Genomic DNA, 288358 nt, shown 5'->3' with positions numbered 1-288358 from the left:
TTAACCATGCTCATTAATCCTGAAGTTGACCCTTTTTACCTATGTTTCAAGATTGTCGCACGACATCAGTATCCTACCTGCAACGATGGCTGAAAGTTAATGAGAACCTCGCGACAACGTTGTAAGAGTACATCTGTTCTTAACAATGGTTGGACTTTAAGGATCGTCGTAGGTCATCAGTATCCTGCCTGCGACGATTTCCCAGAATGAACTAACGCCTTGCAATGTTGTCTCTGAGTCTCAATGTTTGAAACACAAGCTTGAAGAATCCTAAAGTTGACCATTTTTACCTATGTTTCAAGATCGTTGCAGGACATCCATATCCTACCTGTGACGATGGCTCAAAGTGAACAAGAACCTTGTGACAATGTTGCAAGAGTACATATGTTCTCAGTGATGGTCGGATTTTAAGGATCGTCGCAAGTCATCAATGTCCTGCCTGCGACGATTGCCTAGAATGCACTAACGCCTTGCGACGTCATCTTTGAGTCTCAATGTTTTACGTATGATAACCCAGATATGGCGAATTAGTCTAAACAAAATGCTTCTGGGTGGTTCTAGAGCTGGTTGTTAGGTCAAGGAACCCCATTTGAGATGGTGGTTCTGCCTTTTGAGTAACCTCCCTCAAAGATAAGCTTCCTCTCCCCTCATTTATGGAGGCTCTTCCTCTTATAAAAGCATCCTCCATGACTATGATCAGCTAGTTCGGAGTTCTGAGAGTGCTAGTTGAGTTTTGGTGTGCTAGTTCTTAGCTTGTTGGATTGATAGCTTACAGTTTGGATTGCCTTTCATGTTGTGGATTGTGAGTGTAAAATGGTTTTGTAAGAAGGAAGCCTTGTTGTGATTTCCTTAGTTTCATACTTGTGCTTTTTGGGTGAGAGAGAGTCATCAGTCTTTCTGGGAGACCTTTGAGAGTGAATACTTATGGAGACATACTGATTGGACCCTTTCAGGAAGCTTGTGACATTAAGGCATGGTTGTAAGATTTACTATTGTTCATATTAATATAATCAATGGTTATTTCCTATATCATCTATGAAATGTATGTTGATAGCTTATGATTCCTTGACTCTATAAGTAGATAGTTCATTGTTGTGCTCTATTATGTGTTTTGTCATTTTCTTATGTTGTTTTAGGTGTATCATTCATTAAGGAGAAGAAAGCAATAGCTGAAGCGACATGACGAAGACTTCATCGAACACCGGATTAAGGTAGGCCTCTTCAACAAGAACTATTTAAGGAATTAGCTATTGTTTTTTTCTTGTTGTGACTAGACCCACTCTAGGGCTAGAGGGGTTGTCTCTGTCTGCAGAGTGAACTTACTTGCATCACAAGGATTTGCCTCATTATCATCATCTCCATCCATTTCTTCTACATTCTTTGCCATCTTCTTCTTCTACCTACAAAAGTGAATGGTGACGTGGCTCTTACTCCACCACGTGATCAAATTGGGGGGTGGGTTGGTGTTGGAGATTTTTTTTGTTTTTATGATTGAATAAAAACACTGATGCAATGCACTTTTCTATTTTTAAAATGAAATATGCCTAATGAAATTATTTTTTTTTTGCAAAAAGTAAAAAGAAATGAATCAACTAGGGAAGAAAACAATGCACACTTTGACACCTCCTCGGCAATGGCACCAAAAAATGATGAACCTCAGTATTGCAACAAGAATGACGCAACTCCCAAGACTACCGACTTTAATTATCAACCCGGGGTTTGTACAAACTTAAGAGGTATCAACACTATGTGCATCATACAATGTGTCCTTCCTTTGCTGTCATGAAGTAATGGAGTGCATGTAGTGAATTCAAATGCTAAACTAATTGCAAAAAATGAACTGCTCGAAATGGAAACCCTAACCTATTGCAAGAAATAAAGTACAATGAAAGAAACATATTCTAATTGCATAAAGATCATGAACTAAATGTAAAAGAAACCTAACTTAACCCTATTTATCACATGTGATGATTTAAAATAACTAAGCATGGAATCTGATCTAGGGAGTATTAACTGCTGCATACATGTGCTAATTAAGAAATAAAAAGAACTATATTTCTTTATCTTTTCATTTTATAAATGCAAATGCTAATCATTCCTTGTTCTTTTGCAGGGGAGACAGGTCTGAAGGAATAGGGGTACAATGGTTTTAATGGCTTGGAGGTCAATTATAGGCCTAGTCCCAACTTCAATGATGATTTTTCTTAATTCAGGCTCAAAACATGCCACTATAGGATTTCCTACAAGATGTCTACAAGATGTACTAGTTTGTACAGGATCCCCTGTTTTATTACAAAAAAATAGGTAGAAAGCTTAGGAAGTGGTCTAGAAGGTGATATGGAGCTTGGGAAAGGTGGATAATGGAAGAATAAGGCATGGAGGTGGTGGACACTACCCAGAAATCAAGAAAGGGCTTCAAGATGGGTAGATTTGCTCAATGGAAATGGAAATTTTTGCTTATAAAACAAGAAAACAGATTGAGATTTTAGTGGATTTTGGTGACATGGGTGGATGAAGCTTAGATGAGGTGAACGATATGAGGTCTCCCTGCAATGTAGAATCTCTTGCAAAAACACACATTATTGTTTGTATCTAACCACAAATTCATCTATACATAGGAAACATTTATGAAATAACGGAAAATTACTGGTCTAAAATTTAGAAATTCGAGAACTAGTGAGCTAGTAAATCTATCAAATTCCTAACCTAATCAAGTGAAAATGAAATGGGGTAGATTTTATTATTAAATATTTTTTTTTGTGATCTAATGCAAGTGGAACCAACTTGATTGAAGCTCGTTAGCATGCTCTAAAAAAGAGTAAAAATTTACTTTTCTTTGCCACAAAGGACTTCCAGAATTCTAGATTTGGGAATAAGAAAACTAATCCAGATAGATCAATGATCAATATGACATTCCAAATATTTTCCAAGGATGAAATGATTCTTGTGATCCTGCAAAATAGCTTACATCAACCATTTAACCCAATACTACAACAAGAAATCTTTAATACTAAATGTAGAAATAGAAAGAAACAAGAACAAGAGATGCATGTGAATAAGAAGTGAAAAGAAGAAAAACAAATGATACAAAAGGGATCTGAGGCTCCTGAGATGGCTAAGACCAAGGAAAGTCAGATTCCTATGGAGGATACCAAGACTTAGAAGCTGAACATGACACCAATCTTCATTATTTCGATCAACACAATTACATCCCTGCAAGAAAATACAATGGAGCTGCAAAAATACAAGTTCTCTCCACAAGAAGACTAATCAAAATCTGCCCTCTAGAGGAAAATTCGACTTGGTACTTATACAAAATGATTAGGAATCATTCCCCATGAAAGGAGGAAGCTTTCCCACCAAAATACCTTGATTAGTGGATCTGGTTACATTAAATGGCAGGGAACACATTCCTAGATTTTCTCAATCATTGGAGTTCCACAATCTGTGCCATAATTCCATAATATCTTGTTGATTTATTATTTAATATTGATCCTCTTGTAGTAGGGAGAAAGTCCCTAAATTATCTCCTCCTCCAAATCTTCATAGTCTGCAAAATATTCTCATAATATTCCACAAAAATAAATAATATTAGGCACAAATATGAAATTATTCATAAACCTTCCTAATGAACATATTAAAGTTAAAAATACATTATCTAATGCAAAAAGAGAGGTTTAATATGCTGAAGGATGGTTAGATGGGCCTTAATTTATGTTTAATTTAGAGGCATGGGCCTTAATTTATGTCTAATTTAGAGGCCCATCAGTTATACCTCCTATGAATTTATTTCGATTCAACATGAAATATGAGGTCTCAAAGAGGAATTAAGTGATTGCTATAAGAAGGAGACTCCTCATGTAGCAGCATGTACAGTTACAACATAATCCAAAATCAATTTTTTACACCCACAGAGTAGAAGATCCAACCACCTTGAGAATTATGAATCCTTCTGAAGTTGAGAAGGGACACACCATACTTAGAGAATAGATATCAGATAATCCATCCACTCCACCAACAATGGATTGGACACTAGGAAGAAGCCTGCACACACAACAATTTTATCAATCAAGGAATCATTAAATCTATGAAGACCTGTTCAAAATCAAGAAAATGAAATCAACACATTCAAGATCATCATGTTATGAAGTCTAACTCTAGCATTCAGGCATCTCCAACAATTTGATATCATAGGTAGGCTCAGGTATGACAACCCTCATGTTATAGCAGACTAATCCTTCTTGCGGACAAGAATGATCTCCCTATATTTCCAAAAAAACCTAGTAACAAACATCAAAAGGATTTTGACCTTAGATTATGAATGAAACATGAAACACGTAGTATGCGAAGAATCACTTACCTATTAGCGAAGTACTTGTAAAATTACTTTCAATGATTTCCACAACCATATTTTCCTCTATTCCTTAGAGGCTTTCCCAATGCTTTCCATAGCTTCTCCACTATGCTCCAAAAAAGATCTACATAGAAAAAAACATTCAAAGAGATCAAATCATCTCGCATATAAAATAAAAGGTAAATGCAGTTCTTAACTTAACATACAACATATAGTAATCTATTGCTACCGTTCATCATCATTTTCAAGAAGTTTACAAATCAGAGCCAGGGATCAGATCCAAAAATGCCTTCTAAATCAACTTCTGAATCATTGGTTAAGCCCCCCAAGTCAAAAGAGAGTTAAATCAACTATGGGAGCCACTATTAGGGCCTAGAGCTATATTGGAAGGTCTTAAAGAACAAAAGCTGCTCATGGTACCCCTATTGGGAAAAATAGTAGGGAAGAGGGGTGTTTTTACATAGGCGCACATCGTCAGTTAAATGTCGAATGATTTTTGGGTGGATCGCTGTCCATCCTCGCTCGAACACCCCTCGGAATAATTTTGAGGGGGGGTAACCTGCTTGGGAGATAAGCAAGAGCCCCCCCCTGAACGAATCTTCAGATATAGATCCGACAATCCAGATTCATTCGGGGGGGAGGGGGGAGGGGGGGGAGCACGGCAGCTGGCCTCCCACTATCTAACTTGTCAGAGGATGGTGGGAGTGGGGACCACATGCCACGTGGGCCAATCGAAGGAAAAATTTTCAAGCGAGTGCGAACTCAAAGAAAAAATGATAACTTCAGTCACCCCCACTCCTGTCCACCCATCCTCGCCATCGCCCAATCACACCCAACCACGTGTCTCGCCTATGATGTCATCCCCATGTCAGCTAACCATTGCCCCATGAACCATTTATATTATCCTTCCCGCCTCACCATTTTCAAATGTTTTCTCAGCTGTGTCACTCCCTCACTAGTCGCCTGTCCAGAATGTCATTCGAGCTCAGCGAACCAAGTACCTCCTCCAAACGTTATTTTTGACCTGCTTCATGACAACCAGGTAACTAGTCGCTCCTATACACCTGTAAATTTTCTTAGGTGCTCATAAAAAAAATGAAGAAATCGGCCCTTGAGACCCCAAAGGACAGAGAGACCAAATCCTCTTCCGATGTTTACCCCCTCATGGACACAAAGGCTCAAATAGTTGACCCTTCTTTCGCATACCACCTTTTTGACCTCTATTTTGACCTATATGTAACCATGTCAGGGGGGAAGACCCATTCAGGGTAGTTAACTCCGACCTATACTAACAAATCACACCCACCGTGCATCATTTTTTAGAATTCGTCTCCTGGTTGGCCGCAGCATACATTGACAAGAAGAACTACTTCGTTTCCTCCTCTAGGTACAAAATTCTCTAAGTAACCCCAGAGCTGATTCAAAAAGCCCTGGTTTACTCCAGTTCTACAAAACCCCATCAGTTTACTGATGCCACCTTAGTGTGTCATTACTCTACCCTTCTAGCCAATGAGAAGCAATCTTTCATGCAGATCATCCTGGCCCCTATCCTACAAGCTCTGCCTATAGTTGACAACTTCCCTATCACCATATTTGTTGAACCTATCCAACCCATCCTATCCATAATTTCCCATCCGCTGGGGGATGATGATGCCAACATAGAAAACAAATTCACCTTGGGTTTCTTAAGGCAAATGATACATCCTGGCCACCTATTTGATATTCCATCTTACCTATCTAAGGTCATAAGATTTCAGCTGCACCATTTTTCCACCACATCCTATTTTAAGTACCATTATTTGCTTTTCTATTTGTTTGTGTATACCCATGTGGATGAGTTTGATTGCTTGGGCCTTATCTTGCTGGATGGAAACAAGTAGAGGAAATATGTGTTTGACTGGGACATTATTGTTAGAAAAATTCCAGATTCTGATGGTTACTCTTAATTCATATCAACTTACAGGCCATTGCATATAAGATTATCCATGGTTTTTCTCCCCCCAGAGTTCTCCCCCAACAAAGAGAGATTCTCTAGCTTAGGAAAGACACCAGGGTAGGGGATTGGTACCTTTTTGAGGATCACATAGAGATCAGGGTTTATGGGTGTGAACTTCCCCCTTACTATCTACCTGTGTTCATGCCTATGAGGATTTTTTCTCTAGAATTCATAGGTGGAGTCTTTAATGGAGACCAGCTCCACTTTGTCCCTACAAATAAGGGACATATGTTTAAATTGGGAAAGCTTGTGGAGCCCTTTATTGTCAACTCTAGGAAGGCCTTCAAGGAAGTTGAAGCATTACTCAAGAAAATGAATTTCGAACTAGGGGATGTCTGGAATTACCACCCTCAAGGTATCATTGCCCAAAGGAGGGAGAGGATAAAAGATTCAACTTATGAACATGAGTATAGGCCTAAAACTTAATGAAAAGATAATATTGATTCATGGCATATGGATACAGATATGGAGACTGAGCCTCCAATAACCAAGGACAAAGAACAAAAGAGGGTTGTGGACCAAACTAGAGATACAAAGATGGAATATGTGCATGCAGTTAAAAAGGAAAAAAATCAAGAGACAGAAAAATAGGAACTTGAAACTAGGCTGGTGGAAACAAGACCAGATCAATTAAGTTTCCAAGTGAATTTGGAGGATTCATCACAGACTACTACCTCATCCTCTTCAGAGGTAGCTATTTTAAGTGAAAAAGGAAGTGCATCTGTTACTGGGTCAAGTTGTCCTACTGGAAAGGCCATTAAAGAAAGGAATAAGAAGGTGAGAGAGGAGATGCAACAACAAATGGCATCTCACTCAGTTTCATACCAGACCAGACTATTGGCTACTATGGATTTAGGAAGAAATCAAATGAATTTTTCATTATAGCATCCACTAGCATAGTATTTACCTTTAGGTTCTCAGTTCAAAGCCTTGGATGTTTCACTGGACTTAACAAGTGTTCCCCTACCAGAAAAAATAAATTTCCATAGGAAAGCTAGATAGATATTATATAACGAGTTTAATAGGAACATAATGATGATCAACAAGGATAAGAAGTTGGTGGAAAAGGCTGAAACCAAGTTGAAGCAAGAGAGAGCCAACTCAAGGTCTCTCTACATGTAGAATGAGACCTTCAAGGAGCTGGTCGTGAAGCCAGGAGTGAATCCAGAAGATAAAACTACTTTTGAAGCCCTCCTTTAAAGTTCTCAATCAAAAATCCAGGAGCTAAGGCATAAGCTAAATATTCCAGGTAGTGAGCATGCTCAATCTTAGGAGCTTGCATAGGTAGAAGAAGAGAAGGATATCCTAGCCAAAGAGCTCATTGACAGGAACAATTAAATAGTGGCCCTTAAGCAACAAGAAGCAGAGATTCAAAAGAGAATATACACACATATATGTGTAGTGATAGTGCTCAAAGATCCTCGAAACCCAAGTGAAAATCTCACTAAGACCCTCACTGAGCCCCAACTTTTAGAGGGGGAGCTTAAAAGGGTGCATAATGATGTAGATGTTGCCTAGAGAATCCTAACGTAGAAATAGATGCAACTGGAGACTTCCAAGAAAAATGCTAAAATCATTGGTAAGAATCTATAGGTAGAAAACAAGGAGACCTCTAAGTTAAAGGCAAAGCTGAAAGGAAAAATGTCCCTGCTGCAAGCCAAGAAACTGGTTTGGGATGAGATCATTGAAGAGGTAAGGAACCACTGGGAGTATATAATCTTGATGGATGAAAAAATGATTTTAATCAAATACTATGAAGGCTTCATCTTGTTAGCCAAAGAGGAGGGAGAAAAGAACTTCCATATTTACAAAAGGTTCATTCAGTTTGCGAATGAGAGGCCGCTCAATGAGCTGAGGCCCATAGATGTGGTGGACAAAGTAATTGATATCATGGATATTTCTATGGTTGTCTAGAGGGATGAAGCTAGAGCCAAAGTAGAGGAGTACGTAAAGGTGGTATCAAAGAACATGGATTCCTTCAACTTTGATTTTGAGAGGGTTATCAAGGAAGGGTTTCCCAACTACTGAGACTTTGGGGGAGTGCTGATACAATGGGAACAATACAGTCAAAGACTAGTGGAGGCAAAAAGAAAAGTAGAATCTTCTCATGAGAATACTGCCATTCTGAAGTGTAAGACCATGGTAAACTATATGAAGAGGTACTTTCAGCTATTGGGGATGGTAAAGACCTTGTTTCGCCCTATACTTAACTACAAAGGTCTGACCAACCTCAGCATATCAATGGTTCTTTCGGTCTCCTTTGCCAGCACCAAAATTGTGGAAAATATGTGAGTAGTTAGTCAACCCTACTGTGCTCCAAATCATCGAACAATCTATGTAGCCTCCGCAACCTGCCTATCTTGACCATTGATATTGAAAAATTGTGTCGATTATGAAACTTTTATTTACTGTTTTATGTAAATATTTTATTTTTAGCCAACTAGTAAGGGTTCGGTTAGTACAAATATGCCACAGAGAACACTAAAGTTTTTGTTATGATTATCAATTGTAATGAAATCAAGAAGGAATATTGTGTAATGGGCTCTCCCTTTGAGGCCCTATAAAAATAGCTTTATGAGACCGAAGCAAAAGGTTTAGAATTTTGGGTTTTCCAAGAGAGAAGTTTTGTCTACTGTCAATGAAATGTATTCTCTTTGGAATATTAATAAAATTTTTGGGCTATTCCAGCTCATTTGAATCTATAGTATGTGCTCCTCCTGTGTTTTTTTCCATATTTTCTTATTATTATTCTCAGATTACATGTAATAGTAGTTGTTGGAAGTGTTTTCATGAATTTATGGATTCCTCTTAGTCTGATGAAAGATTCATATATTGATATGAAATCAAATCCTTAAAATGTGCTCCATGTATCTTTCCATTGCATTCAATTCTTAGTTCCATATATTTCACTCAGAATTTTGATGCATTAGATTCTTAGATTTAAGCCTTGTGTATCGATTTTCTTTCTTGTTCCAGTCTTCTACCAAATATACTATAACGACCGATAAAATACATTTTCATGTGATGTTGGTTGCTATGTATCTAATGTTAATGCTTATGTGAGTAATAGTTTTCATCAAGCTTTTTCATTTCTCCTCTTAAGGAAGGTTCTGAATAAATTTTCTCTCAAAATGTTAAACACTGAGTGTGATGTGAATTTCTAGCAAATCATTAAGAAACTCATCAAGATGTCCTAGGCACTGGTCTCTCCTCAACCCAGGGGCTGTCTCTAGGAGCTACAATAGAATCAATAATTAGGTATAAACCATGTGAGTGATCAAGGAATCTCGCAAATAACATCAAAATAAAAAAAATTAGGAAAGAATAATTTCTCTGTATTGAATTCAAAGGAGAACAAGCTTACAACCTGGTTCCTTGATGTCACAAGCCTCTTCCAACGGTCTCTGATATTATCCTTGGATGAAATGCCTTCTAGCACTATTTCAGCAGCATAAGTCTTCCTTTAGTGGTCCTCCCTAACCCTATGGTATGTGTTTGATTTATAGGCCAAGAGGGGGAGGTTTGCAATCCTCTTCCTAAGGGATGAGATCCACAAATGGTGGGATTAGGGATCCACAAAGAGAGGGAATTAGCTCCATGAACAAAGGTATCAGGCTTGAGTAAGGATAAAATCAAAGCTTTTAGTTGGGAAATATTCACCCAAAAAAGCTTCTAGATTTCAATTTTTCTTTGTACTTTCATTGAGTCATGTGCATAGTCCACAATGGAAGATAGAGCACAAATTTTCACTGAATTTAATGGTCAAGTCTACGTATGCATAGAAGATGGCTAGGGAACCGTATATGTACTCAAAAATAGGCTTTTGGACCATGTAATCTAAAATTCTCATTCTATTTGGGATTATTTAGCTTCTAGCCTTGCAAGGGAATGCTTTGGAACACTGTGATGGATAGCGAAAGATCCATATTGATAGTCATTTTCCTAATGGTGAAAAAGTGACGTGTAATCGATTTCCCCCTAAAATGAAAATTCATAAAAGATGTTTGAGGACTGAATTTCTTTATCATGCCAGGGTTTGGATTAGAGACCCTGGTTGGAGACTTGAAACAATCAATCAATGGTTACAATACAATATATAATCATCACTGAGGTAGGCATTCCCATATTCAGAGCATAAATATCACAATGAATCAGTAAGTAAATACACAAATATCCATGTCAACAATAGGCACAGTATGGACGCAACCATCAAATATGGATCCATTTTTACAATCATGAATATTTAAAACTCCATGTAGCCTGGATGGATGAAACTAGATCTAGGGTCTTGGTCTTCATCTCTACCAATTGGTAGTACAAATCTAACCATGTGAGTGAAATTCTCATAGTCGAACATGGTAGAGACCACTTGATTATCAGTCAATGATGTGAATCGCTAACAAGTGCGAGAGAAACCACCAATAATGACAATGGTTCTCAAAGTACTTCCAATACAATATATGAAGTATGAAAAGATGTACTGAAGTCGAATACTCATAGAATCATTTGATCGAAGGTCAATGATCAGAACTTGCCACCGAAGGCGGGAAACCTGCCATTTAGGCATGCAAGCTCCAAGGTACTGAAGAAGGTTTCTAGATAAACTTCCTATATAATGAGATGAAGTCGATAGGAAGCGACCTATCATAGGAGGGCCTACAACACAAAAATCATGTCAAGTTTTGAAGAACAAATTTGGAGTAATCCAGGACTGACTCAGGGATGGACAATGCAATTGAAGGCTACAAATTGCAAGGTAATTTTGACTGAGGTTGGACTTCTCTTGAACATATCAGCGACATGACATTTTGACTTGGCAACATTTGACTAAAAAATAATACTAGAAAGCAACTAAATACTTTCAATGAGGTATGATTGGCTGTGAGACAAATGGATTTCCCAAACCGAACACAAAAATGATAGAGTGTCATGTTCAAGAGTGACATACTGCCTTTTGTAATAAAAAAATAAACATTTATTCCCAATTTCCCCCCACCATTACTAGGAAGTACCTCTTTATTTTTGTGAAAGCTTGAGGAGTATAAAATATGCTTGCCATTTAAGTTCATCCTTCAGATTATTCCTTCAAAGTAGTTTTAATGAACCCTAAGAAGGAGTGGTTCAGTCTCATCATCATGGACGAGTCCTGCACTATTTATGTTTTATGAGTCCAGTGAAGGGATAAGTCAATGTCGTTTTCATGTTTAAAGAGTTTTAAAAGACACAAAATAAAACTCGTTCAACTCTTTCAACGTAAATTTTAACGAACTTGGAGAAAGTAAATCTCGGTGTTTTTAATTTTTAGGGAGTCAAGAGAAAAACATAAGTAAACTCTGAAATGCCATTTTTCATAAATTTAGTCTCTCAAGCTCGGAAAAGGGTAAAATAATGTAGGAGAGAACTCTATTGACCATGATTAATCAACATATACCTTTCTCGTAAATAGTCCACATGATCCGTAAAAGGGGTAAACTTATATCAACTAGACGTTTTTCATTTACTTTGATGAGTTCAAAACAAACAAGCATTGTTGGCTTGTTAGGGCTTGACCTAGCTTCGGAGTTAATTAGCCAAACAAATCCCTGTACTACTAGCCCTTTGGGAAACAGTCCGCGGAGTGTGGATTGAGGTCTCACTTGAAGCAATCTGGGGGGATGCTGGAACTAGGTTTCTGTACCCTTGAGATGTCTGAGGGGTTGATTTAGTCCAACTGTGAATACCTCCATGCATGTTACTTTGCGCACTTCTCTGACCTGCGGGTCCTTCATGCTCTGTTATATTCACCTTTGCGTAGCCCTAACTAGGGGTTGTGGGGCTTTCGCACTGCTGGAGCAGTGATCTGCACTATTTCCCCAAGTCACACTGTGGATCTTACTTAACTTCTTATAACAGTTAGTTATCTTTGGATAAATAGATACCTTTTATTATCTTCACTTACTCAGCGCATTTATATAAGTTCACGTAGTAAATAAACAATAAACTTGCAATTCATACCCAATATACTTCAATGCATAAAACATGAAAAGATACATAGAAATATGGTAAAACTTCTCTTTATTAATGATTCCAACGGTTACAGACTCAACCTGCCCTGCACACTCAGCTGCAGGGGTTCGTACACTCAGTTGCAGACTAGTAGGCCTCTGTGCACTCAGCTGCAGAGCCTTCTCCTACTCTACGACCCAAATACACAACTCTACACTTTGTCTCATTCATTCATGGATTGATTTCTTTCTTCAGATGATGTCTCTTTACACTTAGAGCCTCACTCTTTTTATACAATCCCATGGTCCACAGACCATGGGTAGATCTCTTCAAACCAACACTATATTTACAAAAGTAAGGGTGAACAGCCCTATGACTCTATTACCACTTCATGCTCCGCACCCACAAATTACAGAGTCTTTACAATGGACTTAGTCAAAACTTGGGCTTTAAGCCCCAAAACTTGCCTTGGGGGGATCCCATGCCCAACATGCCCCCAACACAAACATCGTGACTCGCCCTCGAGTCACTCTGTTGGTGCGGGGATCTTCGTGCGGAGACCTCCTAACTCTGCTCAGACGACTGCAAGGTCGGCAATGCACTGAGCGACTGCCTACTATATCTCTTGTACACGTTGTTCCGAGACCATGGTGTTGGAACTACTCCCTTGTATCTGTTCTTGCGTCCCTTTCATCTGTGCGAGATTGCCTTCTATTGTTGCTGTGATTACGAAGGCCTCATCGATCCAAGGCTGAACATGCGCCTTCAAAACTGCTTCTTTGTGTCACACTATGTCTACTTGCTCTTTAAGTGCGTTGGCCTATTGCATTCGCGTGAGCCTTTGAGTGAGGGCCACCGTCTACGCAGTCCCTTTGATGTTGTCCTACTGCTACTGTAGCTCATGCACCTATGTTTCTAAGCACTGTATGTTCGGGTCTTCTTGCAGCTTTGTGAGGACCTCAAATGATTCTTCCAACATTTTGGTGTAGTCCCTTACTACGCTGTTGATCTGCTCCAGCCCTGTTGTAATGGTGCTGGCGTGCTGTTCCCTTACCGTTGGAGGAGTTGAAGGCTGCACCTTCAACCGCAGCTCTGTGATCTGAATGTTTAGCTCTAGCTAAACCTTAGCCATTTCTTCTCGCGCCTTGCACACCCATGCTACTAATATTTGAATGTGCACCTCTGTTGGTGCTTCTGTTGGGATGGCCAGCTCAGGGACCATCTGGCAGGCTTCTTCAAGTACCTGCACCATTTGCCTATTTTGAGACACAAACTCGTTGCGTTGCAAGCTCAGCTGCTCCATGCTGATCTTTTGTTCACTCAATACCTGCAGGGTGTGGCTCTCCCTAGCCTGTAGTTCTGCAGTAATCCCATCCTGCAGAACATAGAGCGTCTCCCGAGGGAACGAAACCATGTTGATCCCTATCCCCTTCAATGTACTAACCATAGGTTGGTCGGCCTCATTTGCTGTAACCAGTGCCCCTTTTGGTAGCACTATTGTGTTGGTTGTATGAGTGCACAACATTACCTCAATTGCGGCTGTTCTTACTGCGAGGTTGGTCGAGAGGGTACCCGCCTAAGGAGCACGCACATGCAACTCCTCAATCTGTGCTCGGAGGGCCCCCAACACAATTTGATTCTCCTCTGCAAAGTTCTAGAGGGCCTCTATGGTGACGTCACGCGCCGTCTCTCCTATATCGTGCAGATCCCCCTCAGTAAGGGTGATTGGGTTGATAGAGAACTTAAACCATTTTACCTTCTTGTGCAGCCCCACCCACTCGCTTGAGCACTGGTGCTTCAATTGTGTTGATGCTATTTATGGGTCTTCGCTGCCCTCATCTATCTCTGTTTCAATCTCTTGCTCCTGCTCTGGTGAAGGTGACTTTTGGCCCTCACACTCCTTCTCTGCTGCTACTGTAGCATTTTTCTTTTCTGCTGCTGTCTGCGCAACGTCCTGTGCCTCCTGCACCTTTGCTACTGCTGCTTCTTTCCTTCTCTTTTATGCCAACTGCGCCATGTGCAATTTTGCCTCCTCCTTCTTTTTCTGAACATTAGACTTTTCCAGTGCAGAGATGTCTGGAGCGTGTCACTCTGGTGGCCACGTCTCATGTATGTTAAATATCACATCATATGTGGCTATATAAGGCAGTTTGTTCCACTTCTTTGCATGGTCCTTGCGTACCCTGAGGTAGATATGATGAAATTCCACTTTAAACTCTAGGAAACTTTGCAGGCTGTTGTAGACAGTGGGTGATAACTGCGGCTTGTGGTTAATCCCCATTATGATGTTCATCTCCATGAACACCCATAATATTTTACTGTCACAGATCCGGTTCACATCCTTAGTTCCCCACAGTGAAGTGTACTTCGTGGCCTCCGGGAGATCCCTTGTAATCGTGGGGAACTGGCTGTCCTCCAGTAATTCCCTAGCCACTAGAACTATGGATAGTAGAAACCATGCATAGTGGAAAGTTTTTCCTTGTTCCTGTGCCTCGCGACAATTCTCCAGGAACTCCTTACACAAGAATTTGGACCAGTTAAACTGGACCCCTTCTGCGCACTGTTCAGCGAGTGCCACCATCAGCGTGGGTACCTCATTTGTGCAGCACTTCCGCATGAGCTTACCTTCCAGTATCTGAGTTGCAACTCTGACTACTTTTTTGTTGATGCTAGAGATTGCGTAGCCCCTCTTTTTCTTCTCCAACTTGTATTTCTTTTTCATGGCCTCCGCGATGGCCAAATCACTACTCTTACCCTCCGAAATGTCTGTGGGGTCCTCTCCTTTACATGGGAGCTGGGTAATTTGATGGATTAGGTGGTCCGTGATGGGGATGGGCTCCTCTAGCCACAAACACCCACCATGCACCAGGTAGAGCAACTGCCTGATGACAAAGATAGTCACTAGGGCACGATTGTAATGTGGCACCCAGAGCAGGTTAAAAAACCTTGCCTTTTTGACTCTGTGTAATCAATTGTGCGGCTCCAATTCTATAACTCCCGCCATGATGTTTTGCTTCAGGTTCATGAGCTGTGCAGTCTCCAAGTGAGAAAATTTCTCATGGTCAGTGAGATCCCAATCTTCTAACTTCAAATTTGGCACCCATCCCAATTGCGTTCCTTCAAAAATGACATCATTCGGGAGGAGCAGAGTCTGCAGAGAGATCTTGCTCTCATCGACGTCCTTGGGCAACTTTGCCTTCCCCTTCCGTGGGGGGACATACATGGGCAGCTTTGTTGGAGGGTACGTAGCCTCAGTTTCTTCGTCCATGTCCTTGTCCTCGTCCTCTTCAATTATGATATCCTCTTGGTCTTCTTCCTCCTCATAGGTTTCTAGGTTAACCGATTTCCCTTTTTCCTCCATTGTTAATCTGGTTCGCAGTGGGTTTCACGGGGACGCAGTGGGTTTCGGGGGGACACATGCACTAGAATCATTGTTTGTTTTTCTTTCTTTGATCTCGGCATGCGTGGTGATTTAGGTATTTCTGCAACAATCCTGATGCTCTTAGGGGCATCTTCTATGGTTATGGCCTACGCAGCTTCTTCGACGATCATCTCTGTGATTTCCCTGGCTTCTTCAAACGTTGCCATCTTGTTCATCCAAAAATTTCTCAATCGTTCGCTTAGGAGCTCAACCAATGCTCTCCATAGGACAAACAGGTCTCGGTTCGAAATACTCGGGGCATATGATAGCTCAATTTGAAAATGACCAAGTGTTGTTTGCTGGGAAAACCTTTTTATTTTATAGCACCTTTTGAATTTGAATTCAACTGTTCCCCCAAAATCCGGTCCATTAATTCTCCCTTGGTGGCAAATTTTCCCAAATCTTGCCCATAAAGCTTGTCTTAAATGCCTGTCGCCCACTCCATTTGGTCTCAAGTCAAGCATCACATCGTGAATAGTGACTACAATGGTCAATTTCCAGCCAACCCCCCTTACGTGGTCGCGGACCTTGTGACACTTTGCTTCTGCACGCACCCTTGACATCACGCAGTTCTTGGGCAGAGTTGTTTATAGTCCTGTACCTCATTTCAACTACTGGGAGAGCTTAGACTATAATTCCCATGGCTAGTCAGGTGGGCATGCCACCTGTATAGGGTTCCAACTAGTCATCCATCTCTTTTCCTAGAGAAAATCTGCCTTTTATTTTTACTTTCCATGTCGCACACTTTACCCTCTGCATCACGCCACCGTTGGTGATCCTCTTGTAATATAGGTCCAATCCAAGCAATCAAATTGATCAATTCTTGGCAGTAGTCCCCAAATTCATCAACGTAATCGTGAAGGTGGTGAAGCTGGTGGTGGTGTGGGTGGGGTTGGTATGCATAGAATCCTCGACCTTATCAAATTGATCGCACTTCTTGGTAAGACCTTCGCGAGCTCTTCCTTGTCCCATCGTGGAGGTGAAATCAAGGGGCTAGTTTCTAGTTCTGCACTACCTTCGTTTCTGTAATTCTCCCACTTCATGTAGCCCCGAATATCAATGTATTCACATAATCCACTTTTCACACAGTAGAATTTTAATCGAAGTGTTTAGAGACTTAACGTACTTACCTCACGATCCTTTGACGAAGCGTTGCTCTGCCTCGCTATAGCTGACTGAAGTATCTACCAAGAACTCAGTAATGAATCCTCCTATAATTTGATCGAGCCAGTGATCAGTAGCACACATGATCTTATCCTTCGATGCTTCCAATCTATGCACCAAATATAGGGTCCACACAATAGGAATGTCGAGCTTGCACCTTCCTTGACTATCTGCTAACTTCGTGATCCACTCGTATAGCTTAGTAGGGAAAGATGCGAAGAAAATTTCGTGGATCTTTGTGTACAGGTAGTAGTCTAACCACTATTCTTTTGATAGTCGCAGATTCATATTCTCTTGTGCCACGAACTCGTGAATTATCCTATCCAACCAATCCTCAATCTCTTTCTTAGTTGGATTCTAATGATATGACATCAGACATCTCTATGTAGATTCTAGTCCTGGAAATGGAACCATTTGTTGGCTTGTTGGGGCCTGACCCAGGTCCAGAGTTAATTAGCCAAACAAATCCCTGTACTACTGGCCCTTTCGGCAATAGTTCGCGGAGGGTGGACTGAGGTCTCACTTGAAGAAGTATGGGGGGGTGTTGGAACCAGATTTACGCACCCTTGAGATGTATGAGGGTTTGATTTAGTCCAACTGTGAATACCTACGTGCAGGTTACTTCGCGCACTTCCCTGACCTGCAGCACCTTCACGCCCTGTTATATTCGCCTTCGTGCAACCCTAACCAGGGGTTGTGGGGATTTCAGGCTACTGGAGCAGTGATCTGCACTATTTCCCTAAGTCACACCGTGGATCTTACTTAACTTCTTATATCAGTTAGTTATCTTCGCATAAATAGATACATATTATTATATTCACTTGCTCAGCACATTTATATAAGTTCGTGCAATAAATAAACAATAAACTTGCAATTCATACCCAATATACTTCAATGCATAAAATAGGAAAATATACACAGGAATATGGTAAAAATTCTCTTTATTAATGCTTCCAATGGTTACAGACTCAACCTGCCCTGCCTACTCAGCTGCAAGGGTCCGCGCACTCAGCTGCGGACTACTAGGCCTCTACGCACTTAGCTGCAGAGCCTTCTCCTACTCTACGACCCAAAGACCCAACTCTACACTTTGACTCAATGCTTCATGCATTGATTTCTTTCTTCAGATGATGTATCTTTATAGTTAGAGACTCGCTCTATTTATATAATCCCATGGTCCGTGGACCATGGGTAGATCTCTTCAAACCAACACTACATTTACAAAAGTAAGGGCAGACAACCCTATGACCATATTACCACTTTGCGCTCCGTGCCCACAAATCGTGGAGTCTTTACAATGGGCTTAGTCAAAAATTGGGCTTTAAGCCCCAAAACTTGCCTTGGGGGGATCCCATGCCCAACAAGCACACTCAACAATCTTTTCACATTTTGAGAGTCAGAAAAGAGCTTAAAGGTAACTCTAGTATTTTTCTTTTTCATAAGTTTTAATGAGACTGAAAAAGTGATAAAAATGTACTCATATAAAAAATGATTCATTTTTGTAATTAAACCTGTGTCCTTCACATTTAAATTAAAAAACCATCGTAACTTCTAAAAAATCATAGTAAAAACATTAAGAATTTGAATTTTCAGAAGCTAAAGGAAAAAAATAATATTTTCATTGGCCTAAAATGCTTATAAAAGTCCAAAATGTAAAAAATAATTACCATTTGTGTTTTTACCATTTGAGAGCCATTGAGAGTGCATTTTCACCAAAAAATTTAGAGGCAAATTCTGATAAAATCGGTGGACCAAATCACGAGCCGCTTTCTCTAAGTAAGAGATCTTTCCATTATCTTCATTTTGATTGCTTTATTTACATTTCACCATAAATTTAATGTTTTTGAGGGGGTTTTATGAATTTAAAATTTTCCCTCGGTGTGCGCAGTTACTCCTCATTCAGTTCGTGCACACAGACCCCTTTTGTTAAACTGAAAAATGCAATTTGCATGGTTTTTTCAATTGGGAGCCATGAAAATCCCCTCTGTTTATAAAATACGGCCATGCATAGTGCCGAGGGTTTTGAAAAAATTAACAAAACTCCCACAATTTCTTGCAAAATTTATCACATTCTTTTCTAATCATCTTGCCTGATTATTTTCAGGGTTTTGAATTGCTAAAATGGAATGGAGGGAGAGAGAAAATGAAGATAAAGATGCAAAAACTTTAAATAATCCAGCAACACTATAGGCCTTGAGAGATTGTGGTCTATACAATTTTTTCATGATCCTGGATATGAAGGCTCAACTAGATTTGCTGACATGGATGGTAAGAACATGGAATGCTCAGGAACAATGTTTCCAGATTGGAGACCACAAACTTATCATAGATGTAGATGAAATCTATTTCATTACTAGGATTTCATGCCGTGGGGTTGATATTTCTTTATATGGGCATAGACAAGGTGGAGAAACAACAACAACTTACCCATGACAACATTGTTTTGGAAGGTCCCAGCTCAAAGATGGATGACATCAAAACTATTGAGAAGATTCTGTTGAGGACCATTTCTTTCATTGTTGCATGATTGTGTGGAAGTGCAACACTTCATTTTATCACTAAGGCCCAAATGCAGATTTCTGTGGAGTGTTCACAACCTACCATTTTCAACTGGTGTGAGGGGGTTGTTGCCAATCTCAAAGGGAAACTGACTAGAGTAAATACTGGCAAAATAAAAAACTTTGGGTATGGTGCCATCATGATCTCATTTTCTTTGGAGATGATTCCTCTTATTTCCCCACAGGTATCTATAGATGTAGGAGGACCTTGAGATCCTCGTATTCTACAGTGGCTTTCATTGATGGCATTCCACAAAGGTGGAGATGGCCCAAGTGTGAGATACACTCCTAACATTTTTGGGTGGATGGAACGAAAGATCATAATGATGGGGAATTTCCATATGCAGGCAGGGATTACACTAGTGATCTAGATATCCCAATTCCTGTAGGAATGCAGTGGGGTGACATTGGTAAAAATTTCACATTTTGGTTGTTTTATGCTTTTTTTATTTATTTTTGTTTTTTTATATCCAAAACTAACTATCTAAAATAATCATGCAGATGTGGGCCCGATCAGACCAACAACATTACGTCAATTTGACAGACGTGGTGAGCAGCCAACAACTCCTGTGGTACATAACCTTGATGCAACAGAGGCCTTATCTGAGCTTGAGCATATCCTGGGGAGGTTTACTCTGGATATCCCAGATGTTGGGATTGATTATTTTCCTCTTTGTTACCAGAGGCATACCTTGGGAGTTCTTGGGTCGATTGCTACGATGAGTAGCTCATGCCATTGTATGTTACCATGATCACCATGCTTAGCTGGTAATCATAAGGCTAGATTTTGATTTTTGATTTATCGACATGTTTGGATAATAAAGGCCATGGGGCCTCATATGTCTTGGATGACATTTTATAAAGCCACAATTTTTACAAACATTTTTGTTTAATGGAAAATACTACTATTATCTAGTTTACCTTTTACAATATGTGGATGGATATTGTTTTTCTTTCTCATAGATGTTACAAATGTCGATTTAACTCATAATTAACCAGTCCCTAGTTAATGTGTTTAAATGTTTTGGAATGTGTTGATATTCAATGTAAACAAATTCTCTTTCCAAGAGACAAACCCGCAAAAACATCCCTAACATTGTGGAAAATATTATTGAATAGAAGTCGTTTAAATGTAATACTATGAGTCAAGAATCTAACCTAATGATAAATCAATGAATACCAAATGAAATGACATCAGACAATAGCTCAACAATTGCACTATTTTCTTTGATGTTATTTGTTGTTCGACCAAGGAATATTCCATGAATACTAACTAACTCATAAGTGGGTGAATAAATAGCCCAAGTTGCGTAAGACAAAATGTGAGTACTATGAGTAATGGAAGTTTGAGGGAGTGTCGACATTTGTAGATCAAGTGTAACACAAGATAAGTAGGAAAAGTAGCAGAAAATCGTAAATAGATGCTAAAATTGCCACACGCATAAAAAATATGATATAGAAATGTACAAAGTCTTCACGGAGTGAATTAAGCATAGTATTTCTTTAGCTAACGACCATTTATGGGCTTTCCTAAAGAAATTTTTTCATAATCAACTAGCTCATAGACCCCTTTTTCCAGTACATGTTTTACAATATAAGGACCATGCCACATGGGCTCAAATTTATTGACACGTAGTTTATCATGCTCTTGATCATAAACCAAGACTAGGTAACCTTCCAAATATGAGCGAGGATTTACATTTTGATCAAAATATGCCTTAACTCATTTCTTACGAGCCTCACTAGCTAATGGAGCATCACGATGAGTTTCATCTAATTGTGCTAAGTATAAAAAATGTTCCTCCTCTGCAGAAGTGGATGGTAATAATTCGATTTCCAATTTTAATGATGAGATTTCACATTCAATAGGAAAGGTTACTTCCAGACCGTAAACCAGCTGGAAGGGAGTGTCGAAGCCTTGAAAAAAGTTGCTTACAACATGGGGGAAAACCACCCGGTCTAGCCCTTGGTTGGCAATTCCTTTTCTGTTTGGTGTGGTGGCTCTGACTCAGGATGATGGGACTAGTTTCCCAATCTAATTTATGATAGTGCTGATGGGGTGATATGTGATATCTCGAGTAATTTTTAAGCTAAAAAGTAATCTAATTTAAACTAATAATCACATGTATCTATAGTATGTAGACACTATCTAGCTATGACTATACTCGAGATAAATTTGAAGTATGCAATCTACAATAATGTCCGAAAGCAATTTGTAATAAAGATCATTCAGTTGCAATAAGAAATGAAATAGTTTAACAATAATCGTTTTGGATAAATAGTTAGCCAAAACGATTGTGAAAGATATATCGCATAAGAAATTATTCATGTATTTAGCATAAAATTTAGACCATCACCATACAAAAGTGAAATAAATGATAACCAAGATTCAAAATTTCATACATAAACAACTTGAAGAGAAGTTACTGCTTAATACATAAGTAAAACAAAATTACGAGATAAAAGTACCATTTGTAATAAGTCCTGCTCATGTGATTCAGCAATATTGATCTACTTCCAATCAATCCAACACCATCTAAGAGTACAAAAGTGAAATTTTAGTAGAAGATTCTAGATAAGATAAAAATAAATCCTGTTCCATTCATTTCACCAGAACTTCCTCAAAGGGACAGAAGTGCATGTTTTGAAGATTGTTTCTGATAAAATTTCTGGACCCCTCTCTAAATTCATGAGAGGGGTTTAATTACTAAACTACAAAACTAAAAATAGATTATTACAAAAATAGTTGAGGAGGTTTAAACGACCTTCCTCAACTTATGCAAAATAAAAATAAAAAATAGAAATGAACATGGTGACTAACTCCTTTGCGTTTGATCCTTAAGATCACATATGTCTGTCATGAGATTAAGCTGTGATGGTCGGCCGATTTCAGATTTCAACTGCCATTGAACATGATGTCGGTCAGTGCTGGCACCATTTTCCCTGTGGAAGTGGTTAGGCATCGCAGGGTCATCCACTAGCTGTGAGGTTTCAGTAAATGTCACCAGTATGCTTCCCAGTTTAACCTCATCATTTTCCTAATTCCTTCTCCTTTTTACTCTGTTTCCTGCCTCTATTGTTGTTTGATTTGTTTGACATTTGGAAGAAAACCTGGAATGGACTCTGCTACCAGGTTGGCGCTGTGTAAATTTTCATTAGTGTTCTCGATAACACTGTTTGCTACTGTTGCTACTACATCTACTGTTTCCTTTTCTACCTGTCTAAGCCTAGAATCCCAGTCAGCAAATAAAATTTCCTTGTGTGATTCCTCCAGTTTAGGCAAGTCAACCTTTCTCCCATGTTCTGATTTCTGTCAGGTAATGAAGTCGGAAACTCTCTTGAAGATTTCATCATATTCAAGTCTCATCTCAATGACTTGACTCATCAATTTGTCACTTGTCTCGCAATAGGAATTCCATTGCGAGATCTTCTAGCATAATAGTTCCTTTTGGTGCATCATCTAGGAGTTAAGGCTAAGCGCTTCAGTAATAAACTAATCAATTTTTGGATAATATTTATGCAGATCAATTATTCCTTGTATCTGCGCTTCCTTCTCTATTAAGCTAGCTTGATGTTTTATTTGCATCTGCTCGAATTCTTGTTGGAGCTTAGCTATCTGCAATTCTACTTGCTGGTTATATTTTTCTTGTTGTAGCTGTTGTTCTAACAACAAGATTTTATTTTCCCTTTCCTTTAGCAACATTTGTACCTCTGTTGCTTTATCGATAGTCGTTGTAGCATAGGATCCTGCAAACTCTGATAGTCTAGTAAGGTTGGCGGATGGGTCAATGGGTGAGTCTTTCCAGACAATATCCATTGGTTCATTATCAGGAGTAGTAGCAGCTGTAGCATCCAACTTCCTTTTCTTCCTTACAATGTCTTTATGGGAAGGACTGAAAAATACATCTAAAGGAGGAATCTCCTTAATCCTCAAAACAATTTCAGAGGTAGGAGTGATAGGAATGTGCTCTACCTCTTGAGTATTTACAATTTTCTCTACTGTAACTTCTTGTGTTGTTCTATGCTGTGGAGTCTGTAGCTCTGGCATTTGTTCCTCTGCATGGGTATTTTTATTAAAGTTCTCCCATTCTTCGTCTAAATCAGTCACCAGGGGTTTTATTGCCTGGGTGGAGGTGGAATGAATTTCAGCATGTTTTTTAGCTAAATTTTTCTCCGCTGTCTTTTTTGTAGACTGGGCTGTATCTCTTTTTGACTCCTTACTTTTTCTTCTCCCATTCTGTGATTGTTGTTCTGAGTGCTCTGATTCCCTGGTAGATTTCTCTTGGGATTCTGCTTGGGAGTCATCTCTAGAGTTTCCTTTGGAACTACCTTCTAGGCTTACGCTGGGAGTCGACTCCCTTATTGGTTCAATCCACAATTGGTCCAATGGGACCTTTAACAATCTCCTTTCTTTGTATTGATGAAAGGCCTCAAGCTCTTCTTGGTCAAAAAGTAGTGATGACATGTGCTTCACTTCTATGAATGTCTCTTTCTGTAGGAAGATGTAATCAAATGTATCTTCCTTGTGACTGAATACCTTCACATTTACCATGGTAGTGAAGGCTTTGGCAGTGCAAAATGGGTCATACTACCTACCTGGGAATTTAGGTAATTGTAGAGATAACATGATTTCTACTTCTTTAAATGCATGCCCCACATCGGGTAGTGAAAATGCTCCACATTGCAAAGGGAATGTAGGCCAAATGACCTTTTTTTCTTCCTTCAATGCTTTGCTCAGCCCACCCTCACTAGCTGTTTGATATGATATCTCTCTAGCCAAAAGTTTATCTGGAACATAGTATGGGAGGACATGTGGTGGGGTAATGATATCCACCTCGACTTCCTTGGAAAACTTGGGGGCATCTTGGTTGTAAATTTGTTTGTGGATAGGGAGAATGACTCCATGAAATGTTTTGTAAAAAAGTGGTTGAAACTGAGATTCCCACATGTATTTATAGTATATATGAATGGGAAGTGGATCTTGGACAATCCACTTCCATCCCATGATAGGAAATTTCAAACCAAAACAAATTTCATCCATTACATAGGCACTCATAAAAAATGGAGGGTAAACCCTCGTTGAGACACTCCTTTTCCTCCTATAATCGATTATTGCCTTTGCTAAATTATCAGACAAAATTTGGGCCCAATTCATTATAGTTGTGTTTACGGTTGCATCTATTAATGGCAGCCATTCTTGGGAAAATTTAGTGCTATCAGGCTTGCCAAACATCCTACATAGCATGGCCGCTGCAAAACTATGAGGGGGAGAAATAGACACAGTAGAGTACATACCATTTTTGTCATTTTTGATTTTTCCCTCATTATTTGACCAGGTCCAGGTGCAATCTGCTGGGTCCTAGTTTTCTTTAGCAAACTTCTCAATGAACTGCTTGTTGTAGATGACTTGTGGCTCTAGTAGGTGGTACATAAGCCGTAGGTTGTCCGACAAAAATATCCCATATCCTCTTGGCTTATGGTCCTGAATTCTCTATTTGAGATATCAGCCTCATCAATAACCCATTTAACCATATTTGTATAAGGCCTTATCTTTGGGCGCGCAACTATGCGATGCAAAAATGAGCATGCTATCTAAAAAATGGAGGCATCTGAGGAATCATGACCATCAACTGTGATATTTGTTTCCAGAAGTCTTGGTTCCTCTTATTCTAAGATATTATACATGGTTTCCCATGTAGACGTTCCTCCATCTCTGCTGCATGTAGTATCCGAAAATAGGGTAGTCATTTCTGATTTCTTAGATGCGACTGCCTTGGCTTTCTTCAGCATTGCTCCCAACGATTTGTTCTGTGGATTTTTCCTAAAAGTGGAGAAAAAGACAGCTATTGGATATACAGAGATAATAATGAATGTGAAATGGAATAATACAGACAACTTGTAAAGGTGATAAAAGGAGTTTTATTTGAACGCAAGTAAGAAGATATCATATCACATCGAATGGCTTTTCACACATAAATGCCATTAACATTCACTAAATTCCCACTAATGCTCATTATCTCTTAGCTTTAATGCTCATAAATGTCAGCATCATAAGTCCGAAAAAGAGGTTCTAGGGTGACTAGCCTTTGAATTGTGATAATGTTGATTTTGTGATTTGCGAAGCAATATCGCAAATCCCATTATCACATTATGCCTTTTTGATTTACTTATCATCTCTTATGTTTCTTCGAGATACGAGATGTGAGATGCGAGACGCTTATTTATTATTTCTAAGAAATAGCTCATTTATTAGGTTTTCTATGTAAAGACCCTTTTACTAAGTGATAGACCTAAACATTTGTTTGTAATGTATGTTGGGAGTGGGTTCGGGTCTTGATCGCATTTCGCAATTTCGACGGGCGGTAAGTTTGTTGTGTTGGTTTGAATGCTCTAAATGCGATGCGGTAAGGGAAATGATGTGATCGCAATTTTTCATTTCGCTTGTTTTTGAGGTAATTTATTAGGGCATGCCTTCTATGAATAACGATATGCGATGCGAGACTTAGTTTTAATGAGAAATACCTAAGGACCTAGTTTATATAAGAAACTTAGTAGTTTCAAAGCATTTTAGCACAAAGTCCTTATTTGATTTCTTTTCGCTAGATTTGGTGGGTTAGCAAGGCTTTCAATCATGCTTAATCATGTGATATGCGGGAAAGGCAAGCATTTACTAGTTCTTTTGAAAATGGGTTTGATTGATATCTTGTTTTATTCCAAAATTAATAAAGAAAATGCCTAAATGCTAAACTTATTTTTGGAAAGATTTTTTAAAGGGTCCCCATTTATTAATGTAATATTGACTACTACTATTAACAAATGGGGGTTTGTTGAATAGCACAATAATTTGCGATTCACTTCAAAGAACCAGTTATCTCTAAGAGTTTTTTGAAATTTCTAAAACTTCCAAAATAAAGATGATTTAGAAAATAGAATTTACATGAAATATAAGATAAGTCATATTGCTCTTTGAATATTTAAACAATATCCACTTAATCATCATTCTTTTGATTATCCTCAACTGATAATAAAGTTACTTTATCTACATCAGTCATTACTTGGTTTTAAAGATAAAAATAGGGGGGGTCTTTTCAGATCAGTTTTTGGTATACTCAGTTGTCATAGGTAGAGCCTTTGCTGCCAACAGGCGTTCATAGCCTTAATAGGGTTACCTTTTAGCCAGCAATGATTTAGTATCCCACCTTAGTCAAAATGCAATTTTAGAGATAAGCTTGATGAGCCCCAATTTTGGTACAATTTGGGCTCATTTTTGGCCTATTTTGCTTGCTCAAACCATTCATTTTTATTGTTTATGCATACACTTCTTAGCTTATTCATGTTGTTTGTAGGAGAAAGGATAGGCACTTTATCTACGTAGCTAATGCATTGTGATTCCAGGTTTTGGCATTAAAAGGGAGCAAAAGACAACGAAAAGGTGGCAAGGAGACAACGAGTTGGCACTGCTGACGTAAGGAGAGGTTGTCCACGGTCTTGGGGGACATTCCTCGTGATCCTCACCAAGAACTCCGAGCCCCACTCCATCCTCCCTCCGAGCTTAATACACGGCCAGCTGTTCTACAGGAACAACAGTTCAAAACTGCTCTACAGGAAACAACATTTATGACCATCCTACAGGATCAGCAGTTAAACTCTAGATTAAACAGCCGAGCTCCTAGAATCATGGATACTTGTTGGATCATCATTTTGTATAAGTATAGAGGCCTTAGCCTTGGTTAGGTTGTTGAAACTCTCGTATTACTATTGTAATTTTGGAGCACAGCTCAAGTTTCGTTCTCTTTTGTAAGCCAATTTGGCATGTTATCAGATTATGAATAAAGAAGGCCACTTTTGAGTTAGTTCTGAGTTTTCTCAAGGAGCTATAGCTCTCAGGTTAGGGCCCAACCTGAGAGCCATAGACCTCCTCAGTGTTGTAATGCATTTACAATTAGGTCCAGCACTTGAGTTTGTTTAGTTTCCTATGCAATTCGGATTTCCAGCTTGTTAGTTTAATTGTTTTCATTAGCATAGATAGGACTGGTAGGATGCTTTGCTTTCAGTATTCAAGTTTGATAGGTTGGTAGAATAAATCTCTTGGAGCTCCAACAAAAACAGGTTGTAAAGGCTCACTGCCATCTCACTGTTTGGGATTGGGGTGTAGACCATGATCAGCCACCAAAAAGAACAGCAGTCGTTTCATCTCCACGCAAGCTGCCACATGAACGTTTTTTGAAGATCCATTCATACATTCTCGACATTGATCCATACTGCACTCTCACGCATTAGTTTCATTTCTTGGTTTCCATTTTGGATTTATAGGTTTCATGGCATAATAGGTTAATGAATTCCTTGTTTTCATGCAGAGGTCATTTGTTTTATTTACACTGCTTTTGCTCAAGCGATTTCCTTCGTCGTTTCCTTCATCCACCTGCAAGTTCTATTCACCCTCTATCTCACTCACTTGCCCTCCAACTCTCTCATTTCCCGTACAGCTCCATCTCCTTCACTCTCGTTGATTCCACCCTTCCAAAACATCAACCCATTGCATGCACCCTTCCTTCGTCTGACTTGCCATTTCCTAAGACATCATTAGGTCCATCTCCATCTCCCTTAGCCTCCCACACCACTCCAACACTCCATCAACTCCTAAAAACCTCCACGGCCAACCATCCTGTAGACGTGCACAGCCATCCTGTAGAAAACAGAGTATCCTGTAGGATCCCCTGCAGCCTTCCTGTAGGAGGCCATTCACTTCGTTGCCGAGCTTCTGAACGTGAGGGACCTCTGTGGATGGGTGCTAAGGATCCTTAGGAACCTCTCCTAGCCTCCCCAACCTGTCCCACACTTTCCTTCCTTCTCCATCCCACCTGCACAATCAAACCCTAATTAGGCCAAGTTCACACTCATTCCACACACCTAAAGGAAAAACACAAAAACACATTTCTCATGATGCAAGTAGCTTAGACCCATGCATTTACACTTGTTAGAGGTAATGACAGCATTCATAGGAGTTGCATCCACATTCTTTGCATTATAGAAGATAGACTAGTTAAATTAGGGTTTCATAGATTTACATGCTTTAAATTGCTTTTGATTCAGTTTGTCAAGCAGCGTAGCCTTCCTTTGAGTTAGCTTTCGTCCATCATTGATAAAGCTTCTTCTGTGAGCCTATAGAAGTTGGCTTAAGCCCTAGCGGACTTGTGCCAGCTGACCAAGTGACAGCTGCGACAAGGGCTAGTACTTGTGCATACAGCACCGTCGCTTCCAAGTTTGTACGAACTACCGGGTTGATAAAATTAAGAGACAGGAAGCCCCAGGAGTTGTAGCATTATTGCTACAATACTGGAGCTCACCATCTTTTTGGCGCCGTTGCCGGGGAAGCGTCAGAGTATTAGCACTTGTTGCTTTTCCTCTACTTTCCTACTCTTACCTTCTGCTAAGTAGTTTGCTTCATTTCCATTCTGCAAAAGTAGCATAGACTTTCTTGCTTTCCTAGACTAATCTTTCCTGCTTTCTTAGATTAGTATTTCCTGCTTTCCTAGATTAATATTTCCTGCTTTCCTAGATTAATATTTCCAATTCCGCAAATTTCATTTGAGTAATCTAGTTAGTTGTAGATCACTTTGTTTCAGTTTTGCAGGTACAAGGAAAAAACAAAAGCACTAAAAACAGAGAAGAGTCCTTTCCCTTTCATGCCTCATAGGAACCGAGATAGATCAGGCAAATTCCTACCAAACACCCCCACCACATCACTAAGTCACCCTTCTCTCTTCTTTGGTGACAGTGACCCAGAGGAACCTATAGGTGAACATCCCGAGATATACCAAGACCCTATAGAAGAAGAAGAGTTAGAACCACTCCATCTGAAGCCATGGCTGATAACAGGAGAGAAGATGAGAGAATAGAAGGAGCTTTCCCCATCCGAGAGACCAATGGGGATATGAAAATGAAAAACATTAGCCCCTCTGCCTTGCCTCACTTCCATGGACTGACCACTGAGGATCCTGATACCTTCTTGTTTGAGTTTGCTGTCCTTTGTCGAACCTATGACTATACTGAGGATGAGCAAAAGTTGAAGCTTTTCCCTTCCACTCTTAAGGATGCAGCACTACGCTGGTTCATGGGATTACCTGGGAATAACATCACCACTTGGGCTCAGATGCAGCAAGCCTTCAATACCAAGTATAGGGATTATTGTAGGTCCAAGGAAACCAAGGGAGAGATCTTTCGAATGACCATGGGGAATGTTGAGTCTTTAGAGGACTATGAGGAGAGGTTCCAACTTAGCTATAAACAGGCCAGATGCACACTTGACCCTGAATCCCTCAAGTTGGTTCTACTCCGAGGAGTCCCTGAAGATCTCCTAGACACCCTTCACATGTTAGCTGGGGGGGACATTTACCAACTGCCTTATGAGGACATCAAGACTGTGTTTCGAAATCATTCCAGGGCAGCTAGAAAACGAGGTAGAGGAAACCTCCTCTCCACCGGTGTCCCTTTCTCCAAACATGAGCTTACAAACCAATTAGAAGATCTTAAGAGTGAGGTGAGACATACCATTGCCATGCAGCTGGACACATTCAGGATCCAGCAAAAGAAAGAGGAAGCTGAGAGAGCCTTGGCTGTCTTCTGTCCTAGGTGCACCAGAAGACACCCTAAGAACGAATGTCCATTGCATTCGGTCGAAGTGTGTTTCGTTTGTGAGGAGGACCACCCAACAAATCAGTGTCCAACCTTGCCTGGGTTTAAAGCCATGTACCAAGGAACTGAAGCCCCCACTGAACCTCTCTACTTCATCAACCAAAGGAGGCCTCAAGGATCTAGACCTTATCAGCAGGGGATGCAAGGGGCATCTCAAGCTTATTACAACCCCAACCACTTGACTCCCATGCCTTCCTGGGGTCCCCCTGCTCATCCTTCCTGGTCCATGCCTCCTCCATGGTCTTATCCACCTCAGTACCCTACTCAACCTACTTCTCACCCATATCACTCACATACCCAGTCGCAGCCTCAATGGAGTGCTCCTCAGTCGGGGTGGAGGCCCCATTACAACACTCCTCCTGCCATTTTGCCTCCACCACCAGTTCAACCTCAGCCTTTACCTCCTGCTCCTCCAAGGCAACCTCAGATGCCTGCTCAACCGAACCCGAACCCCAACAATAGACAGGCTCAGCAGGTATATACTGGGGAGACCTCATGCCCTACCTATGCTGTGGAGATCCAGGAGATCAATCTTAGATCTGGAAAGACTCTTCCAGATCGCCAACCTCCTCCCCCAGAGGATGAGGAAACCCATCAGGAGAGTGAACCAAAGCCTACTCCACCCTTTCCTGAGAGACTAACAGCCACCACACAACCGAACCCAGAAGAAGATGAGCTTTTGGGTGAGCTCAAACAGTTGTGTGTAAAAATCCCACTTCTCCAAGCCATCAAGGATGTGCCAATATATAACAAGCTGATTAAGGAGAAGTGTTTCAAACACCCAGGCAAACGGAAGAAAGATGCCTCAACTATCAATGTCATAGGACAACTGTCTGACCTTATGCTAGGACAAGTCATCTGCCCAAAGTACCTAGATCCTGGAAGTCCTGTAGTAGATGTACACATCAATGGCACCATTATCCCCCACACCTTGATTGATCTGGGGGCAGCCATCAATGTGATGACCAGGGATACCATGCTTAAACTCAATCTTCAGGGTTCCTTGAGAAAGAACTCGACAGTACTGCAGTTAGCAGATCGCTCCACCGTGACTCCCGAAGGGATTGTGGAGGATGTCTTGGTCTCAATTGATTCTTGGGAATACCCTGCGGATTTCCTGGTCCTGCAACCAAAGGCCAAGCTTACTGGATATCCTCTCATCTTGGGAAGGCCTTGGTTAGCTACTGCAGATGCTTACATAATTTGTCGGGCAGGAAACATGACCATCAAGAATGGTCCCATGTCCAAGCAGCTAGTCCTATACCCTCCTGCCCAACCCTCTTTAGAGCATGATTTACCACTCTGGTTGGAGGACGGAGAGGAAGACGAGGTGTACTCTGCACCTCTGTGCACCCTAGATACTGCTAGAAGAAATTCTCCTACCGAGGATGATTTAATTGAGACCCTGATCCAGAATCCACCTTCCAGTGCACTATCTTTAGAGAAGTTGGTGGAGGATGCCCAAGCTAGCACCTTAGTGGACCTTTGTACAACCAGCCCTGTCACTCCCAGAGTCAAAAGTGTGGAGTTCGGCCCTGAGAGAGCGTTAAAGATCAGCTCCTCTCTATCTCCTTCCCAGGAGAAGGAGTTGTGTAGCCTATTGGCCAGCCACTTAGATGCTTTTGCTTGGAGCTATAAGGAGATGAAAGGAGTCCACCCCTCGGTCTGTACCCATCATATATACATCAAAGAGGATTGTAAACCAGTTAGGCAACCCCAGAGGAGAATGAATCCAGCCCTTAAGGACATTGTCAAGGAAGAATTGCAAAAACTGTTGGATGCCGGATTCATTTACCCCATCTCAGATAGTGAATGGGTGTCCCCTCTAGTGTTGGTTCCCAAGAAGAATGGGAAGTGGAGGATCTGTGTAGATTACCGGGAGCTGAAAAAAGCTACCAAGAAGGACCATTTCCCTCTACCTTTCATAGATCAAGTGTTGGATGGACTGGCAGGAAAGAAGTTCTTCTCTTTCCTGGATGGGTTCAGCGGGTACAATCAAATCCAAATCAGCCCGGAAGACCAAGATAAGACCACCTTCACTTGTCCTTGGGGTACCTTTGCCTACCGAGTCCTTCCCTTTGGGCTATGCAATGCTCCTGCTACTTTTCAGAGAGCTGTCTTGAGCATCTTCTCAGAGTTGGTCCATGATGCAGTGGAAATCTACATGGATGACTTTACCCCTTATGGGGCCAACTTCCAGGAAGCATTGTCCAACTTGGGAAAGGTCCTAACCAAGTGCATCGAGATGAACTTGTCCCTTAGCCTTGAGAAATGTGAATTCCTAATGACTGAAGGGACAGTGCTAGGCCATACCATTTCTTCTCAAGGATTGCAGGTGGATCCTAACAAAATTGCTCTCATCAAGAGGGTTCCACCTCCTCAAAAAGTAAGGGATGTCCGGAGTTTCTTGGAATTAGCAGGATACTACCGGAGGTTCATTAAAGACTTCAGCAAGTTAGCCTCACCATTGTTTGGTTTGTTGGCAAAAGATGTGGAGTTTAATTGGACTGACGATTGTCAGAAGAGTTTGAATGAATTAAAAGACAAGTTAGTGTCAGCTCCAATCCTAAGGGGTCCAAACTGGGCCCTACCTTTCCACATCCACACTGATGCCTCGAACAAAGCCATAGGTACAGCCTTAGGACAAGTTGAGCAAAAACTTCCATATGCCATTTACTTCGTTAGCAAAAACTTGTCCAAAGCAGAGCTGAATTACACTGTAACCGAGAAGGAATTCTTAGCTGTGGTTCATGCACTGAACAAGTTCCGACATTACATTACTGGTTACCAGACTTTTGTACATACTGACCATGCTGCTATTAGATACTTGATGAATAGACCAGATGTGAATGCTCGTATTATTAGATGGTTACTTTTATTGTAGCAGTTTGATCTAACCATTGTTGATAAACCAGGAAAAGAAAATGTTGTTGCTGACTTCTTGTCTAGATTGGATTTGTCTGCAGATGAAGATGGGACGGTGGATGACCAGATGCCTGATGAGCATCTGTTTGCTATCTCAGTACTCTCTCCATGGTTTGCTGATATAGCAAACTACCTTGTTTCAGCTCAGTTCCCTCCGCACCTCTCTTCAAAAGAGAAGAGCAAAATCATCAGAAAGAGTGCCTCATTTACATGGATTGGGGGCAACCTGTTCAAGCTTGGCCCCGATCAGATCTTAAGGCGTTGTGTAAGGGAGGAGGAAGTCTTTGACATTCTCCTCACCTGTCATGATGGGCCTTGTGGAGGACATTTTGCATCAAAGAGAACTGCCTTCAAGATCCTGCAGGCAGGCTACTATTGGCCCACACTTCATCAAGATGTCAGAAGATATGTTAGCCAGTGTGACCAATGCCAAAGAATGGGGAAACCGACCCAAAGGGATGAGATGCCTCTCCAACCTCAAGTGACTCTCGAGCCATTTGAGAAGTGGGGCATGGACTTTGTGGGCCCAATCAATCCCTCTTCAAGGCAGAGATCCTACATCATTGTGTGTACTGACTACTTGACAAAGTGGGCAGAGACTAAAGCAATCAAAGCAGCAACAGAAGAAAAGGTGGTCGAGTTCTTAAGAGAGAACATCTTCTACAAGTTTGGCCACCCAAGAGAGCTGGTGACCGATCAAGGGAGCCAGTTCACCTCCAACTTGGTTGAAGATCTATTAGCTCATCACAAGATCAAGCATAGGACTTCCACCCCCTATCATCCTCAAGCAAATGGGCAGGTGGAAGTCACCAATAGAGCTCTAGAAGGGATCTTGACCAAAGTGGTGAACAGCAGCAGAAAAGACTGGGCAGATCGCCTAGTTGAAGCCACATGGGCTTACAACACCACTTGGAAGACCACCACCGGTTTCACACCTTATGAGCTGGTCTATGGGAAGAAAGCTTTACTGTCCATTGAGTTTGAGTATAACACTTTGAGGTTGGCAGCTCAGCTGGACCTAGATCTCAGCCATGCACAGCAAGAAAGGTTATTGCAGCTGAATGGACTGGATGAACACCGCATGCAGGCCCTCCTTCACTCAGAAGTGGTTCAACTTCAGAGGAAGGTGTGGCATGACCAACATCTCTATGACAAGCAATTTCAGCCGGGAGATTGGGCTTTGTTGTATGATTCCAGATTCAAAGATTTCAAGGGGAAGTTGAGAACCAGATGGCTAGGACCATATGTGGTGGAACAATGCCATGACAATGGATCTGTCCTCATTCGAACCATTGATGAGGAATCCATTCCCATGCTTGTCAATGGGCACCGATTGAAGATCTATAGAAGACCTCTCTCAAGACAAGAGTTTATCAGCACTATGGAGAAATCTGTTTTGGTCATAGAGAAGGGTTCTGCCTCCGCTTTGGGCATACCCTGAAGGATCTAAAACACACAAAAAAAAAAAGAAGAGAAAAATAAAGATCCTTGGGTGAAAACCTCTCTGAGGCGCCCAAGGCAGGCAGTAGGGGTGAAAACCTCATTGAGGCGCTCCTATTGTCTTTCGAAAAAGAAAAGAGAGAAAAATAAAGATCCTTGGGTGAAAACCTCTCTGAGGCGCCCAAGGCAGGCAGTAGGGGTGAAAACCTCATGGAGGTGCTCCTATTGTCTTTCTAAAAAAAAAAAAGAAAAAAAAAAGAAAAAAAGAAAGAAAACAGGAAAAAGCAATCAGCACAATAAAAGGTTTGCATGCAGATGTTCTATGGAGGAGAAGAAGCCTCTCCACTCCAAGCCAGGGGCCTTCATCATGCTAGCAAAGGATGTCATCAGCACCTCCTCCAAGAACAGCAATGTTTTTTAAGGTATGTGCAATTATTATCATGCTTTGGATCTTCTATAGGAGGATACAGTTTTTCTACAGGAACAGACAGTCTTCCTACAGGAAGACGCGGATCTTCTACAGGAAAATGCCAAATTTCTACAGGAAACTCTGTGTTCTACAGGAAACTTCCTGTAGAAGGTTACGATGGCCGAAATGTGTTTCAAATGAAGATCTAGCGACTGAGGAGTGGATTGAATGCATGCATGCCAATGATGGCACCCCTGAACATTGCCATTATCGTCCTCCACCATCCTCGTCGCCATGCAACCAAGATCCCTGCAGTAGCACAACAAAGTAATCAGTTCTCATGAGAAAGCATCTGTCAAAGAAAAACTAAGCACCGAGAACCATACCACATCCACGTTGATACATCAGAAGCGCTGGGATCGTGATCGAGAAGCCAGAACTGCCAGCATGCAGCATACACCCGAGGAGAAAGAACGGTGACAAGACCCCTCGCGGGGATCCTGTAACAGTTCAACCTGCTCAAGTGAAGACCGTTCACAGCACCGCCATCTGAGATCAAACACGGGCGCATGAACGCAGAACCATTCACTCCATCGCCAACATCCTGTAACCACGAGCCTACAGGAATGTGCAGCCACAGGCGGCAGGTAGATCCATCGCTCAAAAAAAAACTGGAAATCATGTGCAGCCGCGCGCAGGTAAGTGTTCTAATCCTTCTCTCCATCAAACTGCATGATTATTACTTCGATTTGTTTTGCATGGCATAAAGGTGAATGGTTGAGCGGCCTAAAGGCCAGTGATTGGCCACGTCGGTTAGTAAAGGGTTAGTCAGAGGACGAGGTGGCAGCCACGACGAAAGAAACACGCAGCAAGCACGTGAAGATCAGTCCCGTCAACCGAGAAGTGAAGTTTAACCGAAAAGGGCGGCGGCAGATCTGTGGGAATGAATGCGGCAACAAACGAATGTGCAGGCGGATGATGGGTGACGTCACCCAACGGTCCGGCGGGGACAGCTCACCCCCGCGCCACGAGCTGCGCTGATTCAAAATCTAATCGGCTCGATTAAGCGTGTATCTCCATCAACCTCACTTCAAAACTCGAGTAGATCCTCTGCTTACCTCTGCATGTTGATACGCCGAGCTCTCGGCTACCTGAACGCTGGTAAAGTACCTCTCGACCGCCAGCCAACTAAAGCTCTTCCCGAAGCCTGCGCACTGCTCCTACAGGAACAGTTTCTACAGGAACGCCGTCCTACAGGAAGCAGTTTCTACAGGAATGCGGCTCTACAGGAAGGTGAAGTCTTCACGTAAAAAAAGGTGGCAGAAAAGAGGTAACCCTGCAACTCCTTCCGCAATTGGTTTTTTTTTAAAGCTGGCAAGGCCATTAGTCACAGTGTGGTCATAAAGAATTGGATTACCGTGCCTATACTATCGCTCCTACAGGATAGCTGTATAATCAAACTGTGGTTTGTAGATTCATTGCATGTTCTGTCTTTAAGACCGAATTTCCTGTGTATCCACCACCTCTGGTATAAACCACTGTGTTCATCATGCCTGGCGGGTTTATCAGGCGAGAGCCCACTAATTCAAATGCATTAAGGAGAAACCCGGCAGTGGTTGAGCTCTTCACTAGAGCACAATGGATGCCTTTCTGTGATAAACTACAGGGCTACGATGATGAAGTAGCCGAGGAATTTTTGCGGGCTCTGCAGCCTAAATCACAGACATTGGCCACGGTAACCTTCAGAGGTCTCAGCCTCAAACTCACCCCAGAGCATATCAGTCGGATTACAGAGCTGCCCATGGGTCTGCCGTGGGACAAAGAAGAGCGGAAGATGAGCCAGCAAGCAAAGAAGGATTTCTTCCCACCTGAGGAAGAATTCTCAGAGGATAAAAATGGGGTAAGAAGGACGAGCCTAACACCACCGTGGAATGAAGTCAGTTTGCAAATAATGAAGTATATTACGTGTGAAGGCCGGTTCAGTATAGTATATGCATATCATTTCCGGCTCCTCACTGAGTTAAGGCACGGAATTGACGATCCTGTAGACCAAAAACTAAGCATCCCTTATTATCTTCTACAGTCCCTCATGGAGTGTGCTACCAAACTAAGACAGGGCATCCCTGATCAGATAGCCCATCATGGGTTAATAAAATTGCTTGTGGAAGATGCCTTGCACTCATATAAAGTTCCCCTCTCCTGGGAGTCATTTAGGAATCTGACACGAGATGGAGACATTAAAATGCTGATCGAAGAGAGTGGCTCCTCCAGCACTGAAGACAAGGAAGAGGTGGCTGAGGAAGAAGAGGCTAAAGAAAAAGCTGACTCCCCCATCCTGTCAGCAAGAGAAATAAGGTCAAAAAGCAGAAGAGACAGAGTCGGGGAAAGCCACGTCAGCCCAATTACCTCTCCAGCACTCGCAAGCAAACATAAGGATCAAACCCCCGTAGAAAAAAGAGAAAAAGGGAAGACACCTACCGCTACAGGAAAGGAAAAGCAGGCTTCTACAGGAAGCCCAAAAGCAAAGACCAAGGCTTCTACAGGAAGCCCAAAAGCAAAGACCAAGGCTTCTACAGGAAGCCCGACACCAGCGTCTACAGGAAGCACAAGGGTGCAAGAACAGGCTTCTACAGGAAGCCATGCACAACCAAAATCTGAGAAGCAGAAGGTGGATGTTTTAGCCAGAGAGGCAGCGGCTGTATTAGCTGGCCTCAGTACGCCACCTAAGCCAAAGGGAAAAAGGAAGAGGGACCCTCCTCTCTACTTCAAAGCATGGAGGAGTGTTCGGATAAAAACATGAAAACCACAGCAGCAGTCCAGCTGCCCAATTGTCATTGAGGACACCCTTGTTTCTCCCAAAGACAAATCTCCCTCAAAATTCACAGTTACCTATGAAAAGGGCAGCCCGAAGAAATGCACATGGCAAGACCGAGTGGACCTGTTGGACGAGAAAACCAGGCTACAGGAAGCTGCGAACGTCCTACAGGATACCTTAGCTCGACTACAGGAAACCGAACAGAAAGAAGAAGGAGGACCTTCATCACCCAGGGCGGATGAGGCAGAACCCCCTCAAGAAACAGCAAGAGAGCATATACCTGAACCCAGTCCTTCACCCAATCTGAATTCATATTACACTTTCTTGGAGGCAGGCAAGATCATCCCACAAAAATTCACCGTACCTCTATTCTTCGAATTGGAGAAAGAAAGAGTCCGCTCCCATACCTGGATGCAAATTGCCAAATCAAAGGGGGTGGGGGACATAGGCCCTCTACAAGATCAGCTCAGGGAGGTCAGAAGTGAGTTCACTATGGCTAAACATGTGGCTAGCTGCCAGCAGGCACTTCTACACGAAGAAAACCAAAAGCTACGGTTGCAGCTGCAAGAACTCCAGGCAAAGGCAGGACTATCCTCCAAGGGCATCACATCTGAACAAGAAGGCAAGAAGGAGCTGACCACCAATATTGAAGGACCAAAAACAGTTCTACAGGAAGAAGAACAGCAGCTAAGAATTGAGGTGCAAGCCTTAAAGGAGTAGCTGCAACAAAAGGGGACGCAATTGGCTTGCATGGCTAGTTGGGCCATGGAAGCCTTGCAGTGCAGACATCCTGCAAAGTCCTATGGGCTGTACTTAAAGGATCAGTGGCTACAATTCCAGATCAACACCCTAGCACAAAGAGGTATTGAGCAAATTCATGACCCACAGCAGTTTACTGAAGTATGCAACACTAGCTCAGCAGAATTTTATATCCACAATCTAATTCTGCCCAATGAGGTCTCTTGGGATCCCAATATCGCCTTGGGCGATATGCAACTAATGGCTTTTGCATCATGGCTGAATCATGAGGATCAGAGAGCCACTGAAGAGAAATCGGTCATGAACCGGGAAGTGAGTGAACCACTGTATATTCGGGCAGAACTAGAAGATCCGGTTGCCCTCACCTCAGCCCGCCAATAGTTATCCAATGATCCTGCAGCTTCCTTGAGATTTATAGACCAGTAAGCCCAAGCAATAGCCCATTTTGAAAACATGGACAGACTCTTAGGAGAAACTGCTGGCCATGCTTGTGCACGTAGATGGCATGCTTTGGCACATAGCTTGAAAATCAGGGAATACCATACCCCGACCAGAATGAGGGAAGCATTTGCAAGGGTGGACCTGTACAAGAAATCAGTGCAAAGACTTCAGGCCAGCTGGATTGGCCTCAAACTCAGCCCTCCATTGTTGCTAGGATTGGCTGAAGGAGGTACAGGAAAGGAAGAAAGGGCACAATGGGAAAAAGTGGAAAATACAACAGGGTTTCATATCAACCATGAAGACATCACCACAGAAGCTTGGGATGTAAGGGGAGCAGTAAAGGCCATGAAGGATGAGGATCTTGACTAAGTTGCTCAAGGATGAGCAAATGGTTCAGCTGGGGGGTGATGATGAGCCCCAATTTTGGTACAATTTGGGCTCATTTTTGGCCTATTTTGCTTGCTCAAACCATTCATTTTTATTGTTTATGCATACACTTCTTAGTTTATTCATGTTGTTTGTAGGAGAAAGGATAGGCACTTTATCTACGTAGCTAATGCATTGTGATTCCAGGTTTTGGCATTAAAAGGGAGCAAAAGACAACGAAAAGGTGGCAAGGAGACAACGAGTTGGCACTGCTGACGTAAGGAGAGGTTGTCCACGGTCTTGGGGGACATTCCTCGTGATCCTCACCAAGAACTCCGAGCCCCACTCCATCCTCCCTCCGAGCTTAATACACGGCCAGCTGTTCTACAGGAACAGTAGTTCAAAACTGCTCTACAGGAAACAACATTTATGACCATCCTACAGGATCAGCAGTTAAACTCTAGATTAAACAGCCGAGCTCCTAGAATCATGGATACTTGTTGGATCATCATTTTGTATAAGTATAGAGGCCTTAGCCTTGGTTAGGTTGTTGAAACTCTCATATTACTATTGTAATTTTGGAGCACAGCTCAAGTTTCGTTCTCTTTTGTAAGCCAATTTGGCATGTTATCAGATTATGAATAAAGAAGGCCACTTTTGAGTTAGTTCTGAGTTTTCTCAAGGAGCTATAGCTCTCAGGTTAGGGCCCAACCTGAGAGCCATAGACCTCCTCAGTGTTGTAATGCATTTACAATTAGGTCCAGCACTTGAGTTTGTTTAGTTTCCTATGCAATTCGGATTTCCAGCTTGTTAGTTTAATTGTTTTCATTAGCATAGATAGGACTGGTAGGATGCTTTGATTTCAGTATTCAAGTTTGATAGGTTGGTAGAATAAATCTCTTGGAGCTCCAACAAAAACAGGTTGTAAAGGCTCACTGCCATCTCACTGTTTGGGATTGGGGTGTAGACCATGATCAGCCACCAAAAAGAACAGCAGTCGTTTCATCTCCACGCAAGCTGCCACATGAACGTTTTTTGAAGATCCATTCATACATTCTTGACATTGATCCATACTGCACTCTCACGCGTTAGTTTCATTTCTTGGTTTCCATTTTGGATTTATAGGTTTCATGGCATAATAGGTTAATGAATTCCTTGTTTTCATGCACAAGTCATTTGTTTTATTTACACTGCTTTTGCTCAAGCGATTTCCTTCGTCGTTTCCTTCATCCACCTGCAAGTTCTATTCACCCTCTATCTCACTCACTTGCCCTCCAACTCTCTCATTTCCCGTACAGCTCCATCTCCTTCACTCTCGTTGATTCCACCCTTCCAAAACATCAACCCATTGCATGCACCCTTCCTTCGTCTGACTTGCCATTTCCTAAGACATCATTAGGTCCATCTCCATCTCCCTTAGCCTCCCACACCACTCCAACACTCCATCAACTCCTAAAAACCTCCACGGCCAACCATCCTGTAGACGTGCACAGCCATCCTGTAGAAAACAGAGTATCCTGTAGGATCCCCTGCAGCCTTCCTGTAGGAGGCCATTCACTTCGTTGCCGAGCTTCTGAACGTGAGGGACCTCTGTGGATGGGTGCTAAGGATCCTTAGGAACCTCTCCTAGCCTCCCCAACCTGTCCCACACTTTCCTTCCTTCTCCATCCCACCTGCACAATCAAACCCTAATTAGGCCAAGTTCACACTCATTCCACACACCTAAAGGAAAAACACAAAAACACATTTCTCATGATGCAAGTAGCTTAGACCCATGCATTTACACTTGTTAGAGGTAATGACAGCATTCATAGGAGTTGCATCCACATTCTTTGCATTATAGAAGATAGACTAGTTAAATTAGGGTTTCATAGATTTACATGCTTTAAATTGCTTTTGATTCAGTTTGTCAAGCAGCGTAGCCTTCCTTTGAGTTAGCTTTCGTCCATCATTGATAAAGCTTCTTCTGTGAGCCTATAGAAGTTGTCTTAAGCCCTAGCGGACTTGTGCCAGCTGACCAAGTGACAGCTGCGACAAGGGCTAGTACTTGTGCATACAGCACCGTCGCTTCCAAGTTTGTACGAACTACCGGGTTGATAAAATTAAGAGACAGGAAGCCCCAGGAGTTGTAGCATTATTGCTACAATACTGGAGCTCACCAAAGCTCAGATTTATATACTTATTGTTTTTTTATTTTTTGAAATAATTTGTTTTCTTCAACTTTTTATCTTTTAACCCTTAAAGGACAATGTCTTGGTTTGGTGACCAAAATTGACAATGCCATTCACTTGATTTATAACTTAACTGAACAAGATGGCTCGTAATGAGACCCCTTGTCTTTCTAATTAATACAATCTCAAGCCATTACCTTGTTTTGATATGCAGTATTGGTAATGTCAGCTAGTTATAACCTTATGATCATGGTAAGTCGGCTCTTGATGAAACCTCTTATCCTTTAAGTTTTAAGTATATTTTAGAATTACACTCTAAAAATGAAAGTTGAATAGGTGGGGAGAATCATTGGCTCCTTAAGAGCTTCAGGATGACAATTGTAGAGTTTGAGGATGCTTTTCTATAGAGACACTTTGTTTTGTTATTGATACTTTTCTTGAGTGTCGTAGAGGAAAGATTTATTTCTAAAGTTAAGTGTCATCAAAGATCAAATAATTTTGGTAGAGAACAGGCAGTTTTGGAGAAATAGAAGTTAACTATATCTTTCATATGTGAAGATCACTTTCATAACAGTCTTTACTTATACAAGTGAAACGCCAAAATTAAAAAGAGTCTATCATTTGTAAATCCAAGAGTAAATGTTTTTCAACTTTGTATTATTATTTCTAGAAAAATAAAATAAAGGAAATAATACATAGTGAATAGAAGAGATCATCTTCTATGGAAAATATTTCTTTAGTATCTGCCCATTAACAGGTAGAGATTCTCACTTACGTGATAAATGTTGAAAATGCAACAAGATGATGGATCTTAGTGAAAAGAAGTCGCCTTCACTAAGTGGGCCCACAGGCTATTTTTGGTGCAAAGTCTATTTTTAGACTATGTATATTTTTAGACATATGGATCATGGTCTATGAGTTGCAGGATGCTATTTATGGATGATTGGTCATGTTGGTAAAAATAGACGGACTTCTATTTTTATACATATCGGCGGAGTCTATTTTTAGACTGCCAGGCTAAAAATAGAACAATTGAATATTATTAGCTCTTAATAATATTTGGACTATAAACATTATCTTATCCTCTTGGAGCACTTCAGTTTGAGCTACAGATGTGGCACATGTAGTTGTCAGAAGGAAATACGCTTTTCTTGTGGGTCAGTTGAGCTATTGCATGGTGGACTTCAGTTAGAACTCAAGTGGTTGAGTTTTGGTGGAGTTGATTGAGGAGTTGATGGAGTTGTGTTCAGTTTGACTTGGTTAAATTAGTTGTATTTAGTCTAACCGCAGAATACACTAGTGATGAGTGATGTGAATTAATTTTTAATTAATTCACTAATTATTAACTCATAAAGCAACTAAAGAATACATCAGTTAACTCAGTGCATGGATAGTTCAGTGGAGATAGGTGTTAGAGGTTGAGATTGCTATCAATTGTGACTATATTTGTTCATGAGATCTTGCACAATCAATGGATTGAGTAATGCCAATGAGGATTGCGTGGTTCAGCCAAGGAAATACGAGTTTGGATAAGCCATTCATCATTATTCTCATGCAGGATTGCGCAGTGGAGGCAGGCAAGCAGTGGAGGAGATTTGAACCTATGATTGATTCAGATCTGAGCTAGTTTTGTGTGTAATAGGTGGAGATAGTACTGAGTACTTGTGATGAGTATTGTACTATGTATTGTTACATGTTCTCAATCATTATAATATATAGATAGTGTGGGGTTTTCAGCAGTATGCTTTCCCCAGATTACATACTGTGTTAATGTGCGCATGCGATTGATGTTTCATTGTTTTTAATTCCGCAAAATTGATGATCAACGTAGAGGAGGTTATGTATTATGCATGTAGTCCACAATAGTGTATAATCGGGATAATCTCTGTGAATAAGTGTTATATTATTCAAAATTTCTACATGGTATTAGAGCAGAGTTGATCATCAGATCTATTATTCATAAAGTGTTTACATTTTATTTCTTCAGGCAGAGTCTGTAATCGGGCTAGGTAGCCTTTGGATTCATCCTTCTTTTGGAAGGTGAGATATTCAGTGAATGCCCATACAGTTAATCTCTATACGAGAAATACTTTGTTCTCACGAATTTTAGATCAGAAGAAGTTGAGTTTTGAGCTGGTGGAATTTGAATTTGCAGCAGTGTTTTCTTGGTGTCAAAGTTGAAATGTCTTTCAAAGGATTGCGATTGGAGTATGATCTTGAAGGTAGCTCGAATTATATTGCATGGAAAGATAGGATGGAGGTGGTGTTAGATGATAATGGGTTGAAGGAGTTCATAGATGTTGATGTCCCAAAGCCTACTGATGCTGCTCACGTTGAGGCTTGGCAAAAGAAGACAACAAAGTGTCGAAGAATTCTGTTGGAGGGCGTGAAGGATCACATTGTATCTAGCCTGCATGGAAAGGCTTCTCCATAATTGGTGTGGAAATCGTTGACAGATTTATTCCAAAGCAAGAGCGACCAGAGGAAGTTGGCGCTCAAGGATAAACTCAGAAACATTAAGTGTGAGAATGGAGATAGTACGCCCAAGTATCTCACGAGGTTCACCCAATGCCGGGATGACCTAGGAAGTGTGGGGGTGACTGTCGATGATGAGGACTTGGTGAGCTTGGCTCTCCTTGGTCTTTTGAAGAGTTGGCATTCCTATCAGGACTCTATCAATGGTCGGGAGAAATTTGCAGGATGGGAGAGACTTTGGTCAGATCTTGTGCAGGAGGAGATCAGGCGGAATACCAAGGACGAATCTTCATCAAAGGCATCTGATGAAGAAAATTGCGCTTTGGCTGCCAAAGCAAAGAAGGGGAAGGAGAAGGGTTCTCTTTCCGAATCCAATTCTTCCAATGATGGGAAGAAGGTTGACAAATTGAAAGTAAGATGCTTTCTTTGTCATGAGTTGGGCCATTATGCTACTAATTGCCCAAAGAAGAAATCCAAGAAGGGATCCGAGGAAGGATCTGAAGGTGAGGCACTTTCTTCACAGTTTGAGTTGGATTTCACACTCTTCGCATGCATGGTTTCATCCATGGTGGGAAGTGGTTGGTTTCTTGACAGTGGAGCTTCTTTCCACATGACCGGTGACAAGAGTTTGTTCAGTACTTTGGAGGAGAAATATCTCCAGATACTCATAGAGATGGGTAATGATGAGAAGTATAGTGTCTCAGGTGTAGGAATGGTTATTTTTCAGAGGGAGCATGGAGCTCTCCTTACCTTGACCGATGTCAAGTATGTACCAGGACTGGAGAGAAACTTGTTGTCAATCACGATACTGGAAGACAGAGGCTATGATGTAGTCTTTAGTGAGGGAAAGGTTTTCCTTAGACACATCATCACCAGACAAGTGAAGCATATTAGTTCACAGGTCAAGAACCTGTATGCTCTTGAGGTTCAAGATGCATGCAAAGCCTTGAGCAGTGAGGCAACTGATGGAGACTTGGTGGTTGAGAGAGAGCGTATATTACCTCTTAACATGCAAAGCCAGAAGAAGTCTCAGATGATTGTGGAGGAGCCACGATTGGTTCAGCAGCTTCAGGAGGTTGTGGAGCAGCCACAACAAGGGAAGTTGAGAGGAGAACGAGTAGAGACATCTACTCATGCAGAGACCTCCAGTAGGGGGAAAATTCGAGCCAGGTGGGCTGAGGGATCACATGCAACCATACCTCCAGGTAGGAGGTGGGGTGATATAGAGTGATCCTCCCAAGGAGGAGGGGCAGGATCCTTGAGGTACCCAATCTCTTAGATGAGACCTTGCTATGGGAGCCCTGATGTGGAGTAGCAGGAACTGACTGATTGGGTAGAGACAGATGTGGATGGAGCGGCAGAGAGAGCGACAGTGTAGGGAATCCCAGGACAACACATAGCTAGCAGGCTATAGCAATGCGAGAGGCACAAGTGTTTTGCACAGTGCTAGGTGGCACAGAGAAGTGTGCAATGGTGCGAGATGCATGGAGATGTTGCAGTATCGTAGATGTCAGAGAGGGAGCACTTGTCACCAGCAGGTAGAGCTTCAACATCAGAGTATGTTCCTAGCCCAACAGAGTGGTTAGTTGGGAGTGTTTTTGTTCCAACTGTTGTTGGAGCAAGTGGACCGGGAAAATGTGTTGCATGTAGAACATTCTAGAGTTGCAGGATAGGGGTTACAGATAATCCATATCTTGTTGAGAGGTATTGTTGAAAATCCAACAAGATGATGGATCTTAGTGAAAAGAAGTCGCCTTCATTAAGTGGGCCCGTAGGCTATTTTTGGCGCAAAGTCTATTTTTAGACATATGGATCATGGTCTATGAGTTGCAGGATGCTGTTTATGGATGATTGGTCATGTTGGTAAAAATAGATGGACTTCTATTTTTAGACATATGGGCGGAGTCTATTTTTAGACTGCCAGGCTAAAAATAGAACAGTCAAATATTATTAGCTCTTAATAATATTTGGACTATAAACATTATCTTATCCTCTTGGATCACTTCAGTTTGAGCTACAGATGTGGCACATGCAGCTGTTAGAAGGAAATACACTTTTCTTGTGGGTCAGTTGAGCTATTGCATGGTGGACTTCAGTTAGAACTCAAGTGGCTGAGTTTTGGTGGAGTTGATTGAGGAGTTGATGGAGTTGTGTTCAGTTTGACTTGGTTAAACTAGTTGTATTTAGTCTAACTGCAAAATACACTAGTGATGAGTGATGTGAATTAATTTTTAATTAATTCACTAATTATTAACTCATAAAGCAACTAAAGAATACATCAGTTAACTCAGTGCATGGACAGTTCAGTGGCGACAGGTGTTGGAGGTTGAGATTTCTATCAGTTGTGACTATAGTTGTGCGTGAGATCTTGCACAATCAATGGATTGAGTAATGCCAATGAGGATTATGTGGTTCAGCCCAGGAAATACTAGTTTGGATCAACCATTCATCATTATTCTCATGCAGGATTGCACAGTGGAGGCAGGCAAGCAGTGGAGGAGATTTGAACCTGTGATTGATTCAGATCTGAGCTAGTTTTGTGTGTAAAAGGTGGAGATACTACTGAGTACTTGTGAGGAGTATTGTACTATGTATTGTTACATGTTCTCAATCATTATAATATACAAATAGTGTGGGGTTTTCAGCTGTATGCTTTCCCTGGATTACATACTGTGTTAATGTGCGCATGCGATTGATGTTTCATTGTTTTTAATTCCGCAAAATTGATGATCAACGTAGAGGAGGTTATGTATTATGCATGTATTCCGCAATAGTGTATAATCGGGATAATCTTTGTGAATAAGTGTTATATTATTCAAAATTTCTACAATAAATCCTGCAATAAAAAGGTTGGTGGGCCTATTTGTTCCTTAGTTTGAAATGGGTCGAGCCACATTTGTTGGAACTTCGTATGCTTACCTTTTTCTTCATGGGATTTATCCCATTTCAACACTAGGTCTCTAATTTGAAAAGATTTTGAACTTACAGAATTTGAATCAAAGGAAGTCTTGACTAATTGTTGATGATGTGCGTGTGTGATTATGGCCTTTTCCCTTTCCTCTTCAAGATTAAGGATTTGTAACTGTCTAACTTGCATAAAAGAGGAGGGAGTTTCTTCAATGAATTTAACTAAAGATAAAGAGGGAATAACCATATTTGTTGGTAAGACAACTTCTTTCCCATAGAAAAAATTGAAAGGAGAAGTGCCAGTGGAGGCTTTCTGAGTTATTCGATCTGCCCACAGAGAAAATATGAAAGACTTATGCCAATTCTTTTGAATTTGGTCAACAGTTCGTTTAATCATCCTTATGAGATTTTTGTTTTCATATTCAGCTAACCCATTTCCATGGAGATAATAGTTAGCAGAGTACTTAAGCTTAAGACCTATTTTGAGAGAAAATTCTATCATGGCATTTCCTGAAAAATAAGACACGGTATCAAACATCATGGCAGATGGTAGACCAAATCTAGTTATGATAAATTGATTGATGAATTCAATAATGTTTTTAGAATTGGCTACCTTGAGTGGAATTTCTTCCACCCATTTTGTAAAGTAATTAGTTGATGTAAGGATGTATCTATGCCGCTTACAAGAATGAGGAACGATCTCACCTATTATGTCCAATCCCCATTGCTCAAAATGTTGTTCAATATTGACTGGCTGTAATGGTAATGCAGGTTTTCTTTGTCTCCCAGAAGCTGTCTGACAAAATTTACATCTTCTTACATAACTGTGTATATCTTTGAATAATGTTGGCCAGTAATAGCTAGCATGCAAGGTTTTATGTGTGGTGGCATCTCATCCAAAATGTCCACCAGCTAGTCCATCATGAAGTTCCTGCTAGATGTTATCTTCCTCAGATTTTTCAAGACATCCAAGTAAAACAGAATCACAATTTATTCTAAATAGCACATCATTGATGATTTGATATTGTCTAGCTTTTAGCCTCAAGGCCCTTCTCTTCTTGTAATTTAATTGCATTGGGGCATATCCATTTTGTAAGTAAAATATGATATCGACAGATCTTGACTCAATGTCATTAAGACTTACCTCATAGACTTGTACATCATCACCTGAGTCTTGTAGTGCTGATAGATTAGATGACCTTGCTAACATCCTGCAAAAACCTTGACCTTTTATAATTTTTGCTGGTTTGATTTCAATGTCATATTCTTGCAGAGACGTTACCCAATTTTCTCTCTTCTCACCTACATCCCTTTGTATTAACAGATTTCTCATTGTTGAGAATGGTGCTATTACTTTGGTGTGGGTTTTTAGGAGAAAAGGTTTGAAGTGTTTTATTGATTTGAAAACAACAAAAGCTTGTTTTTCAACATCTAAGTAATTCAATTCAACCCCCTACAAATTGGAGCTAAAGAAAGAGATTGGGGCTTCAACTTTTTCTTCATTAACTTGTGTCAATATGGCTGCATATGATTTCTTGGAAGCGAAAGTATATAAAATGAAATGATTTGAAAAATTTGGGGTTGCTAAATATGGAGCATTTATGATTGCTTGTTTGATCAAGTTAAAAGCTTCATGTTCTGAGTGTCCCCATTTAAACATAGAATTTTTCTTTATCATGGATTGAAGAGGTAAAACAATTTGTGAGAAGTTAGGGACAAATCTTTTAACAAAATTTAACTGACCTAGGAAAGATTGCATTGATTTTTTGTTATGAGGTAAAGGTATTTCAAAAATTTCTCTTATTCTATTAGGGTCTATGTGAATCCCTGCTTTGGACGCAATGAATCCAAGAAGCTTTCCTTCACTTAACGTGAAGAAAGATTTCTTAGGGTTAAGAGAAATTCCATACCTTTGGCAACACTCAAAGATTTGTTTTAAATCTCTTAGATGATTACTGCGCTTTTTGGAATATACAGTTATATCATCTAAGTAGGTCACTACTAATTTGTTTATTGAACCTTTGAAGGCTATGTCCATGGCTCTCTGGAAATTAGCACCAGTATTAATCAGTTCCAATGGCATCTTTTGATAAGCATAAGTGCACCTTTTTATTCTGAATGTAGTTTTCAGCTGGTCATATGGATGTAATAGGATTTGATTATAACATGAGAATCCATCTAGGAAAGACATTATTTCTGAGCCTGCAACTGATTGCAATATCTGTTCCATAGGAGGTAATGGGAAATTGTCCTTTTGGAAAGCTTTGTTGAGGTTGCAGAAGTCTATACATATCTAAATATTGTCGTTATTATTTCTGACTGGGACAATATTGGAGACCCACCAGGAATCTCTGACAAGGAAAATAATCTTGGCTTTCAATAATTTGTTTAATTCAGATTTAATCTGGTTTTCTAAATTAGGATGGATTTTCCTTAATTTCTGCTGAACAAGCTTCTCATTAGACGTCATGGGGATAGTATGTTGAATAATAGAAGTGTCGTATGTTTTAAGATCTTCATAGTTCCATGCGAAGACATTCTTGTATCTCTTCAACAACCGTGTAAAGGCTGATTTTTCATCTGATGTAAGCCTAAGGCCTAGATTAATATTTTGAGGTTTCAGGTTGGTTCCAAGGTTAATCAATTCAAACCTCAAAGTTGAACTCTGAAGTCTTGAATTGGTGGTTTTTTAAAATCTGTCTTTGAGGTCATATAAATATTCCAACTTAACTATAGACTCTGGTATAGCATTATTGGCCGTTTCTTGTTTAAGTTGGCTATCATGCTGGTCTTCATCAACTATCTGGTTATCATAAGAGCCTTCTGATGTAAAAAATATTATGATATCTGGGTCATTATTAAAGACTCTCCAGTTGGTGATATTATCAAGAATAGAAGGCCTAAAAATCAATTCAATAGAAAAGCAATAAGGGCTATAATCTTCTGGTGGAATAAGGTTGGAAGTGACATTAGCTAGGAGATCGACACTTGCATTTTGGAGTCTTAGAATAGGGGAAATATTAAAAGCTATAAAGTGGGAAGTCATGTCTTGAACCAGTGATTGATAATGTTTCAAGTGTCCTGATAGACAATGTATAGTATTTCTTACCTGTTTTATCACAATTTTCTGAATCTCCAAACACTTGGAGGTGTTTGAAATTAAGGCCAATGGCCTTATACAAACCTTGAACTAATGCTTCATATTCCACAATGTTATTTGTGCAATCAAATTCAAGTTGGCATGCTAACATAGTTTTTTCTCCTTCAGGGCTAACTAATATGCATTCTTCTCTTGCTCCATCATTGGATTTAGATCCATCAAAAAATAATTTCTAAAATAAAGAGCTAACTATAGGTTTATATACAAAATTTATGCATTTAGAAGTGTTTTTTTGGGAAATTTTTTTGACTTGAGATACAACAGAGTTTTCCAAGAAAAGTGAAGTGTAAGCATTGAAATTTCCTAGAAATGATTCTACCGAGTAGTTACTGATGCTATTGTTGCTATACACGACTGGTTAATTTTCTCCTTCTAGCTCTATGACTATGTAATTTTGATGTTTTTTGTGATCAACCCTTATTTGATTTGGCTTGCCATTATAGGGAAGCCACATGTGAGACCAGTCAGTTGCAAAATAACCATGAAGTTTTTTTGACCAGTCTCTACTATGGATTAAGCCATAGAACTCAGGAATATCAACCGAAAGAATGTCAATGACTTGACAAAATTTAGGGTTTGATGAAAGTATGATGGTTACTTGATTAAGTTCCCCAACAACTTCAACTTGAGATCGATCTAATTGTACTATATGTACAACATATTTTTGGGGCTGAACATTTAACTTTGCACAAACTGTTCTAGGTAATATGTTAGATGAAGCTCATGAATCAACTAAACAGTTGTGTAAATTATTATTAAAAACTTCAAAAGTGTGGAGGAATGGAGGAGTATGAGATTTAGATCTTCCTCCAATTAGAGTGATGTTGGTTGGATCAATTTTGTTTAAAGAGGTGCTAGGGGGCCTTCCCATTTCTTGGGAGGCTTGTGAGATCACGACGGTAGGAAGAGGTGTAGCAGGTATTTCTTTGAGTTCTTTAAGGAGTAGCTTCTGTTGATGTTTCAATTTGCTAAACTCATGAAAGGTGATGTTTTCCCTACTCTTCTTCATATCATCAACAATATTATATTCCATTTCATAAGAAACTATTAGAGTTTTAGTTGAAGGTGAAGAATCTAATTGAGAAGGAGGGGTTTGAGTGGATTTTGATGAAGACTTCTTACCTGTTGTTTTGTCCCTGGGAGGGGGCATTGAAGCCTTTTGCTTTGTATTGTTTGTGGCAAATCAACAGGGTTCTTAATTCGAGTGGCAATAGGCAGTGCTTCTTGAGTTTCTTTGTTGGGAAGAATAAAATCCTACATTCCTTGTAACTCTGCCACTTCTTCATCATCTGTTTGTTCTTCGTTTGTTGAAACTTCATCTTCCTCTCCATCTGATTCAGCATTTGATATAGCATTTGGAGGTTTAGGATCAACAGGGGAATTCCTCTTAAATGGTCTAAAAGATTTTTTAGAGGAGGTCTCTGTTATGTGTTTTTTGATATCAACCATTTCGTTAGACATGGTTTTGAGGACTTTCTGTAAACCTTCAATATCAAAAGGATATTTAGGTGGTTTATTCTTGGAGTCATCCCTAAAATTCACTTTCTTAGATTTTCATTCTTCTAATGCATTTTTCTTTTCTACAGCTAGAATGCGTTTTTCTACAGCTGTTGCCTCTTTCATTTTTTCTGCCAAAATCGGTTTGGTAGATCTATCAACAAAAATGGCTATGTTTTAAGGGAGAGCAGAAATATACCATTCATTTTGGACTTCATTGCTAGGCTTAGATGCTGTTGGTATCTTATTCAATAATTTATTGAAGCGAGAGTTGAAGTCTTTTATTGGTTCCTTGGGTTCAGCTTTCAAATTTGAGAGATCATTGATTATGGTAGCTATGGATCTATCATCTCCAAATTTAGTTAAGAATTGCTCTTGAAAAGCATCCCAACTATTAATAGAACCTAATGATAATGAGAAGTACCATGATCCTGCAGCTCCTTGTAAAGTATATGGAAATAATCTTACAACTGCATCTTCTTCACTACTTCATTCAAGTTAATGGACAACATGAAATTGTTTATATGTTCCTCAACAAGTAGGCCATTATCAGGATTGAATTTGGGCAACCATTTCTTTGGATGAGATGGCAATTGATGTAAAGGCCAAGCCATACTAACATCTCTTGGGTTTGTCCATGGCCTCAGAGGATTCTGTGCCATTGCTGGTAATGAGTAGGAGAAGGTGTAGCAGTGGTTGAAGGTGGTTGGGTAGAGGAGGATGTAGTTCTTGTATCTGTGTGAATCAAGATCTGGAGTGGTGAGGTGGATTATTGATCTTGTGATGATATAGATGGAATCAATGAAGATGAATATTGTGTCGATGAGAGAACATTGCTGTGAGATTCAGATGGTTTTTTCTTAGCTTTCTTACGGCTTGGTAGAGGGAATTCGAATAGTGGGATTCCAAGTTTTTCACTCTATGCTCTAGTTAACCGTTGAGATGGGGTAAACTGAGAGGTAACACTATCTTGGAATAACTCAGATTCTTCTTGAGATAAAGAAATCCCTTGTAATTTATGAATCAAAGATTGGACCTTAGGGGCTTCAGTAGAAGAAGAATGATCTGGCTTCTTTGGGATTCCAACAGTGTGTTCTATAGTTTTCTTTGCAACTTCTTGCTTAGGATCAGGAGATTTGAAATGAAATAGAGAAGATGGAGGTGATGGTGAGGGAGTTTTACTCTTAGAATGGTCTATTGATTTGGATTTACTTGCCAGTGATAGTCAGGCCCTCCTTCTAGTGCCAAAATGTTGAAGCCTTGAAAATCGTTGCTTACAACATGGGGGAAAACCACCCGGTCTGACCCTTGGTTGGCAGTTCCTTTTTCGTTTGGTGTGGTGGCTCCGACTGGGGATGATGGGACTAATTTCCCAATCTAATATATGATAATTTTGATGGGGTGATATGTGATATTTGGAGTAATGTTTAAGCTAAAAAGTAGTCTAATCTAAACTAATAATCACATTTATTTATCCTAATGTAGACACTATCTAGCTATGAATATACCTAGGAATAAATTTGCAGTATGCGATCTACGATAATGTCCGAAAGCAATTGGCAATAAATATCATTCAATTGCAATAAGAAATGAAATCGTTTAACAATAATTGTTTCAGATAAATAGTTAGCCGAAACGATTGTGAAAGATATATCGCATAAGAAATTATTCATGTATTCAACATAAAATTTAGGCCATCACCATACAAAAGTGCAATAAATGATAAACAAGATTCAAAATTTCATACATAAACAACTTGAAGAGAAGTTATTGCTAATACATAAGTAAAACAAAATTACGAGATAAAAGTACCATTTGTAATAAGTCTTTCTCATGTGATTCAACAATATTGATCTAATTCCAATCAATCCAACACCATCTAAGAGTACAAAAGTGAAATTTTAGTAGAAGATGCCAGATAAGATAAAAATAAATCTTGTTCCATTCATTTCACCAGAACTTCCTCAAAGGGACAAATTTGCATGTTTTGAAGATTGTTTCTGATAAAATTTCTGGACCCCTCTCTAAATGCATGAGAGGGGTTTAAATATTAAACTACAAAACTAAAAATAGATTATTACAAAAATAGTTGAGGAGGTTTAAACGACCTTCCTCAAATTATGCAAACTAAAAGAAAAATAGAAATGAACATGGTGACTAACTCCTTTGAGTTTGATCCTTAAGATCACATATGTTCGTCATGAGCTTAAGCTGTGATGGTCGTCTGATTTTAGATTTCAACTGCCTAGTGAACACTGCATTGGTCAGTTCTAGCACCATTTTATCCGTGGAAGTGGTTAGGCATCATAGGGTCATCGACTGGGTATGAGGTTTCAGTAAATTTCGCCAATATGATTCCCAGTTTAACTTGGTCGTTTTCCTAATTGCTTCTCCTTTTTCCTCTGTTGCCTGCTTCCATTGTTGTTTGAGTTGTTTGACATTTGGAAGAAAACCTGGAATGGACTCTGCTACTAGGTTGGCGTTGTGTAAATTTTCATTAATGTTCTCAATAACACTCTTTTCTGCTACTTCTGTGTCTGTTGTTTCCTTTTATGCCTGTCTAAGCCTAGAATCCCAGTCAACAAATAAAATTTCCTTGTGTGATTCCTCTAGTTTAGGCAAGTCAGCCTTTCTCCCATTTTTTGAATTCTGCGAGGTAATGAAGTAAAAAAGTCTCTTGAAGTATTCATCATATTTGAGTCTCATCTCAATGACTTGACTCGTCAATTTGTCACTTGTCTCTACTAAGATGGCTTGATTTTTTATTTGCATCTGCTCAAATTCTTGTTGGAGCTTCGCTAACTACGATTTTGCTTACTAGTTAAATTTTTCTTGCTGTAGTTGTTGTTCTAACAACAAGATTTTATTTTCCCTTTCCTTTAGCAAAATTTGTACCTCTGTTTCTTTATCAATAGTCAATGTAGCATAGGCTTCCACAAACTGTGATAGTCTAGTAAGGTTGGCGGATGGGTCGATGGGTGACTTTTTCCAGACAATATCCATCGGTTCATTATTAGGAGTAGTAGCAGCTGTAGCATCCAACTTCCTTTTCTTCCTTTGTCTTTTAACAATGGATTTGTGGGAAGGACTGTAGAATACATCTAAAGGAGGAATCTCCTCAATCCTCAAAACAATTTCAGAGGTAGGAGTGACAGGAATGTGCTCTACCTCTTGAGTATTTACAATTTTCTTTACTGTAATTTCTTGAGTTGTTCTGTGCTGTGGAGTCTGTAGCTCTAGTGTTTGTTTCTCTACATGGATATTTTTATTAAAGTTCTCCCATTCTTCATCTAAATTAATCACCAGGGGTTTTATTGGCTGGGTGGAGGTGGAATGAATTTCAACCTGTTTTTTAGCTGAAGTTTGCTCAACTATCTTTTCTGTAGACTAGGTTGTATCTCTTTCTGACTCCTTACTTTTGCTTCTCCCATTCTATGATTGTTGTTCTAAGTGCTCTGATTCCCTAGTATATTTCTCTTGGGATTCTACTTGGGAGTCATCTCTAGAGTTTCCTCTGGAACTACCTTCTAGGCTTACGCTGGGAGTCGACTCCCTTATTGGTTCAATCCACAATTGGTCCAATGGGACCTTTAACAATCTCCTTTCTCTGTATTGATGAAAGGCCTCAAGCTCTTCTTGGTCAAAAAGTAGTGATGACATGTGCTTCACTTCTATGAATGTCTCTTTCTGTAGGAAGATGTCATCAAATGGATCTTCCTCGTGACTGAATACCTTCACTTTTACCATGGTAGTGAAGTCTTTGGCAGTGCCAAATGGGTCATACTGCCTACCTGGGAATTTAGGTAATTGTAGAGATAACATGATCTCTGCTTCTTTAAATGCATGCCCCACATCGTGTAGTGCAAATGCTCCACACTGCAAAGGGAATGTAGGCCAAATGGCCTTTTTTTCTTCCTTCAATGCTTTGCTCAACCCACCTCACTAGCTGTTTGATAGGCTATCTCTCTAGCCATCAATTTATCCAGAACATAGTATGGGAGGACATGTGGTGGGGTAACTCTGCCAAATACCTTGATATACGTGAATGTTTCCTCCCCAAACCATCTGGCCACATGTATGATATCTACCTTGGATTCCTTGGAAAACGTGGGGGCATCTCAGTTGTAAATCTATTTGTGGATAGGGAGCATGACTCCATGAATTTTTTTGTAAAAATTTGGTTGAAACTGAGATTCCCACATGTCTTTATGATATATATGAATGGGAAGTGGATATTGGACAATCCACTTCCATGCCATGATAGGAAATTTCGAACCAAAACAAATTGCATCCATTACATAGGCACTCATAAAAAATGGAGGGTAAACCCTCATTGAGACACTCCTTTTCCTCCTATAATTGATTATTTCCTTTGCTAAATTATCAGACAAAATTTGGGCCCAATTCATTATAGTTGCATTTACAGCTACATCTATTAATGGCAACCATTCTTGGGAAAATTTAGTGCTATCGGGCTTGCCAAACATCCTACATAGCATGGCCGCTGCAAAACTATGAGGGGGAGAAATAGATGCAATAGAGTACATACCATTTTTGTCCTTTTTGATTTTTCCCTCATTATTTGACTAGGTCTGGGTGCAATCTACTGGGTCCTCATTCTCTTTGGCAAACTTCTCAATGAACTGCTTGTTGTAGATGACTTGTGGCTCTGGTAGGTGGTACATAAGCCGTAGGTTGTCTGACGAAAAATATCCCATAACCTCTTGGATTTTGGTCCTGAATTCTCTGTCTGAGATATTGGCCTCATCAATAACCCATTTAACCATATCTGTATAAGGGATTATCTTTAGGCGCATAGCTATGCGATGCAAAAATGAGCATGCTGTCTCAAAAATGGAGGCATCTGAGGAATCACGACCTTCAACTGTGATCTTTGTTTCTAGAAGTCTTGGTTCCTCTTCTTCTAAGATATTATACATGGTTTCCCACATAGAGGTTCCCCCATCTCTGTTGCATGTAGTATCTGAAATTGGGGGAGTCCTTTCTGATTTCTCAGATGTGATTGCCTTGCCTTTCTTCACCATTGCTCCCAAAGATTTATTCTATGGATTGTTCATGCAATTGGAGAAAAACAATAGCTATTAGATATACAAAGATAATAATGAACGTGAAATGGAATAATAAGACAACTTGTAAAGGGGATAAAAGGAGTTTTATTTGAACGCAAATAAGAAGATACCATATCACATTGAATGGCTTTTCAAACCTAAAGGCCATTAACCTTCATTGAATGGCCACTAATGTTTGTTATCTCTTAGCTTTAATGCTCATAAATTTCCGCATCATAAGTCAGGAAAAGAGATTCTAGGGTGGCGAGCCTTCGAATTGTGATAATGCCGATTTTGCGATTTGCAAAGCAATCTCGCAGATCGAATTATCACAATATGCCTTTTTGCTTTACTTATCGTCTCTTATGTTTCTGCGAGATGTAAGATGCGAGATGTGAGACACTCATTTATTATTTCTAAGACATAGCTCATTTGTTAGGTTTTCTATGTACATACCTTTTTACTAAACAGTGAACCTAAACATTTGTTTGTAATGTATGTCAGGAATGGGTCTAGGTCTTGATCACATTTCGCAATTTCGACGGGCTGTAAGTTTGCGGTGTTCTTTTAAATGCTCGAAATGCAATGCGGTGAGGGAAATGATGTGATCACAATTTCTAATTTCCCTTGTTTTTAGGTAACTTATTAAGACATGCCTTCTACGAATATCGATATGCGATGCGAGACTTAGTTTTGATGAGAAATACCTAAGGACCTAGTTTATATAAGAAACTTAGTAGTTTCAAAGCGTTTTAGCATGAAGTCCTTCGTTGATTTATTTTCGCTAGATTTGGTGGGTTAGCAAGGTTTTCAATCACGCTTAATCATGCGATATGCGGGAAAGGCAAGCATTTACTAGTTCTTTTGGAAAGGGGTTTGATTAATATCTTGTTTTATTCCAAACTTAATAAAGAAAATGCCTAAATGCTAAACTTATTTTTGGAAAGATTTTTTAAAGGGACCCCATTTATTAATGTAATATTGACTACTACTATTAACAAATGGGGGGTTGTTGAATAGCACAATAGGGAGTAAAACTAGTTAAATTTTTTGCTGAGGTATGATATGCCCACAAGACTAGAAAAAACATCGGATGCCAATTTCGTTTATGAATTCCGATAATATGTTTAATCATGGTAGTCAAAACCTTGTTTACGGTTTCTACTTGGCCATTTTCTTGTGGGTAATATGGAGTGGAACTGTCATGACGCAAGCCTAGCTTTGCAGTAAGTTCAGTTATCATAAAATTTCGAAAATGGCTACCATGGTTCGTGATGATGGCTTGTGGAACACCAAACCTAGAAATCACATGATTGAATATGAAAATAGTTGCAGTTTCACCATCATTCTTATATGTAGGAATCACCTCGGCCCATTTTGTATAATAATCCACAACTAGGATAACATACCGATGCCCCATGGCCAAGTGAGGGTTACATGTAGTGAAATAGATGCCCATTTTGCAAAAGGACCGACAACAATGATTGGGCGAAGATGAGTTGGAGGTGCATGCATTTTGTGATGGTAAATTTGGAAATTGTAGCATTTCTGGACCACAGTTATACAATATTTAAACGTAGAAGGCCAGAAATACCCAGCTCGAAAGATTTTTTGAGAAGTGGAAAACCCTGGCATATGACCACCACAAACTCCAAAATGATATTCATTCAATGCTTTTTCAAATTCTTCATGAGTCAAACATCGTCTAAAAATGGAACCAACACCATAAAAAATAAGTGTATAGCCAACAATAGTGTATTGTTGGGATTCGTACCGAATACGACAATAGTCGATTCGAGTTAATTCTAGCCAAAAAGTTTGATTTTGAAGCTACACAATAATATCTCCATACCAAGGGTCTAAAGTACTGATAAAAAAAAGTGATTCATCTAGAGGAGAAACCGCTGCCACGTTTTCTATCTCAGTATAGGGAAAGTCACATAACAATTCAACAAACACCAATGCTTTCTTGGACTTAGATTTTATGAACTCTAAATCAAATTCTCGCAGGATAACTATCCATTTAGAATATTTTCCCCCTAACAACTTTCTTGTAAGAATGCAAACCATAGGGTTGCAATCTAAAATCATTTTTGATTTACGTAAGAGAATGTAGTGATGGAATCTTTGGATAACTTGAACGACTACCAAGGCCAACTTTTCCACATGTGTTTATTTTATCTCAGTTTTTGTAAGATTTCTACTCAAATAATATATCAAATGTTCATCGTTCAACTCATCTTCTTGAACTAAAACCATTCCAATGGTGACATCATATGCAACTAAATATGAAAAGTAATCTTGATGATAATTAGTCAGATGCAACAAAGGTGTATGAGTTAATGCATGCTTGAGTGCATCAAAATATTTTTGAGCAACTTCATCCCATGTAAATGAGATGCCCTTTTTCAACAGTCGAGTAAAACCTTTAGTTATCTCAACACAGTTTGGGAGGAATCAACATAAGAAGTTTTCTTTCGCCCTTGCAAACTTTGGAGTTGATGCAAGTTGGAAGGAGGAGGAAAATTCAGAATAGCCTCTACCTTAAGTGGATCGACACGAATGCCTTATTTTGGTATGAAAAATCCAAGTAATCGATCGGATTGTACATAAAAACACATTTATGAGGATTCAATTTTATAGTGTAATGTCTACATTTGATAAAAAGATCTCTCAAATGCATTGGATGATCCTTCCATTTCAGTGAATGAACTGGTAAATAATTCAAATAAGGTTGTACAATATGCTTGATATCATGAAAAGTGTAAGACATGACCAATTGAGAGGTTGTGCCGACATTTTTTAATCCAAATGAGAGTTTCCAATAAGAAAACATTCCCCATGGACAAAGGAATGCAATTTTATGTTGATCAGTAGGGAGTAGGTTGATTTGGTTGTATCTAGAAAATCCATCCATAAAATAAAATATTTTTTTACAAATGTAATAGTCAATGATTTGGTCGATATAGGGGCTAGTATAATTGTCTTTGGGACAAGGCTTATTAATAAACCTATAATCTACGCATACTCTGATGGTCCCTTGCATTTTGTTAACAAGAATAATATTAGAAACCCAATCAAGCAAGGCAACATGATAGATAAAACCTGCTTTAAGTAGTTTTTCAACCTTAGCTTTGATAACAGGAACTTTTCATGAATTCACTGGACATAATATTTTCCTAATAGGTTTAGTATCTGGGTAAGTCTTAATTTCATGAACGGGTCAATTCCTGGAATTTCCTCATAAGACTAGGCAAAAATGTCACATAATTCTTGAAATAGGGCTTTGTACATTTGAATTTCTTAAAGTGAGCACTAAGCACTTATATGGATGCTCTTGATAATTCTAGATTTGACTAAGATATTAATGGGAATTGTTGAAGATATATTTCCTAATTTCTTTTGAGATTTAGATTGAAAAATTGACACAGGGAATTCAGGATTATCTACGATATCAGGCAAAAATAAGGTAGAAAAATCATTGTCTATTTTATCAAGGTTAGCAAGAAAATATGAATGATGATGATAATTGTCCCATGATATTTCATCCAAATTCGTAGTTTTCATGTTACTTTCATCTGTTGGAAACATATTATCAAAAGGATTAGGGAATGATATTGGTTCTAACCAAGATAATTGAGAATAATCATCAGTGATCGCATTCACTCAATCAATTTCACAGGGTGGTGGATCAAAAAATGTTTGAACTTCCTAATAAGCTAATTTGAATGGGCTTAAAGGTGTCTCATTTCCATATGAGGTCAATTTAGATTCTAAAGGCACAATCCAAGGATCAAAAGATTCCATAATGCTTGATGAGATCATGTTAACCTAGGCAACATTAGAAGTAAAGTTTGGTGGAGGGAGTGCAAAAGTTCCCATCAGTGATGAATCCTTAAGCAAACCAACAACAATACCCTCATAGGGAGTAATCATTTTCCCCACAAAAGGTACACTACCTTTAGAGTTAGGGTCAGAATTATAATAAGATAATTGGTCTAATTTTACTATTTTCCATCTATGAGGAAATAATGTCATGCGAAAAAGTGATGAGACCACTACAGACATAGAATAATTCCAAATACGACCAAGTAAAATGTTGTGGTCGAGTTGGGCATCAACAAATTATACTTTTATTATGACCATCTTACCTTCTAACTCTATTGGTAGATCATTTAAGATCCCGTAAGGACGAAAACCTCTTTCATCAATGGCTTTAAGAGTGCTAGGATATTTATTAATAGTTGGAAAACCCAAGGCTTTCCAATAAGAAATATACATGATACATGTAGAGGCTCCTTCATCAATTATTGTACAAAAGACTCATTTGGTTTTGACAAAAACTAGTATTTGGAATGCCAATTGATATGGGAGTCTAGGTATATGACTTTCAAGATCAAAGATGATAAGAATAGAATCCTGATGATTAATTTCTCCAATAGCTTACAAAAGTAACTTTCTTTGTGCTGGACATGTTTGCAACACTTCAAGAGCCGACATTGCTAAAGGAGACATCACCATATATTCAACAATTTTGTAGTTCTAAGAAACTATAACATGTGGGTTGAAAGATGATTTTCAAACAACACCTTTGGGAGGCAGTCAATTCACCATGTCAGAACTTGGTTTCTCAACCTGTAATGGTTCAGAAGGATGAGGAATTGAAGTGGAAGGTTGACTAGATGGACTAACATCATTTCCATTTACTATAGGACCCTTAGATCCATAATCTTTAGGTCTTGTTACTACCATAACTTGCAAATACATCATCATGATATATGCCAATTTGGAAGAAGAAGATTGATGATGTGAAATCATTTTACTGTCTTGAGAGTGGAAAGGAACCTTCAGCACAACAAGAGTTGGAGAAACTTTTATGAATTTTGTAACCTCTGCACAATGTGGGCATCCCTTCATATAATGATCTTCATTACAAATCAGAAAAGGATAACGAGGTTTTTTTTCTCGTCGAAAGGTTCATTTTTGGTTGGTTTCTATTTTTGAGAAGCATTCAGCTTTGGTTTACCTTCCCCTTATTTTTACCTCCTGATGGTTGATTCTTTCTAGTAGAGGATTCTATGACATTCATTTCAGTAGTAGTTTCCGAAAAAAGGTTTTCACTAGGTGAACCTTGTATAGCCAAAGTCCGAGTGTTTTTAGAATTATTATTTTTACCCTTAGACTGATGGCTGACAGAACCAATTACACCATCAATGGTGTGAGATCCTTCAGGAGTTGAATTTGGTTGATCCGAAATTGCAGGGTGAGGTAGATTTGGGATTTTCTTATACAAAGTGCCAGATTTTGTATAAATAAGGTCTAGGTACTAGGCACAAGAAATTACCCGCTCTTCCATTACAAAACCTCCTTTAGCAACATCCTCGATAATATCAGGAAGTAACGATTTTGTGAACCATAAAGCCAAAATTTGATATGGAATATAAACTTTGACTAAATGACACCTACACCTCAATTCATGTATATGATCCAAAATGTAGGTAGATGTTGATTGTTTTAGGGAAGTCAAAATTTGAGTACTAGTGTCATATCAAATTTGTAGTTGAAAATGTGTTAAAAATGTTGTTGCTAAAGAGTTGAAATTATGGAAAGAGGCACATGGTAACTCAATGTACCATTTTGTTGCTGAACCAATTAAAGTTCATTGAAAAATCCCTAATCTGATAGAATCATCAATTAATGAATTCGATGCACACCAAAGATGATATGTTATAATGTGATTTGATGGGCCCTCTCTTAATTTACCTTCAAACTTTAGTATATCACTTGGAAAGTTAGTAGGAATTTCCAAACAAAATGGATAATAATAGATAGGATCATTCGTGAGTCGGGATAAATATGGAAAATCTAAGGTTGCAATGAATGATAACTGCCAGTTGAAGTCTTGTTGCGTATTTTGATAAACCTGAGGGTTAAGTCCAACCCATGGAGGAGGATACCTAGGATGTCCTCAAATATCTTGTGCGATTGGTATTTGCATTCCTCCAGGGTAACTAGGGTGAGACATACCATGTTTTAGTTGAAATGGAATTTGAAAAGTATGACCAGGGTATGGTTGAATTTGAAAGGGTGGACTTTGAACCATTTCACCCAAGTAGTATTGCCCCTGTGAAGGTTGACTTTGCAAAGGTTGACCTTGAACAAATTGACTTTGAAAAGGTTGGACTTGGAAAAATTGACCTTGTAAAGGCTAGCTTTGAAAAGATTGACCTTGAAAAGGTTGGCTTTGAAAAGATTGACCTTGATATGGTGTTTGCATTATCCATATACTAGGTTGTCCGATAGGAATATGTGTTGTAGATTGGAAAGTAGGACCAGTTTGATAAGCAGATGCTTGAGGGATAGCCTATGTAGGTTGTTGAACCGGTATTTGAGGCATAACTTGGACATTCGTTTGTGGCACTCTTGGGATACGTGTTTGAGGTGAACTTGGAACTGGTTATTGAACATCAATTTGAATAGTAGAATAAATAGGTGTTTGAGGACTGCCCTAAATAGGTTGATGAAATGGTTGCTAAACAGGGGTTTGTGGAATTTCTTGGACAGGCTGTTGGATGGGTGTTTGCAGAATCCCCTGGACAGGTTTCTGGAGAGGTATTGAAATACTTTGAATAGGTATTTGTGGAATAAATTCTCTAGTGGGATGAACATGATGATAAAATAGCACTTGTGGAGAAACTTGAATAGGTTGTTGAGCAAAAGAGGGGTTCCAAATAGTATTCATCCCAGGGTAAGGAACACCAATCAAGGGTTGAGACATAACCGGTTGACTTGGACTGACCTAAGGTACCTGACCAATATTTGCATAAGTTCCAGCATAAGGTTTTCCTCCAACCATAGGATATGACCTAACAATAGGTTTTCCTCCAAGTGGAGGATAAGGTGTCTGCCCTCGAGGTGGATAATAAACACCAATTGGGGTTACTTGAGGATTACCTAAATTACTAGATACCATGTTAACATATTGGTCTAATGCCAAAGGTACTTCATGCATGGAAGTCATACTCTGAACAGTAGACATAGATAAACCAGATGACCAAGTAGAAACTTGAGGGGAAGGAGTGGCTCCTGAAAAGTTCTAGCAAGAGATTAGTACCTAGAAGGAACCGAAATGCCACCATACAATAATGAATCCAGAGAGCTCGTATATATAGAGGTATCAGTGGATTGACTCCCAAGAGGAATTTTTGACATGTTTCAAATAGGTAAAAAGTAGAAAAGAGTGCGATAATTTGGAAGACCTTGAACTAAATAGTTCAAGGTGTAGGTTTTAACCCTGTACAGAAATTACCTGCATACAAATTCTTAAACAAAGAAAATAAACAATGCGAGAGCATAACCCATAAAATACATATGTACAGAGATTTTTCCTTGGATCCCAAAATCGGGACTACCAGCTTGATTTTTCATTATGTTCCTTTCAATGTTACAATACATATTTATACATGTCGAAGCATCCAATACCATGGACCGAAAAGCATCGCGTCCAATACCATGGACCGAAAACCATCGCGTCCAAAAAACATGTGCGAAAATCATGCACAAAACCATAGGTGGGTCCGCCCAACCTAACATATGGTCCAAAACCAAAACTTTCCGGGGTGCTGCCCCGGACCCCATAAAGTGGGGTTACGGGTGCCCTTCAAACCCCATATTAACTACGTGGAAAGAATATAACACAACCCAACAATTTCCCACTTGTTGTTTTCTTTCCACAGGGGGCCATAGGAGAGCTTAGTCATTTTTTCAGCCCTGAGATTCCCATTGCTTCTCTACACCAAGAGAACTTCTCAGAGCTCACAGATTTTTTCAATGCATCTGCAGTATTCTTCAAAGTGTCCACCTTTACCAGCAACACCTTTTTGTCTTCTATCATATCCCTCACAAAGTGATACTGAACATCAATGTGCTTTGTCTTTGAATGATAAGCAGGGTTCTTTGCCAAGAAAATTTCACTTTGGCTATCACAGTCTATTCTTATAGCTCCCTGTACTAAACCCATACTTGAACACAATCTCTGCAACCAAACTGCTTCCTTGCTTGCATGAGTGGCTGCCATGTATTCTGCCTCTGTAGTTGATAGTGCCACTAAAGATTGTTTCTTACTCATCCAACTGACTGCACCTCCAAATAGGTTAAACACATACCCACTTGTAGATCTTCTCTGATCCAGATCTCCAGCCCAGTCTGCATCAACAAAGCCATGAATATCCAACACTCTGTCCCATCCTGGTCTTCCTTGGTAGCACAAACCATAATCACTAGTTCCACGCAAATACCTGAAAACCCGCTTCACTGCTGTCTAGTGCTCCTTCCCAGGTTTTGACATAAACATGCTCAATACTCCCACTGCATGTGCAATGTCTGGTCTAGTATAGACCATTGCATACATCAGGCTACCCACTGCACTTGCATATGGAACACGGGACATGTCCTCTTCCTCTTCTTGTGTCTTGGGACACTGTTCAGCAGATAACCTCACACCTACAGGAATAGGAACCTTCACCGGTTTACTATCCTGCATATTAAACCTCTAGAGTATTGTCTCGACATACTTCCTTTGGTTTAACTAGAGCTTCCTCTTTGAACGATCTCTTTTAATTTCCATGCCCAAAATATAGTTTGCAGCACCAAGATCTTTCATGTCGAATTTGGAGGACAATTGGGTCTTCAAATCCTGGATAATTTCTTTGTCATTTCCAACCAGCAACATATCATCCACATACAAGACCAGATAAATAATACGGTCACCAATTAATTTAAAATACACACAATGATCTGCTTTGCTTCTGGTGAAGCCAAGTCCCCGTATAAATGTATCAAATTTCTGAAACCACATCCTTGGTGACTGTTTTAACCCATACAGAGACTTCTTTAACTTGCATACCAGTTCTTTCTTACCCTTCACCACAAAGCCTTCAGGTTGCTTCATGTAGATTTCCTCTTCCAAATCCCCGTGAAGAAATGCTGTCTTCACATCCATCTGTTCTATCTCAAAATCAAAAGCAGCAGCAACAGATAAAAGTAATCTAATAGAAGTTACCTTGGCAACAGGAGAAAAAATATCACCAAAATCAATTCCCGGCACCTGGGAATAACCTTTTGCTACCAATCGAGCTTTGTATTTCTCCACCTTTCCTTCTGCATTTGTCTTCTTCTTGAACACCCATTTGCTGCCAATGGGTTTCCTTCCAGCCGGCAACTCCACCAGATCCCAAGCCTCATTTTTGTGCAAAGCTGCCATTTCATCGACCATGGCCTCTTTCCAGAGTTTTCCATCCTCTGAATCCACTGCTTCCTTCACAGTTCTGGGATCATTATCAGTAACAGACAAAGCAAAATTTGAACTGAAAGCAGATGGACTATACCTTTCTGGCTGCCTTCTTTCTCGAACTGATCTTCTCACAGCCGGAGTTTGTGGCTCTTCATCTTCTGATTCCTCCTCTGCTGCAGAGTCTGATTCTTCCTCCTTTGGCTCAAACTCTATCTTCTCAGGTTCCTTTGGTTGGACTTCATGTTGAATAACATCTTTTACCTCTCTGAACAACACATCTCGGCTGTACACAACCTTCCGTGTGACTGGGTTCCAAAGCTTATAACCCTTTAAACCATCCTTATACCCAATAAAGATGCACTTTTCAGATTTACTATCCAACTTGGTTCGTTTCTCCTTTGGAACATGTACATATGCATCACATCCAAATACCCTTAGATGTGAAAGAGAGGGTTTCTTACCAGTCCATACTTCTTGTGGAGTCTTATCCTCCAACACTGATGAAGGTGATCTGTTGATAAGGTAACATGCAGTATCCACCGCCTCTGCCCAGAATTCCTGTCCCAACCCGGCACCTCTGAGCATGCTTCTTGCCCTTTCCATCAACGTCTTGTTCATTCTTTCTGCGACTCCATTTTGTTGAGGTGTATATGGAGTAGTCTTCTGCCGTGCTATACCACACTTCTTACAAAATTCTTCAAATTCCTTGCTGCAAAATTCTCCACCATTATCTTTCCTCAGCACCTTTATCTTCTTCTCTGTCTGATTTTCCACCAGAGCCTTAAATTCTTTAAACCTGTCAAAGACTTCAGATTTCTTATTAAGAAAATATATCCATGTATTCCTTGAGAAGTCATCTATGAATGATACATAGTACACAAACTTACCCAGTGATGGAACCTTCACAGGTCCAAACACATCACTGTGCACAAGCTCTAATATCTGTTTCGTCCTCTTACCACCAGAGGGGAAACTCACCCGATTCTGCTTCCCATAAACACAATTTTCACAGAAATCAAAATCCAGAGAGCTATTATTCATACCTTCTACCATACCTTTACCATGAAGTATTCGAAGGCCCTTCTCTCCAATATGTCCAAGCCTTTGATGCCACAACATGGTCTTCTCTCCAGAGACCACTAGATTCTCTACTCCATTTTCAGGAACCATAGAACTATTGCACCCATCAACAACAGTGCTACCTTGCAGCTTGTACAGAGTTCCAATCCGAACTCCCCGCATTAATATCAGTGCTCCTCGAACCATCTTGCAGGTATCTTTCTCGAACACTGTCTTTACACCTGCATCATCCAACTTGCTTATAGAAATCAGATTTCTGGCCAATGCAAGAATATGTAGAACACCCGGAAGTGTTCTAACCCTTCCACCTTGCAACTTCAACTTTACTTTTCCCCGACCAATGATTCTAGCCTTCCTATCATCTCCTAAGAAGTCATCACCACCATCGTATTTCTCATACTCGCAGAACCACTCTCTATGGGGAGTGAAGTGAAAGGATGCACCTGAGTCAATCAACCATGCCTCATGATCTACATGTGTACTTGAAGAAGCCAAGTACACATCCCCACCTTCATCTGAGGTGGTTTTCGCCTCTGCAGAAGGAGCATCATTAGATCCCTTTCCTTTATCAGGAGCTTTAGATTTACAATCCCTTCTGAAGTGCCCTTCCTTTCCGCATTTCCAACACACCACCTTTGTAGGTTTTCCTGGAGATTTAGATCTCCTTCTAGATTTAGATCTCCCACTCGATGACTTATTTTTGTTTCTGTTCTGGGACCGTGCTCGTACAGACAAGGCATTAGCATTCTGGTTGTCCATATTTTTCCGTCTCATCTCCTCCGTCAGCAAGGCTGAGACGATTTCATCAAACTGCAAAGAAGTTGCATTGCTACCTATTGCAATAACCAGACTATCCCACGAATCTGGTAGAGAACACAATAGACTGATGCACTTATCTTCATATGAAATTTTAATATCAACAGATAATAACTGACTTGCCACAGTATTAAACGCATTCAGATGCTCTGTCACCGAGTCTCCATCTTTCATCCTCAGGTTATACAGCTTTTTCCGCAGGAACAGTTTATTCACCAGAGACTTAGATTGGTACAAAGTCCCTAACTTGACCCACAAAGCCTTTGCCGTAGCTTCCCCTAATACATTCAGCAATACTGAATCCGAGACACACAATCGTGTTGTGCTCTTTGCCTTCCGATCCAACTTCTTCCATTCTTCATCGGTCACTCCCAAAGGTTTAGTACCCGGATCTACCGCGATCCACTGATCTTTATCCACCAACAGATCCTCCATCTTGAGTTTCCACAACTCAAAATTCTGACTATTGAACTTCTCAATCTCTATCTTTCCACTGCTCGCCATCTTCTTTCACCACCAGAATCGATCTCACAGATCTCCCACTGAACAGGGTCTACCACAGGCCCGAGCGAAACCCCTCAGCAACAAAGGCGTCCCCTTGAAGCCAAAACAGCTCTGATACCAAATGTAGGTTTTAACCCTGTACAGAAATTACCTGCATACGAATTCTTAAACAAAGAAAATAAATAATGCGAGAGCATAACCCATAAAACACATATGCACAGATATTTTTCCCTGGATCCCAAAACCGGGACTACCAGCTTGATTTTTCATTATGTTCCTTTCAATGTTACAATACATATTTATACATGCCGAAGCATCCAATACCATGGACCGAAAACCATCGCGTCCAATACCATGGACCGAAAACCATCGCGTCCAAAAAACATGTGCGAAAACCATGCACAAAACCATAGGTGGGTCCGCCCAACCTAACATATGGTCCAAAACCAAAATTTTCCAGGGTGCTTCCCCGGACCCCATAAAGTGGGGTTACGGGTGCCCTTCAAACCCCCTATTAACTACGTGGAAAGAATATAACACAACCCAACAATCTCCCACTTGTTGTTTTCTTTCCACAGGGGGCCATAGGAGAGCTTAGTCATTTTTTCAGCCCTGAGATTCCCATTGCTTCTCTACACGAAGAGAACTTCTCAGAGCTCACAGATTTTGTCAATGCATCTGCAACATTCTTCAAAGTGTCCACCTTTACCAGCAACACCTTTCTGTCTTCTATCATATCCCTCACAAAGTGATACTGAACATCAATATGCTTTGTCTTTGAATGATAAGCAGGGTTCTTTGCCAAGAAAATTGCACTTTGGCTGTCACAGTCTATTCTTATAGCTCCCTGTACTAACCCCATACTTGAACACAATCTCTGCAACCAAACTGCTTCCTTGCTTGCATGAGTGGCTGCCATGTATTCTGCCTCTGTAGTTGATAGTGCCACTACAGATTGTTTCTTACTCATCCAACTGACTGCACCTCCAAATAGGTTAAACACATACCCACTTGTAGATCTTCTCTGATCCAGATCTCCAGCCCAGTCTGCATCAACAAAGCCATTTATATCCAACACTCTGTCCAATCCTGGTCTTCCTTGGTAGCACAAACCATAATCACTAGTGCCACGCAAATACCTGAAAACCCGCTTCACTGCTGTCTAGTGCTCCTTCCCAGGTTTTGACATAAACCTGCTCAATACTCCCACTGCATGTGCAATGTCTGGTCTAGTATAGACCATTGCATACATCAGGCTACCCACTGCACTTGCATATGGAACACGGGACATGTCCTCTTCCTCTTCTTGTGTCTTGGGACACTGTTCAGCAGATAACCTCACACCTACAGGAATAGGAACCTTCACCGGTTTACTATCCTGCATATTAAACCTCTGGAGTATTGTCTCGACATACTTCCTTTGGTTTAACCAGAGCTTCCTCTTTGATCGATCTCTTTTAATTTCCATGCCCAAAATATAGTTTGCAGCACCAAGATCTTTCATGTCGAATTTGGAGGACAATTGGGTCTTCAAATCCTGGATAATTTCTTTGTCATTTCCAACTAGCAACATATCATCCACATATAAGACCAGATAAATAATACGGTCACCAATTAATTTAAAATACACACAATGATCTGCTTTGCTTCTGGTGAAGCCAAGTCCCCGTATAAATGTATCAAATTTCTGAAACCACATCCTTGGTGACTGTTTTAACCCATATAGAGACTTCTTTAACTTGCATACCAGTTCTTTCTTACCCTTCACCGCAAAGCCTTCAGGTTGCTTCATGTAGATTTCCTCTTCCAAATCCCCGTGAAGAAATGTTGTCTTCACATCCATCTGTTCTATCTCAAAATCAAAAGCAACAGCAATAGATAAAAGTAATCTAATAGAAGTTACCTTGGCAACAGGAGAAAAAATATCACCAAAATCAATTCCCGACACCTGGGAATAACCTTTTGCTACCAACCGAGCTTTGTATTTCTCCACCTTTCCTTCTGCATTTGTCTTCTTCTTGAACACCCATTTGCTACCAATGGGTTTCCTTCCAGCCGGCAACTCCACTAGATCTCAAGCCTCATTTTTGTGCAAAGATGCCATTTCATCGACCATGGCCTCTTTCCAGAGTTTTCCATCCTCTGAATCCACTGCTTCCTTCACAGTTCTGGGATCATTATCAGTAACAGACAAAGCAAAATTTGAACTGAAAGTAGATGGACTATACCTTTCTGGCTGCCTTCTTTCTCGAACTGATCTTCTCACAGCCGGAGTTTGTGGCTCTTCATCTTCTGATTCCTCCTCTGCTGCAGAGTCTGATTCTTCCTCCTTTGGCTCAAACTCTATCTTCTCAGGTTCCTTTGGTTGGACTTCATGTTGAATAACATCTTTTACCTCTCTGAACAACACATCTCGGCTGTACACAACCTTCCGTGTGACTGGGTTCCAAAGCTTATAACCCTTTAAACCATCCTTATACCCAATAAAGATGCACTTTTCAGATTTACTATCCAACTTGGTTCGTTTCTCCTTTGGAACATGTACATATGCATCACATCCAAATACCCTTAGATGTGAAAGAGAGGGTTTCTTACCAGTCCATACTTCTTGTGGAGTCTTATCCTCCAACGCTGATGAAGGTGATCTGTTGATAAGGTAACATGCAGTATCCACCACCTCTGCCCAGAATTCTTGTCCCAACCCGGCACCACTGAGCATGCTTCTTGCCCTTTCCATCAACGTCTTGTTCATTCTTTCTGCGACTCCATTTTGTTGAGGTGTATATGGAGTAGTCTTCTACCGTGCTATACCACACTTCTTACAAAATTCTTCAAATTCCTTGCTGCAAAATTCTCCACCATTATCTGTCCTCAGCACCTTTATCTTCTTCTCTGTCTGATTTTCCACTAGAGCCTTAAATTCTTTAAACCTGTCAAAGACTTTAGATTTCTTCTTAAGAAAATATATCCATGTATTCCTTGAGAAGTCATCTATGAATGATACATAGTACACAGACTTACCCAGTGATGGAACCTTCACAGGTCCAAACACATCACTGTGCACAAGCTCTAATATCTGTTTCGTCCTCTTACCACCAGAGGGGAAACTCACCCGATTCTGCTTCCCATAAACACAATTTTCACAGAAATCAAAATCCAGAGAGCTATTATTCATACCTTCTACCATACCTTTACCATGAAGTATTCGAAGGCCCTTCTTTCCAATATGTCCAAGCCTTTGATGCCACAACATGGTCTTCTCTCCAGAGACCACTAGATTCTCTACTCCATTTTTAGGAACCATAGAACTATTGCACCCATCAACAACAGTGCTACCTTGCAGCTTGTACAGAGTTCCAATCCGAACTCCCCACATTAATATCAGTGCTCCTCGAACCATCTTGCAGGTATCTTTCTCGAACACCGTCTTTACACCTGCATCATCCAACTTGCTTACAGAAATCAGATTTTTGGCCAATGCAGGAATATGTAGAACACCCGGAAGTGTTCTAACCCTTCCACCTTGCAACTTCAACTTTACTTTTCCCTGACCAATGATTCTAGCCTTCCTATCATCTCCTTAGAAGACATCACCACCATCGTATTTCTCATACTCGCAGAACCACTCTCTATGGGGAGTGAAGTGAAAGGATGCACCTGAGTTAATCAACCATGCCTCATGATCTACATGTGTACTTGAAGAAGCCAAGTACACATCCCCACCTTCATCTGAGGTGGTTTTCGCCTCTGCAGAAGGAGCATCATCAGATCCCTTTCCTTTATCAGGAGCTTTAGATTTACAATCCCTTCTGAAGTGCCCTTCCTTTCCGCATTTCCAGCACACCACCTTTGTAGGTTTTCCTGGAGATTTAGATCTCCCTCTAGATTTAGATCTCCCACTCGATGACTTATTTTTTTTTCTGTTCTGGGACCGTCCTCGTACAGACAAGGCATCACCATTCTGGTTGTCCATATTTTTCCATCTCATCTCCTCCATCAGTAAGGCTGAGACTATTTCATCAAACTGCAAAGCAGTTGCATTGCTACCTATTGCAATAACCAGACTATCCCACGAATCTGGTAGAGAACACAATAGACTAATGCACTTATCTTCATCTAAAATTTTAATATCAATAAATAATAACTGACTTACCACAGTATTAAATGCATTCAGATGCTCTATCACCGAGTCTCCATCTTTCACCCTCAGGTTATACAACTTTTTCCGCAGGAACAGTTTATTCACCAGAGACTTATATTGGTACAAAGTCCCTAACTTGACCCACAAAGCCTTTGCTGTAGCTTCCCCTGATACATTCAGCAATACTGAATTCGAGACACACAATCGTATTATGCTCTTTGCCTTCCGATCCAACTTCTTCCATTCTTCATCGGTCACTCCCGATGGTTTAGTACCCGGATCTACCGCGATCCACTGATCTTTATCCACCAACAGATCCTCCATCTTGAGTTTCCACAACTCAAAATTCTGACCATTGAACTTCTCAATCTCTATCTTTCCACTGCTCACCATCTTCTTTCACCACCAAAATCGATCTCGCAGATCTCTCACTGAACAGGGTCTACCACAGGCCCGAGTGAAACCCCTCAGCAACAAAGGCGTCCCCTTGAAGCCAAAACAACTCTGATACCAGATGTAGGTTTTAACCCTGTACAGAAATTACCTGCATACGAATTCTTAAACAAAGAAAATAAACAATGCGAGAGCATAACCCATAAAACACATATGCACAGAGATTTTTCCCTGGATCCCAAAACCGGGACTACCAGCTTGATTTTTCATTATGTTCCTTTCAATGTTACAATACATATTTATACATGCCGAAGCATCCAATACCATGGATCGAAAACCATCGCGTCCAATACCATGGACCGAAAACCATTGCGTCCAATACCATGGACCAAAAACCATCGCGTCCAATACCATGGACCGAAAACCATCGCGTCCAAAAAACATGTGCGAAAATCATGCACAAAACCATAGGTGGGTCCGCCCAACCTAACATACGGTCCAAAACCAAAATTTTCCGGGGCGCTGCCCCGGACCCCATAAAGTGGGGTTACGGGTGCCCTTCAAACCCCCTATTAACTACGTGGAAAGAATATAACACAACCCAACACAAGGGGGTGAAATACCAAGGATCTGGTTGGAAAGGATCAAAAGGAAGTCTTGAAAAAATTGTTGGTTCAACTACATCATGATTCTTACTTCTCTTCTCTAGTAATATCTTCAATACCTATAAGACCTGGAGGTAGACCAAATGTAATTATAAGTCTCCTTCGAGGTGAAGGTGGTGCAGAAGTAGGGGATATAATAGTTGAAGGTGATTCAAGTTCAAAAATGTCAGATTTAGTTTCTTCAATATCTAGTTCAGTTAGTTCTATGTTTGAAATTTACCCGGTATCAGATTCTTTTTGAATAACTTCGATAACTTCTGGCCCAGATTGAACCAATTCTGATTCTACTTCATGATGTTGAATCAATTCAATTTCTACTGTCTCAGAAGCTACAATTGTAGATGTATGATCTGAGGTTCCAAATCCCGTTGATTTTTACTTCTCAGTGTTAGTCTTCTCCAATTGACTAGGTATATATTCAGGGGGTAAACCCTGCATTCTACATGAACGCCTTGATGAATTAGCCATGATGAATTTTTATTAAGAATTTAAATAATATTAACAATCCACACCTTAGTTCCATAAAAAAATAAAAACAAGAAAATAACACACGCTAGTAAATATACAAATTCAAACCATGCAAACAAACTTTTCACAGGGAAATCACTAGTTGGTGATGAAATCCAACGTCATAGAGATCAATGTGTGTTATATGGAATTTGCATCTACGGATAAACACATTTTCCCTAGGTGGGTAGCTACACATAGAACAACAGAAAGGAAGTATTTTAACCTTGTCCTGTAGTAGATAGATGAGATGAAGGAACTTACTTGTAGTCTTTCGCTTCCTTAATCCCCTTTGAATCACTCTCGTCGCTCCCACTTGAACTAAACTCGCTCAATTGGTACCTGTATCAATAGAAATAGAAATAAAAAATGATCAAAGCATACATGATCTACCTATTATAAAATAATGGAATCAAAGACATTGAAACACATAATCATCATAGGTATGAATAAGAATATGAGAAAAGGAATAAACTCTTTATTAATGTAGAAGGAAGAGTTTCACCCAATATAGTTCGATCCTGTGCCATTCCTCCAGCTTGAGTCCAACCCTCGCCACATCAAAAGCACACCAATCTAGAAACATAACGTTGTTTGACATGGACTCAATTATCAAAGCAACAAAATTTCCTTACAAACTTAAGATTCTAGCCCCCTTGATCACTATGATGAGTGCTCAATTTATAGGAAATGGAGGTGGTTTTTTCATAAATGAGGGTATTGAATGGCCTTACAAACTTGGGGTTAGTCTCCATGGAGAAAGGGATGAGAGGATATGAGGTTAATTTATCTTTAGCCTATCCAATTTCAAGCTCATAGGAGGAGATAAGAGATGAGATCCTTCTAGAATGATCTAGAATCAAGTAATATTCCAAGAATTCTATGCAAATTTCACTCAATCTCACCTAGTGCAAGTCAAAGAGGGCCTAAGTTCACTATAGTGCAGGCTTGAATGGGCTTTCCTACTCTGTAGTGTATTTACACCTGACCAAGGCTACACTAGTGTCCCAAGGAGGCATTTCAGCAAGGCTTTAGGCTAGGAAACTTTCATGGATGGAAGCATTCAATGAGATGACTTGTCTAGGGCATGTAACAACTAAATTAGGGTTTTATGAGCCCTAATTATACTGATCTGAATGTCGGGAGTGATGTGCCCAAATAGACCTATAACAGTTGCCCCCTAAAGCATGAAGCCGAAAATGATAATGTCGAGTGATATGCTTTACAATGTGACAGGGAGGATTTGATGCAGACGGTGACCTGCATCGATTACAATACATAACATCATGATATTTTGAATTTTTCATGAATTTATGAGGGAAGGCATACCCATACTCAACATATAAACTTTTCATTACATTCACATATATAATCATTTACAGATATAGACCCATGATAGGATGACCATCCATGTAAAGCCATCGTACAAATGATTTAGTACTCTCCTGAAATCGTAGCTTGGATGGATGAAACTAGATCTGGGGTCTTCTATATCTTCCAATCGTTCACTCAAATATGAGTCTAACCATGTGAATATGTGATCTGAAGTCGAACATGGGAAGACACCATTTGATTACCAGCTAATAATGTAAGCCGTTAACAGATGCGAGAGAGATCACAGATAATGATAATGATTCTCAAGGTACTGCAGTACATTTTGCATGGTGTGAATAAATGTTTTGATTTCGAACAACATACAAAGTCTTTCGGTTGAAGGCCAATGATGTCAACCTCCCACTAGAAGTGAGAAACTTGCCATTGATGTATGCAAGCCTCAAGGTACTAGAAGGGTGTTTCTAAGTCAACTTATTGGATAATGTGATGATGTCGACAAGAAGCGACTCATCGCAAGAGGGCCTTGATGTATCCCCCATCAACAACATGAAACGACTGTAATGATTTTTTAGATGAAATTTGATTGACGACACAAGGTCCAGGAATGGCGGTCATGAAAATGAAGGTTTATGAGCATTGCAAAGAATGAAGTTTACTGAGTGACTTCTCTTGAACATGCCAGTGACACTGAATGAATTGGAAGCATTAACCCAAAACCAAAGTGATGGATGGTGTGATAGACCATAGGTATGATAACCATCAAGCAAATAACCCAACCCAAATAGTCACAGAGATGAAGTGAAAGTGTCATGTTCAAGAGCGACTTGATACCATAAAGTGATTTATCCCTTTTCCCATTTTCCCAAGTCATTGTTGACCAGCACCTCTTTATTTTTTTTAACAAGATTGAGGACGATAACATATTGTTACAGGGAAAAGTGTCTACTCAGAACTTCTTATCCCACTAAGGTGTGATAGTTGCCTTAGAAACAAACAAAGTAAAGCTACTTTCGTTTTTCCTTTATGAAGTATAGATAGAGAAGAACAAAGAAGACCAACCTGTGTCTTGCGCTAATCTCCTGGTTCGATTCCTCTCTTTCTTGATAGTCTTTCGCTACTTGTTCCCTTGCACGCCCAGCTTCACAAAGTACCTGTAAGGTCATAGTAGCATAGCACTATACAAGAACATGGATCTATAATCATAAACAATCTAGGATCAGATGTAAATTGACCATACAAATGCAGCAAACATAAATTACACAATAGTATGGAGGAAAAATTGAATATCTTTTATTGATAAACAAGAAAGAGCTAAGGGGACTTACAACCAGTTGTTCTGACCCAACATCATCCTCTCAGCAAGGAAGCCCCTCTTCACCTCATACAAAGCTTAGATCACCCAACAATATGATGTTTGTCTCAAGAAACCAACAACAATTCCTTACAATATGCCAAATTCCAGCCTCTAACCTCTGGATCTCTGGGATGAGAGATCTATATATAGATATTTGCAGAGGTGTGAGTCAGCTCTGGGTTTTTGATTAGTGTCTTCTCTCTGATAGTTCTTGCTTCCACTTGGAGATCTCATTGATCTCTTACTCATCCTTGGGCGATTCTGAGAGGTAAGTGTCACAGGAGAAGTTTCTGGAAGATTCCATGATCATCCACCTCGCAAACTATCTCTGCCACTTGTCTTTTCTTTTCCATCGCACCCCATAGAAGGGCTTTTTGAAATGCAATGCACTTCCCGTGCGTACAAGGTGAGATGCATCGCACCCTGGCCATGGAGCAAGTGAAATGATCCATTTTTGACCAGTTCTGAGCAGTTTTTCATGGAGAACTTCTGGGAGAAGCTGTAATCAATTGACCTTGTTCTTTTAGGGGTTGGAACAACACTTTTAGGGACTTAGGAGCCCTTAGTTTATGGACATTTATGCTTGGGGTTGTAGTGCCCAAAAATGTCTATAACAGTTGCCCCCTAAAGCATGAGGTCGTTAATCTTTTTTGATGTCGGGTGAAATGCTTTATCATGAGGATCCGAAGTTCTTTCAAGCTGGAAGGAGACCTGTAATAAGATACAATACAATACATTATCTTCATAATATTTTCATGATCTAGCTGAGGCGGGCATTCCCATGCTCAGCTTTATAAATTCATTTTCATGTACATAGGACAGACAATCGTTTGAGTGTAGACTGATGATTTTGGTAGAGCCATCATCCCTTTGATTGGATGATTATCTGTGCAGCAATAATGTACATTTGATGTATTTATTTCCCTAAATATATATCGCAGCCCAGATGGATGAAACTAGATCCGGGGTCTTCAATCTCATTCGATCTTCACTTGAAGTACAAGTCTATCCATGTGAGAAATGTTCTGGAGTCGAAGATGGAAAGACATCACCTGATTACCAGCTAATGATGTAAGCTGTTAACAGGCGCGAGAGGAATCACTGATAATGATAATGACCCTCAAGGTACTGCAGTACAATTCACGTGGTGTGAATAAAGGACTTGGCTTCGAACACCACGCAAAATCTTTCAGACGAAGGCCATTGATGTAAACCTGTCGCCGGAAGTGAGAAACTTGCCATTGAGGCATGCAAGCTTCAAAGTACTGACCGGGGTGTTCCTAGATTGACTTCTTGGATAATGAGCTGATGTCAACAAGAAGCGATCCGTCACAGGAGGGCCCTAATGAATCCCACATCAATGACACGGAATGGAGCAAATGATTTTAATGGAGGTGAAAACAATATGATGACATAAGGTTCAGGGTGGCGACCATGAAAGAATGGAGTGTAAATGTATTGTAGCGGGTGAGACACAGGTGAATTCTCTGAATGACTTCTCTTGAACATATCGGCGACACTGACGTGATGGATTGGTAGCATTAACCCCAAATGTGGATGGTGTGATGGGACCATGGTGATGTGACCGGTGAATGAAACAACCCAACCCGACTTGGATGCGGAGTGAAAGTGTCATGTTCAAGAGCGACTTGCTACCAACAAAGTTTCTTCAAGTTTTCTTCCCAATTTTTCCCCAGTCATTGCTGACTAGTACCTCTTTATTTTTGTCAAGCTTGAGGAGGATAACATATGCTTGTTCTATAATTTTCCCTTCGGGCAAACCCATCGCTATGTTTTAACGAGTCTAGCGATAGTGAAACTCGTTCTTGTCTACTATGGACAAGTTTGTCGCTATTAATTTTTAACGAGTTTAACGACAAAGATAACTCGGTCCTTTTCAATTTTAGAGAGTCTGAGAAGGAACGTAAAGGAAACTCCAAAATTCCTTTTTCATCATCTAATCCCTTAAGTCCGAAAAAGTATAAAACAATACAGAAGGGATGAATTTTCAATACTTTTAACGAGCCGAACAAAACAAGCGCTCGATATTTTTGTGTAATAATCCCTCAGGTCCAAAAAAGATTAAAATTTAGAGGAGGGATAGCACTTCCGGTCCCTTTAACGAGCTGGAGAGGCCAATGGCTCGGCAATCTTTTCATATTTTACGAGTCAGTTGAAAAGAGCTTAAAGGAGACTCGTCTTTTGAGGAACGAGTGATAAAATTGGGTAGCAGCTGATTCCTGGTAAGGTTTGGAATTTTCCAATCACGGCAGTGTTACAAGGATGGCTATTGAGATCACTCTTCGCAGCTGTTCCTCAAAAGGGGTAAACAATCAAATGGAGGTGAATGATCGGCCAATACAGAGTGGAGGTGATGATGAGAACACGACCAAGGCTTTAAAGACTGAAGTACTACATTCACGATGGTCATTTACCGGGAAAATAGTTCATTTTTTAATGAGATTAAACGTGGGGAGAAACATTTGCTCATGAATTATGTTTATTTTTTAACGAGCTTGAACTATGTGCTAAAACTGCTCGAGGCGGTTTTATTTTTTAACGAGCTTTAACCCTGCGGTAAAACTGCTCATGGCAGGTTTATTTTTTAACGAGCTTGAATGTTGTGGTAACACTGCTCATGATAAGTTTGCATGCCCCCAGCATAATAATGCAAATCAAGGTGCATGCCCCCCAAGCTTCATTGCATTCTACTCGGTGGTTGGAATGAAGGTTTACCTTCGAGATCTTCGAAAGACTCGACTTTGATTTTACGAGATCATAATCAAAGACTCGATTTGGAAAGGCAGTCGTTTCATTTTTTAATGAGGTTGACACAGTAAAAGAACTATCCTCATAATCCACCATATTTACAGTATTTGATAGAAAATCAAAAGTGAAGGATGATTAGGGTCATTGGAATAATCTTCGTTGTAATCCGGGAGATGGGAATGATGGTGGTGATCTTCCCCTGGTGCCTCTTTTAACATCATTGACTGATTGATTCCTTTGTCTATAGAATGTACATGCGACCAAGGATCTGAAGAGGTACCATATTCCTTAGACCTATCTATCCAAACACTCGATGACTGTTGATTTGGGTTTGCCCCCCAGGCCAAGAAAATTGATTGCTACAATATTTCTAAAATGGCGATGATCCATGCTGACAAAATGTTCAGGAATCTTCCAAATCCATTAGATATAGAAGATTTCATATTGCAGGTTTCCACTGTGGCCACTTCTGCCAAATTACTCGGAGGCGTTAGGGCAAAAGTACCCGTTAAGGCAGGGTCTTTTAGGAGGCCTACTCCAATATTTTGAAGCGAATGATTGCTTCCATGGATCATTGGAATGCTTCCCGTAACTTGTGAACTGTTGGGGAGAAATGTTTGTTGGTCGACGATTGTAATTCCTCCTTGGAAGGGAAATGAAATCTTCCTAAAGTAGGTCGACACAACTGTAGCCATGGCATATATCCAGGGCCTTCCCAGTAGGATGTTATAATCGAGGTTTCCGTCGATTACTTCAACATCTATTTCTACTGTTTTGCCCCCCAGTTCAACTTGCAAGTTACTTAAATCCCGTATGGAGTGTATGATCGTCCATCAAATGCTTTTAACATCGTTGATGATTGCAACAAGGGTGGTGAGCCTAAATTTTTCCAGCAACTCATCGACATAATACATGTAGATGCCCCCTCATCAATAATTGTTCGATGAACAGTTTTGTTGAGGGCTTTCACTTGAATAAGGAAAACTAGTTGAGCTGGTAACTGAGGGTCATATCCTTTGTGATTAAAGGATACAAGATTAGAATCCATTGGGTCAATCCCACCTATTACTGATAATAGATCTTGCTTTTGGGAGAGGCAATTTTGCGGTACCTCAAGTCTCGACATAGCGGACGGCAATTGGGCCAGGTCCTCTACTATATTATCATTCTGTGCTACTTTGGCACAAGGATTAAATGTCAATTTGTGTACTACTCCCTTTGGTGGCTTTATCATTGGTTCAGGAATGATGGGTGGCACAACTTCAGTCAAAGTTGTTGTCGAACTACTAGGTTGTTCATTAGCCTTGTTATTCGACAGTTGTGGATTCCCGTAATCTTTATTCCTTGTCAAAGCATCATTTTGCTGCTTTGAGATAGACAACATAAGCACTTGGGATTGGGAAGCAATTTGATTAGCAACCAGTTTGGTTCCCGGGTTTGGAAACAGATCAGTCAATACTGCTGAGGTTTTTGAACTCTTAAAGAGTTTCTTAACTTCAGCTTTATGTGGACAATCTCTCGTCCGATGATCCTCATCACATATATGACACCTCGCAGGGGGTTTCCTTTGCCCAGAAGGGTTTGTAGAAGCTTTTTCAGGAGATGACTCATCGTGCTTCTTTTTTCTCCCTTTCTTTTTCTTCTTGCCCCCTGGTTGCTTCAGTTGTTTGCCCTTGTCGGTCGACACGGCATTTACTTCTGAGGCAAGAAGTTCGTCATTTTCATTTTGACTAGAAATCTTACGGGCCTTTTTAGATGTAGCCTTTGTTGATTTCGTGTTTGTAGTACCAATCACGCCCTCGCCGGCGTGAGAGTCATTGTTCGATTTAGGAGGAGGAGGAACGGAAAATTCCGGTCTAGGAGCATCAAGTATTTTATCGTAGAGCATGCCAGACTGAGTATAGATCAAGTCTAGATATTGCGCACGAGCAATAACTTGCTCTTCGGTGACGACTCCCCCTTTTGCCACATCTTCTGTAATGGAAGGTAACAAAGAATTATTAAACCATTAAGCTAAAATCTGATAGGGAACGTACATTTTTACCATTCTACGACGATGTCGCCACTCATGTATATGATCAGATATGTGAGTGGCCGTTGTTTGTTTGAAATTGGTAAGAAGTTCTGTTCCCATTTCGTACCTTATCGGTAACTGAAAATGGGTTAAAAAGGTTGTGGCTAGGGTACTGAAGTTGTCAAATGAAGCTCTAGGTAATTTTATATACCATTTTGCTGCCGGACCAGTTAACGTTCGCTGAAAAAGGCGAAGTCTAATCGAATCATCGTTTAGAGTGTTAGATGAACACCACAGATGAAAGGTCATCACATGATTCGACGGGTCTTCACCCGGATTTCAATTAAATTTAGGAATATCTGACGGAAGTTTATGCGGAATCGCCGGCCACCAAGGGGCATAAGCAATTGGATCATTCGTTAGCCAGTTTAGATCTGGTAATTCTAGAGTTGCTACAAAGGGCAACTGTTGATTCAGGTTAGGCAAAGCATACCCAGGATAAGATGGAATCGCCTGAGCAGTGGGTCTTTGCATACCAGCATAATGTATTTGATGTTGGGAACTTTGACAAGGTTGATGGGCATAACCATTATAATATGGTTGTTAATAACCGCTTTGGAAATGCAGTTGCCCATTACTTAAAAATACTTGTTGCTCAGATCCTTGATATGATTGCTGGAATGGCGGTTGTTGAGATTGAATCAGCCATGGTTGTTGGACCATTCGCTGTTGCCCAATACTGGATGATTGACCAAGATGAGGAGTCATAGTACTTGTTTGAGCCTGAGTCGCTCCAGATAAGGAGGCACTAACCTGAGGTTGTGATTGAGTCGTTGAGACAAGAGGTTGTTCTATTACAACCTGAGAAACTTGAGGTTGACATACAACAGGTAGCGCTTGTACTTGCGATGCAGTCACCATAGCAGGTATAGTGGGAATATTCGATGCAGGGTGGACTAGTTGCATTGAATATACAACCCTTGGTTGCTAAGGCAGTATTGGTACCCAACCGCTGGATGTAATTCCAGTTTGACCTGAACTTTGTTGTAAACTCCCATATGGTTGTTCTCTGGGAGGGAACAATGAAAAAGCATACTGCCCTCCATATGGTGGAAATCTAGTACTTAAAGGGTAGATTGGTCTTTGAAGACACATTGGATCAATTTTTTGAGTTTCAACATAAGAAATACCAGATGGTAATCCGGATGAAGAAATAGGAACTGACCATGTCGTCGAAACAGTCCCTGATTGGACTCCGGCTTGTTGTTGATAACTTGTCGGGACAGATGGTATACCGACGAACATCGTTGGAGTAGCAACAGGAGGCTCTGCCGCTGCTGTGTCAGATGACACAGTCCTGGATGTCAACGGTTGTTCAGACATATCTAGTCTATCCAAAATATTTTCTAGCGATTTCGATTGACTTTCTTCCATGATCGCGGATTACTCGATCAACTAAAAATCAAGGGGAAATATGTTTCCGAATTAGATGAATTTTAGACGCTTTGACACAACTTGTTTTTTCAATTTTAAAGAGTCGAGAAAAAACAAAAGATGACTCTAGTCGCCTTCGATTTTTAATGAGCCTGAGGTGACAAGTGCTCAGATGGACCTTTTCCGTTAAGGAGTCTGAAAAGGAACGAAAGGGACTGCTCTGGAAATCTAGGTAGAGGGATTACCAAACCAATCGCAAAACTACATAATACTTTTTACAGTATGGCAGTCAATCTTCCCGAATGTTGTGTTCAGTGCATTGCGATCGATAGGGCGGCAGACATGGCTTCCTATGGATAAAGGATTAAGCCTATTTGGGTCTCCCAAAATATACTCGACGGTACGTGGGAGCACAAGTCCGTACTGGCACTTATCGTCTCAAAGTGGAGGAATCACCCAACCATCAGTGAGATCAACAGTTACCAGGCTTTACGATGCCGGAATACGTCTCTAGCCTAGACTTCTAAATGTTGTGCGTTAGGTTCCAAAGCGTTGTTAGATTCATTGAATTTATTTTATAGTTGATCTTGTTTATGAAGTTTGCCTTTCAGGTTCACTGCGAGATGTAGTATAATTCCTAAAATGAAATCTAAGATGATAAACAATCTTTTTATCTTCTTTGTGCAATGAAAATCCTAGCTACTAAGGAAAGAAAGACAGAATCCTTTCACAAAGAGCAAAGAGCACACTCTAAATTGCACTTTCCTAAATCAAACCAATTAGACTATCTAAATGCAAATGCACATGCATGTATTTGTTTTCGACTTTCTTAGTATGTAAATGATAAAAAGAAAGTTGATGCACAAATCTGAATTACTTTTCAAGCGACAGTTATCAACAAGTTTCTTTTCGAAATCGAAAATGGAGACAATCACAACACCTTACGATTTGGAAATGAATACTTGTTTTCGACACTAGGAAAATTACAAATTCAGACCAAAAACAATAGTAACAGGATAATCAACTATCTACAGCAATCAAACTCTTTCCTATGATTGAAAACGACACTTGTGACACTTTCAAATCAAAAGACGACAGTGCGATTATGTTACTTTTTGCAAAGGAGAACTGAAAATGACTCAACAAACACACAAAAACATTTACAATTCTTTTGTACAAAGGAGGCAGAATAACAGCAAGGAAAAGGGGTTTCAAACAGAGATATACTGATCACAGGTAGCAAAATTCATGAATAGAACTGGAAAGAATGAATCATAGAAATCAAAACTGCACAATGCCTAGTCTGATCAGCGCACCTATAACATAGGGAATTTGAAATGTAGCACACCTACTACACTCGGGAAGTGCGCTGAATTTCAGATTCTCAGAACAGTACCTGCGCTGGGCCAGAGACGAGACTTTGCTTGGGTTTCGGGTCACAGTTTGCAGTTCAGTTCATGGGTTTTGGCCGAGCAAATGGTAATCAGTAATGCAACAATCAGGGGTAGATCTAAGGAGGATCTAAGAGCTACCACAAGGGGCAATCAGAGAGTTTGTGAATCAGTTGTTTAAATCATAAATAGATCCCGGAGATTGACTGAAGCGACATTTATCTACTTTGCATTTGCATAGTAAATGCAGTTCGAAAGCTACCTGGCACGACTTTAGACTCCGTCTGTAAGTTTATGAAATAGACAACAAGGAAGATACACCAACAAACTAATTCGTCCCCGGCGGAGTCGCCATTTTGTTACAGGGAAAATTTTCTACTCAGAACTGCTTATCCCACTAAAGTGTGATAGTTGCCTTAGAAACAAACAAAGTAAAGCTACTTTCGATTTTCCTTTATGAAGTATAGATAGAGAAGAACAAAGAAGACCAACCTGTGTCTTGCGCTAATCTCCTGGTTCGATTCCTCTCTTTCTTGATAGTCTTTCGCTACTTGTTCCCTTGCATGCCCAGCTTCAAAAAGTACCTATAAGATCACAGTAGCATAGCACTATACAAGAACATGGATCTATAATCATAAACAATCTAGGATAAGATGTAAATTGACCATACAAATGCAGCAAACATAAATTACACAAGAGTATGGAGGAAAACTTGAATAGCTTTTATTGATAAACAAGAAAGATCCAAGGGGAGTTACAACCAGTTGTTCTGACCCAGCATCATCCTCTCAGCAAGGAAGCCCCTCTTCACCTCATACAAAGCTTAGATCACCCAACAATCTGATGTTTGTCTCAAGAAACCAACAACAATTCCTTACAATATGCCAAATTCCAGCCTCTAACCTCTAGATCTCTAGGATGAGAGATCTATATATAGATATTTGCAGAGGTGTGAGTCAGCTCTGAGTTTTTGATTAGTGTCTTCTATCTGATAGTTCTTGCTTCCACTTGGAGATATCATTGATCTCTTACTCATCCTTGGGCGATTCTGAGAGGCAAGTGTCACAGGAGAAGTTTCTGGAAGATTCCATGATCATCCACCTCGCAAACTATCTCTGCCACTTGTCTTTTCTTGTCCATCGCACCCCATAGAAGGGATTTTTGAAATGAAACGCACTTCCCATGCGTACAAGGTGAGATGCATCGCACCCTGGCCATGGAGCAAGTGAAATGATCCAGTTTTGACCAGTTCTGAGCAGTTTTTCATGGAGAACTTCTGGGAGAAGCTGTAATCAGTTGACCTTGTTCTTTTAGGGGTTGGAACAACACTTTTAGGGACTTAGGAGCCCTTAGTTTATGGACATTTATGCTTGGGGTTGCAGTGCCCAAAAATGTCTATAACACATATGCTTGTAGTATAATTCCACCCTTCGGGTGAATCCACCACTATGTGATGTTTTAACGAGCCTAATGAAGGTGAAACTCGGTCTTGTCATGATGGAAAAGTTTGTCACTATTTGATGTTTTAACGAGTTTAACGACAATGAAAAATCGGTCCTTTACATGTTTAGAGAGTTTGAAAAGGGACAAAAAGAAAACTCCACAAGTTCTTTTTTGTAAATTTGTCTCTCAAGTCCGAAAAAGCGTAAAATAATACAAGAGAGAACCTATTGACCATGTTCGATCAACGTATTAAGTAATCTATCTTAGTCTAGAAAAGGGTTAAACTTATATTGAGTAGATGCTGTTTCCAATCCATTTACGAGCTAAAAAGGACAAGTGCTTGAAGATCTTCTCATGTTTCAAGAGTTTGAAAAGAGCTTAAAGAGGACTCCACTTAGAGGAACGAGTGGTGTCTAAGTTAGAAACTGGTTCCCGTGATGTTGGAACTTCTCAAAACATGTTGATTTATGTGAAGAGGATGGATAATAAGACCACTCATTGCATCTGTTCGTCAAAAAGGGTAAAAGAACCAAGTGAAAGCATATGATCAGCCAAGCAGATAGTGATGATGGAAGGAGAAAAAACAAGGCTCATCTGATGGAAGAGGTTGAAATAATGGAAATCACGAGGGTTAAAATGGAGATGGGTTCATTTTTACACAAGCTCGAACCATAAGGAACTATGCTTGGATTCAGTTTCATGTTTACACAAGCTTGAAATGGATTGGTTTACATGCCCCCAACATGATGACTCGATTCTAGGTGCATACCCCCTTAGCTTCATTACATTCACCTCAGTAGGCTACTCGTGGCTATCAGGTGGATGGAATGAAGGTTTACTTACGAGATCAAGTGAAAGACTCAACTGGGATTTTATGAGATCTAATCAAAGACTCTAATTGGAACTTTGCTCTAGGGGCCTGTTAGAGCCTAGATTTGCCTTAGGCTGAAAAGACAAGGTTCTAGGTCCACATCAAACCACGCTCAGCCTCGTAGCTAGCCCTATGAGGACAAGAGAGGGCTCTCTCCAAGTCAATCTCAGCGAAAGATAATCAGTGGGGCTTGAGATGACTGATTTAACAATTGATCTTAGGCTAGGTATGAAGTGCAAGGATTTGATTTGAGTTTTTAAGGGTTTTGTTGGAAAAAATGGACAGGCAAATTTTGGTTTCAGGGATGAGGCCTAGTTTTTGCAGAGTTCTGATTGGGGCAAGGAAGGAAATTGTTTTGATGTTTTGGATTGAATGAATGAATGGATCATACTGGTGAGGGGCTAAGGAGGGCAATAATGTCTCAAGAGTCCTCCTCAAATAGATGAAAACATGTAGAATTAAACAAAATTTCAAGGCAGAGCATACCAGTCCAATGAATTCCACCTTAATCACTCATTTGTTTAATTGTAGAATAAAAGAGAAGGGAAAATGATACACATAAACATCAGTGAAATTACAAATACATAGAGAAAAACACCATCAAAACATAGAGCCACATGGATCCCAACCAGTGCTGCAAAACCCTGGTCTTTCCTTTGCCAAAATTGCAGAAATGAAATGTACAATAGAGTGCTAATAAATCCCAAGTATCCAACCTTCTACCAAAATAGAACACCTACACTATAAAATTCATAAAATATATACATTTTCTCATCCTTGTACAAAGGGATTGAGCTCAACCATTTTCTTCAAAATAGAATTAGTTACATTAAACTTGGGCCGAATTTCTGAAAATAAGTTTTGAAGATGAACTCGTATCTCCTAAACCATAGCACTTGTTACAAAAATGAAAGAGGTTTTTGTATATAAGGTCATTTTGGAGAAAAACCTCTCTCAAATTTGGGAAATTTGTTTCCAATAGCTCGAAATCCGTTCCACAAAATCATCTCTAAAACATAAAATCATTAAAAATTTAAATATGTGAAAATGAGCTGTAAAGATCTAGTCACATATCCCAATCCGTGACACCAGTGAAAAAAATGAAAGAATTTTTTGTTATATGGCTCGTGCTTAAAAAAAAAATCCTTGGTTTTTTCAAAATTACTTTCCATCTGTTGTAAAATGGCCCCGTACTAAAATGACTAAAACAGTAAAAAATATGAAAAATTTGCTTTGTTTTACTATAGGCTCCAAATATCACTATATATCTCCCACATAGTAGCACCTGTGCATAAGCTGAAGGAGGTTTTTGTTTTTTAGTATGTGATGAAGAAAAACCTCTTTCACTTTTGAAAAATTCCTTACCATTATTTCAAAAACTGATTTTGTACTAAACTTGTCATTTTGTGCAGCAACTGACCTCACAACATGCATAACCAAGAATCACTCATTCGTTTCTTCTAATCCAGGAACCGGTTACGGGAGTGTGATATATCGTTGGAAATATTTTTCCAATATTCTTCTAATGGCCACACTTGTGACATGTTTTGTGCTAAACATCATGTGCAAAACATCTAACAAAACCAGAAATAGTAAGAGCTCATGTTGATCCCCGGTGACAAGCTGCGAAGACTGGAACTAACAGGGCCCTTGTTTCATTTTTTAATGAGATTGACACAAGACAAGGAACTCTACTCAGATTCCTTATTTCATTTTTAACGATCTTGACAGAAGACAAGGAGCTATGCTCTGGGACCTGTTTCATTTTTTAATGAGGTTGACACAGTAAAAGAACTATCCTCATATTCCTTGTTTCATTTTTTAACGAGATTGACACAAGACAAGGAACTATGCTCATGGACCTGTTTCTTTTTTTTAATGAGGTTGACACAGTAAAATAACTATCCTCATATTCCTTGTTTCATTTTCTAACAAGCTTGATGCAAGACAAGGAACTATGCTCATGATTCCTTGATCATGACCCATAAGAGGTCATGACTTCGAAGAGGTTCTCATCAAATGGGAGAACAATGCTTTGGAAAGGATACGTAGCAAGGAATCAATTAGAGAGATCTGGTTCCAATGCCCCCTAGTACATAATGCACAACATCACGGAATTGATCATCAGTTGATGTAGGCATGGAACGAGTTTCCACATAATTGACCCATGGCGGGGAAGATACCATTGGGACAAAAGGACCATTTAGGGAAGATGGTTGACTGGAAGGTGTATTTGGATAAGGAAATGAAAGCTAGTCAACGGTGACAATTCTACCTTCATGCGGGAAACACATCACTTGAAAGAGTGTTGAAACAATAGCTCTCATGTCATAAACATAGTCGTGCCCAAGAAGTAAATTGTAATATAAAAGGCCAGGGAATACCATCACATTGAGATAAACAATTTTTCCTCCCAAAGTAATAGGAAACTGAGGAAGGATCCCTAATGGTTGACTGGTTCCTCTGTTAAAATCCAATAGATTCTAGGTAATAGGCACAAGTGGCGGTGAACCAAGTGCCTGCCAAGAAGTATAGGAAAAGATACTCATAGATGCACCTTCATCTATAATAATGCTAGATACAATCATATTATAAACTTGTACTATGATATGGAAAGGCACATAAGAAGGAAGACGACTACTAGTCGATTCCAATCAAAGGAAGTGACCAGACTACTTGGAGGGGGTATCGTAAGAACGGGAGAATTACTCCTTTGAGTTACGAGAATGGGAGGAGTTTCCTCTTGTCTTGATGGAACAAGAGGTTTGCCTTCAAGCTCATTGGAATTTGAAGAAACAAAAAGAACCTGAGTGGTATCATACTCACTCTCTATGGGAAAGGTACGATTAACTAAAGGTGAAATTGGGTCAACTATTTCCTCGACTTGTGATTGGTCATGTATAGACTCATGGGATTCACATTCAGAGAGAGTGGGTTTGACCGATGGTTGATTTGGGTCAATCACTTCATCAACTAGTGAAGGATTACGGGAGAGTCTCTTATAACCAGACAGAAGTCGCTACTATCAATTACTTTTATTTTAATCAAAATAACATAACAAAACAAAAGAGGGATAATCTAGGCAAAAGGCTTACCAAGTAACTGTGAATTGCAATATACTGCCTTAGTAAACCAAGGACTTAACATATGTGAAGGAAATCTCCCCGAATGCTGTTTTCGGTGTATCACAATATACAAGTTGACTGACTCGGTTACCTATCGATGGATAGAAACCTAATGTAGTCCTCCCATATATACCTGAAATCATGTGGAGGCCCAATCCGTGTTAGCGCTGTCTAATGCGAAACCACACAGTGGGAGAATCCCTTTATACTTTTTGTACTATAACACCGCCCTATATACCTGAAAGTACATGGATGAGCTACGATATGCTTATGTACGTGGAATGAGGTATCACAGACCATTAGCGACAACTGCTATGTTTAACGACACCGGAACACGTCTCTAGCCTAGGCCTCTCAATTTTATGTGTTAAGTTACAATGCTCCATTAGGTTAATTGAGATAACTTTTAAGTTGATATTCTTAAGAATTTTCCTTTCAAGGTTCACCACGTGATGTATGTTTTCAATTCCTAGAATGCAACTAACATGAGAAACATTCTTTCATTCAATTAACAATGAAAAACCATAGCTAGTAAGGGATAGAGCATTCGGATCTTTGACAAAGAGCATAGAGCACATCTAATACAACTTTCCCTATACTATTCCTACAAGCACACACAAACCTCTAAATGCATAATGAAAGTTTTTATTTTCATTTCCCTTAATGTTTAGATGAACAAAATGAAACTAAATTCACAAACAATCAATCAATCCTTTTCGCAAGAAACAAAGACTTTACAATAGTTCCCTTTCAAAGAAATGAAGACTTTACGACACTTCCTTTTCAGAAAAGATTAATCGATGTAAGCCAAATTTAACAATGAATTGATAATGATAAAGAAATCTCTTAAGAAACACTAAACAATCAAGGCCAAAGTAGGGCTAGGAGGAGAAATACAACTGGATTTTAGAACCATAAGAAACAATGATCTTTCAGCAAAAAAAACAGAAGCAACTTTGGAAAAATCAAACCAAAGGTGAGTTTTTTAGCCTAGGAGGGATCAACATAGGCTAGAGTGGGAGACAGTGAGCTGTAGTGCACTATATCTAAGTTAGGGTTGCTCTGCATCTCACTGTGTCAAGACCAACACTGCACTGGTTCGAGAGAGTTAAATCAAGAGACATTCAAGCACAATGTTTTGACCAAAAACACTTCAAAAAGACTAAAATAAGATCAATGAATTCAAGAAAAGTCTACTAGGGTGTAATATGATGAGGGTAAGCCACCAAGAATGATAGTCGTTCCCCAGTATGGTCGCTAATTTTTTATATGGAATTTGTATCTACGGATAAACACATTTTCCCCAAGTGGGTAGCTACACATACAACAACAAAGAAAAAGTAGTTTAATCTTTTCCTATAGTAGATAGATGAGATGAAGGAACTTACTTGTAGTCTTTCGCTTCCTTAATCCCCTTTGAATCACTCTCATCATTCCCACTTGAACTAAAATTGCTCAACTGGTACCTGTATCAATAGAAACAGAAACAACAAACGATCAAAGCATACATGATATACCTACTATAAACCAATGGAATTGAAGACATTGAAACACATAATCATCATTGATATGAACAAGAATATGAGAAAAGGAATAAACTCTTTATTAATGTAGAAGGAAGAGTTTCACCCAATACAGTTCGTTCATGTGCCACTCCTCCAGCTTCTGTCCAACCCTCGCCACATCCAAAGCACACCAATCTAGCAGCATAACATTGCTTGACATGAACTCAATTCTCAAACCAATAGAATTTCCTTACAAACTTTAGATTCTAGCCCCCTTTATCACTATGATGAGTGCTCAATTTATAGGAAATGGCGGTGGTTTTGTCATAAATGAGGGTATTGAATGGCCTTCCAAACTTGGGGTTAGTTTCCATGGAGCAAGGGATGAGAGGATAAGAGGTTAATTGATCCTTAGCCTATCCAATTTTGAGCTCATAAGAGGAGATAAGAGATGGGATCCTTCTAGAATGATCTAGAATCAAGGAATATTCCCAGAACCCTATGAAAATTTCACTCAATCTCGCCCAATGCAGGTCAAAGAGGGCCTAAGTGCAGGCCTGAATGGGCTTGCCTGCTCTATAGCACATTTACCCCTGACCAAGGCTACACTGATGTCATAAGGAGGCATTTCAGCAAGGCTTTAGGCTAGGAAACTTTCATGGATGGAAGCAGTCAATGAAATGACTTGTCTAGGACATGTAACAACTGAATTAAGGTTTGATGAGCCCTAATTGTACTGATCTAAATGTCGAGAGTGATGTGCCCAAATAGACCTGTAACAATGTGAAAAGTGAATAAATATAGAGCATGTGGAACTAGTTACATTGACAACCTACTTAATGAACACGATATGGTGCAAGTAATTTCACTTATGCCATCTCGAGTGAAGAATACCCTCCAAAAAGGTCCAAGTGAGTCTAGCCAATGTCTTTTCTAGGTACAACAAAGACTTCCCCTTCATTGTCACCTTGGGTAATAGCCCTCAGATTATGTTCTCTAAGGTTACCACTTATGACAATTTAACCTGGCGGCACAGTTGCAGATCAAATGTACAAGCAAGGGCAGAGTAACAAAGCTCAATCCCCTTGAAAGTTCCTCAACATGGTTAACCTGAGGTTTACTTTCAAGTGACTCCCAAGTACCTTTTGACACCATTTGTAATATCTGTAAATTACTCTACCATAACCAATGAAGTGGGGTTGATCACTCCACTAGATCCGATATGATCTCGTGCTTAAATCCTTTTTTAGGGGAGATTGCAAGAGCCAAACTGTAATAAATGAATTTAATCCCTATCGCAAGATTCTAGTGTTTGTTTGCATCTTTGGAAAGTTAACTCACTTCCCTATTCCAAAGCTCTACAATCTAATCTAATCTAGGTGGAAAGAGCCCTAAAATAATAGAATCGTAATTGATTTTATTAGCACTATTTTTTAAAGTTGTTACTTAATGGGCAAATGAATGTGAAATTGATGGCATTATGACTTGACCCAAAACTTTAATCCAACTGAACATGATATTGTGATATTTTCATTTCAATGAATTTCTAATTATGGTAAAGGGAGATCCTTTTCAAATTTTCAAAGAAAATGCAAAAAATCCCAATTTCACCATATCCCTTTTCATGAATGTAAATTTCTAGTTTCGAATGATTCAAATGCAGAAATTAACCTTTAATATTTCAATTCTCCCAATAAATCAAAAACCATGAAACTTTCCTTTAACATACAATCATTCAAAATTTTCAAAATGCATAAGGAAACCAATCAAATCCTTAAAATGAATTTCTTCAAATAATATTGTCTAAAGTACAATTTTGAAAAACTTTAGCACTGAAAGAAGAATAGCTTTTCGTTTCAAGTTCAACAAAAGAAGCACTTTCATAAAAATACTTATTCTAGAAAGAAAAAACTTCTTTTCATTAACGAAATAATATTTCACAAAAAAGTAAAATAAACACTAAATATGATTTGTTTGAAAGAAGTAAGACAAGAAGACAAAATATTAAGAACAACCAATCCTTCTTTTGATAGATCTACAAAACACTAGATGAAGCTTTTACCCTAATTCATGAAAACATGAATTTTTCAAGAAGACTCTTTCACAACATTCAATTGAATTGACATATATTTTCTGAAGGTGTAAACAAGTGTAATCAAGAATAATCCCCAAGGGTTAGTTTAGTTCATCAAATTCCCGTTGTTAAGTAGCTTGCCAATTGGGAGGTCACATAGTCAAATCTCGATGCGCTTGGGATTAGGCCCTGCTTGTATGGCTGACGAGTAGATCCCTGTTGATCTACCTAGATTTTCCCATGGATGTAGTGACAACCTAGTGTCTATGAACCACCCATAAAAAAAAGTGTAATCAAGCATAAAAAATAAATGTTCTTGGACTTAGTGAAAGGAAAACTCAAAATTTCAAAAATTTCAGGTATGTTCATAGGAAATTTTTTTTATCTAGTGTTCATATGCACTATTTCTAGGGGTTTAGTGTGTAGATATATGCTTTGTTGCTAAACGTAAGATGCACAGTGCGAGAAAATTTTAGAAAAATAAAAATGAAACCAAACAATTCACAAAATCCAAAATTTTAATATCTTGCAGACACTCAGATAAGGCTATGAAAAAAGGTTCAAAAATCAAAACAAGGAGATGATGAATAATGGGACGTTCTCTAGTAGAATCACCAATTTTTTTTATAGTAGACTAATCCTTCTTGTAGACATGAAGGATCTTCCTATATTTCCAACAAAACCTAGTAACAAACATCAAAAGATTTGATATCTTTCCTTAGGTTATGACTGAAACATGAAACATGTAGTACGCAAAGAATCACATACCTATTAGCAAAGTGCTTGTAGAAGGCCTTTCAATCCTTTCCACAACCAAATTTTCCTCAATGCCTTAGAGGCTTTCCCAATGCTTTCCACAACTTCTCGATGATGCTCCAAAATATATCTGCATAGACAAAAATATTCAAAGGGATCAAAGTATCTCGCATATAAAATAAAAGGTAAATGAAGTTCTTAACTTAACATACAACATATAGTTGAATCAATAATCAATTATAAACCATGTGAGTGATCAAGGAATCTCACAAATAACATCAAAATGGACGCAATTAGGAGAGAACAATTGCTTTGTATTGAATTCAAAGGAGAACAAGTTTACAACTTGGTTTCCTTGTTGTCACAAGCCTCTTCCAATGGTCTCTTATATTCTCCTTGGATTACAAGCCTTCTAGCCCTATTTCAACAACAAGAGTCTTCCTTTAATGGTCCTCCCTAACCCTCTAGTGTGTATTTGATTTATAGGCCAAGAGGAGGAATTTTGAAATCCTATTACTAAGGGATGAGATCCTGAAAAGGTGGATTTAGGGATCCACAAAGAAATGGAATCAAATCCATGAATAGAGGGATCAATATTGAGTAAGCATCAACTCGAAGCTTTTAGTTGGGAAAGATTTTCCCAACAAAGATTCTAGATTTCCCCTTTTATTTTTAGTTTTGTTGGTCATGTGTGTAGCCCATAGTGGAAGACAAAGACGAAATTTGTGCTGACTTTAATGGTCAAGTCTATATATGCGCATATGCTGGCTAGGGAACCACACAGGTACTCAAAAATAGGTTTTTAGACCATGTAATCCAAAATTCTCATTCTCTTTGGGATTGTTTAGCTGCTATCCTTGCAAGGGAATGTTTTGGAACACTTTGATGGATAGCAAAAGATCTGGATTGACATTCATTTGCCTAATGGTGAAAAAATGGTGTGCAACACCTCACCTCTTTGTTATGCATATAATGATACAATTTTTTATGGTCTAGAAATGAATTTTTATGCGATGGAGGGGTCTAGTAAACTTGGCCACCTTCGATTAGTAAACTAAAGTTTATGCAGTCAAACATGAAACTTGGAAAAGTCAACATAAGTGGAGTGGTGATTATGAGGAGAAAGGTGATGATCATGAGGAGCATGGTGATGATTATAAGGAGTGGGGGAAACGATTAAAAAAAGGGAAATTCGTGCAAGAGTCATGTCACCAAAGCGCTCTGAGCCTTTGCCATAAAAATGAATAATAAGTGCAAGGCTCGACTCCATTTTCATAATCGATCATTCCTAGAAAATAGTTGGATAAGGATGATCTAGTGTTGTCAGAGAGTGCCTAGGGTGTCACCAAGATTCTTCGAACTGTGTTTATAGGTGCTATAGGAGGAGCTACTGGAGAAGCTACGGGAGGATCTAAACTACTACAAGAGGCTCGAAAGGAAGCTACGAGAGATAATTAAAGGGAGAAAGGGAGCCAAAACTACCCAAAGTTATCCTCAAACCCTCATGCACATGAAAGGTTATATTAAAAGGAGTAAGTGACTTTCTCCCTCTTTAATTTCCATACATCTTCCTGGATAATTCTGACTGAATTAGGTACCATGTAGCAAACAATTGTGCAACAGTTCCCTTTGAAAATTTTTATATGTGAAGGAAAGATAGGGAGAGAGGAAAGTTTGTTTTGATAAAAAATATTAGCATCCTTCTCCCCCTCTAATAAAAAATAAAATTTGACACTGTCTCTACATCTTTGAGACTTCTCTGAGACCAAAATTAAAAATACACCCAAGTAACCCTGAGAAGGAGCAATAGGAGAAATGGGGTGAGGTTTCAATAGAAGAGAACCCACATACACAAAAAGAATTTATCATTATCTTCCTGTGGTATAAATTTTTCTAATACATCAGTGGATGGGCTTATTTGAATAGTTGAAGGGGTATGATGATGATTTAACTTAGGAATTTTCCACGACACTAAATTGTCAGGGAGACAATAGTGCCACTACTATTGTTAGAGGACTTCCCATATCTTTAAATGCTGATCTCATAAGAAGAGTGTCTACCCTAACCTTGGGAGTTCAATGGGGCAAGGAGGATAAGGAAATAGGGGTTACAACCAATAATAACTTCTTCATCTATAGAGAAAATCCTATAGAAGATTAAAATGGAGTGAGGAGAGAAAACATGCCTTACCCCTGGGATGAAGTGGTCTATCACATTCTCAAATACATATTATGTGAGGGGAGGTTGAGAATTGTATATGCCTATCATTTTAGGCTACTCCATGAGCTAAGATTCAAAGTATAATTACCCATTCCACAAAGACTTAGTGTACCACATTTCTTGCTATAGTTTATCATTGAAATGATACAGAAAATGAGGGAAGGGAAACACCAACACATTGCTCACCATGTCCTCATTAAGATGGTTTTATGGATGCCTTAAGCCACATAAGGAACCATGTTCTATGGACTAATTTTGTGGACATGGATAAGGAATTTTTCATTGAAACAAAAGCCATTTCCTCCACACAACAAGAGGGAACACCAACCTCTAGTATTGGGGGTAGAGAAGAGAAGGAGGAAGAAGTGGATGCAATAGAAATAGAGGAAGAATAAGAAAAAAATGAGGAAGGAAAAGAAGGGGAGAATAAATAATTAGATGAGGAGAACCTTGAGGTTCCCCACTAAACCTCAAAAGACAAGCTAGGAAGGAAAGAAAATAAGCCTTTCTCTAGGGAACATAGAGCAAGAAGTGGCTGCCACATTGACCACATTGGGCACATCTGTCAAGCCCAAAAGAAGGTAGCCAAGGAAAGGTCCTTTATACTTTAAAACAAGGAAGAGCACCAGGATAACACAAGGGACCGCAACCTCCTTCAAAAATCCCTATCACCATTGATGAGTCAACAAGAAAAAATGGAGATGTGGGACCTAGTGAGGGAAAGATTCAAGAAGTTATCTCTCCTAACGACAAAACTAAGCAACCTATGTTAAGGCCCACCACTAGAGTAGTCGCCTTTAGGAGGCTCAAGACACAAGTAGTCCTGTTACAAGAAGAAAAATAAGAGCTACAAGAGAACCAAGGGTTGCTATAGGAGAAACAAGGGTTGCTATAGGAGAAATAGAGGTTGCTATAGGAGAAATAGGAGGTGCTGCAGGAAGGGGAGACAACCCCAAAAGAAGATGAAAAAGGCCTCCAAAAGCTCCATGAGCCTAATCCACAACCCAATTTAGAATAATAATACAAATTTGTTGAGGGAGGTAGGATTATACCTGAGAAATTTTCTATACCACTCTTCTTTGGGTTGGATAAGGAAAGAGGAAGAACAGATAGATGGATGCACCTTGCAAAATCCAAAAAGATAGAAGATGTGGGCCTCATGGAGGTGAAATTAAATCAAATGGGAAAGGTATTAAATAATTTGAAACTAAGGGAGTCAATCATGAGAGAGCAACTACAGGAAGAAAACATAAGGCTAAGAGAGTAGCTAAAAGAAAAAGAGACACAACTTGCTACTATGGCAAGTTTATCTATGGAATCTATACAACGTAGGAAACCATCCAAATCCTATTCCATTTTCCTCAAGAAGAAGTGGCTATAAATCTAGATAAAGAAACTAGCATAGTATGGGTATTTTCCTTTCCAAGAGTACAAAAAATTCATTGAGTTTTGCAAAAGGGCAAGTATTGAGGATAGGGAAAAACTAGATAAGTTCTACATGCATAATATGATCCTAACATATATGAATTTCTAGGACCCTAACTCAAGATTGGGAGACATGCAACTTATGGAATTATCCTCTTAGTTGACTCATGAGGAAACAAGAGCTGAATAAGTAAAGAAGGTGATGGAAAAAGAATAAAGGAAACCCTTATACATCAAAGCATAATTAGTAAGCCCCAAGGCTATCATCAGTAACCACAATCTCATCTCCTTTGATTCTGATTTAGCACCTAGGTACATGGCAACCCAAGAAAAATCCATCCTGCATTTTGAGGACACCTTTAGGATGTTGGGAATAGAGAGTTTGCAGGCTTGTCAAAGAAGGTGGCATGCCTTGCCTTATAGTTTATAAATCAGAGAGTATCGCTCTCCAGAAAGACTAAGGAATGCCTTAGAGAGAACCCCATTATACAAAAGGATCATGCAAAGGCTGAAGATCAAATGGATAGGACTCAAAATCAATCCTCCCTTATTGTTGCACCTACAAGAGACAAGGAAATAGGTAGAAGAATAAAAAAGAATGGACAAACATAAAGGAAAATGGAGGTTTCTATCCACAAGAAGGCACACCATCTAAGATGCCTTGGGATGTCCGAGAGGCCACCAAGGCCATGCATGAACTTCACATCAGTGACTAAATTTAGCAAAGGATGAGAAACACCTTCAACAGGGGGTTACAATATGTATATTTTGAGGTTCATTGTGCTATCCTCCAACCCTTAAAACGTTATTTTTCTCACATTAATTCACATTTTTAGCCATAATATGATTAGTAGGAAGACTAAAGGGTGTTTTTCATATTGTTTGGCCTAATGTGTTTAATATGTAGGAAAAATAAGCATTTTTGGAGATATTTACCATGCAAGGGCTTGATGGAGTCACCTAGGGAGAATATAGGGGGCTTGTCCACCTCATTAACTTCCTAACGCATCTTGAGATCACAAAATCCTCACCAAAAAATCGTATTCACTAGTAGCCGAGGAAATCCAAGTGCATGATAATGTCAAAGGGAACCAAATCCACAAATCTCGAGATTTTGGAGGGAAGAATTCCTCCTTTCAAGGGGATTCCCCTTAACTACTTTTTGTATAAATAAACCAACCAAAAGGTTCATTAGGATTTGAATTTTGGTTGCAGCTACGAGTAGCTATTGATAGCCTAGTACTTGAAACTATTATTCTTATCTTTCATATGATGTATATGACTATAAAATTATTTTAATGAGAAGTTTACCATTGGTTTTCATATGAGTTATTTTTGGAGGGTTGAACCCTTGGGTTTGGGCCCAACCCATAGGCTTTAGTCCCTCTCTTGTATTTGTTTCTTGTTCTTGTTCAAAACATTGCAATTATTTCCCTGTTTCAGTAGAGGTTATATCATAAAAACTTGTAATTACAGGCTTGCCCATCACCTCTATTGTGGGAAGAGTGATTGGAAAGATCCATAGTAACAACTCAAAAATATTTGTTTGTGATTTCTTGGAAATTGATAAATGTTAGTTTGTAATCCTTTTCCATGTATAGTTTCTGCAAATTTAAGTTAGTATCATTAGTTTAGTAATTAGAGTAGTTTTGTAGGATAAAATATATTTTAATAAAATTCAATTCATCTTTTCGATGTTAATTTATCTCATGGTGTTATTTGTCATTTGATGCATGTATTTGACAAGCTGCAGAACTGTATTTATTTTCAAGGGTGGGCACACCTTTCCATATCCATGTGGACCTTTCCATCTTCCTCTTAGGCACCTCACCTTGCTTCCAAACTCTGTCTCTGAAGTCACTCTATTGAGGTAAATAAAGGACACCATGGGCATCAAATTTGGTGCAAGATAGACCTCTAAGGGGTCCTAGGCTTGGAAAAGGGGCTCCCAAACCCTTCATTCACCTCATTCTACCTTCATCCACCTTAATATACCTTCAAGACACCATTTTTGTCCTAAAAAATCTCTCGGACCCTCCTCCTATATCAAAATAGGGCCTCCTATAGCAATACTAGACCTCTTGTAACACCTCCTTTAGCAGACCTGTACCATTGTTTTATTCAACCAATTTTTCTCCATACTTTGACCCTAGCATAGTTAATTTGAATAATGGCCCCCAAAATATGATTTGATGATTAGGGAAAACTCTAAGACCACTCCAGCTTCATCCTTTCCTCACTGCAACCATCAGATAACAAAACAAAGTTAGAATTAATATTTTTCTTCTTAGGTATATTAATTATTGGATTCCTCATTTTCAAGTAAGTGTGAGTAGACAAATGATGCATGCAAGTAGGTTATTAATTTGATTAAGTGTGCAAGTAGAGTAGCATGATTTACTTATACAAATAAACTAACCTTTTCCTTTCATGCACTTTTAATTAACATTTACATTTAATGAATGGAATTTTAACCTTTTTAGTTAGAATCATGTTCATTTATTCTTCCATAAGAGGTTTTCACTATAATTAGTTGGAGGAGTGGTATATAAACATCCTAATATGATTTCATGAATGAGGGTGACATGAGTAGAACCTAATTGGTTTTGCATATAGCACTGTCACCTCTAAGTTTGTGCAAACCTTGGGTTGATAATGTAATTTTAGAAGCCCTTGGGATTTGCAACATCCTTAACGCAATACTAGGGCTCATTACTTTTTGGTGTCATTGTTGGGGAGGTGTCTAAGTAGGTGTTGTTTCTACTTAAGAGTTGCTTGTTTTCTTTATTGTCTTATTTTTTTGAAAAAAGTGAAAAATTCAAAAGGAAACTTGTTCTTTAATGCCTCGTAGAAGTAGGGATAACCAAAGGAAATTATTACCAAAAACCCACATCCCCTCAAGAAGTCAACATTCATTCTTCTTTGGTGATTATGAACTTCCCTCTCCAACTACAGGGGAGTTAGAAAACCCTTTAGGTGAGCAACTTGAAATTTTTAAAGAACCTATAGGTGAAGAAGAAGCTATACCACCCACCTAAACCATGGTTGAAAATAGGCACAATGAGCTTTTCCCTATTAGAGAAACAAATGGAGAGGCCAAAATGAAGAATATAATCCCTGCTGCCCTTCCACACTTCCATGGCCTAACCTATGAGGATCTTGACACTTTCATGTTTGAGTTTATTGTTGTATGTAGGACCTATGACTATGCCTCTGATGGATAGAAACTAAATTTGTTTCCATCTACCCTCAAAAATGCAACCTTGCGTTGGTTTATGAGTTTACGTGGAGACAACATCACTACTGATGAGCCTCATCATTAGGTAATTACATGGGCCTTAATTCACCTCCTAGCTTAGTCAAACCAAATATTCTCACAACTTATTGCATACTTTTGATTATATTTTGTTTATGAGATAAGTTAGAGTTGGATATTTTGCTTTGTGATCTAATGTGCAATTAATGTAGGATTAAAGCATAAAAGAAAGGAATTTTGGCAAAGACCTTGGTCAAAACTTGAATGGGACAAGGAAGAGGAATTATAGGAGGTAAATCCTCCTCATTTACTACCCCTCCATTCGAATATTCCTCCATCATCTCAGAGTGCAAACAACCAAATCATGAGGACTAGAAGGCAGCCGAGCAAGTGAAAGACAAAGCACCAGTTTATCTAAAGTTTAGGAGCCGAGCCTCCCTAATTTTAAGGAAGTCATTGGAGACTTTACATGTATAAGTAGAGAGGTCTAGGACCTCAGGAGGATTCAGATTTTTGATTGTAAAACTCTACTCTATTTTCGAGCTGCAAGACTTGTGACAGTTTTTGATGTAATCTATGGTTTTGATAATAAGAATTAGTTTTGTTTTGAGCCAGCACTAAGCTTACTTAGAGGGCTGAAGCTCTCGGGTTAGGGCCCAACTCTAATAGCCAAGGCTCCTCTTTATTGGACATGTATGCTAGCATAGGTTCATGGTTTAATTGTTGATTTTCTTAAGTAGCTGCATTTCCATTACGACAATGTAGAGTAGATTGGTTATATTTTAGTTTGCTTCCATTTGTACCTTCTTTCAATTAGTAGGTTAGCAAGGATAAAAAGATCACCATAAGGTTGTCAGCAGGTGTCTTAGTCTCACCTCCTCTCTCTAGGACCATGACTTGAGGAAGAGACCCTTCAGCAACCCCAGAAACACAGATTTCCAGTTCTTGCATGAGCTTTGGAGTTTGTTATCTTGATTTAGTACTTGTTTCATTGCATTGTCATATTTTTCCATCACTCTCTTTCTCCAATAAGATCTCACTCATGTTCTCATTCCCTTCAACACTTTCTTCATGCAGAATATGGGCAATTAATTCATGATTTTCTAGTTTATGAGAATGTATCTTGTTGCATAATTCTTGGAAGAAACACACGTTTTAGGTATTGCAGGTACTTCAGGAGGAGTTCTAGACTTCATCACCAGCATCCATCTTCCACCTCAACCATATCTTGTTCCACCATCACCCTCACTAGTTTTCTTGTCCTTTTTTTATTGAAATTCCCCTAGAGACATTGAGTGAATCTAGCCATCCCTTCTCTTGGATATTGACTCATAAGTGTTCCTAGATCTTCTAACACCCTATCCCACTTATCACACACCCTTTCCAAGCTTCCCAACACCTCCAACACCTCACAATTAGCTCTCGGCTGTATCCTGTATGTTTCCTATTATTCCTACTGTTGGGATTATGATTCTGGTCTAGCTCAATGGTTCAGGTGTTGTACTTGATGGCAAATCACTCAAGTGGAAAAACTCTGTTCAGGCTCTCAAAATGATGGAAAATAAGAGTTTCGCTGGTGCATCGTTCAAAAGGTGCGGACCCGCAGGTTCGCCATTCAGGAAGTGCGGACATACCCGCAGGTTCTCCGTTCATAAGGTGCGGTCCCCCAGTTCACTCTCTCCAATGCAGAGAAGCGTGCTCTCGTGGGGTTTCTTATGTTTGGCCCTTGGTATTTAGCCCGTGGTATAGGATCTAAATTATTGAACCCCGGTTTGGATCCCTTGTATTTGTTTTTGATGGTTTTTTCCCATGGTGTGGATAAGGGTTTGAATATAAAAAGGGGAAGGAGATCACTTGGCTAAACACTTGTGAAATTTGAATATCTTAAGATCTGAAACTTTGGGTGTTTGGTTTTACAAAGGTAGATCTAAATCAAGGAAAAAACTTAAGGCGAATCTATTGATAAGTTGTGATCTCTCAGGCGCATGATCAGATCTGTGGGTCTGGCTATCTATGACACAGTGGAGGACTGTTAATTTGGCCCTAATCAAAGGTTCATAGGTGATCCACGACGTAAGTGCGGGGGTACACAGCGTAGGAGAAGACGCAGTGTGGGGGTACACAGCGCAGCAGAAGGCGCAGTGCGAGGTACGCAGCTCAGAAGAAAGCACATTACGGGGGTACGCAGAGGCACAAAAGGACCAGCGCGGATGTACGCTGTCAGACGGACAGTGAAGGTGCAGATCTGAGCTGAGGTACATAGTTCAGCAGAAGGAGTAAGTGCGGTGGTACGCAGAGCAGCAGAAGGATCCAATGCGGATCTGTGTAGTTCAGGCACAGAAAGATTGCGGATATACGCAGGTTTATATTGGTGAAGTTTCGGACCTGTCTTGAAACATTTGTTGGCTGTCTTTTATCTATTGCTGCAGAGTTCTGGGTTTAGATTTCTGGTATTACTTTTCTGTTTATAGCATTCTGAGAAGTTGGGTGATTCATTGGTTGATTGTATAAGGAGATTGGGTGATTTGCATGTACTTGATGATTATTTGATCTTCTTGGATCCAGTCTGAAAATTAATGAAACGTGGTCCTTAAAGAAGTAGAAGAGCAAAGGGGGTTGTAGCTCCCTTCCAGGAGAGATTGGAAAACGAGAGAGAGTTGTAGCTCTCTGCAGGTTGCAGCCTGCGTACTAGTAAAGGACTGCACCAGTACAAAATCATTGTAAAAGAAGTTTCTAATTGATAGAAGATAGAGACATATTGCAGTAGGTGGTTTTCACCCACATTAGGTTTCCACCTTATATCTGGTGTTCTTTGGTGTGCTTATCTATTTTTCTTGTTCTTGTTCATTATTATATGTCACTGACATACAAATTAATGATCAATATCTGAAGAATAAATTAAAGTATAAATCTGGAAGGCATATTGAAAAGAATTTGATAATACTGATTCACCCCCCCCTCTCAGTATTATTTCCAACAATTGGTACCAGAGCAGGTTCTTTAGAAGAAGCTTGATCACTTGAAGAAAGATCTTGCATCATGAGCAACTACGAGAGGGAAGCATCAATCAGGCCACCGATTTTTGATGGGACAAACTTCATTTATTGGAAGGTAAGAGTTACTGCCTATCTTCAATCTCTTGGTACAGAAGTCTGGGATATCATAGATACAGGGTATACTTTTCCATCAGCAACTCCTACAGATCCGGCTGAGAAAAATAAATATGAAACAAATGCAAAGGCAATCAATACTCTATTAGGATGCCTATCTCAATCAGAATTTGTCAAGGTAATGCAGTTTAAATCTGCAAAAGAGATATGGGACAAGATTGTTCTGAGCTATGAAGGAGATGATCAGGTAAAACGAGCAAAACTTCAAACCCTCAGGATTCAGTATGAAAATCTCAGGATGTATAATGATGAAAGTGTGGCTAACTATTTTCTTCATGTAGATGAGATTGTTAATTGTATGAAAAATTTGGGTGAAGAAATAAAAGAGGCTGTTGTGGTTGAAAAAGTTCTAAGATCTTTGTCCCCTAGGTTTGAATCTAAAGTTTTTGCTATAGAAGAAAAAGAGAATCTACAAAGCCTTAAAATGTCACAGCTGCACGGAATTCTAACTGCTTATGAAATGAGGAAAGGAGGTCCATCAGACAGGAGAGAAGCTGCCTTCAAGGCTTCAGGCAAAGACGAGTACTACGAGTCAGGACACGTGTCAGAAGAAGAAGAAGAATCAAATTTTGTTAAAAATCTTCAACGGGGTACTGGACGGTTCCGAGGTAAGTTACCTTTCAAATGCTTTGCTTGTGGAAGAGTCAGTCACTATGCTGCCAAATGTCCTCACAAGGATAAGATTGACAAAGGGAAGGAAACTGTTAGATGGAACAAGAAACAGAATGCAACTAAGAAAAGTTACTACACTCATGAAGACAGTGATGGCCTATCAAATAGTGATGAAGATGAACGAGGTAATGATTATAAACTTTTAATGGCTTTTGAAGATGATGATTACATGGATTCTATAGATGTGGATGACTTTTATGAAGAGATTTCTAGACTCAAGACATGTTTAGAAGAAAAGAATGTGATCATTGATACTCTACAATTTCAACTTGATGAAAAAGAAAAATCTCTTGAGAAGTTAGAATGTGAAATTGTTGGCCTTAGAAAAGAAATTGAGAAAACAAAGGTTCTTAATCTTAAGTTTGTTAAAGGATTTGAAACTCTGGATGAGATTATCAATGTACATCGTTCTCCACTAATCAAGACAGGTCTGGGTTATAATGGAGAAACATCTCAAGCATCCACATCAAAGAGTTATCTTGATGCAGCAAGGAGGAATGAGCAAAAGCCCAATGGAGATCATCAAGTAATGCAGGGACGAATTACATCAAGAACAAACAGAGACTACCAGGGAAATCAGGGGCAATCCATCTTAAGGGTGAACAAAAGCTACAACCAGCCACAGGTAAAAACTTCTCAATTTACTTCAAGAATGGATGACAATAGAAATTACAATCATTTGGCTGGTAGATTTGATAATCGCAGAAGTTTCTTCAATGGCCAATGTTTCTCTTGCCATAACTTTGGTCACAAAGTAGCTCAATGTGTTGCCTATAAGACAATCATAACTAGAGAAGCTCAAAAACAAATAAGTATGACCGGGATTACGAAAAGGACCTATAACAACTTTTCAGCCCTTGAAAATGAAATTGAATGTTCTATTTGTAATAAATTCGGTCATGAAGATTCTGAATGCAGGAGCAGGTTTCAGTAGACAAAAGAACAAGCCTCAAGCACCTGAACATGGAGAATAAAGGAACCACAACCAGAAAGATGTGGGATAGCTTTTTATGCAAAAGGACAGGAAAATCTATGGTACATCGACAACGGATGTTCGAAGCATATGACAGGTGATAAAGAAAAACTTGAATCATATACTGCTTTAGAAAAGGGTAAGAAAGTTTATTTTGGAAATGATACCCCTGCAGCCATAAAAGGAAAAGGCACTGCTTAGTTGAAAGAAAAGGTCAAAGCTAGAAATGTTTTGTATGTTGATGGCTTGAAGCATAATCTACTGAGTGTTAGTCAGATGTGCGATCAAGGAACCGAGGTAATATTTCGATCAAATGGATGTAGCGTTTGTGATCTTGATACAGGAAAAATAGTGATCAAAGGCAGAAGAACTCCAAATAATCTATACATATTTGAAGAAGGAAAACAACAATGTTATTTGAGCAAGGATGATGAACATTGGTTATGGCACCGGAGGTTGGGGCATATAATCTTTTCATAAATAAGGAAAGCATGCAAATACCAGGCAGTTCGTGGTCTTCCAGATATCAAAATTCTAGACAACACCATATGTAAATCATGTCAGTTTGGTAAGCAAACCAGAACTAACTTCCCTGAGAAGGAAGGATCAGCCAGCAGGCCTCTTGAACTAATCCATACAGATGTATGTGGTCCATTCAGGACAAGGTCACCTCGAGGAGAAGAATAATTTATATTATTCATTGACGACTTCTCCAGGATGGTTTGGTTGGGACTTATGAAACACAAGGACGAAGCATTCGAAAAATTCAAATCTTTCAAAGCCTTGGTTGAAAATGAATCAGATCACAAAATTAAGTACCTCAGGTCCGACAAAGGTGGGGAGTTTACCTCAAATGAATTTTTCGATTTCTGTGAAGAGCATGGAATAAGAAGGGAATTCTCTACAGCTAGGACTCCTCAACAAAATGGAGTGGTGGAAAGGATGAAAATAATGGTCCAACAAATGGCTCGTGCTATGATTGATGAGTCTGGGACTCCTGCAACCTTCTGGGGTGAAGCTGCATTTGTTGCGGTTGTTATTCTCAACAAAACAAATGTCCGAGTGAACAACACTCAAACTCCTCATGAGCTTTGGTATGGTGAGACTCCTTCGGTAAAGCATTTCAAAATTTTTGGGAGCAAATGCTATATTAAGAACACTGATGAACAGATTGGCAAACTTGAACCTAGAGCAGATGAAGGCATTCTCCTTGGTTATTCTCCCCACATCAAAGCATATAAGTGTTACAATAAAAGACTTGGAAGAATTATTGACAGCATTGATGTAGTGGTTGATGAAAAAGGATACAACCCTAGGCAAGTAAATCATGAAAATATCGAAGAGCATGAAGAATACTCTCCAAACCAGACAAATGATGAAGAATAACCTCAAGAGGCACCTGAGGAGAAAATAAGGATAGAAGAGAAGACTCCATCTAGATATGTTCAAAAGAAACATCTAGAATCTCAGATTTTGGGGCAGAAAGAAGCAGGTGTACAAACAAGAAGAACAATTGCAGAAGCCTCAAGCTATTTGGCATTGCTCTCCTCCACTGAACCACAAAATGTAAGAGAGGCATGCAAAGATGAATGCTGGGTCAAGGCGATGGATGAAGAACTTGAGCAGATCGAAAAGAACAACACTTGGGAGTTGGTTCCTAGACCAAAAGATAAGAATGTCATAGGGACAAAATGGATCTTCAAAAATAAGTTGAATGAAAATGGAGAAGTAATTAGAAACAAGGCCAAACTTGTGTGTAAAGGGTATGCTCAACAAGAAGGAATAGACTTCGAAGAAACTTTTTCTCCCATTGCTAGACTTGAGGCCATCCGAATGTTCCTTGCTCTCTCAAGCTTTCAGAAGTTCAAAGTTTTTCAAATGGACGTGAAATCAACCTTTCTGAATGGGGACTTAGAAGAAGAAGTGTACATTGAGCAACCAGATGGTTTCATCCTTGGGAATGATCCAAATCTTGTATGCAGACTAAAGAAGGCTCTTTATGGTCTTAAATAGGCTCCAAGGGCTTGGTACTACCGTTTGGACAAATATCTTCATCAACAAGGTTTTTCAAAGGGATCGACAGATAACAATCTTTACATAAAAATTGAAAATGACAAATTACTAATACTTGTTGTGTATGTAGATGATATTATCTTTGGTAGCAATGAAGAAGCTATGAGTCGAAGCTTTGCCTTGGTGATGCAGAAAGAATTCGAAATGTCTTTGCTTGTAGAACTGACATATTTTCTTGGATTGCAAATCCAACAAAATGAAGGCGGGATCTTCTTGTCTCAAACCAAGTATCTCAAGTAGATTTTGAAGAAATATGGCATGGAAGATGCAAAACCAGTATGTACCCCCATGGTCACAGGTTGTAGCCTCAGTGCAAATGATGAATCAACAACAGTGCATCAACCAACCTACAGATCTATGATTGGAAGTCTACTTTATTTAATAGGTACCTGACCAGACATCATGCATGCAGTGGGAATAGTTGGAAGATTTCAGGCAAATCCAAAGGAAACTCATCTTCAGGCAGTGAAGATAATTTTCAAGTACCTTCAAGGAACTCAAAACTATGGCTTATGGTATCCTAGAGATACAGATCTCACACTTCATGCTTATACAGATGCTGATTGGGCCGGAAGCGTGGATGACAGGAAGAGCACAAGTGGTGGTGCATTCTTTATGGGTTCCATATTAGTATCTTGGTTCAGCAAGAAACAGAGTTTGATTGCTTTATCTACGGCCGAAGCAGAATATGTGGCTGCTGCATCTTGTTGCACTCAACTCCTTTGGATGATGCAGAACTTGCAGGATTTTCAGATCACTTGTACTCCACCTATCTCCATCTTATGTGATAATACAAGTGCAATCAACATTTCAAAGAACCCAGTCATGCATTCAAAGACTAAGCACATACCGATCAAGTATCACTTTCTCAGGGAACAAGTGCTTGAACAAAAGATCAAGTTGGAGTATGTTCCTTCTAAGGAACAAGTTGCTGATATACTCACCAACCATTGCCCAGGGAGAACTTTGAATACCTCAGGCAAAAGCTGGGGGTTGTTGATGCATCATCCTGTTGTTGAATCTCATCTGTTTCAGAGATTTTTGGTTGTACGCAAGTTTCATATGGGGTATACATGTACATTGGTCGAAGATCGAATGGCACAGGTTCAGGGGGAGCATATATTCTTATAATAATGCATTGTTGGCATTATGGTAGAAGATCTTGGAAGAAGTACAGAAGTAGAACATGGATGCTGATCTGAATATTTCTGCAATATGTCTCTATCTCTTTCACGGTCATGTATGGTGGATTATGGTTCTTCTTGAAGAAATTTTTCGTTTACAGATCTGATCTTTAATCAGGGGGAGCATGATCAGCAAAGCAAAGGCCTAAGCATGTTCTCAGGGGAGCATAACCCTTTGCCCTTGATGTCAAAGGGGGAGAATGACGTTGAGGATCTTGAGGTTGCCATCATGTCCAAAGGGGGAGATTGTTGGCATTATGATTCTGGTCTGGCTCAATGGTTCAGGTGTTGTACTTGATGGCAACTCACTCAAGTGGCAAAACTCTGTTCAGGCTCTCAAAATGATGGAAAATAAGAGGTTTGCTGGTGCATCGTTCAAAAGGTGCGGACCCGCAGGTTCGCTGTTCAGGAAGTGCGGACATACCTGCAGGTTCTTCGTTCATAAGGTGCGGTCCCCCAGTTCACTCTCTCCAATGCAGAGAAGCACGCTCTCGTGGGGTTTCTTATGTTTGGCCCTTGGTATTTAGCTCGTCGATTCATGATCCTATGGTTTTGGCCCGTGGTATAGGATCTAAATTATTGAACCCCGGTTTGGATCCCTTGTATTGGTTTTTGATGGTTTTGTCCCATGGTGTGGATAAGGGTTTGAATATAAAAAGGGGAAGGAGATCACTTGGCTAAACACTTGTGAAATTTGAATATCTTAAGATCTGAAATTTTGGGTGTTTGGTTTTACAAAGCTAGATCTAAATCAAGGAGAAAACTTAAGGCGAATCTATTGATAAGTTGTGATCTCTCAGGTGCATGATCAGAACTGTGGATCTGACTGTCTGTGACACAGTGGAGGACTGTTAATTTGGCCCTAATCAGAGGTTCGCAGGTGATCCACGGCGTAAGTGCGGGGGTACGCAGCGCAGGAGAAGACACAGTGCGGGGGTACGCAGCGCAGCAGAAGGCGCAGTGCGAGGTACGCAGCTCAGAAGAAAGCACATTGCGGAGGTACGCAGAGGCACAAAAGGACCAGTGCGGAGGTACGCTGTCAGATGGACAGTGAAGGTGCGGATCTGAGCTGAGGTACGCAGTTCAGCAGAAGGAGTAAGTGCGGTGGTACGCAGAGCAGCAGAAGGATCCAGTGCAGATCTGCGCAGTTCAGGCACAGAAAGACTGCGGATATACGCAGGTTTATATTGGTGAAGTTGCAGACCTGTCTTGAAACATTTGTTGGCTGTCTTTTATCTATTGCTACAGAGTTTTGGGTTTAGATTTCTGGTATTACTTTTCTGTTTACAGCATTCTGAGAAGTTGGGTGATTCATTGGTTGATTGTATAAGGAGATTGGGTGATTTTCATGTACTTGATGATTATTTGATCTTCTTGGATCCAGTCTGAAAATTAATGAAACGTGGTCCTTAAAGAAGTAGAAGAGCAAAGGGGGTTGTAGCTCCCTTCCAGGAGAGACTGGAAAACGAGAGAGAGTTGTAGCTCTCTGCAGGTTGCAGCCTGCGTACTAGTAAAGGACTGCACCAGTACAAAATCCTTGTAAAAGAAGTTTCTAATTGATAGAAGATAGAGACATATTGCAGCAGGTGGTTTTCACCCACATTGGGTTTCCACCTTATATCTAGTGTTCTTTGGTGTTCTTATCTATTTTTCTTGTTCTTGTTCATTATTATATGGAACTGACATACAAATTAATGATCAATATCTGAAGAATAAATTAAAGTATAAATCTGGAAGGCATATTGAAAAGAATTTGATAATACTGATTCACCCCCCCCTCTCAGTATTATTTCCAACACCTACAGGATCATCCTATAGGTTTCTAGTACATCCTGTAGGTTTTCCTGAAATGACCTATTTTGAGGCCGAATTGATGGGGAACCTCTAGGGAGCCACAAAAAGCCTCCTAGGAACCTTCCACACCATCCAACCACTCCCTAAACCTTCTAGCCATCTTCAAACACCTTCCATCCACCTGTCACATCCACAAGAACAATTGAATTGCATGCTTGAATTTACCAAAGAAAACCAGAAAAGTGAAAACAGATTTAATTTAGTTTCCTTACTTACACATTAGTATGGGTTAATTCTCTTTACTTCTGTAACTTAGATAGCAGCATTAGGTTAATGTTGATTTAGCAATTCTTCTTAGCATAACTGTTTAAATATTAATTAGGATATGGTTTGATTTAACATTACATGTTGTTGTTTTCCTCTTTACTACAGTAGAGTAGCTCTCATAGAATAAATATTCTCTTCTTCCATCAAAGAATCAAGCTTCTTTTGACTCTATATAATTCTGGCTTAGAACCCCTGGGGTCTCTCGCTGGATGAACAATGACAATAGGCAGGACCTTCACTTTTACTTGTGCATATAGCATTGTCACCTCCAAGTTTTTATGAACCCTGAGTTGATAAGTAAAGCTGGTAGCCTAGGAGTTGTAGCATCCTTGCTATAATACTGGCGCTCATCACTTTTTGGCGTCATTGTCAGGGAAGGTGTCTAAGTAGAATGTGATTATTGCTTTCTTTTCTTCTATTTCTAGTCTCCAATTTTCTGCCATTAGTTTATTTCTGCAAAAGTAATCTAGTAGCTTCTTTTCTTTCAGTTGTCATTATCTGCTTTCCTTTCCATTCTGCAAGTAGAATTTCAATTTAGCAAGTAGTTTTTGTTTTTTTTGTATTTTTTTTGTGAGCAGTTTTCATTCATTCAGTAATTTCATTTCTGCAAAGTACTTTCTAGCTTAAAAAATTCTTATAAAATCCAACCCAAAAATATTTCCTTTCATGCCTTGTAGGAATAGGGACAATTTAGGGAAATTCTTGCCAAATAGCCCCACTAAATCCAACAACCAACCTTCTCTCTTCTTTGATGGCTGTGAACTAGAGGAACCTTTAGGTGAGCAACTTGACATATTTGAAGAACCTACATGGGAAGAAGAAGAAGAGGAATCCATTCCTATTGAACCAATGGCTGAAAACTGAAATGACAGAGGGAAAAGAGAGAGAGTTGAGGGTGCCTTCCCCATCAGGGAAACCAATGGGGATACCAAGATGAAGAATATAAGCCCCTCTGCCCTACCTCATTTCCATGGCCTGACCAGAGAGGACCCTGACACTTTCCTATTTGATTTTTCTGTTATATGCAAAACTATGACTATACAGATGATGAGCAAAATTTAAAACTGTTTCCATCTACCGTCAAGGATGTAGCATTATGTTGGTTCATGGGTTTACCTGGAGATAACATCACAACTTGGGCTCAAATGTAGCAGAATTTTAACAAAAAATATTAGGACTATTGTTACAGGGAAAAGTGTCTATGCAGAACTGCTAATCCCACTAAGGCGTGATAGCTACCTTAGAAACAAACAAAGTAAAACTACTTTCGTTTTCCTTTATGAAAGATAGATGAGAGAAGAATAAAGGAGACCAACCTCTGTCTTGCGCTTGGCTCCTTGCTCGATTCCTCTCTCTTCTGATAGTCCTTTGCTACTTGTTTTCTGGTATACCCAGCTTCACAGAGTACCTGTAGAATCAAAGAAGCATAACACTATACAAGAACATGGATCTACTATCATAAACAATCTAGGATCAGATGTAAATTGACCATACAAATGCATAAAACATAAATGGCACAAGAGTATGGAGGAAAACTTGAATAGCTTTATTGATAATCAAGAAAGAGCCAAGAGAGATACAACCAGTTGTTCTGACCCAGCATCATCCTCTCAGCAAGTAAGCCCTTCTTCACCTCATGAAAAGCTTAGATCACCCAACACTATGATGTTGTCTCAAGAAACCAACAGCAATTCCTTACAAGATGCAAAATTCCAGCCTCTGGATCTCTGGGATGAGGGATCCATATATAGATGTATGCAAGGGAGATGAGTCAGCTTGTGATTTGATTAGTGTCTTCCCTATGATAGTTCTTGCTTCCACTTGGAGATTGATGATCTCTTACTCATCCTTGGTCGAATTTAGAGAGGCAAGTGTCACAGGAGAAGTTTCTGGAAGATTCCATGCTTCTCCACCTCGCAGATTGACACTACCATTTGTCTTTTCTCGCCCATCGCACCCCATAGAAGGGATTTTTGAAATGCAACGCACCCACTGAGTGTACTTAGGTGATATGTAATGCACTTTGCCTATGGAGCAGGTGAAATGATCCTGTTTTGACCAGTTTTGAGTAGTTTTTCATGGAGAACTTATGGGAGAAGATGTAATCAGTTGACCTTGTTCCTTTAGGGGTTGGAACAACATTTTTAGGGACTTAGGAGCCCTTGGTTTATGGACATTTTATGCTTGGGGTTGCAGTGCCCAAAAATGTCTATAACAGTTGCCCCCTAAAGCATGAGGTCGTTAATCTTTTTTGATGTCGGGTGAAATGCTTTATCATGAGGATCCGAAGTTCTTTCAAGCTGGGAGGAGACCTGTAATAAGATACAATACAATACATTATCTTCATAATATTTTCATGATCTAGCTGAGGCGGGCATTCCCATGCTCAGCTTTATAAATTCATTTTCATGTACATAGGACAGACAATCGTCTGAGTGTAGACTGATGATTCTGGAGGAGCCATCATCCCATAGATTGGATGATTATCTGTGCAGCAATGATGTACATTTGATGTCTTTATTTTCCTGAATATATATCGCAGCCCGAATGGATGAAACTAGATCCAGGGTCTTCAATCTTGTTCGATCTTCACTCAAAGTACAAGTCGATCCATGTGAGAGATGTTCTGGAGTCGAACATGGAAAGACATCACCTGATTACCAGCCAATGATGTAAGCTGTTAACAGGCGCGAGAGGAATCACCGATAATGATAATGATCCTCAAGGTACTACAGTACAATTCACGTGGTGTGAATAAGGGACTTGGCGTTGAACACCATGCAAAATCTTTCGGTCGAAGGCCATTGATGTAAACCTGTCGCCAGAAGTGAGTAACTTGCCATTGAGGCATGCAAGCTTCAAAGTACTGAAAGGGGTGTCCCTAGATCGACTTCTTGGATAATGAGCTGATGTCGACAAGAAGCGATCCGTCATAGGAGGGCCTTAATGAATCCCACATCAATGACATGGAATGGAGCAAATGATTTTAATGGAGGTGAAAACGATCTGGTGATATAAGGTTCAGGGTGGCGGTCATGAAAGAATGGAGCGTAAATGTATTGCAGCGGGTGAGACACAGGTGAATTCTCTGAGTGACTTCTCTTGAACATATCGGCGACACTGACATGATGGATTGGTAGCATTAACCCCAAATCTGGATGGTGTGATGTGACCATGTTGATGTGATGTGACAACCCAACCCGACTTGGATGCGGAGTGAAAGTGTCATGTTCAAGAGCGACTTGCTACCAACAAAGTTTCTTCAAGTTTTCTTCCCAATTTTTCCCCAGTCATCGCTGACCAGTACCTCTTTATTTTTGTCAAGCTTGAGGAGGATAACATATGCTTGTTCTATAATTTTCCCTTCGGGAAAATCCATCGCTATGTTTTAACGAGCCTAGCGATAGTGAAACTCGTTCTTGTCTGCTATGGATAAGTTTGTCGCTATTAGGTTTTAACGAGTTTAACGACAAAGATAACTCAGTCCTTTTCAATTTTAGAGAGTCTGAAAAGGGACATAAAGGAAACTCCAAAAATCCTTTTTCGTCATCTAATCCCTTAAGTCCGAAAAAGTATAAAACAATGCAAAAGGGATGAATTTTTGATACTTTTAACGAGCCGAATAAAAAAAGCGCTCGATCTTTTTGTGTAATAATCCCTCAGGTCCAAAAAGATTAAAATCTAAAGGAGGGATAGCACTTCCAGTCCCTTTAACGAGCTGGAGAGGCCAATGGCTCGGCAATCTTTTCATATTTTACGAGTCAGTTGAAAAGAGCTTAAAGGAGACTCGTCTTTGAGGAACGAGTGATAAAATTGGGTAGCAGCTGATTCCAGGTAAGGTTTGGAATTTTCCAATCACGACAGTGTTACAAGGATGGCTAATAGGATCACTCTTCGCAGCTGTTCCTCAAAAGGGGTAAACAATCAAATGGAGGTGAATGATCAGCCAATACAGAGTGGAGGTGATGATGAGAACACGACCAAGGCTTTAAAGGCTGAAGTACTACATTCACGATGGTTATTTACCGGGAATTGGTTCATTTTTTATTGAGCTTAAACGCTGGGGAAAACATTTTCTCATTACTTATGTTTATTTTTTAATGAGCATGAAGTCCGCGTTAAAACTGCTCGATTAATCCAGTCGTATAATAAGGATGTCTCATATATAAAAATGGCAATTTTTCAAATCTTTTCCCCACATCCTTTCTTTATGCAAGTTAGGAAACGACCAATCCTACGAGTTTAAAGGGTTAGAGGACCTACAAATTTAAAAAATAAATGGTCGCTCTTCGCTTGCACGCCAAAAGGTTTGCATGCCCCCAGGTATAAAATAGAGTTTCAAGGTCACCTCTCAATCTACCGACAAAACATTTGTTTCATCGGGAAAGGCTTACCTCTTTCAGGTTACCAAAGATTGTTCTATCTGCACCGCAAACAAAACACTTCTTCGGCGATGCCTACCAAAATAGACAAAGGTGAGTGGTGCAGACGCCTCCACCCACATAACTTTGACAAGGGAATCTTATTCCAGTCCAACCCCCTTTTCCAATCACGGACGGGAGTGTCAGACTAGTCATATATCTCTCGTGGAAACCTATCCTATATCTGAAGTTTTCCTGTCGAAGCAGACCAGGGTGCATGCCCCCTAGGTTTCAGTCATGTCCCCCGAATCACTCACGCTCATCAGGTGGATGGACTGGGGATTGATGAGACATTCCTTGCGTGAAAATACCATTCAGGGATGGTATATGACTATTTGCCATGTGTGAACCGGGAAATGAAAGCTGGTCTATGAGCTTGACCACTCTTCCTTCGTGCGGAAAACACATTACTCTAAAGAGTGATGAGACAATGGCTCCCATGCAATAAATATAGTCTCGTCCAAGGAGTAGATTATAATCCAGGGGTCCTTGGACTACCATTACATTCATGTGAATGGTTTTCCCTCTCAATGTTATGGACACATTGGGAAGGATCCCTAATGGTCGACTGGTTCCTTTGTCAAAGCCTGTTAGATTTCTCATCTCAAGCAAAAGCGATGGCGAACCAAGCGCTTTCCAAGCAGTCGAGGAAAGGATACTCACAGAAGCCCCTTCATCTATGATGGTACCGACCATAACCATTCTATATACTTGAGCAATGATTCGGAATGGTACACTAGCCGGTAAACGGGGTCTGCCTAGCTGATTCCAGTCGAAGGAAACAACTAGGTTTCTTGGAGGTGAGACCGAATAGATGGCTGGGTATGACTCTGACGAACTTCCTTCCTGCGGTAAAGGAATGGGTAAATTTCCCCCATGCTCATCGGAGTCTGTGCTTAGGAAAAGAATTTGGACGGTGTCATCCTTGTTCTCTTCAGTGACTGTATCATCTGAAGATGGAACCTCTGAAGGCAAGACTGGGTCAACTGCCACCTCGACCTTTTGAATTTCATCTAGTATGGGTTCAGATGGTTTATCTTCAATGATAGACGCTTCGGCCGACCACCTGGGCGGGTCAGCCAGATTTTCAACTAGTGACGGACTCGGCAAGAGTTTCTTATATCCAGGAGGAAGTCGTAACGGTGAAACCGGACGATCGTCCAAAACTATTTTAGCCTCGTCTAAGAAGGGACAATGGTGGACGGCGTGATCACCTTCACACAGTTTACAAGGAAATTTGCACTTTCCTTTTTGTCCAAGGACTTCACTTTCACTAGTCGACGGTGTGATTTCAACATGATCATCAGAGGTTGATGACACCGGGTTGTGCAAACGAGGAGACCAGTCCCTTAAGATCCGAGGGATGCAGGGACAATCTCTATGATAATGGTCTCCTTTGCAAATGACACATGGCGATTTAGGCCTGGTCGGTGCAGTGTGCGGATTTTCGCTAGACGACGCTTGGTTGCCCCTTTTCACCTTTGGCTCCTTCTTCTTCTTCTCTTTCTTCTTATTTTCCTTCTTCTTCTTAGGTACTTGATTTTTGGCTTTACCAGCCTCATCAAGCGAAGAGGAAGGAGGAGAGGAAGAATTGGACGAAGTAGAGGGTTGGGAGGTAACTCTAGAATTGTCTAGTTGCTGACTCGATTGTTCAAGAATTGCGGTGTTCTGAACGACGGAGGTTGAGAAAAGCCATACGGGCAAACCAATCGTCAATCCTGGAAGTGACAATGTGGCCATGTGGGGTGCACCAACATCTCCCCAAGAGGAGAAGGGACTAGGATTTCCTCCAAGGGGAACCCCTTGGTTGGTGGACTCCATTCTCTCAACCTAAGACCAACGTAGGAAAGGTGGTGATTATTCTGTTTAAAATAAATTTTAGACGCTTTGACACAACTTGTTTTTTCAATTTTAAAGAGTCGAGAAAAAACAAAAGATGACTCTAGTCGCCTTCGATTTTTAATGAGCCTGAAGTGACAAGTGCTCAGATGGACCTTTTCCGTTAAGGAGTCTGGAACGGAATGAAAGGGACCGCTCTGGAAATATAGGCAGAGGGATTACCAAACCAATCGCAAAACTGCAGAATACTTTTTACGGTATGGCAGTCAATCTTCTCGAATGCTGTGTTCAGTGCATTACGATCGATAGGGCGGCAGACATGGCTTCCTATGGATAAAGGATTAAGCCTATTGTGGTCTCCCAAAATATACTCGACGGTACATGGGAGCACAAGTCCGTACTGGCACTTATCATCTCAAAGTGGAGGAATCACCCAACCAACAGTGAGAACAACAGTTACCAGGCTTTACGACGCTGGAATACGTCTCTAGCCTAGACTTCTAGATGTTGTGCGTTAGGTTCCAAAGCGTTGTTGGATTCATTAAATTTATTTTATAGTTGATCTTGCTTAAGAAATTTGCCTTTCAGGTTCACCGCGTGATGTAGATGCACAATTCCTAAAATGCAATCTAAGATGATAAACAGTCTTTTTATCTTCTTTGTGCAATGAAAATCCTAGCTACTAAGGAAAGAGAGACAATATTCTTTCAACAAAGAGCAAAGAGCACACACTATATGCACCGTCCTAAATCAAACCAATCAAACAGTCTAAATGCAAATGCACATGCATGTATTTGTTTTCAACCTTCTTAATATGTGAATGATAAAAAGAAAGCTAATGCGCAAATCTGAATTATTTTCAAAGCGACAATTACTAACAAGTTTCTTTTCAAAATAAAAAATGAAAATAATGACAACACTTTACGATTTGGAAATGAAAACTTGCTTTCTACACTAGAAAAACTACTAATTCAGATCAAATACAATAGTAACAGGGTAATCGACTATCAAGAGAAATTAGACTCTCTTCTATGACTGAAAATGACACTTGCGACACTTTCAAATCAAGAAACGATAGTATAATTACGTTACTTTTTTGCAAAAGAGAACCGAAAATGACTCAATGGAGGCAGAATAACAGCAAGGAAAGGGGCTTCAAACAGAGGTGTACTGACTATATGCAGCAAAATTCTTGAATAGATCTGAAAAGAGTGAACACAGAAACCAAAATTTAGGAACAATGCCTAGTCTAATCAGCGCACCTATAACACAGTGAATCTGAAATGCAGCACACCTACTACACTCGGGAAGTGTGCTGAATTTGAGATTCACAAAACAGAGAGTGCGCTGGGCTAGAAACGAGACTTTGCTTGGGTTTGGGGTCACAGTTTGCAGTTCAGTTCAAGGATTTTGGCCGAGCAAGTGGTAATTAGTAAATCAACAACAGGGGTAGATCTAAGGAGGTTACTAGAGCTACCACAAGAGCAATTAGAGAGTTTGTAAATCAGTTGTTTAATTCATAAAAAAAACCCGGAGATTGACTGAAGCGACATTTATCTACTTTGCATTTGCATAGCAAATGGAGTTCGAAAGTTACCTGGCTCAACTTCAGGCTCTGTTTGTAAGTTTATAAAGTAAACAAATGTAGATAGATAAACAACCTAGTCGCTCCCCAGTGGAGTCGCCATTTTGTTACAGGGAAAAGTGTCTATGCAAACCTGCTAATCCCACTAAGGCGTGATGAAGAAAGAGAGGAAAGAAACCTTAAAGTAAATCCACCCTTTCCTAAGAGATTAGCCCAACCACTCCAACCCACCCCAGAAGAAACTGAACTTCTGGTAGAAATGAAAAATCTATGTGTAAATATCCCCCTTCTCCAGGCAATAAAAGATGTCCCCATTTACAACAAGTTGATTAAGGATAAGTTCTTCAAGCATCCAGGGAGAAGAAAAAGGGATTCCCCTACCATTAATGTCATTGAGAAGCTTTCTGACTTAATGCTGGGGAAGGTGATATGTCCAAAATATTTGGACCCTGGAAGCCCTGTAGTAGATGTGCACATCAATGGCATCATCATCCCACACACTCTGATTGATCATGGGGCTGCCATTAATGTGATGACCAAGGACACCATGCTTAAGATCAACCTCCAAGGGTCATTGAGGAAGACCATAATAGTTCTGTAACTTGTAGACCATTCCACAACCACCCCTGAGGGAATTGTGAAGGATGTGATGGTCTCCATTGACTCCGAGTATCATGCTGATTTTCTTGTTCTCCAGCCTAAGGCTAAACTTATTGGTTATCTTCTCATCCTTGGGAGGCCATGGCTGGATAGAAACGATGCTTACATTAGCTGTAGAGCTAGGAATATGACCATCAAGAACGGGCATATGTCCAAATAGTTGGTCCTATACCCTCCTACTCAACCTTCTCTAGAGCATGATTTACCTTTATGGTTGGAGGAGGAGGAAGAAGATGAGGTTTATTCTGCTCAACTTTATGCTTTGGAAGCAACCATATGAGGAGGACAATATGATGAGGATGACTTAATTGAACACCTGCTCCAAAGTCCAACTCCTGGTTCGTTACCATTAGAAGAAGAAGTAAGGGAAACCCAGAAAAATCATTCAATTGACTTATGCTTGGCTGATTCCAACCCACTCTGTGTCAAAACCATAGAATTCAACCTAGAGAAAACCTTGAAAATTAATCCATCTCTTTCTGCTCTCGAAGAGGAAAAGCCATGCAACATGCTGAGAGAAAACCTAGAAGCCTTCGCTTGGAGTTACAAGGAAATGATGAGAGTATACCCCTGAGTGTGTACTCACCACATATACATCAAAGAAGGTTACAAGGCATCTGGAAACCACAAAGGAGGATGCATCCAACTCTTAAAGATATAGTCAAAGAAGAACTACAAAATTGCTAGATGTAGGATTCATTTACCCTATCTTTCACAGTGAGTGGGTCTCTCCTTTAGTGCTAGTTCCCATGAAAAATGGTAAGTGGAGAATTTGTGTTGATTACTGGGAGTTGAACAAAGCCACAAAGAAGGATAATTTTCCCCTACCCTTCATTGACCAAGTGCTGGATGGCCTGGAAGGGAAGAAGTTTTTTTTCTTTCCTAGATGGATTCAGTGGGTACAACCAAATCCAAATCTATCTAGAAGACCAGGTTAAGACCACATTCACCTGTACTTGGGGTACTTTTTCATATAGGGTCCGTCCTTTTGGCCTATGCAATGCTCCTGCCACTTTCTAGAGAGTAGTCTTGAGTATTTTCGCTGAATTAGTACATGATACATTGGAAATTTATATGGATGATTTTACAGCTTATGGTTGTGATTTTCAAGAAGCCCTGACAAACCTAGGCAAAGTATTGCACAAATGCATTGAAATGAACCTGTCTCTTAGTCTGGAAAAATGTGAATTCTTAATGACGAAAGGGACCGTGCTAGGTCATTCAATATCTCAGCAAGGACTGCAGGTGGACCCGAACAAAATATCAATCATCCAAAGGGTCCCACCTCCACAAAAGCAGAGAGATGTCAGGAGTTTCTTAGGGTTAGCTGGATACTACCGAAGGTTCAGAAAAGACTTTAGCAAGTTGGAGTCTCCTTTATTTGGGTTGTTGGCCAAAGATTCTGAGTTTATATGGTCAAAAAGCTGTCAAGAGGCCTTAGACATTTTAAAGGGTACGTTAACCATGAGACCAATTATCTGAGGCCCAAACTGGGCCCTCCCCTTTCATATTCATGCTGATGCCTCACACAAAGCCATAGGAGCAACATTAGGTCAAGTAGAGGAGAAATTTCCCTATGCCAACTATTTTAAAAGTAAGAACCTATCAAAGGTTGAGCTAAATTATACTATGAATGAAAAGGAACTCCTAGTTGTTGTGCATTCATTAAACAAATTTAGCCATTACATGTGCATACTAACCATGCTGCAATAAAATATTTAATGAACAATCCAAACGTGAATGCTAGAATTATAGGATGGTTGCTTTTATTACAGTAGTTTGATCTAACCATTGTTGATAAGCTTGGTAAGGAAAATGTTGTTGCAGACTTTTTGTCTAGGGTGAATCTGCCTACAAGTGAAGAAGGAATGGTGGATGACCAGTTACCATACGAGAACTTGTTTTCTATTTCAGTTCTCTCTCCATGGTTTGCTGATATAGGAAACTATTTGGTATCAACATAGTTCCCACCAAACTTTCCCCCCAAAGAAAAGAGCAAGATAGTTAGGAAAAGCCCCCCCTTCACCTGGATTGGGGGTAATCTTTTCAAACTTGGCCTAGATCAAATCTTGAGAAGATGTGTAAGGGAAGAGAAAATTTTTTACATCCTTTTGACCTGTCATGAGGGACGTTGTGGAGGTCACTTCACAAAAAAGAGGACAGCATTCAAAGTGTTACAAGCAAGCTATTATTGGCTCACTCTTCATCAGGATGTGAAAATGTACATTAGTTAGTGTGATTGGTGCTAGAGGATGGGAACGCCTACTCCAAGAGATGGAATGCTCCTGCAACCTCAAGTGACTTTCGAGCCATTTGACAAGTGGGGAATGGACTTCATTGGACCTATCAACCCTCCTTCAAAGTGAAAACAATACATTATTGTGTGCACTGGTTATTTGACTAAGTGGGCTGAAACCAAGGCAATTAAGGCAGCAACAAAAGAGAAGGTGGCTGAGTTCCTAAGGGAGAATGTATTCTACAAATTTGGGTACCCTAGGGAGCTAGTCATAGACCAAGGCATCCAATTTACCTTCAAAATGATTGAAGAACTACTCAATAATCACAAACTCAAGCATAGGACCTCCACTCCGTATCATCCACAAGCTAATGGGCAAGTGGAGGTGACCATCAGGGCACTAGAAAGCATCTTAACTAAGGTAGTGAGCAGAAGCAGAAAGGATTGGGCAGAGAGACTAGTTGAGGCCACTTGGGCCTATAATACTACATGGAAGACCACCACTGGATTTACACCCTATGAGCTAGTTTATGGAAAAAAGGTTTTGCTATCCATTGAGTTTGAATATAACACATTGAGGATGGAAGCCCAACTAGATTTGGATCTCAGTCATGCACAAAAAGAAATATTGTTCCAATTGAATGGCTTGGATGAATTTAGAATGCAAGCCCTCTTATATACAGAGATAGTTCAGCTTCAGAGGAAGGACTGGCATGATAAACATATTAAGGAGAAGCAATTTCAAGAGTGTGATTGGGCATTGTTATATGATTCTAGGAATAAAGACTTTAAGGGAAAGCTAAGGACAAGATGGCTCGGACCTTATATGGTGGAGAGATGCCATGATAATGGTTCAGTGAAAATCAGAACTATAGATGAAGAAGCCATTCCATTGCTTGTTAATGAACACCGATTGAAAATGTACAAGAGGCCTTTATCAAAGCAAGAGTTCATTGACAATATCAATGAAATAGTGATGATGGTGGAGCAAGTTCTAGCTCCTCCCTCACCAGGTCACTAAAAAAAAAAAAAGAATAAGGACTTAGGTGAAAACCTCCATTAGGTGCCTGAGTTCCATCTTTGGGTTAAAAACCTCATGAGGTGGCCCAAGGATGAGAAAAAATAGAAATTAGAATAAGAAGATCCCTGGGTGAAAAGCTTCCTTGAGGCAGTCAGGGCAAACATCTAGGGTGAAAACCTCTCTAAGGCAGCCTAAGTATTTAAAAAAAAATGAGAGAGAAAAAGATATAATTGTTATTTGCAGGTGGGCGAGAAAGACAGTTAAGGAGCAAAAGGAGGATCCAAAGGGAACCCTGTCTCACACCTATCCATCTCCTCCACTCCTTACCATTAATCCCTCCATTATTTCTATCATTTTTTCACTCCATTGCTTCAATTTAGGTGAAGGTTGTGTTTTCTACAGGATCCTCTGTATTCCTACAGGATCCCCTGAAAACCTATAGGATGATCCAGTAGGAATTATAGCAGCCCAGAAAACCTACAAGAAGAAATCCGAGGGTGAATGGTAGGGTTGGTAGGTCCCTAAAATTCATCGTAGACATGATCTAACACCTCACCTCATCCATTATAATCATCCCTGCAATCACCACCCAAAACAAAAAGAGATCAGTTTCTGCCTGTTATGAAAAAGAGAAAAAAAAAGGAAAAAAAGAGGAGAGTAAGAGAATTACTTGAATGTCCCTTGCCCACATACACTCCTACTCCCTCTTTACATTCATTGCACCATCCTCACAGCCCCATCCAGGAACATGATTAAGAAATTAAAGGGAGAAGTAGCTACAGGACATCTTGTAGGAAATCTTGTAGCAGCCTATCCCACATAATGTCAATCATCAACTACAAGTCTTCACTAGGATGATCCAGGAGCTCCACAGTAGTAGAAACATCAGATCTTCAGTCACAGACACCTACAAAGCCAAGAAACCATTAGCAGACAGGAAGAGGAGAAAGAAGAATTGCCATGTAGCAAATAAACAATGCAACACCTCTGATCTTCAACAACTGCAGCATGGCATTGACACCATAGGTAAGTATCCCACTCAATCACTCATATGTATCATTTTATCAAAAGTTGTAAGGGTTACGAGATATTTGGTTTATAAGTGAAAAGGTGTCTAGTTAACTTGGTAACCTTCGTTCAGTCATCACATGAAAAACCAGGTGTCCTCTCACACGTGGGTGTCGTCAACTCAAAGACAGAGGAGGAGTAGGACAAGAGGTGGCTAAATACGGATCTATGAGGTGGGACATGATTATGAGGAGAGGAAACGATGAGGTGGTAGGGGGGACCAATGGTCCAAAAATGGCAATGTACCTCTGCTGCCAGCACACCACCTCACCCCGAAACACCATAAAGGTAAATAAAACATCATTTGCATGCATTCATGCATTCCACCTCCTCGAAACTCCCTCACTCAAGTCACTCTCATAACTATGGCCACCCACTAGAAGCAAGGATCCATCATTTTGCAAGAGAATTTCTATAGGAGCATGCACAAGAATTCCTACAGGAGTAGTCTATAGGATACACAGAGGTAGTCTACAGGATAGGCAGAGAAGCGTTCAAGAAGGTATATCACGGGAATTGTCCACTGCCACTATTCTAAGGAGGTAGGATCTAAAAATCCATCCCCATTTACAAGAAAATGAACTAGAAATTCTCTAAAATCAAGTGGAGTTAGCAAATATAGGAGGTAGATTACATACACAGTAAACACTGTTTTCCTCCTGAATTTAAAAATTCTATGTCAAACCTCTCATTTTCTCCTCAAGCCTCACAAGCAAGATGACATGAGGGTTTAATAGGAGAGAACCCAAAAACATTGTGAGGATACAAAAACACTCTCAAGTGCTTGAAATTTTACAAGACACAACTGGATGGGGTTTTTCGAAAAATTCACAGGGTATGATGATGAGGTGGCTCAAGAATTTGCTCATTCCCTCACCCCACACAATAGAATCCATGCCACTGTTATAGTTAGAGGGCTCACTATAGATATCACCCTAGAGCTCATTAGTAGGGTCCCAACACTTCCCCTAGGAATTTCATGGAGAAAAGAAGACAAAGCAGATAGTCAGGTGGCAGAAAGAAAATTCTTTTTAGAAGGTGAAGAACCCACAAAGGATAAAAATGGAGTAAGGAGGGACAGTCTGCCATACCCATGGAGTGAGGAAGGCTACCAAATCATCGAAGATATCTCATGTGAGGGTAGATACAGTGTTGTTTATGGCTACTACTTTAGGATCCTTGAAGAATTAAGATTTGGGGTAGAGACACCAGTTCACCAAAGACTCAGCATACCCTATTTCTTGATGCAATCACTCATAGACTCCAGCAACAAAGTAAAGGAAGGAAATTCCCAAAAGTTGGCTCACCATGGGTTAATCAGGATCCTCACTGAGGATTCCTTCCAAAACCTTAGGATACCTATAACATGGTCAGTCTTCAGAGACTTGCCAGCAGAGGATGACATCAAAACCCTCACCTATGATGTTAGTCCTTCTATCAGTGAGGAGGAGGCAAAACAAGAAGAAGAAGACATAGAGCTAGATGAGGATGAGATGGATGAAGAAGAAACTAATATAGAGGAACATGATGAAGCAGAAGAAGAAGAGGGAGAAGAGTAGGAGGATGATGCTAAACTAGAGGAAAAAACTGATGGATATGAGGAAGAACAACAAGAGAAAGAAGATAAGAAAAACAGAGAGGAAGAAGGCATTGAAACAAAAGGGGAAGAACACAAGGAGGAGTCACCTAGGGTGTCTCTAGAGGCCCCTAAGAGGGAGGAAACAACTACCCTCACTGCTCTCAACACCCCAGTCAAGAAAAAAGGGAAAATAAGGAGGAAAAACCCTCTATATTTTAGAACAAGAAAGAGCACAAGAATCAAACAAGGGAAGCCACAAATATCAACAAAAATACTTGTTGAGATTGAAGATTCCCCTACACCAAGAGAAAAAATGCCTTCCCCTAAGTCACCAATCACCTATTTAAGGAGGCCTAGTACCATATCAACTTCCTTAAAGGGTAAGGCCATCCTACAGGATCCACAAAAAAACCTATAGGAATAAAAAAAAAGTCCTACAGGGTACTCTGCAAAAACTACAAGAAGCAAAAAATTGAAAAGCAAGGTAGGGGAACAACAAGAAACAAAAGAGGAAGACCCTAAAACAAAGAACCAAGTCCCCAACCTAACCTAGACTCCTACTACTAGTTTATTGAAGGAGGCAGGGCGATACCTCAAAAATTTGCCATCCCATTGTTTTTCGAACCTGAGAAGGAGAGGGCCAGAACCCACCAATGGATGCAAATCTCCAAGTCAAAAGGGGTGGAAGAATTGAGCACATGGAAGAGAAGCTTAAATAAATAGGCAAAGAGCTAAGTGGCTTAAGGTTCAGAGAAGCAATAATGAAAGATCAATTTGAGAGGGAAAATGCATGGTTGAGGGGACAACTGCAAGAAAGGGAGAACCAACTAACATGTATGGCTAGCCTCTCCTTGGAGGCCATCCAGTGTAGGATGCTAGCTAAATCCTATGATCTTTACCTCAAAGAACAATGGATGCAGTTTTAGATTAAAACACTAGCACAAAGGGGCACCATGCTATTTCAGGACTACAGGCAGTTTATTGATCTTTGTGATCAAAGTACACTAGAGGATAGGGCCAAAATGGCTGCGTTCTTCTTGCACAACATGGCCGTCACGGACATGAATGTTTGGGATCCTAATGCCAAGCTAGGAGACCTACAATTAATGGCTTTAGCATCTTGGATGAACAATGATGAGTTGAGGGCTGTAGAGATGAAAAGAATATTGGCCGGAGAGAAAAATGAACCTCTTATCATCAGAACTGAACAATAAAATCCCATGGCCCTAATCAGCACCCACAATCTGATTACAAATGATCCTCAGCTGGTAGCTAGATATCTCGCTATCCAAGTGCAAGAAATTTCACATTTTGAGGATATGTTTAGGTAGCTAGGAGATGATAGTATATATGCCTGCCTAAGGAGATGGAACACACTGCCACACAACTTGAAGATTAGAGAATACCACTCCCCTCAAAGGTTGAGAGAGGCACTCAACAGGACACCTATGTATAAGCAATCAATGCAAAGGTTGAAGGTCAATTGGATAGGCCTAAAACTCAATCAACCACTACTCCTATGGATGCTAGAAGGGAGGAAAGAAGAAGAGGAAAAGAGAAAGTGGGAAGAAGTAGAAAAGAAATCAGGCTTCTATGAACAAGAAGAAGAGACCACAACAAAGGCATGGGATGTCATAGAGGCTACTAGAGCCATGAAGGACATGGACATTGACTAAGTTGCTTAGAGGATGAGCAACACTTTCATTAGGGGGTGATGATGAGTGTTGGGACTCAGAAATGTCATATTTTCATCCACCTTTTTCTTCACTATTCCTTACATTTCATCATCCCATTAACCTTTTATCATATCATTTTCATACATACATTTGGGTTTCACCTTCTTATTTTCCATTTTATTCATTTTTGTATTACAAGTGAATTTATGATTAAATATTAGAAAATATACATATTTTTATATAAATCTCAAGAATATGTGAGTTTTGTGATGTGTAGGAAATATGTGAAGAATTAATATCTCCTCCACCATATTAAGGAGATAATTATGCAAGCCTATTCCTAAGGAGAAAATCATGGAGGATTTGGATTGGCATATCTTATCCAATTCTTAAGGAGAAAATCATGGAGGATTTGGATTGGCATATCTTATCCAATTCTTAAGGAGAAAATCATGGAGGATTTGGTTGGCATATCTTATCCAATTCCTAAGGAGAAAATCATAGAGGATTTGGTTGGCATATCTTATCCAATTCCTAAGGAGAAGATCATGGAGGATTTGGTTGGCATATCTTATCCAAGATATGTGAGAGATTTATGGAGGATTCAAAGGGATCATATTTTGTAATAATGAGACAGTAGTTAAAAATGCTTGAGAGATTTGTGGGATCATATTTTGTAATAATGGGAAAGTAGATTAGTGGATGATCATTATGAGTTTGTTACTCATCCCATTGTATAAATAGGAGTACAATATCCTCCATTTGTAATCGGGAAGTTTTTGTAATCTTACAATTTTGAAATAAAGGACCATACTTCAATTTTGCTTCTACATCTGAGTCTCCATTGAAGTGGTGTGCTTGTGGAGTTATGGAGGGCCCCCATGGCCTCACTTGCATGCTTATTTGTTTATAATCTATTTTGTGTTTTTGTTTGATTTCAGCTTTCAATTTTTGTTAAATGTTCTAATATTGGAAGTCTTATTTGAAGGTGTTCTTGTAAGAGAACCGTAAGATATCATAAAATTATTAGATCTAGGTTTATTTCATTTCAGATTTTAATTTCTTATTAGATGTTCTAATGTTGGAAGAGATCATGTAGAATATGTTCTGGTAGGAGAATCATAGATCTCAAACAATTGTTAGAGCTAAGTTTGATTAGTTATTGAAAGAGATCTTAATGAATATGTTCTTGTAAGGGGACTTTAAGATCTTGGACAAATTAGAAATCTTTCTAGATCTATATATTTTAGATAAGCACTTCTAAGTTTACCTTCCCGGGTTGACATTAAATTAAACTCTAATTTGCATCCGCATTTTAGACCACACATTTTGGCGTCGTTGCCGGGGAAGTGCAACTAGAAGGATTTAGTCTTTATTTTATGCATTTGTTTTTATGGATTAATTTGTGGAACTTGGCGACAACAGGTTCGTAAAGGAGTTCAAAGTTTGGAGCATTTTTTTTTTTTTCATTTTCGCACATAGATAATTTAAATTCAGTTTTTATTTTAAACCCCCCATTTCTCACTAATCCATGTACGGATGAGGACTTTGACAATGTTGAACAGGTACTTCTTGGAGAGCAAGGACAATAACCTAGAGCCAACTCTAAGACAGGATTCTCACATACTTACAAAACATAATGTAAAATTTTTAAATCTTGATGTGAGCATGTTCAAATTTTTAGTCCGTAGATGGCTTCACTGGAAGCATGCTTTTACTTAGAAAATAAAACATCTTTTAAGTTAATGTAGAATAGATTAGAAAAATAAAAAAGAGATCTCATTAGAAGTCGTTAGAAGTCGTTATCATTAGAAGTTTTTAGTTTTGTTTTCCAAAAATAAATCATCATGAATAAAAAGAACTACTTCATCTTTGCATTTCTATGTCTTGTTTCTGTATCACGGGTGAGCCAGGAGCCTGATTATCGGAAAGATTTGTCTTCCGCTAGTCTAAATGCCCCCGCAACATTGCAGAAAGAGTGTAGATAATGCAAGGTTTTGTCGCAGATCTTAATTGTGTTTTATCCATCCACGCTAACCTGCATAAATAAAAATAAATCAAGAGATTAGTATGCTCTCTTCCTGCACTTCGTGCGATCTGGAAGATCAAAAAATCTATTGATTTATTTCAAATAAAAATACTCTTGTTGGAGACTAATCTGCAATGCGACAATAAAGAATTTTGTGAATGAGTGAAAAATCATCTTAAAAAAAATTTAGATAAAACTTAGTCTTTTTAAATTTTAGTTTTTTTTTTTTTTTTTTTTTTTTTTAAATAATAAAAATAATAAAAATAAAAAAATTCCCACATAATAATAATAATAATAATAATATATAATATATATATATATATATATATATATATATATATATATATATTCTTGTTAAAAAAAATTCTTTTTGAAAAAAATAGCCATTTGTTTTAGATAGGTTACATTTCATTTTTTTTAATAATTTTTTTTCACAATAAACAAAAAAATTAATAAAAAGAAAAAAAGAAAAAATTGAAATACAAAACACAACAAAATGGAGTCATATATAAAAAAAAAAAAAAAAAAAAAAAAACCCAAAGTTAAAAATAAAAAAAAAATCCAACCATACAGCACACAATCACACGAATATGTTCAAAAGAATGGAACAAGGCTATTGGAGAGATTTGACATTTGCATTATCTTCTCCTATTTTTTCTAGACAAAAAGCTAGATTTTTCATTGATTCTAGAGGATTTTGTGTGTTTTTTTAGGATATTAAAAACAAAAAAAAAATCCATTTTAGTGTTAGTTTATTTTTAGAAATTTTCTTTAAAAAAAAATGACTTTCATTCTTTTGTTTTTTTATTAAAATAATAATAATAATAATAATAATAAATAAAATTTCACAAAATTCATGCAGGTTTGAAAAAAAAAAAAATGGAACACTTGGAAACAAATTTTGAGGATTGATTTATCAAACATTTGGAGGATTCTATAAATGATGATTATCTTGTTTCAATAGCTTCAAGTTGGCATAACATATTTCTGTTGAATGCTTTTATATCACATACTAATATGCAGACCACAACAAATCTTTCTAATGCCAATCTTTTAGCCGAGCATATTTCATCTGACCCAAACAGGGAGTATTACTCTTCATGGTTATTTTAAGAATGGATTGATTTTAATATCATGATTAAGTCAATTTCAACACTTTGATTGTCCTTAATATGTTTTATTTGGTATGAAATTTTTGCATAACAATCATGAAGGAAATGGACATTTATTCTTGAACACACTTATGCTTTCTTTCTGCCAAGTTTTTTTTACAGGTTACAGGATAATCAAGTGATCATAAGGAGATTACATTGTGACGACAATTGGTCTTCCAAAGACTACAATTCATGAAAAATTCTAAAGACAAATCCAACTCCATAACCACTACCTTGCACCTCCCTTTTTGAAGCACATTTTGAATTCCACCAATTGTAAATTCATAAAGCATGACATTTCCATATCCATTTTTCACAGCAAGAGTTCATCTTCATACACCATGCATTTCCTTACATTCATTTTTGGACGCTTGAAGTCATTCCCTTTCCATGATTACATTGCCTTGTTTTCCTCGCCATGCTGATCCACAATGCTTGTCCGTGAGTTCTTTCCATTTATAGTCCTACCAAATCTTTTTGTAAAAACTCACGTTGACTGATGTGGGATTCCTTAAGGCCCACCTTTCAACAAGTCTTGCCCCATCGACATCAGGACCTTATCTGGGAAATAGATTAGAGTTCCTTTTGAGTACCTAGAAGCTTGCATACCTTAATGGCAAGTTCTCTCGTTGATGATCATGGGAATACATCAATGTCCCTTGATCTTCAGATCTTGCAAGTGGCTCGACCTCAACACATCCATTCGCACTTCACAAGATGTACTCCGGTACCTTGGCACTCATTGACATCAATGGTGAGTTGCCTCGTATTGGTTACAACAACATCAGTCACATTTTCCTGATCCAGCAGCAGCAACAGCTACATTCCTATTGCATAGTTCATCATTCTTGGGTAAGTAGAGGTATGTTGTTTTCTAATTTTTAATCATGCAATTTCTTATATGCTAACTTGAATATTTTGGAAAATTCCCTCACCATGCTACATTTCCTTTCATGAGCCATGTCAAGTTGCATGAGGACATGCAACCAATTCAGTTGAGGGGGTGTTGTGCTCTACAACAACCCCCCATTTCATACAAATTTTATTTTAATAACTATAATATGAAATGGGTCCCTTTTAGAATTAAATTGGTATCAACTTAGTATTTTTCAAAAGGACCAAAAATAAATAAAACATTATAAACCTTTTGATAAATCACATAAGAAGTATTATAATAAAAAATGAATAATCCCTTATTATTGCGATAAAGCGATCACAAGATCGCAATCGCAATAACAAAGGATACATAACAAAAGGCTCATTAAGTTTTTCCCGATGCGACAATACACGAATGGTTATCAGATATCGGCAATGGCAAGCTATCATAACAAAAGCCCCTTTTCGCTCCGATGCGATGCGATATCGCTATCGGCGATCAGAGATATACCATGCCTGCATCTAAAGCCCTCACTCAAAACTCCCGATGCGAAGTGGCAATATCGCTATCGACAATCGGGGATTCCGAAAGCCACCAATATAACAACTTAAGATTTCCCCCGATCGCTGATTGCGATAAAGCTAAAAGCGCAGATTTCAAAAAAGATTGGTAAAGCCAGGATATTTTATGGTTATTTAGTATTAATGGCCTTTCTTTTCCCGATAGTGATTCACTTGCACTCAACCGCCAAAACATCAAAGCCACGCTTAAGTGAATCATTTGATCAATAAATGGCATAATGAGCATTTAAAGGATTGACAGGTTTAAACGACCATTTAATGAAACAGTAAGTCTAAAATCTCTTCAGAGATTGCATTCGTGGCCACCATAATTTAAATCCTCCATTATTCAGTGATTAATATATCTCGTTCTTCTTTGGTTTGCGCTATCAATTCTCCGCATTACATTCATTTTCACTCCTGCGCAGAGCTCTTCCGAAGCAGTAAATTCAAGCAAAATGGGGAAGAAATATAAGAAAACCGCAATAGCTTCCGCTTCCCCAGCTATAGGGCAACCCACTGCCGATCCAGGAACAAACATAAAGGGACTGATATCTGACACTACATGTCTAGGACTCGGAAAAACTACTTGGCTAAGCACCTATAATTTGATTGAGGCCGAAGAGCCTGAGGTAACAACAGTGCAAGCCGTAGCAGATACGACTCGGAAATCGGATGCTACTCTAAAGGATTTAGTCGACTCTTTCCTTTATCGGATAGTAGCCCGGGAACAAATTCTCCCATATATAGATGTGGTGAAGTGGGCAATTGAAGAAATCCCAATCACAAACAGAATATTTTGTACCATGGATGGGAGAGTCTTCTGTTCATTTCAACCTGATGATTTGAGGCAAGTGTACCATTTTCCTGTACCGGAGAAGAAGTACAACATGGCATTCTTGGAGAAATTCAGAAATGAGAATGAAATTGGATCTGAACCCATTCAGGATTGGAGGAAAAACCTAGAAAAACACAAGCATGAGTCTTCGCGTAAGTACTCTATCGATTCTCTGTGTTCTCCTTATTGTTATTCCGGGATAATGATGTGTAGATTGTGGGGGTTACATAATTCCGCAAAATTTACTATAGAGATGGTTCCTTTGATGGAGTAGCATGTAATAGTGAAGTAATGGATTGGGCAACTATACTATCTGATAAGCTAGCAACCGCAGTCCTTGAATTTAGAAACAAATCCCGCATTACTGAAAGGGTCATTCCCCCATTCTACTATAGTGCCTATATCTTGGACACCCTGTGTTTTAATTCTAAATTTCCTATGCTTGGATGGAGATGGACTCCACAAGACCCCATGCCCATTCATATATACCATCAGAAATTATGGAAAGCCCACTATAAGCACCATTTATATCAAGTTTGCAATGGTTCTATGTTACCCATTCACTATTCCATTTTTGATAAACCTGCTCCTAAGATTTCCTACCAAGCGGAGGTTGACTTGACATCCGTAGGAGGATGGTTCAGAGAAGAAAAATTCACATATGTAAGAGTTTTCGGTAGCCAAGCCAAGCCTCATGTCCTCCCTTTGTACATACCCGATAAACTGTTAGCCCGGGAGGTAGCCTATCAGATTACATCCGAAGGAGTTACACAGACTCTAAAGAGCAAAAAGAAGCAGGTTTGGCCTCCTTTTCCTCTAAGATGTGGTGTCTATTCTCTGCATGATTTTAAACATGCAGAGAAAGAGGCTGATAAGATCAAAGCACTAAATCTAGCCACTCTTCCTAATAGGCGATTTGATCCAAACAAAGTCGCCTACAATGCACTTGAACAAGCAAAATTAACTAAATTTGACCATAAAGAAGATATATTTGATGACCTGTTCTCCTCAGCCGAGTCAATATTCCAGGTTAAATTGCTGGCCAGAATGAAATATCAGGATGACGGGTTAGTTGAATTTAACAGAATTAGAGAACAAAGGTTGCAAACTCTGCCTCTAGATCTGTTAGCAACGACCCCAATGACAGAATCAAGCGAGCCTGAGCAGCGAATCACTAAGGAACCTCTTGCTACATCAAAAGAGCAGGAGGAAGTGCAGGAAAAAGAGCAGGAAGAAGTGCAGAGAAGAGAACAAGAGGAAACCCAGAGAAAAGAGTAGGAGCAGAGCAGCATAGAGGTGAATGTAGATGCCCAGATTGACTCGAAATTGCTCCAGGAATGGCAACAATTTGACTCAATCATAAGCAATCTTGAGAGATCAAAGGAAGTCGAAACATCAAAAATGGCTGACACATAGGAGACAACATCTAAACAAGTTCCAAGTGGAACCAGCGGCCTACCCAGTTCTACAGGAATAGAGATAATTCCTAAGGATCCCTCCGATCAGATTGTTTTGCAAGTAGAAGAAATTCCTCCATTGGATGTCTTTTACGGCCCAAAGCATAGGGCTGTAATAAAACGACAGCGGAAAAGGAGAAGGACTGATCAACCTTCCCTATTCCCGAAACAAATAGTGACAGCCAATGTGGTCTGGAAAGAGGAATTTAATCCTTCTGATGACCTTACTAAATTGTCCCAATATTCTGGAGTATATTTAGCAGCTACCATGGACAAGGTATCAGAAGTGACTAATCTGTTAAGAGAAAAAGACCAATCAATCGCCTAGCTACAAGTACAGTTATCGGAGGCACAACAGAAGGCAAAACAACGGGAGCAGCAATTGTATACACAACAACAAATAAACAATCAATTGAATAAACAATTGCAGGAAGAGAAACAGAGAATTGATTTGAGTGCAGTTCAAAAGCAGAAAGAGCTGTCAGAAGCATTGGAAAAACTAAAAGCAATGAATGAACAGATGGTGAAGTCGAAAGATGAGCAAATTGCTCAATTATCAGCCCAAATAGAGAACCAAGAATCTTCCACAGCTAGCTGAATTCAGAGCAGAGGCATTACAGATTAACAAGGCATTAGTGACACAAATAAGGCTGTTATGTCAACAAATCACCCAAGCAAAACCTTTATGTGACTTAACAGCATCAATAAGTGATAAATCGGCTGATGCTAGAACAAACTTGGAGCAGGCCGATGAGACCTTGACTAATTTTCTTGAGTGGCAAGACACTGATGAGGGACAAGCAGCTAATTTTCCAAAAATCCTAGAATCACATAAAGAGATCTTATTTATGGAATGGCAGTCTCAGTTGATGAAAGCAGAGAGAGTAGTTTCCAGATGCAAGTTAACCACAAGTAATTTGGTTGAATTGATTAATGATACTCTCTACTTATCTAACATGATCTCTCAATGTACCCCAGGTAAATTGCTATCGGCTAAAACATTGGAGCAGTCATGTTATCAAGAACTAGAGAAAAATGGGAGATTAATCGCAAGAATTAACAGTTTGACATGGGACACCTATTGGTTGTTCCTAGTCAAACCATATAGCCAGAGAGCCGCCCTCAAGTGCCTTACAGATGAAATTGGGTGTATCATTCCCGATATACAAGATGCCACCTATGCTGCCCAACTCAATTCTCGTCTCAACCGACCACCAGAAGTGGAACCAATGCTTGCAATATGCCAGCTCAGGTCTAAAGGCAAACAGCCTAAGTGATGAATCATGCTGCCGACTGCCAGATTGCCATGAGGAAAATATTCCGAATCAAGTTGTACCAATTAAGTAGGATTTTAGTTTCATAGTTAGTTAGTTTTAATCAAGTATTTATAGACCCTTTCATGTATTTAGAAAGGGTCGTAATTTTTTGTATATGACTTAAACCTGAAGTTACACTACTGTACTTCAGGCATATTCTTTTATAAAGACTGGGCCAATTATTCCAATTTTGATAATGAAGCTTTTATGTGAATGTGCACTACTGCCTTTGTTTAAAAGTGTTTCTGCGTCGGAAGAAGGAACCCAAATAGCGATTGATATTGGGAGTGATTTGCAGCTCATATGGTACTACTATCTATGTCTGAGTTCATTCCTTTTATGTGAATTGTTGTTTGATCGCTCTTGCTATTATCAGATATATGCATGTGTTTTTTAACAACATTCTTTATACTTTCCACTACTGGATGTTTACAGCATGCTTTGCTTTTAATCGTACATGTATTACTAATATAAAAGGATAAGTGTAACAATGTGTTAATCACTTTGTTCAACTATTTGAACAAAGTAATCATTAAGTAAATAAATGTCTATGTTTATTTCTTAGAGTCATCTATATGCCTATCGATGAATAGAGATCATCAAACATTGCACTTCAAAGAATAGAATTCTCCCGGGATAGAATAGTTATTTATATTTTTGCTGATAGATTAAGTCATCCATTCATTATCATTTATTAGAAACCAATCACTCATCCATACCCTTTTATTCATTATTGGGAAACTGGTCCCATTATATCCAGTCGGAGCCACCATTCCAAATGAAAAAGGAGCTGTATTAAGGTCCAGACCGGGTGGTTATCCCCCAATGTTGATACAACGATTTTCGGGGCATCAACAGGGGGGAGAACTATATTCACTACATATTCACTTCCATGATTCCATTTCTTCACCACTATCACTCCATTTTTTTCTCATTTACCATTCACCAACATTTATTTTCCAATGATACTTTGTTTCACTTTGCTTCATACGTAATATTGGCATGTTTCATTAATATTACAAAAAGGACTTTCTTATGCACATTGATAGCTTATGATTTCCAGTGAGTGTTTACATTATTATTGAAGAAAAGAGAACAGAAAATGAAATGAATGTTGTTAACACAAGAACCAACATTCTTTGTATTCATGGTTGTCACACAAGAACCAACCATAAGAAAATGTAAATTGTTACTCATGTCTTTCACATATCCTGGAAACATTCATTATTAAAGACATCATCATGTAAAGCCGAAGTTGTTCAAAATGCCAAATGTTCTTAAAGAGAACCATGCATGGTTGCATGAGGACATGCAACGAGTTCAGTTGGGGAGGATGTTGGGACTCAGAATGTCATATTTTCATCCACCTTTTTCTTCACTATTCCTTACATTTCATCATCCCATTAACCTTTTATCATATCATTTTCATACATACATTTGGGTTTCACCTTCTTATTTTCCATTTTATTCATTTTTGTATTACAAGTGAATTTATGATTAAATATTAGAAAATATACATATTTTTATATATATCTCAAGAATATGTGAGTTTTGTGATGTGTAGGAAATATGTGAAGAATTAATATCTCCTCCACCATATTAAGGAGATAATTATGCAAGCCTATTCCTAAGGAGAAAATCATGGAGGATTTGGATTGGCATATCTTATCCAATTCTTAAGGAGAAAATCATGGAGGATTTGGTTGGCATATCTTATCCAATTCCTAAGGAGAAAATGATGGAGGATTTGGTTGGCATATCTTATCCAATTCCTAAGGAGAAGATCATGGAGGATTTGGTTGGCATATCTTATCCAAGATATGTGAGAGATTTATGGAGGATTCAAAGGGATCATATTTTGTAATAATGGGAAAGTAGTTAAAAATGCTTGAGAGATTTGTGGGATCATATTTTGTAATAATGGGAAAGTAGATTAGTGGATGATCATTATGAGTTTGTTACTCATCCCATTGTATAAATAGGAGTACAATCTCCTCCATTTGTAATCGGAAAGTTTTTGTAATCTTACAATTTTGAAATAAAGGATCATACTTCAATTTTGCTTCTACATCTGAGTCTCCATTGAAGTGGTGTGCTTGTGGAGTTATGGAGGGCCCCCATGGCCTCACTTGCATGCTTATTTGTTTATAATTTATTTTATGTTTTTGTTTGATTTCAGCTTTCAAGTTTTGTTAAATGTTCTAATATTGGAAGAGTCTTATTTGAAGGTGTTCTTGTAAGAGAACCGTAAGATCTCATACAATTATTAGATCTAGCTTTATTTCATTTCAGCTTTTAATTTCTTATTAGATGTTCTAATGTTGGAATAGATCTTGTAGAATATGTTCTTGTAAGAGAATCATAGATCTCAAACAATTGTTAGAGCTAAGTTTGATTAGTTATTGAAAGAGATATTAATGAATATGTTCTTGTAAGGGGACTTTAAGATCTTGGACAAATTATGAATCTTTTTAGATCTATATATTTTAGATAAGCACTTCTAAGTTTACCTTCCCCGGTTGACATAAAATTAAACTCTAATTTGCATCTGCATTTTAGACCACACATTTTGGCGTCGTTGCTAGGGGAGTGCAACTAGAAGGATTTAGTCTTTATTTTATGCATTTGTTTTTATGGACTAATTTGTGGAACTTGGTGACAACAGGTTCATAAAGGAGTTCAAAGTTTGGAGCATTCTTTTTTTTTCATTTTCGCACATAGATAATTTAAATTCAGTTTTTATTTTAAACCCCCCATTTCTCACTAATCCATCTACGAATGAGGACTTTGACAATGTTGAACAGGTACTTCTTGGAGAGCAAGGACAATAACCTTGAGCCAACTCTAAGACAGGATTCTCACATACTTGCAAAACATAATGTAAAATTTTTAAATCGTGATGTGAGCATGTTCGAATTTTTAGTCCGTAGATGGCTTCACTGGAAGCATGCTTTTACTTAGAAAATAAAACATCTTTTAAGTTAATGTAGAGTAGATTAGAAAAATAAAAATGAGATCTCATTAGAAGTCATTAGAAGTCGTTATCATTAGAAGTTTTTAGTTTTGTTTTCCAAAAATAAATCATCATGAATAAAAAGAACTGCTTCATCTTTGCATTTCTATGTCTTGTTTCTGTATCACGGGTGAGCCACGAACTTGATTATCGAAAAGATTTATCTTCCGAGAGTCTAAATGCCCCCGCGACATTGCAGAAAGAGTGTAGATAATGCAAGGTTTTGTCACAGATCTTAATTGTGTTTTATCCATCCACGCTAACTTGCATAAATAAAAATAAATCAAGAGATTAGTATGCTCTCTTCTTGTGCTTCTGCGATTTGGAAGATCAGAAAATCTATTGATTTATTTCAAATAAAAATACTCTTGCTGGAGAAATAATCTGCAATGCGACAATAAAGAATTTTGTGAATGAGTGAGAAATCATCTTAAATTTTTTTTGGATAAAACTTAGTCTTTTTAAATTTTAGTTTTTTTAAAAATAATAAAAATAAAAAAATTCCCAAAAACACACCCACACACACACACACACACACATATATATATTATTATTTAAAAAAAAAATTATTTTTGAAAAAAGTAGCCAAGATAGGTTACATTTCATTTTTTTAATAATTTTTTTCACAATAAACAAAAAAATTAATAAAAAAAAAAAAATTGAAATACAAAACACAACAAAACGAAGTCATAAAAAAAAAATTAAAAAAAAACCCAAAGTTAAAAAAAAAAAAAAATCCAACCATACAGCACACAATCACACGAATATGTTCAGAAGAATGGAACAAGGCTATTGGAGAGATTTGGCATTGCATTATCTTCTCCTAATTTTTCTAGACAAAAAGCCAGATTTTTCATTGATTCTAGAGGATTTTGTGTGTTTTTTTAGGATATATAAAAAAAAAAAATCCATTTTAGTGTTAGTTTATTTTTAGAAATTTTCTTTAAAAAAAAATGACTTTCATTCTTTTGTTTTTTTTATAAAAAGAAATAAAAAATAATAATAATAATAATAATAATAATAAATAAAATTTCACAAAATTCATGCAGGTTTGAAAAAAAGAAAAAATGAAACACTTGGAAACAAATTTTGAGTATCGATTTATCAAACATTTGGAGGATTCTATAAATGATGATTATCTTGTTTCAATAGCTTCAAGTTGGCATAACATATTTCTGTTGAATTCTTTTATATCACATACTAATATGCAGACCACAACAGATCTTTCTAATGCCAATCTTTTTGCCGATCATATTTCATCTGACCCAAACAGGGAGTATTACTTTTCATGGTTATTTTAAGAATGGATTGATTTTAATATCATGATTAAGTCAATTTCAACACTTTGATTGTCCTCGGCCTCGCGTACTGTCTCAAATGTGGGAGCTATTGCATGAGGATTCCTTTCCTCCAAAACTATGGTCTTGACTCTGCTCCTCAGCTTCAGAATCATCCCCGCGCTCAGGTTTTTTCACATGGCCCTATAGGCCCATCGAATCGCTGGCATGCACAGGTCCCAATTATTTATTTTCGCCTGTTGAACCCTATTTAGGACTCCACATACCTTATTGAATGCTTCCATGTGGACCGTTTATGGTGCACGCCGCCTTTCCTGCTACTGTGTCCGGTTCCGATTTTCGATCCTGAGTTTGGTGTGTGCGTATGTGGGTTGCACCGCACATGTCTATACCCATCGAGACAGGTGGGCGCGCAAGGTGCTTCGTGCTTGTTAACTGACTCTTGTTCGAAACTGGGGGCTTCCAAATTGTAGTTGCATCATCCCTCTACTTCTGTGCCAGTCCTCAAAATTTCCTTGATGTGTACCCCACCATCGTGCGGGTGTTGTGTGCAGTGCCCACTTCAACGCATCAAACCTCTACTGTGCCAGTACTGTGCTTTCAAATTTGCTGAGGAATTCATCCACCACTGTCAATCCATCATATGTCGGCAGCTCTCTGTCCTCCATTGTCATGCAACACAGTGATCTAACCATCATGTTGCAATTCAGCATTGTCACTTTATGTAATCGATTCTTCTATTGCTCTACTTCTGCGTCTGAATCCAAAGTGCAGGAGCTTTTGCGCTTCCACAAGATCCTCCCATCTATAGTTGGATTCACCCAATCTTGGTCTCACGCAATTATCTTATAAATATAATCAAGATCATCGTCGCTATCATCGTCGCGCATGGTTCAGTGTAGCGTGCTCCTTTAGCTGGGTCCAGTGGGACTACTACACATAATGACTTTTTCTCGAAGATCATTTTGCACTTCTTCAGATTGATGACTCCATTCATATCGGTGGCCTAGTCTATTCCTAACAACATGGGATAGGGATTGTTGTCATCGACAATCTCTATTACTTCAAAATTCGCCTGCGCACTCGCACCTTCAATATCAATTGTTACCCCTTGCAACTTCCCATGGGAAAGTTCTTCTATTAGTTCACCATTCATAATTGAATAGGGGACCATTATAACGCAGGACTGCGCATGCATTCCCATGTCTTCTTCAGTAATACATTCGCGTCCAAACCCAGATCTAGGATTACCTGATCCATTTCATACTCACCAATTTGTGCAGTCAACTTCATTGCCCTTCTAGTGTGCAATGCATGCTTCCCCAATTTCTGGACTACCCGCAGTTCTCCTGACCCCACGCACCTGGTGATCAGCTCCTGTAGTCGTTTAACTTCCCTGTTGTTGTGCAGCAGTTTCATGCATGTCTCCAAAAAGGTAGTGAGCATTGAAGTATCTATCTTTGGCTTTAGTTGATCCTTACTACCTGAAGTGTAGGCCTTCGCAAAGCTCTTCTTAGCTTCCATGAATGTCTCCTTTGTGTGTTCTAAGTCAAAGTCGGGTTCCTTCGCAGGAACCTTGTGAACCCATGTACTTTCCTCTAGTTGCTTCCTCGTATCCTCTCCCATGGTCGTACCACTTTTGAGCATCATATTTACATTCGATTCCTCTTCGTGTAGCTCAGACCTCATCATTTGTATATTCTGAGTCGGGGAGGTTGGAATACCCCTTTTTCATGCATCTTTGTGATCAACGTAGGACTATCTATTGTTTCATGATCAAACTGAGCACAATATGAATAGGATATCCTTGTCGGGTTGGTACAATCGCGGGCATAGTGCCCTAGTCCTTCGCAATTGTAATAGATTAATTGTCCGCAGCCCCTTTCTGGTCCCATTCCACCTCATCCTCGACCTCGCCCTTGAAATCCTGCACGCGCCATCCCCGCATCTGGGTTGAGGGCTCGAATTTTGGTTTGCATCCTATAGGGAGGGGTCTGATCCATCATTAGCTCGTAACTATGACAAGTGTGCTCATCGTGGCCTACCAACCTGCAGAAATTGAAAAACAATTGCTGGGGTGTTTGTGTATACTTCTGCAGCAAATGACAATTGTCTGTCATGTGTTTCCCTCCTATCTAATAGATCGCGCACCATAAAGCGGGTGCCGCACTCGACCCTGCCTATGCCTCCGGTCTCAATGACATTGGCCCTCCTCCTGCCAAGTAGTTCGCGAACACTGGATAGTGATCCTTGTCATGGCCCTGGCCTTTGCATTTTATGCACCATACTTCCTCGCGCACCTCTGGACGTGGTGCCCTATATTGCTTCAAATTTTTCATTTCCAAACACAGATTCTATAGTTGCGCGTGGATTTGTTGAACTCCCAACCCAGGGTCTTGTATCGGGGTCTCATGTAATCTCATTGCCATTTCCAATGCTTCATCCTAGGTGGAAAGTTTTTGTTGTGACAGTGTCGTCCTCAACTGTAGTGCCAGAGATGCTACAAACCACGCGCGATGTTGTCTATATATCAATGTCATATTGGCTTCACGGATCATACTCTTCAATCATTGATCTAGATCCTAGGGAGTCTCGCCCGGGAGCATCGTGATTTCTTTAAACCTGATGATTGATTGTGTTTTTTATTTTGGCTTGCTAAATTCCCTATTCAGTGCATTCTGGATCTCTGCTATCCCTGTGTTTGGGTGGTCATTAGAGTATTTGATATACTAGGTTAATGCGCGATCCTACAACACACTCACCAATGTAGGCTTCTTAATGTTGTCACCCGTGACACTTTATTCTTCCCATATTGCTCTTACCACGAACCAAAATTGGTCTGGATCCTCATTTCCTACCCCTCTGAATACTGGTAATTTGATCGTGCTTGCCACACTGTACTGTGGAGGGGGTGGAGGTGGAGTAGGTGGAGATAGAGGTGAGGGAGGTGAAGCAGGTGGTGGTGTGGGTGGAGGTGGTAATTGCGGGATCCACTGCCTTATCAAACTGAACGTGCTTCTCGGAGAAACCTTCGCAAGCTTGTCCTCGCTCTCCCACGAGGGTGAAATTAAGGGACTGTTTTCTAATTCTTCACTACGCCCGCTTCTGTAGATCTTTTTGCTCTGTGTAGTCCCAAACATTAATTTATTCACATAACCTGATTTTCACATAACAACATCTTAATCCAGGTGTTCAAAGATTTAATATACTTACGTCGCAGTCCCTTGAGAAAATGTCACTCTACCTCGCTGTAACTGACGGTCATGTCCATCGCGAACTTAGTGATAAATCCTCCTATTATTCGGTCGAGCCAGTGGTCCACAGCTCGTGCTATCTTATCTTCTGAGGCTTCTAGTCTGCACACTAGTTCCAGAGTCCACACTATTGGTTTTTCAAGCCTGAACCTTGCTTGGTTGTCTGCTAAGTTCACGATCCACTCATATAGCTCAGACGGAAAAGATGAAAAAAAATTCTCGTATATTTTTGTATACACGTAGCGCTCCAACCAATTTTCCTCAGATATTTGCGGAGTTATATTTTCCTATGTTGCGAACTCATGAATCTTCTTGTCCAACCACTCTCCAATTTCCTTCTTTGTTGGGTTCTAGTGGCACGACATTAGACATCCCTTATGCAGATCTCGGTTCCGGCAACGAAACCATTTGTTGGCTTAGTGGGGCCTGACCTAAGTTCAAAAGTTATTTAGCTAAGCAAATCCTGGTACTACTGGCCCTTTTGTCAATAGTCTGGGGAGCGCGGACTGAGGTCTCACCCAAAGTAGTATGGGAGGGTGCTAGAACCAGGTTTCCACACCCTGGGGATGTCTGATACGAGGTGATTGGTACATGGTCCAACCTTCACACTTACTGCGCTATGCGCATCTGCGGGCACCCCGCACCTTGCGATGTTGTCTTTGCGGTGGCCTCGCTGCAACACGACCTGTGTTATTTACCCAAGTCCTCCTTAATTAAGCTTTGTTGGTTGATTACTTAGATTATTTTCATATATAAGCATTCATATGAGTATCCATTAAGTGCGCACAATAAATAAATAGAGTAAAAGTAATGTATAAGATCAAAATAAGGATTCAAGAACAAATGCACAGAATAAACTTCTCTTTATTAACTTTCAATCCCAAGTGCAGACTCGACTCTGCCCTACACAGACAGCTATAGGGGTCCGTGCACTCAGCTGCAGACTCTTCTAGGTGTCTGCGCACTCAGCTGCAGAGCCTCTACCTACTACTATGACCTAGTACCCTTCAGATTCCACTCTAACCTCGAACCATGCCTTTATTATTCTATCTATTCTTCTAGTTAGCTTTCTTTACACTTAGAGCCTCGCTCTATTTATACATTCCCATGATCTACACACCATGGGTAGGCCAACAAAAGTTTACATTAAATTACAATACAATGCTTAGGGCGGACAACCCTATGACTCGATTGTACACTTCGCGCTGTGCACCCATACTTCATGGAGTTCTACACCATCTTTGACCAAAACTTGGGCTTTGAGCCCCAAAACCTACTGCGGTGGATCCCATGCCCAACATCCACCCAAATATTCTCAATGGGAAAACCCCTCACTAGGGTGGAGGCCTCAAACAACCTAACCTCCTACTTTACTGCGTCCACCTCAACCACAACTTCCTCACCATACTCCATTGAGGCAACCTCAAATGCCTGCTCAACCTAATCTGAACCCAAACAATAAGTAGGCACAACAGGTTTATAGTGGGGAGAAATCTTGTCCTAATTATGCTGTGGAAATCCAAGAGATTAACCTTCAGTTTGGGAGTGTGCTCCCAAATAATAAACGACCTTCTCCACCTAAAGATCTTGAAGAAGGGAAGGAAGCGAGTGATCCTCAAGTCAATGCACCTCCTTATCCTAAAAGGTTGGTCCACCTTAAACAACACACCCTAGAAGAGGCTGAACTTGTGGGAGAATTGATTAACTTGTGTTTCAAGGTACCCCTTCTCCATGCCATCAAAAATGTTCCCATTTACAAAACATTATTAAGGAGGAATGTTTCAAAAGGCACTGGAGAAGAAGAAGATACACCCCCACAATAAATGTTGCTGGATAACTATTTGATTTAATGTTGGGAAGAGTATTCTCCCCAAAGTACTTGGTTCTTGGTAGCCCAGTAGTGGATGTGAAAATTGATGGCATTATGGTCCTTAATACCTTGATTTATCGTGGGGCTACAATCAATGTAATGACCAGGGAAACCATACTGAAGCTAAATCTCCAAGGGGTTTTCACGAAGACCAATACATTGTTGCAACTTGCAAACATATCAACAGTATCTCATGAGGGATTTATTGAGGATGTGATGGTCTCATTGAATCCTGGGACTACCCCATTGATTTCCTATTCCTCTAGCCCAAAACCAAGTTTAATGGCTATTCTCTCATCCTAGGAAAACCTTGGTGGGGAGTTGCTAATGCCTATATTAGTTGTAGGGTTGGGAACATGACTATTAAGAATAAACATCTATCAAAATGACTTGTGTTGTATCCTCCTGCTCAACCCTCTATTGAGAATGATTTTGATCCGAATGGAAAATGACATCAACCCATGGTATTCATCCACCCATGTTATTCATCCACCCATGGAATTTACCCATGGTATTGTAAGTGACATCCACCCGTGGTATTCATTCACCCATGGTATTTTCCCATGGTATTGTGACATCCACCCATGGTATTCATTCACCCATGGAATTGACCCATGTTATTGTGACATCCACCCATGGTTTTCATTCACCCATGGAATTGACCCATGGTATTGTAACTGAAAAATACTATAAGTAACAAGTCGCATTTTGTAAAAGGACAGATTGTCCCCCACAATGTAGCCTTTATAGTTATTATCGATTTTAATAAAAATTTTCTTTTTGGTTTTATTTACTGTGTGTTTTATCATTTTCTTTCTAGAATTGCAATTCTTCAGATCTTGGGGGCCTCCCCCACAAGATCCATTTCAATCTTTTAGATCTTGGGGGCCTTCCCCCCAAGATTTGGATCAATGGTATCAAAGCAAGTTATGATTCCATGGGAAGGAGGGTTTGATGCATATTTAAGTTTCAAGTTTTACAGCAATATTCAACAAACTTCAGGCATGTGCTACGTCCTCCACAAAGCATTTTCTTGGGCCAAGTGGGAAGCATTTTTCATTTTTCATTTTTTTGCATGAATCCTTTTGGGCGGCGAGTTTGCAGATCAGATATGAAATTTTTGGTGCAAAATTTACAAAAAAAAATAACATATCTGGATTCCTTGTGAAAAAATACTCAAATTCAAAAAAAAAATCTGTTGAATCGTAGTTTGGATGAGGGCGATATCGTTGATTTAAAATCAGTTATGTTGTAGAAATGTTTCCGATGACAATTCGTGGACGGTGGCTCTCCTATATCTTTTTTGTGATTTTAGTGGATACTTTCAAAAAATGATTGTAGATCTGAGCTCCTCTAAAAAAATCACTCAATTCAAAAAAAAAATTGGTCGAATCGGAGTTCGGATGTGGAATATATCGCTGATTTAAAATCAGCTATTTTTTCAGAACTTTTGTGACGACGGAAAAGTTGAAGCACCGATTTGAGATTCTAGAGTGTCCAGATAAGGATTTTAAATACATAGGAATATGAAAAATTGTCCTTCTATTTTAAAAAATAGGTTATAATAAATATTCTGAGTCATATTGACCGAGTTATGTCCATTTTAGTTCTGGAGTATTTTGGAGCGGGTTCCCTTTGGAGACGTGCCCTCCTACCCCGCTTTAGTAGGCACTTGCTTCACATTCATCATTTTCAGCATAATAGAATTTGGCTTGGGTTCTTTGGAGATGTTCCCTCCCACCCCAGGGTATGTAGGCACTTGCTACATCATCAACAACTAACATCATGGTTATGGGTCAACTGCACAAAATCCTTGTCATCGAAGTCATTTGCTAGGCCGCACACTGTTATCATCACAGTTGGTCACAAGAATTACAGGGTATCTCTATCCTTGGATCTTCATTTGTCATGATTATGGGTCATATAAAAACCCACAATTCATCGAAGTCCATTTGCTAGGCTGCACACTGTCAGTGTCATAGTTGGTCATAATAATTACAGGGTATCTCTATCCTCAGATCTTCGTTCATCATGGTTATGGGTCATCCACAAACCCACACTTCATCAAAGTCCATTTTTTAGGCCGCATAATATCAGTATCACAGTTGGTCACAAGCATTATAGGGTATATCATTCATTATGGTTATGGATTAACCACATAAAACCCTTGTCTTCAATGACTCTTCATATTCAACAAAGGCTTTGCAGGAGGGAACTTCACGCAATGGGGACCATTACTTCTTAAGGAGGGAGGAATGATCCAAATAGAAAATGGCATTAACCCATGGTATTCATATACCCATGTTATTCATCCAGCCATGGAATTTACCCATGGTATTGTAAGTGACTTCCACCCATGGTATTGTGACATCCACCCATGGTTTTCATTCACCCATGGAATTGACCCGTCGTAATGTGACATCCAACCATGGTATTCATTCACCCATGGAATTGACCCATGGTATTGTAATTGAAAAAGATTATAAGTAACAAGTTTCATTTTGTAAAAGGACAGATCGCCCCCCACAATGTAGCCTTTATAGTTATTATTGTTTTTAATAAAAATTTTCTTTGTGGTTTTATTCACTGTGTGTTCTATCATTTTCTTTCTAGCATTGCAATTCTTTAGGTCTTGGGGGCCTCCACCACAAGATCCAGGTCAATATTTTAGATCTTGGGGGCCTACCCCAATATTTGGATCAGATTTACACTTATGGTTAGATGATGAGGAAGAGGAAGAGTTTTATCGGATAACCCCCTACCCAATCTGCACACTGGACATTGTTATAGGAGGGGGGTAGCTTGATGAAGATGGCCTTATTGACCATATCTTACAGAATCAATCTCCTACTACCATACTAGTTGATGAATTTATGAAATAATATGAGAGTAATCCATGGATTAATTTGTGCTCTATTGAATCTAGCCTATAACATGCCAATATTGTGGAAATTTCCCCCTCCAGAACTCTAAAGATCAACCCCTCTCTCTCAGCCGAGGAGGAAGAAAAATTATGTAGTGTGTTGAGGCAACACCTAGATGCTTTTGCTTGGGATTATAAAGAGATGAAAGGTGTGCATCCCTCAGTCTGTACTCATCATATTTACATCAAAAAGGGATGCAAGCCTGTGCACCAATCCCAGAGAAGGATGGCCTGAACTCTTGAGGACATTGTGAAAGAGGAATTACAAAAATTACTAGATGCAGGGTTCATATATCCTATTTCAGATAGTGAGTGGGTTTCACCTCTCATTTTAGTCCCTAATGAAAATGAGAAGTGGAGGATCTGTGTTGACTAATAGGAACTTAATAAGGCCACAAATAAGGAACATTTTCCTTTACCCTTCATTGACTAAGTCCTAGATGGCCTTGTAGGGAACAAATTCTTATCCTTCCTTGATGGATTTAGTGGATACAACCAAATACAAATCAGCCCCGAGGACCAAGATAATCCCACATTCACATGCCCTTGGGGTACCTTTGCCTATAGATTCCTTCCATTCGGTCTGTGCAATGCCCCTACTACTTTCCATAGGGAAGTTCTAAGTATCTTTGCTGAACTTGTTCATGCCTCTGTTGAGATATACATGGATGATTTCACCCCTTATGGATGTGACTTCCGAGAAGCTCTTTCTAATATATGAAAAGTATTAAAGAAGTTCATTGAAATGAATCTTTCATTAAGTACTGAGAAATGTGATTTTTTCATGAATGCAGGGACTATTCTTGCCCATTCTTTATCTAAGGAAGGGATTTAGGTTGATCCAAATAAAATTTCCATTATCAAAAGGGTCCCTATCCCAAAAAGAAAAGAGATGTCAGGAGTTTCTTTGGATTAGTTGGGTATTATAAAAGGTTCATTAAAGACTTTAGTAAATTAGCATTGCCTTTGTTTGGACTACTAAATAAAGATTCAGATTTTTGTTGGACAAGCAATTGTCAAGAAGCCTTCGAAGTACTAAAAGACAAGCTGACCACTGCACCCATCCTTAGAGGTCCCAATTGGGCACTACCTTTCCATATACACACAGATGCCTCAAATAAAGTTGTAGGGGCTGCCTTAGGACAAGTGGAAGACAAATGTCTTATGCTATCTATTTCACCAGTAAGAACCTTTCTAAAGTTGAATTGAATTATATAGTCACTGAAAATGAATTCTTGGTTGTGGTACATTATTTGAACAAGTTTAGGCATTATATCACTGGTTATCAGACTTTTGTTCACATTGATCATGCAACCATTAAGTATTTAATTAATAAACCTAATTTCAATGCTAAGATAATTAGATGGTTGTTATTATTATAGGAATTCAATTTGAATATTATTGATAAACTATGGAAAGCGAATGTGGTTGTAGATTTCTTGTCAAGACTAACCTTGCCTACAAAAAAGGAAGAAATGGTAGATGATCAACTTTCATATGAACATCTCTTTTCCATTATTATCAACCTATTTTATCCCATAGAGTCAGTGTTCCTTAGTCTTCATGGTTGTTTGACTTTTTCCATACCTTAGACATTCTGTTTTCCATACTTCCTAGTCACACAGATGGAGGCCTATGAGAGAAATTGGAGTCTCCTAGTTGCTCCTAACACTTCCTTGTGCGAGCGACTATGGAAATTTTCACTCTTTTCTATGCCTATGACTGGGGGTCTCTTCAATAGTTTCTTGGCCCCTAGGAGATCAGTCTAAATTATCACTTGTTAGAGCTACCAATGACTTATCATTTAGAAGTTTCCACGACTTCCGTCATCTTGAGCGTCTACATTCATCCTCTTGGGACCTCTCTTCTGCCTATTTATACTTTATTTGGAGAACTACAGATATAGAGTCCATGCTGCTATCTTGTTGCTAAAGAGAGAGCTTGTGAGGTTCTTGTTACTTGAGTATCGCTCTTCATGCTCATTCCCTTGTTATAGTGGGGAGACTCTACTGGATCGTGGAGAGGAGGCTTTGAGGAGAAGGTATATGGTTGTAATATTATTTTTTCATGATTAATAGAAACATATGTTCCTTCGTTGTATCTATTTGTATTCAACATACTTTACAGTCATTTCTATGATATTTTGATCTAACGGTCTTTCGAGGAAGGTCACTTGTTGTCTTTGTTGGTTTGTAGTTGTGTGTATGGATCAAGATCTGGTGTGGACAAGGTAGATCACTCAAGTGGAGTGCGGGAATCTACATCACACCCAAAATCCTTCCCCAATCTGCAAGTGATCCAGGTGGATATTGGTGGCCACCAGCCAAGTCCACTTGGACCACCATCATTGTTTCTTTCATCTTTTCAGTTTCCTTAATTGTAGCACAATTTACTATTTTTAGTAGTTTTTCGGGTCCTGAACTTCCGGAGCCATTTTGAGGCTCTAAACGACGTTTTTTGGGAAAACTAGGAGCAACATGGGTCCATGGACTAATGTTTCTCTTCCCAAAGTTGTAGTTCTCAGATAGATTTTTCTAACAAGATACTGTGCATGTCAAACGAAGATCGTATGCCAAAGTTATGATCCCGGGAAGTTGATGTACCAATTTACCCAAATGGGGCCCACATTTTGGCGTTTCATCTTCTAGGGTTAGGTTTTTGGATGTTTATGGTTTTCCATTGTTTCTCAATAATAAATAGGCCTTCGAACCTCATTGTAACACAGTTTAGAGGCATGTAGCTGCCACATCTCTTCTCAGAGAGAAGATACCATCGCCCTAGCTGGTTTATTTCCATTTCTGTTTGTAAGCATATTTCAGTATTTTACATTAATGAAATGAAGTATTATTTCCACTGCATCTTTGTGTATATGACTATCTCTATATTTTGTTGCATTCCTGTTTAAATAAGGATTAGTGGTATCAAAGCGGTATGTTTTTTTCTCTGTTTTTCTTTGCATGTGCCCAACAAGGTCGGGATATAAGGAGTTAGGGCTTGAATTGGTCGAACCTTTGCAAGACCAACCTCGCAAATCCCAACGAGCTCTCTTGGTGGATGAAAAGAAATACGAGGGGGTAGGAGATCCTATTAAAATCTTGCTCGAAGAAGCCCTCGAGCAACAAAGGAGCGCGATGATGGACAACTTTGCCCAGATCCTTCAGTAGCTACCTAGGGGCGATGCGTTGGCTTCAAACACCTACTTTGGAAACCCCACACCATTTAAGGTACAAGTTAATTTTGAAATCTCCATATTCGAGGGTTTGATAGACGTAGATGCCGTCGATAAATGCTTAAATCTACTAGAGGTTTATTTTTCTGTTCATAATTTTTCTAGTCAGGAAAAGATTATTTTTTCTCTTCTCAAAGCAGCACCCCACGTCAAGGACTGGTGGGAAACCTACTGCGAGCATAAGGATGAAAGTACAGGCTCACTATTTTCGGCTGCATCCACTTGGAATGCATTCTAGGATGCCATCAAGGAGCAGTACTACCTTGTCTAAATCTATGATGATCAATACATAAAGTGGACCACGCTACGGCAGGGAAGGGACCAAGACATGCCAGAGTTCACCAATATTTTCCATACCCTTCGCACAAAGTTGGGTATCAAGGATTCAGAGCAACATTTGGTACTCAAATACCGCGACTGCCTGCACAAGTACATCCAACAAGAAATAGAATTACTGAACATCTCCTCACTTGGCACTACATACCGATATGCCGTCAGGGTCGAGCAAAAGTTTAAACAGTAGAAGTGAGACTTTGGATCTACGAATCCGAAGCAAGGGAAAGGTGCCCCCAAACCGCAAAACAAAGGATAAAGCCAAGGCAGGGTGGCCCAAGACAACTTGCCAAAGCTGCAAGCAAAGAACAGTGCCACGAAGCTGAAAAAGGACACAAGAAAGTGGTGTGAGTTCCATAAGAGCTCCACTCACAACACAAGTGAGTGTCGGGCCAAGCAGTCACTGGTGGCTGAGCTAAAGGTTTTAGAATCAGATGTAGGTTTCGACTGTGAGTTAGAACCTGAAAAGGGGAATGACAAAGGGAAGCAGTTTATTGATGTGGAGCCCAACGCTATTGTTTCCACCCTGAAGATCCAGAAGGAGGAACCCGAAGATCTAGAGGAGGAGGAGCGTATCTTCCACACCCAGATGTGGGTAAAGGGCTCCCCGCTACAGTTGATTTTTGACAGTGGGAGCCAAAAGAACCTCATTTCGGCAGAGGTTGTGAAATGGTTGGGCTTACCGACCATAGCACATCCACAACTGTACACCATCAGGTGGCTTCACCAAGGACGGGATCTTCACATGAGATAGTAGTGTCACCTTCCATACAACATCAAGCCCTTCACGGATGAGGTATTGTGTGACATTTCTCCCCTTGAAGTTTGTGATGTATTACTAGGACAACCATACTTGTGGAAGTGACATGCTGTGTATGAATCAAGGCCCCGTGATGTTATTGTTAATTTGGGAACTAAGTTGTACAAGATACTGGAGGTAGCACCGCCTACCATTATCTCTTTGATTACTGCAAAAAAATGCAGTAAGCTCATTTCTAAAACCAGGAAATTTGTTTTCCTGATGATATTCCCTCAAGGAAAGATGAAGACGGTGGCCATGACCTCTAGACAGGGCCCCTTCGCACGACAACTACGGATGGACAAGGTCGTGGAGGAGTACGAGGACATATTCACCTCCCCCGTATGGGTTCCTCTGCAATGTCAGGTCAAGCACTCAATCAATCTAACTCCAGGTGCGCCATTACCCAATGGAACAATCTATCAGTGCTCTGTTCTTGAGAATGATGAAATCAAGAGGCAGATTCAGGAGCTGCTGTAGAAAGGTCACTCCAAGTTCATCACCCTGCGGGAGCCCGATCGTGTTGGTACAAAAGAAGGATGTGACTTGGAGACTGAACAAGATCATTGTTTGTAATAGGTACCTGATCCCATGGATTGATGACCTCTTGGACCAACTGAAGGGGGAAAAATATTTCAGCAAGATCGATTTGAAGTCAGGATATCACTAGGTACCAATCGAACCCTCCGATGTGTGGAAGACTACTGTTAACACCCTAAAATTTTTGCTTCTAAAATTTGGAAAGTTAGCCTTGTTTCTAGTCCTAGTATTATAGTAGGTTTTGAGTAATCTCATATCAATAGTGTCATTCTCTTTTCCAAATAAAGTTTGTCAGCCTCATTCCATGTCCTAGAAGCCTCACCATGTGTTTAGAAGTCATATCTCACATCATTTTGAAGAAATTTTGAAATTAGATACGAATCCACATTTCTGTAGTGCAGATAGTGTAAAAAGCCTATTTTGTGCTACGAAATCACTAAACTAGGAGTTTTCGTAGCGCGCTACGAAACCCCTGAAAAAGCCTGTTTAAGCATAAAAGACTTTGTTTTCTGCTTTTACTAGTCAACTTCCAGAAGGGGTCTTGAGCAGCTGAGAACTAAATTTCAACTTCCAGAAGGGGTCTTGAGCAGCTGAGAACTAAATTTTGAAAAATGAAAGAGGATTTTCTTCCTAAAATACTTAAATACAAAAACCTCTTTCCATTTCTTCAAATTCATTATGAGGTGGGAGAAATTTATGGCTAAACTTGCGCTACAAAACTGCTGAAAGCCAAGCTTTGTCTTCTTGTTTTAGCAGTCTTTTTAAAGATCAGTTTCTGGTCACCGGAAAAGGTATTTTGGAATTCTGAAGGAAATTTCTCTTCATAAAATCTCTAGCTACAATAACGTATCTCAATTTCTTCACAAGTGTTATCAGTTTGGAGATACTATGCTTTTTTTGAAACCCTAATTTCAAAGAACATATTTTTCCTATTTTACACATATTTTTCAAGGACAGATTTTGGACAGCTGGAGAAATGTTTTAAAAAGACAAGAGAGTTTTTTGTTCTAGACAGCATGGAATACAAGAACCTCCTTCAGTTTCATAAAATATGTCATGGATGAGAAAGTAAAGGCTCTGTCCCAGTGTCAACTTTCAAGGATCCTAAACCTAAAAACAGGGAAACATGTTCCCTAATTTCTAGGGTTTATCATCAGCAGTAAGGTGACAATGTGGGAGGCTTCATCAAATTCGACCTCATGAGGTTGCAGCTGTCAAAGAATGCATTCAATGTTTAGTTAAGGTGGTTTAGTCATAATAAGGAGTTACACTCCTAGTTGTATTAGGTCTCTAGGACTGTTAGTTAACAACTAGTTGTAATTAATAGTTTGTTTAAGTATCAATAGGTGTCAGGTCAAGTGAAATTCGAATTCCCCTCATGATGGAGGAAGGAATCCAAGCTTGTAATGAACTCTATATATGACAAGAGATGTAATGCACTAAAGGTTGGCAATTTTCAAAGAAACAAGCACATTGTGTTATTGTATGTGACTGTATGTTTTCAGGTTAATACAAAGAGTTGCTTTCACTACTCAGGATTCAAAAAGGGTTTTAATGTTTGATTTTCCTCATGGCTTCCTTCATATACTTACTTGCAGTGGTATAGACACATGTTACTTAGAATTCATTGATGATGCTCTAACTTCCTTCATGTGTTTGTAGGTTGTGTTCTTTACATTATATCTCTGTTTTGCTTTTATGTTAAAACCCTCTATGCCCTGACTTCCATGTGAAATTGATCTTAATGTTGTACTGAAACACACTTTGACTCCATAGCCCATTGGAAGTTTGTTAATTGGTATTTCAACCATTTATACATTGTTGTTCGAATTTTCCATAGAGTTAGCCATCTTATTCATTATCAAAATCTTTAATCTAGTGAGATAGCCCTCTTAGGTTGAGGAGGCTAAGCCTCAGCCAAAAGTTGGTTTGAAACAGTTTCTTAGAGTCTTCCTGATTAGCAGCCTATCAGGGGTTGATTTTGTGATAACATTTTGGTGCATCTACCGGGAGTCTGAAGATTAATCATTCTCGAATTCAAGAAGCTGAACTTCTGAAGGTAGCAAGAGCTCAGAAATCTTTTGAGGCTGCAAAACTACCTTGGCGACTCCATTGTTGAAGAATTTGAAATTCATAGATTCATGGTGATTCCGTTGGAGTTATGAAGAACGCAGATGCTACCATTCTTATTTCAAGGTATGCATGCATAAATTTTTCAGAAATTCATGGTTTCCCAAATCATTTTCCCAAGGATACATATTTTCTAAGGAATGGTCCACAATTCGATGGAGAAGATTTGAGTTTAACTTTGAAGCATATATCAGATTTTTGTGATTTTACCGAGCTTCTTAGAGTCAAACATGAGGATGTTTGCATTATGTTGTTCTATGATTCATTTCAAGGAAAATGTAAATAGTGGATTGAAATCTTTCCTTCCAAATCTATTAAGTCATTTGTAGACTTTTGGCTTATGTTGTTGGAGGAATGGATAGATATAATAGAGTTGGTGGCAAACTCTCCTTCAATTGAAGGTTTCAAACAATGGAATGATGATCATACTAATGAAGAAATAGATGAAAATTTTTCTTTGTCCTTGTCTTCTTATCTAAAATCATTTGAGTGCAAAACAGAAGATAAGATGAAACTTTTGGATGATGTTTCTAAGAACATTGAGAAAGACATTGAAGGTTTACAAGGTCAAATTCAATCATATAGTCTTCGTGATCAGGTGCTCATGTCCTAAGTGTCGTAAAATGCTCAAAATTTAAAGTGCTTATAACTAGTTCAAAGTTGAATGACTAGAAAGTGCTCATCTTCCCGATTCCGTCGCCGCAAACGGTTCGAAAAACGGTCGCCGTATGAGGAAGTTATGGCAAAAAGAAGAATTTGTCCATAACATTAGAAATTTTAATTTTTCAAAAAAAAAATTAAAAAAGGAATATTCCGCCGAGCACGAAATCCGAGGCAACCACCAAACATTAAATGTAATTGCAGTTAATTTGGCAGAATTTTGGCAGGAGCGCCAAATTTGGCGGACCCGCCATAATTGGTGGAGCTAACTGGAGTTAACTAAAGTTAGCTAGAGTTTTTCTAGGGGCAAACTGGAGAAACTTTAAATGGCCATAACTTTGGCTAGGAAAGTCAGTTTTGGACGATTTTTTTTTTTGATTTTGGGTATTTTTGACCTTCTGAAGCCATTGGTGCAGGTCTTACAGCCATCTGATGTTATTTTCAGAGGTTTTGGAGCCGTGAAAGTTCTAGGAGCCACCAGGGCCCAGTTTTGTGAAGACTGTATAGGGTTGCAGGTATCCATTGGAGGTGATCCAATAGTCAATCCTGAAGGATTCAAGTGTTATGAATCCATTTTTACCATCTATTTCTCCTGTAGATGCTTCTATTCAGCTGTATTTTCAATTTGAGCATTTAATAAAAACAAGGACAAGCCCGGTTGGGAGCTTTGGACCCAACAGACGTAGCCCTGGAGGGGGTGAACTGCTTTATCAACTTCTTTTGCATTTGTGGTTGATTTATTTTGCAGATCAAATTTGTTTTAATGTGTTAAACAGTAAAAGGAAATAACTCTGCTATGCTTAAATGGGTCATGAACAGCTGAAAATTTCATGTGTTTTCTTTCTGCAAGACATGGAAATCTTTTAAACATGTTTAATTCTGAATTGAATACCTTGCAAACAAATTTCAAGTAGTTTCAAATTCAGATCAAGTTGGTATCAGAGCTCAGGGTTTTGTGCAAAGATCTTCTAACTGTCTTGCAAAGTATTGATGCTTACCAGGTTGAAACTTAAAAGAGGGGAAGGACAGTTGACTAGAGAACGAGAGAATCCTCAGTCAAGGAAGGCCAGAGAGCCATCACCTCCACCTTCAGTTTCACCCTCAAGAGTCTCAGCAGAAGCTTCAAGGATGTCTGAACATGAAGGAGAAATTCCTACAGAGACAGATCCAAGAGAAGAAGAAAGAGTCTTCAGAAAGGCTTTCTTGGACCTCACTGAAATGGTGAGGATATTGTACCAAGAAAGAAATGAGAAATTGGCTGGAGAAGGGTCCAAACATCCACATGAAGGAGAGGGCTATTCAGGAGGTAAGAAGGATGATGATCATTCCAAGAAAGGACATGGAGGAAATGGTGATCCACCACCCCCATCTTCACCTTCTTCCTCTTCATCCTCATCTTCTTCTGTTCATAAGCATAGATCCTCTGGAAAAAGTCCTTTTTTGAAGCTTGATGTAAAATTCGAATTACCTATGTTTAATGGTGAAGTGAATGCAGAAAAGCTTGACAACTGGATTAGGCAGTTGGAAGTTTACTTAAGGATCCAAAATATGCATGATGATGCCACAAAGATTCAGTTGGCTTCTTTGAGAATGGATGGAGCAGCACTGGTCTGGTGGGAGGCCAAGACTAAAGAGGAGATCAAGAAATTTGGTAAGGTTACCTTAACATGGCCTGAATTTTTGTTAGCCATTAAAAACAGTTTTATCCTCTTGCTCACATGCAGAAGGCCATTATGAATTGGCAAAATTTCAGACAACTTAAGGGTCAGAGTGTCCAAGACTACACCCAAGAATTCATGAGAAGAGCTCTCTTGTTAGGGGTAGATTTACAGACCCAAGAAACCTTGCTGAAATACATCGGTGGCTTGCATAGCTACCTTAAACACACCATCTTGATGTTTAACCCTACTAGCCTGGACGAGGTTTGTGTCCAAGCTACCCATTTAGAGGCAAGGGGAAAAAACACATTTGAAGAGGGTAGAAACAAGCCCCCCAAGGGGAAAAACAAAGAGAAAACCTCCAAGGGAAAGAGAAAAAAGAATGCATCTGTCAAACAGGAGAGTGAGAAAGTGATCTGTAAACACTGTTCTAAACTAGGCCATGAGGAGAAAAACTGTTGGAAATTATATCCTGAAAAAAGACCTCAATTTAACAAATCCAAAGGGAAACAGAAAACTGCTGCTACTACATCTACACCACAAGATTTAGGGGAAGATTCAGGTGATGAAACCAAAATCGCAGCCATGGGTTTGAAAAACTTGAAGGGAAAAGAAATTGAAACTTAAGCCAGCACTAGTACCTCAAACTGCCATGTACAAGCTCCTAATGAGGAAGAAAGAATTGAACTGTTTCATGTGAGGGTGATTTCAAAACATACTAAAATTGACACACTTTTTGATAGTGGGTCACAAGCAAACCTTATATCAGAGGACTTGGTCAAGCAGCTTAAACTTGAGACCGTTCCACATCCGAAGCCATATCCACTTGGATGGATTTGCAAAGATGCAAATTTACAAGTTTCAAGAAAGTGCACATTGTGCTTTGCAATTACTGCACATTTTATTGACACAGTTGAACTTGATGTGGTACCTTTTGATATAGCAGGAATTGTTTTGGGAAGTCCTTACTTGTTTGACAGGAAAGCTATCTTTCATCGCCATGAAAAAAAATATCATCTGTTCAAAGATGGCAAGGAGTTCATTGTTAGAGCTCATCGCAAGAAGACAAATATAGCGATGGTGAATGCAGGACAGGTAAAAAGGCTGGTCAATTCAAGTAAGAATTTTGTTCTTCTTATGATTAAGCCCAAGGTTGATGTGAATCATGAGTCATTTGACAATTGTGATCCAAAACTTAAATCAGACCTGTATGATGTAGTTGATGCATATCATGAGATGTTTCAGGAGCCAACAGGTTTGCCTCCTAAGAGGGAGATTCAGCATGAAATCCATTTGCATCTAGATTGTCCTCTTCCAAACATAGGCATGTACCGCATGTCTATTATAGGGAATTCTGAAATAAAGAAGCAAATCAAGGACTTGTTGGACAAGGGTTTCATAAGGCCAAGTACTTCGCCATGTGGGTCACCGATTGTATTGATTCCAAAGAAAGATGGCACTTGGCGTATGTGTGTTGATTTCAGGGCCTTGAACAAGATAACGGTAAAGAATCGTTACCCACTCCCAAGGATAGATGATTTGCTAGACCAGCTGAAAGATGCTCGATATTTCACTAAGCTAGACTTGCGCAATGGATATCATCAAGTAAGAATTGAAGAAAGTGACATTTGGAAGACAACCTTTAAAACCAAACAAGGACTCTTTGAGTGGCTTGTGATTCCGTTTGGTTTGTGCAATGCACCTGCAACTTTCATGCGGGTAATGGGTGATGTCTTGCGTCCTTTTCTTGATGATTTCATTATTTTCTACTTAGATGACATCTTAATTTTCAGCAAGTCTAGAGAAGATCATGTCATGCATGTTAGAAAAGTACTTGATGTTTTGAAGAAGAATCAGTTATTTCTTAAAATGTCAAAGTGTGAATTTGGAAAGACTTCTTTGGTTTATTTGGAACACATAGTAGGAGGAGGTGCTTTGAGAATTGATCTTGCTAAGATTGAGGCTATTGTGAAGTGGCCTACTCCCAAATCCATAACAGAGGTAAGAAGTTTTTTGGGTGCAGCTCAATATTGGAGGAAGTTTATCTCTAACTTCTCTTCTATAGCAGCTCCTATGCATGCAGTGACAAGTGTGAAGCATGCTTTCCAATGGGGAGGCAAGCAGCAAAAAGCTTTCGAATCTTTGAAAGAGAAGATTAGTTCAGCTCCAGTCCTTGCATTACCGGATTTGAGACAGCCATTTGAGATACAAACTGATGCTAGTGATTATGCTATGGGTGCAGTTCTTCTACAACATGGTAAGCCTATTGCTTTTCATTCTGAAACTTTTAATGGTGCTGTTGTAAATTATCCTACATATGATAAGGAGTTGTATGCGTTGGTACAAAGCGTCAAAAAGTGGAAACACTACTTGATGGGCAAAGAAACTGTTATACATACCGACCATCAGCCCTTACAGTACTTGCAATCACAAAGCAAGTTACAACAGTCACAACACTTCAGATGGATGGGCTTCTTGCAACAGTTCCATTTGGTAATAAGGTATAAGAAAGGTACTTTGAATAAGGTTGCTGATATGCTTTCAAGGCCTATTATTGGTGCTGTTACTTTACTTAAGAATGATTCCATTGTACATGATAGTTACATAGAACAATATGCATCTAATGATGACTTTAAAGATGTGTATGCTAACTTGAGTAAAGGAAATCATGTAGAGGAAAATGACTATCACATGCATAACAATTTGTTGTTTCATTTGGGAAAGTTGTGTATACCACAGGGGGAGAGGATAAATGTCATAAGAGAAGCTCATTCTTCTCTTATTGCTGGCCATTTTGGTGTGAGCAAAACAGTTGCACATCTACAGAGGTATTGCTATTGGCCTCGCATGGTAGATTCTGTTTCAAGGTTCATAAGAGGTTGTTCATTATGTGCTACAAGCAAGCCTAGCAACAGGAAGCTTGGTTTGTATACTCCTTTGTCGGTACCTTCTAGATCATGGGAAAGCATCTCTATGGATTTTGTAGGAGGTTTGCCAAAATCTCGAAAGCAGCATGATTATTTATATGTAGTAGTTGATCGTTTCAACAAAATGTGTATACTTATGCCTTGTAAGAAAACCATAAATGCTGAACAAACTGCTGAATTATTTTTTCATCATGTATGGATTCACTTTGGTTTGCCTACTTCCATTATTAGTGACAGGGATTCCAGATTTGTGGGGAATTTTTGGTCCAACCTATGGGAGATGATGGACACAAAGTTGAAGAAAAGTACTGCTTTCCATCCGCAAACAGATGGACAAACTGAAGTTGTGAACAGAACCATTGTGCACCTCTTGAGAGGTTATTGCAGCAAGCATCCCAAGCTTTGGGATGAACATTTGCACTACATACAACATGCTTACAATCGTGCCAAGCACTCTTCCACAAACAACTCACCGTTTGAAGCTTGTTTTGGTTACTTGCCAAAATCACCTCTTGATTTCATTCTTGAGAAAGATGTTGCCATTGAGGGACATAGTGACATTGACAAAGCTCATTCATTCATTGAAAGAATTCAGCAAATTCAAGAACAGCTTGAGAAGAGTCAAGGCAAGTACAAGGAAAGACACGACAAGCATAGAGTCGATCACAAGTTTCAAGAAGGAGATGAGGTATGGCTGTACATTAGTAAGGAAAGGATGCAAGGAGAAGGTAAAAAGCTGAAGCCTATTCGTTATGGTCCATTCAAAATCCTCAAGAAGGTTGGAAATAATGCTTTTCAATTAGATTTGCCTTCCTACATGCAAATGTATTCTGTTGTCAATGTGGAGAACTTACGTTTGTATGAACCTCCTTTGATTGTTGATCATGAAAATGTTGTTTAGCTGCCATCTATAGAATATTTCTTGCCATAATTCTTAGATGAGTTGAAAGAATATACAATCCTTGACAGAAGGACACGCACTTCAAGGAGGGGCAGTGTAGATTATGTTCGGGTTGGTTTCAAAGGCAGCAAACCGAATAAGGAAAAGTGGATGGAGGTGGACAGAGTGAGGGAGTTGTACCCTCACCTCTTTAACAGGTAGTTGAAGGCTTTTGGGGTCCAAAAGCTTCCCAATGGGGAGGCGTGATCAGGTGCTCATGTCCTAAGTGTCGTAAAATGCTCAAAATTTAAAGTGCTTAGAACTAGTTCAAAGTTGAATGACTGGAAAGTGCTCGTCTTCCCGATTCCGGCACCACAAACGGTTCGAAAAACGGTCGCCGTATGAGGAAGTTATGGCAAAAAGAAGAATTTGTCCATAACATTAGAAATTTTAATTTTTCAAAAAAAAATTTAAAAAGGAATATTCCGCTGGGCACGAAATCTAAGGCAACCACCAAACATTAAATGTAACTGCAGTTAAGTTGGCAGAATTTTGGCAGGAGCGCCAAATTTGGCGGACCCGCCATAATTGGCGGAGCTAACTGGAGTTAACTAAAGTTAGCTGGAGTTTTTCTAGGGGCAAACTAGAGAAACTTTAAATGGCCATAACTTTGGCTAGGAAAGTCGGTTTTGGACGATTTTTTTTTTGATTTTGGGTATTTTCGACCTTATGAAGCCATTGGTGTAGGTATTACAGCCATCTGAGGTCATTTGTAGAGGTTTTGGAGCCGTGAAAGTTCTAGGAGCCACCAGGGCCTAGTTTTGTGAAGACTGTATAGGGTTGCAGGTATCCATTGGAGGTGATCCAATAGTCAATCCTGAAGGATTCAAGTGTTATGAATCCATTTTTACCATCTATTTATCCTGTAGATGCTTCTATTCAGCTGTATTTTCAATTTTATCATTTAATAAAAACAAGGACACGCCCGGTTGGGAGCATTGGACCCAGCAGACGTAGCCCTGGAGGGGGTGAACTGCTTTATCAACTTCTTTTGCATTTGTGGTTGATTTATTTTGCAGATCAAATTCATTTTAATATGTTAAACAGTAAAAGAAAATAACTCTGCTATGCTTAAATGGGTCATGATCAGCTGAAAATTTCATGTGTTTTCTTTCTGCAAGACATGGAAATCTTTTAAACATGTTTAATTCTGAATTGAATACCTTGCAAACAAATTTCAAGTAGTTTCAAATTCAGATCACTTCATGATCACGATCATACTTTTCAAAAGCTTTCTATGGCAGAATACAAAGAGAGGGTGTTGCTTCCTTTCTCTTTTGAGATTGAGGAAGAATACATTATTTTTGAAAATCAACTTGAGAAGCAGTTTGAGAGCACACAACTAAAGCCTTATGCAGATGATCAAAGTATTGGTGAGTTTTCCAAAGCTGCAAAATATCACCAAAAACATCAAACTCACCATGTGTTTTTGATCCTATAGCTAACGACATGGAAAAGATTTATTGTTTAGGCTTCTAGTTATATTTTCATCTTGAAGAACAATTACACCTCATGTTGCCTTCGTTATTTTCGTATCTAGTTTATTTTTGCTTCAAGCACAGTCAAGAGATTCAAGTGTCAGATCAGATCGATGACTAGCTTCATTGGAAGTTTCATGTTCCTTGAGCTACAAGTGGAGATTGCAGCTGATAGGGTAGGTAGGAATGTGCAAATAAGATTAGGGTAGGTTGACTGAGCATCTGTTTTAGTAGGTGCAGGTTGAGTCCCTCTTGTAGAAATCATTAAAGGCTTGAGGAGCAGATTGGGAAAAAGTTCAGAGTTTTATTCTAAAGGATGGATAGCGGCACTAGAGCTATAGGGTCTTAGTGTACCACAAGGGCAGATTATCCCTAGTGGAGCCACTGTTATCACCCTAAAATTTTTGCTTCTAAACTTTAGAAAGTTTGCCTTGTTTCTAGTCATTGTCTTATAATAGGTTTTGATTCATCTCATATCAATAGTGTCATTCTCTTTTCCAAATAAAGTTTGTCAGCCTCATTCCATGTCCTAGAAGCCTCACCATGTGTTTAGAAGTCATATCTCATATCATTTTGAAGAAATTTTGAAATTAGCTATGAATCCACATTCTCATAGTGCAGACAGTGTAAAAATCCTATTTTGCGCTACGAAATCACCAAACTAGGAGTTTTCATAGCGTGATACGAAACCCCTGAAAAACACTGTTTCATCATAAGAGACTCTATTTTCTGAATTTACTAGTCAACTTCCGGAAGGGGTCCTGAGAAGTTGAGAACTCAATTTTGAAAACTGAAAGATACTTCTCTCCCTAACATACTGAAATACAAAAACCTCTTTTTTTTCTTCAGATTCATTATGAGGTGGGAGAAATTTATGGTTAAAATTGCGCTATGAAATTGCTGAAAGCCAAGCTTTGTCTTCTGGTTTTAGCAGTATTTTTCAAGATCAATTTATGGTCATAGGAAAAGGTATTTTGGAATTTGGAAGGAGGCTTCTCTTCATAAACTCTGTAGCTACAATAACTTATCTCACTTTCTTCATAAGTGTTATCAGTTGGGAGATACTAAGCTTTATTTGAAACCCTAATTTCAGAGAACAAATTTTTCCTATTTTACACGTGTTTTTCATGGACAGATTCTGGACAGCTAGAGAAGTGTTTTAAAAAACCAAGAGAGATTTTTGTTCTAGACAACATGGACTGCAAAAAAATCTTTCAGTTTTGTAAAATATGTCATGGATGAGAAGATAAATGCTTTGTCCCACGTGCCAAACTTTCAAGGATCCTAAGCCTAAAAACAGGGAAACATGTTCCCTAATTTCTAGGGTTTATCATCAGTAGTAAGGTGACAACGTGGGAGGATTCATTAAATTAAACATCATGAGGTTGCAGCTGTCAAAGAATGCATTCAATGTTTAGTTAAGGTGGTTTATTCATAATAAGGAGTTACACTCCTAGTTGTATTAGGTCTCTAGGACTGTTAGTTAACAACTAGTTGTAATTAATAGTTTGTTTAAGTATCAATAGGTATCAGGTCAAGTGAAATTTGAATTCCCCTCATGAAGGAGGAAGGAATCCAAGCTTGTAATGAACTCTATATATGACAAGAGATGTAATGCACTAAAGGTTGGAAATTTTCAAAGAAACAGGCACATTGTGTTATTGTATGTGACTGTATGTTTTTAGGTTAATACAAAGAGTTGCTTTCACTACTTAGGATTTAGAAAAGGTTTTAATGTTTGATTTTCCTCATGGCTTCCTTCATATACTTACTTGCAGTGGTATAGACACATGTTACTTAGAATTCATTGATGATGCTCTAACTTCCTTCATGTGTTTGTAGGCTATGTTCTTTACATTATATCTCTTTTTGCTTTTATGTTAAAACTCTCTATGCCCTGACTTCCATGTGAAATTGATCTTATTGTTGTACTGAAACACACTTTGACTCCATAGCCCAATGGAAGCTTGTTAATTGGTATTTCAACCATTTATACATTGTTTTTTGAATTGTCCATAGAGTTAGACATCTTATTCATTATCAAAATCCTTAATCTAGTGAGAGAGCCCTCTCAGGTTGAGGAGGCTAAGTCGCAGCCAAAAGTTGGTTTGAAACAATTTCTCAGAGTCTTCTTGATTAGCAGCCTATCAAGGGTTGATTTTATGATAACAACTTCCTTCAAATTAGATATCATTTTTTTGGGATTCAAATGCGTTAAGTAAGTCATTAACGTATGACCATTTCCATGAGAGGTAGTCGTAACTGACTAATTTCTCATGATTTTTGAATTTTTCACTTAACACTCATTGCATCGGGTGATGCTCACAGGGGTGAAGAAGTGGGATTGAAACTAGTGAAATTAATCACATAGCGTCAATCGTCACTTCCGGGGCTTGCACCCGGTAACCAGGACTTCCCAGGAGGTCACCCATCCCAGATCTCCTCTGGCTCAAGCGCGCTTAACTGTGGAGTTTTCCCCACGATCAAGTCCACTTAGCTTGCTACCCCATTTGCAAAACCTTAGCAAGTATTGTGCCTCATGAACCATTCAAGTAGAGATCCCTTCACTCAAAGCCAAGGAGGGCCTGTTCGAATGGTTGGTGATGCCTTTCGGATTGATGAATGCTCCTGTAACCTTCATGAGGCTAATGGATGACATCTTGCGGCCATTCACCAACTCATTTGTAGTGGTATACTTGGATGACACCCTGATCTTTAGCCAGAGTTGGGAAGAGCACCTCCACCACATCCGATAGATGCTCCAAACACTGCGGCAACACAAGTTATGTGCCAATTTGGAGAAATGCACTTTTGGCATGACCCGGGTTCAGTATCTAGGATACATTATTGATGAATAGGGGGTGCATGTGGATCCATCCAAGATCCAAGTCATTCGAGATTGGCCATCTCCAACCACTTTGACAAAGCTTCACAGCTTTCTAGGTCTTTCCAAATTCTACAGGTTTGTGTTGGGATTTTATCATATCACTTGGCCCTTGAGTCAAGTCACCAAGGGAGGAGCGAAAGAAAAATTCTTTTGGTCTAAATCTCAACAGAGGGCATTCACAGAGTTGAAAGATCGGCTCTGCACGACACCCGTGCTCGCATTACCAGACTTGCAACAACCATTTGAGGTCAAGACAGATGCCTCTGACTATGCTATTGGGGCAGTCCTTACTCAACATGGGCATCCAGTGGCATATCACAGTGAGACACTTTTAGACAGAGTCTAGAATTATCCCACTTATGAGAAAGAGATGTATTCCATTGTGCAGGCCTGTTGACACTGGAAACATTACATTTTGGGGAAGGAAACGGTCATCCACACAGACCACCGACCCCTGCAGTTCATATAGACCCAAGGAAAATTGTAGAATGATCGCCATCAGAAGTGGTCCACATCAAGTATAAGAAGGGTAGCACCAATAATGTTGCATATTGCCTCAGTCGACCATCGATCATGGTGTTAACCACTGTGCTCAACTCTTATGGGCACAAGACTTCTGATTCCCCACTTCTCTACAAAAGTGACCCAGAATTCGGCCACACATACCAGACACTCTTGGAGGGTCAGCATTTTCCAAATTTTCACCTCCAGGATGCCCTGTTATGCCACCTAGGTCCCCTTTGTGTGCCTTCAAGCGATAATGCCAAGATGATTTGGGAAGCACACTACAGTCGGGCTGTTGGACATTCAGGGGTCAAGAAAATGGTGGAAGTACTACAGAAGTATTTCTATTGGCCAAATCTTCGACATGATGTCGGGAAGTACATCAGATCATGCATTGCCTATGCCATTGCCAAATCGACCATCAAGAAGCAAGGCCTCTATACCCCGCTGCCTACCCCTAGTCAACCTTGGGAATCCATCTCCATGGATTACATGTCAGGTCTTCCTTCCACTAAGCATGGAAACGACTGTGTTTTTGTGGTCTTCAACAGGTTCTCGAAGAGGGCCATAATGACCACCTGCAAGAAGAATATCACAACAGAAGCCACTACTAAACTCTTCTTTGAACGAGTGTGGGTACACTTTTGGATCCCACAGTCTATCATCTTAGATCAGGACAATAGGTTCCTCAGTACATTTTGGTCTAGTCTCTGGTCGATGCTCGACACCAAACTCACCAAGTCCACAACCTTCCATCCTCAAATTGATGGCCAAACAAAGGTTGTCAACAGGATGATCATACACATTATACCCATGTACAACTTAAAGCATCCATTCACATGGGATGAGAGCCTCCCCTATGTTCAACATAGCTACAACCGGGCTCTCCACAGCTCGACTTGCCACAACCCTTTTCAGGTGGGCTTGGGATTCCATCCACTATGTCCCATTGATGTGGCCATGCCAGTTGCAGATACTCACGCAGATTCGGCTCTTGTCCAGTCTGAAACAGATAAGGCAAACAACTTCATTGAGCACATCCAACATATTCACCAGTAGGGCCATGACATTATGGAGAAATCAAATGCCAAGTACAAGCATCGACATCATCAACATTAGGTGCCACACAAGTTTCATGTGGGCGACAAAGTCTGGTTGCATTTGTAAAAGGAATGCCTTACCGAAGCTTATCGAAAAATCAAACCACTCCGATATGGTCCTTACAACATTACCAAGGCTATGGGAGACAATGCATTTGGTCTCAACATTCCCCCATTCCTTGGCCTGCACCCAGTGTTCAATGTGGATCACCTTCGGCCATACTTTCCACCATTACTAGACACATCTGATATTGCAGAACAACTCACACCCACAGAGTTAAATCCAAATTGCATGGAACAAGATGCAACTGATCGGATCATGGACACACAGATCAAGCAGACTCACCAGTAGAATATCCAATTGTATCGAGTTGTCAATGTAGGCCAACTCCTTCATCAGGGCAAGTGGCTCACTAGGGACCAAGTTCAACAGAAGTTTCCTCATCTCATGGAGGAACTCAATGCAATGGGGACCATTGCTTCCTAAGGGGGTAGGAATTATCCAGGTGGATATTGGTGGCCACCTTCCAAGTCCACTTGGACCCCCACCATTATTTCTTTCAGCTTTTCAGTTTCCTTAATTGTAGCATAGTTCACTATTTTTAGCAAATTTTTCGGGTCTTGAACTTCTGGAGCTGTTTTGAGGCTCTAAACGAATTTTTTGGGAAAAATGGGAGCAACATGGTTCCATGGATTGATGTTTCTCTTCCCAGAGTTTTATTTCTCGGATAGACATTTTTAACGAGATACTGTGCACATGAAATGGAGATCGTATGCCAAATTTACGACCTCGGGAAGTTGATCTACCAATTTACCCAAACGGGGTCCACAATTTGGCGTTTCATCTTCTAGGGTTAGGTTTTTGGATGTTTAGGGTTTTCCATTGTTTCTAAACAATAAATAGGCCTTCGAGCCTCATTGTAACACAGTTCAGAGGCACATAGCTGCCACATCTCTTCTCAGAGATAAGCTACCATCGCCCCTAGCTGTTTTATTTCCATTTCTGTTTGTAAGCATATTTTAGTATTTTACATTAATGAAATGAAGTGTTATTTCCATTGCATCTTTGTGTATATGGTTATCTCTATGTTTTGTTGCATTCCTATTTAAATCTAGATCAACGAGGAGGCAAGGTGCACACATGTTTACTTGTAGTATATAGAAATGACTTCCAAATGCATGTTTGATCATTTGTTTTGGGACCCTATTATATCTCTATAGGTCTTTACTTTTGATTACTGGTGATATGATTTGGACACAAGATCACAGAGCAATAGGTCCTTGCATGCAAATTTTGATGCAACAACCCTCTCGGAGATTTCTCCTTGGTTTGTTGATATAGCCAACTACTTGGTTGTTGGGAGGTTCCCTCCTAACCTATCCTCCAAGGAGAAAAGTAAGATTATTAGGAAGAGTGTCCCATTCACTTTGATTGGGGGAAATATTTTCATATTGAGCCCATATTAGATCCTAAGGATATGTTTAAAGGAAGTGAGGTCTTCGACATCCTCTCAACATGCCATGATGGTTTGGATAACCCTGTAGATTCACAAGTTAATGCAATTTACTAAAACACAAGACACGAATCTACTTCTACTTTCAACCAGCAGAATCCAATAGATCAATGAAATCAATATGAACAAGAAGAAGATAAATCAATGGAACATAACACAATAAGTATCTAGGGAAAGCCTCAGCTGAAAACCCCCACTATCTGTATTTCATTAAATCATAAATCCAAGATGATAATACTATGCTTTCTCACAAGAACAATCCTAGAACTTAGTATGATCAATCTCCCAGCTTATGAGCAAGCTCAAGCCAAACCTTAGCCTCTTCAACTGCTCTTGAAGCCCCTATTTCATTGTGCACTTGGTCAAAGAATTTTGATGAATAGAATATGCTATGCTCAACCTTGAGCTTAACCTACAAAAGTATTTGCTATCCTTTCCGTGATAACTTCCTTTGGCCAATACTTAGCCAAATTTCCAAGGCCCCAAGCTTCTAATTCTTTGCACAATTCTTGAGAGAATTAGCCCATATTTAAAGGGAAATTCCTTATCCATAACGTGCAATCAAACATTAGTTCCTTCTCTGATTGCATGCATGATATTTACAACTCAGTAAATCATACAATTGATAGTACGTTGTCCCTGCACTCTAGTCTCAATTGGTTCTTTCCCTGAACTGACATGCATGAGTTTCTAATGAGTGAATCTTCAGTTAACTGGAGTAACACTAGTGAATTCATTAGTGCACCAACTGATTGTTAGCTCTCTCTTAGTTCCACAAATAGTTTGGAGCTAATTTAACTGAACTTAACTCAGTGAACTGAGTTATCTAATTACAACTCATAATTAAACTCACACTGGACCCCTAAAACTTAGGGAGAACATATACATGACTTCCAAAAGACTTCCAACTCAAAATTCCTAAGTTGAATAAGTTAACTTAACTTATTTAAATATTACAAGTTGCTATGAGAAAAGAATTACAATTTTAATTCACAATTTAATACAAGGACAAATTAAATTGGAATTTTTGGATTCTATTTTTAACATTTCTTGTTTCTATTTTCAATAGATGGACATTGTGGGGTCCACTTTGATGCTAAGAGGAAAGCCTTAAAATTTCTAAAAGCAGGTTACTATTGACCCACTTTACATCAATATGAAAGGAGGTATGCCACGAGGTGTGATCAGTTCCACAGGATGGGTAAACCCACACCTAAGGATGAAATTCCCTTATAACCTCAAGTGAATCTAGAGCCATTTGAAAAGTGGGGCATGGATTTCATTAGGCCCATTGACCCCCGATCAGGACAAAGGAAGTATATAATTGTGTGCACTGTTTACTTCAAGAAATGGGCTGAGACAAAGGAAGTAATGGTAGAAAATGAGCAAAAGGTGGCTAAATTTATGAGAGAGAACATATTTTACAAGTTTGGTTTTCCAAGGGAGTTAGTCATTGATAAAGGAGCACAATTTACATAAAATATGATTAAATATATCATGATGCAACGTCACATCAAGCACAAGACATCCACTATCTATCATCCTCAGAAAATGGGCAAGTGGATGTCACAAACAAAGCAATGGAAAACCTTCTAACCAAGGTTGTTAGCAACAACATAAAAGATTGGGTAGACATACTTGTAGAAGCCACTTGGGCCTACAACACCACTTGAAAGACCACCATTGGATTCACCCCATTTTAACTAGTTTATGGGAAGATTTCCCTGTTGTCTATTGAATTTGAATACAACACCGTAAGGATGGAAGCTTATTTAGAATTTGAATTCCCTATAGCACAATAGGAGAGGTTACTCCAACTTAATGGTTTTGATGAATTCAAGCTGCAAGCTCTCTTGCACACTAAGATAGTCCAACTAAAGAGGAAGATTTGGCATGAAAAACACATTAGGGAGAAGGTTTTTAAAGAAGGTGATTAGGCCCTATTGTATGATTCCAGATTACTAAAACATCACCTTTCCTATGATTAAACAAGATGGTTATGGTCCTATTTTTTTTTCATTTAAATAATTTTTGGCTTTAAGACCCCTCCTTCACCTTGTTTCTTGAGTTTGGAGCAAGTGGGTGGTTGGTTCATTGATGCACATCTAGGAGAAAAATATTAAAAATATGAATCTCACTCCAAAGGTTGGGATGAGGGATTGATATCAATTAATGAGTAAAGTTATCAACTACCTAAAATATAAACTATGGGGAACTTAAAGGATCATGGAGTAGGAATAAGCCATTCCTTCTTTAATGATTGAAGAAAAATAAACCTTCTAGTGTTACAAATCTACAATGAGGGAAGAAGAATAAAAATGGAGGTAAAAGTCCAGGAGTTTTTGGCTCTAATTAAGGGATATAGACACTATTTTTTTTCACAAAAAAGCTTAAGGACAACACTAGTGGAAAAATTATTTGCGTTAAGGCTAATGTGTTGTTCTTGATGGCAACTTGCTTAATAAATATGTAATTGATGTCAACATTGATGATTGTAGAACTCATACAGATTGGTATAGATGCTACATAGGATATAGACAGATAAATGGTAGTTATATTATAGATTGATGATAAATGTGAAGTTTGAGAAAGTATATGCGGATCCTATGAAGAAGGGTCACGCACATACGCAGGTCTTGTAAGTGAAAGTCATGTACAAAATTTGAACCATGGTCATCTATATTCTAGGGGTCATTACCATGGTATTGGCCCATAGTAATGGTTGCGCCAACATTTATTTGATCCTGTCAATGAATACTATTGACATTACCAAGATATTTACCTAAGGTATAGGCTAAAACTATATAAGGATATGGAGATCAAGGTGTTAGGTGTGCAAATGAATGAGTTTTTCATATGAGATTTGATCTAAAATTGGTGTGCACCAAGGAGAAATAAGAAGACTCAGATCTGAAAGATCTAAACACATGATGAAATATATTATTGATTGATTCATTTATTAAGTAGCTAACAATGATATATTTGTGGCTATAGTGATGTTGTGATCTCAACATGTTTTGATAATGAAGGTTTCGAAATGTGAGTTATGTTTATAGTGAAGGTGGATCCAATATGAAATATTATGAAATTTTGTCCATGGGTGTTGAGGGTTGGAGCCTTCAGTGAGGGAGTTGAAGTTTCCTTCCAATGGTAGCTGGTAAATTTCTTCAGGGGGTAGGTGGTCCCTTCTGGTAGGAGCTGATAAATGAGATTAGGGGGTTGTAGCTCCCTTCTAGTGGGTGTTGGAGAATGAGTGGAGGTTGTAGCCTCCAGTAGGCAAGTGCCTTCATGATGGTAAGAGTTTGCGCCAGTACAAAATGTAATGAAGTTTTTCTTTATAATAAAAGAAGAAGACAAAGACAATGGCAACAATGGTTTTCTCCCACATTGGGTTTCCACCTAAAATCCTGGTTTTCTATGTGTGTTTCTTATGTGATATGATTTATCTATTATTTATTGCATACTGAATTTTTAATGAATTAAGAATGAAATGGTTAAGCTAACTCACTAATGAAAGCTATGATAAATTAAGTAATCTAGATATGCGTTGTTTACATTCACTGAAGTCGTGTAGATATGTTGGTTGCATGAACAATAGTGTACATAATTCAGAATATTAAATAAAAAGTTAAAGTGAGTTAAAAATATTGATTCACCCCCCATCTTAATATTTTTCCTAACAATTGGAATCAGAGAAAGTCCCACAGAAGAAGCTTGATCACATCTTCTATCGGGCCACCATTATTTAATGGAACTAATTTTATATTTTGGAAAATCATAACAAGAGCATATTTGTAGGCACTAGGAGTTGAAGTATGGGAAATTGTTGAAGGTGGATATCAATACCCATCCTCCATTCCCACAAATAATGCATGGAAGAAACAATATGAGATCAATGCAAAGGTTGTAAATGCTATCTTGGGAAGTTTGGCTGAATCTGAGTTTTTGAAAGTCATGCAACTGAGCATCGCAAAGGCAATATGGGATAAGCTTGTCCAAAGCTATGAAGGTGACACTAAGGTAAAAGTGTTAAACTTTAAACATATATAATTCAGTATGAGACTCTTAGAATGCATGCTGATGAAATTATTGCAAGATTTTCCTCAAAGTAGACGAGATTGTTAACTCAATGAAAAATCTTGGTGACAAAATAAAGGATGCTACTGTTGTTGAAAATATTTTGAGATCACTAACCCCAAAGTTTGATTCCAAAGTCTCTGCCATTGAAGAAATGCAGGATTTGAAGAATATCACTATGGAACAACTCCATGGAATCTTGACATATTTTGAGATGAGAAAAGGGGATACATCAAGTGTTAGAGAAGAAACATTCAAATCTACACACAAAGGGAAAGAAAAGGAAAATCCTAAAGATACAAGCTACATTTTAGATGAGGAAGAAGTGAATTTTGTGAGAAATTTGCAAGTGGGAACTGGTAAATTCAAAGGTAAGCTTCCATTTAAATGTTTTTTCTTGTGGAAGAGTAGGTCACTATGCATCCAAATGTCCATATAAAGAAAATAATTAAAAATGGAAGGATGTTGATAAGAAAAATGCCAAAAATAATTTCTCTTCCAAGAGAAGTTTTTATTCTAATGAAGATAGTTAAAGAATGTATGATGATCAAAAAGATTTAGATTTATACAATTGTTACCAGTTACTTATGGATCTTGAAGATCAATTAGCTAGTGAATTAGATAGTTGTAATGAAGATGATTTAATGAAAACATTGAAAGAAAATGATAGACTCAGGAATGAAAACAAAGAACTAGAAACAAAAGAAATAAGTATCATCAATGAAATAAACATGTTAAGAATTAAATTGGAAGAAACCAATACATGAACATAAGTCTTACTTCAAGAAAATGAAAATCATTGTGAAAAATTAGAATCAGAAGTTGTGACAGTAACAAAAGATTATGAGAAATTCAACAAGTGGGTAAAGCCATCTGAATATCTAGAGAACATTATTAATAACAACGCTCTCCTCTAATCAAGACAGGCTTTGGATACAACCATATGGATTAAAATTCAAAAAGTAATGAAAAGAACCAACATAAGGTACTTCAAAAGAAAATTGATTCAAGTCACAAATTTGAAAGCAAATCTCCCAGTGCAAAGTCAAGATCAGTCCCTAGGCATAAAGGATGGTTTCATGGATATTGTTTTTCTTGTAACTTGATGAGCACCAGTATTGCAACAAGAATGTAGGTTTTAACCCTGTATAGAAATTACCTGCATACGAATTCTTAAACAAAGAAAATAAACAATGCGAGAGCATAACCCATAAAACACATATGCACAGAGATTTTTCCCTGGATCCCAAAACCGGGACTACCAGCTTGATTTTTCATTATGTTCCTTTCAATGTTACAATACATATTTATACATGCCGAAGCATCCAATACCATGGACCGAAAACCATCGCGTCCAATACCATGGACCGAAAACCATCGCGTCCAAAAAACATGTGCGAAAATCATGCACAAAACCATAGGTGGGTCCGCCCAACCTAACATATGGTCCAAAACCAAAATTTTCCGAGGCACTGCCCCAGACCCCATAAAGTGGGGTTACGGGTGCCCTTCAAACCCCCTATTAACTACGTGGAAAGAATATAACACAACCCAACAATCTCCCACTTGTTGTTTTCTTTCCACAGGGGGCCACAGGAGAGATAGTCATTTTTCAACCCTGAGATTCCCATTCCTTCCAGCCGACAACTCCACTAGATCCCAAGCCTCATTTTTGTGCAAAGATGCCATTTCATCGACCATGGCCTCTTTCCAGAGTTTTCCATCCTCTGAATCCACTGCTTCCTTCACAGTTCTAGGATCATTATCAGTAACAGAAAAAGCAAAATTTGAACTAAAAGCAGATGGACTATACCTTTCTGGCTGCCTTCTTTCTTGAACTGATCTTCTCACAGCCGGAGTTTGTGGCTCTTCATCTTCTGATTCCTCCTCTGCTGCAGAGTCTGATTCTTCCTCCTTTAGCTCAAACTCTATCTTCTCAAGTTCCTTTGGTTGGGCTTCATGTTGAATAACATCTTTTACCTCTCTGAACAACACATCTCGGCTGTACACAACCTTCCGTGTGACTGGGTTCCAAAGCTTATAACCCTTTAAACCATCCTTATACCCAATAAAGATGCACTTTTCAGATTTACTATCCAACTTGGTTCGTTTCTCCTTTGGAACATGTACATATGCATCACATCCAAATACCCTTAGATGTGAAAGAGAGGGTTTCTTACCAGTCCATACTTCTTTTGGAGTCTTATCCTCCAATGCTGATGAAGGTGATCTGTTGATCAGGTAACATGCAGTATCCACCGCCTCTGCCCAGAATTCCTGTCCTAACCCGGCACCACTGAGCATGCTTCTTGCCCTTTCCATCAACGTCTTGTTCATTCTTTCTGCGACTCCATTTTGTTGAGGTGTATATGGAGTAGTCTTCTGCCGTGCTATACCACACTTCTTACAAAATTCTTCAAATTCCTTGCTGCAAAATTCTCCACCATTATCTGTTCTCAGCACCTTTATCTTCTTCTCTGTCTGATTTTCCACCAGAGCCTTAAATTCTTTAAACCTGTCAAAGAATTCAGATTTCTTCTTAAGAAAATATATCCATGTATTCCTTGAGAAGTCATCTATGAATGATACATAGTACACAGACTTACCCAGTGATGGAACCTTCACAGGTCCAAACACATCACTGTGCACAAGCTCTAATATCTGTTTCGTCCTCTTACCACCAGAGGGGAAACTCACCTGATTCTGCTTCCCATATACACAATTTTCACAGAAATCAAAATCCAGAGAGCTATTATTCATACCTTCTACCATACCTTTACCATGAAGTATTTGAAGGCCCTTCTCTCCAATATGTCCAAGCCTTTGATGCCACAACATGGTCTTCTCTCCAGAGACCACTAGATTCTCAACTCCATTTTCAAGAACCATAGAACTATTGCACCCATCAACAACAGTGCTACCTTGCAGCTTATACAGAGTTCCAATCCGAACTCCCCGCATTAATATCAGTGCTCCTCGAACCATCTTGCAGGTATCTTTCTCGAACACCGTCTTTACACCTGCATCATCCAACTTTCTTACAGAAATCAGATTTCTGGCCAATGCAGGAATATGTAGAACACCCGGAAGTGTTCTAACCCTTCCACCTTGTAACTTCAACTTTACTTTTCCCCGACCAATGATTCTAGCCTTCCTATCATCTCCTAAGAAGACATCACCACCATCGTATTTCTCATACTCGCAGAACCACTCTCTATGGGGAGTGAAGTGAAAGGATGCACCTGAGTCAATCAACCATGCCTCATGATCTACATGTGTACTTGAAGAAGCCAGGTACACATCCCCACCTTCATCTGAGGTGGTTTTCGCCTCTGCAGAAGGAGCATCATCAGATCCCTTTCCTTTATCAGGAGCTTTAGATTTACAATCCCTTCTGAAGTGCCCTTCCTTTCCGCATTTCCAGCACACCACCTTTGTAGGTTTTCCTGGAGATTTAGATCTCCCTCTAGATTTAAATCTCCCACTCGATGACTTATTTTTGTTTCTGTTCTGGGACCGTCCTCGTACAGACAAGGCATCACCATTCTGGTTGTCCATATTTTTCCGTCTCATCTCCTCCGTCAGCAAGGCTGAGATTATTTCATCAAACTGCAAAGCAGTTGCATTGCTACCTATTGCAATAACCAGACTATGCCACAAATCTGGTAGAGAACACAATAGACTGATGCACTTATCTTCATCTGAAATTTTAATATCAACAGATAATAACTGACTTACCACAGTATTAAACGCATTCAGATGCTCTGTCACTGAGTCCCCATCTTTCATCCTCAGGTTATACAACGTTTTCCGCAGGAACAGTTTATTCACCAAAGACTTAGATTGGTACAAAGTCCCTAACTTGACCCACAAAGCCTTTACCGTAGCTTCCCCTGATACATTCAGCAATATTGAATCCGAGACACACAATCGTATTGTGCTCTTTGCCTTCCGATCCAACTTCTTCCATTCTTCATCGGTCACTCCCGATGGTTTAGTACCCGGATCTACCGCGATCCACTGATCTTTATCCACCAACAGATCCTCCATCTTGAGTTTCCACAACTCAAAATTCTGACCATTGAACTTCTCAATCTTTATCTTTCCACTGCTCGCCATCTTCTTTCACCACCAGAATCGATCTCACAGATCTCCCACTGAACAAGGTCTACCACAGGCCCGAGTGAAACCCCTCAGCAACAAAGGCGCCCCCTTGAAGCCAAAACAACTCCGATACCAAATGTAGGTTTTAACCCTGTACAAAAATTACCTGCATACGAATTCTTAAACAAAGAAAATAAACAATGCGAGAGCATAACCCATAAAACACATATGCACAGAGATTTTTCCTTGGATCCCAAAACCGGGACTACCAGCTTGATTTTTCATTATGTTCCTTTCAATGTTACAATACATATTTATACATGCCAAAGCATCCAATAACATGGACCAAAAACCATCGCGCCCAATACCATGGACCGAAAACCATCGCGTCCAAAAAACATGTGCGAAAATCATGCACAAAACCATAGGTGGGTCCGCCCAACCTAACATATGGTCCAAAACCAAAATTTTCCGGGCACCCCATAAAGTGGGGTTACGGGTGCCCTTCAAACCCCCTATTAACTACGTGGAAAGAATATAACACAACCCAACAAAGAATTCTACAATTCTTGGGGCTACCAAATTTACTTTATCAACCTGGGGTTCGTACAAACTTGGAGGTGACAATGCTGTATACACAAGTCAATGTGATGGGTTTGTTGTTTGTCACTACTAAGCTAGTGATGGAACACTAAGGTTTTTCAAACTAGATGTCTATGGATTTAGAAGAAGCTTCATTACCAATGAGGAAAAGAGAAGTCTACACTAAGAGAAAGCTTGTCTACTGTAGTAAGGAAAAAGACAGAAGTCAAATGCTTAGACATGCCATTTTCTAACTAATTGCTGAGAGGCTATGCTTCAAAAGAATGCTAAGTTAACATGTATACAATCCTACTATCCTAAGCATGCAAATTTAAAACTTCAAACATTCTACTACTGTGCATGTAAATGAATAAAATATTTTTTTTTTCTTAATGTCGCTTTTTTTATGTGAAAGTGTGAAAGCTAATCTCTTTTGGTGATGTGGTAGGTGGCTTAGGGATGATGGTGAATGGTTAGAAGGCCGAGGAGACCCGTAGGGGCCATTTTCTAGGTTCCTAGAGGATTTTCCCTCAGTTAGGCCTTGAAACAGGCCACTACAGGTCAACCTACAAGATGTCCTAATGCGTTCTATAGGATGTCCCGAAAACCTACACAATCGCTTGTATTTCTATAGGATGCAACCAAGAGAAAAATGATGGATGTTGAAGGAGATGGAAGGCTTAGGGAAGGTGGTTGGTGGATGTAATGAGGCAAGGGAGTGCCTAGGACCACTTCAAAACTCAAAAACAGAGTTGATAGATGGTTGGATTTGCTCAACAAGCTTGGAGAAGTTTTCTTGTGAAATGATGAAATTGGTGAGGGTTTTAGTGAAAGGAAGGAATGATCATGGATGAATGAGGTTGGGATGAGGTTGTTTATAATGACATATCTATGTACTTCTAAAACTCCTGCACTGCATCAAACATTGACATCTATCCAAAAATCATGTAAACAAGAAGAATTTCTATTATCTAAGGAAAACAGAATTTCATGAGCTAGCTGCCTACTTCATGCATGAGGAAAACTTGTAGAATAAGATGGAACATTGATGAGATCTAATGTAATACTGAAGATAGAAGAAATGATAATGAAATCCTACTCTTACAAACTGATTAAATGCTAACATTAGTACAAAAAACCCTAAATTCCGTGAGAAAGTAGAATTTTGTCTTTTTGGAGCTGCATAGGAGTTCTTTCCTCAAACCACGACCCCTAAAGGAAGAAGTGAGGTCAAAACTACCTACTGATAGATTTTTGATGTTCCTTTATCTCTTCTAAGCTACTGTTGAAGTAAAGCACAAATAGAAGCAAAACAATAAGAAAACTAATCAAATCTACACTACTTGCAATGAAATAATTATAAGGACAATTCAACCATTTTTAAATTATGGTATGTTCTATGCTTAGAGTAGTTTACTTCTTTTATTCTTATTATCCACATATTATCAATCACATATACATTAAGTAAAGTGCATATAGAACATTAAACGATAAACAAAAAACAAGCCAAGACAAGAGACACAAGATGTGGCGACTAGCTAGGGACAAACCCCAAATTATGCAAGGGAACCCTTTGATCAAATCTTCTTTTATCTTGAATAGTTCAACAGAGAGAAATAGTACAAAATCCAAATTCCATAATTTTATATCAATAGCAGTAAACCCTAGATCAACAAAGTCAAACTTGGTCAAACGAGTTGAAATTGACCTCCAATATGCTTGGTCAATTTCCAGTCAACTAGCCCTTGAAAAACCTGAAGAAATAACCCTTGAACTGCCCCAAAAACATAGTCAAACTATTATTGACTCAAGTCAACCTACTGCCCAAAACTAGGGCAATCAACACTAGTCAAACTATTGTTGACTGAAGTCAACCTACTGCCCAAAACTAGGGCAATCAACACTAGTCAAACTTGTGGATGGATTGCCTCGATTTTTGTGCCAAAACCTGTGGCTTGCCTAGGAGAGGCAACCACACCAAAACCGCACCCTTGATGAGTCAATGCTTGGTCAATGCAGGTCAAAGATGCCTTCAGCTGCCTTAGTCAAACTTGGTCAACATAGTCAACAATTTCTGTGTCCTCTTTCTTGCATCCTCTTTCAGCTTGCGTCTTCTTACTTCCCACGTGTGAGATATCCTCTTCCTTGTGTATACCCAATCATACAAGGAGAGAGAGAAGAATGAGAGATGATGAGATGATTTGAAATGAATCAATCTTACTTGTATTTATATGATTTGTGCCACACATTTAGTTGCTAGCCGACCTTAACAATTTGTCAAGTAATTACAAATAAATTCATATCTCCATAAATACTTATCAGAATCGGATGATCTTTAGATCAATCCTACCCCTCTCAACAAGAGTAATCTAGGAAAAATATCAGCTTCCATAAATGAGGTGACCCACATGGAGTTTGGCCCTAGTTTCCAATTTTAACACTCCCTCTCAACTAGGGAGAACTCCATCTGCAACCCGTCTGACCATCGCTACTATCCCAACCATCAAATGCACCACTTGGCCCTGCTTTTCTCTGCTCTGCTATGATCTTATCGAACTATGAAGAAGAAGAAATGATCGAGGATGTATTATACCATCCTTCACTAACCCGAATTCAGTCTCAGACTGTGTCATACTACTCTCATTGATCCCAGATCAGTATCATTGATCCCATATCAATGGAGGTCATCCTAGCATAGGGAGTACAATAGATACAATGATGCGTCCATCGATAGTACTACTAATGGTCCCTAACCCCATTTCCCCACTCATTGATCAGATGATAGGTACTTCCCATGAGTCCCAGACTGCATGGGTAGGATGCCTTGACAGGAGAACTAATCATCCTATCCACAGGAGAACGAATCATCCTGTCCAACAGTTTCCACAGGAGAACGAATCATCCTGTCCAACAGTTGCCACAGGAGAACTAATCATCTTGGCACACATGAGAATTAATCATCCTGTTCCACAGTCTCCATGGAGAACTAATCATCCTGGCCCATATGAGAACTAATCATCCTGTTTCATAGTCACCACGGAGAACTAATCATCCTAGCCCATAGGAGAACTAATCATCCTATTCCACAGTCGCCATAGAGTGTCACAGGGGAATGTTGAACCTTTCACCCTGTACATAGTGCACCACCAAGGGATGGTGAGTCACCCTATGGTTGCATGTCACTCCAAGAAGTACCCCACGCCACCTGGAGCTCCTAGAGATCAACACATCATACTCAACCCTCATAAGAGGGTCTCTGAATGACACCAAGTCATTCTCAGAAAGTCAAGAATTTTCCTTTTCCTAAGGGTTTTGTCAAAATGTTGGCAACTTATTCATCTGTACCGATATGTTGGAGCCTTATTTCTCCCCGCTGCACCATATCTAGAATATAGCGGTACCTGATATCAATATGCTTGGAGCGATCATGAAATATGAGATTCTATGATAGACGAATCCTGCTCTGGTTGTCAGACAGGATCATAGTGGTATCCAATGTAAATCCAAACAACTCATTGAAGAGATTTCACAACCAAACCACCTCACAAGAGGCCATACTAGCAGCAATGTACTTTGCCTCAACCGTGCTCAAAGCCACCGACTTCTGCTTCTTGCTCATCCAGGATATCGAGGCAGATCCCAAAGAGAAACAACACCTGGAAGCTCTCTTTCGGTCCACCACACTGCCTACCCAATCAACATTGGTATATCCAAGTAGTCTCACATCTCCGACAGTGTATCTCAACCCATGAGCGATTGTGCCATAAAGACACCTCAACAAATTCTTGGCACCAATCCAATGTGTGTGGTGAGGCTCAACCATATGTTGACTCAACGTGTTTACTGCAAAGAATATATCTGGATGAGAGTTCACCAAGAACATCAATGCTCTAACGAATTGACGATACTCGGTAGCATTTCACAAAATAGGTTCGGCAGCACTACCACTTAACTTCTTGAAGTCAAGCTCCATCTGGGTAGTCACGGGCTTGCAGTCCACCATACTGAATCTCTCCAACATTTTCACCATGTATTTTCCTTGAGATAGGAAAATCTCCCCTGGTTTCTGCCAGACTTCTAGTCCTAGGAAATAGTGCATCAGTCCTAGGCCTTTCATCTCGAACTTGGAAGCCAACTTCCTCTTACATTTGAGAATGAGAGGGTCTACACCTGTTAGAAAGAGGTCATCAATGTACAACACTAGTATGAGAGGTTTATCATCTTCAACCTTAAAGTAAAGGTTATGGTCGGCTTCACTCCTAGTGAATCCTAGCTTCATCATGTAGCTATCGATCCTCTCATACCATGCTCGGGGTGCCTAATTTATCCCATAGAGGGATTTCTTCAACCTACACATGTGATATTCTCAATCATGAATCTCAAATCCTTCGAGTTGCTCCACATAGACCTCCTCTTTGATCAGACCATGCAAGAAAGTGGTCTTGACATCCATCTGATGTAGGTTCCATCCTTGCAAAGCAGCAAGGGCTATGATCAAGTGGATGGTGGTATATCGGGCAATAGGTGCAAATATCTCATCATATTCTATACCTTCCTTTTGAGAGAAGCCATGAGCGACAAAATGAGCCTTATACTTTTCCACACTTCCATCAACTGCATGCTTTATCTTGTAAAGCCATTTCAAAGTGACAACTACTTTATCCTGGGGTCTGGGGACCACATCCTAGACATCGTTTTTCATGATGGACTCATATTACTTAGTCATAGAATCCTTCCATACTTGATTCTTGACAACTTCTACGAATGACGAAGGCTCATTTTGGATGATTGCACTCATGATGGTCAAGTATCCCTGATACCTAGTCGGCTTCTTACTTTCCAGGAAGGTTCCCCTAGGTGGAACGTGCCCTTTAGCACCATCAAGTGTCCCCATTAGGCATGAAGGCCTCTTCCTAGAAGAGGAAGGCTCTTGTGGAGGGGGATCAATAGGATCCATAGGTTCTTCCACATCGGGCATCATCTCATCTTCCTTTTCCTTTAGTTTCTTGGTGTTAGCTTCTTTAGATCCCCTTTGAGTAGGAAGATTTTCAACTTTGCTAAGAGTCATATCTTCGTCAAAGGTGACAAGATGGCTAATCTCGATTTCCCTTTGACTAGCCACATAGATTCTATAGCCCTCAGTGTTTTCGCTATAGCCCACGAAGATTCCTTTCTTTCCAGATGCACCCAATTTATTCCTCTTCTCCTTTGGCACATGAAGATATACCAGACTTCCAAAAATTCTAAAATGAGATACATCAGTTTTCTTACTAGTGAACATCTCTTCAAGAGTCTTGGAACCCAATGCCTAATGAGGGAATAGGTTTTGTACATACATGGTGGTATTCGTAGCTTCGGCCCATAGAAACTTCGGAAGTCTTTGATCGTGAAGCATAGCACGGACAACTTCCACAATCGTACGATTCTTCCTTTTTGTCACACCATTCTGCTCAGGAGTATATGGTGTTGTAGTCTCCATCTTAATGCCAGCTTCTTTGAAAAAGTCATGGAACTCATTGGATTCATACTCAGTCCCATTATCAGTCCTTGGGATCTTGATTTTCTTTTCAGCTTGATTCTCGATCAAGTTTTTGAAGTGATTAAACCAAGTGAACACTTCATCCTTCTTTTTCAAGAAGTATATCCAAGTATTGCGAGAATAGTTATCTGTAAAAGTGAGGTAATATAAATATCCTCCCAATGAGTTCACAGGAATCATACCAAATATGTATGAGTGAACCAACTGCAATATATGAGTGAACTCCCTTGCATAGTGGCCCATTTTATTGCAATTGTAACATCGTCCTTTTCTTCCACCCTTCGGTCCAACCTTTCCTTTGGATTTAGCCCCAGAATTGTTTCTTCTTTTAGCACAAGAAGAAAAGGCAGAGGGATGGCCTTTAAGTGTGGGAATTTCTTGCTCTTCCATCCTTGTCTCTTCTTGAATACATCTAGCCATCAATTCCTCAAATTCTAGGATGACATTATTGTTGAGAAGAATAGTCCTGAATATATACCATTCAGGTGGCAGTCCTCCAAGATTTGTGACAGTCATTTCCCTGTCACAAACTACTTCCCCAATAGATAGGAGATCATTCTTGATCTCGGTGATCCTTAAGAAATATGTTTGCATACTCTCATCTTTTCCCTTCTTAATTTCCTTCAACTTATTTCTAAGGAATAAAACTTGATTTGCATCATCAACTTTAAATAAACTCACCAATATATCATAGATTTCCTTGGAGGTTGTCAGCTTGGAAACATAGGCCACTAGGCGCTTGTTGATAGAGTCCCGTATGATCTTCCTTTCTTTGACTTCTCCCTTGGACCACTTACTTTTTACAGCAATGGATGCATTTGATGGAGGCACAACAATATTACCTCTCACATGCTCCAACTCTTCCTGATCTTCTAAAGTCAGATCGAGAGACGTCTTCCATCAGTGAAAGTCATACTTCTCACGGATCTTATCTTTGACGAGGAAGAGTGTTGAGGACCCCATGAAGTTTTTAGGATAACCTTGTGAACCTTCTCTTTGGTGATTGCTCTTGCTCTTGTTCTTGCTTTGGCTTTGTCTTCACCTCAACTCTGATAACATGTTAAATTATGGTATGTTCTATGCTTAGAGCAGTTTATTTCTTTTCTTATTATTATCCACAGATTAGGAATCACATATAAATTAAGTAAAGTGTAGATAGAACATTAAACGATCAACAGAAAACAAGCCAAGACAAGAGACACAAGATGTGGCAGCTAGCTAGGGACAAAACCCAATGCGGGGAAACCCTTTGATCAAATCTTCTTTTATCTTCAATAGTTTAGTAGAGAGAAATAGTACAAAATCAGAATTCTGTAATTTGATATTAGCAGCAAAAAACCCTAGATCAACAAAGTCAAACTTGGTCAAACGAGTTGAAATTGACCTTCAATATGCTTGGTCAATTTCCGGTCAACTAGCCCTTGAATAGCCTAAAGAAACAACCCTTGAACAACCCCCAAAACACAGTCAAACTGCTATTGACTAAAGTCAACCTGTTGCCCAAAACTAGGGTAGTCAATGTTGGTCAAACCTGTGGATGGATTGCCTCAATTTTTGTGCCAAAATTTGCGGTCTGCCTAGGAAAGGCAGCCACACCAAAACTACACCCTTGATGAGTCAACACTTGGTCAACACAGGTCAAAGATGCATTCAGTTGCCTCAGTCAAACTCAGTCAACACAGTCAACAATTTTTGTGTCCTCTTTCCTACGTTCTCTTTCAGTTTGCATCTTATTGCTTCCCACGTGTGAGAGATCCTCTTCCTTGTGTATACCCAATCATACAAGGAGAGAGACAAGAATGAGAGATGATGAGATGATTTGAAATGAATCAATCTTACTTGTAATTGTCTCTTTAATTGTCACTTCCTCGGCTTCCTTTTGATCTCCATGACTTGGTTGCTTGTACACTGAGCTAGTGTGACTGATGGAGGAATATTTGAATGAGGGAGGAGTAAATGAGGAGGATCTACCTCCTACAATATATCCTCCTTGTCTCATTTGAGTTTTAGCCCTTAATTAGACAAATTTCCATGATTTTATCTCACAAACCTACAATCAATGCACATTAGTCCACTAGGAATAATATCTCACTTTGACTCATCTCATTAAAAAAAATACATCAAAATATGTAATAAATTGTGAGAAGAGTTGATTTGAATAAGCTAGGAGGTGGATTAAGGTCCATATAGTTACCCTATTATGAGGATCATCATCACCCCCCTACTAAAAGTGCTTCTCATCCTCTGAGCAACTCAATCAATATTCATGTCTGTCATTGCTCTAGTGGCCTCCCTAACATCCCATGATTCTATTGTAGTTTCCTCTTCCTGTGCATAGAATCCTACCTTCCTTTCTATCTCCTCCCCCTTCTTTATTTCTTCCTCTTCCTTCCTTCCTTCTAACATTCCTCAGAGCAGTGGTGGACTGAGTCGCAAGCCAATCCAGTTGACTTTAAGTCTTTGGAGAGCTTTCTTATACATGGGTGTCCTGTTCAGTGCTTCTCTCATTCTTTGAGGAGAATGGTACTCTTTGATTTTCAAACTATAGGGCAAAGTATTCCATCTCCTTTGGCAAGCTTGCATGCTGTCATCTCCTAACAGCTTGAACATATCCTCAAAGTGTGTGATTGCTTGCTCTTGGGCAGCAAGGTACCTGGGTGCAAGTTGAGGGTCATTTGCAATCAAGTTATGTGTGTTGATGACAACCATTGGATTTGACTACTCAAATCTTATCATGAGAGGTTATGTTTCTTCCCTTGCCATTATTTTCTTCATTTATGCAGCCCTTGCTTCCTCATGGTTCATCCATGATGCCAAAGCCATCAACTGTAAGTCCCCTAGTTTTGAATTAGGGTCCCATACATTTATATTTGTCAAGGCTAAGTTATGTAGGTAGAACTCAGATAGTTTAGCCCTATCCTCCAATGTTCTTTGATCACAAAGATCAATGAACTATATATAATCCTAGAATGGCATAGTGCCTCTCTGTGCTAGGATCTTGATTTGGAACTGCAACCATTGTTCCTTAAGGTATAATGCATAGGACTTAGCTATCATCCTACACTAGATTTCCTCTAAGGATAGATTGGCCATGGATGCCAATTGATTCTCTCTTTCTTGTAGTTGTCCTCTTAACCATGCATTTTCTACCTCCAACTGGGCTTTCATCATTGCCTCTCTATCCCTCAGGCTTCTCAGTTCTTTGCCCATCTCTTTAAATTTCTCCTCCATGTGACCTATGTCCTCCACTCCTTTGGATCTGGAAATATGCATCCATCTATGTGTTCTTGCCCTTTCTTTCTCAAGCTCAAAGAATAAGGGGATGGAAAATTTCTATGGAATGACCCTATCCCCTTCAATAAACCTATAGTAGGAGTCAAGATTAGGTTGAGGACTAGGTTCCCTTAGCTCTGGATCCTCCTTCTTTGTTTCTTGCTGCACACTCCCTTCTTTGTCCAATTCCTGAGTTTCCTGTAGGTTTAGTAGAGTTTCCTGTAGGATTGCCTCTGCTTCCTGTAGGTCCTTCTGTGTATCCTATAGGAGGCCTTTTCCTTTGGATGAGGTAGATCTAGTGACAGGCCTCCTAACATAAGTGATAGGAGACTTGGGAGAGGCTTGTCCTGATGATCCTTCTCCTTGAGTTTTCATAAGAGGAGCCATCTTCTCCTACTGTTTGGGTGAGTCTTCAATGACAATAGGTACCTTGGTGGGAGTTTGAGGTTTTCCCTACCTTATTCTTTTACTTTTTCTTGTCCTAATGCACAATGGAGTTTTTCTCTGTCTTTTCCCTTTTTGTTTGATATGGATACTAAGGGAAGTGAGTGCAGCTGCTACCTCTTTCTCAGTGGAATCTGGAGATACCTTGAGCGATTCCTCCTTGTCTTCTGCCTCCCCTTTTTCATTTTCCTTTTCACTCTTGTCTTTATCCTCTTCTTCTCCCTCTATTTCCTCACTCTGTTCATCAGTTTCATCCTTTGCATCCTATTCTATCTCTTCACCACTTTCCTTCTCTTTTTATTCCTCTTCTTCCTCGTCTTTTTCCACTTCATCCCTCTCTATTTCTTCTTCCTCAGTTTCAATTTCTTCTTCATCCCTTTCACTGGCAGTGGGGCTCTTGTCATATTCAAGGGCTTTTATATCTTCCTCTATCTGCATGTCTCTCAAAGTTACTCATGTTATAGGGATTCTAAGGTTTTGGAGGGCATCTTCCACGATAAGTATAATTAACCCATGATGGACTAGCTGTTGATGGTTTCCTTCCTGCACCTTCATGCTCATATCTATCATGTATTAAAGAAGGAAGTAGGGTATGATGAGTTTGTTTTGAGGAGGTGTGTCTGCTCCAAACCTCAATTCTTGGAGAAGCCTAAAATGGTATCCATATACCACACTGTACCTACCTTCACATGATATATATACTTTATAAGGTGGTAGCTAATTTCATTCCAAGGATAGGGTTGGCTTCCTCTTCTATCTTCATTTTTATCTTCCATTTCCTCCTCTCCTTCTAAAAATATTTTCTTCTTTACAGTTTGGATATTTCCCTTATCCTCCTTTCTCCAAGGCACTCCTAAAGGAAGTGTGGTAATTCTACCTATGATTTCAGAGGTGAGTTCTATAGAGAGGCCTTTCACCACAACATTGGCATGAGTCCTAGTCAGTGGAATGAGGAAGAGAGAAAAATCTCTTGCTACTTCATCATCATATCCCCTCAATTTTTCAAACAAACCCATTCAAATATGCCTTGTGAATACCACTAGTATAGGAGGGTGCTGATGAATCCTCACCGTGTTGATGGGATCCCTCTTACTAAACCCCCCTGTCATTTTTATCTGATGGATGGAGGGGTGTATATGTGTGATACAAAATTTAAGGAATGAGGAATTTTAAATGAAATTTTTGCGTATGCAATTCCCCTAGACTGCAATATTTTTCAATAAAATAGAAGGCTTTTCTATATTCTTTTCTCTTAGAAAAAGCGGGGAAGAGCCTACCTCCTTATCACTACTTGATGAAGCCAACCTCTGTTTTTCCCTTTTAAAACTGCTCACTGCCAATCCTATAGGTCTTGGACTGTATCATGTAGGATCCTGTAGATGGTCTACACTGGAAAAAAAACGAATTCTGCCTTTCCTGTAGATTGCTTGTGGGTCGAGAGAAAGTCTTATAGTGTGTAGCCTCGAGAATGTGAATGCCTATATGCATGGGGATCAATGTTTATTTCCTCGTATGGGTGATTTAAGTGGGGTTATGTGCTGGTAGCCGAGGTATGAGTATCCATTTTTGGATCGTTGGTCCCACTACCACATTATCATTCTCCTCACCTTGTAATCAACTCCCACTTCGGGCATCCATAGCTTAACCACTTTCAACCTCATCTCTCCTTTTCCTTGACTTGACTATTGCCACATGTGTAAGGACTAACTGCTTCTCCTCATTGACTAAGCAAAGGTGGCCAATTTAACTGGCCATCTTTTGCTTATAAAACAAATCTTTCACAACTTTTACATGTTTGATCATATTATGCTAACAAGAGAGTGGAAGCAAGATACTTACCTGTGGTAATGATGCCTTGATGTTGTTTGTTGAAGAATGAAGTATTTGTTGTGTGTTTGCTGCATGTGCTTTTCTCATTTTTTTTTATTGTCCTCTGATGATTTTCTTTGATGTGCAGGTACTTGGATGTTGATGCTGATGATCCTGATGCTGCTACTAGGCTCCAGAGGAGATTCTTTTACCTTTGGATCTCCATGCTTGAAGCTGACTGCAACCTGTGATTTTTTTGTTTTGTGGGATAGGTTGCTACATGATTTCCTACAGGATGTCCTATAGTTGCTTCTCCCTCAAATTTTTTAATCATTTTCCACTTCTGGAGCATGAGGATGGTTGGCATGGGTAGAGAAGGGGTTTATGAATTTTTGAATGAGGAAAATAGCTTTCAAGTGCTGTCCCCTTGTTCTCTATCTTTATCCTCTTTTCTCTATTTTTTTTCTTTGAAAACTGTAATTTAAAGTTTTTTGAAACTGTTTCTTTTTTTTATGAATGCAGGGGTGATCATGGAGGAGAGAGGTAAGGTGATGAGATGGTGAAGTAGATTTTTTTTTTACATGGGTAGGTCATTCCCTTGCTCTAGAGTTACTTCCTTTAGGATACCCAAGCCATTGTAATTCCTACAGGATCACCCTGTAGGTTTTAAGGGAATCCTGTAGGTTTACCGGCAATCCTATAGAAATTTACACAAAACCCTTGCAAATTGAGGTAAATGAGTGGAAAAATGAAGGGAATGATGGAATGATGAAGGATAATGAATGGAGAAATATAGACATGAGTTGGATAGGTCCCTTTTGATTCTCTCGTGTTGCACTGATCCTCCTCCTGCTGACTTGCAAATAATATTTTCAAAGTTTTTTTTCTCTTTTTCTTTTTTCCTTTTTTTTTTTCTTTTTTTTTTTTTTTCTTTTTGAAAGCAACTAGTCTGCCTCCAAGAGGTTTTCATCCTAGTAGCTTTCCCTGGGCACCTCAAAAGATGTTTTCACCTAGATATCTTTTTATTTCTCTTTCTTTTTGTTTTTTGTTTTGACACCATTGGGCCGCCTCAAGAGGTTTTCAACCCAACAGTGGGACTTAGGTGCCTCATGGGGGTTTTCACCTGAGTTTCCTTATTTTTCATTTTTTTCTTTTTTCCTTTTTATTTTTATTTTCTTTTTCAGTAACTTGATGAGGTAGGAGTTGAGACTTGCTCCACCAGCATCATTATTTTTCTGATACCATCAATGAACTTTTTATTTGACAATGGCTTCTTGTAAACCTTCAATTTGTGGACATTAACAAGTAAAGGAATAGCCTATGCATCTATGATTCTAATTTGTACTGAACCATTATCATGACATTTATCTATGACATAAGGCCCTAACTTTCTAGTCCTTAACTTTCCCTTAAAGTCTTTATATTTAGAATCATATAACAAAGCCCAATCACCTTCTTGAAATTGTTTGTTCTTGATGTTATTGTCATGCGAGATCTTCCTCTGAATTTGAGTCACCTCTGTGTGCAGGAGGGTCTACATTCTAAACTCATCTAACCCATTCAATTGGAGAAATCTCTCTTTTTATGCACTGCTGAGATCTAGATCTAGTTGGGTTTCCATCCTCAATGTATTGTACTCAAATTCAATGGACAATAGGGCCTTCTTCCCATAGACCAACTCATAGGGGGTGAATCCAGTGGTGGTCTTCTAGGTGGTATTGTAGGCCCAAGTGGCCTCAACTAATCTATCTACCTAATATTTTCTGTTGCTGCTAACCACTTTGGTCAGAATTCCCTCCAACGCTTTGTTGGTCACCTCCACTTGCCCATTAGCTTGTGGGTGATAAGGAGTGGATGTTCTATGCTTGATCTTGTGTTGACTTAACAAGTCTTCAATCATGTTGGATGTAAATTGGTTGCCTTGATCAATGACCAGTTCTCTAGGGTTCCCAAACTTGTAAAATACATTTTCCCTTAAGAGCCCAACCACCTTCTCCTCTGTTGCTACCTTGATTTTCTTGGTTTCAGCCCACTTGGTCAAATAGTCAGTGCACACAATGATGTATTTCTTTTTCTTGGATGGAGGGTCGATAGGTCCAATGAAATCCATGCCCCACTTGTTAAATGGCTTGAAAGTCACTTGAGGTTGTAGAGGCATTTCATCCTTTAGAGTAGGCTTCCCCATCCTTTGGCACCGATCACATTGAATAGTATACCTTCTCACATCTTGATGAAGAGTGGGCCAATAATAACCAGCTTGTAATACCTTGAATGTTATCCTATTGGTCGCAAAATGACCTCCACAAGGCCCATCATGACAGGTTAGAAGGATTGAAAGAATAACTTCGGCATAAATCACATGTAGACAAACATTTGTCGACGCGTTTCGAACCAACTAGTGTGGTTCATCATCAAGACAAGTTGAAGAAACAAATCCAGCTTAGCATGATAAATAGTCCGAGAAGAGTCTCCAACGGCTAAATTGACTAACGACTAATTTTGACCTTAGGGCCCAGCTCTAATTATTTTAATATTATTATTATTATTATTATTATTATTATTATTATTTATTTTTATTTATTTATTTATTTAATTATTTATTTATTTCGAGGGTGAATTCTCTGAGCAGACTTGTGGTGTTGCCATGGGTTCCCCTCTTTCCCCTATTGTTGCGAATCTTTTTATGGAATATTTCAAAGCCAAAGCTTTATCCTCATCTCGTCTTCTTCCTAAGCTTTGGAAAAGGTTTGTGGATGACACTAATGTCATCTGGCCCCATGGCCCAGAGGAGTTGGATCGTTTCTTTAATCACCTCAACAGTCGGTCCTCTGCCATTAAGTTCACCATGGAAAAAGAGGTCAATGGTTGCCTCCCTTTCCTGGATATTCTTATATCTCGGAATAAAGATGGCTCTCTCTCCCACTCTGTGTTCCGAAAGAAAACGCATACTGAGCAGTATCTTCATGCCGATTCCCATCACTTCCCTGCTCAAAAGTTTGGTGTTCTTAACACCCTCGCTACTCGTGCCCTTAGGATCTCTGATCGTGAGAGCTTTGATAAGGAGAGATCCCATCTCCTTAATGTCTTTGTGGAGAATGGATATAGTAGACGCCTGGGTCAGAAGGCTTTCCATAAAGCCTCTAAAAATGCGTTGATTAAGAAAGAGCCAAAAGAGCGTCGTCCAGGTGTCCATCTTCCCTATGTTCAAGGAACCACAGACAAGATTGCTCGGATCCTTAAAAGGTATGATATTCCCTCTACCTTTAGGCCCCTCAACACCATTCGCAAATCCCTCCGATCGGTGAAAGATCCCGTTAACCCTAAAGACATGAAGGGTGTCTACTTGATCCCTTGTTCTTGTGGGACCCCCTATATTGGGGAAACAGGGCGCTCCATCCGTCAAAGGATCTGCGAACATGCGGCCGACCTGAGACATGGGAGATCCAAGTCTTCAGCATTAGCTGAGCATGTGGAAAATACCAAGCATCAGGTGTGTATTGAGGAGGCCAAGGTTGTTGCCAAAGTCGCTCAGTTCCACCATCGTAAATTGAGGGAAGCTATTGAGATTGAAAAGAAGCCGAGCAATCTCAATAGAGATGATGGCTGGAAAATCAGTAGGTGTTGGATTCCAGCACTCTCTTCTTAGTCGGTTTTTCTGCCCCCTCCTTTTTTTTTTTTTAGAATATATATGTATATATGCAACATTAACAATAATTAATAAATAATTTAATTAAATAAATAAATTACCTTTTTAAAGCTAACCTTTGAATTATTCTATTTATTTATATAGTATTTTATCCTAACTTTATAATTTTTATTATAAATTATATATACATATATTTGATCATTAATAAATAACTATTAAATTACTTTTTTAAACTAACCATTATAAATTATTATTAAATTAATAAATGAAAATTCTCAACCTATTATTATGATGTTAATATATCTATATATATATATATATATATAAATTACTTTTTTAAACTAACCATTAAGTTACTTGTCACTTAACAACCTAGTATTATGATTTTAATATATATATATATATATAATTATGAATTAATTTAAATAAATAAATAAATTATTATTATTATTATTATTTATTTATTTATTTTTTAACTAACCATTGATATTATTTTACTTATTAATCGTAACCTTTATCTTATTAACCTAATATTATAACTTTAATTAATATATATAATTAATTTAAATAAATAATTAAATTTCTTTTTAAACCAACCATTAATGTTAATTTAGTTATGTATTTTTACCTAATTTAACTTATTTCCATAAATAATATTAAAAAATAAATAAATAAATAAATAAATAAATAAATAATAATAATAAATAATAATAATAATAATAATAATAATATTAATAATAATAATAATATTAAAATAATTAGACCTGGGCCCTAAGGTCAAAATTAGCCGTTAGTCAATTTAGCCGTTGGAGACTCTGCTCGGACTATTTATCATGCTAAGCTGGATCTGTTTCTTCAACTTGTCCTGACGATGAACCACACTAGTTGGTTCGAAACGCGTCGACAAATGTTTGTCTACATGTGATTTACGCCGAAGTTATTCTTTCAACTATTATGGATCACAGAAGCCTCAATTCAACTATAGGTTAGAAGGATGTCAAAGACTTCCTCCTCCCTGACAGATCTTCTCAGAATTTGATCCTGGCCTTGTTTGAATAGGTTTCCCCCAATCCAAGTGAATGGGGCACTCTTCCTCACAATCTTGCTTTTCTCTTTAGAGGACAAATTCGGTGGGAACTATGTAGACACCAAGTAGTTTTCTATGTTGACAAACCATGGGGAGAGAACTAAAATGGCGAATAAGCATTCATCCAGTAACTGATCATCAACCATTCCTTCCTCCCCTGTAGGAAAAGTTAATCTAGACAAAAAATTTGCAACAATATTTTCCTTTGCCACGATTATCAACAATAGTTAGATCAAACTGCTGTAATAAAAGTAACCATCTAATAATCCGGGAATTCACATTAGGTTTATTCATTAAATATTTAATTGTATCATGGTCAGTCTGTACAAATGTTTGATAACCTGTAATGTAATGCCTAAATTTGTTCAATGAATGCACAACAACTAGGAGCTCCTTTTCGGTCACCGTGTAGTTCAATTCGACCTTTGACAGATTCTTATTGATAAAGTAAATGGCATAAGGCAATTTGACATCTATCTAGCCTAGAGCTGCTCCTATGGCTTTCTGTGAGGCATCAACATGTATATGAAAAGGAAAGGCCCAATTTGGCCTCGGGGAATAGGTGCAGTGGTCAACTTGTCCTTCAGGGTGTCTAAGGCCTCATGACAGCTTTTTGACCATACAAATTTAGAGTCTTTGGCCAACAACCCAAATAAAGGAGAAGCTAACTTGCTGAAGTATTTTACAAACCTCCAATAGTATCCAGCTAAACCTAGAAAACTTCTGATATCTCTCTGTTTTTGTGGAGGTGGGACACTTTGGATGATGGCTATTTTGTTTGGGTCCACCTGCAGTCCTTGTTGGGATATTGAATGACCTAGAACAGTCCTTGCAGTCATCAAGAACTCACATTTTTGAGGACTAAGGGACAGGTTCATTTCAATGCATTTGTTTAGCACCTTACATAAGTTGGACAGAGCCTCTTGGAAATCCCACCCATATGGTGTGAAATCATCCATAGAAATCTCTACTACATCATGGACTAGCTCAACAAAGATACTTAGGACTACTCTCTGGAAAGTGGTAGGGGCATTGCACAGGCCAAAGGGAAAGAACCTATAGGTGAGGTGCCCCAAGGACAAGTGAAGGTGGTTTTATCCTGGTCCTCCACGCTTATCTGGATTTGATTGTACCCACTAAACCCATCTAGGAAAGAGAAAAACTTTTTCCCTGCCAAGCCATCTAGCACTTGGTCAATGAAAGGTAGAGGGAAATGGTCCTTCTTTGTTGTTTTGTTTAACTCTCTGTAATCGACACAAATCCTCCACTTCCCATTTTTCTTTGGAACCAACACTAAAGGAGAGACTCACTCACTATCTATGTTGGCTTGTATGGGCCTAACCTAGGTTCAGAGGTGATTTAGCTAAACAAATTTTTGGTACTACTGGCCCTTTCAGCAATAGTCCGTGGAGCGCAGATTGAGGTCTCACTCAAAGTAGTATGGGAGGGTGCTAGAACCAGGTTTTCGTACCCTGGGGATGTCTGATGAGCTCTGGCGATCCACGCACATCGCTACACACATCTATTAGTCCCTCACAACCTGTGATGTTGCCTTCGTGTAGCCCTACTCGGGGCATGATCTGTATTATTATCCATGTTTCCTACTATTAACCTATTTTTCTCTGATTACCTAACTTATCTATGTAAGTCTAGTGATACTTAATAATATATTCAGCATTCATATAAGTGTGCATAATAAGCAAACCAGTATAAATGCATATAATGTAATACAAAAGTAGATACACAGTATTTAGAATCAAACTTCTCTTTATTACTCTTCTTCTTGGGTTACACACTCAATTTCGCCCTGTGCACTCAGCTACAAGGGTCCGTGCACTCAGCTGTGGACTCTACTAGGCCTTTGTGCACTCAGCTGTGGACTCTACTAGGCCTTTGTGCACTCAGCTGCAGAGCCTCTTCCTATTACTACGACCCAATACACTTAGACTCTTACTTTATGCTCGACCCATTCGTACTCATCTGTCTCCAATTCACTAATTAGCTAAATTTACAACTTAGAGCCTCGCTCTATTTATACAATCCCATGGTCTACAGACCATGGGTAGGCTGACATGACATTACGTTACATTACAACACTTAGGGCAGACAACCCTATGACTCAATATACATTTTGCGCTCTGCACTTGCACTTCGCAGAGTCTTACAACATATTTGACCAAAACATGGGCTTTGAGTCCCAAAACATGATGTGGGGGGATCCGATGCCCAACAGGCCCCCAACGCAAACATCATGACTCGTCCCCAAGTCACTCAGTTGGAACGGTGATCTTGGCGCGGAGTCCCTCCAACTAGTCCTGTGCTGCTCAGAGGTCCGCAACGCACTATTTTGCAGTTTGTTGGACCTGCTGCATGCACTCTTCCGATGCTTCTTTTTGAGGATCAGATCCCTGCCTTAGTGCGTAGAGCTCCTGTATCTGTGTGATCTTGCCCTCGATATCTACCGTAATAGTGAAGGCCTCATCAATCCATGGCTGGACGTGCACTTTGAGAAGTGCCTCTTTCTGTCTTACAGCATCCACCTACTCTTTCAATACCCTTTCTTGCTGCATCTTTGCAAGCCATTGAGTGAGGATGATTGTCTATGCAGTTCCTCAGACACTGTCGTACTGCTCCTGAAGTTCATGCACCTCTGTTTCCAAGTGTTGTATGTTGGGGTCCTCCTGCAAGGATGTGAGGAGGCCAAAGGCTTGTTCCAACATACCAGTACAGTCCTGCACTGCCCGTCCAGTTTCTTCCAACCCTGTTTGGATAGCGCTAACGCACTGCTCTCTAACTTCTAGGGGAGTGGAAGGCTGTGCCTTTAGCCACAGCTCAGAAATCTAAGAGATTCAGCTCCAACTACACTCATGTTGTTTCCTCGCACACGTTGTAGACTCCACTTGCCAAAACGTGGATCTATACTTCTATTGGCAGGTCCATGATGATGGACAACTCTGGGACACGTTGGCATGCTTCATCAACTGTTTGCACTAACTACTAGTTCTATGACACTAGTTCATCACGCTGTAGGCTGAGGTGTTCGATGATGATCTTTTGCTTACTTAGCACCTATATCGCGTGACCCTCCTTGGCATGGAGTTCTACGGTTACTCCATTCTGTAGTTGGTGTTACACAGTAATTTGCCACTACCTTCACCCTAGTCCTTCTACTATGTCATGTGTCCAATAAAACATGCTCATGCTGAACAAATGCTCTCTTATGTTGCAAATTGACCCACTTTTCCTAAGTTTTCTACCTCGTCGCAAGAATTCACTTAATATACGTGACGAACCTCTATCATAAATAGTTCAGTCATGCTTCCATTGCAGGAGTACATCTATTTCCCATGATGGTCAGATTTCATGCCCCGACGTGAGTCTATTTGCTATATTTAGCGGCGGTTTGACTGACTACATTGCCTGCTAGCGATGTCAGCACTAAAGCTTAGTTATGAACTAGCAATGATCCAAATTGGGCGAATTCGTTCCAACAGTCGGCCTTTTTGATGTCTCTGGACCTGGTTGTTGGGTTAGTTTGGGTCGCCCTCCTCCCTTTGGCATGGTAGTTCCATCTTTTGTGCTGCTTGCCCTGAGGATAAGCTCCCTCTCCCTCATTTCATGGAGATTCCTCCTCCTATAAAATCACTCACCATTGCTATGATCTGCTAGTTCCTTAGTTGCTAGTTCTTTTGGTTGTACAATGCTACTACTACTTTTGAGCTTGATAGATAGTTGGTGTGAGTGTGATGAGTGTGGGATTGCTTTATAGTTTGTAAGAAGGTGTGGAGTGCCCTTAACCTTGTGTAAAGCTTGTGAATGAGAGAGAGAGAGATAGTGCTATTTGGGAGACCCATCTTTGAGAGTGAATGCTTGAAGAAACACACTGGTTGGACCCTTTGAGAAGGCTTGCGACATCAAGACTTGGTTGTAAGCTTTGCTCTTGATTTATATTAATATAATCAATGATGATTTCCTATGCCTTGTATGCAATTTACTTGATAGCTCATGACTTGACTTTATGAGTAAATAGATCATTGTTGTTTCTCGGTTATGTGTTCTGTTGTTTCTTTGTGGTGTTTTAGGTTGATCACTTGTTAAGGAGAAGGAAACAGAAGTTGGAGCAGCGCAACGGAACTTCATCGACCACCGGTTTGGGGTAGGCCTCCAATGATGACTGTTTAAGGGAATTGTTACACAGTAATTTGTCACTGTCTCCCTGTCAGTCTTCCTGCTGTGTCATGAGACCAAATTAATCATGCTCATGCTCTCTAATGCTGCCAAATGACCCACTTTGCCAAAGTTTTGCTATCATCACGACTGTTGTAAAAATAAACGCGCTGATGAGCGCTCCAAAACAGACCGAATGCGCTGCCAGTGCGGAAGTACACGTGATTCCCGCGCTGGTCGAATTTCATGAGACAGCGCGTCTGTTACTTATATTTGATCGCATTGATATGACTTTATTTATTATTCAGCAGCGATGTCAGCGCTCCAGTGCAGTTAGGCACCCGCGATGATCCAGTCTGGGCGAGTTTGTTCTAACAGCCGGCCTTCCAGATGACTCCAGACCTGGTTGTTGGCCTTGTAAATGTCGCCCTCCCTTCTCTGGCATGTCTGTTTCGTCATTTGAGCCACCTTCCTTGGAGATAAGCTCATCTTCCCACCATTCATGGAGACTCCTTCTCCTATTTAAGCCTCCACCATTGCCATGAGCTTCTAGTTTGGAATTCATGGTGTTTGAAGTGTTGCTGATAGTGTGTGAACTTGATAGGTAGCTGGTGTGACAAGTGTGGGATTGCTAGGGAGCTTAAGGAAGGTTGTGAAGTGTTTTGATCTTGCGTAAAATTGTGTGAGAGAGAGTTTTGTCTTGGGAGATCTACCTTCAAGGGTGAATGCTTGAGGGACTTGCTGGTTGGACCCTCTTGAGAAGGATTTGACGTCAGAACTATGGTTGTATTCTTCTTTGTTTATCAATAATAGACGACTATCATTATGGTTCCACTCTTATTGTCTTTATGATGGTGTTTGAGTTATATCCTTTTTTACTGATATATAGTTGCATCTATTGGATTTTATGCTTGTCTTTGTATCGTTCTTTGCATGTGCAGGTGTCCGTGCACGAGGATCGTGAGGATTGTGACCAGCCAGGGCAAAGGAACGGGAGCATCAACTCTTCTACAAGTACTAGCATTGGAATCCAGGTAGGCCTTCATCATTGGTCTTTCATTTGCAATTAGGAACCTGCGTGTTAGCATTGTTTGATTATTGCTAGACCCTATTTGGACTAGTAGGGATCACCTCTGTCCGCAGAGGGGATTTACCTCCACAACAGGAATTAATTATTGTTTTGTCCTTGCTGTGACTAGACCCACTCTAGGGCTAGAGGGGTTGCCTCTATCTGCCGAGGGAACACTTTCTTGCCTCACAAGTTGGTGACTCCACTGGGGAGTCCTTTGCATTTTTCTTCTCTTGTTTGCTCTTGTTTTGATTTTGATTTGGTGTCTCTTGGATTTTGGGGATTAACTATCAGTCTTTTGGGTTACCTGGGTTGATATGGGAAATCCCTCTATTGTCTGGAGGATTGACTGGTTTTTGTTTGGGAGTTTCTTGTTCGTTTGTCATTGTTTTTAAGATCGTCACGGAAAATAGTTTAACAATCGCGCCGACGTCGCTTTGTATTTGTTGTGAAATTCTGTGCGTCACTGAATCCTATCATACAGTCACGACGACTCTTGAAATCGGCCTGTTGTGGAAGTGACATGTACTCTCATGACGACGTCACTCTGTTGCTATAGCTAGTGGCTGATTATCCCTAGTTTCTTGTGTAAAGCCCGCGACGATTCCTGTAGAATTGTTTTTTCAATTCTACCTCCTAAATTTACCAGTCCTGTTGATCCCTTGCTTTCTTTCTCTTGCTCAGTAGCTTGTTTTTGACTGTTTATGGTTAAGGCACTCTTTCTTTGGCTTTATTGAATGAATCTTGCATTTTTGGCTGTGTGACCTAGTTTGTTCTTTCAAGTTCTTGAATTAATTGGCTTGGTTGCTAGTTTGCCCAAGGTTCATTTGCAACTTTCTTGTTGGTTTGTTTGAGCCTTCTCCATTGCTTGTTTCTGGTTGATTTTTAGTGACGATTATTGAACCAATCTTTGGTATTGATTCGATTTCTTTTCACTACTGAACATAGATCACAATTGTTTGGATTGACCAATTTTTTTTTTTCATGCTTGCTTGTTTGTTTATTTTAAATTTAAAACAATCAAAATCAAAATAATGCATTCATTTAGTATACGAAAGTGAAAGTGTATTTGCATTTCAAGTTTGCATATTGGAAAGCAAATGATAAAATCTGTCATCAGTAGTACTCGTGCACTGTAGGATTGATGTGTTTTTGCATTGTATCTCTTGGCTTATCTTGGTTTTCTTGTTTTGGAATGATTTCTCTACCCTCCTGTAGGTAGGTGTTCATTGAAGTAAAAGGATGTTTCACTCATTCTAGCTGCATCCTAGGTTTTGTTGTATACATATGGTAAGGCCTGAAAATTGAAACATAATTCAAGATCAACTCCAAAATGAACTGAATAAAATTAACAACGCATTGGAACATAACGCACACTATTTAGAGGTCTAGGCTAGAGATGGCGTCGTTAAACCTAGTCACTATTGTTTTCACTCAAGGTTGGGTGATTCCTCCTTCTGTGACTCAATAGCGGTCTAGTACAGAATTGTGCTCCCAGTACCATCGAGTATATGTTGGGAGACCCCACTAGGTTATCATCCTATATCCCTAGGAAGCCGTGTTTGCCACCTTGCAAACCGTAACGCACTGAACACAACATTCGGGAAGATTGACTGCCATACAAAAAGTCCTTGGTTTTCATATGATTGCCAAGGTGTATATGCAGTTTTACAGGATGTTTGGTAAACCTTTTACCTAGTTTCTCCAGAGCAGTCACTTTCATTCCTTTTCAGACTCCTTAAAAGAAAAGGTCCATCTAAGCACTTGTCACTTTAGGCTCATTAGATATTCGAAGTCAACTAGAGTCATATTTTCGTCCTTTTCTTGACTCTTTAAAGATGAAAAGGTCAAGTTTTGTTCCTATGTCTTAAAATTTATTCGACCATGTTCACACTTACCCTGATAGATCTTGTTGCGTTTTTAGTTTTCATAAGGTTATTTCTCCTTACTCGATTAGTTATCCCTAGGGATTTTGAGTTAAATCATCCTGGCAGAATCATTGATCCCGTCCCACGTTCCAAGCGACCAAGGATCCCCATCTTCTCTCGCTCCCGAGGTACCGGTTACTAGTGATACTCTTCCTGTTATTCTGAGTATCCAACCGCTTAACTCTCGCGATCCGAAAGACAAGTCTTACGATATTCATTGGAACCCCATTTGGGAGCCTTCCGAAGAGGATTTTCCCCTTACTCCTCCTAGTGTTTCAGTCTCAATGTCTTCTTTTGACATGGATGAGACGAACCTCGTCACAAGTGAAGAATCCATGATGACAAGTGGTGAAATTCCTATACCGACAGAAACTTCACCCTTCCGTGTCACCTCCCCTAGTATCACACTGCCTTTATGTTATAATTCTCTAGCTGATATCATGGGTTCTAGGTCTCCCCTTACAAGTTCCATGTGGTCTCGTACTGTCACTCCGACTTCAGTATCTTTTACTCCCCAAATTCACAATGTGACATCTGTCCCAACTATTCCAACCATTTGTGTGGCTTCCTCAACCCCCATTGTTAGTGTCGTCACTACATCTTCAGTTGTGACCACTGTCGCTGGGCCTTCTGCAGGTCCTTCGCACAGTGGCCCTTCGGCACCCATATCCAGGGTTGTTGATCCTAGCCTTAGTGACCCACCTTCTTCTGGTTCCATTCCAGTAGGGGGGAATATGATCAATATCCTCAAATTCCTCAGAATCTAGATCCTCAAAATCTATTTAATTATTATGATTCTCAAGGAGCCCATATTTATCACCCTAGACCCATAGCATCTCAACCTTTTGTTGAGGTCTTGGTTTTGTTGTTTGTTGCTTAGGGTACCATAGCTTACCATGGTAGCCAAGCACAGTCTTCAAATGTTCAATGACCACCCTATCATGGTCAACCATCTTACGGACAACAGTCTTATGGGCAACCATACTATGGGCAACCTTATTCAAGGAAAACTATTGGCCCACAAGGACAACCCATTCCGGGACAACCTTCAGCCTTTGGTGGGTCTTCTTTCACATACTTCGGGCATCCTTTTGGTAACCCAGGACAACCTTATATTCAACAAGGCCAACCTAGTACCCAGCAAGGCTGCCCTTCTGGACAAGTTGGGCAGCCTCAAATTCAACAAGGCCAACCAATTGTCCAGCCTACTCAACCATCTGGTCAGTCCGGACAGCCTTCGGTTCTGCAAGGTCAACCCAATTCCAAGCAAGTCCAAACTTTTAGGCAAATGGGCCAACTTCACCCTCAACCAGGCCAACCTTCTAGCCAGATGGATCAACCTCTGTCTTCTCAAGGACATCCATCTGGGCCTACTCAACCGGGCACTCAAATGATTGTTGCTTCTCAAGCTCCACCCAGCTTTTAGCCCTAGTCTAGGCCCTAGACCCAATCCAGTCTTCAGATTCAGGTTGGATCCCAATCCTAACCTGCTTATCAAACTCAGCCTGGACCCCACGCTTAGTTTGGAGCCCAGCCGCCTTATGATTTTCAACAATCCCAAGGGCAAACTCAATTTTCCCCATACCAAAATTATCAACAACTGCAGGTGAATCCTTACCAGAATTTCCAGCAACCATATGTTGCTCCTGTAGGCCAAGTTGGTAATCAGTGGAATGTTGGGGGTCAAATCCAGGGTCAACCGTCCAGTTACAGCTATAACCCCTATGGAAAAAATCCCTACGGACAAAACCCTTATGGGCCAAATCTGTCCGGAAAAAATCAATGGGGGCAACAAGCAACTAGGTGGAACTCTGGTGCTACTTCCTACCTGTGGCCTCAGATGTCCTTTAAGCCTCAATTACCCTTTTTAGCAACGTTGGAATTACTAGATGTGTCCAAATTGACAAATGATCCCATTCTTCATAATCTGTATTGGCCACCGGTTCCAACTAAAATTCCCGGTGATTGTCCCAAGTTTGACAGTAAATCTAGAGAAGATCCCCAAGCCCATGTCACGACTTATCATCTATGGTGTTCATCAAACTCATGGCTTGATGATTTAATCAGGCTCCACCTTTTTCAATGGACCCTCACTGGCTTTGCTGCTAAATGGTATATTGAGCTAGCTTGCAGATCTTTTTAGGACTTTAACTCATTGGCTATGACATTTTTAACTCATTTTCAGTTGCCGATTCGATATGAAGCGGGCACACATCTCTTGACATCCTTAAAATAGACCATGGCCACGCATGTCTCCGATCATATCCATGAATGGAGATGACGTCACCGATTGATTAATTTTTGGATTCCCGATCAGCTTCTGAATGACTGGTTAACAACCTCATTTGTCGGTCTGATAGCCCGGGACATTGCTATGGGGGCATGTGTAACTGAAGAGTAAGCTATTGCATGTGCTCAATACCTTGACTTGGTTTACTCCCAGTCTAGTACGCTATATGATTATTTGCTTGATACTCTGAGGCCTAGAACTTCCAAAGCCCCGCCAACACCATCTGTTGACGACGTCATTGGTTCTGTTAATACGTCCTCTAAGAAATCTTCCGCGAACCCTGGGAAGAAAAAGTTGAACGCTTTGAATGAAAACACTTCCAAGGTTAACGCCATTCAATCCACCATGACGGACAAAGCCTCGAAAGGAAAAAAGAAGGGAAAAGGAAAGAATAAGGCTGATCCACCAAAGCCAGATTCCCCTGAACCTCCACCCGAGGAAGGTGCCAAACACAAGCCTCAGTATCCTTTCCTTATCTGTGACGAGGATCACTATACTAATGACTGCCCTAGGCAGTTTGAAGTTAGTTGTTTGTTAAAAGGTGCCCTTGGGACTCCTGTTGTGCTCAAAGAGCCTTTTCCCTCATAGCAAACGCAAATGGTGGCCGAGCCATCTCAATCCTCTTCTCCCTTTGGTTCTCAGGTATTTATGGCTAGGACGATTCCCCTCCACATTAGTACTTGGGCAAAAGAGTATCTGTTACCTGCCAGGAAGGAGACTGAGGTCCCCTCCAGTGCTCCTCCATCCAGTTCTGGTCCCCTCCATATTGAGTGACCTAGCACTGAAGCGATCATCCGACCTCCTCCTAAAGGGGTGCTCCGGAAGTCTTCTTACAACCCTAATGCTCATGCTGCTTAGCACTATATCATCTTTGAGGACTTAGCCTAGGCTCCATCAGCTATGTCCACATTAGAAATCCTCCAGAGTTGCCCCTCTCAGAGGAAGTCCTTGCTATCGGCTATCGGTGGCATTGACCCGGCTGACTCAGATTTGATCACTTTTGACCTAGACAGTCATATACCAAGACTACTTCACCAAATTGCCTTCCTTATTCAGGTCATCATCAATTCTAAAACTATTCATTGCACCATCATTGATGAAGTTGCTTCTACTTGCATAATGTCTGTTGCTTGTTGGAAGGCTATCGGTTCTCCGACTTTGAGCCAGTCTCCTATGACCTTGGAAGCCTTTGATGGGAGAGAGTCTTGTCCTTATGGTATACTCCAACGTTTTCCTATTACTCTAGAAGGGAAGATGGTCGAAGTGGAGGTCGAAGTTGTTGATGCCAATTTAACTTACAACCTCCTTTTAGGACAAAGTTGGACATATGCCATGCGAGCCATAGCTTCATCTCTATTTCGTGTTATTCGTTTTCCTCATGAGGGGAAGATCGTCACAGTAGACCAGTTGTCCTTCTTCGCCTCCTCCTCCTCCGATGGCAATGTGCCTTTCATGGAGCATACCTCCGTTCCATGTGAGAGTGTGGGTGCTGGACTCTTTAAAGATCCTGCCCTTATGGGTGTTTTTTCACTCCCACCTCCCAACATCGCTTCCATTAATATGATTTCTATTTGCTCTGATCCTTGGGTTCTTCTTCCTGTTGATTAGATAGAATCCTGGGGCAATGAGATGTCGTTGAGTCCTGTCGAGCTCAACTACGTCAAAATTTTTTCTGTATCGGCTCCATCCCCTGAACCTGCTCCTTCTATCAGAGCTCTCGACTTGTACACTCAATCCTCTTGGCTTGGAGATGCCGCTTCTTCAGACCCTTTGAAGGAAAATTTTCCTACTGATGAAGCGATTATTGAGACCATGTCTTTTGAGGAACCCCCTTGGTCTGATCATCACCATCATTCCTCATTTCTCCCTACCCATCGGGAAATGTTTACTTGTCTTGAGTGGTTTTCTCCTTGTCTCCTCTCCCAACCCCTTCAGACACCCGTCCAAATTCATCAAGTGTCTTCTAAAGGGAATATGGGGAATATTACGCAAACTCAACCAATCAACATCTCTGTTAAACCAGGGATTATCGAGTACATCCATGTTGGAGTAACTTGTACTCTGGAGGAGATTCAGCTTTATATCGATCTATTTCACGAATTTCATGATGTGTTTTCTTGGTCTTATGAAGAGATTCCTAGCATTGATCCTAGCATTGTGGTGCATGAGATACCTACAAATCCAGGTGCCAAACCTGTTCGACAACGTCTACGCCCCGTGCACCCCCAAAAGGCTGCAACTATTAAAGCGGAAGTTGAAAAGCTTCTCAAGGCTGGCTTCATTTACCCTATCCCACTCACAAATTGGGTCTCTAATATTGTCCTAATGACTAAAAAATAAGGCACTATTAGGGTATGTGTTGATTATCGCAACATTAATCATGCCTGTCCCAAAGATAACTACCCTACACCCTTCATTGACCAGCTCATTAATGAGTGTGCCAGGAGTGAGATATATTCATTCATGGACGGATTTTTTGGTTATAACCAAATTAATATCTCACCGGCAGATCAACACAAGACTGCCTTTATCTGTCCGTGGGGCACTTTCACTTATAAAAAGCTCCCCTTTGGTTTAAAAATGCCGGTGCCACCTTCCAATGCGAAATGTCTTATGCGTTTCATGATATTCGACACATTGTGCGGCCGTACCTAGATGACCTTCTGGCTCATTTAGTGAAGCACTAGGACCATCCAACCCACCTTCGCGAAATTTTTCTCCGTTGTTGACACTATCGTATCCGGCTTAATCCACATAAGTGTGTCTTCTGTGTCAAGTCAGGCAGACTTCTCGGGTTCATTGTCTCCCGGGAGCATATCCATATCGATCCCCTTAAAGTTAGAGCCATCCTAAATCTCCCTCCCCCTGCTTCTTTGCAGCAATTGTAGAGTTTGCAGGGTAAAGCAAATTTTTTATGACGATTTATTCCAAACTATGCTGAAGTGGCCAAAGGCTATACGTAGTTATTAAAGCGGGACACCCCTTTTCTTTGAGATGTCGCTGCACAAGAGTCATTTGAGCACCTCAAGGCCCTCCTTGTTTCTGCCCCATTGTTACGCCCTCCTAACTATCACCGTGACTACACTCTTTATTTAGCCACTCCCAATACCACCATTAGCATGGTTCTAGTTGAAGTTGATGATGATGGTACTGAGCATGTCATTTACTATCTCAGCCATAATTTACTTGATATGGAAAATCGATATGCCTATGTTGAGAAGTTGGCATTAGCTGCCGTTTTCACCATCCAGCATTTCCACCACTGTATATTATTGCGTACCACGACGGTGATTTCTTATTGCAACCTAATGACGTACATCTTGTCACGTCAGTTACTGGGGGGCATATACTCAAAGTGGATTTTCATCCTTCAGGAGTTCAACTTGGAGTTCACCACTGCCAAGTCTAAGAAGTCCCTCATCTTCGTTGAGTTGCTTTGTTCCCTTCCATCTGTTACCCCACCCTCTTAGTTAGAGGACCATATTCCGAATGAAACTCTGTTCTTGATTAGTACCCTCGATCCTTGGTACGGGGATATTATTGTCTATCTCCAGACATCCTCTTTTCGTCCCGATTTGTCCAAGGATGCTCGACGATGGATTCACCATCATTCTCAACCTTATCGCTTTATTGGGGACACCCTGTACCGTCTCGGTGCCGAATCTGTTCTCCGCTGATGCTTAACATTCGAGGAAGCTGAACAAGTTCTAAATGACTACCATTCCGACGCCTATGGTGGGCATATGTCTGGGTATGCTACTACTAAGAAGATCCTCCGTGTTGGTTATTTTTGGCCTTCTATCTTCAAGGATTGCATTCTTGCCATCCGCTCTTGTCATGAGTGCCAAATCTACCAACGGAAGATGCGTGCGCCTCCTGCTCCGTTGCACCCTGTCATTACCATCGGCCCTTTTTCCAAATGGGGCATTGATTATATGACCTGTAACCCTCGCTTGGCTAGGGGGCATGGGTATATCATCGTTGCCATTGATTATTTCACGAAATGGGCCAAGGTGATGCCTACACTATCCGAAGACAGTCACAAGCGACACAATTTTTATTCAATCATGTTATTTCATGATTCAGAGTCCCTCAGGCTATCGTCACTGATCATGGAAAGCATTTATGTAATCATATGATCACTGAGTTAACAACCCAGCTAGGCTTGAGGCACGATAGCTCGACACCATACTATCCTCAGGCCAATGGCCAAGTGGAAGTCGTTAACAAAGTTTTAGTCACAATGCTTCAATGCACCATTGGCATGTAGATGTCCAATTAGCATTTGATGTTGTTCTCCACATTATGGGCCTTCCAAACTTCAGTGAAGGATGCCACCGGGTTCACCTCGTTCTAATTGGTTTACGGTCTAGAGGCTACCCTTTCGATTGAGTGTGAGATCCCTTTCTCATAAATTAGCCGTCGAATTACTCCCCAACACTACTCTAGTAGAAGAACATCTTCTCTACCTAGAGTGGCTAGAAGAGACTCGTCGACTAGCCTCTCTAGCCATTGAAGCATAGAAGAAGAGAGTGAAAACTCACTTCGATCATACTGTCCATCCTCATTCTTTCGTTGAAGGAGATTTAGTCCTGCTTTATGATCAAGCAAATGATAAGCTGGGGGTAGGCAAATTCAAGCCTATGTGTCATGGGCCTTATATTGTGAAACGAGTTTTGCAAAAAGGGGCCTATGAGTTGATTGATTATGAAGGGAACCCTCTAGATCAGCCTCGAAATGGGCTTTATTTAAAAAAATATTATGGATGAACCCCATGCATTTGATTTGTACATACGTGTGTTTTCAATAGGTGTGTTGTGTGTGTTTTCATGTCTGGCTTGGTGTGTAGGTGTAATTATTGCTTATTGTGTCTTTTTGCTTCTTGTGCAGATGTCTGGTACACCTTACGTTGGTTTCACTGATGGTGCCTGTCGCAGTACCCAGAGTCTTTCTTCTATGGTGTGGGTGATCTACGATCCTCACGATGAGTTAGTAGACCTTCAAGGTGTTTGTCTGGGTTGCACCACAAACAATGTCACTAAATACAGTGCTGTCATTGAATTATTGACCGAGGCTATCAACCTCGATATTCGTACATTGGTTGTGAATCTAGATTCTCAGCTTGTTGTCCACCAGCTTAACGGGCATTATTTCGTCAAAGATCACTGGATTTTAAGGTTGTATTTACGTGTTAAATTGTTGGAAAGAAATTTTGATTTTATTACATATCAACACATTCCAAGAAGATTAAACACATTAACTGATGCATTAGCAAATCATGTATTAGACAAACATTTACGCAACATGTAATCAAAACAGCATATAGAAGCATTCAAAACACAATAATGAACCATAGGAATATGTGTATATATATATATATATATATATAATATATATATATATATATATATATATATATATATATATATATATATATATATATATATATAGAGATATATATATATAGATATATATCTTGTGTGGCGCACTGAGGTGCTAAAAAAAAAAGTGTATATGTCCAAATAGAGTCTGTGCTCTCTGTACATCTAATACTCATGTCTCTCAAAAAACTAGCAGGAAATAAAACCTAGACATCTACTGTGGTGGGTTATGCTCCCTGTAGCACACCACTACTCGTGCGACTCGCCTCAAGAGTCTGTGCACCCTAGGTATCACCCCTACTATATGTATCCGGTACTCTATGGGGACCTCCTCAATCCCCCTGTAATCTGGGATCCCCTCTGTCAGTCCCTCAGGATTTTGGGCCACTATCTCCGCTGAACTGCCAGCTGGGGGAACCAAGGCCAGCTCTCTGATGCCTTGTGGATCCCTCTGTGCCTCTAGAGCTAGTCCCACAGGCCTCTCTGGTCCCACATCTGTAAGTAACATAGAGTACATAATTAAGACATATGCATGGAAAAAATCTAAAAAATATCATAAAAGACAAAATACAAAAATAGTGTGATCAAGTGTTTTACCTCCATTGTCCCACTGCTCACTAGCAGGCAGCTGCATGTTGGGGTCTCCACGAAAATCCATACTAGCATATGGCCAATCCTCGACGAATATCATCTGGCGATCCAGCCACTCGTGGAATAGTGTCCCCCATGACACCGGTCGTTTGCCACCCCCTCATGGCATAACATGCGCCTACCATGTGATCTGGGTCTCCCACAGTATGGGCCTATCCAAGTCCATATCCTACAACTCAAGTGCTGGCACCCGCTCCAGCATGAGCAGGATCAAGATAGACCCATAACCAAATTGCTTCGCCTCCTTGCAATGACATTTGGTGAGCTGTCTCTTCATGTTGATCGTCATTGCTTCCGCCTAGTTGTACATGGTCGGGTTGAGGCACTCAAGAGCCAACCGGAGTTGGGTCTTCTTTGCCTCATGTTGGGCTTGGGAGATCGCTGCCCTCATCACCATAAATAGAACCATGCTAAGAACCAAGTCTTCCACCATGGGAATTGCCACTTTCCTGCTGTTTGATTTGTGTGCCCCTGGGCACACTCGTGCTATCAGCATGTCCAGTGATTCGCCCCCGGTTCGTTGGCCCTCTAGAATCAACCTCTCGCTGTGACGGGACAATCCGATCAGGAAATATATGTCTGTAGAATCAAACTCAATGTCTCTGCCTTTGATAATGAACTTTCTATCTATTGGGTTCCAAGCACGAATTAGCAACTCTAACAAATTGGGTTGAGCCCGAAGATGCAGAGTGAGGAAAAAATTTTAGTAGCCCGCAAGCACGTAAAGTATTTCAGCACCCAGCATCATTGAATGCTTCCTCATCGTTGACATCGTGAGTTCGTTCTTGCCAAACAAATGCCATGTTGCCTTACATTAAAAGAAAAATGATTTAGAGCTCTTTTCATAAATTTAAATCCATAATTTACACAAAAATTCAACTTCACGTCACTGTCGTGACTGTTTTCAAATAGCGGCGATGGCGCTGAGTCAATAGTTCATTTTTCCCGTGATCGTCATGAGAGTACATCTGTTTCTCGCGATGATCACAGAGGTGGTACATGTAACCACGCTCGGTCGTTACGGACCAGAGCGGATTTTCTGCAACGACTGAGAGGCGGACTCGGATTTGAAAATCTGCCTAAACCCACCTACCTAACACTAAATTGCATGAAAAAACCATCTAAATGCAGTGCAAGAGGGAATGTACTTACTTGGAGTAGGTTTCAGGATGAACCATGGATGGATAGTGTCGGAATCAGCTTGGGGAATTCGCTTAGGTTGATGCTCCAAATGCCCAAAGGTAAATGTAAATGGTAAAAAATGAATTACCACACCCCTTTTTATAGCAAATTTTTGGAAAAATTAAAAAATTATACTTTAGGGTGTGGGTTTTTTTGTTTATATAATTTTTAACTAGGGTTTTCTAGGTTTTAACTATATTTCTGCATATATTATTCGTTTATGTCGAATGGGTCTTACGTTTGACATGTTTTCTGTAGAGCTATAGAGTCTTCTTTAATGCTCTTTTCCGACTTAAAAGACGAAAAAATTGCTGAGTTATTCCTTTTGACTCGTTAAACGAAATAAGAGGTAGTTTGCCTTAAGCTATTTTCCGACCGTATAAACATGAAAATATTGCCGGGATTTTGTCATTTAGGGTTCGTTATTGGTTACGAAATGACGTGTCTTCGATCGCTTTTCTACTCTTTTGGATCGAGGTCACTAATGACGAAAAATACTCCTTGATCACAATGGTCAAGTGGTTCTCTCAAGTATTGTTTTATACATTTTCGAGCTTGAGAGACACAAATCTACGAAAAAGGACCCCCTTGGAGTTTTCTTTTCCGTGTCTTTTTTAAACTCTCTAAACATGAAAAAGACTTTGAGTTTCACCTATGCCAGACTCATTAAACCCTGACAACATTGGACTCGTCACCATGACGAGACTCGAGCTTCTCCTCCCTAGGGCTTGTTAAACTATTACTAGGTTGGATTCGACTGAACGTCAAACTTATATTACAAGCATATGCTATTCCCTTCAAGCTTGTTTTTTCAAAAATAATTGGGGTACTTGCCAGCAATGGTGGGGGAAAATTTGGAAGCCGTCATTGGTTACTTGCGGCAGCTAGTCACTCTTGAACATTGACACTTTTGCTTCTTGTCGGGTTGGGATATCCATACATCATCATTTGGCCTTCCGGGATTTTGGTTTGCCATTTAGCCTCATTCCATCTAATCTATGCTGTCTCCAATAAGCCTCCGATCCCTTGGTACCTGAATGCTGCCACCCTCTGGAGTCGTGTCGCCAGTATGTTCAAGAGTATAATCCTTCTGCAGTTCACATCCTTACCTCCTCCTCTGATACTCTGTTTCACCACCTACCACTTGTTCCTTATCTCGTGTCGTTGATGGGGGAAACATTATGGCCCTCCTGCAATAGATCATCTCTTGTCGACGTCAAATCATTATCCAAGAGAATGATCTAGAGATCCCCTTTGGTACCTTGGAGCTTGCATGCCTCAATGGCAAGTTCTTCGCACTTGACAATCGGATTTCATCATTGGTCGTCGATTGGGTGATTCCATGAGTGTTTGACTCCAGCTCATTCTTCACACTTCGTGGATTGTACTAGGCAGTACCTTGAGAACCATTGGAATTATTGGTGGTTTCTCTTATACTTGTTAATGGTTTTCATCATTGATCGGTAATCAAGCGACTTGCTATCATCCTTGACTTCAACACATCTATTCGCACGCTAGAATTTGTACTATGATCGGTTGGGTTTCAAGACCCCGAACTCAGATTACACATGTTCGAGCTGCGTGGATTGGTAATTGATTACATGAATCGTTGATGGATGGCTGCGACCATACCTTTATCATTATCATGGTCTTACTAGCTGGATGGTTGCGTCCATACCATAGATCTAGTTCGTATGTTTTTTGGATGGCTGTGCCCATGCCTAGACTATATGTATTTCACTATCAGAGATATCAATTATACTTGCGCTTGTAGGTTCTTCAAGGTGGTGTTCCAATTCAGATAGTTTTGTAAAGAATTTCACTCGTCCCACTCTCTTAGGCTTCATACTTTAGGGGGCATCTGTTACATAGTAATTTGTCACTGCCTTCACCCTAGTCCTTCTATTGTGTCATGTTTCTAGTAAAACATGCTCATGCTGAACAAATGCTCTCTTATGTTGCAAATTGACCCACTTTTCCTAAATTTTTTGCCTCATCGCGAGAATTCACTTAATATACATGATAGAACTCTGTCATAAATAGTCCAGTCACGCTTCTGTCACAAGAGTACATCTGTTTCCTGCAACAGTTAGATTTCATGCCCCAGAGTGAGTATATTTGCTATGTTTAGCAACGGTTTGACTGACTACATTTCTTGCTAGAGATGTCGGCACTAAAGCTTAGTTATGAACTAGCGACGATCCAGATTGGGCGAATTCATTCCAATAATTGGCCTTCTGGATGTCTCTGGACCTGGTTGTTGGGTTAGTTTGGGTTGCCCTCCTCCCTCTTGCATGGTAGTTCCGTCTTTTGTGCTGCTTTCCCTAAGGATAAGCTCCCTCTCCCTCATTTCATGGAGACTCCTCCTCCTATAAAATCACTCACCATTGCTATGATCTACTAGTTCCTTAGTTGCTAATTCTTTTGGTTGTATAGTGCTACTACTACTTTGGAGCTTCATAGATAGTTGGTGTGAGTGTAATGAGTGTGGGATTGCTTTATAGTTTTCAAGAAGGTGTGGAGTGCCCTTAACCTTGTGTAAAGCTTGTGAATGAGAGAGAGAGAGAGATAATGCTATTTGGGACACCCAGCTTTGAGAGTGAATTCTTGAAGAAACACACTGGTTGGACCCTCTAAGAAGGCTTGTGACGTCAAGACTTGGTTGTAAGCTTTGCTCTTGATTTATTAGTACAATCAATGATAATTTCCTATGTCTTGTATATAATTTACTTGATAGCTCATGACTTCTTGACTTTATGAGTAAATAGATCATTGTTGTTTCTTGGTTACGTGTTCTATTGTTTCTTTGTGGTGTTTCAGGTTGATTGCTTGTTAAGGATAAGGAAATGGAAGCTGGAGCAGCATAACGGAACTTCATCGACCACCGATTTGAGGTAGGCCTCCAATGATGACTGTTTAGGGGAATTAATTGTTTTTTTGTCCTTGTTATGGCTAGACCCACTCTAGGGCTAGACGGGTTGCCTCTGTCCACAAAGGGAACAATTTTTTGCCTCACAATTGCTACAATGTGTCTCGTGGAAGGGAAGCCAAGTTAAGGCCAAGTCCCATGATCCTGCCAACCGGGACTCTATCGATCTTATTCTCTACTGCTAGCACCCCTTCTAGTAGCACTATAGTATTGACCATCCTTGTGTGTACCATCTGTTCTGCTGCTGATGTGCCTGCTGCAACGTAGGTGGCTACTGTTCCTTCCTATGGGGGCCACACCTATAGTTACTGCAGCTGTGTCCTTAGGGCCCCCAACACAGTCTGTTTCTCTGACATGACTTCTTGGAGTGCTTCCTTGGTGACATAGTGAACCGTCTCGCCAATGTCATAGAGGTCACCTTCTGTTAACGTGATCGGGTCAATGGCCAATTTGGAGGTCTTGACCTTTTTCCATGGACCCGATCTCTCTGTGGCGTGCGGCCTTTTGAGTTGGGTGGAAGTTGTGCCTAGGTCTGTGCCCTCTTCTACAAGGTCTGTGTTCTCTGCCTCCTATCCTGTAGACAATTCCTAGCCCTCCTCTGCCTGCGTTGTTGTGGCCCCTATTGTCTGCGCTACTGCTGCTACTTTGGAGGCCTTGGTCTGCTCCATAGCTGCCTATGTTGCCTCGCGGACTGGCCTTACCTCTGCTGCCACCTTTTCATTGTGCCTCTTCTCAGCCAGCTATGTGACGCGCAGCTTGGCCTCCTCCTTTCCTTTTTGTGCTGTCGCCTTTTCCAATTCTGCTAAATTTGGGGTGCACCACTCGGGAGGCCATGTCTCTAACACTGTAAAAATTGCATCATCAGTTGCGATGAATGGGAGCTTTTTCCACTGCTGTGCTAGATCTTTCCGCGCCTTGATGTAGATAATGTGCATGTCTGCTTTGAAGGCTGCGAAACTCTGCAGACTATTGTGCACTGTGCGGGACAGGTGTAGCCTCCTATTGATCCACATGCAGATGCTTGCTTCCATGAGCAACCAGAAGATATTTGTATCACAAATCTGCTTCGCGTCCTTGGTAGCCTAGAGTGACACGTACATTGCGACCTCTGGTAAGTCATGCTCAATGCTTGGGAACTGATTGTCCTCCAGCAGTTCTCCCACTACCAGCAAAATGGACAAGAGAAACCATGCATAGTGGAAGGTCTTACCCTGCTCCTAGGATTCCTTGTAGTTGATTAAGAATTCCTCTTAGAGGAACTCAGCCCAGTTGAATTGGAGCCCCTCTATGCATTGTTTGGTCAACGCAACTACCGGTGCTGGTACTTCATCGCCGCGACATTTTCTCATTACCTTCCCAGCTAGGAGTTGGGTGGCTATGCGCACCCTTTTATCCTTGATACTACTGATAGCATAACCCCTGTTTTTCTTCTCGAGCTTATATTTTTTCTTCATGGCTTCTACGAGATCCAAATCGCCGCCTTTTCTTGCTATCGTCGTGGGGTCCTTTCCCTTTCAGGGAAGCAAAGAAACCCTATGGATGGGGTCTGCCGCGATGGGAATAGGCTCCTCCAGCCATAAGTACCCATCATGCACTAGGCAAAGCCGTTGCTTGATGATGAAAATGGTGAGGGGCACATGGTGAATGTGTGGTATCCACAACAGATGCAACAACCTGATCTTCTCCACATCACGCATCCACTTTTGCAGCTCTAACGTGATTACTGGTCCCTCCATTTTCTGTTTCATGAGGCTCGTCATTTCTAAGTGTGGTAACTTCTCGCTGTCCGCGAGGTACCAATCTTCTAACTTCACTGTGGGCAGTCGGCCTAAGTGTGAGCCCTCAAACATAATTCCATCAAGGAGGAGCGGGGTCTCGAGTGCACTCTTTGTGGCATCCAGATCCTTTGGTATCTTAGTTTTCCCTTTTTGCGGAGGGACATACTCAGGCAATTTCGCTGCATAATGCACCAGCTCAGTATCTTCCTCCATGTCCTCTGCTTCCTCTACCTCAGCAATCAGATCCTGTAGGTCCTCCTCCTCTTCATCTGTCTCAATGGTGACAGTCTTGCCCTTTTCTTCCATTGAGAGCTTACCGCAGATTCCTCAGGGACGTGCGGACTGGTCCCGTTGCCTACTTATATTTTACAAACTTAGGGGCTCGAATATCGCTCGACGCTCAACACTCTATGCTCTAATCAACTACTCAAATATCAAGTGAACAAGCATTGTCTCGTGGCTAGCCCCTAGAGTTTTATAGTGCCTTTTGAATTCAAATTTGACCGTTCCCCCCAATTCCGGGCCATCAATGCTTTCTTGGCAGCAGATTGTCCCAAATCTTTCCCATAATTCACGTCTTAAATGACCGCCACCCACTCCATTTGGTCTTAAATCAGACATCTCGTCATGAACAGTGACACCAACGGTCACTTCCCAGCCTATCCGTGTGGCACCGTAGCCCTTCGTGCGCAGTTGCAAACCCTGTGACATCCTGTTATTGTGAACACTCCCCAGAGCGCGCTGCCTTTTGGCAGAATATTTTATAGTCCCACGCTTCCTTTCAACTCCCTGGAGTGCTAAGACTATGCTTCCTACTGCTAGTCAGGTGGTCGCACCACCTGTGTGGGCCTCCCTTTTGCCCTTCAATACAGTCTATGGAAAATCCTCAATTTCCCTCATGATAGTCGGCACTGCACGTTCTAGCATATGTAGTTCGCTCCCCTGGTTACTGCATTTGGTGAGATGCGGTCGTAGACATGGTAGCAGAGTCATAAACTCTTGGTGATAGTCTTCTAATTGAGTGGTATGATCATCTATACCTTGCCTTGCCATCCTTGTTTTATCGACGAGATATGTTTGCTTGATCTCATTTTCTAGTCTCTTGACCTCTGCGTCCATCAAAATACTTTTCTTCCTCAGTCGTACCTGGTCTTTTTCAAGTTTGTGAAGTCTAAGGTTCCCTCACTGAATGGCTTCTTAAAGCCTTATGTGTTCTACCTCACATAGTTGTGTGATTTCTTCATCCTTGGCTTCGCACACTGTCACATCTGAAGGCGCTATTACATGTAGATTCCTCTTTGCATTCTCTTCAGAAATTGCGGTCCCTACTCTATTCCGCACTGTTTGAATCATTTCTACGGTCATGGTTTTGCATATGGTCTTGTGGGCCCATCGAATCCTTGGTACGTGCAGGTCCCAATCAGTGCATCTCACCTGGTGAACCCTATTCAGTACTTCGCACACCCTATCAAATGCTTCTCTGTGGATAATTGGTAGCACGCGTCGCCTTTCCTGCTATTACATTTTGTTTCAATTCTCTATTCTGGGAGTGGTGTGCACTTGTGTGGGCTATATGGCATATGTCTGTACCCATCGGGAAAGGTGGGCACACAAGTTGTTCCACCCCTAGTGACTAGCTCTCATCCTGAGCTGGGGTTTTCCAAATCGTAGGCGCATCATCCTTCTACATCCATGCCAGTCCTCAAAACTTCCTTGATGTGTACCCCACCATTGTGTGGGAATTACGCGTAGTGCACATTTCAGAGCATTGAACCACTGTTGTTCTGGTACTGCACTTTCAAATTTGCTCAGCGCGCAGATCCCTAGCGTAACGGTTTTGGGGCATAGAGCCCAAGTTTGGTCAATGTAATGTAAAGAACCTGCAAAATGAAGGTGCTGAGTGACAGAGTCTAGGGTTTTCCACCCTAAAATATTGTAATTTAATGTAGAGTGGGTCAGCCTACCCATGGTCCGTGGACCATGGGAATGTATAAATAGAGCAAGGTTCTAAGTGTAGAAGTCGGTTCTTGAGTTTGTTCTGGATTATTATTGGTTTTTGAATGCAATATTCGCTCTGAGTCTATAAGTCCAAGTCTTGGGTTGTAGAAGTAGGAAGAGGCTCTGTAGCTGTGTGCGCAAAGACCTGGTAGAGTCCGCAACTGTGTGCACAGACCCCTGCAATTGAGTGTGCAGGTAAAAGTTGAGATTGTAACAGAACAAAAGTTAATAAAAGATAAGTTGATTTAGGAATATTGTGTATCTGTGTGTTTATACTTCTATTATCTTCTTATGCATCTATTTACATGTTATAATTGCACGCACTTGTTATGAATGTTGTAAGATTGATAAGAATATTGGGCCCACAAAATTAAGTTAAGATCTATAATAATAACACAGTAAGGTTAAAGGATTTAGACCGCACCTCTTCATGCTCTTTATAGAGCTACACGAAGGTTAGACAGCTGCGCAAAGCAGTGTAAGCATGCAGGATCATTTCACGAACTTTCCAGACTTCATCAAGACATCCCTAGGGTGCGGAAACCTAGTTCTAGCACCCTCCCATACTACCTCAGGTGAGACCTTAGTCCGTGCTCCATGAACTGTTGCCAAAAGGGCCAGTAGTTTCAGGATTTGTTTGGCTAAAACAATTCTGAACCTGGGTTAGGCCTCAACAAGCCAACAAATGGTTTTGTTGCCAGGACCAAGATTTTCCTAAGGGATGTCTAATGTTGGAATACTGGAACCCTACGAAGAAGGAAATTGAACATTGGTTGGATCAGAAGCTTCACGAGTTCGTGACACAGGAAAAAAAAAATCCACAGATATCCGAGAAGAGGTGGCTAGATCGCTACGTATATATAGAAATCCACGAGATCTTCTTCGTGTCCTTCTCTTCAAAGCTGTATGATTGGATCGCGAGGTTAGCCGATAGCTAGGGAAGGTATAAGCTCGATAAACTAATAGTGTGGACTCCGGAGTTAGTGCGCAGACTAGAGGCATCAGAAGATAAGATCACATGGGCCGTATACCATTGGCTCGACTGGGTAATAGGAGGGTTTATCACTAAATTTGCGATGGACACAACTGTGAGCTGCAACAAAATAGAAAGACATTTTCTTAAGGGACCGCAAGGTAAGTACATTAAATCTTTGAATACCTGGATTAAGATGTTGTTATGTGAAAAATGGGTGATGAAAATACATTAATGATTGGAATGACGTGGAGTGGAAAGGTCTACAAAGGTATCGAAGGGTTAGGAAATAGTCCCTTAATCTCACCTTCGCGAGCGAGTGAGGAAGAACGTGCTCATGTTTCCCTGAGGAGTGCGGTTAGTTTGATAAGGCAGCACATTCCACAATTACCATCTCCACTTATGCCACCACTCGCATCACCGCTTTCACCTCCATCTTCACCCACACCACCTCCACCAAACCAACAGTTCAGTATTGTGAGTGCGATAAGCTACCCATGTTCAGAGGAGTAGGAAATGAGGACCCAGATCAGTTCTAGTTTGTGGTAAGAGCAGTGTGGGAAGCACAAGGGGTTATGGACAATAGCATTAAGAAGGCTACATTGGTAAGGGTGTTGCAGGATTGCGCATTGACGTGGTATATCAAGCACTCAAATGATCACCCGAATGCAGGAATAGCGGATATCTAGAATGCGTTGAACAGAGAATTTAGTTGGCCAAAATCAGAGACGTAGTCAATCATCGGATTTAAGGAGATCACGATGCTTCCAGGTGAGACCCTGTGGGATCTAGATCATAGGCTGAGGAGTGTGATCTGCGAGTCTAATACGATGTTGATGGATGTGTAGCACTGCGCGTGGTTTGTGGCATCTTTAACACCTCACCTGAGGACGGCGTAGTCACAGCAGAAGCTTTCAACACAGGCCGAAGCATTGGAAATGGCCATGAGGTTGCATGAAATACGGATACAGGATCCAGGGCTAGGAGTTCAATAGATTCATGTGCAACTACAAAATATCTACCTAGAAATGCAGAGATTAAGCAGGATAGGGCACCATGGCCAGAGGCGTGCGAGGAAGTGTGGTGTATAAAATGCAAAGGCCAGGGCCATGGTAAGGATCACTATCTGGTATTCATGAACTACTTGGCAGGAGGGGGGCTAATGCTGTTGAGACCAGAGGCATAGGTAGGACCAAGTGTAGCACCCGCACTCTTGTGCGCGATCTGCTAGGTGGGAGGAAAGCACACGATGGACAACTGTCATTTGTTACAGAAGTATACATAAACTCCCTAGCAGCTGTTTTGCAATTTTTGTAGATCGGTGGTCCACGATGAGCATACTTGTCGCATCTATGAGTTAATGATGGAGTGAACCCCAGCACATAGAATGTAGACAGAAACCTGAGGCCTCGATCCAATGACGAGGATAACACACACTAGATTTCAGGGACGAGGTTGAGGGTGAGGAGGAATGGGACCAGGAAGGGGTCTAGGACAATTAATCTGTTACAATTGTAGATGACCGGGGCACTACAGTTGGTGAGCTCTAGTACTGCAGCAATAATGCTACAACTCCTAGGGCTTCCTTCTTTACTTTTATCAGCCCGGTAGTTCGTAACAAACTTGGAAGCGACGGTGTTGTATGCACAAGTACTAGCTCTTACTGTAGGCTGTCACTTGATCAGCTGATGCAAGTTCGCTAGGAGCTTAAGCCAACTTATATGAGTTCTCAGAAGAAGCTTCTAACTGTGATGGAAGAAACCTAACTCTACAAAGGCTATTCTACTTGCAGAAAGAGAATGAAAACTAAAATGGAACGTAAACCCTAGCAAACCCTATTTTACCTACTAACCCTACTTTTACAAGAAAAGAGATGGAAACTAATGAAATGAGTGCCATTGACTATGGAAAAGGTAAATTGCATTTAGTTAGGCTACTTCTGAAAAGAAATGAGAAGAAATCATCTTTTTGTACTTTTGAGTGTTTTTATGTGAAATTATTATGCTTGTGATTTACTTGGTTATGACTGTGCAGAGGTTTCGTGGCAAAGGAAGATGGAGTTGGTTGTTGCAGAGGTGGAGGAAGGTGTGGAGAGGTCCTAAGAAGCCCCTAGTACCCTTATGAAGACTTCCATTATGATCAGACTTCGAAAAATCACTCACAGGAAATTCTACAGGAGGCTGCAGGGGATCCATAGGAGGTTCTACAGGAGGATCTACAGGAGGAGGCCGAAAGTTGTTTTTGGAGTTTTGAAAGTGGAAAAATGATGGGAAAAGGGAACTGAAGGCTGGATGAAGGTGTTGAGGTGTCTAGCAAATGTCAAAGAATATCAGGGATAAACGTGATGGTTGGATTTGTTCGAATGGCAAGGAAACAAGTTTATGGAAAACGCAGAAATTAGGGTAGATTGGCGAAATGTTACGATTGAGTTGGGAAATATATGAGGAGTGAGCTGGTGCTAGCTATTGCATGGATGGATAGTGAGATGGAAGGTCTTGCAATAGATCTGCACACTTACTTATCCAAACTGATCAAAGAAAGAACTAAAAACAGAATTTTGTCTAACTTGACCTAATTTCTGACCTAGAAACAGAAAATGCTAAACAATAACTTATGAATAGAAAAGCATGTGAGAGAACTATGGAAAATGAATAGGAAATTATCTAATCAATTGAATCTAAACCAATATCAACTTTTCCAAATCAAGTTATCACACTAGCAGTTGCGTGGAAGAGCAAAAAATGTGTTTTTGGTGGCAGCAGTAGTGCCTTGACCTCAAATCATAGTCCCAAGAAGGGATAAAGGAGATCAGGGTCTACTGTGGCCTTTTTAAATCTTATTTTGTCACTACAGCAACCTACTTGAGCAACTGAAACAAAAACAACTATGCTAACCATCAAAAGCAACCTATTCTAACAAAGCAAAATGAATCTATGCAACAGAAATTAACTGATGAGCTGAAGCAAAAACATATAAGTACACAAAGGAGGTGTTGGGAAACTTGGGTTGGGCCCTAACCCAAGAGCTTCAGCCCTATGAAAGAGATCAATGCTGGCTCAAAAACAATTTCATCTTCATTTATAAAAAAATGGCAGTTACATCACATAAACTGTTCTAGAAAAGAACTCAAAAATAAGCTGACCAATGTGCTACACAAAAGTGAAAAAATATACTAAGAAATGGATAACCTACTGAGGCTTGAAGACTTATTATTTATACAAATGGGATCTTCCAACAGTCCTCCTAAAATCAAGGAATTAAGCTTCCTAGAATTGAAGATAAACAACAATCCTACTTGACTTTCTCAGCTGCCCCTTGGAATCATCAATGTGGGCCTTTGTGCTCTGAGTTGCTGATGGAGGATTCAAGGAAAGGGGTCATTAATGAAGGAGACACCCCCCTACAAGTCCTCTTCCATGTTTTCCTCGAGTTTGGCTGCCATTTGCTCATAAATTCCTTGTCTTTGTCCAAAATTGTCCAAAAAATCTGCATAAAACACTCATTAGACTACATGGCAAAGTGACTAACCCAATTCACTCTATTAGCATAAATATATTCAAAAACATGCATTAAACTAATGAGAATGGTGGATTAAGTTGAAATAAGAGGTAGAATGAGCCCATATAATTACCCATTTCTGGGGCTCATCATCACCCCCCTGCTAAATGGGTTGCTCATCCTCTGAGCAACTAATCTAACTCTTCATCCTTAAGGGCTCTAAAAGATTCCCTGACATCCCAAGCCTCTGATGTGATGTCTTCCTCCTTATCATGCAAACCTACTTTCCTATCCACTTCCTCCCATTGTTTCTATTCTTCCTCCTCCTTAACTCCTTCAAACGGTCCTAGCAGCAGTGGAGGGCTGAACTTGAGACCAATCCAGTTGGCTTTCAAGTTTTGCATTGAGTGCTTATACAGGGGCACTCTCCTCATGGCCTCCCTCATCCTATTTGGGGAGTGATACTCCCTGATCCTTAGGCTATGTGGCAATTTATTCCACCTTCTCATGCAGGCATGGAGGTAGTAATTTCCAAACAATCTCTCCATATCCTTGAAATGAGCAATAGCCTATGCTTGCCCGTCAACATAGTCAGGGAGAACTTGAGGATTAGCTGCAAGGTGTTGGTGGGCATAGATGAGAGCTAATGGGTCTATTGGTTCTACTCTAATCATCAAGGGCTCACTCAGCTCTTTTGTCATCATTTTCTAAATTTCCACTGCTCTCTTTTCTTCATGGCTCATCCATGAAGCCATAGCCATTAGCTGAAAGTCTCCCAATGCAGCATTTGGATCCCATAAATTCATGTCAGGAAGTGCCATGTTGTGTAGGTAAAATTATGCTAATTTTGCCTTATCCTCAGTTGGGATATGATCACATAAATGCATAAATTGGCCATAATCTTGAAATGGAATTGTGCCCCTCTTGTTATTGGGAAAAGTGTCTATTTAGAACTACTCTATCCCACTAAGGTGTGACAGCTACCTTAGAAACAAACAGAGAAAACTACTTTTGTATTCTTCTTTATGAACTATAAACAAAGAGGAATAGGATGAACCAACCTGTGTCTTGCGCTAGTCCTTTAATCCAATCCCTCTCCTCTTTGACAGCTTCAAGCTACTTGCTCTCTCACTTGCCCAGCTTCACCAGGTACCTGTAAGATCATAGAAGAAGGAAACTATACAAAGATATGGGTTTATATTCACAAATAACTTAGGATCAGATTTAAGTTAACCATACAAATGTAACAAGCATCAATGAAACACAAGCATGGAGAAGAAACTCAAATAGTTTTATTGATATACAAGAAGATCCAGGAGGAGTTACAACCGATGATTCCTGACCCAGCATCAACCTCCCAGCAAAGAAGTCCCTTCTTCAACCCCAACAAAGCATAGATCACCCAATTCTCTGATATGTATCTCAAAACCAACAACAATTCCTTACAATGTGCAAAATTCCAGCCTCTGGATATCTGGGATGAGGGATCCATATATAGATGTATGCAAGGAGGATGAGTCAGCCCATGATTTGATTAGTGGCTTCTCTCTGTCAGTTCTTGCTTCCACTTGGAGACTGAGAGCCTCTTACTCATCCTTGGTCGAATTCAGTGAGGCAAGTGTCATTGGAGAAGATTCTGGAAGCTTCCATTGTCTCTCCACCTCGTGGAATGACTCTGCCACTTGTCATTTCCCGCTCAACGCACCCTGGTAGTGCATTTAGGTGCGTTGCAATGCACCTAGCTAGTGGACTTAGGTGCTATGCAATGCACTTGGCTAGTGGAGCAGTTGAAATGATCCTGATTTGACTTATTCTGAGCAGTTTCTGTTGGAGAACTTCTGGGAGAAGCTGTAATTTTTTGACCTTGTTCCTTTAGGAGTTAGAACAACACTTTTAGGGACTTAGGAGCCCTTGGTTTATGGACATTTCATGCTTAGAGCTGTAAGGCACAAAAATGTCTATAACAGTTGCCCCCTAAAGTATGAGGTCGTTTATCGGGTGAAATGCTTTATTAGGAGGATCTGAAGTTCTTTCAATGCTGGGAGGAGACCTGTAATAAGATACAATACAATACATTATCTTCATACTGCTTTCATGATCTAGCTGAGGCGGGCATTCCCATGCTCAGCTTTATAAATTCATTTTCATGTACATAGGACAGACAATCGTCTGATGGTAGACTGATGATTCTGATAGAGCCATCATCCTTTTGGTAGGATGATTATCTGTGCTGCAATGCTGTACATTTCAATGTCTTTATTTTCCTGAATATATATCGCAGCCCGGATGGTTGAAACTAGATCTGGGGTCTTCAATCTCGTTCGATCTTCACTCGAAGTACAAGTCGATCCATGTGAGAAATGTTTTGAAATCGAACATGGAAAGACATCGCTTGATTACCAGTCAATGATGTAAACTGTTAACAAGCGCGAGAGGAATCACTGATAATGATAATGATCCTCAAGGTATTGCAGTACAATTCACGTGGTGTGAATAAAGGACTTAGCGTCGAACACCACGCAAAATCTTTCGGTCGAAGGTCATTGATGTATACCTGTCGCCGGAAGTGAGAAACTTGCCATTGAGGCATGCAAGCTTCAAAGTACTGAATGGGGTGTTCCTAGATCAACTTCTTGGATAATGAGCTGATGTCGACAAGAAGTGATCCGTCACAGGAGGGCCTTAATGAATCCCACATCAATGACACGGAACGGAGCAAATGATTTTGATGGAGGTGAAAACAATCTGATGATATATGGTTCAGGGTGGCGGTCATGAAAGAATGGAGTATAATGTATGGTAGTGGGCGGGACACAGGTGGCCTTTCTGAATGACTTCCCTTGAACATGTCGGCGACACTTATGTGATGGATTGGTAGCATTAACCCCAAATGTGGATGGTATGGCGAGACCATGGCGATGTGACCGGTGAATGAAAAAACCCAACCCGACTCGGGCACGAAGTGGAAGTGTCATGTTCAAGAGCAACTTGCTACCAATAAAGATTCTTTGAGTTTTCTTCCCAATTTTTCCCCAGTCATTGCTGACCAGTACCTCTTTATTTTTGTCAAGCTTGAGGAGGATAACATATGCTTGTTCTATAATTTTCCCTTCGGGCAAACCCATCGCTATGTTTTAACGAGCCTAGCGATAGTGAAACTCGTTCTCGTCTAAAGACAAGTTTGTCGCTATTAATCTTTTTAACGAGTCTAACGACAAAGATAACTCGGTCCTTTTCATTTTTAGAGAGTCTGAAAAGGTACATAAAGGTAACTCCAAAATTCCTTTTTCGTCATCTAATCCCTTAAGTTTGAAAAAGTATAAAACAATATAGAAGGGATGAATTTTCGATTAGCTTTAACGAGCCGAACAAACAAGCGCTTGATCTTTTTGTGCAATAATCCCTCAGGTCCAAAAAGATTAAAATCTAGAGGAGGGATGGCACTTCCTGTCGCTTTAACAAGCTGGAAGGCCAGAACTAAGCAATATTTTCATATTTTACGAGTCAGAAAAGAGCTTAAAGAAGACTCGTCTTTTGAGGAACGAGTGATAAAATGGGTAGCAGCTGATTCCAGGTAAGATTTGGAATTTTCCAATCACGGTAGTGTTACAAGGATGGCTAGTGAAATCACTCTTCGCAGTTGTTCCTCAAAATGGGTAAACAATCAAATGGAGGTGAATGATCGGCCAATGGAAAAGTGGAGGTGACGGTGCAAACACGACCAAGGCTTTAATGGCTGAAATGCTACATTCACGGTGGTTATTTACCAGGGGATAGTTCATTTTTTAATGAGCTTAAACGCCGGTGGAAACATTTGCTCGGTCCAGGTTTATTTTTTAACGAGCTTGAACCTCGCAGTAAACACTGCTCGATTAGATGGTCTTGTTTCGATTTTTTACCATAAATAGTTTTGTCCTTCCAAAGATCGTACTGTATTTTCAACTGCTTCATCAAACTAGTTAGAAAGGAACAATATTTGCTTGAAAATGAGATTAAAATGCTAATATTTTACTTTGAACTACGTAAAAGTAATTAAAAAGTGTTTTTTTACCTCTCATTTTACCATTTCATTTGAACCTAGTTTGTTGGAGCTTTGGAGGTGCTTTCCCCCTTGATTTTCATCAGTTGATTTCGGGAGATTCTGTGCACGATTCTCAGCGTCGTCTGGACCAGGTAGGAGCTAAACCTGAGCTCTTTCATTTCATGGTTTCCATTTTGTATTTTGAGCCTAATTCCCTGCTTTTATGAGCCCCTAGGGTTTGAGGGATTCGTTTTTCCGTCAAGGCACCCCCAGTGTATCAAAACCTGCATTGAATGCTGGCTGGTATGAAGGCAGTTTGACATTCAACGCACCTAGAACACTGCTGCAGGTGCGTTGGGCGCAGAAAGGGAATTTTTTGCACAATTTTTGATGGAATTTTTGCCTGTTTCTCACCAAAATCAGGATCTAACTCCCCTCTTGTTGGTTTTTCAGAGATCTTGGAGCAAGATGACCCTTACATGGCGAGAACGTGAGCATGAAGAAGAGGACATGATTGCCCTACATGATCTAGTTACAGTGAACGCGCTGCGGAATTGTGGCTTGCTGAAGTTCTTCCGCATTTATAGCATGAGACAACAGATTAACTTACTGCAGTATTTGCTCGATGCTTGGGATCCTATCAATCAGGTTTTCCAGATTAGGGGCAAATCTATCCCCTTGACTGCAGTAGACATCTATTTCTTGACTGGCTTGTCGAGGCGGGGTGCCCCCATCTCTTTGTTAGGTTCGGCCTGAGGAGGCGACTCTGTGAGAGATTATGTCTGCCGGTATTGCAGAGAAGGATCTCAGCCGAGTAAATACGGCAAGATCATTATCCGTGATGTCACTGACAGGTCCCTTAGGACTATCCTATTTACTTTTGGTAGGATGGCCAGTAGTGCGTCTCTTCATGTAGCCAACAGATCCTATATGCAGCATGCCTTGGAATGCCTCCAACCGAAGGTGTTCAACTGGTGCGACGCAGTACTTCTTGTGATGAAAGAACAGTTGACCAAGATAAAGAACGGGAGGTTGAAGAACTTTGGGTATGGTTCTATTTTGACCACCTTTGCCTTGGAGAAGATACCACTGATGCAGCCGCAGTACATTGCACTCGATTTACCTTCTCCTACTGAACCACGTATGCAGAGATAGGTTGACCATATGTCTAGGCATGCTAGCCAATCTCAGATTTCATTTTCTGATACCTTCTTCAGGTGGTTTGATCGTCAGGAGATGGTTTATGCCGAGTATCCATATGTTGGCATGGACTTCCGGGGTGATCCAGATTTAGTACTGCCGGATGGCGAGCAGTGGGGTGCTATTGGTAAAATCTCTAACCACATTGTTGTTTACTGTTTTTGTTTATAATGTCCTTGTGCTTTATTCTATCAAGACTCTGATCAAACTCATGTGTAAATGCTAATGTTGGTCCTATTTTTCCAGTAGTTCGCTTGAGAGTACCAGCTGTTGCCCCAGCAGGAGAGGCCGCCGGAAGGGCTATTCTTTGCGACCTTGATGTGGCCGAGACTCTCACAGCTTTGCAGAAGCAGGTTGAGGGCCTCACTCTTGGTATACCAGATGTGAGGACTGACGAGCTACCTTTGCGGTTACAGTGGCATACTACTGGTGTGCCCAGACGATGGACTCATCTCCTATGCATGATCGCACAGGCTGTGACTTGCTATCACGAGCATCATTAGACTAGGGTGCCCCCTAGCATTTTGAGTTTTTGGGTCGCGTGACCGATTTTGTCTTGGTTACAGAACATTATATGTAAACCATAAACAACTATATATATTTTTGATTTTCGGAGTTTTATTTTGGTTGAGCTACATGATCCACATGTAAAACATTGATGGTGTGTTTCTTTTTATAAATGTTGCAAATGTCTATCTAACACATAGTTTGCTAATGAATCGGTTAATGTGTTTAAGTTTCTGGAAATATGTTGGTATTGAATAAGATAAAATTGTCTTTCCAAAATCTTAACCTTTAAGAACATGCGATAAATAGCTGGGTTTCGGATGGAATATATACCATTGAGTTGTAGTATTACGAGCTGTGAGTCTAGCCTGACAATTAGTCGGCGTATACCATGAGCGATGGCATCAGAGAGAAGTTCTATCAACGCGCTATATTCAGCGATGTTATTCGTTGATTGACCAATACATACACCTCTGAAACTTACTAACTCGCCGCTTGGATCAAAAATGGCCCAGGCTGCGGAGGACGAGTTCCGTGAACTACGACTCGCTCCGTCGGCATATCTGACACATGGCTCCAATGGGTTTGACATCTGCAATAAATGTAAAAAGGTGGATTACTTGACCAAAACAAACACTTTAGCGAAAACAAAAATATAACAAAAGCATATTGGTTACTATTACGCATAGTAACGCTTGAGGTACAACCCATTACGAGGTTGTGCCAGTGGAATTCCGTCATAATCCATTAAATCGTAGGCTCCCTTTGCTAACACCCGCTTAACAATATAGGGGCCCATCCATAAAGACTTAAACTTACCTACTCCCAATTTATCGGATTCTTGGTCGTAAAGCAAGACCAAGTCACCTTCTGAGAAGACACGGCGGGGTTTGACATTTTTGTCGAATTGCACCTTGACTCGTTTCTTATGGGCTTCGTTAGCCAAAGCGGCGTCACGACGGGTTTCATCCAATTGGATTAATTCCAAGAAACGAGCCTCTTCTTCTGAAGTTCCGGGGAGGAGATCAATTGCGAGTTTGAGAGACGAGATTTCACACTGGACTGGTAAGACTGCTTCTAGGCCATATACCAGTTGGAAGGGCGTGAACCCGGTTGCATTCCTTACCGATGTTCGGTAAGCCCACAAAGTTGAGTACAGGATTAGGTGCCATCTTCTTTTGTGAACTCCGATCATCCTTTGCAGCATGCGTTTCAGGACCTTGTTGATCGCTTCAACTTGTCCGTTGGCCTGCGGATAATATGGAGTAGAGCTGTCATGAGACAACCCTAGTTTGGCAGCTAATTCAACCATCATGTGATTGCGGAAATGCGATCCATGATCTGTGACTATAGCCTGTGGTATGCCGAATCTGGCAACTACATGATTGAAAAAGAAGAGGGCAGTTGTTTCACCAGTATTATCTAATGTAGGCATCGCCTCGGCCCATTTGGTAAAATAGTCAACTGCGACTATGATATACCCATGCCCCCCGGTCGAGGTGGGGTTACATGTCATGAAATCGATGCCCCATTTGGCGAATGGCCCAACAAAAACTATTGGCTGTAGAGGTGTGGGTGGTCTTCTGGTTTTTCTATCAAAAATTTGACAAGCATGGCAACTTCTGATTGCGGTTATGCAATATTTGAACATTGTTGGCCAGAAGTATCCTGCTCGTAAGATTTTTTGTGCTGTAGCATATCCAGATTGATGCCCCCCACATGCGCCTGAATGACACTCATTTAGGACTTTTTCGGCCTCCTCATGGGTGAGGCACCTTCTCAGAACTGTATCAATACCACGACGGTAAAGTGTATCACCGACAATCATGTAGTCTTTTGCTTGGTATCGTATACGTTTTTGTTCAGAGTGGGAGGTGTTTGGCTTGAATTTTTGGGTTTGGAGATAAATGATTATATCCCCATACCACTCATTGCTTGTAAATATCAGAAACAAACTTTCATCCACGATTGATTCTTCGGATGTTTCATCGTTGGACGATGATGGGAGATCGCATAATAATTTTGCGAAAACTAGAGCTTTCTTTGACTTGGATTTTACAAATTCCAGATAAAACTCTTGTAGGATCGCTATCCATTTTGAATATTTTCACCCCAGTAACTGTCGCGACAATATATAAGTCATGGGGTTGCAATCTGACAGAATGGTAGTCTTCCGAAAGAGGACATAATGTTGAAATTTTTGTATCGCTTGAACAGCTGCAAGCGCTAGTTTTTCAACATAAGAATATTTGCTTTCTGTATCATTTAAGTTCTTACTTAAATAATATATAGGATGTTCAATTCCATCGACTTCTTGAACTAAAACCATTTCGATGGTCGTATCTGCTGCAGCCAGATACAAGTTAAAATCTCTTTGATAATCAGGGGCGTACATTAATGATGCTTTCATTAGGGAATCTTTTAAAGCATCAAAGGAAGCTTGCGCGACCTGATCCCAGACAAAGGGTACCTCCTTTTTCAAGAGACGAGTATAACCTTTAGCAAGTTTAGCGTAATTTGGAATGAACCTCCTCAGAAAGTTTGCTTTCCCTTGGAGTTTCTGAATCTGAAGCAAATTTGAAGGTGGAGGCAAATTTATGATTGCCTGGACCTTACACGGGTCGAGACGAATCCCATCCTTGGAGACTACAAAGCCAAGTAAATGACCAGAACTGACGCAAAATACACATTTGTGTGGATTGAGTCGTATCTTGTAGTGTCGGCAACGTAGAAATATCGCTCTTAAATGCTGCGGATGATCAGTCTGCTTTCACGAATGAGCCCGAAGGTCATCGAGGTATGGTTGAACAATGTTTTTAATGTCATGGAAGGCATAATTCATTGCCCTCTGAAACGTCGCCCCTGCATTCTTTAAACCAAAGGGTAATTTTCGATATGTGAATGTGCCCCACGGACAAATGAATGCAGTCTTTGACTGGTCCTGTGGGCGGATATTTATTTGATTATACCCGGAGAATCCATCCATGAATGAAAAGATTTCGCATCCGGCGCATTCATCAATTATCTGGTCAATGAAGGGTGTAGGGTAGTTGTCTTTTGGACAAGCTTGATTTACATCCCTATAATCAACGCACACTCTAATTGTCCCTTGTTTTTCATAACAGGGACAATATTCGATACCCAATCAGTTAGCGGAACTGGGTAGATGAAACCAGCATGGAGAAGTTTTTCAACTTCTGCCTTAATGGCAGCGGCTTTCTTGGGGTGCACCTGCCTTAGCCGTTGTCGTACTAGTTTGACATCTGGATACATCTTAATTTCGTGTTCAATGATACTCGAGTCGATGCCTGGAATTTCACTGTATGACCAAGCAAAGACATCTCTGAATTCGCGAAAAAGAGTGTAATATATTTCCAGTTCTGAAGGAGAACAACATTTGCCGACATAAATATTCTCTACAATATCTGTTTTGGTCGAGATATTTATGGCTATAGTCTCTTCAATGTTGGATAAGTTTCACTCGGAATCCACAGTATTTACAGTATTTGACAGGAAATCAACTACTGAAGTATGGTAAAGGTCATTTTGAGTATCTTCTTCACAATCCGGAAGAAGAGAACGATGGTGGGAATCATTCCATGGTGCTCCTTCAATTACCATAGCTTGGAGAATTCCTCCGTCGGTGACATGCACTCGCGACCAAGGATCTGAAGGAGTACCATATTCTCTAGACCTATCTATCTAAACGCTTGATGAGCGTTGATTTGGGTTTGCCTCCCATGCTAGAAACATTGATTGCTATAATATTTCCATTGGGCTCGGGGGCAAAACCATTGCATGATCCATGTTGATATCGTTTTCTGAGATCGTTGTAGAAGATATCATGTTGCAGGTTCCTATCGATGCAACTTCCGCCAGATTGATTGGAGGTGGAAGAGAGAAAGTTCCCATTAGTATAGGATCTTTTAGTAGGCCTACTCCGATATTCTGAAGTGAATGAGGGCTTCCATGGATCATGGGAATGCTTCCTGTAACTTGAGAACCATTGGGGAGGAAGTTTTGCTGATCGACGATTGTAATCCCTCCCTGAAAGGGAAATGCAATATTTCTAAAATAGGTCGACACAACAGCTACCATGGCATATATCCATGGTCGTCCCAGTAGGATGTTGTAATCAAGATTCCCATCGATGACTTCAACATCTATTTCTATTGTTTTCCCTCCTAGTTCAACTTTCAAGTTATTTAGGATACCATATGGGGTATATGTCCTTCCGTCGAATGCTTTTAATGTCGTCGCAGACCGCGATAAGGTTGGAGATCCTAAAGTTTTCCAACAACTCATCGACATAATACATGTAGATGCCCCCTCATCAATAACTGTTCGATGAACAGTTTTGTTGAGGGCTTTCACTTGAACAAGGAAAGCTAGTTGAGCCGGTAACTGAGGATCGTATCCTTTGTGGTCGAAGGATACAAGATTGGAATCCTTTGGATCAATCCCACCAATGGCCGATAATAAAGCCTACCTTTGGGATGGGAAATTTTGTAGTACTTCAAGAGTTGACATAGCGGATGGCGATTGGGCCAAATCTTCCACTATGTTATAATGCTGTGCCGCTCTAGCACGGGGTTTAAACGTCGACTTGTGTACTACTCCCTTCGATAGTTTTATTGTTAATTCAGGGATGGTGGGTGGTACAACTTCTGTCGAAGTTGTTGTCGAACTACTTGGTTGATCTTTATCCTTGTTGTTCGACAGCTGCGGATTCCCATAATCTTTGTTCCTTGTCGAAATCAAAGCATCATTCTGCTGTTTTGAAATCGACAACATTAGCACTTGAGACGGGGAAGCATTTCCACTTTCAACCAGATTTGTTCCTGGATTTGGAAACAGATCAGTTAACACTGCTGAGGTTTTCGAACTCTTAAAGAATTTCTTAAGCTCAGCTTTGTACGGACAATTCGCAGTCCAATGATCCTCATCGCATATAAAGCATGGATTTTTTGGTTTCCTATCTCCAGGAGGGTTCGAAGAAGATTTTTCAGGTGATGATTCATCCTGTTTCTTCTTCTTCCCTTTGCCTTTCTTCTTGCTTCCTGGTTGTTTGGTTTCTTTGCCCTTATCTGTCGATACGAAATTTACTTCCGAAGCAAGAAGTTTGTTTTTTGCATTTTGACCTAAAATCTTACGGGCCTTTTTGGATGTAGCCTTTATCGATTTTGTGTCTGTCGTTCCAATCACACCATCGCCGGCATGAGAGTCATTGTTTGATTTAGGAGGAGGAGGAATTGAGAATTCCAGTCTAGGGGCGTCAGGTATTTTGTCGTAGAGCATGCCGGACTGAGTGTAAATCAAGTCCAGATATTGTGCACGAGTGATAACTTGCTCTTCTGTTACGACTCCCCCCTTTGCCACATCTTCCGTGATGGAAGGTAGTAATGACTTGATAAACCATTCAGCTAATAGCTGATCGGGAACGTATGTTTTTACCATCCTACGACGATGTCGCCACTCGTGTATATGATCAGATATGTGAGTGGTCGTTGTCTGTTTGAAGTTGGTAAGAAGTTCTGTTCCCGTTTCATACCTTATTGGTAATTGAAAATGGGTTAAAAAGGTTGTGGCTAAGGCACTGAAGTTGTCGAACGAAGCTCTAGGAAATTCAATGTACCATTTTGCCGTTGGACCCGTTAACGTCCTCTGAAAGAGGCGAAGTCTTATTGAATCATCGTTTAGGGTGTTTGATGAACACCATAGATGAAAGGTCATCACGTGATTCGATGGATCTTCACCCGGATTTCCATTAAATTTAGGAATATCTGATGGAAGTTTATGCGGAATCACTGGCCACCAAGGGGCGTAAGCAATTGGATCATTTGTTAACTAGTTTAAATCAGGTAACTCTAAAGTTGCCACGAACGGTAACTGTTGATTCAGGTTAGGTGAAGCATACCCAGGATACGATGGAATCGCTTGAGCAGTTGGTCTTTGCATACCAGCATAATGCATTTGATGCTGGTATGTTTGGTAAGGTTGGTGGACTTGACCATTATAAAATGGTTGATTTTGACTGTTTTGAATGTACGGTTGTCCACTGTTCGCAAAGATCTGCTGCTCAGCACCTTGGTATACTTGTTGGAATTGTCGTTGTTGGTATTGCACCAGCCACGGTTGTGAAGCCATGTGCTATTGCCCGATACTAACCGTTTGACTAAGGTGAGGGGTAATTGTACCCGTCTGGACCTGTGTCGCCCCACTAGTCGGCGATTGTGGTTGAGTCGCAGGGTCAAGGGGCTATTGCATTACAACCTGAGAAACCTGAGGTTGGCATACAACAGGCAGCTCTTGAACTTGCGACACCGTCACAATAGCTGGCGTAGTTGGGATGTTCGACATAGGTACGCATTGTTGCATCGAATACACAACTCTTGGTTGTTGAGGTAGTATAGGTACCCAACCACTTGAGGTAATTCCAGTATAACCTGAATGCTGTTGTGAACTCCCGTATGGATATCCTCCCGGAGGGGATAGTGAAAGGGCATACTGCCCCCCATACGGTGGTAATCCAGAACTCAAGGGAATTGTTTGCCCTTGGGGACCTGACTGCCCAAATTGACCTCCAAATGGATCAATTTTTCGAGACTCAACATAAGAGTTTTCGGATACTATTCCGGATGAACCAACAGGAACAGACCAGACTGTCGAAATAGCCCCTGAGTGGGCTCCTTCTAGCGGTTGTGAGCTAGTCGGGACAGATGGTATGCCGGCAAACATTGTCGGAGTGACAGTAGGGAGCTCTGCCGTCGCTGTGTCAGAAGACACAGTCCTAGATGTTGACGGTTGTTCAGACATTTGTAGTCTATCCAAAATATTACCTAGCGATTCTACAGGAACTTCTGCTGGTGGTAGACTAACTTCTGATGTCGAAGGATATAGAGTGATCCCGACTCCAAAGTGCGTTGGAGTACTTGTTTGAGGATATTCTACAATTTCTTCTATTGCAATCAGACCAGGTGGAAGGGGAAGACCGTCAAGTCCGTAAAAAATTTCTGGTGCCGAAGAAGCAGCGACAGATGTTTGAAGAGTAAGACTCTCCGAACTGGTTATAGATGGAACTGGTTCAGTAACACAAGTGTTTATTCTCAAACTAGGATCAGTATCACTGTCCTTCTGTGGCTGTTGAACTTCTTCTATTGAGGCAGGGATTCCAGAAATGTTTGGAGTAACCGGAGTCTCCGATGTCGTTGGAACACTTGTTCTAACTTTGATAGGAGATTTGGAACCGGTTAAATGAGTTCGTTTTGTCCGTACTGGGGTTTCAATTGACTTTCTTCCACGATTTCGGATTACTCGATCAACTAAAATAAAGGGAAGGTATGTTTCCGAATTAAATGAATTTTAGACGCTTTTGACACAACTTGTTTTTTCAGTTTTTAAGAGTCGAGAAAAAACAAAAGATGACTCTAGTCTCCTTCGATTTTTAATGAGCCTGAAGTGACAAGTGCTCAGATGGACCTTTTTCGTTAAGGAGTCTGAAAAGGAACGAAAGGGACTGCCTTGGAGGTCTAGGTAGAGGGAGTACCAAACCAATCGCAAAACTGCAAAATACTTTTTACGGTACGGCAGTCAATCTTCCCGAATGCTGTGTTCAGTGCATTGCGATCAGTAGGGCGGCCGACACAGCTTCCTATGGATAAAGGATTTAATCCTATAGGGGTCTCCCAATATATACTTGACAGTACGTGGGAGCACAAGTCCGTACTGGCACTTATCGTCTCAAAGTGGAGGAATCACCCAACCATTAGTGAGGACAACAGTTACCAGGCTTTACGACGCCGGAATACGTCTCTAGCCTAGACCTCTAAATGTTGTGCGTTAAGTTCCAAAGCGTTGTTAAGTTCATTGAGTTTATTTTAAGTTGATCTTTCTTATGAAGTTTTCCTTTTGGGATCACCACGAGATGTAGATGTAATTCCTAAAATGCAATCTAAAGATGATAAATAAACTTTTATCTCTTTTCAGCAATGAAAATCCTAGCTACTAAGGGAAAAGAAAGACACAATCTTTTTGCAAAGAGCAAAGAGCACACTGTAAATGCACTTTCCTAAATCAAGCCAAACAGACTGCCAATATGCAAATGCACATGCATGTGTTTTGTTTTTCACTTTCTTAATATTGATGCCTAAAAAGAAAGTTGATGTACAAATCTGAATTTGCTTTCATGCGACAAACACAAACAAGCTTCTTTTCGAAATCAAAAGGTAGAGATGATTATGACACTTTATGATTTTGAAATAAATACTCGTTTCGACACTAGAAAGTCACAAATTCAAGCCAAAGGCAAAAGTAAAAGCATAATAGACTATCAACAGCAAATAAACTTTCTCCTACGATCAAAATCGACACTTGCGACATATCTAAATCAAAGGACGACAGTACGACTATTATACTTTTGCAATGGAAAACTGTAAATGACGCAACAAACACATAAAAACATCTACAGTTTCTTTTGTACAACTGAGGCAGAATATCAGTAAGGAAAAGGGGTCTGAAAGAGTGAAATACTGATCACAGGCTGCAAAAATCAGAGACAAAACTGGAAAAAATGAAGCAAAGAACCTCAGCTGCACAAGGCTAGGCTGATCAGCGCACCTGTTACACAGAGAAACTACATTGCAGCACAGGTAGCCCTCTCGGGAAGTGCGTTGAAATGCAGAACCTCTTCACAGAGCCTGCGCTGGGGTAGAAACGAGAATTCTATCTGGGTTCTGGGTCATGGTTTGCAGTTTAATCTATGGTTTTTGGCCGAGTAAAAGAAATCAGTAATGCACAATCAGAGGTAGATCTAAGGGGGGTTCTAAGAGCTATCACAAGGGCAATCAGTTAGTTTATGAATCAGCTGTTCAAATCATAAACAGATCCAGTGAGTGGATTGAAGCAGCAGATGTCTACTTTGCATTTGTTAATGGCAAATGCATTTCGATTGCTACTTCTAAGTTTATGAAACAAACAACAAGAGAAACACAAACAAACTAACTAGACATGATCCCTAGTGGAGTCGCCATTTTGTTATCGGGAAAAGTGTCTATTTAGAACTACTCTATCCCACTAAGGTGTGACAGCTACCTTAGAAACAAATAGAGAAAACTACTTTTGTATTCTTCTTTATGAACTATAAACAAAGAGGAATAGGATGAACCAACTTGTGTCTTGCGCTAGTCCTTTAATCCAATCCCTCTCCTCTTTGACAGCTTCCAGCTACTTGCTCTCTCACTTGCCCAGCTTCACCAAGTACCTATAAGATCACAGAAGAAGGAAACTATACAAATATATGGGTTTATATTCACAAATAACTTAGGATAAGATTTAAGTTAACCATACAAATGTAACAAGCATCAATGAAACACAAGCATGGAGAAGAAACTCAAAGAGTTTTATTGATATACAAGAAGATCCAGGAGGAGTTACAACCGATTATTCCTGACCCAGCATCAACCTCCCAGCAAAGAAGTCCCTTTTTCAACCCCAACAAAGCATAGATCACCCAATTCTCTGATATGTATCTCAAAACCAACAACAATTCCTTACAATGTGCAAAATTCCAGCCTCTGGATCTCTGGGATGAGGGATCCATATATAGATGTATGCAAGGAGGATGAGTCAGCCCATGATTTGATTAGTGGCTTCTCTCTGTCAGTTCTTGCTTCCACTTGGAGACTGAGAGCCTCTTACTCATCCTTGGTCGAATTCAGTGAGGCAAGTGTCATTGGAGAAGATTCTGGAAGCTTCCATTGTCTCTCCACCTCGTGGAATGACTCTGCCACTTGTCATTTCCTGCTCAACGCACCCTGGTAGTGCATTTAGGTGCGTTGCAACGCACCTAGCTAGTGGACTTAGGTGCTATGCAACGCACTTGGCTAGTGGAGCAGCTAAAATGATCCTGATTTGACTTATTCTGAGCAGTTTCTGGTGGAGAACTTTTGGGAGAAGCTGTAATTTGTTGACCTTGTTCCTTTAGGAGTTAGAACAACACTTTTAGGGACTTAGGAGCCCTTGGTTTATGGACATTTCATGCTTAGAGCTGTAAGGCACAAAATTGTCTATAACACCTCTGGGCCAGTGTCTTAATCTGGAATTGGAGCCACTAATCTTTGAGGTACAGTGCATATGATTTAGTTCGCTATTTGCACAACAATGCCTCCATTTCCTAGCTCGCCATTCAGGCTAACTGGGCTTCCTTTTCCTGTAGTTGCCTTTTCAAAATCAGCACTTCAGTTTCTACCTGGGATTCTTTTTCTTGCTACTGTTTCATCAGTGTCTCACTATCTGTCTATGGTTCTTGTTATTGTTGTTGTTTCTCTACTACCTCACTATCTCCCTGGGGTCCCTCTTTTTGTTGTTGTCCTTCCAAAATTGATAGCTCATTTCCTCCTTGAGGTTCCCTTCCTTGTAGTTGCTTTTTTAACATTTCATTTTATTCTTCTAATTGAGCTCTTATAATGCATCCTCTATGTTTGACCATGTGCAATTCTTTACACATCTCTCTAAACTTGTTTTCCATATGCCCAATGTCTTCTACCCCTTTTGATTTTGCAATTTTCATCCATGTGTGGGTCCTGACTCTTTCCTTTTCGAGTTCGAAGAAAAGAGGCACTGTAAATTTTTGTGGGATGATCTTCCCACTTTCCAGAAGGTTGTAGTAGGAGCCTAAGTTAGGTTGAGGGCCTGGCTCTGATATCTCTTTTGCCTTACCTTCATCATTAGACTGTTCTTTTGCCTTGTTTTCCAGTTTTTCAGTTTCTTTGAGCTTTGCCAATGTCTCGTGTAGAGAGGTCTGCGCCTCCTGTAGAACTAATTTAGAGTCCATTAATTTGATCCTTTCCTTCTAGGTCGAGGTCTTAGGACTCCCTCTCTTGTAGGTGATAGAGATTTTGGAGGGAGATTCCTCCTTTGTCACAGCAGGTGCATCCTCAATTATGATGGGCTCCTTTGAAGGTGGTTGAGGCTTCCCTATCTTGATCCTGGTGCTCTTTCGAGCCTTGAAGTACATGGATGTCTATCTTTTTCTCTTCCCTTTATGCTTAGATGGAGTGCTAAGTAGAACAAGAACAACTGCTGCTTCTCTTGCTAGCGTCTCAGGAGACACTTCTTCTTGCTATTTTTCTTCTTCATCCTCTGCATTTTTGCCTATGTCTGCTGTTCTTGATTTTGTTTCTGCTATATCTGGTGTTATTTTCTCCTTTTCTATTTGAGTTCATGCCTTTCCTATGGCAATCTTTTTTTGAGCTGTCTTGGGCTTATTATTCTCAACTTTCGTCCTCTTCCTCTTCTCTGCATTTGATGTCGTTTTCTTCTTTGCTTTTGGTTCAACTGTGGTGGTGTCTTGTTTCTCTTCTCCTCTCTGTTTTTCTTCTTTGTCTTCTCCCAATTGAATATTCTATGTTTCCTCATGGATTTCCTTCTCAAGTTCCTCTTTCTGCTCCTCCTCTTCACTGCCAGATGGGCTAAGGTAGTGGGAGTTTTTATGTCATCTTCCCTAGACATGTTCTTGAAAATTTCCTAGGTTATAGGGATGGTGTATGTGTGGAGGGCATCCTCTACCAGTAATTTAATGAGCCCATGGTGGGCCAATTGGTCTGCAACCCCTACATTCAACTTGGTGCCACACTCTATCAAATATTGGAGGAGGAAATATGGGAGACTAAGTTTTCTAGATGCAGGTAGGTCCATTCCATATCTTAGTTCATGCAATAATCTGAAATGATAATCGTAGACTATACTGTATCTCCCTTCACAGGAGATATATTTCATGACCTGGTAGCTAACCTCAGTGCATGGATGAGGTATACTTGTCCTTCTGACCCCATTCCTATCCTCTACAGGATGTTCATCAGGTTGAAAAAATGTCTTTTTAGCAACCTGTCCTAATGGTTTTTCTTCTTTGCTCTAGGGGAGCCTAAGTGGAAGACCTGTGATTCTGCTGAGAATTCTGGTGTAAGCTCGATGGTTAGACCCTTGAAACTGACTGTAGCGTGTGTTTTTGAATGGGGTCTCAAAGACATTAAAAATTCCTTTTTCACTTCCTCATCATACCCATGAATTCTTTCAAAGAAAGGCATCCAATTTTCCCTAGTAAAGAGGGCTACCACTTCTGGAACTCGTCGATGCCAATGAAAACAAAAGGTGGTGGAGGATTCTACCGCAGTGTACTTAAGCTGATGGCATGATTTGTGGTGACGAGGTGAGGTGGCAGGATGGGTATGTTATCCCCATTTGGACCATTGGTCCCTACTCCAGTGCCATTATGGTATTTCATGTCACCTGCCTGCCACCACTTCTAGCATTCCCATTATACACCACCACCGCTACCTGTTTTGAGTTTTTCTTTTCGAGTTAATGGACCACACGTGCTGACTGCACCTTCTAATTGTCGTTTGAATTGGCCGAGGCTTGTTTGAACTGGATGAGGGTGGCTAGTTAGCTAGCCACCAATTTCATTTAATAGTGACAATCTCAAAGGGTCGTGTAGTCTCTAAATAATATTCACGCAACAAAGGAACAGGTTTAGCCACTTACTTGTTAGTTGCTACCGTGCTCTACATGCTCAGACTTTGGCACTTTGTTTTTTTTTTATTGTTACTACTATTGATGATTGTGGCCTCTGAACTGTTGGCTTGGCTACCTTATGCTGGTGATTTTTGATCAAGAACCGTTCCTTGCATGTTGCATACATCTTGACTGCACTGACCCTGCCTCTGGAGCTTGTTTTTTTTGAAGGGATCAGTTGTTACAGGAATCCTGCAGGATTTCCTGTAGATGCTTCTCCCTCTAAAATTTCTGGTTGATGCTTGAGCAGGGACTGAAGAGACAGCTGAGGAAGGTTTTGAAGGAAAGGAAAAACAACTGGAATGCATCAGGTAAGAACCAAGTGAAGAATGCTGCTATTATATTCATCATTTTTATTATTTAAAAAAAACAACAAAAACAGAATCTTTGTGTTTCCTGTGCAAGGAAGGAAAACCGAGTGGAAATGTAGTGGTGCAGGGATGGAATGGAAAGTTAGAAGGACGAATGGTGGCAGGGAGGTCCATAGGCCTTCTGGACAAATTTGTAGCCCTCAAATTCTCTTCTGAACTTGATTTTGAGCTCTCTGTGGTTTCTATAGGAGCCTCCTGTAGAATGCATAGAGTTTCCTATAGGATGAAAAATTTCCAGGGCGAGTGAGACCAAGGCCTAGGAAAAGACAATGGCGATGGAGAAATGAGATATCAAGGGTGTATGCAGCCTGGCCATGTCATTTCCTCTTCTGTGACCCTCCTGCAATTTGCAATGCATTCAACAGAAGTTAGTTTTTCTATTTTTTTCCTCTATTTTTTCTTCTTCTTTTTTCTCTTTTTTGTTTTGTTTTTTTTTATGAGATAGTTGGGGCACCTCTAGGAGTTTTTCACCCTCACTGCCTGCCCTGGGCGCCTCCAGGAGGTTTTCACCCAGGGATCTTTTATTCTCTTTTTCTGTTTTTTTTTTTTTTTCTTGTTTGTTTGTTTGTTTAGGGTGTGGGTGGAGTGGAGGCAGAGACCTACTCCACTACAAACACTATTTTACTCAGATTTTCAATGAATTCCTGCTTGGAGAGGGGCTTCCTATAGATCTTCAACCTATGCCCATTGACGAGCATGGGGATGGTTTCTTCATCGATGGTTCGGATCAGAACAGAACCATTGTCACTGCATTTTTCTACTATGTATGGTCCCAACCATCTTGTCTTCAGTTTGCCCTTGAAATACTTATATCTTGAATCATACAACATCGCCCAATCTCCTTCCTGGAATTTTTTTTCTTTGAGGTGTCTTTCATGCCATAATTTTCTTTGAAGTTGGACTACCTCTGAGTGGAGAAGGGCCTGCAATCTCTATTCATCCAATCCATTTAACTAAAGTAAGCTTTCCTTTTGTGCATGGCTACGATCTAGGTCCAGTTGAGCTATCATCCTTAATGTGTTGTATTCAAATTCTATTGACAGCAAAATCTTCTTCCCATAGACTAGCTCATAGGGTGTGAACCATGTGGTGGTTTTCTAGGTGGTGTTATAGGCCCAGGTTGCCTCAACCAATCGATTTGCCCAATTTTTCTTGCTGCTACTCACTACCTTAGTCAAAATCCCTTCCAAAGCTCTGTTAGTGACTTCCACCTATCCATTTGCATGCGGATGATAATGGGTGGAAGTTCTGTGCTTAATTTTGTGATGTGTGAGCAGGTATTCAATCAGATTGGAGGTAAACTGACTCCCTTGATCTGTGACTAATTCTCTTGGATAGCCAAACTTGTAGAAGATATTCTCTCTCAAAAACTCAGCTACTTTTTCTTCTATTGCTGCCTTGATCACCTTTATTTCTGCCCATTTTTTCAGATAATCAGTACACACAATGATGTAAGATTTTTGTTTTGAAGGAGGGTTGATAGGACTCACAAAGTCCATGCCTCACTTCTCAAATGGCTCAAAAGTCACTTGAGGTTGCAGCAGCATCTCATCCCTTGGAGTAGGTTCCCCATCCTTTGACATCAGTCACATTGGCTAATATATCTCCTAACATCTTGATGAAGAGTGGGCCAATAGTAACCTGCTTGCAGAATTTTGAAGGCAGTCCTTTTTGCTATAAAATGACCCCCACAGGGCCCATCATGACAGGTTAGGAGGATGTCAAAAACTTCGTCCTCCCTGACACAACGCCTCAAAATCTGATCTGGGCCAAGTTTGAAGAGATTGCCCCCAATCTAGGTGAATGGGGCACTTTTCCTCACGATCTTGCTCTTCTCTTTGGAGGACAGGTGTGGCAGAAACTGTGCTGAAACCAAGTAATTTTCTATATCAACAAACCATGGAGAGAGTACTGAGATAGCAAATAGGTGCTCATATGGCATTTGATCATCCACCATTCCTTCTTCACCTGCAGTCAAATCTAGTCTAGACAGAAAATCAGCAACAACATTTTCCTTACTTGGCTTATCAACAATGGTTAAATCAAATTGCTGCAATAAAAGTAACCATCTAATAATACGAGAATTCACATCTGGTTTGTTCATCAAATACCTAATTGCAGCATGATCAGTGTGCATGAATGTTTGATAGTCGGTGATGTAGTGTCTGAACTTATTTAGGGAATGGACTACAACTAGGAGTTCTTTTTCGGTTACAATGTAGTTTAATTCTGCCTTGGACAAGTTTTTACTTACAAAATATATGGCATAAGGCAGTTTCTCATCAATTTTCCCTAAGGATGCTCTTATCACTTTGTTCAAGGCATATGTATGAATGTGGACAGGTAGGGCCCAGTTTGGACCTCTCAAAATTGGGGCTGCTACCAGTTTACCTTCCAAGGTGTCCAGAGCCTCTTAACAGTTGTCAGTCCATATAAACTCAGCATATTTTCACAAAATACCAAATAATGGAGAGGCTAGCTTACTAAAATCCTTAATGAATCTTCTATAATACCATACTAAGCCTAGGAAACTCTGAACATCTCTTACCTTTTGAGGAGGTGGGACCCTTTGGATGATGGAAATTTTGTTGGGATCCACCTGTAATCCTTGCTGAGAAATTGTATGACCTAGCACGATCCCTTCAGTTATCAGGAATTCACATTTTTTATGACTGAGAGACAAGTTCATTTTGATGCACTTGGCTAGAACTTTTGCCAAGTAAGTCAAAGCTTCCTGGAAGTTAGAACCATAAGGGGTAAAGTCATCCATATAGATTTCCACTGAATCATGAACCATTTCAGCAAATATGCTCAGTACTGCTCTCTGGAAAGTGGCAGGAGCATTGCACAACCCAAAAGGAAGGATCTAGTATGCAAAAGTACCCCAAGGACAAGTGAATGTGGCTGATTTGGATCTGGTTGTACCTGCTTAACCCATCTAGGAAGGAGAAGAACTTCTTCCCTGCCAGGCCATCTAACACTTGATCTATTAAAGGTAAAGGAAAATGGTCCTTCTTGGTGGCCTTGTTTAGTTCTCGATAATCGAAACGGATTCTCCACTTCCCATTTTTATTTGGCACTAGCACCAAAGGAGAGACCCATTCGCTGTCAGAGATGGGGTAGATGAATCTTGCATCCAACAACTTTTGCAGTTCTTCTTTGAAAATGTCCTTAAGGGCTGGATTCATCCTCCTTTGAGGCTACCTGACTCTTTTATGATATTCTTTAATGTAAATGTGATGAGCGTAGACTGAAGGGTGGACTCCCTTCATCTCCTTATAGCTCCAAGCAAAAGCATCCAAGTGGTTTTCAATAAGCTACACAGTTCTTTCTCCTAAGAGGTGGATAGGGATCAGTTGATCTTTAAGGTTCTCTTTGGACCAAATTCCACATTCTTAACCTGGAGAGAGGTTGGATCAGCCACACAGAGATCAACTAAGGCATTGGCTTGGGTTTCTTCCACCAGCTCTTCTAATGGAAACGCACTAGGGGGTGGATTCTGAATCAAGTTTTCAATAAGATCATCCTTAGTTTGTGTGCCCCCCATGGTAGCTTCTACTATACAATGGTGCAGAATAGACTTCATCCTCATCTTCCTCCTCCAACAAAAGAGGTAAATCATGTTCTAATAGAGGTTGGGCAAGAGGATATAGGACTAGTTGTTTGGACATATGCCCATTCTTGATTGTCATGTTCCCAACTCGACAACTGATGTAGGCATCTGCAGTAGCCAACCAGGGTCTTCCCAGGATGGGAGGATACCCAGTGAGCTTTTCCTTTGGCTGGAGAACTAGGAAATGAGCAGGGTACTTCCATGAATCAATAGAGACCATTACATCTTCCATAATCCCCTCAGGGGTCACGGTGGAGCGGTCTGCTAGTTGCAATACTGTTGTGGTCTTTCTTAGGGAAACCTGAAGGTTGAGCTTGAGCATAGTGTCCTTGGTCATCACATTAATGGTAGCCCCTAGATCAATTAGGGTATGGGGGATTACGGTGCCATTGATGTGGACATCGACTACGGGACTCCCAGGGTCTAGATATTTCAAATAGATTACCTGCCCGAACATTAGGTCGGATAATTGTCCTATGACATTGATAGTTGGAGCATCTCTCTTGCACCTGCCTGGGTGCCTAAAGCACTTCTCCTTGATTATCTTGTTGTATATAGACACATATTTTATGGCTTGGAGAAGTGGTATCTTTACTCATAACTGCTTTAATTCTCCCATAAGTTTAGTTTCTTCTGGGGTCAGTTGTGTGGTTCCAGTTAGTCTCTCAGGAAAGGGTGGAGTGTCTTTCGGTTCACTTTCCTGTTTTTCTTCCTCATCCTCCTTAGGAGGAAGTTGGCTATCTAGGAGAACCTTCCTAGATCATAGGTTAATCTCCTGAATCTCCATAGCATAGGTCAGGCATGATGTTTCTTCAGTATATACCTGTTGGGCCTGTCTGTTATTAGGGTTTGGGTTTGGTTGAGCAGGTATTTGTGGTTGCCTCGGTGGAGTAGGAGGCAATGGTTGTGGTTGAGCAGGTGGTGGAGGCAAAAGAGTGGGAGGAGAGTTATACTAGGGCCTCCACCCCTGAGGAGGTGCATTCCACTAAGGTTGTGGCTGAGCATAAGAGTGAAATGCAGGAGCAACTAGTTGAGCATGGTATTGAGATGGATATGACCAAGGAGGGGGTGTGGACCAGGAAGGATGAGCAAGGGGACCCCAAGAAGGCATGGAAGTGGCTTGATTGGGGTTGTAATAGGTCTGGGATGTCCCTTGCATCCCCTGCTGGTAAGGTCTAGGTCCATGTGGCCTCCTTTGGTTCATGAAATAGAGTGGTTCAGTGGCGCCTTCGTCCGCCTAATATGCAACTTTAATTACGAGCAAGGAAGGGCACTGATTCGTAGGATGGTCTTCCTCACAGATTAAACACACTTCTATAGAGTGTAATGAACATTCATTCCTAGGATGCTTTCTAGTGCACCTGGGACAAAAGATGGCCAAAGCCCTCTCGGCTTCCTCTTGTTTCCTTTTGATATGCAAGGTATCCATTTTCATGGAAAGAGTCTACCTCATCTCGCTCTTGAAATCTTCCAGCCGATTCTCAAGTTCGCTTCTAAGGGATGAACTGGATGAGGATGTATTGGCTAAAGGTTGAATTCCCCTACCTCTCTTTCTGGCTACCCTAGAATGGTTTCTAAACACAGTCTTTATGTCATCATAAGGTAGTTGGTAGATGTCTCCCCCAGCCAGCAAATGGAGGGTATCTAGAAGGTCTTCAGGGAATCCTCTGAGCAAGACCAACTTCAGAGATTTGGGGTCAAGTGTGCACCTGACCCTTTTATAACTGAGCTAAAACCTATCTTCATAGTCTTCTAAAGATTCATCACTTCCCACGGTCATTCGGAAGATTTCTTCCTTGGTATCCTTTGACCTACAGTAGTCCTGGTATTTGTTGTTAAAGGCTTGCTGCATCTGAGCCCAAGTTGTGATATTGTTTCTAGGTAACCTAATGAACCAGTGTAATGCTGCATCCTTGAGGGTGGAAGGAAACAATTTCAACTTCTGCTCGTCTTCTGCATAGTCATAGGTTCGACAGAGAATAGAAAATTCACAAAAGAAGGTATCCGGATCTTCGGTAGTCAAACAATGGAAGTGAGATAAGGCTGAAGGAATTAAGTTTTTCATTTTTGTGTCCCCATTGGTCTCTCAGATAGGAAAGGCACCCTCTAGTCTTTCTCCATTTTCTCTAACATTTCTGTTTTTAGCCATAGTCTTAGGAGGAATGGTTTCTTGCTCTTCTTCTGTTATATGATCTTCGTATATCTCTGGAGGTTCACCTATAGGTTCTTCTGGATCACTGCCACCAAAGAAGAGAGAAGGGTGACTTAGTGATGTGGTGGGGGTGTTGGGTAGGAATTTTCCTGAATTGTCTCTGTTCCTATGAGGCATGAAAGGAAATCTCTTTTTGGGTGAGTTTTGTTTTATTTTTATTTTTTTGCTTGTACCTTCAAAACTGAAATGGATTGAACAACAAACTACAACTAACTGAAATGAACTTGCTAAAATGAAATTGTAGAATTGAAATGAAAGTAGGAAATGACTGATCTACTCTTACTGAAATGGAAATTTCAGAATTGAAATGAAAGCAGGAAATGTCTATTCTACGCTTGCTAAAATGAAATTGCAGAATTGAAATGAAAGCAAGAAATGCCTAGTCTACGCTTGCTGAAATGAAATTGCAGAATTGAAATGAAACAACTACTCTACTTTTGCTGAAATAAAATACTTAGCAGAATGTTGCAGTAGAAAATATAAGAAAAGTAGTAATCACAAAATACTCTGACGCTTCCCCAACAATAGCGCCAAAAATATCGTGAGCTCCAGTATTGCAGCAATAATTCTACAACTCCTAGGGCTTCCTTCTTTACTTTTATCAACCCGGTAGTTCGTAACAAACTTGGAAGCGACAGTGTTGTATGCACAAGCACTAGCTCTTACTGCAGGCTGTCACTTGATCAGCTGGCATAAGTTCACTAGGAGCTTAAGCCAACTTCTATGAGTTCTCAGAAGAAGCTTTGAACTGTGATGGAAGAAAGCTAACTCTACAGAGGCTATTCTACTTGCAGAAAGAGAATGAAAACTGAAATGGAACGCAAACCCTAATTTAACTATTAACCCTACTTTTTCAAGAAAAGAGATGGAAACTAATGAAATGAGTGCCATTGACTATGGAAAAGGTAAATTTCATTTATTCAGGCTACTTCTGAAAAGAAATGAGAAGAAATAATCTTTTTGTACTTTTGAGTGTTTTTATGTGAAATTATTATGCTTGTGATTTACCTAGTTATCACTGTGTAGAGGTTTGGTGGCAAAGGAAGGTGGATTTGGTGTTGTAGAGGTGAAGGAAGGTGTGGAAAGGTCATAAGAAGCCCCTAGTATCCTTTTGAAGACTTCCATTACGATAAGACTTCGAAAAATCACTCATAGGAAATTCTACAGGAGGTTGCAAGGGATCTACAGGAGGAGGCCGAAAGTTGTTTTTGGAGTTTTGAAAGTGGAAAAATGATAGGAAAAGGGAACTGAAGGCTGGATGAAGGTGTTGAGGTGTCTATAATTTTTCAAAGAAGATCAAGGATGAACGTGATGGTTGGATTTGTTCGAATGGCAAGGAAATAGCTTTATGGAAAACACAGAAATTAGGGCAGATTGGCGAAATGTTGTAAATGAGCTGGGAAATCTATGAGGAGTGAGCTGGTGTTGGCTGTTGCATGGATGGATGGTGAGCTAGAAGGTCTTGCAATAAAATGCACACTTACTTATCCAAACTGATCAAAGAAAGAACTAAAAACAGAATTCTGTCTAGCTTGACCTAATTTCTGACCTAGAAACAGAAAATGCTAAACAATAACTTATGAACAGAAAAGCATGCGAGAGAACTATGGAAAATGAATAGGAAATGATCTAAGCAAGTGAATCTGAACTAATATCAACTTTTCCAAATCAAGTTATCACACTAGCAGTTGCATGGAAGAGCAAAAACTGTGTTTTTGGTGGCAGAAGTAGTGCGTTGACCTCAAATCATAGTCCCAAGAAGGCAGAAAGGAGATCAGGGCTTGTTATGGCCCTTTTGAATCTTATTTCATCACTGCAGCAACCTACTTGAGCAACTGAAACAAAAACAACTATGCTAACCATCAAAAGTAACCTATTCTAACAAAGCAAAATGAACTATGCAACAGAAATTGATTGATGAACTGAAGAAAAAACATATAAGTACATAAAGGAGGTGTTAGGAAACTTGGGTTGGGCCCTAACCCAAGAGCTTCAGCCCTCTGAAAGAGATTAGTGCTGACTCAAAAATTGTTTCATCTTCATTTATAAAAAAATGGCAGTTACATCACATAAACTGTTCTCAAAAAGAACTCGAAAATAAGCTGACCAATATGCTGCACAAAAGTGCGAAAATCTACTAAGAACTGGCTAACCTACTGAGTCTCGAAGCCTTCTTATTTATAAAAATGGGGACTTCCAATGGTCCTCATAAAATCAAGGAATTTGACTTCTTAAAACTGAAGATAAACAACAGTCCTACTTGACTTGCTTGGCTGCCCCTTGGAATCATCAATGTGGGCCTTTGTGCTCTGAGTTGCTGATGGAGGATTTGAGGAAAGGGGTCATTAATGAAGGAGACACCCCCCTACAAGTCCTCTTCCCTGTTTTCCTCAAGTTTGGCTGCCATTTGCTCATAAATTCCTTGTATTTGTCCAAAATTGTCCAAACAATCTGCATAAAACACTCATTAGACTACATGGCAAAGTGACTAACCCAATTCACTTTATTAGCATAAATATATTCAAAAACATGCATTAAACTAATGAGAATGGTGGATTAATTCAAAATAAGAGGCATAATGAGCCCATATAATTACCCATTTCTGGGGCTCATCAATTCTCGCGATTGTACCAACCCAACGAGACTATCTTGTTCATATTGTGCTCAATTCGATCACGAAGCAATAGATTGTCCTATGTTGATCACGCAAATGCGAGAGAAAGGGGTAATTCAGCCTACTTCGATGTAGAATATTCAAATGATGAAGTCTAAACCACGCGAAGAAAATCCCAACGTGAACATGGTGCTCAGAAGTGGCCTGACCACCAAGGAATATAAGGGGAAGCAGCTTGAGAAAGATACATGGGTTCGCAAGGCTCCTACAAAGGAACCTGAGTTTGAATTGGAATGTGTAAGGGAGACATTTATGGAAGCTAAGAAGAGCTTCATGGAGGCCTCTAATTCAGGTAGTAAGGATCAACCAAAGCCAGGAATGGATCCTTTTATGCTAACTACCCTTTTAGAGACATGCATGAAATTGCTGCGTGATAATAGGGCAATGAAAGGACTACAAGAATTGATAACTAGGTGCACAGGGTCAGGTGAACTGCGCGTAGTCCGGAAACTAGGAAAGCATACATTGTGCACCAGGAGGAAGATGAGATTAATGACGCAGATTGGTAATTATGAAATGGATCAGATAATCCTAGACTTGGGTTCAAACGTGAATGTGTTACCAAAGAAGACATGGGTACACATGGGGAGGCCTGCATTGCAGTGGTCCCCTATTCAATTACGGATGGCGAACCAACAGAAGATCTTGCCCATGGGAAGGTTGAAAAGGGTAACAGTGGATATCGAAGGTGCGAAAACATATACGGACTTTGAAGTGATAGAGATTTTTGATGACAACAATCCTTATCCCACATTGCTGGGAATAGACTGGGCCATTGATATGAATGGAGTCATCAACCTAAAGAAGTGGAAGATGATATTTGAGAAAAAGTCCCTTCACGTAATAGTTCTACTAGATCTAGCCGAGGGAGCATGCTACATCGAACCTGTGTGCGATGATGAGTTGGATTGCATTTACCAGATAATGGCGCAAGACTAGGATTGGGTGAACCTGATAGCAGATGGGAGAATCTCATGGGAGTGCAACAGTTCCTGTACCTCGGATTCAAATGAAGAAATAGAACACTGGTAGAACCGGTTGCATGAAGTAAACACGTTGAATTGCAACATGATGATTAGGTCACTGCGGTGTGTGACTACCAAAGCAAGGGAACTGCCAACATATGATGGGGTAACAGGAGTGGATGAATTCTTAGACAAATTTGAAAGTGTGGTACCAAAACAATAGTGGTACGGTGCAATGGAATGGGCGTTGCGCGTGGAACCTGCATGATGGTGGAATACACACCAGAATAATATTGGAAACTGGCACAAATGTAGAAGATGGATGCGCTTACGATTTGGAAGTGCCCAATGATGAATACGAGCCGGGTAGCCAAGACGAAGCAGTTTGTGCTCCCACCTATGTCGATGGGTACAGACGTGTACCGAATAGACTATTCCAACACGCAGCAGTATTAAAATAGGAGGCCCGAACAGGGCGCATTGGCAGAAGAAAAGGATCGCATTACCATGTGTGAGGACGGAAGCATTCACCAAGGTACGTTAAGTCATGAATAGGGGACAACGGATACAATGTACAAAAGGGGACCTGCGTGTCCCAGTGGTCAGATGGGCGTATACGGCGCTATGCAAGAACCTAGCCATGAAGTCGAGTTCGAGGCTGTAGAATGGTATAAGAACTGAGGTCCCTAAAGAACCTCTGTAGAACGCCATGGATATAACAATTTCAATGAAGAGAACAGCATGCAAAGTCTAGATTGAAGAACTCACAAGACCGCGTGAAGAGGAGTATGAATGGATTCAAGAAGCCATTCGGCAAGGGAATACACAACTTCACGAATTGCAAAGAAACAGGGTAGTACTGAGAACGAAGAATATGATGCTGGACACAGAGATTAAACAGCTAGAAAAGGAACTAAAGGAAGACTTTCTGAATGAAAAACTTGGAAAGTTGCAGCTGGATATGCACAAACCTAAGGATAGATTGGAAGAGTATGACCGCGAGCTAGTTGGTCAAATGTCGTGGTTAAGGCCACACCTCACTCTTGAGGGAAATAAGGAGAGCGTGTCGCATCTAACAGTGCATGTAGCAACGACAATAGATACTATTTCACGAGTTGTTCACTAAGACGTGATAGCGGTGCACCAAGGGGGTGCGACCACCTGACTAGCTAAAGAGGAGACAGTCTCACCGCTCCAGGAAGTTGAAAGAGTGTGTAGGACTATAAAACAGTCTGTTAGGGAGCTACGTGACAACAGGGGCGAGCATAGGGTCGATATGTCACAAGGGTCGTGATTGCGTAGAAGGGGATATGCTGCTATGCGGATAGACAAGGAAGTGACCATTGGTGTCACTGTTCATGACAAGATGTCTGAGTTAAGGCGACAAGGAGCGGGCGGCCAGCAATTAAGACATGGAGTCAGAATTAGATTTGAAATGATCTATCACCAATATAGAATTAATGAGCCAGAAAAGGTGGGAACGATCGAATTTGAATTTAAACAGGCCTATAAATCACAGCTGGTCATCCACCGAACAAATCGTGGCATCTTGACAATTAAGTTATTGTGCTATCCAATAGATATGGACCCGTCGAACTTCGACACTTTGAGAGTAAGCCCAATGTTTGCAACATTGCCAAAAGAGACGCAGGACCTTCTAGACAGCGTAATGTCGGTAGCCAAGGACGCTGCGCTAAGCCCAACGCCAATGGTGGGAGATGTACCAGAAATTTCCAGACGGGTAGCAAGACTGGTCCAGATGTCACCGTGAAACCCGCAGTCCGGTAAGAATCTATGAAAGATAAGGGAAAGATGGTGAATCTTGAGACAAAAGACGGAATTCCGTTAAAAGTTCATCTCTGGGCCGCATGCCCGTGACGAAACTTGAAGATTGGGACCTCGTGGATAACAACAACTCTCTTGCAAAAATGCAACACAAGCTTCAGCATACATTGAGTATACTGAACCAGAGATCGCAAGCTTGCTGCTCTTGCATAAAAAGTTCACGCATTTGACATCTCAACTAGAGCTAAAATCCTATGAGTGGTCACTTTTTGCTAACCTAGCAGAGCATAATGAACATCATCTGTTAAGCAAAATAGTAGGGGAAATGGAGTAGGATCTTGAAGAAGCATTGCAGGAGGCAATGACGGAGCAACAAATTGTAGTGCGTCACTCACAAGGATGGCGGACCACGAAGCCTTGGTAGCGTGACTCGCCACACTGACGGGGTGACTCAAGGGTGAGTCACGATGTTTGTGTTGGGGGCCTGTTGGGTAGCGAATCCCCCGCGTAATGGTTTTGGGGCATAGAGCCTCAGTTTGGTCAATGTAATGTAAAGACCCTGCAAAATGAGGGCACAGAGTGCGAGAGTCTAAGGTTGTCCGCCCTAAAATATTGTAATTTAATGTAGAGTGGGTCGGCTTGCCCATGGTCTGCGGACCATGGGAATGTATAAATAGAGCAAGGTTCTAAGTGTAGAAGTCAATTCTTGAGTTTGTTCTAGATTATTATGGGTTTTTGAATGCAATATTCGCTCTGAGACTGTAATACCGAGTCTTGGGTTGTAGGAATAGGAAGAGGCTCTGCAACTGTGTGCTCAGAGGCCTGGTAGAGTCCATTGCTGTGTGCGCGGACCGCTGTAGTTGAGTGTGCAAGGTGGAGTTGACATTGTAATAGAATAGAAGTTAATAAAAGATAAGTTGATTCTGGAATGTTGTGTATCCGTGTGTTTACGCTTTTGTTATCTTCTTATGCATCTATTTACAGGTTATAATTGCACACACTTGTTATGAATGTTGAAAGATTGATAAGAATATTGGGCATACAAAATTAAGTTAAGATCTATAATAATACCACAGTAAGGTTAAAGGATTTAGATCGTGCCTCTTTGCGCTCTTTACAGAGCTATGTGAAGGTTAGACAGCTACGCAAAGCAGTGTGAGCATGCAGGATTGGTTCGCGAACTTCCCAGACTTCATCAAGACATCCCTAGGGTGTGGGAACCTGGTTCTAGTACCCTCCCATACTACCTCGGGTGAGACCTCAGTCCGTGCTTTGCGGACTGTTTTCGAAAGGGCTAGTAGTTTAGGGATTTGTTTGGCTAAAACACTTCTGAACCTGGGTTAGGCCCTAATAAGCCAACACCTCTGCGTCTATGAAAATGCTTTTCTTCCACAGTCATACCCAGTCTTTTTCAAGTTTCTAAAGTCTAAGGTTCCCTCACTGAATGGCTTCTTAAAGCCTTATGTGTTTGACCTCACGTAGCTGTGTGATTTCTTCGTCTTGGGCTTCGCGCACTGTCACATCTACGGGAACTATTACGTGTAGATTCCTCTTTGCATTCTCTTCAGAAATTATGGTCCCTACTCTGTTCCGCACTCTATGAATCATTTCCGTGGTCATGGTTTTGCACATGGTCCTATAGGCCCATCGAACCGCTGGTACGTGCATGTCCCAATAAGTGCGTCTTGCCTAGTGAACCTTGTTTAGTACTTCGCACACACTATTGAATGCTTCTTCGTGGATAATTGGTAGCATGCATCACCTTTCCTGTTGCTGCGTCTTGTTCTGATTTTCTATTCTGGGAGTGGTGTGCGCTTGTGCATGATGTATGGCATATGTCCGTACCCATCGAGAAAGGTGGGTACGTAAGTTGTTCTATCCCTGGTGACTGGCTCATCCTGAGTTGGGGTTTTCCAAATCATAGGTGCATCATCCTTCTATATCCTCGCCGGTCCTCAAAACTTCCTTGATGCGTACCCCACCATCGTGTGGGCATTGCACGCAGTGCCCATTTCAGAGCATCGAACCGCTGCTGTTCTGATATTGCACTTTTAAATTTGTTTAGGAATTCATCCACCACTGTTAACCCATCATATGTAGGTAGATCCTTGCCTCTATTGTCACAAAATGAAATGATCTAACCATCATGTTTCAATTAAGAATTGTTACTTCGTGCACTCGATTCTGCCATCGCTCTATCTCTTCATCTATATCCGAAGTACAAGAGCTTTTGCGCTCCCAAGAAATCCTTCCATCTGCAGTCAGATTCACCCAATACTCTTCTCCCGTGATTATCTTGTAAATAAAATCAAGATATCATCACTATCATCGTTGCGCACCGGTTCAGTGTATTGTGCTCCTTTGGTTGGATCTAGCGGTACTACTACGCGTAATGACTTTTCTTTCAAAGATCATTTTGCGCTTCTTCAAATTTATGACTCCATTCATATCGGTGGCCTAGTCTATTCCTAGTAGCGCGGGATAGAGATTACTGTCGTTGACATGGTAAATTTTAGGGGTGAATTATAGCCCAAAGGCAAAATTTGAGGGTTTTTAAATTTTAAGAGGGCGAATTTTTTTTATTAAAAACCCTTTTCATATAATTAGCCCTAATTTTATTTAAAAAATAATTAATTTTTTGATTTTAGCCCAAAATAAAAAATGGACAGATAAACTAACCGAACTTCATTTGGCCCAATTGGCTGGTTTTGGGAAATCGTATTGCCTTAAAATCGTCGAATTTTGATATTTGCCCCTAGTTTGGGAGATTAAAATCGCCATATTTCTGATTTAAAGTTTGGTTTTTCTGGTTTGGGAGTGGTTTGTGAGGGTCGATTTGGTCCTGGGAGGTTAGATTTGTTTTGAAATGGAGGGCAAATGTTAATTTGTTTTCAAATGGAGGGCGACTCCCTTTTTTCATGGATTCAGCCCCTTATTTTCACGAATTTCGGATTCATCGTGTATATGGCTCCCTATTTTCATGGATTCATGGTGTATATGGCTCCCTAGCTCCCTGTTTTCACAAATTCATCCTGTACGGTAAATAAATAAAATATCTTTTTATACTTACTCCAAAGTTATGGTAAATAAATAAAAATATAAATAAACTAGAGGTATGGTAAATAAATAAAACATTTTTTTTATATTTAGTCCATAACCCTCTTTCTATTTAAGAAGGCTCAAAAAAGAGGTTTTATTTAAGTGAATCCTATGAGCCAAATACTATATTTATAAAAGAGGTATGGTAAATAAATAAAACCTCGTTTTATATTTAGTCCATAACCCTCTTTCTATTTAAGAAGCTCAAAAAAGAGATTTTATTTAAGTGAATCTATTTATAAAAGAGATATGGTAAATTAATGAAAATATAAATAAACTAGAGGTATGGTAAATAAATAAAACGTTTTTTTATATTTACTCCATAAGTCACCTTATCTTTACGAACAAGTAAGGGTGTAAATAAATAAAAATATAAATAAAGTGGAGGTATGGTAAAAAAGAAAACCTCTTTTTATACTTACTCCAAAGGTATGGTAAATAAATAAAAATATAAATAAACTAGAGGTATGGTAAATAAATAATTTCTCTTTTTATATTTAGTCCACAACCCTCTTTCTATTTAAGAAGGCTAAAAAAAGAGGTTGTATTTAAGTGAATCCTATGGACCAAATACCATATTTATAAAAGAGGTATGGTAAATTAATAAAAATATAAATAAACGAGAGGTATGGTAAATAAATAAAACATATTTTTATATTTTCTCCATAAGTCACCTTATATTTGCGAACATGCAAGGGTGTAAATAAAAAATATATAAATAAAGTGGAGGTATGGTAAATAAACAAAACCTCTTTTTATACTTACTCCAAAGGTATGGTAAATAAATAAAAATATAAATAAACTAGAGGTATGGTAAATAAATAAAATCTCTTTTTATATTTAGTCCATAACCCTCTTTCTATTTAAGAAGGCTCAAAATAGAGGTTTTATTTAAGTGAATCTATTTATAAAAGAGGTATGGTAAATTAATAAAAATATAAATAAACTAGAGGTATGGTAAATAAATAAAGCATTTTTTTATATTTACTCCATAAGTCACCTTATATTTAAGAACACTAAAAAAATATGTTATATTTAGGTGAAGCCTATGGGCCAAATACCATGGGCCAAATTATTATTAATACCATTCAGAAAAACATTATTAACCTTAATATTTGTATTTTCTCCACAAGTCACCTTATATTTGCAAACATGCAAGGGTGTAAATAAATAAAAATATAAATAAAGTGGAGGTCTGGTAAATAAATAAAACCTATTTTTATACTTACTCCAAAGGTATGGTAAATAAATAAAAATATAAATAAACTAGAGGTATGGTAAATAAATAAAATCTCTTTTTATATTTAGTCCATAACCCTCTTTCTATTTAAGAAGGCTCAAAATACAGGTTTTATTTAAGTGAATCTATTTATAAAAGAGGTATGGTAAATTCATAAAGATATAAATAAACGAGAGGTATGGTAAATAAATAAATAAAAAAAATTATATTTACTCCATAAGTCACCTTATATTTAAGAACACTCAAAAAATGTGTTATATTTAGGTGAAGCCTATGGGCCAAATACCATGGGCCAAATTATTATTAATACCATGCAAAAAAACATTAATAACCCTAATATTAGTATTAATAAAAATTTCTGGCACATGGTATTGACCCATGGTATTCACGTGGAATGTAGCCTATTTTAAGGGGGAATTAAACCAACATAGATCCATCTTTACTCTGGATCTATCATGATATGCAAACTAGCATAGAGTGAAAAATATTAGATCCCTCTCTGAGCTTGGTAGATCAAGAGTAAAAATGGATCTTGTAATTTAATGTCACTTCAACATTTTAACTTGGTTAAAATAAAAAAATAAAATAAAAATCAATTATTAATTTTATTAATCTTTATAAATTACTATAGTAGTTTTTAAGCTCTAGGTTTATGATAACCCGTGGTATTGACCCATGGTAATGCCATAGTATTCATGTGAGTATAGACTATTTAAAGGGGGAATTCTATCATCTTAGATCCATCTTAGTTCCGACTCTACCAAAGTGCTGAGAAGGATAAATAGATTTCATCCCTCTAAGAGTGGTAGATGTGGAGTTAAGATGGATATAGGTTGTTTTTTATGATAATGAAGATATTAAATAGACTTAGGAAATTATATTGTAAAAAACATCTTAAGGTGAATGGTTAAAGCTACATTTAGTCACTTCACAAAATTTAGTAAAAAATACCAATATCTCCATTAATATTGGTTTTTCTGATTTAATAAAAAAAATTCAAAACAGTGAAATCTTATCAATCTTTCCCAATCATCCTCGCATAAAGAGATAGTCACTGCCTAGATCTCCCATCATTTTTCAAACGTTCTCAATATGATATCTTCATAAAAAATTTAAGTACTGATGTTGGATTAGTTGTTTGAAAAATATGCTGGTTTGTACAACCTTTCATCTTCTCTGTTATTCTTAGTTTGTCGTAATGATCTGTAGGGGTTGGGCCATTGCACCATATTGTCCTAAAAGGCGGAGATTGTGCACCAAAAAGGAAATTAATCCACATGTTACAGTGCTATTAAAAAAAGCAAGAGGTATGAAGGTAGTGAATTATGCTAATAAGAAATTTAGATTGGGAGAGACGTAATTACATTTTATTATTTAATTGAAGATTTTTAATTAAAATAATAATAAATCTACATTTATATATTTATATATTGATTGGAAGGCTTCGGTCACTTATTTCCATTAGATCCCCTTCAGGCCTTTGGGATACCTACTACTTTCTTATATTATATAGTTGGGGCTTGCTACTTGTTGGCGTGTTGGGGTAAACAAACTTGATGTGTTTTTTTGATCTCACAGTTGGAGTCTATGGAATAAGAAAGAAATTTGATAGCTTAACAAAAGTGGTAGCTTGACAAAAGTGGTAGAGAAAAGATTAATCTCTCCTACCTTCACAGAATTGGTGGTCAAGATCAACACCTACAAGAAATTTGTTGTGGAATATTACCAAAACTAATAGAAGGATATGAAAGAGTGTAGAGTAAGAACCTTGACAAACACGGTCACTAAAACTTGCAACATTGTTTGTAGGAAGAGAAAATTATGTTTTTTTTCCAAACATGTATGTTAGTATATTACAGTTTAATGAATATGTTTTCCCATTATCATATATGGTTTCATACTTTAACAAAACATACGCCAAGACTTCACAATGTTTTATTATTCAGTGAAAGATTTGCCAAGATCTTACAAGATTTTATAATTCAATGAAAGATTCGCCATGACTTTATGAGGTAATATAATTTGGTGAGAGATTCACCAAAAAAATTATATATACATATTATTATATTAATAAAATTACCTCCCATTTTTCCTATGTATCATGGGGATTCACCCATTTATTATACATATAAATATAGGGTGGTTCTTAAAATTTTACCTAGTCATCGACAATCTCTATCATTTCAAAATCCACCTCTCGCTCGCACCTTCAATATCTATTGTCACCCCTTGCAATCTTCCCATGGGTAAGATATTTTGTTGGTTCGCCATTTGTAACTAAATAGGAGACCACTGTTGATCCAAATGGATCCTAGAATACTCTCTAAGTCTTCAAAATCATTCAAAATATCAAAATTATTGCATGGAAAAACCTTTATAAAACAATAGAAAACACTATCGGGAGGCAAAAAACATAATAAAACAGTGAAAAATAGAGTATCAAAGGCTTGAACAGTGAATGCACAGGAGCCGTCAGATCTGGTCGATCAACAGTCCAGATCCGATTAGCAAATCGTAATCGGCGGTGGAAAAGGTAGGCTATCGATGAAGACCACATGATATATGCGACTGCGATGAGCGGGGTCAACGAGGATCGTCAATCAAGCGCACAAATCGACGACCCACGTTGCATCGCAATATTGCTATCGGCAAATACAATGGAAGGTTTATATACATATACATATATGCGATGTAATGGCCAAACCCGATAACAATTATAAATGAAGTTTGATATATTTTGAAATCCAGGAAATGTCAATTTCCTTCGTATTTGCGATTTTTGTTAAATAAACGAAAGATAAAGAATCAAGCATCGATGTGATGAATCGGACCCAAAAGGGGTTTATTAATGTTGTTGAATACCATTTCAAGTCTGGTAAAGTGAGTTTTCAATGTTTTAACACATTTTAATATAAAATGGAAATCCACAAAACAAGTGGGATTTTGGGATGCTAAAGGCGGTAAGTGGTTTGGGCTGGGCTCCACCCGATCCCATACATATGCTGCCACATGTCGAGGCTGAGGAGAGAGGGAACCACTGTTATCGGGCAGTTAACCTCCATACGACAGAGCCACCCGAAATGAACCGCAGCCGTTGGATCTGGATCTCCCAAATCAACCATGGAGATGCGATATCACTACAAAGGTGGACCCGATAGGAGAATAGGATGCATTTATGAATATTTGAAGTCCAGATGAACAATGTTTTAGCGGATTTTCACAGTTTTGAATGCATTTCCCTGTGTTAATAGAAAGCGGCCGTTTCAGAGATTTCAAAGGCCCGATGCACTCATCCATTGCAGAATAGGTGGCCACCTCCCCTAAAGGCATTATGCCATGATTGAAAATGATTAGAAGAGGGATTCAAGTGAACAGAGGCCGAGAGACAAAAATCCGAGAAGGAGAATGAACAGACAATGCAGATTGGCTTTAAAAGCCACAGACCAACAGAAACAAAGGCAGGAAGTATTGAAAGCAGTGCTGAGATAGAGCAATAGAGACAGAGAGTCAGTAAGGAGAGTCTGTGTACTCAAAAGAGACTTGGGGGATCCAAGTAAAGCCTTATTGTTTTGTATTTGTTGTGTGAGGCTCAATTTGAGCTCACTATTGTAAAACTCTGCTTCTGAAGACATAATAGAGAGGCCACCACTGAAGGCTGGACCAAGAGATGTAGCCCAAGAGTTTTGGGTGAACTCCATATTAAACTTGTTGTGTTTATGTGTGTTGTCTATTATGCTTCTTTAACTGCTTCATTGTCTATGTATTTCACAATCTTATTAATCCATTGCATAAAGTAACATAGGCAAATCCATGCACATGAGTTTGTAATACCCTAACAATTGTCTTTGATCTCATTTTCAGATCAAGTGGTATTAGAGCTTTAGGTTGCTAAGGTTAGACAAGCTTGTGATAGATTAATGAATGATAACTAGGTCAAAGCTCAAATTCGGAGAAGGAGAACTCGTTGAGACTAGCCCAAAATAGGAAGAGTCTATCTTAGGAGGAAAATGGGAAAAGAAAATCCCTTGGAATCAGACTCTCAGTTCATGGACAGTTTCATGACCATGAGAGCCATGGTAGAAGAGATGTATCCAGAATTTAAGAAAGGTCGAAGTGAAGATTCTTCAACCTCCAAACAAGACAAAGGAACAGAGGAATCTCTTCTAGATGGCCATTTTGAAGGCAAAGGGAAAGGAAAAGAGCCTCCTCTAACAACACTTTCTAATAGCCCTGAAAATAAAAAGAAGAAAACATCTTTGATTAAATTAGATGTAAAATTTGATTTGCCAATATATGATGGATAATTAAATGCAGAAAAACTAAATAACTGGATTAGGCAGATTGACGTATATTGCAGGGTGAAAAACATTGATTCAGAAAGGAGAAAGATTCAACTGGCTAGTCTTCGCCTTGGAGGAACTGCCCTAGTGTGGTGGGAAGGCAGGACACAAGCTGATTTGAAGAAGCATGGTAAAATTCTTTATACCTGGAGTGAATTTGTTTCTGCCATTAAAAAACAGTTCTATCCACTAGCTTATATCTAACAAGTTATGATGAGTTGGTGAACTCTTCACCAATTAAAGGGGCAAAGTGTACAAAGCTACACCCAAGAATTTAGAAAAAGAGCTTTAATTCTAGGCATTTCTCTAGACTCACCTGAAACTTTGCTGAAGTATATAGGTGGTCTACATAGCCATTTGAGGCACACCATTCTCATGTTTAACCCTACTAGCATAGATGAGGTATCCGTTCAGTCTACACATCTGAAGGCTAGAGGCAAGAATGTGAACCCAAAGAATGGGGGATCATCAAAACCAACTGCAAGAAAAAACAAGGAAAAGAGGAAGTAGAAATGGAAAGAGAGGAAGGAAAACTCTGTACAGAAAGACAAACCTTCATGCACTCATTGCAAGAAGGATGGACATGATGATGAACATTGTTGGTCTTTGCATCCGGAGTTGAAACCCAAGAAGTTCGATGGAAAGAAGAAGAAGATTGCTGCTACTATTCAAAAAGATTTGGGGTCAAACTCAGGTGATGAAACAACAGCCACAGCTACAGGTATAAAAGGTAAAAATTCTGAAGCATCTACTAGTAATTCTACACAATCTAATGATAATGAAAAAAATGAGAGGAAAATACATGAGCTTTTTCATATTAGAGTTATTACCAAGCATCAAAATATTGATACTTTATTTGATAGTGACTCACAAGCAAACTTGATTTTTGAAGCAATTGTAAAGAAGTTGGGACTACTAACCACACCTCACAAGAAGCCATATCCATTAGGTTGGGTATGTGATAAAGCAAAGCTACAAGTGACTAGACAATGTAAACTTAGGTTTGCTTTTGCGTCAGCATTTGTAGATGAGGTTGAGTTAGACATAGTTCCCTTGGATATATATGGTATTGTTTTAAGAAGTCCTTACTTGTATGATAGAAAAGCCATTTTCTATAGAGCTGAAAATAAGTATCAACTCACAAAAGATGGAATAGAATATACTGTAAGAGCTCATCAGCTCAAAAATAACTACTCTCTCATTAACTCAAGGCAGATGAAAAGAATTGTAAATTCATGCAACCAATTTTTACTAATGGTTGTAAAGGAAAAGAAACCTAATAAAACCAATGTATTTGAGGGTTGTGATGCTAAACAGAAAGCTGATTTAGAAAAAGTTGTTTCAAAATATGATATCCTATTTAAGAACCTAAAGGTTTACCACCAAAAAGGGAAATAGTACATGATATTCATTCGCAACAAGATGCTCCATTTCCTAACATCGGAATGTACAGGTTATCTGCTTTAGAGAACGTAGAGTTCAAGAAGCAGGTACAGGAGCTGCTCGACAAAGGATTCATAAGGCCAAGCACATCACCATGCAGATCTCCAATCGTGTTGGTGAGAAAGAAAGACGGTTCGTGGAGGATGTGCATTGATTACAGAGCACTAAATAAAATAACGATCAAGAATCGTTATCCCCTTCCTTGCATTGATGATCTATTAAATTAGCTGAAAGAAGCTGTTTACTTTTCCAAATTGGACTTGCATAGTGGCTACCATCAGGTCAGAGTTGCAGAATAGGATGCATGGAACACTAGTTTCAAAACAAAGCAAGGGTTGTATGAATGGCTAGTTATTCCTTTTGGCTTAACTAATGCTCCTGCCACTTTCATGAGAGTTATGAATGATGTACTCCAACCTTTTATTGATGATTTTTTAATTATATATTTAGATGACATTCTTGTTTTCAGTGAAACACGGGAAGAACATTTGAAGCATGTAAAAAAGACTCTAGATGTTTTGAAAAAAGAAAATATCTATGTTAAATTATCAAAATGTGAATTTGGCAAAACATGTTTGAATTATTTGGCTCACATTGTAGAGGGTGGTGAATTGAAGATAGATCCCTCTAAGGTTGAAGTCATTGTGAACTAGCGTAAACCCAAATCTGCTACAGAAGTTAAAAGCTTCATAGGAGCAACATAATATTGGAGAAATTTTATTGCTAACTTTTCCTTGATGCAGCTCCCTTACATGCTTTGACAGGATTGAACAAGGTGTTTCAGTGGGGAGGAAAACAGTAGAAAGCCTTTGACACCTTGAAAGAAAAAATTAGTACAGCACCAGTACTAGCATTATTGTTGTTGGGAAAAGTATCCAATTCGGAATGACCCTATCCCACTCTAAGAGGTGATAGTGCCTTAGCAACAAACAAGGAAAACTATCTGAGTATTCTTCTTTATGAGACGTAAATAAAGAAAGAAGGATGTAACTAACCGGTGTCTTCCGCTAGTTTGTCGATCCAATCACTCTCTCTTTTGTTCGCTTCCCGCTGCCTACTCTTTCATTGGTCTAGCTTCACCCAGTTCCTGCAAGATCACAAGAGAGGAAAACTACACAAAAGACATAGATTCACATTCATAACTAGTTTAGGATCAGATATAAACTAAATATGCAAATATAACAAAACATCATTGAAATACAAGCATATAGGAGAAACTCAAATAGCTTTATTGATATGATAACAAGGTTCAAGAGGAGATACAACCAAGTGAGTCCTGATCCAGCATCTACCTCCCAGCAAAGGAATCCCTTCCTCTCCTCCAACAAAGCATAAATCACCCAATGTACTAATCTCAATCTCAAACCAACAGCAATTCTCTGCAAAGTACAAAATTCCAGCCTCCTGAACCTCTGGGTGAGAGATCCATATATAGATGTAAGTAGAGAGGATGAGTCAGCTTATGTTTTGACTTGTGGCTTCTCTCTGTCAGTTCTTGCTTCCACTTGGAGCTTGAGAGCCTCGTACTCATCACTTGGTCGAATTCATTGAGGCAAGTGTCATTGAGGAAGATTCTGGAAGCTTCCAGGGTCTTTCCACCTCGTTGAATGAGCTTTCCATTTTTCATTTCCCACTCAGTGCACCCTGGTAGTGCTTCCACCTGTGTTGCAGTGCACCTAGCCAGTGTAGACTCTGCATTTCAGCGCAGACAGCTAGTGGAGCCTCTGAATTGATCCTGAATTGACTGTTTCTGAGTTGTTTTTGGTGGAGAACTTCTGGGAGAAGCTGTCATTGGTTGACCTTGTTCCTTTAGGGGCAGGAAAAACTCTTTTAGGGACTTTGGATCCCTTGGATTATGGACATTTCATGCTCAATGCTGTAAGGCACAAAATTGTCTATAACAGTTGCCCCCTAAAATATGAGGCCGTTTATCGGGTGAAATGCTTTATTAGGAGGATCCGAAGTTCTTCCAATACTGGGAGGAGACCTGTAATAAGATACAATACAATACATTATTTTTCATACTGCTTTCATGATCTAGCTGAGGCGGGCATTCCCATGCTCAGCTTTATAAATTCATTTTTCTGTACATAGAACAAACAATCGTCTGATGGTAGACTGATGATTTTGATGAAATCATCATCCTTTTGGTAGGATGATTATCTGCTGTAATGCTATACATGTCAATGTCTTTATTTTTCCTGAATATATATTGCAGCCCGGATGGATGAAACTAGATCCGAGGTCTTCAAACTCATCCGATCTTCACTCTAAGTACAAGTCGATCCATGTGAGAAATGTTCTGAAGTCGAACATGGAAAGACATTGCTTGATTACCAGTCAATGATGTAAACTGTTAACAAGCGCGAGAGGAATCACCGATAATGATAATGACCCTCAAGGTACTGCAGTACAATTCACGTGCGTGAATAAAGGACTTGGCGTCGAACACCACGCAAAATCTTTCGGTCGAAGGTCATTGATGTATACCTGTCGCCGGAAGTGAGAAACTTGCCATTGAGGCATGCAAGTTTCAAAGTACTGAAGGGTGTGTTCCTAGATCAACTTCTTGGATAATGAGCTGATGTCGACAAGAAGCGATCCGTCAAAGGAGGGCCTTAATGTATCCCACATCAGTGACATGGAACGGAGCAAATGATTTTGATGGAGGTGAAAACGATCTGATGATATATGGTTCAGGGTGGCAGTCATGAAAGGATGAAGGATAATGTATGGTAGTGGATGGGACACGGTTTACTTATCTGGATGACTTCTCTTGAACATATCGGCGACACTTGTGTGATGGATTGGTATCATTTACCCCAAAGATGGATGGTATGGCGAGACCATGGTGATGTGACCAGTGAATGAAACAACCCAACCCGACTCAGGCACGGAGTGGAAGTGTCATGTTCAAGAGCGACTTGCTACCAATAAAAGTTCTTTGAGTTTCTTCCCAATTTTCCCCAGTCATTTCTGACCAGTACCTCTTTATTTTTGTCAAGCTTGAGGAGGATAACATATGCTTGTTCTATAATTTGCCCTTCGGGCAAACCCATCGCTATATTTTAATGAGCCTAGCGATAGTGAAACTCGTTCTCGTCTAAAGACAAGTTTGTCGCTATTAATGCTTTTTAACGAGTCTAACGACAAAGATAACTCGGTCCTTTTCAATTTTAGAGAGTCTGAAAAGGTATGTAAAGATAACTCCAAAGTTCCTTTTTCGTCATCTAATCCCTTAAGTCCGAAAAAGTATAAAACAATACAGAAGGGATGAATTTTCGATAGTTTTAACGAGCCGAACAAAACAAGCGCTCGATCTTTTGTGCAATAATCCCTCAGGTCCAAAAAGATTAAAATCTAGAGGAGGGATAGCACTTCTGGTCGCTTTAATGAGCTGGAAGGCCAAAACTCGGCAATCTTTTCATATTTTACGAGTCAGATGAAAAGAGCTTAAAGAAGACTCGTCTTTTGAGGAACGAGTGATAAAACGGGTTAGCAGCTGATTCCAGGTAAGGGTTGGAATTTTCCAATCACGGCAGTGTCACAAGGATGGCTAGTGAAATCACTCTTCACAGCTGTTCCTCAAAATGGGTAAACAATCAAATGGAGGTGAATGATCGGCCAATGGAAAAGTGGAGGTGACGGTGCAAACACGACCAAGGCTTTAATGGCTGATAATGTTACATTCACGGTGGTTATTTACCGTAGGATAGTTCATTTTTTAACGAGCTTAAACGCGGATTGAACATTTGCTCGATCTTATGTTTATTTTTTAACGAGCATGAACTATGTGCTAAAACTGCTCGATTAATCCAGTCATATGATAAGAATGTCTCATTTAAGATTCCATTTTTTATGGAGCTTGCGCCTTACAAAGCTTTGCTCCGGAATCCTTTCTTTATGCAAGTTCGGAAACGACTAATCCTACGAGTTTAAAGGGTTAGAGGTCCTAAAAATTTAAAAAATAAATAGCCGCCCCTTGCTTGCACTCCAAAAGGTTTGCATGCCCCCAGGTATAAAGTACGATTTCAAGGTTACCCCTACTTCACTTCCGCCAAAACATTTGTTTTACCGAGAGAGGCCTACCTCTTTCAGGTTACCCAAATATTGTTCCGTTAATCTTTCAAACAAAACACTTCTTCGGCGATGTCTACCGAGATAAACAAAGGTGAATGATGACGCCCGCCCTTTCACATAACTTTGACAAAAGAATCTTATTCTAGAACAACCCCTCTTCCAATCACGGACGGGGTACGGACTAGTCATATTCTCCCGCAGAAACCTACCCTATACCTAAAGTTTTCCTGCCGAAGCAGACTAGGATGCATGCCCCCTGGGTTCCAGTCATATCCTTCCGAATCACTCGCGCTCATCGGGAGGACAGACCATCGGTTGAGACATTTCTTACGTGAAGAGACCATTTAGGGATGGTATATGACTATTTGCGATGCGTGATCTGGGAAATGAAAGTTGGTCCACGAGCTTGACCACTCTTCCTTCGTGCGGAAAACACATTACTCTAAAGAGTGAGGAGACGATGGCTCCCATGCAATATATATAGTCTCGTCCAAGGAGTAGGTTATAATCCAAGGGTCCTTGAACGACCATCACGTTCATTTGAACGGTCTTCCCTTTCAATGTGATAGGGACATTGGGGAGGATCCCTAAAGGTCGACTGGTTCCTTTATTGAAGCCCGTCAGATTTCTCATTTCAGGCAAAAGCGCTGGCGAACCAAGCGCTTTCCAAGCACTAGAGGAAAGGATACTCACAGATGCCCCCTCATCAATGATGGTGCCAGCCATTACCATCCTGTATATTTGAACAATAATTCTGAATGGTATGCTGGCTGGCAAGCGGGGTCTGCCTAGTTGGTTCCAGTCGAAGGATACAACTAGGTTGCTTGGTGGTGGGACCGAGTAGACGGCCGAATATCGCTCTGACGAACTTCCTTCCTGCGATAAAGGAATGGGTGCATTGCCCCCGTGTTTGTTGGAGTCTGTGTTGATGAAAAGAATCTGGATGGTGTCATCCTTATCCTCTTCAGTGACTGTATCATTCGAAGATAAATCCTCTGAAGGCAAGACCGGGTCAACTGCCGCCTCGACCTTTTGACTTTCGTCTGGTATGGATTCAGTCGGTTTATCCTCAATGATAGACGCCTCAGCTGACCACTTGAGTGGGCCAGCTGGATTCTCAACTAACGAAGGACTTGACAAGAGTTTTTTATATCCAGGAGGAAGTCGTAACGGTGAAACCGGGCGATCTTCCAAGTCTCTTTTAGCCTCGTCTAAGAAGGGACAACGGTGGAGGGCATGGTTGCCTTTGCACAGTTTGCAGGGAGGTCTAGCCCTCCCTTTCTGTCTTGGAACTTCACTTTCGCTAGTTGACGGTGTACTTTCAACATGGCTATCAGAGGTTGACGACACCGAATTGTGCAAATGGGGAGACCAGTCCCTTAGTATCCGAGGGATGCAGGGACAATCTCTATGAAAGTGGTCTCCCTTGCAGATGACACATGGCGATTTAGGCCTGGTCAGTGCTGTGTGTGGATTTTCATCAGACGACACTTGTTTTCCCTTATTTTCCTTTGGCTCCTTCTTCTTTTTCTCTTTCTTCTTCTTTTCCTTCTTCTCCTTAGGAACTTGGTTTTTAGTTTTACCAGTTCCATCACGCGAAGAGGAAGGAAGAGAGGAAGAATTATAGGAAGTAGAAGGTTGGTGGGAAATTCTGGACTCGTCTAATTGTTGATTCGACTGTTCAGGAATAGTGGTGTTCTGAACGACATTGGTTGAGAAGAGCCAGACCGGTAGGCCAATTGTCAGTCTTGGAAGCGACAATGTGGCCATATGGGGCGCACCAACATCTCCCCAAGAGGAGAAGGGACTAGGATTTCCACCAAGGGGAATTCCTTGGTTGGTGGGCTCCATTTTCTCAACCTAAAGATCAACGCAGGAAAAAGGGGTGATTGTTCCGTTTAAAATAAATTTTAACGACGCTTAGACACAACTTGCTTTTTCAATTTTAAAGAGTCGAGAAAAAGCTAAAGATGACTCTAGTCTCCTTCGATGTTTTAACGAGCCCGAAGTGACAAATGCTCGGATGGACTTTTTCCATTATAGAGTCTGAAAAAGGCCAAAAGGAACTGCTCTGGAGTTCTAGGTAGAGGGTGTGCCAAACTTTTCGCAAAACCGCAGAATACTTTTTAGGGTACGGGCGGTCAATCTTCCCGAATGCTGTGTTCAGTGCATTGCGATCAGTAGGGCGGCCGACACGGCTTCCTATGGATAAAGGTTTTATTCCTATAGGGGTCTCCCAATATATACTCGACGGTACGTGGGAGCACAATCCGTACTGGCACTTATCGTCTCTCAGGAGGAATCACCCAACCATCAGTGAGGCGACCAGTGACCAGGTTTTACAACGCCGGAACACGTCTCTAGCCTAGACCTCTATGTTGTGCGTTATGTTACAAAGCGTTGTTAAGTTCATTCAATTTATTTTAGGTTGATCTTTCTTAGAAGTTTTCCTTTTTGGATCACCACGAGATGTATGATACAATTCCTAAATGCAGTCTAAAGATGATAAGCAAGCTTTTATATCTTTTCAACAATGAAAATCCTAGCTACAAGGGGAAAAGAAAGACACCATCTTTTCTCAAAGAGCATAGAGCACACAGTAATGCACTTTTTCCTAAATCAACATACAAACTGTCAAAATGCAAATGCACATATGCATGTATTTTTTTTCACTTTCTTAATATTGATGCCTAAAAAGAAAGTTGTTGTACAAATTTGAATTCGATTTCAAGTGAAAAACACAAACAAGTTCCTTTTTCGAAATCAAAAAGACGATTACGACACTTTATGATTTACTTGTTTCGACACTTGAAATGCATAAATTCAAACCAAAAGACAAAAGTAAAAGCTAAATCAACTGTGAACAGCAAACGAACTCACTCCTAAGATCAAAACGACACTTACGACAAGTCTAGATCTAAGGGCGACAGTATGACTAGTTTACTTTTGTAATGGGAAACTGCAAATGATGTAACAAATACACAAAGAACAAATACAGTTTCTTTATACAACTGAGGCAGAATTGAGGCAAAGAAAAGGGGTTTCAGATAGGTACACTGACTGATAACAGGCTGCAAAAAACAGAGAGAAAATTGAGCCAAAAGAAACAGAGAACCACAGCTGCACAAGGCAAAGACTGATCAGCGCACCCTCAGCATAGAGAAACTAAATTTCAGCGTAGGTAGCCTTCACGGGACCTGCGTTGAAATGCAGAACCTCTTCACAGAGTCTGCGCTGAAGCAGAAACGAGAGTTGTTTTTGGGTTCTGGGTCACGGTTTGCAGTTTAATCTACAGTTTTTGGCCGGATAAAAGCTATCAATTAGGTACAATTAGAAGGATGATTTATAGGAGGACTAAGATCTATCACAAAGGGCTGTTAGAGCACTTGTGTATCAGCTGTTCAGATCATAAACAGGCCCAGTGAATGGACTAGAGTAGCAAATCTCTACTTTGCATTTGTAAATAGCAAATGCAGTTTGATTCGGCACTCTTGAGTTTATGAAATGAATAGCAATAGAAACACAAATAAACTAACAAGATACTCTCCGCAGCGGAGTCGCCAATTTGTTGTTGGGAAAAGTATCGAATTTGGAATGCCCCTATCCCACTCTAAGAGGTGATAGTTCCTTAGCAACAAACAAGGAAAACTATCTGAGTATTCTTCTTTATGAGACGTAAATAGAGAAAGAAGGATGTAACTAACCGGTGTCTTCCGCTAGTTTGTTGATCCAATCACTCTCTCTTTTGTTCGCTTCCCGCTGCCTGCTCTTTCACTGGTCCAGTTTCACCCAGTTCCTGCAAGATCACAAGAGAGGAAAACTACACAAAAGACATAGATTCACATTCATAACTAGTTTAGGATCAGATATAAACTAAATATGCAAATATAACAAAACATCATTGAAATACAAGCATATAGGAGAAACTCAAATAACTTTATTGATATGATAACAAGGTTCAAGAGGAGATACAACCAAGTGAGTCCCGATCCAGCATCTACCTCCTAGCAAAGGAATCCCTTCCTCTCCTCCAACAAAGCATAAATCACCCAATGTACTAATCTCAATCTCAAACCAACAGCAATTCTCTGCAAAGTACAAAATTCCAGCCTCCTGAACCTCTGGGTGAGAGATCCATATATAGATGTAAGCAGAGAGGATGAGTCAGCTTATGTTTTGACTTGTGGCTTCTCTCTGTCAGTTCTTGCTTCCACTTGGAGGTTGAGAGCCTCTTACTCATCACTTGGTCGAATTCATTGAGGCAAGTGTCATTGAGGAAGATTCTGGAAGCTTCCAGGGTCTTTCCACCTCGTTGAATGAGCTTGCCATTTGTCATTTCCCGCTCAGCGCACCCTGGTAGTGCTTCCACCTGCGTTGCAGTGCACCTAGCCAGTGTAGACTCTGCATTTCAGCGCAGACAGCTAGTGGAGCCTCTGAATTGATCCTGAATTGACTGTTTCTGAGTTGTTTTTGGTGGAGAACTTCTGGGAGAAGCTGTCATTAGTTGACCTTGTTCCTTTAGGGGCAGGAACAACTCTTTTAGGGACTTTGGATCCCTTGGATTATGGACATTTCATGCTCAATGCTGTAAGGCACAAAAATGTCTATAACAATTATCAGATCTTCAAAGACTATTTGAGATTGAAACAAATGCCAGTGACTATGCCATGGGAGCAGTGTTGATGTAACATGGTAAACCCATATGTTATCATTCTGAGACATTTAATTCTACAGTAGTTAATTATCCAACATATGATAAAGAATTGTATGCATTAGTGCAGAGTGTGAAAAAGTGGAAACATTACCTATTGGGCAAAGAAACAGTTATACATACTGATCATCAACCACTTCAATATTTACACTCACAAACTAAATTGCAGCAATCAAGACACTATAGGTGGATGGGTTTTCTACAGCAATTTGATCTGGGCATACACAATAAAGGGCAGATATATTGTCCAGACCAATCATAAATGCATCTACTATACTTAAGCATAACTTGGTATTGCATGAAAGCTACATTGAACAATATGCTCAAGATGTAGATTTTAAAGATGCATATGCAACTTTAAGTCATGGCAAACAAGTAGAAGAATTGGATTATCATGTTAAGGACCAACTCTTGTATCATTTGGGAAAGTTATGCATTCCTCAAACTGAAAGAGTTAATATAATCCGAGAAGCACACACTTCTCTAATATCAGGTCATTTTGGTGTAAGTAAAATAGTTGCACAACTACAAAGATTTTGTTATTGGCCAAGAATGCATGAAGTAGTTTCTAGATATATTAAAGGGTGTATCATGTGTGCTAAAAGCAAGCCCAACAATAGAAAACTAGGTTTGTACACTCCACTTCTAGTTCCTTCTCATCCTTGGGAAAGTGTTTCCATGGAATTTGTTGGGGGACTGCCAAAATCTAGAAAAGTTCATGATTACTTATATGTTATTGTGGATAGGTTCAACAAAATGTGTATTATAATACCTTGTAACAAGTAGATTACAGTTGAACAAACAGTGAAGTTGTTCTTTTAGCATGTATGGGTTCATTTGGGGTTGCCCACCTCCATTGTATCTGATCAAGATTCCCGATTTGTTGGGAAGTTTTTGTCAATTCTATGGGAGTTGATGGACACCAGACTGAAGAAGAGCACAACCTCTCATCCAAAAATAGATGGTCAAAGAGAGGTGGTCAACATTATAGTGATCCAATTGCTTAGGGGTTATTGTAGCAAGCATCCCAAGCTTTGGGATGAGAATTTATGTTATGTGCAACATGCTTACAACCGTGCTAAACATTCTTCTACATAGAGATATCCTTTTGAGACTTGTTTTGGTTTTACACCAAGGTCTCCCTTGGATTTTGTCTTTAGTAAAGACATAGCAGTTGATGGACATAGTGATGTGGACAAAGCAACCAAGTTCATTAAACAGATCCAAGAAATTCACCAGGCAGTGCAGGAATAGCTGGAACAGAGCCAGGCCAAGTACAAGGCAAGGCATGATAAGCATCGAATGGAGCATAGCTTCCAAGTTGGTGATGAAGTCTAGCTGTACATCAGCAAAGAGAGAATGCAAGGTGAAGGAAAGAATCTGAAGCCAATAAGGTATTGGCCTTTCAAGATACTTGAGAAAATTGGTGAGAATGCTTTTCACCTTGATTTTCCAGCTTACATGCATATCTATTCAGTAGTTACCGTAGAGAACTTGAGACTATTTGAACCTTCTTTGATTCAAGATCCTGAAGAGAAAAGTCAGTTGCCTTCTATTGATGATCTGTTGCTTGAATATCTCAATGAGTTGCAGGAAGATACAATTCTGGATAGGAAGGTGAGAACTACGTGCAGTGGGGATGTTGAGTACCTAAGAATTGGACTTAAAGGTTCAAAACCAAGCAATGCAAAATGGATAGAGATTAGACAAGTGAGGAAGTTGTATCCTCACTTGATTGATGCTTGAAAACCAACTTTTGGTGGTCCAAAATCTGTTTTAGTGGGAAGGCGTGATCCAAATGGATCTTATAATACTCTTTAAGTCTTCAAAATCATTAAAAAGATCAAAATTATCACATGGGAAAACCTTCATAGAACAATAGAAAACACCATTAGGAGGTGAAAAGCACAAGAAAATAGTGAAAAACAGAGTATCAAAGGCTTGAACAGTGAATGGACAAGAGACGTCGGATATGGCCGATCAACAGTCTAGATCCGATTGGCAAGTCGTAATCAGCGGTGGCAAAGGGAGGCTATCAGCAGAGATGCCATGATATATGCGACTGCGATGAGCGGGGTCAACGAGGACCATCAATCAAGCACACAGATCAATGACCCACGTTGCATCGCAATATTGCTATCGACAAATACAATGGAGTGGGGTTATATACATATACATATATGCAATGCAATGGCCGAACCCGATAACAATTATAAATGAAGTTTGATATATTTTGAAATCCAGGAAATGTCAATTTCCTTTGTATTTGTGATTTTCGTTAAATAAACGAAATATAAAGAATCAAGTGCCGATGCGATGAACTAGACCTGAAAGGGGTTTGTTAATGTTTTTGAATACTATTTCAAGTCCAATAAAGTGAGTTTTCAATGTTTTAACACATTTTAATATAAAAGGGAAATCCATGAAACAAGTGGGATTTCGGGAGGCCAAAGGTGGTAAGTGGTTTGGACTGGGCTCTGCCCGATCCCATACATAGGCTGCCATGTGTCCAGGCTGAGGAGAGAGGAAACCACCCTTATCGGGCAGTTAACCTCCATATGATAGAGCCGCCCGAAATGAACCACAACTGTTGGATTTGGATCTCCCAGATCAATGGTGGAGATGCGATATCGCTACAAAGGTGGACCCGATATGAGAATAGGACGCATTTATGAATATTTGAAGTCTAGATGAACAGTGTTTTGGTGGATTTTCACAATTTTGAATGAATTTATTTGTGTTAACAGAAAGCATCTGTTTCAGGGATTTCAAAGGCCCGATTCACTCATCTGTTGTAGAACAGGTGGCCACCTCCCCTAAAGGCATTATGCCATGATTGCAAACGATTAGAAGAGGGATTCAAGTGAACAAAGGCTAGGAGACAAAAATTTGAGAAGGAGAATGAATAGACAGCGCATATTGTCTTTAAAAGCCACCGACCGATAGAAACAAAGGCAGGTAGTATTGAAAGCAATGTTGAGACAGAACAATAGAGACAGAGAATCAGTAAGAAGAGTTTGTGTACTCAAAAGAGACTTGGGGGATCCAAGTAAAGCCTTATTGTTTTGTATTTGTTGTGTGAGGCTCAATTTGAGCTCATTATTGTAAAACTCTACTTATGAAGACATAATAGAGAGGCCACCACTGAAGGCTAGACTAGGAGATGTAGCCCAAGAGTTTTGGGTGAACTCCATATTAAACTTGTTGTGTTTATGTGTGTTGTCTATTATGCTTCTTTAACTGCTTCATTGTCTATGTATTTCGCAATCTTATTAATCCATTGCATAAAGTAACATAGGCAAATCCATGCACATGAGTTTGTAATACCCTAACAATTGTCTTTGATCTCATTTTCAGATCAACTATAACGCAGGTCTGTCCATGCATTCCCATGTTTGTTTCGATAGTACATTCGCGTCCGATCCAAGATCTAGGATTAATTGATCCATTTCATACTCGCTGATTTGTGTAGTCAACCTCATTTCCCGTCCTGTGCGCAATGCATGCTTTCCGAGTTTCCGGACCCCATGCACCTAGTGATAAGTTCCTGTAGTCCTTTTACTGCCTTGCTGTCATGTAGCAGTTTCATGCATGTCTCCAGAAAGGTAGTGAGCATTGAAGGATCCATCCCTGGTTCTAGTTGATCGTTACTACCTGAAGTGGAGGCCTCCGTGAAGCTCTTCTTAGCTTCCATGAATGTCTCCTTTTCACGTTCTAAATCAAATTCGAGTTCCTTTGTAGGAGCCTTGTGAACCCAAGCAATTTCTTCTGACTACTTACCTTTATCATCACTAGTGTTCATACCACTCTTGAGCAACATGTTTACATTCAAGTCTTCTACGCGCGGCTTATACCTCATCATCTGCAAATTTTGAGTCGGAGGGGGCTGAAGTACCTGTTTTTCGCATAGTCTCGCTATCAATGTAGGGAAATATTCTACCTCATGATCAAAATAAGTACAATACAAACATGATGTCCTTGTCGGGTTTGTACAATCACGGGCATAGCGCCCTGGCCCTCTGTAACTGTAACAAATTAGCTGTCCACGACCCTTTCCTAGTCCCATTCCACCTCGACCTCGACTCCGCCCCTAAAATCAAGTGCATGCTAGTCCTACATTTGGGTCGAGGGCTCGCATTTCAGTCTGCACCTTGTAGGCAGGAGTCTGATCCATCATTAGTTCATAGTTTCTACAAGTGCGTTCATCATGGCCTACTGACCTGGAGAAATTCAAAACAATTGTTGGGACGTCTGCGTATACTTCTGCAATATATGACAATTCTGCGTAGTGTGTTTTCCTCCTATCTGACAAATTGCGCACCATAATGCAGGCGCCGCGCTTGGTCTTGCCTATGCCTCAGGGCTCAATGGCATCGACCCTCCTCCTACCAAGTAATTTGCGAACACTGGATAGTGGTCCTTTTCATGCCCCTGGCCTTTGCATTTTATGCACCATACCTCCTTGCACGCCTCTAGCCAAGGTGTCTTGTCTTGTTTCAAAATCTACATCTCTAGACACATATTTTGCAGTTGCGCATGGATTTGATAGACTCCCAAACTAGGGTCTTGTATAGGGGTCTCATGAAATCTCATCGCCATCTCCAAAGCTTCGGCCTGGGTGGAAAGTTTTTGCTGTGACAACACCGTCCTTAACTGCGATGTTAGTGACGCTACAAACCATGCGCAGTGTTGTCCATCTGTCAACGTCATGTTGGCTTCGTGAATCATACCCTTCATTCTTTGATCCAAATCCTAGGGGGTATCACCCAGGAGCATCTCCATCTCCTTAAACCCGATGATTGATTATGTTTCCGACTTTGGCCTGCTAAATTCCCTGTTTAGCGTGGTCTGGATTTCTGTGATTCCTACATTTGGATGGTCATTAGAATGCTTGATGTACCATGTTAATGTGCAATCTTGCAATTTTCTTACCAGCGTAGCCTTTTTGATATTGTCATCCACAACTCCTTGTGCTTCCCATACCGCACTTACCATGAACCAGAATTGGTATGGATCTTCATTCCCTACTCCTCTGAATACCAGTAGTTTGATCGCGCTTGCCATACTGAACTGTGGTGGTGGTGGAGGTGGGGTGGGTGGAGATGGAGGTGAGGAGGGTGAGATGGGTGGCAGTGTAGGTGGAGGTGGTAAGCGCGGAATTCGCTGCCTTATCAGACTGACCGCGCTTCTCAGAGAAACTTTCGCGAGCTCTTCCTCGCTTTCCTGCAAGGGGGAAATTAAGGGACTGGTTTCTAGTTCTTCACTACTTCTGCTTCTGTAGATCTTCCCACTTCACATAGTCCCAAACATTAATTTATTCGCATAACCCACTTTTCACACAATATCATCTTAATCCAAGTGTTCAAATATTTAATATACTTACCTCGCAGTCCCTTGAGGAAATGTCGCTCCACCTCACTGTAGTTGACGGTCGTATCTACCGCGAACTCAGTGATAAATCCTCCTATAATTCAGTTGAGCTAATGGTCCACAGCTCGCGTGATCTTATCTCTTGATGCTTCTAGTCTGTGCACTAATTCCAAAGTCCACACGATTGGTTTGTCGAGCCTACACCCTCCCTGACTGTTTGCTAGCTTCGCGATCCACTCATACAGCTCAGAAGGAAAGGATGCAAAGAAAATTTTGTGGATTTCCATATACAAGTAGCACTCCAACCACTATTCCTTAGATACTCGTGGATTTCTATTTTCTTGCGCCAAGAACTCGTGAATCTTCTTATCCAACCACCCTTCACTTTCTTTCTTTGTTGGATTCCAGTGGCACGACATAAGACATCCCTTATGCAAATCCTAGTCCTGGAAACAGAACCATTTGTTGGCTTGTAGGGGCCTGACCTAGGTTCAGAGGTGATTTAGCCAAACAAATTCTAGTACTACTAGCCCTATCGGTAGTAGTCCACGAAGCGCGGACTGGGGTTTCACCTGAAGTAGTATGGGAGGGTGCTAGAACCAAGTTTCCACACCCTAGGGATCTCTAATGAGCTTTGGTGATCCACGCATGTCGCTACGTTCATCTATTAGTCCCTCGCAACCTGTGATGCTACCTTCATTCAGTCCAACTCGGGGCATGATCCATATTATTATCCATGTTTCTTACTATTAACCTATTGTTCTCTAATTACTTAACTTATTTGTGTAAGTCTAGTGATATTTAACAATATATTCAGCATTCAGATAAGTGTGCGTGATAAGAAAACCAGTATAAATGCATAGAACGTAAGACAAAAGCAGATAAACAATATTTAGAATCAAACTTCTCTTTATTACTCTTCTTCTTAGGTTATAGACTCAACTTCACCTTGCACACTCAGCTGCGGAGTCTACTAGGCCTCTACGCACTCAACTGCGGACTCTACTAGGCCTCTGTGCACTCAGCTGTAGAGCCTCTTCCTACTACTATGACCCAATACACTTAGAATCTTACTCTATGCTTGACCCATTTGTACTCATCTATCTCAAATTCGCTAATTAACAATCTTTACAACTTAGAGAATCGCTCTATTTATACAATCCCATGGTCTGCGGACCATGGGTAGGCTGACATGACATTACATTACATTACAACACTTAGGGCGGACAACCCTATGACTCAATATACATTTCGCACTCCGCGCCCGCACTTCGCAGAGTCTTACAACATATTTGACCAAAACTTGGGCTTTGAGCCCCAAAACATGCTGTGGGGGGATCCGATGCCCAACAATCTATGATAGGGTAAATGAATCTTGCATCTAGCATCTTTTGCAGTTATTCTTTGACTATATTCTTGAGAGCTGGATTCATTCTCCTTTGGGGTTATTAGACTAGCTTGAAACCTTCTTTGATATAAATGTGGTGAGTACACCCCAAGGGGTGCACTCCCTTCATTTCCTTGTAACTCCAAGCAAAGGCATCTAGATGTTGTTGTAGCATGTTCTACAACCTTTATTCTTGAAGTACACTAAGAGATGGGTCGATTTTCAAGGTTTTCTCAAGGCTGAGTTCTATGGTTTTGACATGGGTAGGGTTTGAGTCAGCTAAGCATAGATCAATCTGATGGTTGTTTTGGGTTTCCTTTACTACTTCCTCTAAGGAAAATTTTCTGGGAGTTGCACTTTGGAGTATGTGTTCAATCAAATCATCTTCATCTGATTGTCCTCCTCCCATGCTTTTTCTAAAGTATAGAGTTGGGCTGAATAAACTTCATCTTCTTCCTCCTCTTCCAGCCATAAAAGTAAGTCATGTTCTAGAGATGGCTAAGTAGGAGGGTACAATACTAACTTCTTGGACATATTCCCATTTTTGATAGTCATATTTCCAGCCTTGCAACTAATTTAGGCATCGACGGTGGCTAACCAAGGCCTCCCAAGGATGAGAGGGTAACTAGTAAGCTTGGCCTTAGGTTGGAGAACTAGGAAATCTATAGGGTACTCCCAAGAGTCAATGGAGACCATCACATCCTCCACAATCCCTTCAGGGGTCACTGTGGAGCGGTCTACAAGTTGCAGGACTATGGTGGTCTTTCTCAATGAACCTTGGAGGTTGAGCTTGAGCATGGTGTCCTTGGTCATCACATTAATGGAAGCCCCAATATCAATCATAGTGTGTGGGAAAATGGTGCCATTGATGTGCACATCTACTACAGGGCTTCTAGGGCCCAAATACGTTGGGAAAATTACCTGCCCCAGCATTAAGTCAGACAGCTATCGAATGAAATTAATGGTAGGGGTGTCTCTCTTTTTCCTCTCTAGATGTTTGAAGCACTTCTCCTTAATCAACTTGTTGTAAATAGGTACATCTTTTATAGATTGGAGAAGTGGAATTTTGACATAGAGATTTTTCAATTCTCCTAGAAGTTTAGTCTCTTTTGGGTTAGGCTGGACTGTATGAGTTAATCTCTTAGGAAAGGGTGGTGGATTTACTTTAGGCACACTTTCCTCTCTTTCTTCCTTACTATCCCTAGGTGGAGGTAGAGATTGGTTGTCTGGGAGTACTCTCATAGATCTTAGGTTGATTTCCTGAATCTCCACAACATAAGCAGGAGAGGATGTCTCTCCACTGCACACTTGTTGTGCTTGTCTGTTGTTCGAGTTCAGATTTGGTTGGGCAGTCATCTGGGATTGTTTAGATTGAGCAGGGTGTAAAAGATGTGGTTGAGTAGGTGGTGAAGGAAATAAAGCTAGAGAATTATTGTATGGGGGCCTCCACCCCTAGGGCGGTGCATTCCACTAAGCCTATGGTGGAGCATAAGGCTGAAATGATTCGCTAGTTGGCTAGGAATGATACTGAGGTGCAAAGGACCAAGGAGGAGGTGTAGACTAGGAAGGATGAGTGGGGAACCCCCAAGATGGAATGGATCTGGTCTGGTTGGGGTTGTAATAGGCATGGGATGACCCTTGCATACCCTACTGGTATGGCCAAGGCCCATGAGGTCTCCTTTGATTTATGTAGCAGAGCTATTCAATCACCCCTTCAAGTCCCTGATACACAAATTTTAGTCTAGGTAGAGAAGGGAACTTGTCTGTGGAGTGGTTTTCTTCATAGATTGAGCAGACTTTAATCGAGTTCAATGGACATTCATTCCTTAGGTGCCTCCTTGTGCATATAGGGAAGAAAATGGCTAAGGCTCCCTCTGATTCCTCCTGTTTTCTCTTAATGTGCATAGTGTCCATCTGTAGGGCAAGGGATTGCAGCATCTCACTCTTGAAATCTTCCATCATGTTCCCAATTTCACCTTGATGGATGTAGTGGAAGAGGATGGACTGGCCATTGGTTGACTACCCCTACCCTTCTTCCTAGCTACCCTAGAATGGTTCCTAAAGACAATCTTGATATCTTCATAGGGTAGCTGGTAGATGTCCCCTCTTGATAGCAGGTTTAGGAGATCTTCCCTTACCCCTGTAAGTAGGACTAGCTTTAGTGACTCAGGGTCAAGTGTGCACCTAGTCCTTTTGTAGCTAAGCTGGAATCTTTTTTCATAATCCTATAGGGATTCATCATGCCCTAAGGTCATCTTAAAAATTTCTTCCTTAGTGTCTTTGGACCTGCAGTAGTCTCGATACTTGTTGTTGAAGGTTTGCTACATCTGAGCCTAATTTGTGATTCTATCCCCAAATAAACCCATGAACCAGTGCAAAGCTAAATATTTGAGAGTGGATGGGAATAGTTTTAACTTCTGCTCATCATTGGTGTAATCATAGGTTCTGCATATGACAACAAACTCAAACAAGAAAGTGTCTGGATCTTCTGAGGTCAGGCCATGGAAATGAGGAAGGGTAGAGGGGCTTATCTTCTTCATATTAGTATCCCCATTAGTTTCTCTGATCGGAGAGGCACCCTCAACCCTTTCTCTATTTCCTTTGTCATTTCTATTTTCAGCCATTGGGTCAACTGGAATGGGTTCTTCTTCTTCTTCTCCCCCTGTAGGCTCTTCAGATATTTCTGGTTGTTCACCTAAGGGTTCTTCCAATTCACAACCACCGAAGAAGAGGGAAGGTTTGCTGTTTGAAGCAGTGGGGCTATTTGGCAAAAATTTCCCTAAGTTATCCCTATTCCTATGAGGCATGAGAAAAAGTGTTTTTTGTTTTGTTTTGTGTTTTTTTCAAGCTTTGAAAATAATTGAAAAATTGAAATTGCAGACTGAATGAAAACTAACTTGCAGAATGGGAAAGAAAGAAAAGAATGTAGAATGGAAAGGAAAGAAAGAATGCTAAATGGAAAAGAAAGAAATATAAATTAATTTTTCAAAAATGAATGAAAACTAACTACTTGAATGAAAACTAACTTGCAGAATGGGAAAGAAAGCAAAGAATGCTGAATGGAAAAGAAAGCAATCTAAATTACTTTTGTCAAAATGAAGCTAATAGCATAATATTACAGACAAGAAATTGAAGAAAGAAATCAGTAATCACATATTACTCAGACACCTTCCCGAAAACGGCACCAAAAAGTGATGAGCACCAATATTGTAGCAAGAATGTTGCAACTCTTGGGGCTACCAACTTTAATTTATCAACGGGGGGTTTGTATAAACTTGGAGGTGACAGTGTTGTATACACAAGTAAATGTGATGGGTCTGCTCTTTGTCACTGCTAAGCTGGTGATAGACCACTAAGGTTTTTCAAACCAGACCTCTATGGATTTAGAAGAAGCTTGATTACCAATAAGGAAAAGAGAAGTCTACACTAAGAGAAAGCTTGTCTACGCAGTGAGGAAAAAGACTGAAATCAAATGCTTAAACACACCATTTTCTAACTAATTGCTAAGAAGCTATGCTTCAAAAGAATGCTAAGTTAACATGTACGCAATCCTATTGTCCTAATCATGAAAATTCAAAACATCAAAAATTCTACTGCTGTGCATGTAAATGAATAAAATAAATTTGTTTTTCTTTTTGTCCCTTTAATATGTGAAAGTGTGAAAGCTAATCTCTTTTGGTGATGTGTCAGGTGGCTTAGGGATGATGGTAAATGGTTAGAAAGTTGGGGAGACTAGTAGGGGTCCTTTTCTAGCTTCCTAGAGGCTTTTTCCTCAATTCGCCTCAAAACAGGCCACTACGGGTCAACCTACAGGATGTCCTAATGCATTCTACATGATATCCTGAAAACCTATAGAATCCCCTGTGTTTCTACAAGATACAACCGAGAGAAAAAGGATGGATGTTGAAGGTGATGGAAGGGTTAGGGAAGGTGGTTGGTGGATGTAACGAGGCAAGGGAGTGCCTAGGATCACTTCAGAACTCAAAACGAGAGTTGGGAGATGGCTGGATTTGCTCAACAAGCTTGGAGAAGTTTTCTTGTGAAATGATGAAATTGGTGAGGGTTTTAGTGAAAGGAAGGAATGATCATGGATGGATGAGGTTGGGATGAGGTTTCTGATCATGACATCTCTATGTACTACTGAAACTCCTGCACTGCATCAAACATTGACATCTATCCAAAAATCATGTAAACAAGAAGAATTTCTATTATCTAAGGAAAACAAAATTTCATGAGCTAGCTGCCTACTTCATGCATGAGGAAAACTTGCAGAATAAGATGGAACAATGATGAGACATAAAGTAATACTAAAGATAGAATAAATGAGAACTAAATCCTACTCTTGAAAACTAATCAAATGCTGGCCGAAGTACAGAAAACCCTAAATTCCATGAGAAAGTAGAATTATGTCTTTTTGGGGTTCCATAGGAGTTGTTTCCTCAAACCATGATCCCTGAAGGAAGGAGTGAGGTCAAAACCACCTACTGACAAATTTTTGATGTTCCTTTATCTCTTCTAAACTACTGCTGAAGTAAAGCACAAATGGAAGCAAACTAATAAGCAAACTAATCAAATCTACACTACTTGCAATGAAATAATTCTAAAGACAATTCAACCATTAATCTATGAAATCAATCGAAACATACAAATAAAAGAAAAGGATCCTTTGCTACTAGGGTTGGGAACTAACCCAAGAGATTCAGCCCTCTAATTTAACTTAGTTCTAGATCAATGAAACATTCATTCTCATTATCAAAACATAAAATTACATAGCAATGTCTTCCACAAGTCTTGAACTCGAAAATGACTAGTGTTTTTACAACAAAAATTCAAATCCTAATGAGGCTTTAGGCCTCTTTATTTATACAACTGAAGTCTCCAATGACTTCCTTAAATCTAGGGAGGCTCAGCTCCCAAAATCGAGATAATCTAGCTCTTTAACTGTCACTTGCTTGGCTACCTTTTGATCTCCATGACTTGGCTGCTTGTACTCTAAGCTAGTGTGATTGTTGGAGGAATATTTGAATGAGGGAGGAGTAAATGAGGAGGATCTACCTCCTACAATCTCTCCTCTTTGTGTCATTTTATTTTCAGCCCTTAATTAGCCAAAATTCCATGATTTTCTCTCACAAACCTGCAATCATTGCACATTACTCCACTAGGCATAATATCTCACTTTGACTCATCTCATTAAACCAAATACAATCAAAATATGTAATAAATTGTGAGAAGAGTTGATTTGACTAAGCTAGGAGGTGGATTAAGGTCCATATAGTTACCCAATGATTAGGCTCATCACCACTCATTTGGGCATAAGGTCACTAATTTCAAGTCAAGAGGAGGATGGGATAAGTTCCAAAAGTTCTAGCACATGATTAGAAATTGAAAGCAGATTTGGAGGAAGAAGGAACATCAGTAAGAGACGTAAAGAATATTGTCTCTACTACAGTCCTTTATTATTAAATGGTATACTTCTAATAGTGACTACAAAAGTGAATGTGAGGTACATAACCTCATGCAGAATAGGTGATGATTATCAAGTCCACATGATCACTGGTGTATGATCCTAGGGGGAGTGATGCATATGTATCTTAAGGATTATTCCCTATGTTGTTTTGATTAATTTATCACTAACATTGGATTTGATAAATTAACAGTGAATAGGAACAAACAAGACAAGTTCAAGGGGAGTTTTGGCTATAAGGAATTTTCAGTTTACTTTTTGTATGGGGATCTTATGAAAGACAATCACCTGCAAATGCAGGCTTTGATCTATACAGTCTTGTATGTTTCTCTGAGATAAACAAAATTAGCATAGATTCAATGGGGGCTTCACTTTTTCTTCCATTAGTCATTATTGGCATTTTGGTTTTGATGTGATTTATTTTATACTGTTGTTGATGCCCTTATGTTGCTTAGGGTATTGGCTCATGACGCGTTTATGGGTTGTTGTTGCAAAATATTATATTGTTTTTGATGAAATTGTTATTTGGTGCATTTTTTGTTTGATAAGATGGTTATAATATTAGAATTAACAGTCAAAACATTGGCACAAATTCAAGGGGATAATCTTCTATGCTTCTAATAGTTCATTGTTGGCATTATGGTTTCTTGAGAACTCATTATTGTGTGGTGATGTTTATGATGAGTATATATCATTGATGATGCATGATTTTTATGTGGTTACTATTGAAGATACATATGTTGTTATCATTATGTTATGGGTTATCAATGATGCACAAGTTGAATATAGTGATCTTATGGATGATTTTCTGAGTTGCATTTGGTAAAGCTGTGAATGGTGTCCTATCCTTGCTAAATCTTGAAGATATCTATGTTGTGTTGGTTGTTGATGATGTTGATAAGTTCTATTCTACTCAATGATTTGTGATGATGAAGGTACTCTTTTGCACGTTGATGAGCCCCAAAAATGGACAATTATTTGGGCTCATTCAACCTCCTAATTTGACTTAATCCACCATTCTCATTGGTTTATTGCATGTTTTTTATTATTTTTATGTTAATAGAGTGAATTTGGTTAGTCATTATGCCAACAAGTCTAATGGGTGCTTTGTGTAGCCTTTTTGGTCCACTTGGAGACAAAATTGAAGGTCTTAATGAGAACTTGGCAGCCAAATTCGTGGGAGAACAAGCTAGAGGATTTGTAGGAAGGTGTCCCCCTCATTTATGGGCCCTTACCTCGAATTCTCCACCATCAGCTCGGAGTTCAAGGGCCACCGAATCAATCAGCACAAGGGCAGCCAAGCAAGTCAAGTAGGACTGTTGTTAACTACAAGTCTTGGGCAGCCGAGTCCCTAAATTTTAGGAGGACTGTTGGGTCCTCAAATTGTATAAATAAGAGGGCTTAAGACCTCATTTCAGTTAGTCAATTTGGTTAGCCAGTGTAGCCAGTGGATGTTATCTAGTTAGCCAGTAGATAGTAGCTAGTAGTTAGTCATTTCATAGCCTTGTTGTAGTCATTTTGTCATTCGATTTGTATGCAATAGATTAGCTTTGCTTTCAGCTCATTCTCAAGCTCTCCTTATGGACAGTTTTGATGTAACTCTTCATTCTTGATTAATAAAGATGAATTCAGCTTTGCACCAGCTCTAAATCTCTCTTGGGAGGCTGTAGCTCTTGGGGTTGGGCCCATCTCAAGCGCCCAGTACCTCCCCTATTTATCTTTATGTGTGTTTGCTGCGTTCTTAAAATAAAATCTGCTCTTTAGATCTTGCTTTGTTATTTTGGTTGTTTTTGTTGGTTAAAGTAGCTTTTTATGTTTAGGATAGATTGGTAGGAGTTAGTCATGCATTTATATCTCTTTGATAATGTTTTGTTCACATGTTGTACATGATTCTTGTCATGAAGAGGGTTGTTGTTCACTGATTTCATTAAACTTTTAGATAGATCATCTGATATTTTGATTGTATGCAAGACGTAGTTGGTTTGATCAGGTAAACACTATGCAGGGCACCTTCATCACCTCCTCGTTCATCTGAGCCTTGTCCAGATCAGCTCCTCCATCACCAAGTCTGTTTCCTCATCTCCCATCCTCTTGCCCAAGTAACCCTACCTTCTTCACCATTGTTGTCTCAACTACCTTAAAGCCAAATCAGCCTTCCACATATCATCTCACCACTCCATCCATCAGTTCCTGGGTCACTTCAGACCCCCATCCTACCTCCATAACCATCCATGCATCTTCCATCAATCACCCATCCTCAAAAATCCCATTTCGAAACATCCTGTAGAAGAATTACATAACATCCTGTAGAAACCCCTGCAGACTTCCTGTAGAAATTCATAAACACGGTTTCATGGCATCCAGACTTTGTGAAACTCTCAGAAAGAATGTTAGGGATCCCTTAGACCCTCTCTGTACCATCCCAACCTTTCCCAAAGCATTTCATCCCTTGATCCATCCCTGCACAGTGGAAAACTAGTTAGAAGCACATGCATGATAATTCTAATAACTTCATCAAAAATACAAAAAGATGTTTTCTTCAGATAGTGATAACTTAGACACATGCATTTTACCTTCCTAGAAGTAATGGCATCTCTTCTCGTAGTTTGCATTCTCATTTTTGCATCAGTAGGACTAGTTGGTAGAATTAGGGTTTGCTAGGGTTTGTGTTTCTTTTTGGCTTTCAGTTTCTTTTCGCAAGTAGATTAGCTTCCTTTGAGTTAGCTTTCGTCCATCAGTTAAAAAGATTCTTCTAAGAGCTCATAGAAGTTGGCTTGAGCCCCTAGCGGACTTGTGCCATCTGACCAAGTGACAGCTGCGGCAAGAGCTAGTACTTGTGCATACAGCACCGTCGCTTCCAAGTTTGTTACGAACTACCGGGTTGATAAAATTAAAGAAGGGAGTTCCAGGAGTTGTAGCATTATTGCTACAATACTGGAGCCCACCACACGTATGACTTCTACCTATGTTGTCGTGGTTCAAGAGATTGATGTTGCTGCTTATGAAGAGAGTGTGTTGACCTTGAGCACATGAGGTCAAGGGGATGAGTTGTTGACTGAGCTTTATTGAATTATCTTATACTTTTGTCATATTTGCTTGATGATGCTTGGAAGAAATTCACATTTGGTCACATATTGATGATATTGGATAATTTGGTATGACATTGTCTTATCTTAAGTGTTAAGGATGTTCGTGATGTTGTCTATGTTGTTGTTATCATATGTTTATGTTTTCGATTCCTATATCATGCATGGTGGTTGTTGATGAATATCATGGTCTTTCTACCTCATTATTGAGGTTCCTATTTTTGGTTATAAGTGTCATGTATATATCTTGATGTAAAGGCCATGAAAAGACCCATGTTGTAAATCATTGTAAAATTCAATCATGTATGGGCTATTGGGGTCAAGTCATGCTATGGATGTAATCCCATTATTTTGGGACATTGATGTAAGATTTGGATCTAATACATAAACCCAATATGTTGGGTGTCTAATGTAATTATGAGTCATTAGTGATAGGAAAGGTCATATTTGGTTGAGTCATAAAGTCTTGTACTCTATTGAATATATTCATAAGGTTCAACATATGCTTTGGGGGATCATGGTCAAAATATAAATTTCATGTTTCATATTCAACTGATTAGAATTAAAGCAATGAGCACTACAAGGAAATTAATTCATAAAGTATGGTTCATCCCTTTGCCCTTGATGTCAAAGGGGGAGAGAAGCTTGGTGTTTGGAGAGAGTGATTGGAGAGAAGACTTGGTGTTTGCATGTGTGTTTGCAGATGTTTGCAGGTGGTGTCCAAATACCAAAATGGTTTCCATTAAGTCCAAAGGGGGATATTGTTGGCATTATCGCTATTATGTTGTCCTTGATGGAAACCTGCTTAATAAATATGTACTTGATGTCAACATTGATGACTATGGAACTCATGCAGATTGGTATAGATGCTATAGAGGATATGAATAAAGAAATGGTAGTTATATTACAAATTGATGATAAATGTGAAGTTTCAGAAAGTATATACAAATCCTATGAAGAAGGTTCACATACATACGTAGGTATTGTAAGTAAAAGTCATGTACATAATCTAAACCGTAGTAATCTAGATACCATGGGTCATTACCATGGTATTGGTCCATAGTAATGGTTGCGACACTGCTTATTTGATCCCATCAATGAATACTAACAAAATTGCCAAGGGATTTATCTAAGGTATTGACTAAGGCTAAATATATATAACGAGATGGAGATCAAGGTGTTAGGTGTGCAAATGAAAGAGTTGTTCAAATGATATTTGATCTGAAACAAGTCTGCTCTAGGGAGGAAGAAGTAGACTCATATCTGAAATATTTGAAGAAACGATGAAATATATGATTGATTGATTCACTTATTAAGTAACTAATAATGATAGATATGTGGATATAGTGATGCTCCTATCTGAATGTATTTTGATAGTGAAGGTTGTGAAATCTGAGTTGTGTTTATAAACAAGGTGGATCCAATATGAAATATTATGAAACATGGTCCACAAAGGGTGATGAGGGTTGGAGCCTTCAATGAGGGAGTTGAAGCTTCCTTCCAACGGTAACTAGGGGGTAGGTGCTCCCTTATAGTAGGAGTTGGTAAATGAGATTAAGGGGTTGTAGCTCCCTTCCGGTGAGTGTTGGAGAAGGAGTGGAGGTTGTAGCCTCCTATGGGTGGGTGCCTGCAGGTTGGTAAGAGTCTGTGCCACTACAAAATGTAATGAAGGTTTTCCTTATAACAAAATAAGAAGATAGATAGGACGATAGTGGTGGTTTTCTCCTACACTGGGTTTCCACCTAAAATCCCGATGTTCTACGTGTGTTGCTTATGTGCTATTATTTATATGTTATTTACTGCATACTTAATGGTTAATGAATTTTTTGAAAAATGTAGCGAAAAATTCTCAATTTGATTTTTCCACATCAGAAGATAACTTGGATGTAGTTAACTTATGTAACATGGCTTGTTTCACCCAGTTTACTCAATAAATTCAAGATGGAAGAGTTAGAGTATAGTTAAGCATGGGTGATTTCTAATTTGTAGCATTCAAGATCAATTATCTCAATTTGTTTTTAGTCAAAATAGTTCCAACTATTGGAAGAACTAGTGGAAGGTCAGTTGTGCAGTGGGACTTTAGCAAACTTAGTGATCATCCAGTTAATTGATAAATCAACCCAAAATATATAGTGCATGTAGAGAATTTGAGTTCCCCAATTGCGGTGGAGATTCCAAGGTAGTGTAGCATCAATTGTAGACTAGTATTGAGTTTACAGGTGTTGCATGCAGTTAGATGATCAAACTTGGCAATTGTACAATCCATTTAGAGAAATTCCTGAATAATAGGGTTCTAATTTCTCAAGGAATTACGTAAGGAAATAGGGGCTCAAACAAAGGCGTAAATTGACTAAGTCTGGGTCAAAGCTTCTCAGTGAGAAAAGAGATAGGTTATTCACTTACAGGTTGTACTCAGTTGAGAAAATAAATTGTAATACATCTCTATTCATTAGATTAATGCAAGTAGGTAAGGGGTTTTTAGCAGATTTCTTTCCCCTGGAGAAACACTGTGTGCATGTCTATTATTTATCATTTCAGGTTTGTGTTTGATGTTATAAATTGTGAATTAAATTCCATGGAGAAGTAGGTGTGTGTTTTGTGACTTTGATTAAAAATTCATGAGAAGTTGCAAATGTACACCATAATTTCTACATGGTATCGGAGTAGGATTCACATTAGAGCAGGAATTTCGAAGTTGTTTCTCATGAGTTTCGAATTTTTACTTCAATGTAGCAGGATCTCTTCAGAGTTGAGATGATGACCTTCAATGGGCTATGGCTAGAGTATGCCTTGGAAGGAAACTCTAATTTCATCACATGGAAGGATTGCATGGAGGCGGTATTGGATGACAATGGATTGCTAGAATACATTAAGACAAATGTTTCAAAACCACAAGCATCTGATACCCATAACCTTACTCAGTGGAATAAATATGTAGCCAAGGCGAGGAGAATAATATTGGAGGGAGTACAGGACAACATTGTCACCAATATCCATAGGAAAGAAACTCCTTCTGCAATGTGGTAGGCACTAACATATCTATTCCAGAATAATAGTGACCATAGGAAATTGGCGCTCAAGGAAAAACTTTGAAATATCAAGATGCATAAGAATGACACTATTCAATAATATCTGAGCATGTTCATGCAAGTTCATGATGAGCTTGTAGCAGTTTATGTTACTATTTTAGATGATGATTTGGTAAGCCTAGACCTTCTAGGAATTCTCAATAGCTAGCATAGCTACCAAAATTAAGTGAACGGGAGGGAGGA

This window comes from Pinus tabuliformis, chromosome 6 (assembly GCF_031772625.1).
Source record: "Pinus tabuliformis cultivar Carrire ecotype Pingquan chromosome 6, CPIR1, whole genome shotgun sequence".
Classification (NCBI taxonomy): domain Eukaryota; kingdom Viridiplantae; phylum Streptophyta; class Pinopsida; order Pinales; family Pinaceae; genus Pinus; species Pinus tabuliformis.
The sequence above is the reverse complement of the archived record's forward strand: the minus strand, read 5'-3'. Positions refer to the sequence as shown.